The sequence below is a fragment of the Laetiporus sulphureus genome (assembly GCF_001632365.1).
Source record: "Laetiporus sulphureus 93-53 unplaced genomic scaffold LAESUscaffold_38, whole genome shotgun sequence".
In the NCBI taxonomy this organism is placed as follows: domain Eukaryota; kingdom Fungi; phylum Basidiomycota; class Agaricomycetes; order Polyporales; family Laetiporaceae; genus Laetiporus; species Laetiporus sulphureus.
In genome coordinates this window covers 83,820-337,591 of record NW_024468547.1, presented here as the reverse complement: position 1 = coordinate 337,591, position 253,772 = coordinate 83,820, and the positions used below count along the sequence as shown (strand labels likewise).

The 253,772-nt window shown below is 51.6% G+C and overlaps 89 protein-coding genes and 1 non-coding gene across 90 annotated transcripts; 38 read left to right on the top strand and 52 right to left on the bottom strand.

Annotated features, from left to right (window-relative positions):
- Window positions 1-310: 310 nt before the first annotated feature.
- On the top strand, window positions 311-1,330 carry LAESUDRAFT_814565 (glycoside hydrolase family 16 protein). Its single transcript, XM_040914600.1, has 2 exons — window positions 311-1,007; window positions 1,057-1,330. Exons 1-2 carry the CDS (start codon window positions 327-329, stop codon window positions 1,222-1,224), a joined length of 849 nt encoding a protein of 282 aa, XP_040761458.1. The 5' UTR covers window positions 311-326; the 3' UTR covers window positions 1,225-1,330.
- Window positions 1,331-1,998: 668 nt separating this feature from the next.
- On the top strand, window positions 1,999-5,691 carry LAESUDRAFT_751533 (RNA-binding domain-containing protein). The gene is made up of 9 exons (XM_040911671.1): window positions 1,999-2,175; window positions 2,226-2,472; window positions 2,529-2,754; window positions 2,805-3,774; window positions 3,824-3,992; window positions 4,051-4,258; window positions 4,312-5,051; window positions 5,102-5,531; window positions 5,600-5,691. Exons 1-8 carry the CDS (start codon window positions 2,117-2,119, stop codon window positions 5,360-5,362), a joined length of 2,880 nt encoding a protein of 959 aa, XP_040761457.1. The 5' UTR covers window positions 1,999-2,116; the 3' UTR covers window positions 5,363-5,531; window positions 5,600-5,691.
- A 1,250-nt stretch (window positions 5,692-6,941) lies between these two features.
- On the top strand, window positions 6,942-8,296 carry LAESUDRAFT_729014 (synaptobrevin). Its single transcript, XM_040909556.1, has 5 exons — window positions 6,942-7,032; window positions 7,088-7,103; window positions 7,169-7,356; window positions 7,829-7,884; window positions 7,955-8,296. Coding segments are annotated over exons 2-5 (351 nt in total). The 5' UTR covers window positions 6,942-7,032; window positions 7,088-7,101; the 3' UTR covers window positions 8,060-8,296.
- A 977-nt stretch (window positions 8,297-9,273) lies between these two features.
- Window positions 9,274-13,307, top strand: LAESUDRAFT_332654 (Pkinase-domain-containing protein). The gene is made up of 4 exons (XM_040902059.1): window positions 9,274-9,496; window positions 9,556-10,044; window positions 10,099-10,236; window positions 10,282-13,307. Exons 1-4 carry the CDS (start codon window positions 9,352-9,354, stop codon window positions 13,134-13,136), a joined length of 3,627 nt encoding a protein of 1,208 aa, XP_040761455.1. The 5' UTR covers window positions 9,274-9,351; the 3' UTR covers window positions 13,137-13,307.
- Window positions 13,308-14,694: 1,387 nt separating this feature from the next.
- LAESUDRAFT_761804 (kinase-like protein) lies at window positions 14,695-16,244 on the bottom strand (the record flags this gene model as incomplete). The annotated part of the gene is made up of 6 exons (XM_040912980.1): window positions 14,695-14,903; window positions 14,970-15,114; window positions 15,174-15,313; window positions 15,372-15,614; window positions 15,674-15,963; window positions 16,015-16,244. 6 exons carry the CDS (start codon window positions 16,242-16,244, stop codon window positions 14,695-14,697), a joined length of 1,257 nt encoding a protein of 418 aa, XP_040761454.1.
- A 380-nt stretch (window positions 16,245-16,624) lies between these two features.
- LAESUDRAFT_761803 (kinase-like protein) lies at window positions 16,625-18,195 on the bottom strand (the record flags this gene model as incomplete). Its single annotated transcript, XM_040912979.1, has 6 exons — window positions 16,625-16,833; window positions 16,905-17,049; window positions 17,109-17,248; window positions 17,308-17,550; window positions 17,610-17,899; window positions 17,954-18,195. The coding sequence occupies 6 exons, from the start codon at window positions 18,193-18,195 to the stop codon at window positions 16,625-16,627; spliced, it is 1,269 nt and encodes a 422-aa protein (XP_040761453.1).
- A 435-nt stretch (window positions 18,196-18,630) lies between these two features.
- Window positions 18,631-19,237, bottom strand: LAESUDRAFT_761802 (uncharacterized protein; the record flags this gene model as incomplete). Its single annotated transcript, XM_040912978.1, has 3 exons — window positions 18,631-18,901; window positions 18,966-19,027; window positions 19,082-19,237. The coding sequence occupies 3 exons, from the start codon at window positions 19,235-19,237 to the stop codon at window positions 18,631-18,633; spliced, it is 489 nt and encodes a 162-aa protein (XP_040761452.1).
- A 1,459-nt stretch (window positions 19,238-20,696) lies between these two features.
- On the bottom strand, window positions 20,697-23,543 carry LAESUDRAFT_761801 (kinase-like protein; the record flags this gene model as incomplete). Its single annotated transcript, XM_040912977.1, has 8 exons — window positions 20,697-21,356; window positions 22,004-22,149; window positions 22,216-22,360; window positions 22,420-22,559; window positions 22,618-22,860; window positions 22,920-23,209; window positions 23,261-23,480; window positions 23,537-23,543. 8 exons carry the CDS (start codon window positions 23,541-23,543, stop codon window positions 20,697-20,699), a joined length of 1,851 nt encoding a protein of 616 aa, XP_040761451.1.
- Window positions 23,544-23,828: 285 nt separating this feature from the next.
- LAESUDRAFT_659197 (uncharacterized protein) lies at window positions 23,829-24,977 on the top strand (the record flags this gene model as incomplete). Its single annotated transcript, XM_040904793.1, has 3 exons — window positions 23,829-24,077; window positions 24,223-24,542; window positions 24,593-24,977. 3 exons carry the CDS (start codon window positions 23,829-23,831, stop codon window positions 24,975-24,977), a joined length of 954 nt encoding a protein of 317 aa, XP_040761450.1.
- Window positions 24,978-27,072: 2,095 nt separating this feature from the next.
- LAESUDRAFT_761799 (uncharacterized protein) lies at window positions 27,073-28,594 on the top strand (the record flags this gene model as incomplete). The annotated part of the gene is made up of 2 exons (XM_040912976.1): window positions 27,073-27,354; window positions 27,422-28,594. 2 exons carry the CDS (start codon window positions 27,073-27,075, stop codon window positions 28,592-28,594), a joined length of 1,455 nt encoding a protein of 484 aa, XP_040761449.1.
- A 1,156-nt stretch (window positions 28,595-29,750) lies between these two features.
- On the bottom strand, window positions 29,751-30,089 carry LAESUDRAFT_659264 (uncharacterized protein; the record flags this gene model as incomplete). Its single annotated transcript, XM_040904798.1, has 2 exons — window positions 29,751-29,910; window positions 29,986-30,089. 2 exons carry the CDS (start codon window positions 30,087-30,089, stop codon window positions 29,751-29,753), a joined length of 264 nt encoding a protein of 87 aa, XP_040761448.1.
- A 114-nt stretch (window positions 30,090-30,203) lies between these two features.
- Window positions 30,204-30,831, bottom strand: LAESUDRAFT_332574 (uncharacterized protein). Its single transcript, XM_040902058.1, has one exon. It carries the CDS (start codon window positions 30,714-30,716, stop codon window positions 30,318-30,320), a length of 399 nt encoding a protein of 132 aa, XP_040761447.1. The 5' UTR covers window positions 30,717-30,831; the 3' UTR covers window positions 30,204-30,317.
- A 451-nt stretch (window positions 30,832-31,282) lies between these two features.
- LAESUDRAFT_332511 (uncharacterized protein) lies at window positions 31,283-31,897 on the bottom strand. Its single transcript, XM_040902057.1, has 2 exons — window positions 31,641-31,897; window positions 31,283-31,567 (listed from the first exon to the last, which is right to left on the bottom strand). Exons 1-2 carry the CDS (start codon window positions 31,734-31,736, stop codon window positions 31,352-31,354), a joined length of 312 nt encoding a protein of 103 aa, XP_040761446.1. The 5' UTR covers window positions 31,737-31,897; the 3' UTR covers window positions 31,283-31,351.
- LAESUDRAFT_814560 (Pre protein translocase Sec Sec61-beta subunit) lies at window positions 31,776-32,722 on the bottom strand (the record flags this gene model as incomplete). The annotated part of the gene is made up of 4 exons (XM_040914599.1): window positions 31,776-32,187; window positions 32,310-32,426; window positions 32,540-32,622; window positions 32,678-32,722. 4 exons carry the CDS (start codon window positions 32,720-32,722, stop codon window positions 32,091-32,093), a joined length of 342 nt encoding a protein of 113 aa, XP_040761445.1. The 3' UTR covers window positions 31,776-32,090.
- A 314-nt stretch (window positions 32,723-33,036) lies between these two features.
- Window positions 33,037-33,980, top strand: LAESUDRAFT_704370 (VAMP/synaptobrevin-like protein; the record flags this gene model as incomplete). Its single annotated transcript, XM_040906550.1, has 5 exons — window positions 33,037-33,090; window positions 33,139-33,211; window positions 33,263-33,395; window positions 33,451-33,841; window positions 33,903-33,980. Exons 1-5 carry the CDS (start codon window positions 33,082-33,084, stop codon window positions 33,978-33,980), a joined length of 684 nt encoding a protein of 227 aa, XP_040761444.1. The 5' UTR covers window positions 33,037-33,081.
- Window positions 33,981-34,407: 427 nt separating this feature from the next.
- On the top strand, window positions 34,408-35,442 carry LAESUDRAFT_761795 (glycosyltransferase family 2 protein; the record flags this gene model as incomplete). The annotated part of the gene is made up of 3 exons (XM_040912975.1): window positions 34,408-34,722; window positions 34,829-35,041; window positions 35,095-35,442. 3 exons carry the CDS (start codon window positions 34,408-34,410, stop codon window positions 35,440-35,442), a joined length of 876 nt encoding a protein of 291 aa, XP_040761443.1.
- Window positions 35,443-36,560: 1,118 nt separating this feature from the next.
- Window positions 36,561-38,518, bottom strand: LAESUDRAFT_761794 (uncharacterized protein; the record flags this gene model as incomplete). The annotated part of the gene is made up of 5 exons (XM_040912974.1): window positions 36,561-37,655; window positions 37,712-37,724; window positions 37,769-38,028; window positions 38,080-38,344; window positions 38,415-38,518. 5 exons carry the CDS (start codon window positions 38,516-38,518, stop codon window positions 36,561-36,563), a joined length of 1,737 nt encoding a protein of 578 aa, XP_040761442.1.
- A 3,224-nt stretch (window positions 38,519-41,742) lies between these two features.
- LAESUDRAFT_729000 (uncharacterized protein) lies at window positions 41,743-45,618 on the top strand. The gene is made up of 11 exons (XM_040909555.1): window positions 41,743-41,875; window positions 41,927-42,173; window positions 42,477-42,682; window positions 42,743-42,746; window positions 42,795-44,464; window positions 44,486-44,548; window positions 44,579-44,752; window positions 44,783-44,804; window positions 44,829-45,205; window positions 45,227-45,289; window positions 45,311-45,618. The coding sequence occupies exons 1-11, from the start codon at window positions 41,763-41,765 to the stop codon at window positions 45,321-45,323; spliced, it is 2,952 nt and encodes a 983-aa protein (XP_040761441.1). The 5' UTR covers window positions 41,743-41,762; the 3' UTR covers window positions 45,324-45,618.
- Window positions 45,475-48,165, bottom strand: LAESUDRAFT_683555 (acyltransferase). Its single transcript, XM_040905829.1, has 9 exons — window positions 47,850-48,165; window positions 47,742-47,785; window positions 47,256-47,689; window positions 47,174-47,184; window positions 46,946-47,104; window positions 46,786-46,878; window positions 46,140-46,732; window positions 46,068-46,080; window positions 45,475-46,009 (listed from the first exon to the last, which is right to left on the bottom strand). The coding sequence occupies exons 1-9, from the start codon at window positions 47,966-47,968 to the stop codon at window positions 45,604-45,606; spliced, it is 1,872 nt and encodes a 623-aa protein (XP_040761440.1). The 5' UTR covers window positions 47,969-48,165; the 3' UTR covers window positions 45,475-45,603.
- A 2,785-nt stretch (window positions 48,166-50,950) lies between these two features.
- LAESUDRAFT_728996 (uncharacterized protein) lies at window positions 50,951-52,685 on the bottom strand. Its single transcript, XM_040909554.1, has 4 exons — window positions 52,557-52,685; window positions 52,106-52,485; window positions 51,889-52,052; window positions 50,951-51,779 (listed from the first exon to the last, which is right to left on the bottom strand). The coding sequence occupies exons 1-4, from the start codon at window positions 52,639-52,641 to the stop codon at window positions 51,152-51,154; spliced, it is 1,257 nt and encodes a 418-aa protein (XP_040761439.1). The 5' UTR covers window positions 52,642-52,685; the 3' UTR covers window positions 50,951-51,151.
- A 2,228-nt stretch (window positions 52,686-54,913) lies between these two features.
- Window positions 54,914-55,272, bottom strand: LAESUDRAFT_728993 (uncharacterized protein; the record flags this gene model as incomplete). Its single annotated transcript, XM_040909553.1, has 3 exons — window positions 55,121-55,272; window positions 55,024-55,062; window positions 54,914-54,951 (listed from the first exon to the last, which is right to left on the bottom strand). Coding segments are annotated over exons 1-2 (183 nt in total), but the record flags the coding sequence as incomplete, so codon positions are not given.
- Window positions 55,273-55,803: 531 nt separating this feature from the next.
- LAESUDRAFT_728988 (uncharacterized protein) lies at window positions 55,804-58,852 on the bottom strand. Its single transcript, XM_040909552.1, has 24 exons — window positions 58,792-58,852; window positions 58,403-58,452; window positions 58,294-58,333; window positions 58,220-58,238; window positions 58,086-58,164; window positions 58,006-58,019; window positions 57,851-57,949; window positions 57,784-57,793; window positions 57,717-57,734; window positions 57,637-57,662; window positions 57,548-57,573; window positions 57,460-57,494; window positions 57,389-57,413; window positions 57,313-57,324; window positions 57,227-57,242; window positions 57,131-57,173; window positions 56,957-57,057; window positions 56,850-56,909; window positions 56,773-56,800; window positions 56,656-56,719; window positions 56,467-56,606; window positions 56,344-56,409; window positions 56,205-56,288; window positions 55,804-56,134 (listed from the first exon to the last, which is right to left on the bottom strand). The coding sequence occupies exons 2-23, from the start codon at window positions 58,412-58,414 to the stop codon at window positions 56,238-56,240; spliced, it is 984 nt and encodes a 327-aa protein (XP_040761437.1). The 5' UTR covers window positions 58,415-58,452; window positions 58,792-58,852; the 3' UTR covers window positions 55,804-56,134; window positions 56,205-56,237.
- A 1,741-nt stretch (window positions 58,853-60,593) lies between these two features.
- On the bottom strand, window positions 60,594-63,273 carry LAESUDRAFT_704354 (uncharacterized protein). The gene is made up of 22 exons (XM_040906549.1): window positions 63,259-63,273; window positions 62,807-63,202; window positions 62,735-62,753; window positions 62,605-62,683; window positions 62,539-62,552; window positions 62,381-62,479; window positions 62,319-62,328; window positions 62,244-62,261; window positions 62,165-62,190; window positions 62,082-62,107; window positions 61,986-62,029; window positions 61,912-61,936; window positions 61,834-61,845; window positions 61,764-61,779; window positions 61,668-61,707; window positions 61,516-61,616; window positions 61,402-61,461; window positions 61,327-61,354; window positions 61,213-61,270; window positions 60,995-61,149; window positions 60,890-60,948; window positions 60,594-60,832 (listed from the first exon to the last, which is right to left on the bottom strand). The coding sequence occupies exons 2-22, from the start codon at window positions 62,862-62,864 to the stop codon at window positions 60,820-60,822; spliced, it is 960 nt and encodes a 319-aa protein (XP_040761436.1). The 5' UTR covers window positions 62,865-63,202; window positions 63,259-63,273; the 3' UTR covers window positions 60,594-60,819.
- Window positions 63,274-65,219: 1,946 nt separating this feature from the next.
- On the top strand, window positions 65,220-66,302 carry LAESUDRAFT_683551 (uncharacterized protein). The gene is made up of 4 exons (XM_040905828.1): window positions 65,220-65,276; window positions 65,384-65,552; window positions 65,621-65,877; window positions 65,938-66,302. Exons 1-4 carry the CDS (start codon window positions 65,274-65,276, stop codon window positions 65,962-65,964), a joined length of 456 nt encoding a protein of 151 aa, XP_040761435.1. The 5' UTR covers window positions 65,220-65,273; the 3' UTR covers window positions 65,965-66,302.
- A 156-nt stretch (window positions 66,303-66,458) lies between these two features.
- Window positions 66,459-68,845, top strand: LAESUDRAFT_331726 (kinase-like protein). Its single transcript, XM_040902055.1, has 8 exons — window positions 66,459-66,667; window positions 66,726-67,116; window positions 67,170-67,459; window positions 67,519-67,761; window positions 67,820-67,959; window positions 68,019-68,163; window positions 68,231-68,570; window positions 68,626-68,845. The coding sequence occupies exons 2-7, from the start codon at window positions 66,902-66,904 to the stop codon at window positions 68,437-68,439; spliced, it is 1,242 nt and encodes a 413-aa protein (XP_040761434.1). The 5' UTR covers window positions 66,459-66,667; window positions 66,726-66,901; the 3' UTR covers window positions 68,440-68,570; window positions 68,626-68,845.
- LAESUDRAFT_331738 (uncharacterized protein) lies at window positions 68,802-71,534 on the bottom strand. Its single transcript, XM_040902056.1, has 4 exons — window positions 71,499-71,534; window positions 70,902-71,436; window positions 69,640-70,851; window positions 68,802-69,588 (listed from the first exon to the last, which is right to left on the bottom strand). The coding sequence occupies exons 2-4, from the start codon at window positions 71,328-71,330 to the stop codon at window positions 69,253-69,255; spliced, it is 1,977 nt and encodes a 658-aa protein (XP_040761433.1). The 5' UTR covers window positions 71,331-71,436; window positions 71,499-71,534; the 3' UTR covers window positions 68,802-69,252.
- Window positions 71,535-78,823: 7,289 nt separating this feature from the next.
- On the bottom strand, window positions 78,824-79,354 carry LAESUDRAFT_623760 (uncharacterized protein; the record flags this gene model as incomplete). Its single annotated transcript, XM_040903309.1, has 2 exons — window positions 78,824-78,871; window positions 78,935-79,354. Coding segments are annotated over 2 exons (468 nt in total), but the record flags the coding sequence as incomplete, so codon positions are not given.
- Window positions 79,355-81,428: 2,074 nt separating this feature from the next.
- LAESUDRAFT_659244 (uncharacterized protein) lies at window positions 81,429-82,067 on the bottom strand (the record flags this gene model as incomplete). Its single annotated transcript, XM_040904796.1, has 3 exons — window positions 81,429-81,615; window positions 81,669-81,844; window positions 81,894-82,067. Coding segments are annotated over 3 exons (537 nt in total), but the record flags the coding sequence as incomplete, so codon positions are not given.
- A 1,304-nt stretch (window positions 82,068-83,371) lies between these two features.
- On the top strand, window positions 83,372-86,077 carry LAESUDRAFT_787275 (uncharacterized protein; the record flags this gene model as incomplete). The annotated part of the gene is made up of 7 exons (XM_040913904.1): window positions 83,372-83,422; window positions 83,480-83,552; window positions 83,580-83,791; window positions 83,851-83,946; window positions 83,992-84,289; window positions 84,332-85,600; window positions 85,662-86,077. The coding sequence occupies 7 exons, from the start codon at window positions 83,372-83,374 to the stop codon at window positions 86,009-86,011; spliced, it is 2,349 nt and encodes a 782-aa protein (XP_040761430.1). The 3' UTR covers window positions 86,012-86,077.
- A 799-nt stretch (window positions 86,078-86,876) lies between these two features.
- On the bottom strand, window positions 86,877-89,466 carry LAESUDRAFT_761780 (uncharacterized protein; the record flags this gene model as incomplete). Its single annotated transcript, XM_040912973.1, has 4 exons — window positions 86,877-87,206; window positions 87,258-88,517; window positions 88,568-89,321; window positions 89,399-89,466. 4 exons carry the CDS (start codon window positions 89,464-89,466, stop codon window positions 86,877-86,879), a joined length of 2,412 nt encoding a protein of 803 aa, XP_040761429.1.
- Window positions 89,467-89,659: 193 nt separating this feature from the next.
- Window positions 89,660-90,809, bottom strand: LAESUDRAFT_331631 (uncharacterized protein). Its single transcript, XM_040902054.1, has 4 exons — window positions 90,441-90,809; window positions 90,264-90,363; window positions 89,849-90,209; window positions 89,660-89,783 (listed from the first exon to the last, which is right to left on the bottom strand). Exons 1-3 carry the CDS (start codon window positions 90,691-90,693, stop codon window positions 89,918-89,920), a joined length of 645 nt encoding a protein of 214 aa, XP_040761428.1. The 5' UTR covers window positions 90,694-90,809; the 3' UTR covers window positions 89,660-89,783; window positions 89,849-89,917.
- LAESUDRAFT_683539 (succinate dehydrogenase iron-sulfur subunit) lies at window positions 90,612-92,048 on the bottom strand (the record flags this gene model as incomplete). The annotated part of the gene is made up of 6 exons (XM_040905827.1): window positions 90,612-91,079; window positions 91,141-91,264; window positions 91,329-91,470; window positions 91,527-91,710; window positions 91,766-91,837; window positions 91,902-92,048. The coding sequence occupies 6 exons, from the start codon at window positions 92,046-92,048 to the stop codon at window positions 90,927-90,929; spliced, it is 822 nt and encodes a 273-aa protein (XP_040761427.1). The 3' UTR covers window positions 90,612-90,926.
- A 708-nt stretch (window positions 92,049-92,756) lies between these two features.
- LAESUDRAFT_728974 (uncharacterized protein) lies at window positions 92,757-93,871 on the bottom strand. Its single transcript, XM_040909551.1, has 4 exons — window positions 93,591-93,871; window positions 93,445-93,538; window positions 93,128-93,381; window positions 92,757-93,064 (listed from the first exon to the last, which is right to left on the bottom strand). Exons 1-4 carry the CDS (start codon window positions 93,721-93,723, stop codon window positions 92,868-92,870), a joined length of 678 nt encoding a protein of 225 aa, XP_040761426.1. The 5' UTR covers window positions 93,724-93,871; the 3' UTR covers window positions 92,757-92,867.
- A 367-nt stretch (window positions 93,872-94,238) lies between these two features.
- On the bottom strand, window positions 94,239-96,242 carry LAESUDRAFT_683536 (uncharacterized protein). The gene is made up of 2 exons (XM_040905826.1): window positions 96,132-96,242; window positions 94,239-96,085 (listed from the first exon to the last, which is right to left on the bottom strand). The coding sequence occupies exon 2, from the start codon at window positions 95,887-95,889 to the stop codon at window positions 94,639-94,641; it is 1,251 nt and encodes a 416-aa protein (XP_040761425.1). The 5' UTR covers window positions 95,890-96,085; window positions 96,132-96,242; the 3' UTR covers window positions 94,239-94,638.
- Window positions 96,243-97,644: 1,402 nt separating this feature from the next.
- On the bottom strand, window positions 97,645-99,581 carry LAESUDRAFT_331464 (mo25 protein). The gene is made up of 8 exons (XM_040902053.1): window positions 99,292-99,581; window positions 99,179-99,239; window positions 98,814-99,126; window positions 98,629-98,761; window positions 98,372-98,560; window positions 98,200-98,305; window positions 98,111-98,124; window positions 97,645-98,047 (listed from the first exon to the last, which is right to left on the bottom strand). Exons 1-8 carry the CDS (start codon window positions 99,400-99,402, stop codon window positions 98,006-98,008), a joined length of 969 nt encoding a protein of 322 aa, XP_040761424.1. The 5' UTR covers window positions 99,403-99,581; the 3' UTR covers window positions 97,645-98,005.
- Window positions 99,582-100,084: 503 nt separating this feature from the next.
- On the top strand, window positions 100,085-102,490 carry LAESUDRAFT_814544 (uncharacterized protein). The gene is made up of 3 exons (XM_040914598.1): window positions 100,085-100,183; window positions 100,251-100,560; window positions 100,628-102,490. Exons 1-3 carry the CDS (start codon window positions 100,124-100,126, stop codon window positions 102,280-102,282), a joined length of 2,025 nt encoding a protein of 674 aa, XP_040761423.1. The 5' UTR covers window positions 100,085-100,123; the 3' UTR covers window positions 102,283-102,490.
- A 1,088-nt stretch (window positions 102,491-103,578) lies between these two features.
- On the top strand, window positions 103,579-104,061 carry LAESUDRAFT_716059 (uncharacterized protein; the record flags this gene model as incomplete). Its single annotated transcript, XM_040907221.1, has 3 exons — window positions 103,579-103,710; window positions 103,770-103,846; window positions 103,902-104,061. The coding sequence occupies 3 exons, from the start codon at window positions 103,579-103,581 to the stop codon at window positions 104,059-104,061; spliced, it is 369 nt and encodes a 122-aa protein (XP_040761422.1).
- Window positions 104,062-105,138: 1,077 nt separating this feature from the next.
- LAESUDRAFT_814542 (WD40 repeat-like protein) lies at window positions 105,139-110,515 on the bottom strand (the record flags this gene model as incomplete). The annotated part of the gene is made up of 9 exons (XM_040914597.1): window positions 105,139-107,546; window positions 107,601-109,429; window positions 109,479-109,674; window positions 109,722-109,772; window positions 109,821-109,955; window positions 110,010-110,053; window positions 110,102-110,241; window positions 110,294-110,434; window positions 110,487-110,515. The coding sequence occupies 9 exons, from the start codon at window positions 110,513-110,515 to the stop codon at window positions 105,297-105,299; spliced, it is 4,815 nt and encodes a 1,604-aa protein (XP_040761421.1). The 3' UTR covers window positions 105,139-105,296.
- A 3,314-nt stretch (window positions 110,516-113,829) lies between these two features.
- Window positions 113,830-115,469, top strand: LAESUDRAFT_728969 (uncharacterized protein). The gene has a single exon (XM_040909550.1). The coding sequence runs from the start codon at window positions 113,883-113,885 to the stop codon at window positions 115,281-115,283; it is 1,401 nt and encodes a 466-aa protein (XP_040761420.1). The 5' UTR covers window positions 113,830-113,882; the 3' UTR covers window positions 115,284-115,469.
- A 405-nt stretch (window positions 115,470-115,874) lies between these two features.
- On the bottom strand, window positions 115,875-116,722 carry LAESUDRAFT_728968 (uncharacterized protein). Its single transcript, XM_040909549.1, has 4 exons — window positions 116,692-116,722; window positions 116,415-116,626; window positions 116,280-116,356; window positions 115,875-116,224 (listed from the first exon to the last, which is right to left on the bottom strand). Exons 2-4 carry the CDS (start codon window positions 116,544-116,546, stop codon window positions 116,065-116,067), a joined length of 369 nt encoding a protein of 122 aa, XP_040761419.1. The 5' UTR covers window positions 116,547-116,626; window positions 116,692-116,722; the 3' UTR covers window positions 115,875-116,064.
- A 1,079-nt stretch (window positions 116,723-117,801) lies between these two features.
- On the top strand, window positions 117,802-118,640 carry LAESUDRAFT_659217 (uncharacterized protein; the record flags this gene model as incomplete). The annotated part of the gene is made up of 4 exons (XM_040904795.1): window positions 117,802-117,849; window positions 117,914-118,111; window positions 118,179-118,390; window positions 118,442-118,640. The coding sequence occupies 4 exons, from the start codon at window positions 117,802-117,804 to the stop codon at window positions 118,638-118,640; spliced, it is 657 nt and encodes a 218-aa protein (XP_040761418.1).
- A 650-nt stretch (window positions 118,641-119,290) lies between these two features.
- LAESUDRAFT_728965 (uncharacterized protein) lies at window positions 119,291-119,943 on the bottom strand. Its single transcript, XM_040909548.1, has 2 exons — window positions 119,670-119,943; window positions 119,291-119,610 (listed from the first exon to the last, which is right to left on the bottom strand). Exons 1-2 carry the CDS (start codon window positions 119,742-119,744, stop codon window positions 119,455-119,457), a joined length of 231 nt encoding a protein of 76 aa, XP_040761417.1. The 5' UTR covers window positions 119,745-119,943; the 3' UTR covers window positions 119,291-119,454.
- A 136-nt stretch (window positions 119,944-120,079) lies between these two features.
- Window positions 120,080-122,165, top strand: LAESUDRAFT_814538 (uncharacterized protein). The gene is made up of 2 exons (XM_040914596.1): window positions 120,080-120,327; window positions 120,389-122,165. Exons 1-2 carry the CDS (start codon window positions 120,103-120,105, stop codon window positions 122,057-122,059), a joined length of 1,896 nt encoding a protein of 631 aa, XP_040761416.1. The 5' UTR covers window positions 120,080-120,102; the 3' UTR covers window positions 122,060-122,165.
- Window positions 122,166-122,892: 727 nt separating this feature from the next.
- On the top strand, window positions 122,893-124,726 carry LAESUDRAFT_704322 (NAD-P-binding protein; the record flags this gene model as incomplete). Its single annotated transcript, XM_040906548.1, has 9 exons — window positions 122,893-122,947; window positions 123,005-123,118; window positions 123,272-123,388; window positions 123,471-123,579; window positions 123,633-123,678; window positions 123,740-123,770; window positions 123,891-124,056; window positions 124,086-124,158; window positions 124,211-124,726. The coding sequence occupies 9 exons, from the start codon at window positions 122,896-122,898 to the stop codon at window positions 124,493-124,495; spliced, it is 993 nt and encodes a 330-aa protein (XP_040761415.1). The 3' UTR covers window positions 124,496-124,726.
- A 185-nt stretch (window positions 124,727-124,911) lies between these two features.
- Window positions 124,912-125,635, top strand: LAESUDRAFT_728961 (uncharacterized protein). Its single transcript, XM_040909547.1, has one exon. It carries the CDS (start codon window positions 124,988-124,990, stop codon window positions 125,267-125,269), a length of 282 nt encoding a protein of 93 aa, XP_040761414.1. The 5' UTR covers window positions 124,912-124,987; the 3' UTR covers window positions 125,270-125,635.
- Window positions 125,218-125,870, top strand: LAESUDRAFT_331288 (uncharacterized protein). The gene is made up of 2 exons (XM_040902052.1): window positions 125,218-125,772; window positions 125,828-125,870. The coding sequence occupies exon 1, from the start codon at window positions 125,391-125,393 to the stop codon at window positions 125,724-125,726; it is 336 nt and encodes a 111-aa protein (XP_040761413.1). The 5' UTR covers window positions 125,218-125,390; the 3' UTR covers window positions 125,727-125,772; window positions 125,828-125,870.
- LAESUDRAFT_814536 (uncharacterized protein) lies at window positions 125,866-126,949 on the top strand. Its single transcript, XM_040914595.1, has 3 exons — window positions 125,866-126,113; window positions 126,177-126,658; window positions 126,717-126,949. The coding sequence occupies exons 1-2, from the start codon at window positions 126,012-126,014 to the stop codon at window positions 126,645-126,647; spliced, it is 573 nt and encodes a 190-aa protein (XP_040761412.1). The 5' UTR covers window positions 125,866-126,011; the 3' UTR covers window positions 126,648-126,658; window positions 126,717-126,949.
- Window positions 126,950-128,022: 1,073 nt separating this feature from the next.
- Window positions 128,023-129,131, top strand: LAESUDRAFT_814535 (uncharacterized protein; the record flags this gene model as incomplete). The annotated part of the gene is made up of 3 exons (XM_040914594.1): window positions 128,023-128,121; window positions 128,184-128,669; window positions 128,725-129,131. The coding sequence occupies 2 exons, from the start codon at window positions 128,023-128,025 to the stop codon at window positions 128,661-128,663; spliced, it is 579 nt and encodes a 192-aa protein (XP_040761411.1). The 3' UTR covers window positions 128,664-128,669; window positions 128,725-129,131.
- A 133-nt stretch (window positions 129,132-129,264) lies between these two features.
- LAESUDRAFT_331171 (uncharacterized protein) lies at window positions 129,265-129,830 on the bottom strand. Its single transcript, XM_040902051.1, has 2 exons — window positions 129,529-129,830; window positions 129,265-129,466 (listed from the first exon to the last, which is right to left on the bottom strand). The coding sequence occupies exons 1-2, from the start codon at window positions 129,737-129,739 to the stop codon at window positions 129,324-129,326; spliced, it is 354 nt and encodes a 117-aa protein (XP_040761410.1). The 5' UTR covers window positions 129,740-129,830; the 3' UTR covers window positions 129,265-129,323.
- Window positions 129,690-131,672, bottom strand: LAESUDRAFT_814534 (uncharacterized protein). Its single transcript, XM_040914593.1, has 4 exons — window positions 131,639-131,672; window positions 131,500-131,579; window positions 130,279-131,430; window positions 129,690-130,222 (listed from the first exon to the last, which is right to left on the bottom strand). Exons 3-4 carry the CDS (start codon window positions 131,374-131,376, stop codon window positions 129,923-129,925), a joined length of 1,398 nt encoding a protein of 465 aa, XP_040761409.1. The 5' UTR covers window positions 131,377-131,430; window positions 131,500-131,579; window positions 131,639-131,672; the 3' UTR covers window positions 129,690-129,922.
- Window positions 131,673-132,530: 858 nt separating this feature from the next.
- LAESUDRAFT_751503 (uncharacterized protein) lies at window positions 132,531-132,974 on the top strand (the record flags this gene model as incomplete). Its single annotated transcript, XM_040911670.1, has 1 exon — window positions 132,531-132,974. The coding sequence occupies one exon, from the start codon at window positions 132,531-132,533 to the stop codon at window positions 132,972-132,974; it is 444 nt and encodes a 147-aa protein (XP_040761408.1).
- Window positions 132,975-133,649: 675 nt separating this feature from the next.
- LAESUDRAFT_659262 (uncharacterized protein) lies at window positions 133,650-137,537 on the bottom strand (the record flags this gene model as incomplete). Its single annotated transcript, XM_040904797.1, has 12 exons — window positions 133,650-133,767; window positions 133,827-134,695; window positions 134,760-134,790; window positions 134,844-134,952; window positions 135,080-135,363; window positions 135,420-135,450; window positions 135,511-135,636; window positions 135,693-135,808; window positions 135,864-135,979; window positions 136,040-136,208; window positions 136,271-136,662; window positions 136,725-137,537. 12 exons carry the CDS (start codon window positions 137,535-137,537, stop codon window positions 133,650-133,652), a joined length of 3,174 nt encoding a protein of 1,057 aa, XP_040761407.1.
- A 2,846-nt stretch (window positions 137,538-140,383) lies between these two features.
- LAESUDRAFT_787224 (Aldo/keto reductase) lies at window positions 140,384-142,040 on the top strand (the record flags this gene model as incomplete). Its single annotated transcript, XM_040913903.1, has 8 exons — window positions 140,384-140,414; window positions 140,514-140,618; window positions 140,676-140,824; window positions 140,907-141,019; window positions 141,078-141,311; window positions 141,373-141,498; window positions 141,562-141,614; window positions 141,698-142,040. 8 exons carry the CDS (start codon window positions 140,384-140,386, stop codon window positions 141,853-141,855), a joined length of 969 nt encoding a protein of 322 aa, XP_040761406.1. The 3' UTR covers window positions 141,856-142,040.
- A 107-nt stretch (window positions 142,041-142,147) lies between these two features.
- Window positions 142,148-143,916, top strand: LAESUDRAFT_728955 (uncharacterized protein). The gene is made up of 6 exons (XM_040909546.1): window positions 142,148-142,462; window positions 142,648-142,721; window positions 142,789-142,812; window positions 142,864-143,143; window positions 143,208-143,598; window positions 143,676-143,916. The coding sequence occupies exons 1-6, from the start codon at window positions 142,226-142,228 to the stop codon at window positions 143,888-143,890; spliced, it is 1,221 nt and encodes a 406-aa protein (XP_040761405.1). The 5' UTR covers window positions 142,148-142,225; the 3' UTR covers window positions 143,891-143,916.
- A 386-nt stretch (window positions 143,917-144,302) lies between these two features.
- On the top strand, window positions 144,303-146,365 carry LAESUDRAFT_761760 (uncharacterized protein; the record flags this gene model as incomplete). The annotated part of the gene is made up of 6 exons (XM_040912972.1): window positions 144,303-144,566; window positions 144,630-144,709; window positions 144,771-144,794; window positions 144,851-145,038; window positions 145,068-146,060; window positions 146,154-146,365. The coding sequence occupies 6 exons, from the start codon at window positions 144,303-144,305 to the stop codon at window positions 146,363-146,365; spliced, it is 1,761 nt and encodes a 586-aa protein (XP_040761404.1).
- A 362-nt stretch (window positions 146,366-146,727) lies between these two features.
- Window positions 146,728-147,722, bottom strand: LAESUDRAFT_728951 (uncharacterized protein). Its single transcript, XM_040909545.1, is given in 5 exon segments — window positions 146,728-146,879; window positions 146,945-147,244; window positions 147,310-147,388; window positions 147,664-147,665; window positions 147,676-147,722. Coding segments are annotated over 4 exon segments (459 nt in total). The 5' UTR covers window positions 147,676-147,722; the 3' UTR covers window positions 146,728-146,801.
- A 1,786-nt stretch (window positions 147,723-149,508) lies between these two features.
- LAESUDRAFT_330668 (uncharacterized protein) lies at window positions 149,509-151,444 on the top strand. The gene is made up of 4 exons (XM_040902050.1): window positions 149,509-149,521; window positions 149,580-150,286; window positions 150,466-150,600; window positions 150,667-151,444. Exons 2-4 carry the CDS (start codon window positions 149,684-149,686, stop codon window positions 151,003-151,005), a joined length of 1,077 nt encoding a protein of 358 aa, XP_040761402.1. The 5' UTR covers window positions 149,509-149,521; window positions 149,580-149,683; the 3' UTR covers window positions 151,006-151,444.
- Window positions 151,445-156,436: 4,992 nt separating this feature from the next.
- Window positions 156,437-157,567, top strand: LAESUDRAFT_330599 (uncharacterized protein). The gene is made up of 3 exons (XM_040902049.1): window positions 156,437-156,822; window positions 156,877-157,008; window positions 157,370-157,567. Exons 1-3 carry the CDS (start codon window positions 156,583-156,585, stop codon window positions 157,379-157,381), a joined length of 384 nt encoding a protein of 127 aa, XP_040761401.1. The 5' UTR covers window positions 156,437-156,582; the 3' UTR covers window positions 157,382-157,567.
- Window positions 157,568-159,715: 2,148 nt separating this feature from the next.
- LAESUDRAFT_738168 (SMAD/FHA domain-containing protein) lies at window positions 159,716-161,443 on the bottom strand (the record flags this gene model as incomplete). The annotated part of the gene is made up of 3 exons (XM_040910864.1): window positions 159,716-160,401; window positions 160,455-160,552; window positions 160,608-161,443. The coding sequence occupies 3 exons, from the start codon at window positions 161,441-161,443 to the stop codon at window positions 159,716-159,718; spliced, it is 1,620 nt and encodes a 539-aa protein (XP_040761400.1).
- Window positions 161,444-162,208: 765 nt separating this feature from the next.
- On the bottom strand, window positions 162,209-163,207 carry LAESUDRAFT_738167 (small GTPase; the record flags this gene model as incomplete). The annotated part of the gene is made up of 5 exons (XM_040910863.1): window positions 162,209-162,382; window positions 162,446-162,529; window positions 162,665-162,873; window positions 162,928-163,034; window positions 163,101-163,207. 5 exons carry the CDS (start codon window positions 163,205-163,207, stop codon window positions 162,209-162,211), a joined length of 681 nt encoding a protein of 226 aa, XP_040761399.1.
- A 1,924-nt stretch (window positions 163,208-165,131) lies between these two features.
- Window positions 165,132-166,154, top strand: LAESUDRAFT_330472 (uncharacterized protein). The gene is made up of 3 exons (XM_040902048.1): window positions 165,132-165,559; window positions 165,608-165,706; window positions 165,833-166,154. The coding sequence occupies exons 1-3, from the start codon at window positions 165,272-165,274 to the stop codon at window positions 165,971-165,973; spliced, it is 528 nt and encodes a 175-aa protein (XP_040761398.1). The 5' UTR covers window positions 165,132-165,271; the 3' UTR covers window positions 165,974-166,154.
- A 28-nt stretch (window positions 166,155-166,182) lies between these two features.
- LAESUDRAFT_330211 (carbohydrate-binding module family 5 protein) lies at window positions 166,183-169,025 on the top strand. The gene is made up of 19 exons (XM_040902046.1): window positions 166,183-166,543; window positions 166,604-166,626; window positions 166,676-166,785; window positions 166,841-166,903; window positions 166,960-166,985; window positions 167,034-167,304; window positions 167,362-167,445; window positions 167,500-167,532; window positions 167,592-167,604; window positions 167,656-167,751; window positions 167,801-167,862; window positions 167,920-167,985; window positions 168,039-168,182; window positions 168,236-168,313; window positions 168,374-168,384; window positions 168,438-168,612; window positions 168,670-168,703; window positions 168,761-168,817; window positions 168,877-169,025. Exons 1-19 carry the CDS (start codon window positions 166,335-166,337, stop codon window positions 168,906-168,908), a joined length of 1,587 nt encoding a protein of 528 aa, XP_040761397.1. The 5' UTR covers window positions 166,183-166,334; the 3' UTR covers window positions 168,909-169,025.
- On the bottom strand, window positions 168,782-172,940 carry LAESUDRAFT_728938 (antiviral helicase). The gene is made up of 11 exons (XM_040909544.1): window positions 172,469-172,940; window positions 172,159-172,413; window positions 171,992-172,105; window positions 171,496-171,940; window positions 170,741-171,442; window positions 170,451-170,692; window positions 170,021-170,392; window positions 169,603-169,968; window positions 169,344-169,544; window positions 168,875-169,281; window positions 168,782-168,815 (listed from the first exon to the last, which is right to left on the bottom strand). Exons 1-10 carry the CDS (start codon window positions 172,847-172,849, stop codon window positions 169,099-169,101), a joined length of 3,261 nt encoding a protein of 1,086 aa, XP_040761396.1. The 5' UTR covers window positions 172,850-172,940; the 3' UTR covers window positions 168,782-168,815; window positions 168,875-169,098.
- Window positions 172,941-174,693: 1,753 nt separating this feature from the next.
- On the top strand, window positions 174,694-176,119 carry LAESUDRAFT_330386 (uncharacterized protein). The gene is made up of 3 exons (XM_040902047.1): window positions 174,694-175,563; window positions 175,651-176,051; window positions 176,109-176,119. Exons 1-2 carry the CDS (start codon window positions 175,118-175,120, stop codon window positions 175,964-175,966), a joined length of 762 nt encoding a protein of 253 aa, XP_040761395.1. The 5' UTR covers window positions 174,694-175,117; the 3' UTR covers window positions 175,967-176,051; window positions 176,109-176,119.
- A 572-nt stretch (window positions 176,120-176,691) lies between these two features.
- LAESUDRAFT_738164 (catalase) lies at window positions 176,692-178,803 on the top strand (the record flags this gene model as incomplete). The annotated part of the gene is made up of 11 exons (XM_040910862.1): window positions 176,692-176,815; window positions 176,868-176,918; window positions 176,977-177,156; window positions 177,216-177,373; window positions 177,429-177,722; window positions 177,783-177,932; window positions 177,990-178,084; window positions 178,144-178,284; window positions 178,341-178,423; window positions 178,479-178,604; window positions 178,658-178,803. The coding sequence occupies 11 exons, from the start codon at window positions 176,692-176,694 to the stop codon at window positions 178,801-178,803; spliced, it is 1,548 nt and encodes a 515-aa protein (XP_040761394.1).
- A 1,236-nt stretch (window positions 178,804-180,039) lies between these two features.
- Window positions 180,040-181,094, top strand: LAESUDRAFT_704287 (60S ribosomal protein L17/L23). Its single transcript, XM_040906547.1, has 5 exons — window positions 180,040-180,070; window positions 180,229-180,438; window positions 180,515-180,585; window positions 180,638-180,715; window positions 180,770-181,094. The coding sequence occupies exons 1-5, from the start codon at window positions 180,058-180,060 to the stop codon at window positions 180,815-180,817; spliced, it is 420 nt and encodes a 139-aa protein (XP_040761393.1). The 5' UTR covers window positions 180,040-180,057; the 3' UTR covers window positions 180,818-181,094.
- A 324-nt stretch (window positions 181,095-181,418) lies between these two features.
- Window positions 181,419-182,231, bottom strand: LAESUDRAFT_716038 (uncharacterized protein; the record flags this gene model as incomplete). The annotated part of the gene is made up of 4 exons (XM_040907220.1): window positions 181,419-181,519; window positions 181,596-181,701; window positions 181,746-181,928; window positions 182,055-182,231. 4 exons carry the CDS (start codon window positions 182,229-182,231, stop codon window positions 181,419-181,421), a joined length of 567 nt encoding a protein of 188 aa, XP_040761392.1.
- A 1,015-nt stretch (window positions 182,232-183,246) lies between these two features.
- Window positions 183,247-184,183, bottom strand: LAESUDRAFT_330092 (uncharacterized protein). Its single transcript, XM_040902045.1, has 3 exons — window positions 183,956-184,183; window positions 183,408-183,893; window positions 183,247-183,350 (listed from the first exon to the last, which is right to left on the bottom strand). The coding sequence occupies exons 1-2, from the start codon at window positions 184,052-184,054 to the stop codon at window positions 183,414-183,416; spliced, it is 579 nt and encodes a 192-aa protein (XP_040761391.1). The 5' UTR covers window positions 184,055-184,183; the 3' UTR covers window positions 183,247-183,350; window positions 183,408-183,413.
- Window positions 184,184-185,288: 1,105 nt separating this feature from the next.
- LAESUDRAFT_329957 (uncharacterized protein) lies at window positions 185,289-186,003 on the bottom strand. The gene is made up of 3 exons (XM_040902043.1): window positions 185,757-186,003; window positions 185,476-185,688; window positions 185,289-185,313 (listed from the first exon to the last, which is right to left on the bottom strand). Exons 1-2 carry the CDS (start codon window positions 185,827-185,829, stop codon window positions 185,495-185,497), a joined length of 267 nt encoding a protein of 88 aa, XP_040761390.1. The 5' UTR covers window positions 185,830-186,003; the 3' UTR covers window positions 185,289-185,313; window positions 185,476-185,494.
- LAESUDRAFT_t68 lies at window positions 185,994-186,088 on the bottom strand. Its single transcript has one exon. It is a non-coding gene; the product is annotated as a tRNA-Asp (tRNA).
- A 7-nt stretch (window positions 186,089-186,095) lies between these two features.
- LAESUDRAFT_704285 (RNA-binding domain-containing protein) lies at window positions 186,096-187,584 on the bottom strand. Its single transcript, XM_040906546.1, has 4 exons — window positions 187,246-187,584; window positions 187,060-187,186; window positions 186,683-186,873; window positions 186,096-186,622 (listed from the first exon to the last, which is right to left on the bottom strand). Exons 1-4 carry the CDS (start codon window positions 187,449-187,451, stop codon window positions 186,271-186,273), a joined length of 876 nt encoding a protein of 291 aa, XP_040761389.1. The 5' UTR covers window positions 187,452-187,584; the 3' UTR covers window positions 186,096-186,270.
- A 517-nt stretch (window positions 187,585-188,101) lies between these two features.
- Window positions 188,102-188,925, bottom strand: LAESUDRAFT_330068 (uncharacterized protein). The gene has a single exon (XM_040902044.1). The coding sequence runs from the start codon at window positions 188,719-188,721 to the stop codon at window positions 188,272-188,274; it is 450 nt and encodes a 149-aa protein (XP_040761388.1). The 5' UTR covers window positions 188,722-188,925; the 3' UTR covers window positions 188,102-188,271.
- Window positions 188,821-190,102, bottom strand: LAESUDRAFT_329530 (uncharacterized protein). Its single transcript, XM_040902041.1, has one exon. It carries the CDS (start codon window positions 189,943-189,945, stop codon window positions 188,920-188,922), a length of 1,026 nt encoding a protein of 341 aa, XP_040761387.1. The 5' UTR covers window positions 189,946-190,102; the 3' UTR covers window positions 188,821-188,919.
- LAESUDRAFT_329638 (uncharacterized protein) lies at window positions 190,032-191,295 on the bottom strand. The gene is made up of 3 exons (XM_040902042.1): window positions 190,727-191,295; window positions 190,563-190,674; window positions 190,032-190,507 (listed from the first exon to the last, which is right to left on the bottom strand). The coding sequence occupies exons 1-3, from the start codon at window positions 190,954-190,956 to the stop codon at window positions 190,118-190,120; spliced, it is 732 nt and encodes a 243-aa protein (XP_040761386.1). The 5' UTR covers window positions 190,957-191,295; the 3' UTR covers window positions 190,032-190,117.
- LAESUDRAFT_728928 (uncharacterized protein) lies at window positions 190,910-191,745 on the bottom strand. Its single transcript, XM_040909543.1, has 2 exons — window positions 191,440-191,745; window positions 190,910-191,370 (listed from the first exon to the last, which is right to left on the bottom strand). The coding sequence occupies exons 1-2, from the start codon at window positions 191,687-191,689 to the stop codon at window positions 191,309-191,311; spliced, it is 312 nt and encodes a 103-aa protein (XP_040761385.1). The 5' UTR covers window positions 191,690-191,745; the 3' UTR covers window positions 190,910-191,308.
- A 2,688-nt stretch (window positions 191,746-194,433) lies between these two features.
- Window positions 194,434-196,088, top strand: LAESUDRAFT_728923 (haloacid dehalogenase). The gene is made up of 7 exons (XM_040909542.1): window positions 194,434-194,674; window positions 194,731-194,756; window positions 194,827-194,950; window positions 195,342-195,415; window positions 195,505-195,515; window positions 195,575-195,753; window positions 195,859-196,088. Exons 1-7 carry the CDS (start codon window positions 194,520-194,522, stop codon window positions 196,025-196,027), a joined length of 738 nt encoding a protein of 245 aa, XP_040761384.1. The 5' UTR covers window positions 194,434-194,519; the 3' UTR covers window positions 196,028-196,088.
- Window positions 196,089-196,257: 169 nt separating this feature from the next.
- LAESUDRAFT_728920 (uncharacterized protein) lies at window positions 196,258-197,808 on the bottom strand. Its single transcript, XM_040909541.1, has 2 exons — window positions 197,436-197,808; window positions 196,258-197,336 (listed from the first exon to the last, which is right to left on the bottom strand). The coding sequence occupies exons 1-2, from the start codon at window positions 197,665-197,667 to the stop codon at window positions 196,420-196,422; spliced, it is 1,149 nt and encodes a 382-aa protein (XP_040761383.1). The 5' UTR covers window positions 197,668-197,808; the 3' UTR covers window positions 196,258-196,419.
- Window positions 197,809-199,488: 1,680 nt separating this feature from the next.
- Window positions 199,489-200,644, bottom strand: LAESUDRAFT_744514 (uncharacterized protein; the record flags this gene model as incomplete). Its single annotated transcript, XM_040911319.1, is given in 4 exon segments — window positions 199,489-199,647; window positions 199,705-200,339; window positions 200,394-200,511; window positions 200,531-200,644. The coding sequence occupies 3 exon segments, from the start codon at window positions 200,642-200,644 to the stop codon at window positions 199,711-199,713; spliced, it is 861 nt and encodes a 286-aa protein (XP_040761382.1). The 3' UTR covers window positions 199,489-199,647; window positions 199,705-199,710.
- A 287-nt stretch (window positions 200,645-200,931) lies between these two features.
- Window positions 200,932-201,742, bottom strand: LAESUDRAFT_814511 (uncharacterized protein). The gene is made up of 2 exons (XM_040914592.1): window positions 201,625-201,742; window positions 200,932-201,568 (listed from the first exon to the last, which is right to left on the bottom strand). The coding sequence occupies exons 1-2, from the start codon at window positions 201,712-201,714 to the stop codon at window positions 201,092-201,094; spliced, it is 567 nt and encodes a 188-aa protein (XP_040761381.1). The 5' UTR covers window positions 201,715-201,742; the 3' UTR covers window positions 200,932-201,091.
- A 690-nt stretch (window positions 201,743-202,432) lies between these two features.
- Window positions 202,433-203,060, top strand: LAESUDRAFT_716030 (uncharacterized protein; the record flags this gene model as incomplete). The annotated part of the gene is given in 4 exon segments (XM_040907219.1): window positions 202,433-202,666; window positions 202,709-202,742; window positions 202,764-202,809; window positions 202,829-203,060. The coding sequence occupies 4 exon segments, from the start codon at window positions 202,433-202,435 to the stop codon at window positions 203,058-203,060; spliced, it is 546 nt and encodes a 181-aa protein (XP_040761380.1).
- Window positions 203,061-205,849: 2,789 nt separating this feature from the next.
- Window positions 205,850-207,473, bottom strand: LAESUDRAFT_716029 (uncharacterized protein; the record flags this gene model as incomplete). Its single annotated transcript, XM_040907218.1, is given in 7 exon segments — window positions 205,850-205,932; window positions 206,132-206,204; window positions 206,312-206,516; window positions 206,727-206,937; window positions 207,217-207,235; window positions 207,332-207,420; window positions 207,440-207,473. The coding sequence occupies 7 exon segments, from the start codon at window positions 207,471-207,473 to the stop codon at window positions 205,850-205,852; spliced, it is 714 nt and encodes a 237-aa protein (XP_040761379.1).
- Window positions 207,474-208,136: 663 nt separating this feature from the next.
- LAESUDRAFT_611966 (uncharacterized protein) lies at window positions 208,137-212,164 on the top strand (the record flags this gene model as incomplete). The annotated part of the gene is made up of 2 exons (XM_040903173.1): window positions 208,137-208,181; window positions 211,973-212,164. Coding segments are annotated over 2 exons (237 nt in total), but the record flags the coding sequence as incomplete, so codon positions are not given.
- Window positions 212,165-223,670: 11,506 nt separating this feature from the next.
- On the bottom strand, window positions 223,671-225,981 carry LAESUDRAFT_659201 (uncharacterized protein; the record flags this gene model as incomplete). Its single annotated transcript, XM_040904794.1, has 2 exons — window positions 223,671-223,970; window positions 225,847-225,981. Coding segments are annotated over 2 exons (435 nt in total), but the record flags the coding sequence as incomplete, so codon positions are not given.
- An 8,994-nt stretch (window positions 225,982-234,975) lies between these two features.
- LAESUDRAFT_618531 (uncharacterized protein) lies at window positions 234,976-235,494 on the bottom strand (the record flags this gene model as incomplete). The annotated part of the gene is made up of 1 exon (XM_040903245.1): window positions 234,976-235,494. A coding segment is annotated over one exon (519 nt), but the record flags the coding sequence as incomplete, so codon positions are not given.
- Window positions 235,495-235,975: 481 nt separating this feature from the next.
- LAESUDRAFT_761733 (uncharacterized protein) lies at window positions 235,976-237,409 on the bottom strand (the record flags this gene model as incomplete). Its single annotated transcript, XM_040912971.1, has 3 exons — window positions 235,976-236,595; window positions 236,753-237,324; window positions 237,381-237,409. 3 exons carry the CDS (start codon window positions 237,407-237,409, stop codon window positions 235,976-235,978), a joined length of 1,221 nt encoding a protein of 406 aa, XP_040761375.1.
- Window positions 237,410-240,683: 3,274 nt separating this feature from the next.
- On the bottom strand, window positions 240,684-242,254 carry LAESUDRAFT_787152 (alcohol dehydrogenase; the record flags this gene model as incomplete). Its single annotated transcript, XM_040913902.1, has 8 exons — window positions 240,684-240,944; window positions 240,998-241,070; window positions 241,123-241,284; window positions 241,352-241,364; window positions 241,424-241,454; window positions 241,516-241,562; window positions 241,619-241,826; window positions 242,024-242,254. The coding sequence occupies 8 exons, from the start codon at window positions 242,252-242,254 to the stop codon at window positions 240,684-240,686; spliced, it is 1,026 nt and encodes a 341-aa protein (XP_040761374.1).
- A 4,635-nt stretch (window positions 242,255-246,889) lies between these two features.
- Window positions 246,890-248,693, bottom strand: LAESUDRAFT_814510 (NAD(P)-binding protein; the record flags this gene model as incomplete). Its single annotated transcript, XM_040914591.1, has 11 exons — window positions 248,488-248,693; window positions 248,266-248,426; window positions 248,186-248,208; window positions 248,047-248,129; window positions 247,854-247,958; window positions 247,750-247,796; window positions 247,653-247,683; window positions 247,581-247,593; window positions 247,352-247,513; window positions 247,227-247,299; window positions 246,890-247,174 (listed from the first exon to the last, which is right to left on the bottom strand). The coding sequence occupies exons 1-11, from the start codon at window positions 248,534-248,536 to the stop codon at window positions 246,890-246,892; spliced, it is 1,032 nt and encodes a 343-aa protein (XP_040761373.1). The 5' UTR covers window positions 248,537-248,693.
- A 515-nt stretch (window positions 248,694-249,208) lies between these two features.
- On the bottom strand, window positions 249,209-251,310 carry LAESUDRAFT_814509 (NAD(P)-binding protein). The gene is made up of 11 exons (XM_040914590.1): window positions 251,127-251,310; window positions 250,913-251,073; window positions 250,835-250,857; window positions 250,698-250,780; window positions 250,494-250,598; window positions 250,391-250,437; window positions 250,298-250,328; window positions 250,225-250,237; window positions 249,998-250,159; window positions 249,873-249,945; window positions 249,209-249,820 (listed from the first exon to the last, which is right to left on the bottom strand). The coding sequence occupies exons 1-11, from the start codon at window positions 251,173-251,175 to the stop codon at window positions 249,536-249,538; spliced, it is 1,032 nt and encodes a 343-aa protein (XP_040761372.1). The 5' UTR covers window positions 251,176-251,310; the 3' UTR covers window positions 249,209-249,535.
- An 851-nt stretch (window positions 251,311-252,161) lies between these two features.
- On the top strand, window positions 252,162-252,924 carry LAESUDRAFT_659158 (DUF1348-domain-containing protein; the record flags this gene model as incomplete). The annotated part of the gene is made up of 4 exons (XM_040904791.1): window positions 252,162-252,390; window positions 252,423-252,586; window positions 252,651-252,719; window positions 252,784-252,924. 4 exons carry the CDS (start codon window positions 252,162-252,164, stop codon window positions 252,922-252,924), a joined length of 603 nt encoding a protein of 200 aa, XP_040761371.1.
- A 95-nt stretch (window positions 252,925-253,019) lies between these two features.
- LAESUDRAFT_329308 (uncharacterized protein) lies at window positions 253,020-253,772 on the top strand. The gene has a single exon (XM_040902040.1). It carries the CDS (start codon window positions 253,166-253,168, stop codon window positions 253,583-253,585), a length of 420 nt encoding a protein of 139 aa, XP_040761370.1. The 5' UTR covers window positions 253,020-253,165; the 3' UTR covers window positions 253,586-253,772.

Here is a 253,772-nt window from a genome sequence, read left to right as displayed (position 1 = left end):
CATGACCGACGGTAAGGAAGCTTACGAGGGAGTACTTGCCGACCGCGAGCTCACTTAACGTCCAAGTGATGCAGAGATTGCCGGTTGAGATTTTTTTGACCATCTGGCTCGCCGTCTCGATAGCACAAGCAAAGTCGATATGCGGATTGCAGACTACTCCAGCTGTCCAGCGTCGCGAGAGTCCTGAAGACTGTTAGCGCTGCTGCCGTTGTAGTGTCCGAATCGATCCAAATACACGAACCAGTATCAAACCGAACTGACCTCTTATTGAAGATGATGTCACCAGCCAATCTTGAGTACTGTAACCACCAACAGTTCACCGCGGCATGCATCACCTCAAAGCTTTCGCCTCTCGTCTCGGGGAGAAAGCAAGCTCGACCCCGCAGGGGCCCCTCGCTCCTGAGCCCAATGTCCAAACCTACTGGCGGGCCGACTTTTCCTCCCTCGACGCCGTCGCGCGCGAGTGGGAGTATGAAACAGGTGCTCACGGCTGGGGCAACCAAGAGCTTCAGAACTACACCCCTCCAGGGCATAATACCCTCGTCACTCCCGCAGGGGAGCTCGTCATTCTCGCTCGTGCACGCGCCTTCCGCCCGCCCGAGCCGCCACCGGGGCAGTACACGAGCGCGAGGCTCACGAGCCGGCAGACGTTCGCGCGCGCGAGGGGCTATGTGCACGCGGTGCTCGCCGTACCGTGTGCGCAGGGAGTGTGGCCTGCTTTCTGGGCGATGCCGTTCAACGTAAAGTGGCCCGACGACGGCGAAGTGGACATCATGGAGACGTGGAACGGCAAGGGCTCAAACGGATCGTGCCTTCACTGGGGCCAATACAATGGCGCGGATAACCAGAAGCACCGCGTGCGGGATACCCAGATGCCCAACATGGATGCCTTCCACGAGTATGGTTTCTCATGGGATGAGTCTGGCCACTGCGTCTGGTTCATTGACGGGCGGCCCGTCATGCGTGCGCAGGCGCCAAAGACGATCAGGCCGTTCGCCGAGTTTCAGGTAAGCAGGAGCCTCAGTGTGCATAAGACTGGTCTAATGGGAGATATAGGTCAAACTCAATGTCGCTATGGGAGGAAATGTGACCGGAGGGAGGACACCGGCGGATGGAGAGTACAGGATGACAGTGAGCTCTGTGGAGATGCAGGACCGCCCGCCAGGCGGGTGGGAGACGCTTTCACACATCTGGAGCAGCATTCCGGAGGGTAATACGATGTGAGTGGTGAGCGAGGGCCGTTTCAATCGGTATGTTATTTGATATCCATTCAGCGTACTTCACTTGTGTAGGATAAGACATGTCTTGCTTGAAATTCCAAATTATCTGCATCTGGCGTCCTGAATGTTACCTTAAGGAAGAATACAGCGGCCTCATGAAGCATGAATAGCCCTGTCAAACTTGGACGATCGATGCCGGAATGTCCATTGAACGGACGGTATTGTTCGTAGGCGAAGGTAAGGCATCGCGAACTGATACGCATGGTGTCGTCAGTAGTCCTTGATTACTGCTATCCAACACCAAATATTAACAGTACAATGCAGGCAAGTCGCATCAGGGAACGCGTCCTAGTAAATACCGAAACGTGGGACAAAAGATGTCCCGTTGGATGTTCTTGCCTTACATTTCATTCTGCCCTGCAGAACTCTGTTCGCTTTTGCGCATATCTCATTTTTCGGCGGACGTTACTTAATTTGATTAATTTGATGACTTTTCGCAGAAACTGATCGGAATCATTCTGTTTCAATTGGTGGATTGTACGGTGCACGATCCAAATTGTAGATGTGTCATGGACTTGGGTATATTTCTTTTCGAGCGGAAGTGGAGGCTGAGATCTACGTATCACATAGAACATGATGTGCGGCCAGCAGAGTTCAACACCACTGTGGCCACCGTAGACTAGACGCCCATAAAACGTTCTACATGTGATCGTGGCAATAACCTTCCGCTTTCACGCGTTCGATTGATTTCTGGCGAAATTGCACCGATCGCGACCGCGCTGCAAACCGCTCTTGATTGCCCTCTGTGCCCGTGAAAAGTGCACTGGCAGAATTCAACACAGTCTCCGTGGGATCTAGTGTTCTTGATTCCCTTTTGGCTGAAAATTCGAGGCTCAATGTCCACTTCTCTCGGAAAGCGGAAGGAGAGAGATGGGGAAGAGAAAGTTGCCCACGGGTACGGCTTGATGCTCATGAAATGTGCTGAATTAATTGTATGATGCATAGTTCAACGGTCTTCGTATCGAATTTGCCGTATACTGCAACCTCGACCGACCTTAAAACTCTATTCTCTGATCTCGCACCAGTACGATCTGCCTTTGTCGTTCTGGAACCTGGCTCGGGTATCTCGAAAGGTGTGGGTTACGTCTCCTTTGCCATCAGGGAAGACGCGCAACAGGCTGTCGAAAAGATCTCGGAGGAGGGGATTGAGCTTAATGGACGGAAACTGAGAGTGCAATGGGCGGAGTCCAAGGTTCTTACTCGTGAAGTCTGAGGTGTTCGTTTTGATAGCTCACGCGTCACTCTTAGAACAAGGATAAGCAAGCAAAAGAGCCGGCTGTGAAAGCAGAAGCCAAGACGCCTCGTTCTCGTCCGCAGCCGAGCGCAAACCCTCACGATCCTCTGGCCATTCGTACCGTAGTCATATCCGGTCTGCCCGCCGGAATCGATTCCAAGGTACTATGGAAGAAAATACGCAAACTTGAAGGGGCGGAGAAGGTCGAATGGCCGACTGTGGAGGAGGACCATAGCATTGGTACGTCGCGAATTATTCTCTCCTCGGTTTTACAACTAACCGCTCTATAGCGCACGCCCTGTTTCTGACTCCCGCAGCAGCATCAGAAGCTGTCGAGAAGCTTCATGCACACGTCTATAAAGGCTCATTGTTATCAGCCACGCTGAAGAAACGTCTGGACGGGCTTGCAAAGAATTCCAAAAAGCCTCAGAACGCATCCGATGCCAGTACAACAAAGGGTCCAGCACCCAATCATGCTAGCCGGCTCATCGTTCGCAATCTTCCGTTTGATGTTACCGAGCAGGACCTGCGTTCAATGTTCCTCCCGTACGGTCCGATACATTCCACCACCATCCCGACGGTATCGACTGAGGCGAAGCAGGAGGATGGCAGCACGGAGGCGAAGCCTCGTGGGAAGGGTTTCGCGTTCGTCTGGATGCTGAGTCGCCAGGACGCGGAACGTGCGCTCGAAGGGTGCAATGGCATGACTGTGCAGGCTGGCATGGCGGAGCGGTTGGTCTCGGCCAAGCAGAAGCGGAAAAAGCTGCGCCGCGAGGAGGAGAAGATGATGAAGGCCGCTGCTGCTGTCTCAGGTGGCGATGTAGAGGAGTCTCATGGAGAGGGGGATGAGGGACGGCATGGGAAGTCGAGGGTGATTGCTGTGGATTGGGCATTGAGCAAGGACAAGTGGGAGCAGGAGAAAGCAAAACTGGAGCAGGAGAGTCAGGAGAAGGCGGATGTAAAGATGGCAGATGCGGACAGCGGGTTGGATGAGGAGGAGGAGGAGGAGGAGGAGGAGGAGGAGGAGAGCGACGACGGTAGTGTTGACGGCGATGAACACGAGCCCATTGGCGTCCGTGATGACGATTCTGTTGATAGTGAAGACGAAGGCGAGGATAGCGAAAGCGACGGCAGTCCCGAGGATATGGATGAACCTGGGGAAGAGCCGACAAAACCTACATTACCAACCACAGAGACGGAAACGACGCTTTTTGTCCGAAATGTGCCGTTCGAGGGTACCGAGGATGAGCTTAGGATCCTGTGTGTTACCTGTATCATTATTCAGTCGTATGCTCATGATCACTTTCAGATTCCGTGCTTTTGGGCCACTGCGATATGCGCGTATTACCATGGATCACGAGACGGGCCGGTCAAGGGGTACCGGCTTTGTGTGTTTCTGGAACAAAGCCGATGCAGACAAGGCCATCGAGCAAAGCGGGATATTACGCGCCGAGACGCTCGGCGAAAAGAACATTGCCGTGAGTCCAATAGCTACGCCGCAACAGTTCGAGAACCACGGTACTGATAAGATGATAGCTCCAGCCGAAAAAGAACCCTTTCAAGCTCCCATCTCTCCTCACGCCTGACCCATCCTCCTCAATGGCACAAAATCTCATCCTGCATGGACGTACGCTAGATGTAATACGTGCTGTGACCAGAAATGAGGCCGGGAAGCTGAAAGAGGCAGGCGAAAAGCAACGCGAGAAAGCTGACAAGCGGAATCTGTACCTGTTGCGCGAAGGCAGTAAGTGCTCTCCCGTTAACGTTTCCGTCCCTGCTCTGAAAGGTTTACGGTAGTCATTCTGCCCAATACTCCTGCTGCCGAGTCGATGAGTGCCGCGGAGGTTGAAAAGCGAACACAGTCGTACAACGCTCGTCGTGTATTACTGCGCTCGAACCCATCGCTGTATATCTCGCGGACCCGACTCAGCGTCCGACAAATTCCCCTATTCGTTACGGAGCGAATGCTGAAGAGGCTCGCTATCCACGCCATGCGCACCTTCGAGAAGGACGTGAAGGAGGGTATCCTCCAGCCGCTCAGCGAAGACGAACTCGCTGAGCCTGTGCCACAAGACGATGTTGACGGTGAGGACGTTGTCAAGGAAGAAGGCAACGAATCGGCGAAGAAGAAGAATGACGTAAAACGGCAGAAGAGCGGGCGTCACACTGGCGTCAAGCAGGTGAAGATCATCCGGCAGGCCGACCGAGTAGATCCCATCACGGGCAAAGGCCGCAGCAAGGGTTATGGCTTCGTCGAGATGACGTCCCATGCGGATGCGTTGCGCGTCCTGCGGTGGGCGAATAACAACGCAGCCGTGGGCGCGCTATTCGCGGAATGGTGGAAGACTGAGGTAGAGGACCTGGTGAAGGTTGAGAAGAAGAAGTCGGAGAGGGACGAGGCGCGGGTTAAGCGGCTGAAGGAGGAGCTGGAGCGCGATGCGCATATGAAGAGCAAGAGCACGCTTATTGTGGAATTCTCGATTGAGAACGTGCAAGTCGTGCAAAGGCGAGCGGCGCAACAGCGGGAAAATCAACAAGTAAGCGGCCTGCGTTGTTCATGGGATAATATCAGCTCATTATATCATAGAAACCGGGCGAGGTCAAGAAGTCTTATAGCAGGACTAGCGTGAAGACGGAGGAGGTGAAGTCTGAGTTGTCAGACGAACGGACGGCGAAGAAGCGGAGGCTCTCAGAAGCTTCATCGTCTTCAACTTCTCCGGAAAAGCAAAAGTCGCAGGGTGCAACCAAGAAGCTGGCAGAAGCTGGAGAGCTAAAGTTCGGTCAGAAGATGGGATCCATGATTGGCAGGAAACGGAAGGAGCGGAAGGCGAAAAAGCGAGGAGTTTGAGCAGAATGAGCTGCCGATATCGTTATTTTTCTTCTACTGTTTATGACATCGAAAGGTTCAAGGGGAATAGTAGAAGCCTTAGCGAGACGGACGTGTCTGAGAAGGAGAATGAAGGCGGCAGTCATGTTACCCATCATGATGCAGGACGAACTGGATGACTTGTGACGAGGTTTGTCGTATATTTACTTTGTAATTTCCTTTGAATTGATGTGTACACTTCTCATCTTCGATGATCAGAAGGGCATTTTATGATATGCACTACAGTGACTACTCGTGCGGACTGGCCGCCAAGGTGATTCCAGCATGTTGTACTAGCCGGCGAAAATCACCTGTAAGCTCATGGTCGCTTATGGACGACTGTTCTGCTACGGGATCGGGATCTATGCTGAGGAGACTCGCATCTATCGCTTCAGCTTCAAGTTTGAGCACGCTTCGGCAGCCGCCTCTCCCCGCTTTCAAGCATCCGACAGACTGACCGCTTCCCGTGGCACTTCACTTATCCTCCTTATGGCATGACATTTCTCGGGCTGATTAGTTTAGCGAGCGTGCCGCAGATGCTGATCTAGAGAAGGCCGAGAATATCTATTCCAAAGGCGCTGAAATGAAGCATTGAGTAGATTGACTATCACTGAGTTGTCGTTCGTTAACATCCTCCGCCCTTTTCCCCCGTTCATGACGGTCGTGTTCCCGCTATACCCGATAGCATCTAAGCAACAGGCTACTCAGAATGAGAGGAGAGATGGTTTTCAAAGGTTGCTCGACTTCATAGTAATACTACCTGGACACAGCACGGTTTTACACCATGTCGATTATATTCCGTGGTGATGTTCTGAAGGTTATTCTTGCTTATGACGACGAACATGCATGGTAAAATGCACTTTGATCAATATATGTCCCACCTGAAGGTCATCTAGGTGAAAGAGACAGAACGCAGTGAGAGTTCGCGCAATAGTACAGAAATGACAGCCATGCCTATCGAAAGCTACTTAACTAGTGCGCAGTGTGCGCACAGCAGTAAACGTCAGCGGACCGACCGAATGACCCTCAGGATGGAATCTAATAACCAATCGTTGGATCGCAACTCGATACTTCCATAGAAATGACCAGTCACAAATACGGGGACCTTACTTAGAGCTTGCACCTCTCCGCAATCGCAAAAAGTTCAAGTTGACGGCTTGATCGCCATATGTGCTATCCCACAGCCTCGAAAACAAACGTTTCTCCCGAGCTGCCTGCTGCTCAGCTACCGCATCAACCTCAACGGCTGTTCTAGCGAATCAGAGCACATTACAGAGCTGCAACGGCCAGGTCTTGCACCAGTGAAGTTTCTCAGGCCGAACACAATACGCATCAGAGAGAATTGCAGTGTTCGCCACAATTGGTGAATAGCCCCAGTCCAGCTAGCGCAACAGCACAGCGCACGGAGATATCAGGTCGGGTAACATCGCGGTGACGTTGTTGAAGAAAATGTTCGAGATCAAGAGCGAATTGTGGTTCCGAGACGAGAGCGGCCTGCGGGACCTGGGACAAGATGGTCGTGTTTGGTTCGGAACCCGAATGCACATGCCGTCAGCCGCCGCGTCCTCAGCTTAGCCCACGACGACCACAACCCACGACGCTGCGACGCTGTGCTGCGACGCAACTCATTCCATTCTTCACTGTTTAATACGGTGAGCAGTTCTTCACAATGTGAAGGTATATCGCTGACTTCTAGCTCGCCACCAGACTTACGCTTAGCCATGTTAGTGTGTTATCGCTGTGCTCCATTCACTTTCTGACCGTTCTTCGTTCGTCGCGAACATGCAGGTCTGAACCATACGACCCATACCTTCCGCGAGGAGGTTCCTCGACGAACCCCTCCGCCCCACCTGCGGGCAACTCAAAGACTGCTGCGATCCAGCAGCAGATCGATGACACCGTCGGCATCATGCGTGAAAACATAACCAAGGTTGCCGAGCGAGGAGAGCGGCTGGACCAGCTCCAGGACAAGACTGGTGCGTAACGTTTCCGTTTTTTCTCCTCTGCAGGAAGGCTCTCTGGGTAGGTGGACGACGGTGGGAACGAGCGAGGCGGTGCATACTCCCCGAAGGCCCGATATGTCACAAAAGGGCCTTTGCTGGTACTGCTGGGGCTTGCACGGAGAAGCATGAAACATAGGCCGAAACATAGGCCGATGCTCATATACGCTCTGGATTGCCCATTGCTCAATATGCGACACATGGCATCGTATATTGGGGTCAGAGCAAGTGTGCGACATATTGTGATTGCTGCGCACTACGCTTCCATCCATTGGGCGTTTCCTCGCCTCGTCTCAGTTTTTTGGGACTGAGTATAGCGGTTTGAGCGCGGGCGACTGTTTAGACATGCCCATGCGCCCCGCTTGGCCGCCGCGATGTGTTGGTTCCACATTCGTCATTCTGTGTGATCTCGATGGTCCCGTACTGATATACCCTTGTCACCTCAAAGATAACCTGGCAGTCTCGGCGCAAGGCTTCCGTCGCGGCGCCAACCGTGTTCGCAAGGTGTGTCTTCAGACGCCTGGTCCTGCTTCGACATCGCTCATATTCCCACGTTCTCCGCCCCTTACTCAAGAACATGTGGTGGAAAGACATGAAGATGCGCATCATCATTGGTGTCGCCATCGCGATTATCATTATCATCGTTGTCGTTTCCGTCGTGAAAGCGACGCACCATTGATCGCACCTATGACTGCTATGCTTGACCTTTGGACCCTTTATTCCTCCGCCCGCTGTCGTCCCTGCCGCACCCGCTCGAGCTCTCCCCTTTAGGTTTCGCAGGCCCATAGGGGTGCTGTTGTATGATACATGTCCTTATCTATGCCCGTACTATACATTCCCGCTGTTTTCCTTCGTGTTCTCTTCCTTTTTGCGGAGGCCTCGTGTTGGTATGGTTCGAAATGAAGCGGACATTCCCCTGTGCCCGTTGCGTGTGCAAATAGATTGCAGGGGATCGTCGCTGTCGGGAACTCGGGCCCATCGGCAATGAGACAACAGAGCTGAGCGCTGAGCGCTGAGCGCTTACACCCCGTTCGATCTGCGCTCCGTTTTTGCCCTGTTTTGTGACCGCCTTTTTTGACCACAAATTCTTTCCAAACCCGGTAATTTGGATATAAAGAGATGCTGAAGACACGGTCACGTGGGTGACGCGCACAGATCAGCGCTAAGCACGCCCCGGCGCGAGAGGATGCCCACCGATGTGCCATGACGCGTAGCTTTCGGCATCTGGGCAGCTCTGTCTGAATCTCACATAACTCTTTTCTACAGCTACTTAAGTCGACTCGTTGGAAATATCCACCAAAGACCCGAAGAGGAGGTGCTATGTGGAGTAACAGTTCCGACAGACCTTTGTCCACATGTTGACAGCTGCAGATATCAAATCGGTAGATCATTGAAGCTTTGAAGGACCTTTGTGCAGTATGCATGCTCGGAACATGTGATCATAATCCAGCAAAGAAAGTACTGATTCTCATCCCAGCAAAGGCATTGCAACTAAGCAGAACAAGTTAGCCTTTCCCATCCAATAAATAGTTATGGACAGGCTCGCAAAGAGTAATTTCACTTTTTCTTGGCATTAATACACACTGAACTGCTTAAACAGTGAGCGTGATAGGCTACGCCGAAAGCCTTAAGGTCAAATCATAATGCGTCAGTCAACTCTTAACGTTTATCTGACAGTGGTGGTACTTGAAAAGCGTACATATCAAACCTTCTGCTGATATTGAGGGCCATGCCTATCATTGTAGTGAAGCAATCCAGTTATGTACAAATTGCTGCTCGCGATCCTGCATCATTGACACCTAACATCCCGACTGACGAAAGGGGAAGGTGTGACATGATGCCATGTGACAACTGGCCACAGCTGGCCACCGGCTAGCGGGTCACATGTGTCGCACCTCCATCCTGCACCACCATTTCATCCTTCAATTCCTGCATATCCTTCCGCTCTTTTATTTCTTACATGTTAAAGCTATGAACGGACATCGACATTCGACGTCTGTATCTCAGAATCACAAGGCCCAGCTCGCAAACGCCTACAATGAGCTTGGTAAGGAACTCTCGTCGCCAAAGATTAGAGTGGTCGGTAATTACACGTTGGGCAAGGTTATTGGAGAGGGTACGCGTTATTTACGCTCTCATGCAATCTTCATTTGACATTCATCTCTAACTGCTCAGGGACGTACGGGAAAGTACGCCTCGGAGTGCATCGTTTAACGGGCACTCGCGTTGCAATCAAGCAAATCCCGAAAGCCATGACTTCTTCTCTCACTCGCGAAATTCATCATCATCGTCAGCTGCACCATCCACACATCACACAGCTGTATGAAGTTATCGCGACTGAGTCTTATATATGGCTCGTCACTGAGCTGTGTTCGGGTGGGGAGCTGTTTGACTACCTCGTGGAGAAGGCGCGGCTCGACGAGAGCGAGACGCGCATTATCTTCGGACAACTTTGCCTCGCTGTTGCCTATGTGCACTCCAAAGGCATTGTGCATCGCGATCTCAAGCTCGAGAATGTGCTGCTTGACGAGCACTGCCGTGTCAAGCTCGGCGACTTCGGCTTTACTCGAGAGTTTGAGCGTGGTATGTTACTGGAAACATTCTGTGGTACGACCGGGTACGCGTCTCCCGAAATGCTGCTCGCGAAGAAGTATCTGGGCCCAGGCAAGCACACATCTGTTCTACAGCAGCCCACGGAGTGATTGATGATCAGTTCAGAGGTCGACGTCTGGTCTCTCGGGGTCATTCTCTATACGCTTCTGACCGGTATGCTCCCCTTTGACGACGATGATGAGGATATCATGAAGCAGAAGGTCATTGAGGGCGAGTTCGAGGACCCTGAGTGGCTCTCGGAAGGTAAGCGTGCGGTCTCGCACGTCTGCTTATGCTAATAATGCACAGAGGTTCGGGACCTCCTCAAGTCTATTCTCCAGACTGATCCAGAGAAACGACCAACGATTGCACAAATCCTTGCGCACCCTTGGTTCACTACAGCGCCTGCCTTTGCTCCTCGCCCCATAGCCTCCCAGAGCAGTCTCTCCTTAACGTCACAGCCCGAATCGCCGTCGCCCCTGCAGGTCACAGTAGTTGATGAGCCTCAATCATCGATTTCGGGCGCCTCCGACACCACGTACCATTCTACCGTCTCCCACTTTCCGGCGTCTGCGCCGATGACCCCTCAGATCGAATCCTCGCAGTCATCAGAGATTCCGCAGCGCACGGAGCAGACTCCGGTGCGGCCCGCATTCCCCCGCCAGGGCTCGGGCACCAAAGCCGCTCCAGCGTATCCGACGCGCACTCCCGTGCGCACGAAGCGACGGTCGGTGTCTTCGGCGCTCTCGGAGAACGGGCCGACGTTCGACAAGGCTGCGGGATCGTCGGCGCCGCCCGACTTTGCGTCGCTGCTCAACACACCGGCGCCGCTGATCTTTTCCACTTCGCTCGAACGCGACCTGTTAAACGCGATGGCTGCGCTCGGCCTGGACACAGGCCAGATCGTGCACTCGGTGCTTAGCGATGCGTGCGACGCGACAGGCGCGCTGTGGTGGTTGCTGAAGCGCAAGACGGAGAAGAGGATATTGGAGGAGGACACGAAGAAGAGCGAGGACGAGGAGACGGAGGTATCGGTAAGGAAGCAGCTAGCAGAATACAGGAAGAGGGAGGAGAAGAAGAGAGATCACAGGCCAACACCCATCGAGCACTTGTCTCCCCACGTTACCGATCACGGACTGCCTCCAATAGCGCAGGCGCATTCTGCTCCTGAACTGCATCTTGTTCCCGCCACGCCGGTTGGAGCGAGCATGGTACGTTCTGCCACCCCACCGCGAGCTAAGTCACCCAATAGCGCGCTATTGTCGCCGTCATCGTCTGCAGCAGAGATATCGCTCCGGTCGCATCCGTCTACTCCAGGTGGAAGCCTCAAGGACAAGGACAAGGACAGTGGGTCGAAGGGGCGCAAGGGCCGATCGGGGAGTGTGAGCATCATGCAGAGGGCGACGACCGCGTTGGAAGCTGCTGGGCTGGTGAGGAAGAAGTCTGCTGAGGTAGTGAAGGCAGAAAAGGACAAAGAAAGGGAGAAGGATGCAAATTCTGATAGACGCGTGGGCAGTGGGACGGGAGATGAGTCGCGAACGTCTCACGGCAGTGGATCGAGTAAGGTCGTCAAGAGTCCGCCATTGAAGGCAAAGGATTTGGGATTGCCGATTACACCGCCATCATCCAGCGCTGATTTGTCGCAAACCGGCTCTCCTTGGGTCATCGCGGGCGCGAAACCCTCTCCCCCTCCACCAAGCACCGACTCGCCTCGGGATACCCTCTCCGCGCTTCCCGATATTTCGCGAAACAAGAGCTTTAATGGGAGTCGTAATCGGGCAAGCCTGCTCTCTGCGTTCCGGATGTGGTTCAAGGAGGATCCGAAGGGAAAGCGTAAGGAAGATCCGTCCCTCACGCCACAAGCGTATACGCAACTACCCAGCACACCAAGCCCAAGCCCGGTAAATGGACGCGGACGGGGCACAATGAAGCGACGTGTTAGCGCGAACCATGGGCGGTATACACCTGCTCGCCAGACTGGAACTCGCTCAAAGCGCGCGTCGATATCCTCTCGCCGCTCGAGTAGCGTCAACTCACACAGATCCTCCGTTCAGTCTGCACAGGTCCAAATGTACGAGTCACCCACAGGGTACGGTCCCGAATCCAGTACATCTGTGTCTCGCAGGCGGAGTGACGCGAGCCGACGCTCATTCGGAAGTCACACCCCAAACTCGGAGCGTGAGGACTTTGTCTCGCGCCCGTCATCGATACATAGCTTCACGAATCAAGTCCACCGTAAGAGCCCGTCAGCCAGTTCTGCAGGTTCTATGCATCCTGCACGGACAGCTTCGCCACTGCCCAGATATCACAACCGCGGCGGCTCGGCATCGTCGACGAGGGTTGTGCGGCAATTCCCACCGCCACCGCATCTCGCACATCTGAGGTCGAACTCGACATCGTCTGCTCAGTCCCGAGGGTCCTCGCGTCCAGGGTCGCTGTATGAGTTCTCGGAGAGCGACAGTCGCAGGAACAGCTCTCCGCATAAACCTTACCCTCGCCGACCGGTAGAGGAGATGACGCCCCGTCGGAGCACGTTCGTAGCCCACAAGCGTCAGACTCCCTTCTCGAATCCAAACGGCAGTAACAGCTACTTGAATTCCTTCGGGCGATCCAGCTGGAAGAAATCGTGGGGTTTGGAGCCGCCTGGCTGGCAGAATCGCTCGGCATATTCTGCAATTGAGGTCTTGGCGATATCTCCGCCAGCGGACAGTCAGCAGGGCATCAGGGATGTTTTCTCTGGGCGGCAGTCACTGAACATGGGCGACGAGTCGGACTGGGTTGACGAAGACGACGACTCGCCGGCATATGCAGGCGGTCTCGGTCAGACACCCATAGCTACAGCTCATAGTGGCTCCAGCTTCTCTCATTCAATGGACGTCCCTGCTCTCTCTCCAGTTCCGAAGGGATTAATCAATTGGACTGGCGGGGGAAAGAGAGCCGTTGGGTCGTCAACCCCCGCACAGGTCAGTGTGCTAGGAAGAGGAGCAAGAAGTAAGGCAGGCCGGTCCCCTGTCGATCGTAGTTCTCCCCTTCCTAGCGAGAACACCTTTGAAAACACAGATCCGCGCTGTGGAAGGAGACAGCTCCCGACTGGTCGGTCTGGGCCTGCCTTCCGCGGTCATGCCATTCAAGAAGAGGATGAGGGCGAGGAAGAGGAGACCTAAAACTCTAGTTGCTGCTAAACTTTGCTTTCTCACGGACCCTCTCTTGCATTCGGTATTAAAATGCTATTCGTACCTTAGCTCACCTCCACTGGTTGTATTTTTATGGATCTTCGCATAGATTCGGACTATTCGCATTCTGCGTCGGGCGCTTTCCTCTCGTTCTCCGCTTTCATCGCTTCGCTATACCCTCATTCGACGCTGGCGCCACCTGCTGGTTTCTACATCGCTCTAATCGCGTATGGCATTCCTATGGATCCTGTAACACTATGGAAGATCATATAATCTTTGGCACGTACAAGGGCACGTAAGTCATCGGGAAAATGGCGATCTGCGCGAGCTGTGTTTCCTTATCACAAATCTTGCACCGCTCAAGACCTGTCAAGTGAGTTGAGGTTCTTCCTGTATTCTTCTAAGTCAGCTCTCCGTTTGACCTGCTTCATGCTGCACTTTAGGTGTAGAGAATGATCACCTTCGATGTTCGACTCTTATCTCGTCATATGCAGGTCTGTAGCAGATCTGATATTCATAAACGATCCAACTAAGTGCTGATCCCTGTTGAATTCTTCTCCATGACACAAAGCGTTTCCCAAAGTGCTCGCAACATCTTATTGGCTGTCGCATCGTACTATATCAGGTCTTCGAGCCATCTTTTGCTGATACATGTGTACATATGCAGGAAACCAGATGAGAAGATTCTTGGTTGCCCCAGCAATCCACCTGTGATCACCTTTCATTCGGTCGATACTATCGTCGTCATAGGATCAATTGCTGACTAGGTTGTTCGGTTAAAAAGTGGCTCTATCGATACGTTGTGGCATGCCTTGCCTGTGCAGTTCCCATGTCCAACGGAGCCGAAGATGCATCATGCTCGTACAACCGACCGCATCAGAGGCAGTCCGATGTGGGTCATAAATTGTCAAGAGTGATGCGGACAAATAAGCTATTGAGTTTGCCGCCCCACGTATGATGAAGCCCAATTTGTTTTATCATCTACGTTCAGCGAAGACAACAACATTGATCGTCTGTTTGATACTACGTCCTGGCGGCGACTGGCGCATTCGTCGCCGAATCGAGTGCATGGTGTTCGAACTCACGACATATATACAAAATGAAATCGCGATGCTTGCTGTTGGGCTAAAGCACCTTAACCGTTGCCAAAATATGATGTCAAGAGATAATTATGAAGACATCACTGCGCATGAACATACTGCCCCCCTCTTTGGCAGAAAATAAGTTTGAAGTGTTTATACATTGCACACATCAATGTTATCTGGAAATAGCAGTGGAGGAAGAGAAAGATGGCCTGAGGAGCATGGACAGACTGGACACATTTTGTTTGGATATACACGGAACATATCATAAATGGGAATGTGGACCGATAGGTTCAGTGTTGAGCAACTCCCAAAGGCCACTAAGCGCCCGAGCATTTGGTGCCGAGTCGAGGCTGCGCGACGCTCGGAGGCAGTGTTTCGCTTCGGCAAATGAGATACATTTTCGAAGAGGAGTAAAGTCAATATTCGGCGCAGAAAGCACAGGGAGTGTCTACACACTGCACGGATTATCCTGACGCGTCGTCTGGACGAGCAAACCACGGATGCTGTAGCACTTCCTCCGCGCTCGCTCGACGCTCCGGCTCGATCTTGAGCATGGAGCGAAGGAGTGCGAAGATTTCCTCAAGTTCTGCCCGCGTGTGTGTCTCTCCGCCTCCTGTCATGCGATCTTCTAATCGGCGTGCCCATCCAGCATCAGCAGCCTCGGGCGAGATATCTATTCAATTTCAGTCAATCAGCCAGCGCACTCGCACCCAGAGCAAAGCCCCAATTACAAACACACCTAAGGTCCTGAGCCATTCGTGCGACTCCCAATAGCTCTGCCATCCCAGCGGCACCTCGCCGCATAGCGTCGCCATCGCACCTAACAGTGCATCATCTGGATTTGCGAAGCGGAACAGGCGCCCTCCAAAGACCAATTCGTAAATCTAAACATGCCGAATCAGCGGATGCGGTTCGGGGATAGTAACAGTGTCAATTAGCTCACCGTACATGCAAACGACCAGATATCGCTCGCTCGCGTGGGCGAGGGGCGAACCGACCGGACGACACGTTCGAACATGAGCTCCGGCGCACATACCGCAGCCGGCGTAGACGACGGGCGTGTCTCCTCGTCGACTGCGATCGCTGTTACGCACTGTAAGCACTACCCCACCTCTATGTTCTGAGATGCGTAGGTACTGACCATTTCCCAAATCCATAATCACCGCGCAGAAGGGTGTGTCCGCGAATACGGGATCCTTACTCGCCAGGTAGTCAAAGATCGAAATCGAGGGCAACAGATACGGCGGGAGTGCCGCAGGGTGTGTCGGAGCTGCGGTCGGGAGGACGACAATGCATTCTGGGTTGCCAAAGTAGTTCAGGATCGAGCGCGGGGGATGTCCGTCGAGCGTGGGCAGGGCAATGCCGATGTTCCCTGAGTGGAGATCTAGGTAGTCGCATCAGCAGTGGGCCGTTAGCCTAATCTCACGCAGCGACTCCACAGACCTCCATGCACGATCCCATGCCGATGCAGCGCCGCGAGCCCACACGCAATCTGACGACAGAGCATCCGAGCATGCTTACGCCCCCGAATCGGGTTCACAACGTCAAAGACGTTCGCGAGCACATCGTGCACGAGTACCGTGTGCACGCCATTCGGGCCGTGCAGCGAGAAGCTGTCGCGCAGCCGTAGCACGTTTTGCATCTCGTCGCTGGCAGAAATGCGGTTGTATATATCGAGTTCGTGCCACGCATCGGCCTCGGCGGCGCAGATCTTGAGCGCGACATAATGTTGCCTGCGGTGTATGGTGGATGAGATGGAAATGCAGAGGGCAGACTTGACTCACGTCGGGGCATGGAGCACCTCGGCCAGCCATACTGTCGCAAACGCACCGCGGCCGAGCTTGTGCAGGACGTGGTATTGTTTTGCGGGACTCGAGTCTGAACTGCTCAGAGGAGGAAACACGACGTCGCCGAGGCGAATGGGATGAAAGCCCCCAGCGGTGTATCGTCGGATATCTTCGGCGTCTTCATCTGCATCCCAGTACACAGAGAGCTGCGTCGTGGATGTATTCATACAGTCGACTATCTCAGTGGAACATATTGGACTAGGTTAAGCATAACTGGACTGGAATAGACTAGACTGGACATAAACAAACTAAATTTGATATAATTATTATATTTACCCGGTATTATTTAGGCATAATATTAGAACGTGCCAGCTGGAGACCTTATTGTCATCAAGGTCGCACAGGCTTTCTTAGAACGTCTTGGACGGCTTACCACTGCACTGGTGGCGATACTTACAAGCGTTTCTGCTTCAAATTGAGAGGATCGAAGCATCTTCACGAGTCGTTCCTGAGCCAGACGGGTATTCGTGTTCGTGTCTTGGAACGAAGAGTGAGGAAGGCCTATATTCGGCGCCGATCCTATACAGGGATCCGGAGTGTCTACGGATCATCCTGACGCATCGTTTGCACGCGCAAACCACGGATGTTGTAGCACTTCCTCCGCGCTCACTCGACGCTCCGACTCGATCTTGAGCATGGAGCGAAGGAGCGCGAAGAATTCCTCAATTTCTGCTCGCGTGTGCGTCTCCCCGGGTCCTTTCGTGAAATCTTCTAGCTGGCGTGCCCAATCAGCATCAGCAGCCTCGCGCGAGATATCTATGCAATTTCAGTCGGTCAGCCAGTCAGCGCAGGCACACCGAGAGCAAAGGCCCCAATTATAAACGTACGCGTACTCCTGAGCCGCTCCCGCGACTCCCAATAGCTCTTCCATCCCGACAGCACCTCACCGCACAGCGTCGCCATCTCACGCAACAGCTCATCATTCGGAAATGCGAGGTAGAACAGCGGAAGTCCAAAGACCAATTCGTACATCTAAACGTGCCGCGTCAGCGGATGTGGTCCGGGAACAGTAACGGCGTCACTTAGCGCACCGTACATGCAAACGACCAGATATCGCTCGCTCGCGTGGGCGAGGGGTGGACCGACCGGACGACACGTTCGAACATGAGCTCCGGCGCACATACCGCAGCCGCTGTACACGACGGGCGCGTCTCCTCGTCGACTGCGATCGCTGTTATGCACCGTAAGCACTATCCTCACCTCTATGCCCTGAGATGGGTGAGTACTGACCATTTCCCAAATCCATAATCACCGCGCAGAGGGGCGTGTCCGCGAACGCGGGATCCTTGCTTGCCAGGAAGTCAATGACCAAAATCGGGGCGACCAGATACGGCGGGAGTGCCTCGGGGTTCGCCTGAGGAGCGGTCGGGAGGACGATAGTGCATTCTGGCTCGCCAAAGTAGTCCAAGATCGAGTATGGGGAATGTTCGTCGAGAGTGGGCAGGGCAATGCCGACGTTCCCTGAGTGGAGATCTAGGTAGCCGCGTCAGCAGTGTGCCAATGGCCTAATCCCAAGAAGCGACTTCACTCACCTCCATGCACGATCCCATGCCGATGCAGCGCCGTGAGCCCACACGCGATCTGGCGACAGAGCATCCGAGCGTGCTTACGCCCCCCAGGCGCGTTCACAGCGTCAAGGAGGTTCCCGAGCACATCGTGCACAAGGACCGTGTGCACACCATTGGGGCCCTGCAGCGAGAAGCTGTAGCGCAGCCGTAGCACATTCTGCATCTCGTCGCCGGCCGGGATGCGGTTGTACGTATCGAGCTCGTGCCGTGAATCGGCCTCGGCGGCGCAGATCTTGAGCGCGACATAACGTTGCCTATGGTGTGCGTGGTGAATGAGATGGAGATGGAGAATGGCAGACTTGACTCACGACGGTGCATGGAGTGCCTCGGCCAGCCATACTGTCGCAAACGCGCCGTGGCCGAGCTTGTGTAGGATGCGGTATTGTCGTGCGGGACTCAAGTCTGAGTTGCTCAGAGGAGGAGACAGGACATCGCCGAGGCGAATGGGATGAAACCCCCCAGCTGTGTATCGTCGGATGTCTTCCACATTATCATCTGCATTCCAGTACAAGGAGAGCTGCGTCGTGGCTGCCGAAAAGCAGGCGTTCATAGCGCAGGATGTATACACACCTAGTGCCGGCTGGTGAAAGAATGTTAGCGCTACCTGTGTGGCTTTGGCCAAGCCCCTCCATGAGTGGAAAATATCTTAAGTCTGCATATGGAGATACATAGCCTGAAGCGGAGAATAATTAACTTATATTACAGTATTTAATAAATGTACTTCCCAAAGTAAGACATTGAACAAATTTTAGCCCATAAATTTGTTCACTGCATAAGCTGAAGCCACCGCAAGCCGAGCCTCTCGCTTAAGGCTTACGTAATGAGGCAGCGCCAATAGCCAAATATCCTTTGGAAAACCCCGCCAGACCCGGGGCTAACCACCCCAGTGGCGCTCTTCGAGACCATATGTATTCATACATCGCCTGCGTCTGTACTGTGCATTCTCACCGTGCCGCGATGACTTCATACTTGTACAACAAACTGCTCAAGCCAGGTCCCCCTGCCCCAGCACCCCACGATGCTCATTTAGCGCCGCCTCCACCTTCACCTGAATATTTGGGCTGGACAGCTTGCTCTTGTTCTTCTTCTTCAGGAGCCAACTATCATATCCTCCCACGAGTGCGCTGTTCTTCGCATAGATGTGCACACAGCTGTCGTTCTCCCTTGGGTTGAGGGCCCATGCGCTGGCAGTACTGAGGCGGCCTGTGATGTGCACGCGCTCGTTCGGGCTATTCGAGGATGGATGAAGGTATCCCCTGTCAGCCATCAAGGTCGAAGTCAGTGCAGTATATAGGAAATTAGTCATGGTGCTGCACTCACATCACCAATATAACTGCCACAGGGTATGATGCAGTTGAACTCGGGAGCTTTCCTTCAATGTCCTGTGTGAGCCCGAGATCATGTATCAGAAACGCACGAGATCTCAAATAACGTACACCAGTGTTTCTATTGAACACAATGAACCAATCCTTGATAACGAGCAAAGTGGGCTTGAGGTCCTTTTCCCGGACGCCGTGGGGGTACACTACGAGCAGCGTCGCTGCCGTGCCGTCAATCATTGCATTGATGGTCGCTGAAGCCGCCTCAATCATTCGCGTTCATAGCTAAAGGGTCTAGGACCCAGGATGCACCAGCACAAGGTTTTATATCACTACACCAGCGGACCGTGGAATTTAGCAGGAACTCCGACTGTTGGTCTCCCCCATGCCAGTGATTGGCCTGCAGTGACGTAGCGACATAGCAGACTTACTGTCAACTATGAAGCGGATTTCATGCCAACCCTCGCTAGCCTCAGGCTCTACGACGTCTCTGCCCCAGCCTTTCACAGACAAAATGAATATCTTACGCACATCCCGATTACTCTGGGATGATGTCTTCTGTAAGCTGTATATACAAGCCCTGGTGCGGACAGGTATGCTCGTCTTTCCTGCCAGCTTCACTTACGATGACTTCGACCTATCAGTGTGCATTCACCGCTATGGGATGCAAGTCAACACAGATGGACATTGCATACAGACTATGCGACGGATCTGAAGTCAGGAAGCAGTGCAGCCCTCATCGACAACTTCATATACGACCTCATGTTGCGCATGCTTTCCCCTGGCGATCTTAGCACAAGTTGTTAAGACTCCAGTGTCGACATCTTACATTGTACTTGGGCTTCTCGCTGCCAGTCTCACCCATATATCGCTGATGTCAGTTTATTGGCCCTCCGTAGGATGCTGCTAGTGGTGCTGGGCCGGTGGACTTGACTACGCAACTCATTGACACCTGCCTGCTTTGTTCTGATGAAGGACGCGAGATAGATTCATCGTGTGGAAGGATGTAGACGAAGAATCAGAATACGGCCGTTTTGTTCCGCGATTTTATGTCAGGAGCGACGTTGCCGAGAGTCAGAAAGCAAGCATTCTCAACATCGTGTCCTCTCAGATCTTCGATGCAGCTGTCAAGTGAGCTCAGAGAGGAGCTTATCTTCAGAGGCTTTATTACTGAGATGTTGGATGGGAAGTCAGACTCCTGAATTTAAGTCTTGTATCAAGAGTGCGTGCCCAATTTTCACCATGGTGCAACATTCTAAGCAGCCATTCTCTGATTACAAATAGTCAGAATGTATATCCACCTTTGGCTGTCATCTTAAACGGTGATGATTGCAATGATTGTACTTTGTAGGTTGCACAGAAGAGTGTGGCGTGGGCTTTGCATCTGACGCTTACCATGTTTATTCTGTTCCATTACGCAAAGCAAGACTGGGCTCTAGATCGAGAGATGTTTTATAAAGATGCGAAAGTGATGATGGATAAGGAGCTGGTTGTTCTGGGAATCTGTTACGGTGGATCTACTTTCATCACATGTGCATGTTATGCAGTCCTGGAGCAACAGGCCAGTGGCCGCTACAGGTGGCACTTCCATAACATACCTATTGAACATCATAACTTGACGTCGCCATCTAGATCTCCTCTCGCTAAGACTTCGTATTCTCAGTGTCGTGTATACGTCAGCTAGCCGAAAATGCATTCATAACAACAAACTCCGACTCTTAAGAAGGCGACCTCATGTTGAACGATCCATATGTCCCAATGGACTTGTTTCCACAGCACCATGGCTAGGAACAGCGGAAGTACACCACCAGCTGACCCAGGCCTCTTGCGCTTGCACTATCACATCCGAGTAAGTCGACTCTGCATCCGAACGCCACACAGGACCTTCCCAGACGCAGCTGAATTGCACGTCAAATGCTGACCTGGTCTCGTCTGAAGAGGTCTCTGCTATGTCTGAGTGCTCATCAGGTTCCTGATCCGACGAGTCGATTTCCGTCGACGGATTAGGTGTATGGTCTTCTGATAAAGCCTCGTCTACTGAAGCATGGTCGGAAGGTCTCTCGATTGGGAAGTCAATCAGTGACGATGAGCTGGATGCGGTCTCCTCATTTTCCGATGCAGCAGACCAGTTTGAAGGCCTCTCAATTGAAGACTCCATTGATGATGATGGGATAGAGCTGTACTTTTGTGATGCGGCCCCATCTGTGTGTGCATCATCAGATCGCTTCTCAACCCAAGAAGCGGCTACTTGCGATGAGTGTGACTCCTCCGCATCTGAGGGATACAATTCTTCATCAACAAGCGAAGAAACCGGAGACGACCATGAAGCAGAACTTGTATACGAAGGATTTGGGGTCCCGAACACAAGACCTGGATTAACCAAGTTCGTTAACTTGCATAAAGCTCTCCGGTGAGCATACAACGTACGCGAGGACCATATTGTACGGTATTTCCAGCAGCGATAGTAAGCGGAAAGCGTGATGTTGGATTGTCAGCGTTGAAAGCCCCACGCGATATCTGCTTCTCACAAATTTCTGTGTATTTTGAGGATGTCCTTCTATGAGTGGCAGTGTCTCGAAGACCAAAGATAACAATCAGTACGAGGTTGCATGGGCCTCCGCTCTATATGGAATGTGCACGACAAGATGAAGTGACTCGGTAAGCATAGAACAACTTCTTTGACCGTATTGTCATCGAGATCGCACAGGCTTTCTTAGAACATTGACTTTGGTATAGACGACTTACCGCTGGTGGCGATACTGACAAGTGTTTCTGCCTCAAATTGAGAGAATTGAAGCATCTTCATGAGTCATTTCTGAGCCAGACAGGACTTCGCATTGATGCTCGCTGCCAGATGCCATTGCAAGTGTTCATGTTCACGTCTGGGAACGAAGAGTGAGGAAGGCCAATATTCAACGTCATCGCCGATCCTATACATGAGATACAGGGATTCAGAGTGTCTTCACGCTGCACGGATCATCCTGACACATGGTTTGCACGTGCAAACCACGGATGCTGTAGCACTTCCTCCACACTCACTCGACGCTCCGGCTCGATCTGTAGCATGGAGCGAAGAAGCGCGAAAAATTCCTCAACTTCTGCCTGCGTGTGCGTCTCTCTGGCATCTCTCACGCAATCTTTTAGTCGGCGTGCCCATTCAGCATCAGTAGCCTTGCACGAGATATCTATTCAATTTCAGTCAATCAGCCAGCACACCCACACCCAGAGCAAGGCTCCAATTACAAACGCACCTAAGCTCCCGAGCCATTCGTGCGACTCCCAATAGCTCTGCCATCCCAGCGGCACCTCACCGCACAGCGTCGCCATCGCACCCAACAGCGCATCATCTGGGGATGCGAAGTGGAACAGGCGCGATCCAAACACCAATTCGTACATCTAGACATGCCGCGTCAGCGGATGTGGTTCGGGGACAGTAACAGTGTCAATTAGCTCACCGTACATGCAAACGACCAGATATCGCTCGCTCGCGTGGGCGAGGGGCGGACCGACCGGACGACACGTTCGAACATCAGCTCCGGCGCACATACTGCAGCCGGTGTAGACGACGGGCGCGTCTCCTCGTCGACTGCGATCGCTGTTACACACTGTAAACACCACTTCACCTCTATATCCTGAAATGAATAGGTACTAACCATTTCCCAAATCCATAATCACCGCACGGAAGGGCGTGTCCGCGAATACAGGATCCTTCCTCACCAGGTAGTGAAAGATCGAAATCGGGTGCACCAGATACGGCGGGAGTGCCTCGGGGTGCGTCGGAGGCGCGGTCGGGAGGACGATAGTGCACTCTGGGTTGCCAAAGTGGTCCATGATAGACTGCGGGGGGTGTTCATCGAGCGTGGGCAGGGCAATGCTGACGTTCCCTGAGTGGAGATCTAGGTGGTGGCGTCAGCAGTCTGCCGTTTGCCTAATCCCAAGAAGCGAAGTCACAGACCTCCATGCACGATCCCATGCCGATGCAGCGCCGCGAGCCCACACGCAATCTGGCAACAGAGCATCCGAGCATGCTTACGCGCCCCAGGCGCGTCCACAGCGTTCAAGAGGTTCCCGAGTACATCGTGCACGAGTACCGTGTGCACGCCATTCGGGCCGTGCAGCGAGAAGCTGTCGCGCAGCCGCAGCACGTTCTGCATCTCGTCGCCAGACGGGATGCGGTTGTATATATCGAGTTCGTGCCACGCATCGGCCTCGGCGGCGCAGATCTTGAGCACGACATAACGTTGCCTGCGGTGTATGGTGGATGAGATGGAAATATAGAAAGCAGACTCGACTCACGACGGTACGTGGAGCACCTCGGCCAACCATACTGTCGCAAACGCGCCGTCGCCAAGCTTGTGCAGGATGCGGTACTGTCCTGCGGGACTGGATTCTGAGCTGCTCAGAGGAGGAGATACGACATCGCCGAGGCGAATGGGATGAAAGCCCCCAGCGGTGTATCGTCGGATATCTTCGACGTTGTCATCTGCGTTCCAGTACACAGAGAGCTGCGTCGTGGCTGCCGAGCAGGCCTTGTTAACGCAGGATATATTCATACAATGTCGACTATCTCACTGGACATATTGGACTAGCTTAAGTATAACTGGACTGGGATAGATAGACTGGACATAAATAAACTAGATCTGATATAATTATTCTGTAATATTTAGGCATGATATCAGAATTGTGCCACTTCAACACTCCGGTGTGGTCGACTTACTGCCAACATAGACTTTGACCGTACACGTATTGTCATCAAGATCGCACAGGCTTTATCAGAACATTGACTTCAGCCTTAGACGGCTTACCGGTGGTGGCGAAACTGACGAGCTTTTCTGCCTCAAATTGAGAGGACCGAAGTGTCTTCATGAATCGTTGCTTAGCTAGACAGGACTCTCCAACTACCCATCAATTGATCCATATCATCCCACTTGTGAACATTGCCTCAATACTTATGCCAAACGCACGCTATGTTCTCTCCGTCGACTGTCCTGTCAAGTGGACGGCCGCGCAAGGGCGATCTGTATCCAATGACTACCCTTTCGCGGATATCCAAGCCTCTACATCTGCCGAATTTGTTCAGCGGAGATATCTGGACTTCTTATGGTTACCTGAAGTACGTGCAATCCTCTTGTATGTTCTAGTCTATGATACACCCCGCGGTGTATGTCCGGGAGCGATCCACTTTCTCAGACGCGCGAGCGCACGAGGCGGGATGCATCCCTCCGGAATTCACGTGTCCCTAACCTACCTGTCTCCAGTCTATCTCGCCTCTGCGATGTCTTATCCCGACACTTCTCCGAGCAGCGGATCAAACACCGTCAACCAGCGAGAAACATCCCCTCCATGGTCTCCTCCAGCCAATCTTGCTCACTCCGCGCTTGGCCTCTCAGAAATACCACTCACGGATCAGCCAGATTCTCGAGGACGACAGTGGTACTGGAGATGTAGAAGAGAACATGATATGGTTCGCACTTAAATACGAGAAGGCCGACGAGGAGGAAGCTGCGGCGGCCCAAGGCGACTTTGATGCGGATGATCGGTGGAAACACGAATGGCTAGCTCGTATGGAGCGAAGGGAGTGAGTCCATTGTGGAATCTCTTCGTTACCCATGCTGAGACCGGTCTTAGAGTACAGATTCAGATCCTCCTCCACTTCCTTCTATTGTCTTTGCCTGGTGCTCCGAAACCTCCTGTCGAGCTCACAGCAACAGAGCTTTCCCCACATTTATCATCGCCGAAGAAGCGAAAGCGAAAGCGTTCTGCATCTCCTCCACCCCGTATACTCTCTCTAGAAGAGTGTCTCGAGTTGTTCATGGACAAGATGTCCATGTGGCAGCTCATGACGTCGCTGGAGACGGATGATGACAAGAGAAACGTCCAGCACTCCGTGAACACGAAAGGCAAGAAGAAATCTCTTGATGAAAGGGACTGGATGCAAGCGTTCTGCGAGGACGTCATCGAGAAACAGTACGTGGGCAGGACCTGTCTCGTTCCATTGGATCGGCTCATCTAGACGTCAATCAGGTTTAAGGACAAGCTACCAGAGCTCTGCGCGCTATTCCGTTCGAAAGTTTTCCCGAGCTCCCCATTCACGGACGACTCTGACTCGCAGATGCTCTCCCCGCCTGGCTCACCGCGACGACATTACAGACGTCTCAAGCGCCCTAGCGATTCTTCCAGCTTGTCACGCGCTTCGTCCGTGCGCACCAGCGTTTCACAAACCAGACCGTCCCAGGAGCCACAGAACACACGCTTGCGCTCGCTCTCGGTGTCATTGGAAGAGGAAGGGGCGCGCTCACGATCTGCCAGCATCGGCGCGAACACGATGCAGAAGCGCGTGCTCAATCGCGAGGTGAGCATGACGACCACGTTCAAAGCCAAGGCCGAGGCGAAGGACAAGAAAGACGCGCGGGCGTCGGCCGCTGCGAAAGCCAAGGTAATAGAAGAGCGCAAGAAACTTGCGCGCGCGGAGAGCCAGTGTGCGAAGACAAGGGAGCAGGACAAGGGCGTTATGCTGGTTGCTGCGACGCCTGTCAAGCCGAAGGCTGCGAAGAGACGTGCCTTGCCTAGAGAGCCATCGCAGGGAAGCGATGGTCGAACGGTGCCCCAGTTGCCGAGTTGTGACTTTGGGACCCCTGCTGATGTTGGCTCAGAGGAGGAAGATTGGGTCTTGCCCAGCTCACCAGATGTCCTTTTGCTTGGTTAAGATCGCTGGGCTCGGCAAGCCGGGAACGTGACGTTTCAGATGCGCATACGTGGACGTTTCTCTACTGGCTTATGGCTCCATATGCCAAACGATGCCGTTAAAGCATGTGTATTTAGTAGTAGCAGCGGCATTAATGTGAGGTTGTAAGTGGCTAACCAAGCATACTAGAAGACACTTGATCGCTTGATTCTTTGAGCTGCCAGCTTGAAGAATGTCTGCGATTCACCTTAAGCTTGTCACACGCGTTTGCGGGTATTTCGCGCTTCCTTTGCAAGCATTTCTAGCCAGAGCAATTCGGAAAGAAAAGTAGTGGCCGCGCAGGGCCGCGCTTGGAATCCGTTTTGGTCACGTGATCGTGGTATTTAGATGGTATTGTGAACCTGTTTGTGTTTGTGGGCGGCCATGAAGCTTGACTGCAGCCTCCAGCGTCTGCACAGGACCTCGCATTGTCGAGTGGAACATGGACATCTTCTCGAGGATCAATCGGTGGGTAACGATGTGCAGTTGTGCGATTGACATCTAATTCCTTCGTGACTGGTACAGGCAACCGTCTATACCGACTGGCTAACTCCGAGTCACAGTAATAGTTGAGCACTAGCGTTACACAGCATGCATAGCAATATTTTCCCACTGAAGAAACCGTGAAAATATAGTAAAAGAATATAAAGCCCTGCCTTGGAAAAATGCTAAGAGATATTATGTACTATTTTCCATATTTGGGTAGTATATGCCCATATATAGCAATCTAATGATGGAGGAAGCTTCAATTTCTTCACCATTTTTCCAAATCGAAGCTTAATATGTTTTCAGAGTTTCTCTACTGTTTTCCAATGGAAAAATGTTGCTATGCACGCTGTGTTATATTTTTTGGCGACGTTCGAGTCGGACCCTCGAGGAAAGACACAGCACCTGTGGTGTCCGACAACGACTGAGGTGAGTGCTGCTCTCGGCTGATTCCATTCAAAATCTGCGGAAGATGCGCTCGTCCGTGTGCAGAGCCAGCGTCATCCTAGGACCACTCCCAGTGGCACAGGATGATGCTTGTTATATTTTTCCGACGCGATCGAGTGGCGTGCATCCGCATCTTACGGATAGGATTCACGGATCGACGCTATTACCAGGCCCGATGCTGACCGTTCTGAAAATTTTCTGAAACAACGGTGTCCGCGCGTGGGCAGTAGGTGCGACTAGTGCGGTCAAAGCCGTCCTAAGCATCGATGAGGGGCATGGCGCCAGTAGACCCTGGTCGCCAAGCGCTTTGGCCGGTCGCTCCTTTTTGGTACAACTAGGACAACAGTATATAAGGAGTCATCGTCACCCGAACCGTCTCCATACCACTTCCACATCTCCCTCATCCCTTGATAAGTGATCAGCGTTGCTTAACGTCCATTCGCTCTATAGTATGTCTGCGGGAAACTCATCTCAACAAGATGCTCAATATGAAGCTTGCCACCGGGTGCTGGGCATAAACCAGCTTGTGGACCACATCGTTGGCTCTATCGGCGATGATTATGACGATCACATAGGAACAATGTATAACTTTGCCCTTACCAACAAGACTCTGGCCGACAACACTTTTCGCCACTTGTGGTCGAAGAAGCAAGGCATCATCGATTACATCAAGCTGCTTCCCGACGATATGTGGAGCGAAGCAGACTCTCTGACTGGTGATGGCAAACAGATTGTGCGTATTCCAGTAACGCTGAACGACGTGAGACCTGATCGCTAATGATTGGGATACTCCTCTTTAGGTGCTTCTTCAGGTTGATTTCGAGCGTGCAACACGGCTCCGGGGCTATGCACACCATTTAACAGAGTTCATCTGGGATGTGAATGAAGACTTCCTTTCGAATCCATCGATTTATCGTTTCTTTGACAACATGCCTGAGGGCTTCGTCCTGTTCCCGAAGCTGCGTACCGTCCACTGGCAACATTGCCACCCTCGTTCACTCGTCCTCCTCCCTGGCGTCCTGGGTCCATCCGTGATAGAGCTATATGTCTCCAACTACATTCCTGCATGCGCATGTCACTTCGAGTGCATACCCAAGCGATCCCCCAATCTGCTGCTGCTGGAGATCAGCGGATTCACCGAAGATGATCCCTTGCCCGATGCCATCCTAGACGGCCTGAACCTCAGGACCTTCGAGACAAATTGCCAGATCTCTCCACAGGCCATCCTCGCGCTATCCGCTATGTCTCGTCTAGAGGATATCAGCCTCTCGATCAACGATGATGATGAGTTTGAAGACCTCGAGTTTCCGTCCGACGTGCCATGCTTCCCATCTCTACAGTCGATCAACGTCGACGCACTCTACCTGAACGACTCCTGTGTGGCACTGATAAAGTCCATCAGCTCGTCGACGCTCGAAGATATCCGCGTTGTTACAGCGTACTCCGTCGAGACACACATGGTCTCAGCCCTCGCGCAAGCCGCGTCGGCCCACCGGCTGCGCGGCTTCGCTCTCATCGCGCGCGATGATGTAGATGACCTAGACATGCCTGATTCCGCGTACGAGGTCACTCTCAACACCCTGTCGCCACTCCTGCAGATCTCATCAGTGATAGTTCTCCACCTCGAAATCGCGTCTCTGGCGCTCACGCCCGAACTATTTCACACATTTGGCCGTGCCTTTCCAGTATTGGACGAGCTAGTGCTGTACGTGTTTCCGACACAGTGGCCGACGCTGGATGCCTTGAAGATCATCGCGGACGCGTTCCGTATTCTCAGGAGAGTTGTCATACCGCTCAGCGTGCGCGACATTCCCCCCATCCCCAATGACTGGAAATCTTCTTCGATAGTGTACATGATGGAGATAACATCGGGGCCCGTGCCCAACCAAACGGCCCTCGCTGAATATTTGCAGACTGTGTTCCCTCGCCTACAAACCCCTCGGCATACCATTATGGACGAGTTCATCCACTGATCATGGATAGCGATCATGATCAGCACAATGATTAGTCTCCGTGGTCACAGAGTAGACTTAAATTTGGATTTTATCTGTACATACCTCTTTATTTTCTTTGTTGAACGAGCGTTTTCGTTAATTTATCGGGATGCACGCGATTACTGTGCTAAAGAATAGAATAGCTGCTATATCTTGCTTGCTGTGGTGCTCGTGTTGTGACTGCTCGCGTCAACGAGTTTTAGGAGCCACACACTGTTCCTTTGGAGTAAAGGCGAGGCTTCTCCAGATGAAGTGACTCGGTTTAGTATAACGAGCTCTGCATGTGCAATGCGGCATGATAGGGTATGTTGATATACGAACGTCCTTCCAGGCGCTCTACCTGTGTATCCACTCTAGGCCTAATCCAAGTCATAATGAAACCAAGGCGGCAAGCCCAAACCGCATGCACACCATATGATTCGGTACTCTCCTGTACGAGGACACTTGACAAGCCTCCCGAAATGCGTACGCAAGGCGTGAAGTGAGCAAGTGAACGGCACTGCGAGGCGGCTATTTTGTGAAGGTGCAGATGATCTTGGCTCAGAGATGGGGTAAGATGATAGAGATAATAAGGGAGAGGGAGAGCAAAAGCACAATGAATGGATCCCTGTACCAGTGTGATAGCAAGTCAGCGGTTGCGTTCGACTCAAGACCGACATCTTTTCCTTCCTCTCGAAACCGGCCCTCGAGAGTAGATGGAAAAAGAATGAGCAAAAGAAAGACCACGTACACTCGAAGTTTTGGTGAATGGTTATGGCGTGTCCGTTCTACTTCCTGCAGCTCCTCACTGAGTTTGCGGCGTTCAGCCTCGAGATTCTGGTACCGTGCATCAGCGGCTGCTCTTTCTAGGCGCATATGCTCCTCCATATCGCGGCATGTCCGTTGCAGATCAGCGAGAGCTTGCCTCTCCTTCGCACATCTGCTCAGCAGATGTGTATATTGGTAGAGAAGTAAGTGTGCAGAGCGGAGATCCGCATGCTAAAAACGCAGCAATCAGCGTTACGTTAGGGAGGAGATTGTCTCTCATACCTCGTCAGGCCCTTGTGTCGTTAGCCATTGATGTATATCCTCGAATACCTGGCTTACCTCGGAAGCCAGTGCGCTTGCAGCTACCATACGCGTAAAATCTCTTAAGCTATTGCTGTGCATATGAAGAGCACTCACTGATTGTCACGTTTGAGAGCGCAGGGGTCGCCGACCGATCATCCTCACTGACATACAGTCGGCGAACTTGATCTGGATCGAAGTCTCTCCGGCAGAGAGGGCAGCGCTGTGGGATCAGCAGTTCAAGACAGCTAAGATCACAACAGCGGGAACGGAACATAGACATATCAGATCCCCTGGCATTTACATTCCGGCTAATTACACACCTCAGACAGAACGTGTGCCCACAGGAGATTAAGTGGGGGTCCCGTTCATTATCGTACGTCTCCATGCAGACGTCGCAAGCCGAGGAGGGTTGCAGCACCAGCATGATGGAAGACGATCAGAGCAGCGGGCGAATCAGACGTTTGGTCCGCCTGGCACGCTCCGGTCGCCTGGCCTCTATCGGATGTGCGGCTAGGCAAAGAGGCACGGAGGCATGATATATATATGTGTGTAGACATTGTGAACATGAGGCGCCTAGACATCGTGACCTCCATTCTTCAGTCTTCGCAGCGCTACCGACCGTGTGGGCGGTCTTCCCGAAGGATGATATGGCCTATCTATGATACACCTTGGCCGAGCTGCTCCAGCAGGCTTCGCTTCTGGTGGTCAATGCCACTGGCAGCTGATAGTCGTTTCGATCCCTCCTCGAATGCTCAGCCCCAAGCCATGCAGTGCCTGTTGGCACTGATGATCCCCCGCCTTGCGAGCCCTCGCATAGGCTGTGAAGGCCATCGACGGCCTCGCCGGCGCACAGACTACTTTCGTCACCAACCAGGCCTCTATACAGGTTGCTCTGGGGAATTTCGCTACCTCTTTGCAAGGTGCGGCGCCCGCTTCGGGCACCTCGGGCACCAGCCCCTCGGGTGTAATCCGCTTCAATGATCCACGCACCTTCAACGGTACGCCCGCAACCGTAGAACCCACCATTACTGATCTGTAAAACACCGTGCATCTCGCTCGCTGCCAGCTCGTGTCAGGCTATGACAAGACTTAGATGATAGCTTTCTCCCCCCACCCCCCAGACGGGGTGAACCTCAGGGTGTTCGAGACACATTGCCAGGTCTCTCCACAGGCCTTCCTCGCACTATCTGTTGTCTGTCTGGAGGATATCAGCCTCACGATCAACGATGATGATGAGTTTGAAGACCTCGAGTTTCCCTCCGACGTGCCGTGCTTCCCATCCCTACAGTCGATCAACGTTGACGCGCTCTCCCGGAACGACTTCTGTGTGGCACTGGTAAAGTCCATCAGCTCGTCGACGCGCGAAAATATCCGCGTTCTGGTACGCCGTTGAGACACACATGGTCTCAGCCCTTGCGCAAGCTGCGGCGGCCCACCAGTCGCGCGGCTTCGCTCTCATCGCGCGCGATGACGTAGATGAGCACGACATGGCTGATTCCGCGTACGAGGCCGTCTCCGTAATCATAGAGTAGAGTTAAATTCGACTACTACGTTTCCATACCTCCGTATTTTCTTGAGTATTTGTGAACGAGCGTTTTCGTTATGTTATCGGATGCACGCGGTTTCTGTGCTAAAGGATAGAAGAGCTGCTGTATCTCGCGAACCGCATTCCCGCACAGTTACGCCTTATTCCAGCGGCATGGCGGTCATGTTCTGTAGATCTGGCTGCTCGCGTCGACGAGTTCTAGGAGCCACGCATTGCAGGCATGTCAATCGGATGGCAGCATCCTCTTCGACACTGTTCCCGAGCCTAACGCGAACCGCACGCTGCGTAGAAGATGATATGCGTGGAGCTGGTGCCACTGGAGTAAAGGTGAGGCTTCTCCAGGCACATGAGGGTTGCTGCGATTGTGCCACGCATGCAGCGCGGGAAATCGGTCAGTACGTGGCATAGCGTTTAGAGTAATTTACACACCTGAAGCGCTGCTGAACCCACGATGACGCTTCCCATCGGCGCTGCGTACGATTCGCAAAGACCTGTTGCGTTCCACACGCCGTCCGCATGTTGCATATGGGACGACTCACAGAGATCGCATTGACGTTCACCAGACTCTCAAACATGGCAAACCAGCAACCGCATTGCACAAAGCATGGGTAATATGACTCTGTTTAGTATAACGAGCTCTGCATGTGCAATGCAGCATGATAGGGTATGTTGATATACGAACGTCCTTCCAGGCGCCCTACCTGGATATCCAATTAAGGCCTAATCCAAGTCATCATGAACCAAGGCGGCAAGCCCAAACCGCATGCACACCATATGATTCGGTACCCTCCTGTACGAGTACACACAGGACACTTGACAAGCCTTCCGGAACGCGTATGCAAGGCGTGAAGCGAGCGAGCGAACAGCACTGCGAGGCGGCTATTTTGTGAAGGCGCGAATGATCTTGGCGGAAATATGGAGGAAGAAGATAGAGGCAATAAAGGAGAGGGAGAGCACGAGCACGATGAATGGATCCCTGTACGTGTGTGATAGCAAGTCAGCGGTGCGCTCAACTCATGACCGACATGTTTCCCTTCCTCTCGAAACTGGCCCTCGAGGATAGATGGAAGAGGAATGAGCAAAGGGGAAACCACGCACACTCGGAGTCCCGGTGAATCGTCAGTGTACAGCTTGAGCATGGTGTTTGACGACCCTCCTGCCCCCGCTGCGCGACTCGAGTTCGGCCTTGCGGCTTGTGAGCCTGCCGCTCGCCGTCTACGATCCAATGAATACGTTGCGAATCAAAGCATTGAAGCCAGAGCATGATTAAAGTCAAGCATGCAACAAAGTATGAGCTACGTCCTCGAAGCAAAAGCGTGTCAACGCACCGGATCTGCGCACCAGGAGGTTTCGCGACCCCGCTAGAGCTTGGGCGACCTGCACCGTTTGCACGAGTAGGTTCTGAATCAGACTAAGTAATGGCCATGAGCTTCACAAATCGAAATGCAAGCGCATTCGGAACATACCATGACCGATGGTGGAATGGAGTCAATTAAATGCGCTGGCGACATTCGCAGCTGGGACTCCACGTATTCCACACGTAATGGGCCAATGTCACGCGTGACCACGAGTCCAGGAAACTGTGACTGCCATAGTGACGTGACTTCCCCATAAGGAAGCGACAGTGTTGTTTGACCGTACAAGACTGACGGCCAACTGCACACAGCATTCTGTGCAATTTTATCTTCATTACGGAGGAAACTCATTGTTGTGTGCCAGTCTGCCAGAGCAGTGATAGAACCACTACAGCCGAATCCATGCATCACGTGGTCAACTCCCGACACGGCGGCAACTGACAAGCGCCGGGGAGCGCAGCTGAGCTTCCTGGTCTTTCCAATCACTTCCCAGAAAACCTCGAAGAGATCTCAACATGTCTTTAGTAGGTCGTTTCAGTGAAATTTATGTACTATTGTCTCACCATGATCAGATTCATGCTCTCGTAGCTCATGGCTCCACAGTACTCGCTGAGCATAAGAGTGGTCCAAGGGATTTCTCGCAAGGTAAAAGGCTCTCGATGCTGGAATTCTGACAATCTTTAACAACGAGAGCAGCGACGCAGACAATCCTCTCGAAGATACCTCCAAATAACAGCAAGCTGACCTATGTTTGGGAGCAATACCTGTTCCATTATGTCTCTGAAGGAGGATTCACCTATCTGGTGATGGCCGATGACTCTGCTGGACGGTATGTCTTCTACGGTCATTTACAGTACACGGCATATCTAATTGAAGTGAACCAGACGGATGCCGTTTACATTCCTTGCTGAACTCCAGCAAAAGTTCACCTCCCTCCCCTCCGCCTCCTCATCCGATTCCTTCGCCACCGCGCCTGCCTACTCCCTGCAAGGCACTTTCGGACCCACCATCGCCCAGCTCATGCAGCAGTACAACACGGCACCACCCGCCGACGAGCTCGCCCGCGCACAGTCGGAACTCGCCCAGGTCAAGGATATCATGGTGCAGAACGTCGAGCAGATCCTGTCGCGTGGAGAGCGCATCGAGCTTCTGGTGGACAAGACGGACAACATGGCAAGTCAGGCGACTGCGTTCAGGCGGGGCGCGCGGACGGTCAGGAGGAAGATGTGGTGGAAGAACAAGAAGGTGGTCGGATTGAGCGTTGTGGTCGCACTGGTACGTGCATGCTGCCACTGTCCGTCTTTCGTTCGTTTGCCACTCACATCGTACTCCCCAGGTCTTCACGTGGATTCTTGCAGCACAGGTCTGTGGGGCCGGATTGAGTCAATGCAGGTCGAGCGGCTCGACACCCTGATCCCGTAGCGTACCTCGGCATTCAATGGATCTTTCCTCTCCTCGTCCGTAGATTATCGGATATCTGCTGTTGTATAATAGGATATGTTCTTTATTTTGTGCTCATCAACAATGCCTCTGGTTGAGCAACAAATCAATGGTGCATATTGCGACCACGAGTGATTCAAATGCCACAGAACTTAAAGTTGACCATCATCACCTCCACGTAGTAGACTGCATCGCCACGTTCACCGCTGACCTTTCCGTGTGCCCCTGTATTGCAAAACATCCACACTCCTTCAGTGCTTCGGAATTGTCTGCCTTGTTTCTCAAAAATCTCATTTGTTCACGACATTTCCCTTCGCCGACTGTTGAACGTTGAGATCTCACATCCTGCAGCTGGCATTTCTCTTTCACCTTCAACCCCTACCGCATTTCTGAGCTCCAAGATGTCACCGACGGCTCAATACTCCATCATCGTGCCCGCCTATAAAGAGGCGGGCAACCTTCGCCCACTCGTCACCCGCATCTTCGCCGCCCTGAACCGCGTCGACTCGCCCGTGTCAGGACAGCTCGTCGAGGTGATCATCGTCGACGACAACTCGCGCGACGGCTCGGTCGAGGTCGTCCAGGCGCTGCAGCAGGAAGGTTACAACGTGCGCATCATCGTGCGCACGACCGAGCGCGGCCTCAGCAGTGCCGTCGTGCGCGGATTCCAGGAGGCGCAGGGAGACAACCTGCTATGCATGGATGCGGATTTGCAGGTGAGTGTGGGTATTGGTGACTAGCTGTGCGGTGTGCATCCGTGGATGCATGGGGTGCACGCCGGGCAGTGGTCGGTATGCGCAGTTGCTGAACTATCGTCGCCAGCACCCACCAGAATTTGTGCCGCAGATGCTTGCTGCGCTCTCACCTATGAGACAGTTCGTATTAGGTACACGATACGGTGGAAACGCTGGTGCCGTGGACGAGGGCTGGCCCTTGTACCGCCGTGTCATCTCTGGCGGGGCACGCATGCTCGCGCTGCCATTGACATCCGCAAGCGACCCCATGTCCGGATTCTTCGGTATACGCAAAGAAGCGGTACGTGCTACGTCGTGGCTCCGTTCATTCTTCCACTCACAAATGCCCGCCAGTTCCTCAAGGCTCGCAGTCTCAACTCGCAGGGCTTCAAAATCGCGCTCGACCTGCTCGTCAAGGCGCAGATCCCATCGCACGCGATCGCCGAAGTGCCTTTCTCATTCGGCTTGCGCACTGCTGGCGAGAGCAAGCTCACTGGCAAGGTCATGGTGCGCTATCTCGAGCAGCTGCTTGAACTCTATTGGTACAAGTATCACGGCCTCTTCGGCTTCGTCGTCTTCTTGTTCTTCGTATTGTGCGTGCTGCTCTACATATGGTATTATAATGGCGCCAGCATGGAGATGAAGAAGGGAACAGTCATGACGGCGCGGTCGGGGGAACACATTAAGGGTCGATGGTCATGAGGTGTCGAGTGTTTGTATTGAGTGATATGTACGTTGTCATAATACTGTCTCATAATATCCTCGCTGGAAGTTTTGAATCACTCAGTCGTCGCTGCTGCATCCCCGAGACGTGAGTTCGGTCTTACCATTCACCCTCGGAAAACAAGGTAAAATCGCGACCAGGAAATTCTATCTGGCAAAGAACCTCATATTACACTGGAAAAGGTTCCATACTGCCGTAGGAGGGATACGATCACACGGTTTGTGTGGACAGGTCTGTGCACCACAGTAGCCTGCCGCGCGACATAGGGTGTACATCGCTTCTATTCCTTCTTGTATTCGATGCGTCATGCTGACATCCCAGATTGCTTGGATTCTCCTCATCGAAAGAGCGAGACACGTCTCCTCAACCACATCGGCGGAGAAATCGGCTCTTCCTTTGGGTCGAATAACGTCAGCAGCTAGTGGAACCCCTTAGCTAGAGCCAGCCCATTGAATTTGTCAGCTTCGTTGGCTAGTGTGAGTTCAGTGGTACGATCCCCGTCTCTTCGAAGGCTTCCTGCGGTCACATCATAGACACGTTGTATTAATGACCGCGAGTAGGTGCCTGAGGATATGCGTATAGGCTCGTCTTATCTCACAGAGAGAAGGTTCGTTCTGCAGAAGCGAATCATGAATGATGTAACGCTACGTTCATTATTGGTGCCAGTTAGCTTGATCGCCGTGAAAGTACGGAGACATGAATAGAATTTGGGATGGATGACCAGGACCGCCATAGGAATACGTTGTGGCTGCCTTCGTTGGACTGTGGAATATAGTTTCTGGGTGTACAGTGGGACATGACCGAAAACAGCTAGCTGACGGAAGTTGCATATCACCGAATCCAAGGAAATGGGTTCGCAGATTATGGGCGCCTCATGAGAAATGAAATGATGAATCTCAGCACGATGGGCTGGTCGACATGGTATAAACGAATGTTAGTACATCAAAGATAGATACATCATGACAAGATGGTTCGAGAGCATTCGCTCGCGACAGAGAATGAGATGTAGGGCATTTGCAATAGGATATGCCGATCTACCTTCACCACGATGCGAGTCCCATCCCGTGGGGCCTCTGGCGGAGATTACACATCCAGCTCATGAGACCCTAGTGGGTTCCTGAGTAGCCCACAAGCTGCGTGTCAGACCAGATGCTGCCGCGTGAGACGCTCCCGTCTTAAAGCTTTCGGTAGATATTTTACGAGATTGCGAAGGTCTCAGAGGCTGAGACGAGCTCTGTGAGGGTGGTAAGATGTCACGATCCCTTGGTAGGGGCATCTGAGACGAGGGTTGGGAGGCAGCCTGAGGAGCGGTCGGGGACGCATTCGTGCTTGTAGAAGATGAACGAGCTCGCTGAGCAGCCTTGGCAGCCTCGCTGGCCCATTGCACCGTACTCGGGCGATGCAAGGTACTCGAACGAGACAGCGATTTAACTGTCGAAGTGGGATTTTCGACCTCGGAGGAGTCCTGCTTAGCAAGGCTCGAGTCGATGGCTCTGTCAGAAGAGGGAGAAGGATCATTGAGCAAGTCACGCAGCTGAGCGCACGCCCGCTCGCGCCGCTCCTCCTGCTCACGAGAGTTGACCATAGACCCAACGGATGGTCTGTGAGCGTCAAGAGGTCTAGAAATGACCGGCTCCTGGCGTTCGCGCATGGAAACATTAAGGATAGACGAGCTCGGAGAGCACGAGCAGCTCCCCATGTGGACATCGAGAATGCTGCGGGTGAGAGACTGAGACATAGGGTCGTCGAGTCGGCTGAGAAGGGAGGAGCTGCTCGGTGCACGATGGATGCTATGTTTCATTGGAATCGGTGGAGTCGATCCGAAGACATAAGAACCTGTCATCATCCTCTCCCCCGCTTTATCTTTGTCGTCATTTTGATCATCCGATCGCTCCTTCAGAGGGGGGAAGACGGGTGTCGGCAGCGATGGGATGGGTAACGTCGGCGGAACCGGCGACAAGCGGAACACATCCTCTTTATTCCCGACCTGGACCTTAATCATGTTCGTAGAATCTTTTTGACGTTCATCAGCGTCTGGGAGCAGTTCGAGGCTCGAAATGTTCCGGTCAGCAGCGTAGAAGTATCGTGTTTCCAGAAGGCGAGGTGGAGTGGGGAGGGGGTTGTGGCGTGTCCGTTTTAGTTCCTGCAGCTCCTCACTGAGTTTGCGGCATTCAGCCAGACAAGCCTCATACTGCGTTCAGCAAGCAATATTAGTATCTTAACCCGGCACACAACGATCATGCTTACTTTCCTAATAAGACTAGGTCAATCACTCGTGATGATCCAACAGTGTCGAACTCTTACCCGCTCCATTCCTTGTCCATCTCGTCGTGCCGCTCTCGCAAGCTCTTCTCTGCTGCCTGCGCAGCTGCTTGTTCTTCAGCCCTTGATCGCTCGAGATCCTGGTACCGTGCATCAGCGGCTTCTCTTTCTAGGCGTATTTGCTCCTCTATATCGTGGCATGTCCGTTGCAGATCAGCGAGAGCTTGCCTCTCCTTCGCGCACTTGCTCTGCAGGTGCGTATATTGATAGAGAAGTAAGTGTGCAGAGCGGAGATCTGCGTGCTGAAATCGCAGCAATCAGCATTACGTTAGGGAGGAGATTGTCTCTCATACCTCGTCAGGCCCTTGTGTCATGAGCCATTGATGTACGTCCTCGAGTACCTGGCTAACCTCCGAAGCCAGTGCGCCTTCACGTACTATACGCGTAATTCTCTTCAGCCATTGCTGCGCATGTGAAGAGGACTCGTTGATTGTCACGTTTGAGGGCGCAGGGTTCGCCGAACGACCATCCTTACTGACATGCAGGCGGCGAACTTCACCTGGATCGAAGTCTCTCCGGCAGAGAGGGCAGCATCGTCGGGTCAGCAGGTGCAGACACCTAAGATCACAACGGCGGGAACATGGACATGTCAGATCATCTGGCGTTCACATTCCAGCTAATTGCACACCTCAGACAGAACGTGTGCCCGCAGGATATTGAGTGTGGGTCCCGTTCATTATTGTACGTCTCCAGACAGACATCGCAAGTCGAAGAGGGGTGCAGCACCAGCATGACGGAAGACGGGATCAGAGCAGCGGGCGAATTAGACGTTTGGTCCTCCTGGCATAATAAGCTGAAACGCTCCGGTCGCCTGGCCTCTGTCGCGTGTGCGGCTAGACGAAGAGGCAAGGAGGCATGATATATGTGTCGACATTGTGAACATGAGGCGCCTGGAGATCGAAACCTCCAGTCTTCGCAGCGCTACCGACCGTGTGGGCGGTCTTCTCGAAGGATGATATGGCCCTATCTATGGTACACCTTGGCCGAGCTGCTGGCTTCGCTTCTGGTGGACAGTGCCGGCGAGATTCGAACACACTATTCCGAGTGGAGTCACAATTGGAACATTGCGTTCGGATCATGCCAATCTTTGAACATACAACGTATCACGAGGGGTACAACACAAGAGTTTTGGTTTTCGGAGCTTCCAGGAGGTCCACGGTAGCCACCCCCACGAAACGAGCGTATGGCGGGAAGCAGCTGATCGGCATCCGATTTGGGCGTCATGAGCCTCATGTTAGCAGCATGTTCCGTGATGGTGGGATATGACAAAAGGACCTCAGCGTTCCCAGGAGGCCATCCAGTAGAGGGCATAGTAAGCGGGTCCTCAGCATGGTAAGAGCAGAATGAGCTGCTAGTAGAATGGTAAAATGGCAATATTTCGAAATCAAAATAGATTTACGTTGGCAGATTGGCGATGTTGATACCACTCAACAGTGAAAACTGGTCGTTCTATGTAGCCAGGTAGATGCTCGAAGGATGGGAAATGAAGCCCTTGCACATGGTCAAGGCCTAGGGAAGATGTGCCTCCATCGCCGATCAGGGTTACGGAAGCTATTCTGTGCGCGTTCGCATGGGGTTGAACCAGACTGCATGTAGTAGGCGAGACCGAACACGAAGATTGAAGAATGCCAATAGAGTAAAGAATCCTGAGACGCGCTGATCTGAAGCACTTGAGGGATGACGCGTATTGACCGCTTCGCCAAAGGTCTCTGGGAACGTACAAGGCATCTGCAGAGTGGGAAGGCTATTGTCTCCACCTTGACATTGGCAGTCTAGGCCATGAGCGAACCATCCGATGGAAAGCAATAAGACGAGATGGGCCACATCCAGGCATCAGGAACGTCTTTCTATTGCATGTCAAGCTATTGACAGTCCGTTGAGAGAGTTTCTCGGCGAACCGGTGGGCATATTCATTCTACAGGGTTCCTGGGACCCACTACCGTTGCTACCTCGATTCCTAAGAACTGCCGAGGAGAAGATGAAAGTAGATGTGGCCATAATGTCAGCAGGCGTTATTCACCCCGGTTTCCAATGAGACGTGTCAGCCTAACCAGGCGATGAATTATGCTGTGCGTGGGGTTAAAGAAGCCTTCTCGATCCCCGACAGCACCGCTCAGTAGGCCCACGAAGCCTATCCAAGGAAACGACGATCCGCCAGCATAGATCGAGTATGCTCGGCCTTATATTGATCCTTGATAGGAAAATTGGCGCACTGAAAGCTTCACGGACCTTGCATTCAAAACTTTTAGACATTCGACGATTTTGAGTTGCCTCGGTTCGAGTGGATCGATATTGGCTGTCCCAGGTCGGGCCGAATTTTGTCGGCATTGAATAGCGCAAGGTGCTTAAAGGCAGCGGCCAGACGCAGATATTGCTCACCGGAGTGAACTATAACTGCTTCCGTTGCGAATTGAAATGTACGACGGGGCTTCCACATTTTGTCCAAGCCATTAGCTACACGGCAGGCGTTTGCATTTTCGTGGAACAGTATTTTGAATGAATCGGCAAGCTAGCAGTTGTCGCATAGACCAGAGTGGCGGTCGAAGAGGGAGACCGTGACAGACCGTGACATCGCTGCGCTGTGAGGCTGTGACGAACGAATGAATGGTGGTTGTCACGAGCGCTTTCATGAGCACCCTCGAGTCCCCCTCATCCAGACTCGTCTTCCTCCTCGCAAACAGCACTACTCCTTTCTCTGAATTGTTTTCTGCTTCAACATCCAGCGCTTCTATTAAAAAAGCTGAATGCCTGTGAAGCTGTATCATGTCCGGCACACACCAGCTCGAAGGGCTGTGAAACTAACCTCGGGTCTGATATTCCTGTCTCGTCCAGCTATGACTACTAAATTGACGCTTTCTTGATCATACGCACTCTGAAGCTGAGCGTCGAGTACTCAAACGTACTTGCACGGTTCTCATGATCAAAGCTGCAGAGCATTTCTACTTGGTTATCTCTCGCACTTCTGGGAAATTCGGTGACTAGCTAGAGCACCACATCTCCCTGCGTATGCCGTTTTCCTAGTTGATCTTGGCTTCGCTACAGGCGACAAGGCATATGTTCCTACCGAATCTCCTGCCAGCACTAGGCCGGTACGTGAAGTGCTAACTGATGATCTGGAAACGCTGCTGCAATTCCTCGACTCGGAATTATGCTGAGCCGAAGACCTTACGCCTTGCGAGGGCGGTTGTGTCGCATGACCATCGAACCATCGATAATAGGGCGAATCAATGGGACCTATATACACCGTCGTTCTGGATCTCATATCGAGTTTCTAACTCCTACGCTTTCTACATAGACAGACTCCGGGATGAAAGATGGCGGACTTAGCGGGCAAGCCGAATGTTGGATACTGCCGACCCTCAGACCCTTACAGACACTCAGGTTGTATGCAGCTTCATTCAAGCCATCATGCATCAGTATTCGCGGTCTAGGATGATCCGAACCATCTGATCAAGAGTCCGCACTGTTGGATTCGGTCCAAGCGTTCCGGAGTCCTCATGTTTTTGATGTCCAGCCCTCCGGCCCTTCTTTTGACTGTTCAATAGATACTCGGCCTCTCTTTCACTCGAGCGCATGCAGAGACAGAATACAATGTAGGCTGCTTATACAAAAATACATCATGCGTCTAGAGGAACTGCCTTTTAGATGAAAACCTGACATATGGCATGTGGAAGAGCTCGATGTGCTGCGACCATTCATGACGATCAGAATGATCAGTGTGGTTGGCAACATTGTTGATGAAGCTTCCGATGATGAATGCCATGGTTATGTTTGAGAACAACCTATCAGTTGCCCTGCTATTCTACATGAATGAACCTCTTATTTTCGTGAAACGTATATCTGAAGAGACACATCCTGAATGGGCGAACAATTAATTGAAACCTGCCTTTTATGGTGTCCGTGATCCTACATCCACCCCGTGCCTCGTGGCTGCCTCGAAGTTCCCACCCTCGCCCATGACCCTCTGCAAGTTGTCATGCTTGTAGTCCATCCATCGTCGACATGCGACGTCTGCCTCGACGGGTATAACTGGACCACTCCCGCTAACGCTCCCCATGCCATTGCGTGTGGCCATGTCTTCTGCTTGCAGTGCGTCTGAGGTCTATGCTCCTGGCATGCAGATTCTCACAAGCAGTGTAGATGTCTGCACTCACTCAATCCCAGTAATTGTCCTCTATGTCGCAAAGCTTTCCAGCCGGATCGCATCAAGAAACTCCATGTCGATCGAATCTATCCGGGCCAAGATCAAGACGTGACAAGCGAGGAAACCGAGCTGCTCCAACGCGTCGCTCTTTACTTTGGAGAGAATACATCAGTGGAAGATGTGAATGCTGTGATTGACGAGGTCAACGCATGGCTTGGTGCACGGCCAGATAACGATGGCGCGGTGAGTAGGAGCTCATGCCTTGGCAATGGTCTCGTCCTGCTACTACGACGCGGTAAGAGCTTCCAATAAATTCGCGAGTGACGATTTCGTCGAGTGTAATTTTCATTCGTGATCGTCGCGAATCCAGGGGAAACGTCGTGATCCGTAGTTGTTCATGAAGTCCTACGCGACTTTGGCAAGGGATATGGCGTTTATATTTTTATGTCCGTCCGGTGTGTATGGGATCATACCCGCTCCGGACGCTTTTCTTGACCTGCACTGTATTCGTTCCTCGGAATTAGCGACTGATTCTCGTCGTTTCAGCACAGGAGTCTACGCTCAGCAGCCGATGGACTCCGCGACTATTGGGATTTGCAACGACAATTATCGTATGAGAAGGAGGAACATCGTGAAACGAAACAAAGTTACAGGCAGAGGTTGCAATTGAAGGACGACGATCTTAAAAAGGCCCATTTAGTCGAACAGAACCTCCTGGAGCAGATGGAGAATGCGGAAAAGGAATGGAAGATGTGAGTGGTCTTGTTTGTCTATCGAATGAGACAGCGTAATTATGCAGCTGCTTGCCCTAGGAAGGTATGCTTTCGCGCCTTGGAGCACAAGGCCTTGCTGACCGTGCATTAGCTTACGCGAGCCAACGCGGAGATCGCGCTCCTACGGAGCGAACAAGTGCGGAGCCATGATCGTCGCAAGCTAGAAAGACCCGAGGTGCAAGTACCACGTCTGGACCTATCGCGCTCGGAAGGCGCCTCGAATGCCCTCCCTCAACTTCCACGGACTGCCAGTCCTGAACGCATCCCATCTGTGATGCGATCTAACACCTCATCAAGTCGACGCTCGTCGCGCAGAACAGAGCCCACTCCTGGACCTTCTGGATCAGCCAACACCATTCGATCACAGACACGACGCCTGAGCTCACCAGGGCCGTTTCCCGGGCCGTCTTCCATCCTGCAAGAGGGTGACGATGAGTCACGGAGAGACAGGTCTCTCCTACCACCTTTGATCGTTCCAGGCGCTCGTCCGCACGAAAAAATCGTTCCCCCGCGCCCGGATGGCTGGTTCGGATCGTTCAAAAGCCCAAGCGCTACTATCAACTCGCGCTCGACGCGCTTGTCCAACGCGACTCCGCCGTCCGCAAGTGCTGGGGCAGGCCCCTCTTCAGTGTCTCCTACAGCGTATGGCTGGCAATATGGAGCCGCATCTGATGGCCGCTATGGATACTACACGGCGCCGTGGCCGCAACCCTCGAGAGCGGTGTCCGCTGTGGACAACGCCGGTGCGCCTTCTAGTTCGTTGAGCAACCCTCCGCGTCCGCTTGCATACCCGACGTATGCAAGCACTTCGTATACAGCACAGCAACCTATAGCAGGTCCGTCGGGCACAAATCGGTCAGACTCAAGCGGCAGCCATACTGTCCGCAATGCGCCAGCGATGCCCAGAAGGACGCCAAGCGGACGTTCTCGGCGCGAAGACACCATCTCTTCGTCTAGGACGCCACGCGGAGACGCCGTTGAGACTTCTCAACCGCACGAAGAGCCCCTATCCAGCGCAACTCTCAATAGCATGACTCTCCTCAATCCTCCACCAAACCCCCAGATGGGAGACCAGCCGCCTGAAGTGAACGAACGCCGAGATTTGCTTGATTTACTGCGTGACAGCTCCCCAGCGCCGTCTCCTGCGTCAACCTGGGGAACGATCAACTCCTCGGATCTTCCATCGCGCAACTCTGCAAGCTCAGACCTAAGTGTTGGAGACCTTGGCTTGATCGGCTTGCCAAACGACAGCGCGTCCAGTTTGAGTGTCGGCGACCTAGGCTTGGTGGGCTTACCGAGCGGATCCCGCGAGCTTCTCACTGACAGTGAGGATGATGAACCTGCTGTGATCCCACCACCGAATCTAGGCGAGGATGATGATCTGCAAACGACGACTCCCACGTCTAGACCGTTTGCTCGTTCAGCTGGAAGCGAGACGTCTCTTCTGCGACCGCAAATGGGGAATCACGACCGAAGCGCCGGCTTAGGGTTCAACGCAGGCATCGACCACAGTGCGTCACACGAGATAATCAGCGGACCACAAGACCTGCGCTTCGTGAGCGACTCGCTCCTGCAATTTGCGAATGAAGACAGCACGAGCCGTGGCGGTCGGGCAAGTCAGGCAGACCATCGCAGCAGACGCTCTTCCCACTCCAACGCAGATGATGCTCCGGACACCATCGTGGGCGCGAGGACGGGTCTCGCTTTGTACAGTTCTCGTCCACAATCAAGGCCCGATGAGTACGGGGCGTCATCGTCGCAGTCACGACCTGCCTTCTATAGAGGCTCCAGTACGCCATCTTCCCATCGCTTCGATCGCGGAAGCATGAGCGACTCGGAGCATGTGTACGCTTTTTCTCAAGGGTCGTCGACGAGCGGAGCCGGATACGTTCGTGACCAGTCGAGGACCAGCGAGCGCCGACGTCACACGACTATGGCAGACAATGTTGCATCCTCACCTCACAGCCACTGGATTCCTGAGACTGCCATACCCCAGTCGCCAACCGTGTTCCGCTCCGCTCACGATATTGCGCCGCCGTGGAGTGCGGTGTACCAGCCAGTCGTGTCTCTTATGACCAGCCGAAGCACTGCATATCAACCGGTTAGTGATGCCATGCGTTCGCAGAATATGAGTTATCGCCCAGTCGCCCCTCCCTTCTCCGGCACCAATTCCGCGTATCGACTTGCTGGAGATGTCATCCAGCCAGCAAGTGTCCTCCAACATGCTATACCACCATCTCCGCCGAACCAAACAAGCGCATCTATATGGGCACATTACGCTCCACCTACCCCATCTATCCGTGGATCCACTTCTCGGCGGACATCGACCAGCTCACGCGTGTCGGACCGCCAGATCCCACAGGCACGCTATGGGTCTCCTCCGAACAGCGTGTTGTTTGGCGCTGCCCCTGAAGCTCCGACGATCTCCACCTCTGATGGCTTTGTGCCTTCCCTGGGCCAGAGCTCCCTCTTGCTGTCCTTCCCCGCTGCGTCGTCCACTTCGTCGGCCGCTGTGACGGGCAGAGGGGAGAACTCCGCGATACATGCTCCTGCTCCTCGATCTGCTGGTAGCCAGCACAACAGTCTGTTTGCGTTCTTGGGTCCGAGGCAGCAACGATAGAGCACAACTGGCTTCTGCCTCCGGAACATATAACGTTTAGGAAGAGATGATGAATCTGATGACTTGATTTAGGATCGCATGTCAAGTACGACTAACTATCTAAAAGTGCTGATCGCACGACATTTCAAGGATTTTTATGTCTGTCTTTCGGGCTCGCTGTAGATACCTTGTATCAATACCCTCTATTCTTGAAGAATTATTATCTAGTATGTAGTTCGTTCCCAAGTCGATAGTTCAGGACAAGACGAGAAACTTACGTCGAGTAGGCATATTGCGAGAGTCAGAAGTGTGCTCCGTGTTTTTTAAGCTGCTGCAGAATATCGACAAGTTCGCCATTATGCAGATCGCTTGTGTTCTCCACGTCAACGAGATATTTGGCAAGAGCATCTGTTGCCTCAGCACGCGCAGATAAGAGGGGTCGCATTAGCCTGCGAAACGACGGCGTAGGAGGGCGAGGTTCATTCTGGTTGGCAGGGCGACTACCGTTGCAAAAATCGTTGTCGATGCTGTGGCCGTTTCCGTTAGGCTGACCAGTCGAGGTCGGAGGGGAACGACGCTTGAGGAATGGATTCACAGGAGGAAGAGGAGGTTTGGCATATTGCTGCAGCTCGTCCGGTGTGAGGTCCGCTGTGCGGGGAGACAGAAGACCGATGAGGAGCTTCAATGAGGCGACCAGCCGCTTGAATCTGAGGGATGCGATGGTTAGTTCTAGCGTGGCAACCAACGAGTCAGGCTTGCGCTCACTGTCTATAATTTGCTGTGCGGCATGGAAAGGATATGTATGAGGTGTCGGATATGTGGGGAATGAAGACTCACTTCCGACAAGTCTATTGTGCCATTTCGAGAGGAGCCAAGCAACGCCACAGATGCTGACCAAGGACTGAATGCCGCTCTTAAGGGGGCCGCCCGGACACAACAGCCATACTGCGGCTCGCCGCAGGACTTGCGCGACAGGATCCTTGATGCCGTTGCTTTCATTGCTAAAAGCGACAGACATCGGCAATCGCTGCAAGACCCGCACTAAGAGGCTTCCAGCGACGCCATACGAGATACCAGCACCGATCATCCCGAATACCGCTTTGAACTGAGCATGTGTCTCCTCCTCATAAGGGCTAGACAGGACGCGCATGCCGAGGTGAGCAAGCAAGTATGCGGGAATGTGCACGAGGAACACCGGCAAGAATAACAGGAAGCGGAAGCGGAGGAACGTGCCTGCCAGCTCTCGAGAGAACGTGAGGAGTGCTTCGCCTGTGGAGGGCGCCCGAGGCGAGAGCGAATCCGGGAGGACGGCTGAAAGCGAGCTGTGCGACAAGGAAGTGAAGTTCAAGAAGGAGTAGTACCGCAGAAGAGTTCGCTTCACTCTTCGGAGAGAAGCAGGCCCGTCTGAGACAGAGAATAGTTTGATCAATCTACGCGAGGCCTCTAAGAAGATCTGATAATCATCGAAGACACATCGACTTACTGCTGGCTGATTTGAGCAAAATTTGCCATCGGAATGTTCCGCTCGTCCTTCCACAGGATATCCCGCGCCATCCTTGCGGCATGGACGGTGTCCCTGTATTCAGCGAAACTCAGATGCACGCGAGCAGAAACAAAAGTTGATCCCGGAACATGACACCCACCAATCCGGCGCATTGATTGTGAGCGCCACCATCCTTCTCGCGATCTCCTTCGTAAGCTTGCGGACTGCTTCCCTTGTGTCTGCGTCTGAGGGCGAGTCGGGCCCGGCCTCCGGGAGGTACCGTTCTGCAAAAGAGACCACATCGATGGGAGTTCCCCATCTGCACGACCGCATCGATTGCAATCAGGAATAGAGATGACAGAGATGATAAACGTAGATTGAGGTATACCTAACAGACATCTGACATTCAAACCGAGATTGAAGCCGTAAGCAAAGTTGTAGGTGCAGAGAGCGGTTCGACGGGTACTCACTCGACTCAGGTACCGAGACTTATCCGTATGCACGATCCCTACCGGAATAACCATCAATCTGCCATAACCATCGTCTGCACGTCGACTTTGATCGTGGCTTCTCCGCCATCGCATATACTCCAGTGCAGCCCAAGCCGCGCCGTCCTTCACCTGGGCGATGTGGGGCTCCGTGTAGCTCGTACCCTCTGGAAACACACCGATCGCCTCGCCACGGTCCAGTGCAAGAAATGTCTGTCGAAATAACGCTTGCTTCGAATCAGAAGCGCTAGCTGAGGAGTTTGCTTCGGTACCGATGTCGCTGGAACGAGTGCTGTTCGGGTTTCGATGGACAGGGATGTTCCCAGATAATACGAGAATAGCTCTTGCGATGGGATTCTTGAACAGCGAAGCCTTCGCCCAGAAGCGAAGCAATCGACACCTAGGTATCGTCGAAGCTTCAAGGTGTTTGGTCAACGAAAGCGATGTGAGAAGCTAACGAAAACTTACCAAGAGTAGCGATGTCAAGAATTTCATTGTGATGACATGAAACGCTAAGTATCGTCATCATCATCTTGGACCAACAACATTGTGAGGTGAGCACCAGTCTCAACGTACACAATGATAGGTCCGTCACTTGGGACGTTCTCCTCACCAACAACCTGTATTTCAGAGTAGAAGGAGAGTGCCCAGTGCGATAGCTTTCGTAGAACCCGGTAGACAAGCTGAATCTCCATTTCTGCTCGCAGCTTCAGGAGGCGTATGTCGAGGCTGATAGCGAAAGGTCGAGTTGAACATTGCGTACACGCGGCGCATCACGCGCCGTGACAGGAACCTGTCAATGGTTTCAAGATGGAAATTTGCTGGCCATAAGTGAGGATGCATTTGCTGTCCCTTGGAGAACGAGTTCAATAAACTGGAACTCAAGAAAACACGCGAAGAATAACCAGCGTAACGTTCAGACAGGAAGCATCAATGTCACCATGAGGCTCTTGACGAAGAATGTTGTGGTGGCGCATTGATGAATCTTGACATCACGTGCATGTGACTTTACGCGTGGCGGGCCTCATATTCTCTACTAGAGGCAAGAACAAATCAAATTCATTAATTAGCGGAACTACTTTCATCACATGTGCACATTCAAATGCAGCTGTGGAGTAGGCTTGCGGCCGCTGTAAGTGGCGCTTCCATACGTACATGTTGAATAGTGCGGCTTTACAACGCCATATGTTCTCCACTAAGACTCCATGTTCTCAGCGCCGCGTTAATTTTAGAGCAGCATGTGCACAATTTGAAAAGGGCGGTGTGTATACATAGCAACTTGCAATCGATAGCAGTGTATGGACCTACGGTGACGCATCACAGTTACAAGCTCCAAGTCACGAAAGAACGAACAGCTCATAGCGAGGGATCAGCATATCACATTGTGCTCGTTTCCAAAGCATCATGGCTAGGAATGGCCGAAGACTGCTGCCAGCTGGCCCAGGTTTCATTCGCTTGCGCTATCACATCAGAGTAGGTTGAGTCTCCATCCGAAGCCACTCAGATTCTTCGCGCTAGGATCCGGCCCCACATGACGAATTGGATGCACTATCTTCGGAAGGAGCCTCTTCTGCGTTTGAAAAGTCGCAAGGTCACTCGATTGAGGAGTCGACCACCGACGACGAGCTGGATGAAGTCATCTGACGTTTTGACGCTGTATCATCTGCATCCGAATGCAACGAAAGAAGCGGCTGCTCGTGATGCAACCTCGTCTGAGCAAGTCTCCTCTGCACGTGAACGGTGTGGGTCTTTGTCAATAGACGAATCGAGCGGCGAGAACCGTGGGGTAGGACTCGTGTACGAAAAACCTGGGGCCCTGAACACAAGTCCTTAGTTAATTGAGTTCGCGAACTTGCGTAACGTTCTTATGAGCATACAACGTACGTCATGGCCACACCGTGCGTTCCAGGAGTGATGTCAAACGGAAAGCGTGATGTGTGATCGTCAGCATTGCAAGCTCTGCTTTCCACGAACTCCTGTGTGTTTTAGGATTCCCTTCTTGATTCAGAGTCATATACGGTTCCGATGAGGATCGCCCAGTCAGAAAGGTCTTTAGAATTGTGCAGACCGTAGATCCCTTGGACGTCAGAATATTTGAAGCCTTTAAATCGCGAGAGGAGCCATGTTGCCGCGACATACGCACAGAGCACAAGTGCGGCGTTGACGTTACTGATAGGAAGAGAATGAGTGAGCGCGAGGGGAATCTCGTGGACGGACCAACGAGCATATATTGGAAGGCAAATACTGTGTTCGTCGTAGTCGTGTATTGCATATTTGCATCCATTAGTGCCAGGTTTTCTTTAGGTGATGCAACTCGAAAGTCGGGGATTATTGAGCTTTCAGATGATTGGATTGACCTGCGAATGTACGTCCCCGGTACACCATCCAAGACATTTGTTACAGCGCAGTCTGCGACAGTCTTGCCGTCCCGATACTACAGCTGGGATTGGATCATTTGATTAAGAGACATCTAGCTCCGTCGTTTCATCGAGCTTCCGTATGAGAATCGTTTTGTGGCATCCTTTCGAAAAACAAAAGGTAGGAAGCATTTCAAAGGGGACTGCAGGAGCAAAATCCAGGCCATTAAGAACAGAGTAACTTCCAGTAGTATGCGATCCAGACGCGATCGCATGGTCTTCCCGTGAAGTAGGCCACCTTCACTGGCTGCTTCAATCCTATCCGCTTCCATCGAAGGTTCTTTCAAGAGGCCTCAAGATCCTATTCAAGGGATGCAGAAACACGCATACTAACCACAACTGAGGAGCCTGCAAGCTCTTCCTTCCCTGTTCGAACTCGTCCAAGAAACGAAAATTGCGCTCACGCAACCGGTATGGTTTGGAATCCAATAAAGCGCGATGTTTCCAGATTTGAGAAGGTCCGTAAGCTGCTAGGTCTTTGTGCATAAGTTGTTCAGCATCGTTGACCGAAAGTTCGTCGGGTTCCGAAATGGCGCCACTTATCAGTGCAGGAACGGACTGAGTCGAGGCGGAAAAGGACTTCTGGTCTCTCTGGAATCCTACGAAGTGTATCAGATTTGTAACAGTAGCCCATGCGGATGGATCTGTAAAGTCCTAGTCATCCGTCAGTATCGTGCTGTGTATGTAGTGGATCAAGAGTTGGAGTCCAGATAGGCGCTCGCGATTACCTGCTCAAATTGTCTTGCCAGCCACTGCGCGAACGTTCGCTATACACTTTGCGTTCACTTGTCAATTGCACAAGCTACTAGGCGCGTGTATGAATCTTTCAAAAGCAATTTCCTAGTACTGAACTATGTAAGTGGGCATACCCCATCCAAACGTAATTTCTGGAGGAGCCTCGCGACCGTGGCATTGAACGGTGAACCTCTCGGGAGCATCGGCTTTCATCCAACGTGGTGTGACGTTATGAGCTGGTCCTCGTACAGACTGTCTTCAGAGCACTCTCGCACCTCGAAATAAGCCTAAGTCATCACATGAACATGTATTCACATCATTCGTAGTATCGTACTGCGTATCGTAAACCATTCTAATCGTAAGATCCGTAAACCGTCGTCAAAAAAGGAAACAACAAATTGCTACAGAGTTGGCCACTTGGGCTAGACGAGTGTCCCAGAGAACCACGAGGTAGTGAAGTAAGAGGCCACAAGAAGGTAGGTGAAAGAGAAGCGAAGATCAGAACGATATAAACAGTGAACTAAAGGGGGAGTAAGTATCAATCCAGACAGACAAGCGTGGAGCAGACAACGTGTCTCTGGGTGCAATCCGTGAACGAAGCAGAAATAGGCCAAGGCGAGATAACAGCAGGAGACAGTATGAGGTATAGTAAGGTATCCGACACGGCGAACCATTTATGATCCGCGTCTATGGATTCCACATGATGAGCAAGCTCCGCTCCTGCGGTCAGGACGAAGGCGAGGAGATTGAAGGCTTGCATCGACGTGGAAGAACGGAAGCAGCGGCCTCACTAGAGGATACGACGTTGGGGGAAGCAGGCTTAGACTGCTGCTTCCCCGACGCCGCGTTCCCAGCTGGGTACCAAAACTGCATAAGCTGCAGACGGCGCGCGTCACGTTCGCGCTGCTTCTCTTTTTCGTTCTCGTCCGAGCCTGCGCTCGTCGAGCGTGTCATTTTGGGCGGCAGGCTCGAAAGCTGCCTGGAGGGTATACGATGGACAGCCTGGGTGCCCGAGGATAGAGTACGGGTATGGGTGGGTATCGCTGAGGCCGGCCGCGTCGCAGGGGCCATAGATCGGTAGCCAGGAATGGTCGAGGCGGAGCGTGCATGGGCTGAGGCTGCGCTGATGCGGGGAAGAGAGAGGGAAGATTGGACGGAGGACGCGAAGGAAGCGCGCGTCGGGGATGTCGGGGACGTGGGAGACGTAGCGCCTGATCGTGGGTTCATGAAAGAAGCGGTGGACGGAGGGCGAGGAGTTGGACTAGTGGTAGATTCGCCCGCCTTGAGCTTGAGGCGTATTAATTCTGCGCGCAAGGTCTGAATCTCTTGTACTTTTGTTGCACATTGTGTGCGCTATGGGCAGCGGTCAGCATGCCGGTCTGCGGAATTCGCGGAGAAACGTACCGTTCTGCGTATCTCCGACGTCAGTAGTGAATCAAAACGGATGATCATCGGAGACCTACCTGCGTAGCTCTTCCTCTGCCTCTTCTTTTGCTTTATCAACCTGGGCGAGCTTGTTTCTAAGGTCACTTTCTACCGCTTTCGCCATGTCCGTCGCCTGCTTGTGCGCCACGTGATTCACGAGAATCGCATGGAGTAGTGCAGCGCTCAATTGTAGAGCGGCCTTCTGCGGATCATGGACGGTCAGGAACCTTCAGACATATTACGAGGAATGCTCACTTGGTCATCGTGGGACTTGACGTCAGAAGAGCCTGAGAGCCAGTCTTTCAGCTCCTGATGCAGATTTTCGACTTCTTCGACAGAGCACTTCTTCGCCGCTACCTTGGCGACCTTGTACTCCAGCCGCCGAGCTTCGGCCCTGCTATCCTTGAGGCTGGATGGCGTTAACAATAGCACATCGTCATCACTGTCAAGGGCGACGTCTGGAGCATCGGCGGTGGCTCTAGCAGGAGTCGAACGGCCGCTGTTGCTGAACTCCACACGGACCAAACGAATGGTGTCGCTAGTGAAGGGCACGCGACAGAAAGGACAGGAAGGCGTAACGCGTGTAGGTGTTTTTTTGAGGATGTTGTTGCAGCAATTAAGGCATAGGACATGTCCTGGATAGCGTGTAAGGGACGATCCACAAGACTGTTCGACCTGAATGAAGAGTTTTTATGCTCGCACTCACCGCATGGCATAGAATGAGGATAGTTATGCGAGCCATACTCCTCTGCGCAAACGTCGCAGAAGGAGCCAGGCTTAAGGGAAATCATAGTGACGCCCCTTTCTACGTCGACGAACCTGATGGAGATGAGGGTGGAACATTGGCATGAGCGGGATCAAAATGTGAGTCAGGGATTTAAGTAGGCGCGAGAGGCCTGGATGCCCAGAAAGGGATTCAAATCAAGAATCGTCGGCGTTAATGCCCTCCCGCACAGCTCATGCCCTTTGCCACTGAGCCTCAAACATGAGGCGTTCCACTTACCTCTAGAAACTGCGGTGTGGTTTCTTGCGCCTGCGCAGATCAATCCTGGTCCCAGGGCAGTCGGGCCACTTGAGTCAGTTCCAGAGTCTTAAGCGCGCAAGCATGAAAATTTTCCTGTCACTGTACTGGTTCTCATGCTCAGGTTGCGGATGCAATAAGCATCGCATCAGGTACCTGGTCTGGAAACCAATCTTCTCTGCAGATCCGTTAAGCAATGTATTGCTGGTGAAGGAGTTTTGTTCAGCGCCATATTTACACTCCGAAAGAGTAGAAAATTCGTCTGAATTTACTTACAAAACTGAACCACCGTATCTCCGCGGTTCACAAATAAGGCATGATGTTGGAAATACGATGGAAAGGTATGTTTCAGAGATCTTTATCAAAGTCAGAGGGCATGGCGAGAATTATTGACACTAAGACTCGATAAGTACTTGTGCACTCTGTCAGACTCCGACCGAACAGAGCGCCTTGACAGTCGAACTCCGCTGCGACATCCTTCGCGCTCATTTTGAGGTCCGATCGGCTGAGTGTACTTACTCCGGTATCACCATGCTCGCCTCCACCTTCTGAATCGTGCAAAGTTCTTCATGTGGCCCATCAAAGATCATATTGTGAAAGTTCGGACCTTCTGGCCTTGTTTCGACCATAGATGTGCTCCTTCGTGGGTCAATTGCAAGTAGTAGAAACTGCGATTTGCTCTTCAAGTAATACTGCTTCTTTGCTCCTTTCAAGCTTGATTCTGAGTTCCGAGGAGGCGCAGCAGGCTCAAGGTTCTTGACATGCCACTTTAAGCAAGGACTTGCGCCAATATGCAAAGTTCTTGATCATCAGCTTGTCCAGCTGACTTCTCAACTGTTCATACCGAGGTCTCCATGATCTCCAAGCTGTTGTGGCGCCTCTATCCAGACCCTGCTGACCTCTCCACCCATACAACCCGACGCGCATCTAACGGTCATACTTGGCTCTGACAACTGGATACATCGCATTCTTCATTACTACGCGGATACGCATTCTTGATCGGCATTGCTGCTCCAGCTCATCGTTCTTGTTTATATTCATTGGATGGGAGCTGCATGCCAGTCAGACGCTTAGATCGATCTGCTACCCGGCGTTCATGAACGAAATTTATGTGATCTCCCCGGATGCCATGCTCAGTGTTCCGTATCCGAGTTGATCGGCCAATCTCTTCATGCAACACATCTGTATGCGTCCTACCTATTGCTCATCGAGTTACAGACCGCTCTGCGTCCTCAACTTCATAACCCACTCATGCCGTGACGTTCTCAATCAACCTATCCGCTCTCTGGGCACAGTGCGGCCGACCATGGACTGCCCGGCTTTGCGGAATAATTGAGTCGCCTAGCGTTAGGAGAGCCCCCTGCAGTGCCAATTCTCGACGGATCTCGAAAGACACACAACACGGTGCAGGCACGGTGCTGCCAAGTTCCGCTACAGTGGCTCACGTGAACCTGTTCCGCGCTCGAGGCGATGACCCCAGTGAATGGTGATGCAACACGCGCATGGAACGTTTCAAGTCTGCGACGGGCGACCACATGCGTTACAGGCCGCAAGACGCCTTCGAATCCGCCATGAAGCAGTGTTGGCAAACTTCGGCGGTCTCTGAGAGAAGCACAGCGTTATCGATCCGGCCATCGACGATCATCAGTAACGGAACATCCCTCTCGGAGTCGGAGGTCTTGACTGCTGGTGCATGTTCGCCACAAATGGACGTGGCTAGAATCGCGGGAAGATGCCATCCAAGGAGTCGTGTTGTGGCTATGAATGTGTCTTCTCAGATTCATATGACCTTCTTTTAACGGATCTCAGGGACTGATAGATTGACACTGCAACATGCCGAATTGGTAAGTTCCATCATGTCGTCCAGCCGGGAGAACCGCACGGGAAGAAGTTTGGTTGCGTCTTCGACTCCCTCTCCATGCCAACTCGGTGCAATAGTAACTCGGTGCGCGGAGCTCATTCTGCCAGAGGGTATGTCCTTATCACCCTTTCATCAATAGGTCTACGCAGCTCTTACGTCGTAATGCATTGCTCCAATCTAGCAATATGTCATCAAAACTCCTTGATACTCCAACAACTCGTGAGTCCCACTAACACGCTTGAAGGGAATTCCGCGCGATATATTTACCTCAAACTCCATTGATGACTTTAGTACTGAAACTTGCTGTCATCGGCATAAGCCTTGGTAATGGCATGTGTCTCTCAGCGCGAGCTGGTCGGTGGAGCACTTACTAGAGATATATTGATAGCACGCAGTCATCGTATGGGCGCTTTTTGCTGACGGGCGACAGAGACGATGACCGAGTCCCCCGTGGCTGGGCATGATGAGGAACGGTGCCAAAAATCGGTTCTTATTGTACCTGGCTGTAACGTGAAGGGCCCACATCACCGTCATTGCAACGTATTACGTGTATTGACCATTTTATCCGGTCTGATTTAATATTGACCATACACTCACAGCCGTCATCATCTCACTGGATATAACTCGTCGATTGCTGCTGCTCTATCAGCGGATAAAATTAATTCATTTCGGTAAGGATGGTACATAAATATCTGGTGAACAGTGAACACAAATGATGGACAGGAAGGACGTCATCATCTCGACGTCTCATGATCAGTCATGATGAGGGCAAATATATCGCATTGCCTCAAACCCTAGGACTTCCTATGAGCAACGAGAACCGATGATTTTATCGGACCTCACTGCCGAGGACCGCGTCACCTGAGCTGTTCGTTCATAGAGGTAAGGCTGTGAGCGGCTGTGGCTGTGGGCGCGTAGTGTGCGACTTGAAGAGGACGCCACAACCTGGATAAAACACTCTCGGATCACATTGCCCTTCTGCCGCGAAGTCTGACTCTGAGTACAGGCTGTCCTGCCGACTAGACAAGATTTCGGCGCGAAGACGAAGCACAGTTGGTAAGAGGACAAGCATTGTGGTTTCCCCGCGGGGAAGTCAGAAGCCATCCTATGCGAAAATACGGATACAGTAGACGCGCGGAAGCGCATGGCCTTCAGCGTTGGATGGCAACAATCTATTCTATCGGATGCCTCCTGACGTCGAATGAAGTAGCCTGGGTAATCAGTGAATCCCTGAAGCAGTTCCTGTGAGAACGCTGGCAGACGGTTCACGAAACAACATGCGTTTCCGTGGCGATTCCTGAATATTTCGTGGACGGCATATAACATGGACTGCATACCGTAGAATGGAGTATGACGAGACGTAGATCATTCAGGCAACAAATGTTCATTATATAAATATGACCTTAACACAGCAGGATAGGTCTTCGTGTAAGAAACAAGGCGATTTGAGTTTGAGAAAGTCATCGACATACCGACGAGCGCAGTCAGACTATTAAGACGAATATTCAGACAGAGCACGATGCCAGCGAATGCATTGCCCGAGGAAGGGTGTCCGGCTACGGCACGGCATCGGTGTCATCGATGCGCTACGGCAGATTCAAAATATCTCACCAAGGCTATATCAGACATGTTGTCCGATTTCATTTCCATCGTCGTCTGCATGTCGATCTCGAAGGACTGTGCAGTATACAATCGTTCGGTGCTCCGGAAGTTTCTGATGATCAGGTAGCATACCTGAGGGCAAACGAGGCCGTGCATGACCACACTGTCACGGTCCATACGAGGTGGAGGCATGGTAACCAAACCGCCAGTTTCATTCATCTTTCTCAGATGATCTCTCGCATTGAGTGAGGCGAGCAAGGAGTTCAAAAGCACTGCCAATGTTCAGCCACGTGATTGAGCGCACCTCGGAATGATACGTACACTTTGGCAGCACGAAGTATACAGCAATAAATGCGAACTTCTTGTTCTGCGGAAGAAGGGTGTACTATTGACCGGAATTAGTGTTGGTATATTGTGATAAGAACAATCAGAACTCACCAGAAGCAGACAAAGCAGGGCACATAAACTATATTCTGTGTTTGACAGGCCCAGGAACGTGCAGGAAACAAGCGTACCTGCTGAGTACACCAGTATTGATGCTGTATAGCATCAACGTATTGACCACGGAATTGGTCCTGCAGAGAGATGAACGTGCAGCTCATGCCGTGTGCAAGAAACTAACCTGGCTAGACTGCCGCGTTGGCGATGTAGCAGAATGCAGAGAAATGCGGTTATGAGGACATCCGCCGTGACACCGGAAATGAAGTAAGGATATAGGAAATACTTCGAGAACGAAAAGGGACAGGTGAGCACCAAGTCTGAAATAGCAGCAACAATTAGCGAGCACTCCACTTACCGATAGCGCCTTTGGTTTCAAGAAATAGTTGTTTGCACGAGACCTCATGTACAGTCTTCAATTGACTACAACAGCCAAAGAACGAGATGGACATACCCCCAGACGGAGAATGCTGCGGCCGCGTATCCCGAGTGCACCATTAATAATGAAACGAGGTCATGGAGCTGATACTCTGCACATACCCCAACCGCTGGCTGGGGTAATCGCTTGAGATCAGTCCTACTGCTGGCCCGTGGAAAGCATGATTGAAAGACGTACCGAGGGTTATGAAAGAAACGAAGGCCTGGAACAAGTTTAGAGGAAGCGCATGCATCGGATAAGGCACGTACAACTGTGCTTGTCATCAACAGTTTTCGTTCGCTGACTAAGAACATTTTCCAGTCACATGGAGTTTACTCGCCAATTCATTCCACTTACGCATCCATATTCTGCAACAGAACATCCTGAGGGAGAAATTGATGGTCAAGCATGACTCCACATTACCATGACCGGGAATAGATACTCACCCTCTCACGATCGCATCGCTGAGACTCTGGAGATTATGCTGTCAGCCGTATCTGACGTGCATATGAAAAGGGTCGCTCACAGATACGAAGACATGAGACTGAATATAATGATGAGCGAACGGGACGAAATTATAATGTCTTTCTTACTGCAATGCACCTGTTGCGATGCACAGAAATCAGCACAGGAGACCGTGACATAACTCGAAATGGTTACCATAATGGTGTCATAAGTGCAGCGGCATTCATGTAGTCCGTAATTGTGTAGCTGTATGATGCATGAATGATGAAAGCAAGGTGTAACCCGTCGAGTACCCTAGTGCCTCGACGTTGGTTAAGATGAATGGAAGTCTCGCTCTCGAAGTGTCTGACCATAGAAAGAAGACCTACGTGGTTGCGAATAGCCTCGTTAATCCTGTATAGGTTGTAAAGCGTGGAAACGAACGACGTACTAGCCATCTGATATAGTATGGGTCATGGGAGGGTCGCTTGTAGTAGACGAATGCCTGGAGGTTGGTTACGCCATAGAGTCTATGCTGCGGGGTCATCACAGTCAGGCCATCAAGGGGTCTCAGAAAGCACTTGCATGGATGCCGCAATTGTCCCTGAGGGTCTCTATCAGTGCAATGCGCCAATATCGCAGGCTTGAACTGAACGTACCAAGGTATGCTGCTCCGAGAGTGGCATTGCGCGGGAAGAGCTGGCTCTCTTCAGTCATGGACAATTGCGCCGCCATTTCAGTACGACCTCCACGGGGAAGACAACTCACATTATATCCCATGGCGCAATCTGCTTATGTATACGGTGCGAGCAAAGTCGCTGGGAATGCACAGTCAGCAACAGTCCTGTGGCCATCTCCCGAAAGTGCCGTTCGCACGTTCAAACGCATCCAGCCTCGGCGGATGTACATTCCAGCTGTGTCGCCTCAATTCCACGGGCAGGATGCCCCGATATCACTGACAAGAACACCGAATATGGGCTTTTCAAGCACCTACCACAGACAGCGGCGCTGACGGCGTTCAATAACATGCTACCGTCAATCTGTCAACCAACGAATCATGATTTCGGGGCGCTGCACGTCTTGTGATCATCAAGAAGAGCTATTTCCATTCCATAGAGGATGCCCTCATCCCATATGCACCAGAATGCACAGCGTACCATATGAGATGCATGTTCTGTTGTGACACTTGGTCCCTCTTTGAAGCCAAACTGTGGACACACGATAGACAGAATTAGGTTGATGATCTGGTATCTGAACATCTGCAAAGAAATGGTGAGACTACGAATTGGCAATGTACGTTACTTCCAGTGGGAAAATCCGTGAACGATGTCATCGGGCTTCGCTTACGCACAGCGTAGCGTCCGATGATCGACATCTCGGTTGCATCTGCCAAGAGTGCTGGTTCATCGCAGCGAGCGATACCATTACCCGAACAATGTTTAATTCGGGCAGCTCGGAGACAAAACACGGTCTTGCTCACCGAATGTAATCTGACGAGTGGCAACTGTCAGCTTTTTGATAATCGTAAGAAAGGCAATTCATACATCTTCCATAGAGTATGTGGTGCATGAGATCAAATAAAATCCAGCCACGGCTCGCGTCCTGATTCTAGAACAGACCTATTGTCAGTCCGTGTGTTGACATATACGAGTTGAGGCAATTACGATAAGCTATGAGAGACTTATGAACTGCATTGATAGCAAGTGGTCTTGAACCTAACTATCGAAAACGTGTGTGAAGTAGACATTAAAAATAGCTATATGACAGCCTCTCACCGTGTACCACGGCGCTGACACCATCAAGTCACGACCGCCGTCAATTTCAGTGCAGATTGAGTAATTAAAGTGACCCCCAAGTTCCGAAATTTCTCCTGTAACGGGTGAAACAGCTTTCATGATTGACAATACAATTCTAGTGGAGAAGAGGGGGTCGATCAATCACCGGAGATGTGATTGACAAATACTGTGCAGGCATGATGGCCTGGGAAACATGCGATTAATCTCAGGAGTTTACTCCAGTGGGAGCAGGGAGGTCCAAAACGGTAACAGAAGGCACAAATATCTTGGAGACGTTATGTCATTCATTAGGGATGCCAGCATGCTGCAGTCCTGTGAAGCAGGAAGCTATGCCAGATGAAGCGAGAAATTATGAAAGAGTTCATGCCTTGGTAACAAGCAGAACAACAGCATGTCGACAAGACGGAGGAGCGATGAGAACTACCAGCCAATGTTCGCTTTGAGTGGAAAACCCCGCAGAAACACTGAGGCAATGATTCCGAGACCCGTAGCAGCATAGAACGAGAAAAGCGGTTCTAACGCAGTAGACATGTGCAGAGATCGAAAGTGCAACAACGAAAGACCGCATCTCGGAGGACCTTCACACTTACTTAAATGCTTACGGTGCTATCATCAGCAGCAAAATGTAGAAGCTCAGTGATACGTGAGGCCTTGTACATCGAGAGATTCGCATGCGCATGCATCATAAGTTCACGCTCACCTCTTCCGCTGTATCATCAATGACAATCATTTGGAGCGGTATTGTCTTCGTCCATGGTAAAATAAGCGATGCAGGCTGTTCAGACGCTCAACGTCAACAACGGTTGAGACCTTCGGAGATCGCCGAGTCGCCACTCTAACAGTACCCTATCCGACGAGCCGCCGGCTGTGGCGTTTGTGACCTACTTATTCGTATGTCGTACAGAGTATAGAGAACAGCTTGTTTGCGGTGCAAATTATAGAAGCATCATGCAAGTTTCGACCTTCTGTGACATGCATGGTCGTTGAAGTGGCTTCTCAACAAAGTCTTGACGTATTCTGCAAGGCTTGAATATTGTACGACACGAGCCTGTAGGTTCTCGCACGACGTATTGCTAGCAAGCAGCACAGTGCAGCAGAGATGCTCGTATCCGCGGTGATACATTCGGCGAGGCTGTAATCGCAATGAATCGCACAACACAAAGATCCGTAGCATATCTGCTCTGTAGGCAGGAATAAGCATCAATACAGTTTTCGAAGCCACAATTCGTATTATACATAGAAACCGGAATGGATAGCCTCCCAACATCTGACCTCCGGCATAAACGAAACAAGTTATAGTCATAGCAAAACGGGACATTATCGAAACGACGGTTGAAACTTGAAAGTATCTTCCTTTTCCCCATGACATACGGTGTTGTCTTTGGAACTTTAAGTGTACGCTCTACTGTACAATTAGCACCAGTACTGACAGCGATGAATTGAATTCAATAGTGCGGACCTTTCCAGGATTGAATCCGTCTTTATCTCGGTCGTGGCATGCACGTGAATCCTCGAAACCTAAGCACGGTAAATACACAACACTATGAAGATCAATATGCCTTACGTCGTATATATCTGCATCTCTGTCGCCTTCTGATCCGCTGACGGTCGCGGCAGTGCCTGGAGTATGCGACAACGGTATCGTCACGACCTCTCCCGTCATTGCCTGACGCAGGCTTTGTCTTGCGTTCAAAGTCGCCAATAGCGAATTGAGAAACACTGGAATACCAAGAAATCAGTGCCATGGATGAGAATCCGACAAAAGATTGTAAGAAGACTCACGTTTAGTCAGCACAAAGTAGAATCCCATGAATATAAAATTAGTTGGAGATGCCGCATACTTACGGACAGAACATCAACTGATAAGACAAAGAGTTAAATCGAACACTGATTTACTGTTATGAGACACCCAAGCTCGCACATGCTGCATCGTCATTCAGCTCACGATGCTATGCAAGACATTGATCATACCTGGTAAAGAGGCCCGTATTGATGCTGTACAGCATCAGAGTACGTATAACCGAATTGTTCCTGAGTAAGTATGTCAGCATTGCTGTGGTCGGGTAGGAAATATATCCGACGAACCTCTGGAACCTTGTACGACGCATGGCCAATTGATAACAAAGCGCACCAGCGATAAATACATCCGCAACAACACATGCTGCGAGGCCGACATAAATTACCCACTACGGAATGCGTTAAGCACATGGCGAGATCCGGGAGTGAAACGAGCTTACAGGGATCTTTGACAACTCAAAGTACGTATCCACGGTGTACCTGTTCGATCAAATCATACAGTCGATGAATGGGGAGCGACGTTCGGTGAAGCCTACAATTTTACGCTGAATACTGTTATCCACGCATAAATGTTTTCTGTCATTATTTAAATTCTGTGAGACTCACCAAGGCTCATGACTAACGCGTAAAAGGGTCTCATATGAGCAGACATACAGAAACAAAAGGTATTCCGGTCCAGCTCACCAAAGGCGAGAAGCGAACTAGCGATCTGATCTTCATCATTAACAAGCATGAATCCGAGTCAGATGGTGACTTACAATGATAGTGATCACGGCCCAGTTCATGGCGGTTCTGGAGCTGACTTGAAAAGGCTGTGAGTGAAGGCTTCAAGTCTACGAGGAATGCAATCTCACGTCTCCATACACGATGGCAGAATATGCTGTAGCGGGAAGGAGCGATCAGGCCGTTGTTAACATCACAAAGACTTGTATGTTACCCTCTTATTATCACGTCACTAAAGCCCTAGAAACGGAGGAATATATCATATGAAATGAGTAGGATCTGAGTACACTCACGGTTGCAACAACTTGAGCCTAATTAGTGCGAGAAATTGAGCATGAACACGACGAATGTCAACAGACGATACGAACCATCAGGCCCCTGTCCACGATAATTCAATGTTTGCAAAAAGAAGAGTCCGACGGCCACTCACCAGGTCGGCGTGATCATCGCCAATACATTCCCAAAATCACGGACCGCATAAACGTACACCGCATACGTGATGAATGCTAAGTGAAGGCCGTCTAGAATCCTAGGTCGCGGCATAATAGGTGTCACTTCGCCAAACTGTAGTGGTGACAATAATCTCACCAGAGACAAAAGACCTGAAAGTACAAACCTGTCAGTTTCGTAAGCGTATTCTGCCACTGGACATACAAGATGCTTCAGAATCCATGAATCTCCCTCGTTCCGCTTATAGTAGATGAACGTTTGCACACTGGTAACACCGTAGAATCTGTATGATGTAAGTCTCCAGTACATTGGCCAGCAATGGTGGCAATCTTACATGGCCACAACGATGTTTCCTATGCAATGAGTTAATGATATCGTTTATCCGTGAGATGAGACGATATCATACCTATGAAGATTGCTCCAAGGGTGTTGCCAACGTCAAAATGAAAGGTGCTGTCAGCCATCGCCGAGCTGGGGGATTATGCTAAGAAGCTACCGAGTCCGTCCTTCCGCTATATAGCCCGAACCTATGTCTACAAAGTTGACCACACACCGAGAAGTCAAGACATATCAAGACGAGTAGAGTTTGCATGAAAACACTTGTCGATGATGCATCATGCATCGTCTGGTTCCAATGATGCATTATTTGTAAAGAAATATGGGCGGCCATCAGCAAAATGAAACAGGGGCCGTCTGGCATCTTATTCTGGACAGCCCCGTGTACTTCGTGTATGAATGATGTCTTTCGGAGATAAAGCCTCAAGCAAGCAATACCGAAGTCTTGACTAGGCGTGATTTCCTACTACAGAGATGTCCGCGTCGGCATTTAGGGTGCGTTGTATTCCGATGCTCACGCACGTTGCAATGTCTTGTCCATGATAAGTGTTATCGTGAACAGGGCACAAGACACGGATTCTTTATGCCTAGAACAATAGAACATCAGCTGTAATCGGCGATACATAAGCAAGACCGATCCTTCGTTGAATTAGTGACAGAAAGAAGGACAAGAGAACCTATATGCGGTGCACCGGCACAGGCATGGAGTACGCATGCGGTAACGTAGTCGCAGTGTCTCGCGCCCAACGTCCACGGATTGTGGCTTTCGGATGTACGATAGATGGAAATCATCCGCCAAATCTGTGGTATGTTCGACAGTGGTGGAAGGCGCATTACACAACCAAGCTACTGCCAAACGCCCGGAGGGCCCGCATCTGCCGCACAGCCACATGAACTGACAATGCCAGTCACCATCCATGATGAGTACATTAAGCGAGCTTCTATTTGTATATCGAAGGGAATATGAAGTAGGGGTTTCGACGATAAAAAGCCACATTGATTTTTATTGAGAGCAGAAGCGAATGTTGTGCGGAAAGAATGATACCACTTCTCCCGTCTGACGTGTTGTATCAAACATCATGATAGATGGAAGTGATCTTCAAGCCTGCTGTATATCAACATCAGCCAGGTATCACATTCGTTTAATTAGAATGATACCTGTAACATTCTAGCCCTAGAAACGAGACGCGATTGGTCCAGAGTTGTGATATGCTCTTGATGAAGCAACTCTTGTGGTAAAGTCTAGGCTTGGGAAGCTATATGCTGATAGCAAGGAAGCAGGCGTAGGAATGGACACAGCTCGAATACATGTGAAGCTCGGTCCCGTTGCTCACCGGAGCAAACTTGCGGAACCGGGTGGAAGATAGCCATCCGACGTACCAAGCGGAGCGTGCCAGAACGTATGCGTAACAGCTGTATCCGACACAGCAAGCTGCTCGAGGTCCTCTTTTCCGATTTACGTGCAGCGTGCCCAGAGCATACGGCGAAGCGCCATACTGTGGATAGCAAGAGCGAGCGAGAAAATCAAGACAATCCGAATAAAAATTCCAATGATGTGCTCAGATAACAAGACATAAAGCACACGTACACACCTGGACGCAGCGCTTTTTCGTGCCTGCGTTCATGCGCCCCGCAGGTTATTCCCTACAGTCATACTGACAGGTCGCAAACAAAGCGCTCGTTTTCTACAGCATAAAGTGATGTATATCCGTCTCCGGTTTAGATGATTTGAGCAAGATACTGCAATAGTCCATCGACAAGTTCATTGTACGCAGTGACACAGCCGTATGAGGCTGAGAGCAATAGAGGCATTTTCTATATCTATGTCGTGCAGTGCAGAGGAGCCAGCATAGCATTGAGAGGGCGCCGGAAGGAGTCGAAAAAAGCGACTGTCTAGATCGGTCAGACTAGTGAGAGACAAGGACGGACTAGATGCCACGTTTATCGCCTTGGATTGCCTGTGTGACCCTCAGGAACAAGTAGAAGAGTATTCAATCCCTCTGCAACGAAGGATTGAACATGACATCTATTAGCCAGATGATCGTTGATACCGTCAAGTTACGTTCATTCGCGAGATAAAGCAGGCCTGTGCGGGAAGAGGTATGTACCTTTCGTTTCAATATTAATACAATCAACATCGAGTCCTTCAATCAACATCGAGTCCAATTCAATGGTACGATATAGAAATCCTAGACCATGCACCGCTAGACAAATATTTGCTTCAGCAGCAAACTGCGTCAATGTAATGGCACTGCAGGGTCACGTCACCTTACTCTAAGCTGGAATGTTTTACGGTTGCATCTCAGCAGTCCACAGGCTGGCATTCAGAAAAATAACTGGTCCCAGCGACATACGATGTTCACCCTTTCCTATAGTTACTTTCTCAATAGCGTAACGGAAAGAGGGATGAGACGGTTTAGCGCCCGCTCACGGTCATACCCATAACGCGTCACTAGTCACGCTCGAAAGCCGACGTTGTGTTGATCGTCCTCCACCTCCTCTTCAAGTCCCTTCAAGACACCCAACACCCCACAGACATGGTATGTACGCCGCAATGGATCCCTAGCAGCCTGCGTTGCTGCGTCTCAGGCCGTTTCGCGGTGTAGAATGATGGATTGGCCGGCTCACACACGGATGTGGTCTACAGGCCCCCAAGAAGGTCAAGGCGCCCAAGGAGGAGAGTGCTGTCTCGCTCGGCCCACAGGTTGCTGAAGGCGAGCTCGTGTTCGGCGTTGCCCACATCTACGCGTCGTTCAACGACACTTTCGTCCATGTCACCGATCTCTCCGGCCGTGAGACCATCTCGCGTGTCACTGGTGCGTCAATCAATGGCGTTGTCGTGTATGGCATGCTAGGTTCACACAATGTAACGGCCATCTTATAGGCGGTATGAAGGTCAAGGCCGACCGTGACGAATCTTCGCCGTATGCTGCCATGTTGGCCGCGCAGGATGCAGCTACGCGGTGCCGCGAGATCGGCATCACTGCATTGCACGTCAAGCTCCGTGCCACTGGCGGTACTGGCACCAAGACTCCTGGCCCTGGTGCGCAGAGCGCCCTCCGTGCGCTCGCTCGTGCTGGCATGCGCATCGGCCGCATTGAGGACGTGACCCCCATCCCCACCGACTCCACTAGGCGCAAGGTGAGCTTTCTCCCATTTGAGGTTTTTATGGAAGGTCGTTGACATGTTCCTGTGTTCTAGGGTGGTCGCCGTGGTCGCCGTCTCTGATCGTTCAGATCAGTGCAAAAATTACAATCATCGTCATGTATATCTTACATTGTCAATGATCAATGGTCGCCGCTCGCACGCATCAGGTTCTTTGGCTTGCGCAAAGACCTGCCCCGTGGCGAGCTCTTTGTGTCTCTATCTGGATGCGTGATCATCTTGTGATGCTAGCTGTGGTCTGTTCACCAATAGCTCGATATGTCGACTGTTTGTTCTGCTACAGGAAGTACTGATAAGTCGAGTCAAGAGGTGATCGTTGCAACCTCCTCAAAGTATCGAATGGCGCCTGAGCAGCTCTGTAATTTTGCTCTACTGTTATGCGAGCTAAGTAATTTATCGACGCATCATGCATTCAGGCCTCAGGTCGAGCGCGCCTATTCGTCACAGCGGTTGTCGTCGATTGAGGGGAGGATTTGCTAATCAGCGAATGCTCATCACGTATGTTTCCTCTTATGATGAACAAGAATGCATCAAAACTGCTGAACAACCGCGCAACACTCATTGAAGATTCAGGGTAAACCCAGTTCTCGAGTCTGCGTTTCGGAAGTCACCACCGCTGATTACTGGTCGCGATGTGCTGAGAATGTCCTTGGTCGCTGTGGTGGCGAGGTGTTCCCTGGTGCACGCAGAGCTCTGTGTGCTGTATGTCCCAAACGGTGAAAAGGGTGGTTGCTGTTTGTACAATGAGCTGACGGCCTGAGTCACAGTGAGTACTATTTGAGTCACAATGCCAGTCACTCAGCGGCTGAGCGTCACCATATTAGTGATAGACGCCCAAGAGATGGTGGCGGTTGCTGGGATAGCTCTCGCAAAATTATTGTAACTCCCCACACTCTGCAGCCAGTGCTGTGCATGCTTGTGCGACATTTTTCAGCACGGATAAAACAGGAAAGCCGTGTCTTTTCCGCAGGGGCTTAGGTAAATATTTTTGGCAGCCACGATGCAGCTCTCCTTGTACTGGGATGCAGATGATGACGTGGAAGATATCCGACGATACACCACTGGGGGCTTTCATCCCATTCGCCTTGGCGATGTCGTGTTTCCTCCTCTGGTTAATTCAGACTCGAGTCCCGCGCGACAATACCGCATCCTGCACAAGCTCGGCCACAGCTCGTTTGCGACAGTATGGCTGGCCGAGGCACTCCATGCACCGTCGTGAGTCAAGTCTGCCCTCTGCATTTACATCTCATTCACCGCGCACACCGCAGTCAACGTTATGTCGCCTTCAAGATCTGCGCCGCCGAGGCCGATCCTCGACACGAGCTTGATATCTTCAGCCGCATCCCGGTCGGCGACGAGACGCAGAACGTGCTGCGGCTGCGCGACAATTTCTCGCTGCACGGCCCCAATGGCGTGTACACGGTACTCGTGCGCGATGTGCTCGGGAACCTCTTCAATGTGGCGCAATCGTCTCAGGGGCGTAAGCATGCTCGGATGCTCTGTCGCCAGATCGCGTGTGGGCTCGCGGCGCTGCATCGGCATGGGATCGTGCATGGAGGTCTGCGGAGTCGCTGATTGGGATTCGGCCAACGGCACACTGCTGACGCGACTACCTAGATCTCCACTCAGGGAATGTCGGCATTGCCCTGCCCACGCTCGACGAACACTCGCCGGGCTCGATCCTGGACTACTTTGGCAACCCAGAGTGCACTGTCATCCTCCCAACCGCACCTCCAGCGCACCTCGAGGCTCTCCCGCCGTATCTGGTACCCCCGATTTCGGTCATTGACTACCTGCGGAGTCAGGATCCCGCATTCGCGGACACGCCTCTCCGCGCGGTGATTATGGATTTGGGAAATGGTCAGTACCTGCTCATCTCAGAACATGGAGGTGAGACAGCGCTTACTGTGAGTAACAGCGATCGCGGTCGACGAGCAGACGCGCCCGTCGTGTACACCAGCGGCGGTATCTGCGCCCGAGCTCATGTTCGAACGTGTTGTCCGGTCGGTCGACCCCTTCCCCACGCGAGCGAGCGATATTTGGTCGCTTGCATGTACAGTGCGCTAACTGACACTATTATCGATCCTCGACCGCATCCGCTGACGTGGCATGTTTAGATGTACGAAGTGGTCTTTGGACTCCCGCTGTTCCACCTCGCATTTCCGAATGATGGGCTGTTGGGTGCGATGGCGACGCTGTGCGGCGAGGTGCCGCTGGGATGGCAGAGCTATTGGGAGTCGCAGGAGTGGCTCAGGAACATGGGTGCGTTTATAATTGGGACCTTTGCTCTGGCTGTGCCTGCGCTGGCCGACTGACTGAAATTCTATAGATATCTCGCCCGAGGCTGCTGATGCTAAATGGGCACGCCGGCTAGCACATTTCACGAAAGTAGCCGGAGGGAAACACACGCAGGCCGAAGTTGAGGAATTTTTCACACTCCTTCGCTCCATGCTCAAGATCGAGCCGGAGCGTCGAGTGAGCGCGGAGGACGTGCTACAGCATCCGTGGTTTGCTCGTGCAAACGATGCATCAAGATGATCCGTGCAGCGTGTAGACACTCACTGTGTTTCATGTATAGGATCGGCGCCGAATATCGACTTTCCTCCCTTCGAAAATGTTTGTCTCGCTTCCACCAATGCTCGGGCGCTTAGTGACCGACGAGTTGCTTTGTGACCATCATGACCACTTAGGTGTCTAAGCGTCCTCTGATGCCCAACACGATAGACTGTCATGGTCCCATATGCCCCGGAAAACTACAATAAGCAGTCATCGTCATACAAACGCCTTTTAGGAAAGAACTCACTCTGGCACCGCAGACGTGGCGCCCAATTGTAACGCTGATGTTCGAGATAAATCTTGTTCGAACGCCTCGAGCTCCGCCGGTCACACAATGCCCAAAGCAAAGGTGTACTACATCCAATCCCAATATCTAGTCATGTTCTAAGAGAGCGTTTTAGTCACCTTCAAGCGGCCTCATCTTTTTAAACGGCAGGTACGACTCATTGCTAGTCTTCGCTGCTCCCATGGAATTCATATAATGAGAGCGGCGAAGAAGGCGCGACGTCTTCCAGTAGTATAATCTAGTCCAGCAGAACCATTGGTGAGAAGACGCAAAATGTAGTAGTACAAGGAGGCAGGCTAAATAATGCACGACAGAATAATATCGCCTGCGAAGCCTTCTTCCTATATAAATACGGAGATGACTACACTTTTGTCCATGCACAATTCGGCTGGGCACCGAACAGCACGCACACATGCGCGGAAATAGAGCGGGGGGTGGAACTTGAAAGCGAACAGCGGTCCATCGCATCATGGTCACGACAGCAACTCAGGTCCATAACGCAACCCGGCTCATGTAGGTTTGGCTTCAGTCTTGTTCCCCGCTTTGTTACAAGTGAGAACATAGATCCACGCATCCCATATGTGGTCAAACGGTATTGTTTCCGCTCTCGCCCGGCGACCGAATTCGGTGAGCGGAGATGTCTGCTGGATAATGCCCATGTCCACATACGCCGCTGATAAGAAGACCTTCAGGAATCCCGAATCCATCGACAGGTTATGTGGAAGAGAGAACTGTATGCTGTCCGAACCAGAGGCACCATAGCCGATGGGGAACTTCGATGGTTCGCCATTTTTAGCCCGGGGCAGTGGCGCTAACATGGTGGCGGACGGCGGTATATACCACACCTGATGAAGTGTCAGACACAGCCACTCGTTTGGCCACCAGAAAGGGCTCACCTGGATGCTATAATCGCTCGGGTCGAAATAAAACACGTACGGGTAGAGATCGTGTTTCGACCTATTGACCAACGTAACCCCATAAAATGTGCTCATGTCAGTTATTAATGCTTCCTTAACGTCCGCTATCTCATACGATGTCCCTTTGTTACACACCACAGGGTCTTCTTTCACGTCAAGGAAGTCTGGTCCTGCAGGCAGATAGAGAGCAATGTGGCCATCCTCCTCTTTCCGCTCCAACTGATGCAGCTGGATCTCCACTTCAGTATGAATCGGCCGAGACTTGTTCAACCGATAAAGATGATGGTTGTAGTACGCAATAGCGTCAAGAGTCTCCGAGAGCCGCGGGTGGTCGCGTCGAATTTCGATGATGCTGTTGGGAAGCCTCTGCGTGAGTGGGTCGCGCCTCTCCAACTGCCAATTTCCGCGCTCATGGCAATGGATGGTAAGGTCGCTGGGCACGGATGGGGCAGTGCTTGCATACAACGTCCCCGCAGGCCAGTGGAAGCGCACGTTCATCTTGCATATATTCCAGTCAAGCACAATCACGCGCATTCCAGCTCTGGCTTCGAATTGGATACTAGCATCCTCGGGTGCGATGACGGAACGCAACGAATGGACGTGTGTCGCGACCAGGATGGTCTTATCAATCTGCTTCGGCTTGAAGGCTGATGCGCGCTGCGGGCTTTGCAAGAGAAACTGGGTCCCTTCCACCACCCCATGGATGGCGCCAGCTGCGACATACGACATGCCGTCTTCCGTGTATATCTTGAATGTTCGCGACTGATCGAGCACAGCGGTTGCATTGAATAAGATCCTATCTTTGTTCGTACCCTCGCATTGCGGATTCTGGAAGATGAGATTCGGCAACATCTCCATCAGGCGCACATAGCTCGTATGCAGAAGAGAACACTCTCTCAATGCCTTCACCAGAGCTGTCGTGAAGGCACCGCACGGTTCTGCCTCGGCGGAGGCCTCGAGTGCCAGCTCGCTCGAACGGCATGCTGCGAGCATGACGTGAGATGCCATCGCTTTATATTGGAATCCCAAAGGCACGGCGGTGGTTGCTGCGCGAGCATTCAGGCCCCAAGTCCAGATATCCTTGTCCAAGTCTGCGGGAGGGGGCGACGCCGAGACTTTCGTCGGGATGGTGCGTGCTCGCATGTTATTTCTTGACATTCCTCCAGAGTGGCAGGAATCGAATATTGCAGTCTGATGTACAATGAGCAAGCAGCATGATCCGGGGCGTGGAAAACACGCACGATATTATCACCCTTTTGGTGTGCCAAACGTCGCATTAATGCGCTGAACGTGCGGTCTGGGATGCCGCACACAACGTTCCCTGTGACATCCTCGGTGCTTTCGTCGTGAGGACATATGGTCTCGATCATATTCCCGTCTGGCACGAGCCATTCACGTGGTGATTCAACTCGACTGCCATGTCCAGCATAGTAGAAGACGATAGCGTCTCCGTTCTGGATCTCTGGATTTTCCAGCAGATGGCTCTGGAATGCTGCTAGGATCGCCTCGCGCGTAGCTTCTTCGTTGCGAAGGAATTTGATGTGAGCTGGCGGCACCCCGAGGTTTCCGGTGAGGTAGCCTATGATGTTCTTGGCGTCGTTCTCGCAACCTGCTAGGTCCTCTATCCTGTCCGACCTGTATCTGTCGATGGCAATGACCAGCGCGAACATGTGAGACCTGATGTCGGTAAGTCGGCCATTGCCAGTGACCGCATCATTATCGGGCTCTCCTCCTTCCAATGCCACCTCGGTTGACGATGGAGGCGCGACGACCGGCCTGTCAAACGATATGATCTAAACTAGGATGATACTTGACTAGTATGAGTAACATTTACTCACTGTTTCTCAAAAACACTGCCATCGGAGGCGCTGACAACAGGAACTGCATCATATAAATGAATTGGTTACAGCTAGTACGAGACACGAGACATGAAACGTACGATGTAATTCCTCTGTCGTGCCGTGGCTGGACGATGAACAATTAAAAGCGGTTTTGGCATTAAAGACAAAGGCTCCTTTACACTAGAAAGTTGTCTGCGAGCGGAGAAGACGGTCCAGGATTTAGAAGTGGCGGTCTAAGATCATCCAGCGGCTTCGGCTCGAATTGTGATTCTGCGTCGGGCGGTGGTACCCACTGAGGAGGAAAATCTTTGGGGGGAAGACCAGATGTTCTTCGCTTGAATTTGCTGACAAACCATTCACGTAGAGTGCGATGACTCTGTGATCCAGCTTCTCGTCGTTCAGTGAGGCGGAATAATCGCTTGAGATAGGACATTAAGCGAAGTAGAAGCTGAGGAGCATGGAAGTGTCTACGGTCTAGCACTGAGCAGGCGTATGCCAGAGGATAGGGGCATTTTGAACGCAACCGAGGCTGTCACTTCGTTTAAATGAATGTGACGAGTCGCACGTTTCAATTCCCTTGCCGGGCTGTCCGTTTCCCATAAGTATTGTCGTAAGAGGAACAGAACACCCACGGAAAAGCTGGTATCACATATGCATGGCAGTCCCTCCCGGTTCCGGCGTGTCCAAACTGAAAACCAATCTGTAGCAATGTTGAATTTATATATTCATCCCGGTTGGGAAAAATCGGTACCGGGTGGCATCTTCAAAGAACATATATCAGCTGGCGATAGTAGTACGCGGTGAAATCGAAACCTCGTCAACGGCACTCACATACTAGTGGTGTTTTGATGTTGTAGCACTTGACAGAAAGAGGAGGGGAATTGCGGAGATATATCGTCTAGAATTTTCTTGCACTCATTTAAGAGCATCGGAAAGGATCCAAAGTGCGTGTGTACTTATCCAGAGGAGAGCGGAGCCTACTTTACGGGTCTTGTCAAGCTTGATGATGGCCGTGGTTCGCGTTTTTCGGCTTCTGACTCGCTCAGAAAAATGAGTCTTTGTGGCGGAAACACTCTTGCTACAAAGATTTCAGATTCCGAAATGTGTCAACATGCGGAAGCGTCGTGACGAAGGTTTACTAGGCAATCTGATCTACAGCTTAGAGGTCAATGAATTTCCCTACTCTTCACCTATGAACAGCTGACCTATGATAGTAATAAATCAATATGTTTACCATAATCAGTTTTACCCCGACATGAGGGGCGAAAACTGATGCGAAATACTGTTGTACGTGTGAGGATCTGCCAACAGCTTTGAGTACTCTGCCAAAGACATACTGACTTCGCAAAAGCCGGGATTGTTACGACGCAAGGCGCAATGACCTTGAAAGTCCATTTTTGATGCCCAGGCTTGCGTGAATTGTCGCTAATCGTGTTGGTTGAACGTTTATTAGTGTTCAAGGGACCGGTCATTAAGTTGTATACACTGAATCATAGCAATCAAAGTGCATGGCTCTCTGGTTTAGCGGCAACTGTGACACCTGGGGGATCGGAAAGCCGGGCATTTATATGCCAACGCAAGGATATCGAAGGTGCAGTACAAATGCCTCTTCGCAACATAAACGAGAAGTGGCCCTCAAAGTTTGCGCGAGACATTCTCCAAGTCCAAGACGGGATGAGATTTTTTGATATGTGTTCAGCGCTACGTAGCACGAATTAAGGCATGCGATTAAAAGCCCTGCATGTGGCTGGGATAGTGGATTTACGTGGGGGGTTAGGTGGCTAGACGCGTCCCAAGCCGCCGACGCGGTCACGTGGTCGTGTCTACACATCCGCTCCCCTGTCTCTCGATACGATGAAATACGAGGACTGTTGGAAGTCATACGGACTTTATGTCCAGTGGGACACGGACTTAGACATTCCGCGCGCATTCGCTTATGTAATCACATAGCCACAAGCGCGCTCAATCTTTTCCTACTACCTCAGCACTCGCATTATACATCGAGGCTGAGGTGAGTACCTACTGGACTCCTTTACTTAGTCTTTACTGATATACTGTAGTCACTCGCTTTCCTATGTGTCTACAGGTATTTATATAGCACTCGCTTTATTCATTCGAGGCTGAGTCACTCTTTACTTCCGTGTCCTACAGGTATTTTATATAGCACTCGCTTTATTCATTCGAGGCTGAGTCACTCTTTACTTCCGTGTCCTACAGCCCTCGTAAATTTTCACCTCGGGCAATAGGTTATGAGCCCCGCGGCTACACACTAACCTGTCCATTCATTCAAGCTTCCACTGTGCTCACACTCCTTAATTCTTCTCTCTTCGACCAGCACCCACACCAGCACCTCCTGCACCACAGTCTACACCTTCTCACTCTACACCCTCTCACGCCATGTCCAAATCCGTCAAACTCTCTCTCAGCTCAAACCGCCTCTACGATATACCATTCCTCGAGGATGATGGAGCAAACTACCAGCAATGGAAGTTCCGTCTCGAGACGGTGCTACGCATCAGGAAACTCTGGAACATCACCCAGGGTAAGGAAGCTCGACCCGCAGATTCCGAATCTGACAAGCAGGCCGAATGGGATGACAAGGATCAAGACGCAAAGGTGCAGATCACGCTCATGCTCAAAGACATGCCTCTGAGCGGCATCATGTACGAGAAGACGGCGAAGTTTGTATGGGACAAACTCGCCGCGCGGTATGAGGGGAAGGGGAAACAGACGATAGCGCACCTCATTGGTGAGCTATTTTGTGGTACGCTCTCTGATGAGACCAGTATGGAGGCACAGCTCGACGGCATGGTCCAAAAGGCCAACACTCTGGCCACACTCGGACAGCCGCTCGAAGACTCGCTGATCGCGGTCGCCATGGTCATATCACTCCCCCCGTCCTATTCAGTACTTCGCACCATCCTCATGTCGACGAGCGACAAGCTCACCATGGAGACGGTCACAAACCAGGTCCTTACCGAAGAGCGCGAACGCCTCAAGGAGGGATCGCAGCACGCGCTTGCCGCCAAGCTGTCAGGTATGCCATCAACATCGAAGTCGAATGGGAAGCAGCCGAAATCCGGCAAGAAGTGTGGCTATTGCCACAAGCTGAACCACACGGAGGAGGAGTGCCGAAAGAAGAAGAGAGACGAGGAGAAGCAGGAGGAGGAAGAGGGTAGCGATGACAGTGAAGACCTTGCGGCGAAGGTCACGTCCACCCGGGGTACCACAGTGTCCCCCGTCCTCCGACTGTTCATGGCCCACGCGCTCACGCAGCACAGCCTACCCACCGACCATTGGATTCTCGACTCAGGCGCAACGGCATCCATGAGCTCACGCCGTGACTGGTTCTTTCAATTCACGAACCTTACCTCACCGAAGCGCATTTGGCTCGGAGATGGACGGTGCATTCATGCAGAAGGTATCGGTCAAATCTACATCGATTTAGCCACCGAAGACGGACGTACAAGCCTGACGCTGCTACAAGATGTCTACTACGTACCGCAGCTCCAAGGCAACCTCCTCTCCACCTCGCGACTCACCGAACGAGGTCAGACCCTCACGTTCCGCGGCGACGCCTGCAAAATCACCTGCAACGGCGAGACAACGGGCCTAGCGCACAAGACGGACGGTCTCTACGTCCTCGAGTCGATCCCACGCGCTCCCATGTGAGCGTTCGTAGTGCACGCGGACTCCTCCATGGATCCCGATGAGTTTTCACTTGAAGCGCTGGCAGCGAAGACGATGACGCACAAGGCGAACGTCGTAAAGTGGCACCACAAGACCTGCCACATGGGTACCGAACTCACCCTACAAACAGTCTATCAAGGCGCGGTCAGCAACACGAACACTGTGAGCAACGCGACTCACGACGTGAAGACCGGTAAGCCCATCCAGACGGGCATCAAGCCCTCGGCCACACACATCCGCACGCACGGGTGTACGGCCCATGATGTCAGACTCGACCTCAAGTTGGTCAAGCGCGTCACCCTCGGGCATGGTCAAAATGCGAAGGCACACGCTGCCTCTCACCGAACGAGTGGGCGCACACACGATGCACAAAACGCCACCTCCGACGAGGGCGTCCGTACACAGCAGACATGCACAGTGATCGACGCTGAACTTCAACACGAAGTGCAGGGCAAACCGCCGAACTCACCTGCCGGCACTCCTCACAGCCCTCGCGAACGACGAGCGGCTCGTATCGCGATCGTAGCCGCCGAACACGACCCAACGCCGCCATCACTCGACGCACTTAGTAGCACATCCACCGGCGATAGCGACAACGACAGCAGCAATGACAACGACGACGAGGGCACCACAGTACCCTCGCCCAGCCATCACGCCGCGTTGCCACGCCAGACTGCGTCAAACCGCTCGCCTCCTTCTCCGCCTCAGTGCGAAAACAAGAAGGAGCACTTACCTGCCATCTCAGAGGCTACAGCATCCCTTTCTCGCACTTGGACTCAACGCGCAGCCCCTCCTGCTCCCGCTCCAAAGGCTGCAAAGAGCCATGTCTGTCAATCTGCATGCACGCGTCCAGCGCCGATTCGCGATGACGATCCGTGGTCCTCTGTCAGTGCATACAAGCCCAAGACAGTTCCAGGAGGCCTCGGAGCCAAGACGAAGCGGGAAGTAGAGACTCCAGAAGTCCAGCAGAGAACCAGAAGCGAAGGGAAACAGCCAGAGAGAGGAGGGAAGAACGCGCGTCAAGTGGGCGCAGCCGAACGCGACAAGATTCGCGTGGGCGCTACGGGTCACTCAGTTGACGAAGAACCTTGGAGAATCAACGTCAGACGCGGATCAACGGATATTAGCGACAACGGAAGAACTTATCCCGTTCGTCAAGGCCACACTCAACGACGAGTACGACCATCCACGCACCGCAAACGGGCACGATCCAGGTGAAGTCACACGGCGCAGACAGCGTACAGCAGCCCAGGGTTCTATCCGCCCAGACAGACTCAAGAAACCCTACGTCACAGGCACTTACCATCCAGTCCGTGCAAGCCACAGTATGTTCCGAAGACCGTCGGTCACGCACAGCACAAGCAGCATGAAGGATTCAATTAGTGTTCTAAAAGTAGGTCCGCATTCCCACTGAGTGGGCGTGTTGGAAGTCCTACGGACTTGTATGTTCAGTAGGACGCGGACTTAGTAGTTTCAGCGCGCGTTCGCTTACATAATCACGTAGCTATGTCGCGCCTGAGCGCTTTTGTCACCTCAGCACTCGCTTTATTCATTCGAGGCTGAGGTGAGCACTATGGACTCTATATCTATGTTTTTTACTCACATATTGTAGTCACTCTTTACTTCCGTGTCCTACAGGTATTTTATATAGCACTCGCTTTATTCATTCGAGGCTGAGTCACTCTTTACTTCCGTGTCCTACAGCCCTCGTAAATTTTCACCTCGGACAATAAGGACTTACTTTGATTTTATATGTAAGCCTTACTATTTAATGAGCAGCGTGGCTAGAACGCTTAGGCGAATTCTCGCTTTTGGCGTTTACGACCGATTCGAAAAGGCCAGATCAGCGGTGCGGCTACAAACACGTGCGTGGTGGCCTCAAAACTCTCAGAGAGCTAATCAGCGCCGTCACACTAGGACACCAGATCGTGAATCCGCGCTAACTTCAAGCATATTCAATGCCGAGCAGAGATTATCCATTGCTAGTGCAAGAGCATCATCGCAAAGTCACAGATCTGAGTGTATTATCATATGATCATCAAGTGGCTAGCATCTTTGCGCTGAATATACAGTAGGCAATTTACGCAGTGCTATCCGAATTCTTCCTCCGACAAGTCAGCATATAGGTCCATGCATCCCATATACCTTCAAAAGGTAGCGCCTTCATTATTGCTCCTCATGCACCTCCATGGATAGACTCCTGATTGAGGTTCTCCAAGTTTACATATTTGTTGCAGACGAAGATCTTGAGGTATCCCGATTTCTGATCTTCCCCGTCCGGTAATGAAAACTGGATGCTATTAGCACCGAAGGCACCATAACCAATGGTTAGCTTCTTGCTCTTTCCATCCGCACCTCGTCGCTGCAGCGGCGCCGCTGTGTACACACTTTGGGGTGTGTACCAAGACTGGTGGTGTGCATCAGTGGTTATATAGAAGGAAGCTAGGAACAACACATTCCTGGACGCTGTAATCATTGGGGTCGAAATAAAACACGTATGGATAGAGATCGTGCTCCGTATTGTTCACCAAAGTCAGTCCATGATATGATTCGAAATCGCTGATGATGACCTCCTTGACTTCTTTGAGCTCGTATGACGGACTGGCTTTTAGGTCGCCAGAGAAAACGTGACAGCCTTCCCTGAAATAGTCTTTCCCATTTGGTAGCAACATTCCAGCCTGGCTCCTCAACTGGTGCAGTTGCACCTGTACTCCACTTTCAGCTGGGGGAGACGACGATCTGCTACGTCGATATAGGTGCTGATTGAAGATAGCGGCTGCATTTAGAACGTACGACAGATATTCTGTCGTCTGGGTAAATTCGGGGGGCATGTCCTTGAGATCTATTGTCTGGTTCGGTAGTGCATTCGTGAGAGGATCAAACCTCTCAAGCTGCCAGAGTCCCAGCGTGCAATGCACTACCATATCGTGGGGACAAGCTGAAGAGTCGCTGCTTCCTAGCCAGTGGAGCTGCACAATCATGCTAGGTCGGATTGATAGAGAAACCTTCATGTCTGGGGAAAAGAGACGATCAAAGACGTCTCGGTTCTTCGATATCACCTTGCATTTATGGGCTTCGACTTCATCGATGACGAGAATCAAATCGTCTTCTGTCGGTATGAAATCGAGGGATCCAGACAAAAGGGCAATGACGAGTTCCGATCCCTGCGCGATATCATGGGCACTCCCGACTTCAACATATATGCTGCTCCCATCCTTGAATACTTTAAATCCTGTGCTTTTTCTGATGAGAGCAGCAGCATTGAATATGAATCATTCCTTGTTAGTGCCATCGCAGTGCAGCTGCTGGTGGCCGACCGCCTTGGGCATAACTTGAATCCTTTCCATCAACTCAGAATACGTCATTTTTGTGATGTCGCACTCCTGCAGCACTTTTACCAGAGCAGTAGTGAAAACACTGTGGGATACTTCGGAATGCGGAATCTCGTATGCCCCTTGGTCCTGTTGGCAGGCTGCGAGGAGGACGTAAGACGACATCGTGCTGTAGTAGAACCCCTCGGGAACCGCGTTTTCAGTGGCACGACTATTGACGTTGTCATTCCGTATCCTCTTGTCTAGCATAGACAGAAGTGGAGATGGAGAGATTTCGGGTGGAAATGATCGTAAGGTAGAACCTGCGCGCGCCATACCTCCCGAATGACAAGAGTCGAAGATAGCTGTCTGCACCATCGTTCAATCAAGTTGAGTATGGACATGACAGCATACGAAACAAATTGAACACACAATGTTGTCACCCTTCTTCAAAGCCAACTCACACATCAGGGCACTGAAGGTGTAATCGGGTATTCCGTAAATCGTGTGTCCTCCGGTTTTGCCCTGGTCATGAGGAACAATGATTTCCACGAAGTTCTGCTTGAATGACCATTGAGGCGGCGCGACCACACGACTGCCATGTCCAGCATAGAAGAAAATGATGGCATCGCCTGCCCATATGGCATTGTTCTCTATGAGATGCTCTTTGAAAGCTGACAAGATGGATTCGCGCGTCGCTTCGTGATTGACGAGGTACTTGATATGCGTTTGCGCCACATGAAGGGTCGTTTCCAAGAACTCTTTGAAGTTGTTACCATCGTTCATGCAGCCTGTGAGAGGCGGTATCACATGATTTTTGTACTTGTCGATTGCAACAAGCAACGTGAATATCCGCGGTGCCAGGTAGTCTGTAGTAGCGTCCGAATGGTGGTCTATGCGTGGTTATCAGGTTGTGCCCAAATGGTTTGAACAGCAGATGCCTCCTCTGCCTGAGCACCGCTGGGTAGCGATGCGAGATTCTGATTGATGACTGGCGAAAACATGCCCTGCATTCCATGTTCTTCGGGAGAAACAGGAAAAGGAGGAGAGTCGACCTCAGTTGGCTGATGGTGCGGAGAGTCGTTCATCCCGGCATGATTCTCTGAATGTGCAGTTATGGTCTAAAGAACTTGCGTCTCCGTTGCATGAGGGTTAGTTTGCGATGTGGAAGTCTGGTCGAACGGAGAAACAACGATCTCCATCGTATCATCTGCGAGCGGGCCTGAGATGGGATTAGCGATAGAAGCGATGTGATCATTTGCATTGCCATCTCCGATGACTTGAGTATCGAAAGTATAGTCCTCTTCAGTTGGCCGATCTTCTCCAGGAGCATTTTCAACTTGGAAGGTTGGGCTATGATCTACGACTTTGGTTTTTACCGACGCAAACTATTAAGTCATGTTTGATTAAGCATTGATAATCGTTATCAACTCACATTTGCATCAGAAGCAGACAAAGCATTGCGGGGAAAAGGCTCCATCAGGAACCTCATTGGAACAGAATCAATTCCAAAACTCACGGGCTTTACTTCTGTTCCTCTGGAAGTTAGGTCTCTCGCTCAGCATGTGCACAAGACTAAGGCTACTTACTTCTTGAGTTTTTTTTTTCAAGAAACCACCAAATTGCTTCAACTTCAGCACTTTCTGCTGTCCTTGTCCTGGCCCTGTGTTCTCGTGCCTCATCGAATGATTCTAGTAGAGAGATGTGTCCTGAGATCGGAGAGTTGGAATTTGTGCGTTTCACGGGAAGTAAGTTGGCGGTAGTCTGACAGGTAATTATACACAGCCGAGTGTGACATCCTCGAGGTTGCAGCACGATGAATGAGGGCACGGAGGAAAAGGGAAAGGCAGAAAACGGCGTCTTGCAGCTTCTTCAAAGACTAGTAGTCCAATCTGTTGGATATGCAATGGCCGTGTCCTCAATTTGACGTGTTGAACCCAGGGTCCTCTTTCTGAAGGTATACTAAATGCAATGCAAATCATAAACTCAGTGGACCGGGACGTGACAGCAAACAGTGCCATAGCATGATCAAGACACCTAGATGTGACAATCATGCAAATGAAATCGATCGGATGGAAGAAGCATGTACAGCCCAGTGAACCACCATGCTGCGTTGCTTACGATATGGTGTGCCAGCTAATCCATTCTAGTCTCGTCTCTTGCATTGCCGTGCACCGCATCTGCCTGCCTTGCAGTTGTGATATGCACATAGAACGCCCCAGTGCTGTATAAAGGCCACATTCGCATGTACCTGACCACACGAAAGCACCAGAAGACGACCAGAGACGCGCGAAACGAACTGTATCACTAGCGGTGACTGAACATTCTCGAATACAGCCATCTTCATCAGAGAAAAATTGATCGCACAGCCGAGCACAGCTGCTTGGCACTGAAATTCTGAGAACTAGTCGAATTTTGATGATATATGTAAGGGCACGCAAGCACAGAGCTCAAATTTGAAACCTGACTAATACATATTTGTGCACAAATGCTGTCTCAAATCTAAGCTTTAAGCACAAAGCACACCATATGTGGTATCTTTATGGTTACACGGAGCGTTCACACAACATCAGGAAGATGCCCGCCACCGACATCGTACGACATCGGCAACGTCGTATCAGTAGCCATGTCGCCACTTTCCCTATATATCGTATGCTGTCATCTCCCGCAGGTACAACAGCATATAACAGTGCACGCTATCGTCTCCTGTGAATGTGACAGCGTACGACAGAGCACGGCACAAAGTAAATGTCGTAATATATATTACTGCGTTGTGTGGCGACGATGGGGATACCCATCCAATGTAGGCAATATATTTCGTCGCATGCAGTTCAATATCACAGATGTCGTGCACAGTATTGTAGTCGCATTGCAGGTATATTGATGTAGCGACAACATGTAAGCTACCATATTGACTTAGCCCCCTTCATTGGCCATCCCAGCTCTCCTGACCGTTGGGCTGGCCATCACCAAGTTCACCGCCATTGTCAGATTCGTCGGTCTCGCTAAGATTTCCATCCTTGTGCTTGAACTCCTCGATTGCATTCTTGATGGCATCCGGGGCAAGCGTACGGGTTTCTTGTGTTTCGGTGCGAATAACTTTCGCATTAATGCTGAGGACCCCCCATAGTCAGCTATGAGATGGAGAGCACATTTGACAGCTTACCATCCATCTTCGAAGACACGGTGACATATTTTCTTCATGATTTCTAGATCGCTGGATGCAGTGTTGTAACTTTTGATCGCACTCAGATGGTGTTCGAAACGATGTTTGTAGGCTTCTATGGTGAACGTCACATCTTCGCGTGTGCCGCTGACCCATTCGTCGATAGCGCATTCGATCTGCAATCTGACGTCAGGAAAAATACGCTCTTTGGAGTTTAATGCTTACGGCCATCAAAACAGTGGCGAACGCTATGAAAGGGAACGGGCAGTATACTTCCTGTAGGACAATCCCGTCATCGCGCTTGTCCTTGAACCACACCTTGTTGATGATCATCTGAATCACACGATTTTGATAAAGGCCTTTGTGCAACTCGGCTGCATCCCCGAGTTTCTGACAAATAGCTAGTTAGTCGAAAAGTCTTCCTCATCACGTTGACGCAGCTTGTACTTCGATGAAGATGGATTACGAGCAGGGAGCATACCGTCATTCTCCACACCTGCAGTGCATTCATCACGATGGCGTGGACTCAATGATGGTGAACAGGCCAGGCGACATGGGCTGATGATGTGTTGCGAGTTTCTGGCTCGGGAGTTGCCAAGAACGTTGACAGACGTCATCATGAACTTGAGCAAACATCAGCTAAATAGGAGTCTTCTGATAGCTATACTTACCTCTGCATCTTTGCGGCTCAGTTGCATGGTCCCAGTTGACTGCAACGTGCCTTCAAATGATATGTATGATCCCTGAATGTTTATGCAAAGCCTGAACTTACCTGTGGCTGCACGCTCGGCACGCAAATTTGAAGACCTCTGAGGCGGCCAGGTCTCGTCAGACTTATCTGTTCATGTAAGGCCTATCAGCCCCTATAAAATGAGCAATCAGCTTCATGGTGACTCACCGACATACTGCGCCCTTTCGGTTGAACGCCGCACCCGAGTACTGGGAGTGCGAGGCTCAGCAGCTAGCTTCGAAGGCAGAGAAGGCATCTGATAAGAGAGCGCGAGCGACTGAAGACAACGCGCCCTGACCGGATGCGTTATATACAGTTTTTCGGTTGAGTTTGAACATGTTTGTCAGTTTCAATGAAAGGGGGGACAAATAAATCACACCACCATGCCGCTGCATCATGGCAGATTGGGGTAGCGAGTCAGGATTTGAAACGAGACTAGCCAGAATCAGCGCTCACTGTCACCCCAGTTTTCTAGAACAGGGGATGGCCTGCAACTTCCTATATGCGTTCTCATGCTGGCCGGCTGCTCCTGTGCCAATCCTGTGGAAAAGCATTCAAGTCTGAAGTGAACCTAAGTCAGCATGTGGGCAAGACGATACCATGCGCTGCGCACTATGATCAGCAGTCTACGCAAACCGCCATAATGCAGCAAGATTTTAACCTTTCAGAAAGCGACAAGGATGTCATCACAGACTTACCCGACTATCTATCCTCATGCTCACCTCGATCTCTGACGCCGTTCAATGGCAACTGTTCAGCCAAGCAGCCAAGAGCCGCTGTTGAAGAAGTTGAAGCCGATGACTCTTGTACGTCTTCAAAACACGAATATGTTCGATTTCCTGGACGCGTTGTGACAAGCCTTGGCCATGGAGTGACAGTTTTCGAGGAGCATCTGGCTGAGCAAGTAGCTTCGCTGCAAGAACCATGGGCACCTTTTGCTGGCCTTGAAGAGTGGGAGTTGGCAAAGTGGTTGATGAAGAGGACGACACAGACAGGGGTTGACGAGTTTTTGAAGCTTAACATTGTCAGTACGATTTTTGCCATAGACACAAATTTTAAACCCACTAAACATGCACCATAGACACGTGCACGCATGAAGCCGAGCTTTCTGAATAGAAAGGCATTGATCAGGAAGGTAGATGCATTACCTGTCGGTCCAGAGTGGTGATGCGAGCTTGTAGAGGTTCAGGGAGATTGCTTGGGTGCTGGAAAGCACAGCACGATGACCGAAGAGGTCGAAGTCTGGGCTCAAGATCCCGTTGACTGCATTAAAGAGCTAATCGGAAATACGACATTTCAGGAACATATGAGCTACGCACCTGTGCACCTCACTCGCAACGGTGTGCGAAAGTACTCCGAGATGTGTAGCGAAGAATGGTGGTGGGATATGCAGGTAGGTTTCTCGTCAGATTAATTCCCGGCAGCTCATCAGCTGAGATGTTGGACTTTCAGAAGCGTCTTCCTGCGGGGGCAGTTGTGGCTCCCGTGATCCTAGCTTCTGATAAGATGCAGCTGTCAGTATTCGGCGGCGACAAGACAGCATGGCCGGTTTATCTTACCATTGGCAATATCGACAAAGCTACACGACGTTAGCCATCAGCGCATGCTACGACACTATTGGGCTACATACCGGTTGCCAAGCTCGAATGTTTTGAGGAGAAGACTAGGTCCGCTGCGCAATATCACTTGTTCCATCATTGCATGTCGATCCTGTTGAAGGGCATGGAGAAGGCGGGAAGGGAGGGAGTGCAGACGCTGTGTGCAGATGGTCATATTTGTACCATTTTCCCCGTCCTGGCAGCATATGTCACAGATTATCCCGAGCAGTGTTTGATAGCCTGCTGCAAGGAAAATCGCTGCCCACGCTGTGTTGTTGATCCGAAAGCACACGGTGAACTGAACATATGCGCTCTCTGAAGTCATGCGGTCACAGCAAACGTGCTGTGCAGTATGGGTCAGAACGACGAAGACGATCCACGTGTTGAAAGTGAAGGCCTGCGGCCAGTGTACTCACCTTTTTGGGCTGATCTGCCACATACCGACATCTTTGCATGCTTTTCGCCCGATATCTTGCACCAGTTACACAAAGGGGTCTTCAAAGACCATTTCTTGGCCTGGTGCACAGCTCTGCTGGGAAAAAAAGAGCTTGACCGCCGCTTTCAGGTGATGTCTGGGCATGCTCACCTGCGCCATTTCAAAGACGGTATCTCCGGAGTATCGCAATGGACCGGGAAGGAACAAAAGGAGATGGAGAAGATTTTCGTGGGATTGATGGCGGGCGCAATCGGCAAGCGCGCTGTACGAGCTGCGCGAGCATTCATCGACTTCGTCTACTATGCGCAATATCAGTCGCATACTGAACATTCCCTTGCTCGCATGAAGCGAGCCTTCAAAGACATGCATGAAAATAAAGATGTTTTCGTGGAAGCAAATGTACGGAAACATTTCAACATACCGAAATTCCATGCTCTTGTGCACTACGTTGACGCGATAAGGTCACTTGGGAGTCTGGACGGCTTCAACACTGAAGCATCAGAACGTCTTCACATCGATTATGCGAAGAAGGCTTACCGAGCAACGAACAGAAGAGACTATGTTGTCCAAATGACGACATGGTTGCAGCGACAGGAGGTGATTGTGAGGCAGAATGCATACCTGCACTGGGTCGAGGAGATGAAGAATGGCCGACAGAGTCACATGCAGATCACCGAGATAGATGACATTGAGGATTGGGACAAGAATGGGGATGAGGAAGACGACGACAACGAGGACAACGAGAATGGTGATGCGCAATCGGGTGCTGAGGAAGAATATTGTGCGCTTCGCCAGCTTGTGAACTCTAACGTGACATGTGCCTATCAGCTCACGAAACAACCAACATTCCTCCGAGTATCCATGGAAGATATCTCAAGTCATTTTGGAGCACGGGATTTCGCTCGAGCACTTGAGCTGTACCTGATAAAAAGTTATCCAGGAGGCACAAGCATAAGGGTGAATCAACACGACCGTTTCGACATCTATGGTTCGATATGTCTACTCCTACCTGCAAGCGCGCATGTCTCGAATGAGAAACACATTGACAAGGTACGAGCAACACCTGCAATGCCCCACCAAGGCCATCGCAAGCACGTCCCAGCGCACTTTGACACTGCTCTCATAATCCGTGACTGCGAGGCATACTCCAAACATGGAGGATTGTCCGGTAAGTGTGATTAGAGAGGTGTATCACAGTATCATCAGATGTGTAACTCACCTTCTTGCAGGTCTGCAGGCAGCACAGGTCCGGGTGATCTTCAGAATGCCTCAGCATTTGGCACGCACAAATGATGTACTCGCCTATGTTCAGTGGTTCCGACCTTTTCGGGCGAAGCACGCAGAGTCGGGTTACTACGTCACCGAACATTCAACACGAAATAATCGGCGTCACAGCGCTATCGTGAACGTAGATAGTATCCTACGATCATGCCATCTCATACCGGAATTTGGAGGTGACCCTGTGAATCCTACTTGGACACCGTCAGACGTGCTTGACAAACCAATCACATACCATCTTAATTCACACATCGACTTCTTCATGTTCGAATTTTGTGAGGGGACGGAGGGATTGAGATAGCCCAGTGCATTTGAATGATATTACATGTTTTTACTAGTAGTATACATTGTACTATAGCGATGGCGGGATGATAACTGTAGCATCCCATCGTACCATTGCATTTCCCGTGGTCAACATTGATCAACAGTGCGTTCGCGTCGCGCGCTGTTGACTGCTGTTGACGCTGTTGTACGACAGAGCCTGGCGGGGTACAACAGCCCGGCGAGCGTCTTCCTGATGAAATCTAACAGCGAGTAGTTTTGCAGAGCTCGCGAACGACGAACACGTCCCTACCGGCGCAGCACGAAAAGATAATCGACAGAAGATTGTACTTCCTATTTCTAGACGACACGCTTCTCATGATAGCGGTGGCAGGCAGCAGTGGACCGCATGAGGTTTCTTCATCCACCGTATCCCATCATTTCCCATGCATCATTGTCGATGTGACTTTCAAATGTGGCCCATTGATGTTGATAACAATGCGATTCCAACGCAGCATCCATGTTTGAGTCGCCTTGATGGCCGGTTTGTAGATGTGGCCAGAAACACGCATCGAGCGACACAAGCTGACGGTTGCATCATGCTTAGATGCCACACAGCCTACGCAGTGCCGAAACAACGTTGCAACAAAATTTCAATGCTTGCGTGAAAGGTGGCCGTATCGGCAAGGCATGCGAGACGCGAGCATGCTTTGCCACGACCTTCGAACCCTGCGATGGTGATGCGCGCGTCGATCTACAAGATAGCGTACTTTGATGCGCAAAGATTGTTCGCTACAGAACTCTGTATAACACATAACCTATGAACGTACACGCGAACGGAAAGAGCACATATCAACAAGAGGCTCGCGCACATGTACCGATTCCAGGTTATTCGCTAGGCATTACTACACTACGCCTTGCTTAGTAGTACAAGTCAGCACATAGGTCCATTCATCCCATACTTCGAGCATAATTTGCATTTCTGCCAAACGCGAGTTTCTCTTGAAAGGGGTATCCTGCATCAGGAGCTCCATGTTCACGTTCGCGGTGGACGCGAAGATCTTCAAGAAGCCCGAGTCCCTGTCTGTCCCATCCGGCAAAGAAAATCGGATGCTGTCAGTGCCCGAGGAGCCATACCCGATGGGCAGCTCCGAACATTCGTATTTGTCATCCTTTACCTTTCGTCGTGGCAACGGCGCGGTGGACGTACTCGTGGATGGAGGGGTATACCACACCTGATGATGTGCGTCAACACTTGCATATCGGCGGCCGGAAAAACCACGCACCTGTATGCTGTAATCGCTGGGATCAAAGTACAACACATACGGATAGAGATCGTAATCGGTGTTGTTGACCAAGGTCAGTCCATAGAATGGTGAGAAATCGGTCAGGATGGCCTCCTTGACATTTTCGAGCTTGTACGACGCGCTTGGCTTTAGATCAATGCAGCGCGAGTGCTCAGGTGAGAGGTAGTTATCCCCGAAAGGCGAATATATGACTGGATAACGCTCAGTTTTCTCCAACTTCTGCAGCCGCACTTCAAGTCCATTGCCAGACTGTGACAATTGTGAATTGCCGTGCCGGTAAAGGTGATGATTGAAGACAGCGATTGCATCCAACGCACGTGTCATATCGTCTAACTTCCTGGGACTTTCCGCGGGTTCGAGCTCGACGATGATGATCCGGTTCGGTAGCATGGTCGTGAGAGGGTCGAACCTCTCAAGCTGCCAGACGTCCCCGCCTTTGAGGCACTTCACCGCCAGATCGATACGGATATCTGACTCTGGGGACTCGTCGCTATCCGGCCGCCACAATTGCATCTTCATATTTTGTGCGAAACTCGCGACTGGCAGCGAAGCTTTCAAAGTCAGTCCCAGAGCCAAGAGACGCTCAAAGACGTCGGGCTTCAATGGCGTGACCTGGCAACGGAAAGATTCAACTTTATCAACTTCACAGACAAGGGAGGTCATGTCGTGTCCTTCGGGGATCAGGTCGGAGTATCCAGGAGGCAAGAGAATAGTGAGTTTGTCTCCTTTTGTTACACCATGGATGCTTCCCGCATTGATATAAATGATTCCGTTGCTGCCCTTGCTCACTTTCAGCCCATCGCTTTGATCTATCACATGGGCGGCAGCATTGAACACGATGCGACTCTTGTAGCGGCCTTCGCACTGCGGTCTCTGATACTCCTGCACTTTCGGTACGACTTGCTCTATCAAGCCCTCATACGTCGTCTTCGTAATGTCGCATTCCGTCAACGCCTGTAATAGTGCGACAGAGAAGCGGCCGTGAGGAATGCCGACAGTGGTCTCGTATGCTGCTTTATCTTGCTCACAAGCCGCAAGAAGAACGTGCGACGACCTCGCCTTGTAGAAGAACCCTTCTGCAAGCACAGGGTGCGCTTGGCGGCCTGTATGGTCTTCCCATATATCTCGGTCCAGCGTGGGCGGGAGAGGGGATGGCGAAACGCCAGGCTGCAGTGCGCGTGGAACAGCACTCGCTGTGCGTGTTATGCCACCCGAATGGCAGGAGTCAAAGATAGCCGTCTACGACGTTCGATCAGGACCTAGAAAGTAAAACAAGCAAAGGAACGCACAATGTTGTCGCCCTTTTCCGACGCCAGCCTTCGCATGAGTGCGTCGAGGGCGTAATCGGGTATTCCGTAGACTGTCTCGTCCCCGTATATTCCCTCGTCATAAGGGACAATGGTCTCCACTTGATTGTGTTCGGACACCCAGCCATCCGGTGCCTTCACGCGACTACCGTGTCCCGCATAGTGGAAGATGATGCTGTCGCCTTTCTGCACCGCATCGTTCTTTATAAGATGCTGCTCGAACGCAGATAGGATGGCCTCGCGAGTGGCCTTCTCGTTGACGAGATGTACGATATGCGCGGGTGGTACGTGGAATGTGTCTATCAAGAACGCTTTGAAGGCCCGTCCATCGTTCATGCAACCCGCAAGTCGTCCAATGCGAGGGTTTTTGTATTCGTCAATCGAAACGATGAGCACAAATATCTCGGCAGGCCTGCTGTGTGAAGCAGCGTCGGCAGAATTGTCCGGCCCTTCGTAGACGACGGGTTGTGCGCTCAGGCTCTGGAGGCTAGATACCTCTTCTGTTGTAGGATCGCTGGCTAGCGACTCGGAGGCATTTTCGATACACGGGTTCGCCATGCACATCAGATCCTGCACATGGGAAGTCGACAGAGGAGGGATGACAGGGGTAATTTGAGCATCATCTTGATCGACGGCTATGGCTAATTCAGGCTGGATATGATCATCTTTGGTCGGGCGATCAGTTGAAAAAGTCGCCGCAGTCCCAATAGCTGGAAGAAGGCCGGTGACGTCCCTGCTGAAGCCAGATGTAGAGCATTTACACGCCATTGCTCATCAATCAATGTGTTGGAGACCTGATGAAATGGTTCTCACCTGGAGACCTTCCACGGTCCTCCCTGCGGCATTTCCAAACTCTTGCGTTTCGTCGGAATGGTAGGCATGACTTGTGATATTTGGTGTCGCGGTGAAGGGTCAAGGGGTTGAGGTTCGCGGTCTTGATATCCGTTAGAGAGAACCTGCAGTCCTCAAAGCAGTGCCCTACACAGCTCCTTGAGGGCTTCATCAAGACACAAAGGTGGAATGGTGGGATATTGGCAAATTGAAATGCTGTGTCAGCGCCTATCCGGTTCGCTTCGCATAGGCCCGTTCGCATTCGCGCTGCTTAACTTAAATGATGTCAAATCGAGTAGACATCATTTTCACCTGTAAGTTTCGCGAACTTCGCCGTTACGCCTCAAACGGTCGATGACTGCGGTACCTACATGCCACAGCACAGCATTCAGTTATTGCAGTACTAAGATTAGGCAGAATTTCGAACCCGACCTTGTTTCCTGCACCGCAGTATCCACAGCTACGAAAAGGAAGCCAAGTGGCTCTGCGTCAGCTGGTGGACTATTCCCCGGAGATGCGCACCACTAGAGAAGCTATGAGGGGCTGTATCCGCAACTTCACTAACAATTGTACATGTGCAGAGCGACCACACACACGAACAAACGCGTGTACGCCGTTGTGCTTCCAGGCGGGTGCAACGACGAGCCACAGGCGCTGTTCGAGAGTCACGTGGTGCACCGTAGAAGAGGGCGCTTCCCTCGCCATGGCTAGAGTTGTTCTTCGCATGGATTTCTCGAGATCAACTACCATTGTACACTGCACCGAACTTGAAAACCTAGAGTCCCTGTGCACACTGCCACAAATCCCAATATCGGCATTGTTCAGCGCACAGCCTCGAATAGCGTACCGTCGAGCACAGGCTGTCGCCACCCGGCATCCAGATCGTCGCAGAGGATACATCAAACCACCGCCATCCTGTCCTGCACGCTTTTTCTTCGAGATCGCTACTAGTACCATAGAAGCTCGCACAGCCGGTTCCGAGCACCACCATTGGTATATTGAGGATGTGGTCAGAAGCACGCACCAGATAACACAGAACGATGGACTGTGGGTCTTCGCTGGGCCTGTATCCTTGTCAAGACTGGCGAAACGCGTGAGATTGTGCAGTCAGTGGCGTGCCTCCAGTGTTGATGAGATTTATGCAGTAGAACCGCCGACGCACAAACTCCGAAGACAAGTTGGTGAGACTCTGGCCGTAATGAGTTCTTGTTGACTGAGCAGCAAAGCCTGAAGTTCGAACCCGCGGTGTCTGCAACACAGCGTATGATGCTGTCCATTACAAGCCAAAAGCCAAAGGTCTTCCATAACGGACAACTCGTAGCTGTACACGTTCATTACGCGCGCATCTGCGCTCGCGCTTATCGGAAATGCCTACCGCGTCCGTTATCCACCTACAGCCCCGTACCCACACTCCGGAAATGAGACCACGCCCAACACCGGCCAGTCAGTGTCAGTGGAGCAGCGACGCTCCCCCAGCCACCTTAGTGCCCCTCCATGCCCAGACTCGCACTTAGTCAGTGGCGAGCTCGTACTTGATCTTCGCGATCGCCCCGGCGGGATTGAGGCCCTTCGGGCACGTCCGCGTGCAGTTGAAGATTGTGTGGCAGCGATACAGGCTCATCTCGTTCTGCAGCTTCTCCATGCGTTGTGTCTTGTATGTGTCCTGTGCACACGGCCCGCAAGATCAGCACATGCCTCCCGACAAGTCTAGACGAGGAGCATACCCGAGAATCAGCCATCCAGCGATATGCAGCCATGAGCGTTGCGGGACCCAGATACTCGTCTTGGTTCCACCAGTAGCTCGGGCAAGATGTTGAGCAGCACGCGCACAAAATACACTCGTACATTCTACCCAGGAAAGGGGTAGTAAATATCACGTGAAAGATGCGATCGACATGAGAAGGAGACCTACCCGTCGAGCTTTAAACGGTCCTCCTGCGATTGGATATGCTCGTGGTGTTCAGGTGGGTTGTCGTTCTTGAGGAAGGGCTCGATCGACTTGTATTGCTTGTAGAAGAGCGTGAGGTCCGGGACTAAGTCCTTCACGATGTACACTACGAGGATGACTATGAAGTCCACATCTAATGCAAGACGAGACTTATTCACTCACTGTGTGGGAGAGGGTAGATCTTGGTGTCCTTGCTGGTGTTGCGGTCGATTCTACAGAGGCAGGCGAGCGTGTTTTGGCCATTGATGTTCATGGCGCACGAGCCGCAGATACCTTCGCGGCACGAGCGGCGGAAGGTGAGCGTGGGGTCAAGCTCGTTCTTAATCTTGATGAGCGCATCGAGAATCTTGAACCGAACGTCAGTCACGCGAGACGAGGAGTTTTGATCGGAGGGCGCTCACCATAGGACCGCACTGGTTGAGATCAATGTCATATGTCTGCAGTGTCGGTTTCTTCGCTGGCTCGTCTGGGTTCTGCGCGCACACGACGCCGCATATCAACTCGTCGTCGCTGCCTCTCTGGTGATCACGAACTCACCCAGCGGTAGATCTTGAACTCCTTCTTCAGCACCGGCTTCTGAGTGGGAACAGCTTGTGCGCGCGCCGCCGAAGACACAAACGTCCTCGCGGACGTCTTGAGGAGTTGTGGACGCAGAATAGTGGATCGTGCGACGAGAGACTGCATGGCGAGGACGAGGAGAACGAGGAGGTAGAGGAGGTACGAGGAGGAGATGGTGCAGGTCGTCACTTGCTGAGCGGACATGTTCGGCCGTTCCCGGCGTTCCGTCAATGTCCGCACCAATCATCGTCGAATAGTTTGATTGTCCCGATCTGGATCTCCCCCAGTTTCTTGTTCACGTGACCGTGTAGTGGGGGTGGCGCTGCAAAGCCGAAATTGTATCGACTCTCGTCCGAACAGAGTTCATGTTGAAGAAATCGCTATCGTTCTCCGTCCTCAGAAATTGGCTCTAAACATTATTCTATGGATCAACCACAAAGGCGTACATTGCCTGCTATCCTATGTGGGCTTGGGCGCATCGGTGCACTGCGTAAATCTGTCAAAGTTATCATCGTTGCAAGTAAAGATTTTTCACTATTTCAAGACCCTCAGTGCACCTCAATTTCTTCTCGGCCGTAAGTATCCTGGACCACCGTCGAAGTGCCAAACTAGCACTAATACCGCAATGGCCGTCACAGTCGCCATCTCATACCGCCACACGGCATGATGTGAGCGTGAATGATCCTGAAACCATGGCAGAGACGGCGACGGCTTGTTCAATATTATCGATGGCACGATGTACAGCCGGCAACACCGGTGCCATGTCGCTGATGATGAAACGCATCTCCTGCTGATGGTGGTGTTACGCTTTACTCCGGCGATAGATGTCATTCTGTCTGGTCGACCATCAACTCAATGTCATTAGTCTGCTCCGAATTCTCCGAACATGTACAAGCGGATGATAGCTCCGAAACTATACAACAAATCTACTGCATGTCGACCATCTCAGACAGCGCCATCGGACTTGTTCCAGGTGCCTTGGTCATACGAGCTCTTCATGACGGGCGTCGCCTGGGCGTCGTACGTCGTGCGAGGTGCGGGGTACGGGTTGACGGACACTGCGTCCTTGCTCGCGTAGTCCGCCTCCATCTCGCTCTCTTCGTTCAGCTGGCCAACGTAGTCGAAGACGATAGCGCAGCCGGCTTTCAATAGCAGAACCCATCAGCCAATCCGCGTCGCAATATGATAGACAGACAGATACATACCGATCTGGAACAGCCACACAAGGACGAGGACGATGACGATGACGATGCGGACAACGTTAAAGCCTTTCTGGCAGACCCAGTGCTCGACCTTCTCGGCGGTATCGGTTTCGGTCGTGTCGCACACATGCTTATCGGTGTGGAACAGCCGCCAGCACCACCAGATGCCGATTCCGATGGTGATAGCTGTGTTGATGGTGAGGCTGATACCGTAGCCCTTGACGAACGGGCGGACGGCGCCAATGGAACCAATCAGTCTGAGGAGTTGATCGGGTCAGTTGAGATGAAACAGGTTTTCACAGAGAGCACAGAACACATACCCCATGATCGAGAACAGGAGCATGAAGGTATACGCGAGGGAGAAGATCACCAATCCAGCGACCTCGTCCTTGGAGATATCAAGCTCTCCTGTCGCTAAATGTGTACGTCAGCACTATGCTTACACATACGAAAATACTTTACTCACCATGCCTGTGCACCTCAATCCATCCCAGCACACAGAAAGCAGTGCTGTAGGCAACGCCAAGGAGGGCAGAGCAAAAGACACCGAATCTGACCGGCAGACAGCAGCAGAACTTGCGGGAGCGAACGTAGCCCATTGTTTCGTGAGAGGTCGTGTACGTGAATTAGTCAACGAACGGTCGTGTGGGATACGATAGGTCTAGTGGGGTCGTGACAACTGCAACAAAGGCAGCGAAAAATGCAGAGAGACCAAAGAAAAAGGGAGATGATGGTCGAAGGTGAGGCGCAGCCTAAAGTTTCATGGCCGAACTGGCAGGGTTTATATACGCTACTAGCACCATCGGAAACAGTGTTTCAAGTGCTGTTTGATCTCTGATGGATGGAGTGATGGCTGTGTGTTACCAGTGTCGCATCAGCGACGTCGCCTCCTGCACTGCACCGGCTATCCGTGGACGCTGAGGGCTCTGATGAGCAGCGCAGGAGCTCTGCTCCGCAGCCTTTGTAGTAGCTTGCGACACGGATGCAGAACTATCAAGACTCACCAAGCGCTAGTTTGCAGTTCCCATCAGATCAATGGTATGCGATGCGCCGAGTGCGTATCATCACTCACGTGGCCGTGTCGTTGCTGTTCATTCGTGCGTTTGCACAGCAGTTCCTTAGAAACTGATTGTTTAACCCCGAGCGATCAAGGTCGAGACGATGTCGTTTGAACTGAATGAGATACCATCTCAGCTGATGATGACAGTCTCTAGTAGCCAACGACTTGGTCCAGCTCATGCGTTGCGGCCCTGCCGTGTCAATATGCCACGACATTCGTGAATTGCCCTCGTCTCAGCAACTTGATCACTGAATGCTCCACGACACACCTCGTGCTATGCGTCAGACTTCAAAACACAGGTCTTTGTACGAACCTTTGCAAATACTTTGGCAGACATCATCAGATTGGCTCGAATTTTGATGGAATTTCTGCACGGCTTTGCAGCGTTCCTGGAGATCCACAACAGCCAAATGCCTATAGCACAATCGCCTGGTCCCATAGCAAAGAATCACTCTCACTCAGGCCCACCAATCCTGAAGGACTGGGCTCTCCAGGATGCTTTGATCCATTCCATGAACACATCCCCCAGCCAGCACCATCCGAGGATTTGGCACTTGCCTACGGAATGTTCCTCCACTATGACTGCCCTCACTGTGCAGTCGCCTGCCCAGGCGGACTCATCCCATGGGTACTGCCTCCCGATGAAAACCATGAAGGTAGATCGTTGATCAAGAAGATCAGCGGGACTGTCCGAGATCGCCCAGATGGTCCCATCCGTGGCCAACACATACGAAGGTCCATCATCCGCAACGTGCAGATTGTCGAAATCGGGCGTGAACTCGCGGCCACCACATACAAATGCCGCACTGATGGCATAACTGGAAAAATGGAGGAATCCAGCATCGTCGATGGTCGTCGGACTAGGCATTTCCACCAGCCACCACTGTGCGTCGCCAAAGTTATTCATCATGGCAGCCACCTCCCGCCATCGACCGTCCGGCAGCGTGTAGCCAATCTGTACGAGGTCATTCACGACAGACGTCTCTGGAACTCTCGGGAACGCCGAGAGTTTCCTGCTCGGGGGAAGAAAGAACGAGGTGCCGAGCCAGTTAGGCGCGCAGCCCTTCTGCAGCGTCGCCTGTGCAACGGCACGCGACGCGAGGAGGCGATCGTCCTCTCCATATGCGTGCGTGTCCAACGTGACATCGAAGAGGCCCATGATGCTGTAGACCATGTCGACGGGGCGGGATGACGTCCGCATCAGCGCACTACGCCATATCGCCTGCTCCTTCGCGGCGCCCTTCAACTTCATCGCACCCCACAGAGCGACCAGCTGCACCCGTGCGCTCGCAGACGCCTCAAGATCGCCTTCCGTGCTGCGAATGATCGCAGGGCGATAGCCAGAGTAGCCTTTCAGCGGGATGGAGCTCGCAAGGATATCCGCGAGAGGTGCCATGCTGTAGCGGAATGACCCATCTGGAAAGACTTCTTGCGCCGTCTCTCCCGACCAACGGTATCGCGAGTCCCACCTGTCGTACACGACGTAGGTGCGCGCAGGCGCGATCGCCTCTTGGAGAGTCCATGCACGTGTGATCCAACCCGTCTCCTCGTTGAGCCCGACGATGCGCTGAATGCCACCAGGGAGGACGAAACATATCGCGCAATGTTTGTACACAGCGTGCATGTTGCGAATCTGCAACTTCTTATCATGACGGTCGTCCTGTATGATGCACAGACGGTCGATCCAGAGATACTGGTAGCCCATCTCCCTGACCGCCTGGCAAAGGACAAATATGATAGAGATGCCGATAGGGTCGGAGTCCTCCGAGGCGCCCTTCACGTTGAAGCCACCCCAGGATCCCTTGGAGTCGCGTGGCAGAGGATTTCCCAACCACACATACGAGAGGGCAGCGTAGGAGAGTGCCGAATGAGGTGGGAAGTCCTCAAACTCATGAACGGTAAGTTTTCGCGTCCATATCGGGTTGTCATTTACGAATGTCGAACAGTCGATCAGGCGGAATCGCCCAGGAGTAGCCTTTCCCATCGAAGTGATATCTATAATCTGATTCCTCAGCTTCAACAAAGGTATCTCGAATATGCAAGTTGGAGATAGCTCTGTTTTGGCGGAGGAATCTTGCATCGTCTGTTGCGAATTGCTGGCTGTAGCCCGGGCCTAACATCAACCTTTCGTTAGCACGTCGGAGACATCTTCAGGGACTGTCTTACTGAGGCGCTCTCGGGAATCGGTGACGCCTCTCGGCGCTGCCGATCTAGCTGAAGAGCTGCTGTGCGACTCTTTCCAGATTTGAGTCGCTTAGCCGCCTCTTCCTGTGCCTCACGCAGCAACCCGCCCCTCCATACATTATCGTGTTGCTTCACGAACTGCTGCGCGCGGTTTATGGCAAATGCCCATTCCTCTTCGTCTATATGAGCTGTCTGAACGCCGTCCTCGTCGTCCCCAACATGAGGTTTGCCGACATGCTCCAAGATGCGCTGAGAAAACAAAACCGATAAGGTCGATACGTATGTCGTAAATTAACCTCTGGCAATTGGATGGTAGCAGTCGGGCTCACCGTGACTGAATCCTGATCAGACCCTTCAGACATGTAGCTTTAGTTTGTGATAGCTATGGTGAAAAGGAGGACATATCTCTCGAAACACGCTGATATATGTGTAGACCCGTGACCGCGGCAACGTAGCCTTGGCTACTAAGACCCTTGTCTTGAGCCATTGTTACGTATGGGCGTTCATGAGAGAAGATCGGAAGCGTTCCTAGGAGCAGGACAGCATCAGCGTATCCGCCGACAGGATCGGCGGAGATCAAGAGTCATATCTTGAGAATATCGAGCCTATCGAGGCCACGAGCGCGTACCTAGCCCCATGCTTAGAATGCGAATGCGGAGCTTACTATGTCTGTACGTCAGTCGAATGTTAGCGAGCATGGGCACAGACAGACCGCCCTCTGAATAGTATTGATATGGAATATGCATACCTGGGCAGTGCCATCAATGTCAGCACACTCGGGAAATCTGGGCTCGAAGTTCGGCAAGAGTAGTCTATCATGATGTGGTACGTCGTACAGGTGCAAGAATGTGAACCGTAGGTAGCATGGAGTGAACCATATGAACAAAGGGTTGGCATGGAACAGAAAACAAGTCATAGCACGCAAAGCGATTGGCGGTACACCGAGAGGATGAGGGAAAGTGGCACATAGAGTAGGCAATGCAAGTTCCGATCAGAAGCTGCAGTAGAAGAAAGCAACGCCCTCATCAATCGTTAGCTAGCAGTTCAACCGGCTCCAAGTCCCCTCGCACACCCACACATAATCCACGACGGCCAAGAACTCCAAGCTCCGAAGACTATAACATCGCGCAAGAAGAAAAACGCTGATGCGGTTGTCCATGCCACAGCGAGGCGGCCGTAGCTCATGAGTGGAGAACTACAAAACCTGCGGTATAGTCTCCTATGGAAAATGATTGGATAGCTCCCAAAGACGAACGGAGAAGACCGATGTGGACGATATGCTGTCGAACACCATGCTGCAGATACGCATAAGTCATGAGAGAGCAAGTGGGCGGCTAACTAGCACAGGACGTGGGAATCAACCTTGTCTGCGAAGCATTGGGAATGGAAGTGAGAGGGTAATGTCACAATGGTGATACACGAACAAGAAGAGGACAGGGGAAGAAAATACACTGGGTGTTCCTTGTTGTGATATGTGGTGCAATGAGATGCAGTAGAAGGGAGGCATGAGCGGATGACGACACGCGGCGCCGGGGACGAGCGGATATCGAAGAAAAGAGACGGTATTTAGGACTGCTAGAGCTCGGAGCCGGTGGATATCGGTCATATGAAGGCAAGGAGGAAACCTGCACGATGATTCAAAGGTTCTGAATCTGAACAATCAAGAATTGTTTCTCGTCCTGGTGGGAGGAAAGGTTATCACTGCCCGTCCATTATCTGAAGCATATATATGCGAGGCGTACCGTGAATTGCTCGTCTGCGCATCGTCAAAATATGAATGTCAGCCAAACAAATAACGCTTGCAGACGTAATCATATTTCTTCGAACGCACCCTCTTTATCATTGTGGAAATTTCGCAAGTATGCCAATAATTTCTCCTTGTTCCGACGTAATATGTTCTCTATTTGTGGAGGCTTCTTGGGATTGGCCACAAATACCTGCAAGCACAAGCACAAGACTTAGTTCGACAGTGCCCATGTCAACTGCGGCGATATGTCACTAGCCTTGAAGACGTGGAAAGCCTCAAACTGGATATTCTTGCTCTTGTCACGCAGAAGGTTCATCATAGTCTTCAAATTGGCCTCACTCGCGATGTACCGTGTCATGACAGCGAAGTTAGCTCGATCGAGGAGGATCTCGCCCAATAGCTTGAGCGATTGACGCTTCGTAACGTAATTATTGGACATTATCAGCTGCGAGAACGATGCGAAGAACTGCGTATTATTAGCATCAAGTCAATGGTTAAGGTTATGCCACGCACTCGATCGTAATTCTTGTCCAAGAACTCTGCGACCATGGTCTTGTGCCTAGTCAAAGTCTCCTTCAAGTTCGTGAAGGCATCACAGGAAACGCCAAAGGTGGTCGTCTCAATATAATGTGGGAACATGTAGAACCTGCGCCTCGATCAGCCTCGCCCGCCCGCTCGCCACGAGAACGGACACTCACTGTTCCGAATGCAGCAAGATCCTCGCGAGCGGCTCGTGACGAAGCATCTCACGGAGGATCATGCCGGTGTTCAGCGCAATCTCCTCGTTCTTGTACCCATCGAACGCAGCGAAGAGGACGGCGTTATTCTTGCTGACATGCTCGACCGTCGGATAGCGCGTGCCGATCTGGCGCCGGAGGAGATTGTTGAAGATCTGCACAACGTCCTTTCGCGCCTCAAATTCGAGCTTGTGGATGTTGAGCAGCAGATGGTACAGAAGGTCAGTGGAATATGTTTCCTGCGCGAGCTGAGCCACAAGCTCAGGCAGCGGGTCTGTAAGTCGGTGAGTATCACTCCTGCATGCAGCGTGGGTGAGATTGCTTACCGCCATCGCCATACAGTATTGCCTTGATCTGTTGAAGATTCTTGGCCACTTCTTCGTTGGCCTGTGGTCAAGATTGTGATCATATCATACGTGGGCGGAACATAGCCACGCACCTTCCGCCTCGTCTCTCCGCCCGGTGGTCCTGCATCGAGCTTCGGAAGCGCATCTCGCAGACCTCTCACGAGCTCCGGAGGTGTTCGTGGCTTGGACTTAAAGAAATTCATCGTGAAGGTGGAAAGTTGAGTAAGGATCCACGCGAGACACAGGCACGAGCTCGGGGGGAGACTGCGTCAAGATATTGCCAGCAGGGACGTATCAGTGCTAACAGAATGTTCACAAACGAGTGGCAGACGCAGAGCAGCTATACCGGAACGAGGTTGTTGGCGAGATGGAGGGGAAAGTCGGCGAGGACGAGCTCGAAGCGGCTCAGGCTCGCTTTCGGCCTGAGTGAACAAGACGATCACGTGATCCAGCAATGTGGGCGTCTATTGGCAGCATGGCTTCTGGTCCTGCCAGTACTCTACGTCTCTCTCTCACATAATTTCATATCGTGAACAGATTAATTCGATTCTTTTCTGTGCCGCTAAACTTTGGGCCAGAGTGCAGAAATTTTGGCAAACTCAGTCTGTCTGTCGCTAAACTCGAGGCTCACACATGGTTGCAACTGATTCACCGGATGAAATCGTCCTTCGCGACGAGTGGTGTGTTGGCGACAATGTGCTCTGCAGACTCTGTTCGCGAAATGCTTGAAGGTGTTTCTCTTTCTGTCCTTCACACGAAGTCGGCAGTCCAGGAGCACATATTTGCGGATCACCCGGGTTGTCTAAATGTAGGAAAGGCCGAAGTAGAGATCTACACGTTGTCAACACTGCTTTGTGATATGCGCGCTCCATAAAAGTGCGCTGACCGAGATTTCTAGAGTCGAAAGACCTCCGCCATTGTGAAATGGATTGTGCTCAACCACCAGGCGACACGACCGAGAACAAAACACAGGACGCACTTCAAGTAAGCCTCTAACGGTTCTCGACATCGACATCGTTCATTTTCTCATCGAACCACGTTGCCTGTCTAGGAGATTACCCGATACTTCGAGCCAGATCCAGAGTATGAGTTTGATGCCGTATTCGAACGCAATCGAGCGGTGAACTTCGTCAGGGAGTATGATCTCAGATGGCGTGGTCCCAACGGAATCTTTCAGGAGGCCATTACAGAAGCTGAGCGACGGAGGCGAACGGGTGCCAGCGACAGAGCAGCAGCGAAGATTGCCCGAGATGACCAAAAAGCGTCAGAGGCAGCGCGTTTTGGCGTGCAGAGACATTGGTTGCCGTATACGCTCAGGAAGAAGAAAGAGGCCATGCAAGCCAAACGCACCGGCCAGGCAGGTGAGTCCCATACCTTCTATTTGCTAAAGCGACTGCCAATCGTAGCAATGCCGTGCTTTCTCGTCAGAAGACGATGCTCGGTCTCGACCGTCTACTTGCATATATGAGATTCCGTTCTCCGAGTTGATAGACAACATCATCGATATCAACGGGAAGGGCAAAGCTACGCCAGGCAAGTTTCGCCTCGTTGATTGCGAATCCCTCTCCGAAGACACTCCATACTGGGATTATAAGCTTTCCATCCATGAGTTTCCTGCATTTCCGCCGGTTGAAGACGTCCCATATATTGCTATTTCATATGTCTGGCGAGGGAATCCTGTCAGCCCCGATGACCCTGACTCACGATATCCCGGATTTAACGTCAAGGGCGCTCAAGACGACTCCGACCTTGTTGGGATAGGATTGCTGACATTCATCGCGCGCTGTTCTTGGAAGATGGGATATAGGTACCTGTGGCTGGACAGGTTGTGTATTATCCAAGACAATCGCGAAGACAAGCGCACGCAAATACAGAACATGTACGCTATCTACCGCCATTGTGGCGCCTGTCTGGTTCTTCCCGGTGGCATTCAGCGTACCGTGCCCTTGCATGAAGAAACGTCCTGGATAACCCGTGCTTGGACACTGCAGGAGGCCGTTGCACCTAAAGAGACCTACGTGCTCTACGACAGTTTCCAATCCGCAGCGAGGGAAGGACATAAGTACTCCGGAGCACGAGTGCAGTCGACAATAAAAGACATCAACAGGATGGACGACCACGCCATCGTCCCTCTGGAGGACCTCCTTGTCGACTCCATCCAGATCGGCCGCTCTTCAACATATCGGCCGGCCATCATCCGCGACGCCGCTGGCGGCTTCGAAGCCTCGGAGGATGCACGAGTGCAGATGGTCGCTCTCCTCGGTGCGATGCGGCTGAAGGGCGCCGCCAAGGAGCAAGCAATCTGGCGGAGTGCTCTCATGCGTACATCCTCGCGCCCGGTTGACATGGTCTTCAGCATCATGGGTCTGTTCGATGTCACTTTGGATACGCATGCATACGGCAAGAATGACCGGCTGGCTGCATGGCGCGCCCTCGCGCAGGAAATTCTGAAGAGCGGCCGTCCGCCGAGCTGGCTCGGGACGTCATTCTTTCTCCCATTCGGCCAGGAACCGTCTACATTCCCCAGGGAGCCGGAGGCGCTGGAGGTGCGGGACGTAGTCCAAATAGGGTATCATCTAGGCGGAAAGCGCTGGAAAGAGGTGGCAGTGATGATGAACAACTTCTCGGATTCTCGCTGGTGGCTGGAAGACATGCCTTGTCCTGCCAGTATGGACGGCTCTGGAAACTTCACGTTCTCCAGCCACGCGGTCCCCGCGTTGTTCATTACGGCTGGCAGAGACTTCGTACGAGAGTTCGACAACATGCACTTGGATCTTACGGACGATGGTGCATGCGTCGACGCCGTGTACATTGTGGCCACGGACGGGTCTGTCTGGAAGGTCCAGAGTACCGCAGATGACGTGCGTGCTGGCTTCCGCACGTTTATCGTCTACATCGGAAGACAGCTCCCGTGGTCAGACGCCGAATGGGCAGGCGACTGCACTATTCGTGTATTGGTGATCGAGGAACACGCTTCAGGCCGTTATCGCATGCGAGCGTGGTGCTGGCTGGGAGACGTCTTTCTCGATTGGATCAAGCATCGGTGGGCTATGCATACTTTCACCATTGGGACACCAGAATGACCGGGAGTCTCGAGGGTTCGGGCTGTCCTATTTTAATCCTTACTCCTGCTCAATGTGAGGTGATGCAACTACGCACGAAGATGCAACTACACACGAATCAGAAGGACATTTAGAATCCATATTACTTTGATAGGCCCCTGTAATTTTTTCCGGCCTATCCTTGGAAGAAATCACGGATCGTGCGCGTGGAAGACGTGTGCAAGAGTCAGAACCGATATGTGGGCAAGAAATGCTGCTTGGGCACGGCGTGTTGAACTATTCAGGGTCTCAAAACTTCATTGTTCACAGAAGACTGTTGCGATCTCTTGACCTGTCCTCAAGGTAAATGTGAACCTCGGATCGTGCAACTGTATCATTCTGCTCTGGCGCGATAGCGCCTACCAATCGTCTGTCGGCCCTCTCCTTTTTTCTTTGAAAGGTTAATGGGGGTCTCTGTGCATGCATTGGGCCTCACCGTGGGCATTGTGATCTGTACCTTCACGAATAAATCATGGTAATCTTCAAGCTTCAAGGCTCACAAGGAGAGACGAGGAGTTGACAGATGACGCAGCAGCATACGGGGTGTTGAGCACGTGATACGTAAGGTTGCAAAGATTCGGAAGCAGATTCTGAGGTCCGACGGCAGATCCCGGTTGTGGCCACAACTCCCATCAACGAGATCGACGACGCCATCAAAAATGATTGTTCCCGACCAGGATACGCGAGCACAGCAAGGAAATGCGAATTGATCAATCACCGCTTCCCGACGTCCCTCGTGGCGTTTCACTCGGCAAAGCTCTCCGCACTGTTTCGGAGTCTAGGCTGCTGATCCGCTCCTGATGCGCTGATGGACAGTCTATGAAGATGCTCACAACGTGCAGCATATTTTTTTTGACTGCTCAAGCACACCTTCGCTATAGGCCGCCTTGAACTATATAGCTCCGTTCACTCGAAGACGCTATATAGGTCGACGCAACGAATATGGCATGTTAAGCCGCGCCGTTTTGCATTGTTGCAAAGACTTGATCACACCATGTAATGGTCCCAGAATGCTGATGCCGAGAACGTCGATATCACGTTTCATAATCGCTGATGCGTTATCTCCGCGCTTCAAGTAATTTCGACTTCCCGAATCCAAGACTGGCGCTCGCCACGAACACTGCCCTGCGATGGCTTGTTTCAGCTTCCATGAGTATAACAGGGAGTCGGTGAGCATCCAATCCTCATTCAAAGCATACCCAGTTACTCACACCACACGCGACTTGTCCTCTCTCGACCGTCTAGTCAAATCCCTATTTATCCACCATCACCAACATAATGCGTCTATTCCACGTCCTTGTCTTCCTTACCGCCCTCGTCACTTCCACGCTGGCATTCAGGGATCTCACTGGGCACGACATCTGGAATTCTCTCAACCGGGCGTACCGCCGTACCTACGGCGAAGACTCGGTAGGTTTCCTAGAACCCCGATGACAATAATTCACGGTCTGACTTCCACCTCTCTCAAGCACCTCGCTGCGCGAGCCCAAGTGAACTGCAAGAACGACGGCAAGCTGCGTCGGCCCACCAAATACGAAGCCCAAGGGTACGCCAACCCATTCACCTCATATGATGGTCGTGTGCTGACGGCCGCGCGATAGTTGCGTGCCCGACAGCTCGAGAGGCTTCTTGTCCGCGCACAACTGCGCTAGCAAGGGCGGATCGGCGTACCTTTGCCACACGGATGCCGGCACGGTGTGCATTTCTGGTGTGAGCAAGCTTCGCGCGAGCAACATGGAGAACGGGGAGTGCTTCGTATGAGGGTTTGAATGCGCATGCTTGGGCTCTGTACCTCTCAGGAGCCTGAGATGGGTGCGATCGACGGGCTTGTATGAGGTGGGCTCTCGAGGAGAAGGGAGTCATATCGCTGATAGGGCGGAAGTGACGCGGTTGTGGTATGACTTATGGCGGGCACAGTTGATGATTCTATTTATTGAATAAAGATATCAGGAAAGTGTGAAGCACTGTACTGAGCAGGGTCTCTGGATTCCTTGAAGGAGCAGCCAATGGGAGGTTGAAAGCTCCTGGAGGAGACCAGGTAGTAGGGTTTCATGATCAAGTCCGTCCAGCGTGAACCGACATACAGGTGCTTCTCATTTCTCCCCACGCAGCCGGAACCAGCCTCCGTTTGGCTGAGCGTTGTTACGTTTGATTTTGAGCTGAGACATCAGTGAAGGTTGCATCGACGGATCTATGAGGACCCCGAGCTGCCGGGGACAGAAATGCGCGATCATCTTAGATCGGGACGGCGATGTGGATCCTGGGTCGAGTGAAACAAGATTTCGGATAGATGTGATTATAGGAAGTAGCGAGGCATTGGCATTGAATATCTATTGCCGACTCAAGTTGCATTCTAAAGATATTTTCTTTTTCCTTTACTTCCATGTTCATCTTGTGGCAGTTCGTCTCACTAACAACGAGGATACGTAATAATTACGAGGGCCAAGGCCGTAACTCCCGGTGAGTCTTATGGCGCTTTGATCTGCGGTATATTGCGCACCGTACCAGTGCTCTTGGCTGCTGCTGATAATTACAGGAAGGTACCTGCCGTTGACTGTCCAACTTCCTAGCAAAATCGACCTGCGTCCGTCTGAGTTGGCCTGAGCTCGTGTCGATGCGACTCACACATACGTGCAGCAGCACACATGATACCTTCTGCCCCGGTCTGACAGCTTTCTCGAGTTCCTTCCCCTCTGCCAAGTCGAAGGATGTAAACCCAGAAGAAAGTCATAAGACCATTGTGGACACCTTTCTGCTCTTCAGATAGGCGATTTTGACGGTTTTGAATGGCTCAAGAAATACCCAGGCTGCATCTGCGAATTTACATGGGACAAGGAAGACGGTGTCATCATTTCACATTTGGCTTTGGTTCTCACATCACTGCGATATCTTTGCCACATTGTTGAATAGCACGGAACAGCCCAGGTGAGCTCACTTACTGTATTCTACGCTGTACACTACGACGCCCATCCACCGTCCGCCAACAGTGACCGTTCCTATTCCAAGCGCACCTTTTCCCAGCTCTTTCCCCTGCATATGGCGTCCCATCGGATGCGTATCGGGTGATTTTCTTGATCCGTCGAGATGCACAACAAGCTCATATCGCAGACAGGACCACGGAACTGGCTTGGAATCCACAGCAAAAGTTCGCCCTCTGACGTACGGATCCATCCGTCCTCGGGGACGCTTTTCGGAACTCTCTCCGGGCCCAAGAGCTCGCAGTTGTACACCGATTGTTCGTCCTCCCAGAAAAAAGATCCAGCATCCCATATTCGAATCGCGTTGTCGCGTCCTCCAGAGACGATGTGCTTTCCGTCACGGGTGATTGCAACACAATTGATCGCATCGGTATGACCCTTCAATGGAATGCCCACCAGCTTTCCTGTATATGTGTCCCATGCGCGTATGTATGCATCCCAAGAAGCTGAAAGGATAAATCGACCATCGGGCGAAAAAGCAACAGACTGAACCATTCGTTCATGCATCAAAGGCTCCAGAAGCGCTTTCCCAGTTTGAACATCCCAAACCCTCACGGTTTTATCCCAACCTCCTGACGCAAGTCTAGAGCCATCCGGTGAAAAGGCCAGCGCTTCTGGTGGTTCCGTATGTCCGCTAAAAGGCTCTCCTATTGGCGCCCCGGTGTCCGCGTCCCATACACGGACGGTTTTATCGCCTACTGATGCCAAACGCGAGCCATCGGGGGAACATACGACCATTTTGACGCCTGCAGAATGACCAGTCAAAGGCTCTCCGATTGGAAGACCACTTTCTGGATCCCATATTCGCAAGAGCGAGTCCTCCGACCCCACTGCGAGCCTCTTCCCATCGGGAGTCCATACCCCCGCACTGACCCACGTTGAGTGTCTGAACTCGCGCATGAGCGTGCCGTTCTCCACATCCCAAATCCTCATTGTCCCATCTTGGGCACCGGAAGCCAGCCGCGATCCGTCAGGTGAAAACTGCACGAAGAACACTATGGTGTCGTGGCCCATCGACGTGCTATTGAGTAACTTCCCGGATCGCGACCACAAGTAAATGGAGTTATCCCATCCTCCGGAGGCGATTCGAGAACCGTCGGGGGAGATCGCGACAGAAAAAACATGGTGACTATGCCCACGAAGTGCTGCTTTGCTCAGAGCGGCGGGGATATCCCAGACTGTAAGGTCTCTTGCGCCCGAAGCCACAACGCCTCTGGTCCCGTCCGACGAAAGCGCGAAGGAGCAAGCGAAGCCGAGCTTGGTCCCCTTCAGAGTAGCACCAAGTGATTGACCACTTTTCGCATCCCAGACGCGAATCGTCGAGTCGCCCGATCCAGACAAAATGTATGCACCATCGTTGGTGTAGACTAAAGACCGGACATACCACCTGTGGCCTCTCAAAGGTTCTCCTACTGAAGCACCTGTACGAACATCCCACAATCTAATGGTCTGATCTTCCGATCCTGAGGCCAGCGTGCTCCCATCAGGAGAGAAAGCTAGAGTGAAGACATAACCGGCGTGACCTTTCAATGCCTCACCAACGCGCTCGCACTTTTCCACATCCCATAGACAGACTGTCTTGTCTTCGGATGCAGAAGCGACGCGCAAGCCGTCAGGCGAGAATGCGACGAATGTGATCATTGCTGTATGTCCGGCCATCGGGCGTGCTATCGTCGTTCCGGATTTCATGTCCCAGACTCGAACGGTTCCATCATAAGACCCTGACACAAGGCGTGTTCCGTCTCGAGAGAACGCTAATCCGGATGCAAAGTAGGCATGTCCCATGAGTGGCTCGCGAGCAGCAGTCCGACCGTCTATATCCCAGATGCGGATGAAGGGCTCGTGGGTAGAGGATGAAGCGATCAGGTTGGCCACAGGAGAAAATGCAAGTGACATGATAACACCAACGTGTCCGACTAATGGTTCGCCGGCAGGTGCGCCAGTCTGCATATCCCAAATTCGGATGATCGAGTCCTCGCCGCCAGACGCGAAATAGTTTCCGTCTGACGATACTGACACATTGAAGACCTTGGCGGGGCAGACGATGTGGTGCAGCATCAGCGAACGTTGTTGGATGGATTTCGTCAATACTTGTCCATGAGCGAACTCTGATTGCCACGCTTTCCAAAGGCATGAACTGGTAGAGAGCCATGGAAGAGTCGAAATGTATAGCTGTGGAGTACTTAGGGATATGCTCTGGTGGAACTGATCCACGATCCATCGGAGTTCAGACGCTGCATCTATCATTACACTGCCATTATTTAGAATCTGGTACACCAAAGTGAGAATAAATCAGGGCAGGAGAAGGTCGGAACAACGGACCTGTGGTTCGGATTGTATCCTAATGAGGATGGAACGAGCAGCAGATAGCCTCCTTTTGATACTCATGACCTCCAGCCAATAGAGAGCCTGGGAAGTGCACAACAAGTTCTGTGCCATGCCTGGGAGCTTCTCAGCAACCGAACCTTCGATGCAGCTTGTCGTATCGTTATGACCCAAATCGGACCGGATGATGTGGTCCAGCCAATAAACTGAGCTGTAAATGAGCTCTGGGGAAATGCATGTAGAGGCACGCTCTTCGAGACCGTTGATCTCGCTATTGGGTAGATAGGACGTTTCGATGTTGCAAATATTGAAGCGCAGTCCCGACCTGCTGACCTTCTTGTACTGGCGCCTCAAGTTGCGAGTACCAGATTGCATGATCTCGAAACAGCCGGTCGCCATGATTGTATTGAGAGCCCTCTCTTCCGTCCAGAAGGCTTGTCCACACCGGTCCTTGCTCGACGAGAAGTCGAGAAACGACGTATGATACACACGGACACCGCTGATGCTCACAATGAGGACCGGTGACATCTTTTTGAGGATCGTGTCAAACTCTGTTTGCAGCACATGCACGGACGGTGGAAGGAATGCATGCAGGGCCTCGGCGGGAAGCGGCTCATTGACCGACGTCACGAGAATGAGCCCGATGATAAGGCGAATGACGTCTCTGGCAGTGGATGATGAACCAGACGCATTCTCGAGTACCGTCCGGTAGATGTCATCGAGAGCCGATTCGGATTCGGCTGCCTTCTCCGCCACCAGCACGCTGTCCAAGACTTCGAGTTTCCCAACGTCGGTCCTGATGATGAACTCGACGACCGTCCGGATCCAAATGAAGAGACCCTGTGACTTGTCGACGAGAGTTCTGATCTGCGCATCTTCTATGTATGGCTGGAGTTCTGCCAATGGCTCATTCGGCAAGAATTGAGAGCGAAGATAAGCACTGATATCGTCTCGCGCGTCATCCTGGAAGAGATCGTGCTCCTCCGTCATTTCGGCTAGCCCGGAAAGACCATTTCGAATACCTGGGAGGTCACGGCTCGTCACGACAAATAGAACCCATGGCGCACTCTGTACGATCTTTGCCAAATACTGCGAGGCCTTGTCATTCGAATTTAATTCATCGAGAGCATCGACCACAAAAATCACCGGCGTGAAGCTGGACTTCGTTTTTGTTAGGGGCTGAAGGAGGATTCGATCGACCTGAGTATCAAGATCCATATTGACGAAAATATCGGGCTCTCTGAGCGCCTGAAGCAGGGCTTCCTTGAATTCGGCGTTCGCCTGCGCGAGGTAGAACGCAAGCGACCAAAACAGGCGAATGCAGTTCCTTCGTTCGTCTTGATCTCGCTTGCAGAAAAAGGATCCCGCGAGCCTTGCTCGGAGATTCTGACAGACTGAAGACGCGACCGTACTCTTTCCGCAACCGGCAACTCCGTGCAGCCAAAAGAGTCGGGACAGTGTCTGCCGCTGGAGAACCCATAAGTTGATCGTGTCTAGAACGGACTTGCGCGTGCCTTCGAGACAGGCCACCTTGCCATGGAACAGGCTGCCATTCGGTGGAAGCAACGTATCGAGCAGCAGCTTGTTCTCCTTCTCTTCATCGTGTTTCCTGGCAGCTTTCACATCGTTATGCATCGCGGCTACACCAACCTGCATAGCTGACACGCCGTTCTTCACATCTCCGACATCATCCTGGATCTTGACGATACCGCTTTGAACCTCGACAAGGAATGCTTGCGTGATGGCTTGCTTGTGTTGAAGAAGATCCCGTTCCAGCTCCGCAACTGCATCTCGCCGAGGCGACAACCACTCTTTGACGACAAGAACTTCGAGAACGTTAACAACTCATCTTCGTCATGAAAGCAAAACTCTCACTGGACTTCGGTCTGGAGTAACAGTAAATAAGTTCCTCAGTTGCGCGGATTATGAGTTCGATAAGCCTATCCAAAGCTTTTTGGGCGTGTTTGGAATTGAAGCTCTTTTTGGCCGCTCTCGCAGACTCCATGTCATCCACTAGCTCCAATGTGATTTTAGAGAGCTTCCGAAATGAGGCTGGTATGTCGGTGACTCTCTATCGCAATCGTCAGAATGATCGCTTCAAGAGACGAGAGGACGTACCTCAAGAGCAAACTGTACAATGCAAGCCACTGCACCCGCAGCGGCATTGATCTTTTACAAGTAAATCACAAGGCAAAGTAAAATTACGAGTTAGCTCACCTCTCCTGCGGCTTCGCCCAATTGCGCGAACAAACATAACCAGTCGGAACTGATTTCAAGAATATCCATCATTTTCTCTTTGGACTTCATAGCACGCATCGCCTTCCCAAGGCGCAAGTCGGCCACGTTGGTCGCCTAATAAGATGGTCAGTCTGAGTGCGACTCCAGCTTAACACCACCGGGACCTACCGGCACAATCGAACCGAACTTGACCTCCACCCGCATACCGTAGTCTGTTATGGAACGTTACAATCGCTCATTTCAATGCGTGAGGAACTCACCAGAAGGCATCTCAACCTCATACCATCCCTTCGACTTGTCGCTCACGATCAATGTTGCCTCGGATGTTCTGTTGGATCTCTGCGGCCTATCCCTCCGAATGACCTGAAGTGTTGCTTGCGTAGAAGCGGCGTTGACAAATCTGAGGAAATTACATCAGCTAAAGAGTAGTACGCACCAATCATATCCCTTACGTATCGCAATCGACTACAGCATCGCTTGACTTCTCCGCGGTCTCAAAGACTTCCTGAGCACCCGATTGATGCTTGATTATGACACGAAACTTTGATGCTCGGCGGTAGTCTGAGATTTTGACCTCTTTAAGCTCGATGTAACTGGTAGCAGTTTGAGTAAGCCTTCAGGGCAAGAAGGCGAAGATCCACTCACCGTGTCTCGACCACTTCCGAGTAAGACATGGGGGCATGGTATTGTGTGAGCCAAAGATTGATACCTCTCTTTATACCACAACCTCCGTTAGCTGATTGATGGCGTTCGACGGTGGCAGCGTGGCAGTGTCATCGAGCGCACAGCAACGGTTCCCACTGCACTTATTCTTCTGCTGATACACACATAATTTCGTCCTCGGGAAGCACAATCTCAGGGCCATCGGATAGAGTCGATAGAGTCCAAGTCGGAAAAGACGCATGGCAGTATGGTTGCCGAGGAGGATCAGGTTTATTGCCAAGCCTCAAGTTGAAGGTCGCAAGATTACTCAGCGTCAGTTCGTAACGCCCCGGTACCTTGTACTTGAGACGCTGGAACTGAATAGCGCCAATCTCGAGTGACATAGCGGGCCCCTGCGCTCATCGCCCGCGCCATCGGGTGCAGTGACGGAGGCGATGATGCATACTTGATTATGTACTGAGCAAATGTTCATCAATAATTCAGCATTAGCAGAATTTTTGAAGAATGATTAACCTCTCACTCCAAGACATGTCATCCTTTGGATAGTTGGGCTTGTCGTTGTCAATGTCAAGTCGACCTCTTTGTCACTGTTGCATCTGATAGTAGCATAAAGATTACCTTAGAGGCTAAGATGCCGGAATTGTTCGCTCTTCTCAGTAGTCGTGCAAGCAACGCTGTGCTGGCTGAAATAGCCATATCCTCTGCTGCAAGTACGGTTGCCCAGGAGGATCAGATCAAGTTCCCAAGTCGCAAGTCTTTCAGCTCAGGGCCCGACTCAACCGAGCGATCGGCAACGGCCCAGCGTCTGCAATAAACGGTCGTCTTCCCTGGTCCAGTGCGAGCTGACAGCGGCAAATGAGGACATCACGAGGACAGCGCATCACAAGTAGCTGTAGAGTAGATTTATTCACGTTCGAGGGTCGATAGTCGGTGAGTCCTGCACCATGGACCGGGACATAGACCTCCACTTTTATGAGAGTGCACGGAAAGATCGTTCGAGTATTAATTGGCACCTGCTGTCACTGCCTCATCGAGTGACTGGGCGGCTGCGGACGTTCGCAATAAGGGAAATTTGACAGACATCTGTTGAGACCCAGTTCAAATGGACTCTTGACAACAACTGCATGAATGTACTCGCCTGCTCATTTACGCATGGAACTGATAGAAGGTGGATAAAGTCGCACTAACTAGGTCCCGATGCTGCATGCATGCCCGTCGATTGCGATAATCACAGTGTGAAAGGGATGAGATCTTGTCGGGTTCAGACGAATCAGTCACTTACAATCCCGCATCATGCAACGTAAGTTCAGACTGTACGCTGTGTTTGGCTGCACATTACGGTAATTAATCTTGCTAGTGATTCTGCCTGTAATATGATGTTCTTGCGGGAATGCGACATGACTATTGGGGACCTCTTAAGACAGCAAGCGTTAACGATAAAGCCGTACCCAACTTCAGCTTGCGTTCGTTCATTATATAGCCGCACGGAGAATCTGGACCAATGGTCGAGCACCCTTGCAACTTTGCCCATGTTTTGAGCCGCAGCGTGCACAATTTTCTGCGATTGGCAACGAAATCGGGGCCATGTTTGGAGCATAGAGATGTAATGAGCAAAAACATCGAACAAGGTGCTGACAAAGTTCAAAAAACTAACCCTTAGGATACAACTGTTGATATAGTCACCTTGAACTACAAGCGGGCGATTTTGAAGACTGAATGCCAGTGGCGCATTGAAAACAAGACGAACACGTCGGATCCTTATACTAGTACCTGTCATCTGCAATGTATCGACTTGAATCCATTGAAAAAGATCGGTTGTCTAAGAGCACCGAGTGGTTGTTTCTCGCAGATTTGATGCGTCGATCACGGATACGCAGTAGAATAGTATGTTGAGATACTAACCTACGTAACTCGAATTTCCTGTAGTTGCGAAGTAATGGTGGGCGCAAAAAATGTCACAAGGATAGCGTCGAGAGAAGACATCAATAGGCAATGGATGCGCCAGCTCCTACGAGAAATATTGGGAGTCGATGATCCTTTTTGTGATCGCAAAAAAGAAAGCGTTACTCACGTGATCATAATTTGAACGTTACGGTAGGACCCTGGGGTAGCCACTATACAGCCCATCTAGCTTAGCGCGGCACCTTCCGCTAAACGTTCGCGTGAATGATAAAACTGTGCAATCCTATCAACACATGCTACTAAGTAGCATGCTCGCAGCCTCCGTACGATGGTATTATGGCCCGATGTAGCCGCCGGAACGTAGATTCGACTAAACTCATCTATCTCACGGCAGACATGTTGCGATTTATAAATGTGGAAAATAGTGTGGGAATGTTGGCTGATGTCTTACATTTGTGGCAAAGGTTTGCCAATGTAGCATTTAATCAGCAAATGGTGCACATCCGCAGCCAAAGTGAAACATTTTAGACATGAAATGCCATTCTTGCAAACATTTGTCACATGTGTAAGAAATCAGTCGACATTCACACACAATTTCCCACATTGATAAATCGCATCATGTCTGCCGTGTCTTATGTGGCCATCAATGACATAGAAGCTTTTGGGCCGTCGCCTGATCCCGATCCCCCTGAATGACCCCTCCTGTGTCTCCACTGCTTTCGGCTCAGACCACTCATACCCTGTCACCTCCTCCCATCTACTTATGTCTACCCCAGTCACTCAATTATTGCCCGTCAATCCGACAGCCTGCGAACAGGTATTGGGAATCACAGAACTGGCACAGGAAATCATAGCTTCGCTTCATGACGACCCCCGTTGTCTGCGCAATTTGGCACTCACCAACAAAGAACAGTCTGAAAATGCGCTTCGCCAATTGTGGTCGAAGAAGCGCGGTTTGAAGGACTTTTTCCAGTTCCTCCCCTCTGCCGAGTCGACGGATATAAGCCCAGAAAATAATCACAGCACTATTGTGGGTTCATATTTGCCAGATAATGGGATGCTGATTGAAAAGATACCCTTCCTGATCTTCAGACACGCGATTTTGACAGTTTTGAACGGCTCAAGAAATACACGGGCTATGTCCGCGAGTTCACATGGGGCTCGGAAGATGACTCTCGATCAACTACCTCCGACTCTGTCGATCACCTATTTGAGGCGATACCTAGTCACCAAAACCTATTCCCGAACCTACGCGCCTTACGTTGGACCTCGAAATCCTCTGAAACCCAAGCTATATTTAGTCGCCTTCTCGGTCCTTCGGTGGTGGATGTGCAAATTCTCAAATGTCCGCTTAAGGATGTCAGCCAGTACATCAATATTATGAAGCAAAAGGCGCCTGTTCTCCAACGGTTGTACGTGGAGCTGTTCGTTCATAATACAAAATATGAAGTCCTTCTGGAATCAAAGCCGCAAGTGATGTCCGAGGATGATGTCTTGTTCCCTCATCTGCAGGTCCTCCACTGGACCTCGATTCCAGCTGACTGTCTCGGAATCTTCCATCGCCTTGTCGGACCGTCGCTGGTGGACTTGCATATTTTCAGTTGTTTGTCTGCGGATGCCACGGAATATGCCAAGCTAATTAGCCAAAGGGCACCCGGTCTTCAGCGGTTGGAGATGGAGATATATTCCGACAGCGATTCGAAGCATCTTCTAAAGGTGAAGCGGAAACCGAAGCCGAAGCCGCAGACGATGTTCCAAGATCAAGTCCTCTTCCCGGACTTACGTGTCCTTCGTTGGACTTCGCAATGCTCCGATTCTCCAAAACTCTTTCGTCAGCTCCTCGGACCGTCGGTGGTGGACCTACATATCCTCAATTCTTCGCTTGCGAATGCCAGGGAGTACGTCAAGATAATCAGGCAAAGGACGCATGGTCTGCAGCGGTTGGAAGTAAATTTGGATCACAACGACCATTTGGAGCCGCTTCCGGAGCTGGAGCTGGACGGGATGGATATCAACAAGTTAAAAACCAACTGCACGCTATCCGAGGAGGCATTCTTCTCATTGGCTACCATGACCCATCTTACCAGTCTCGAGCTCGCCGTTCCCGAGGAAGGTTACGCAGAGGTTCCCAAGGAAGGTGATGAAGATACTCCCCAGGAAGTTTTCGAAGAAGTTCCTGAGGAAGATCACAAAGACGTTCCCGAGGAAGTTTACGAAGAAGTTCCACACACGTCCTGCTTCCCCGCGCTGCGATCTCTCAGGCTAGAGACGGAAGAGCTCGGGAAGCACTGTACAGCTCTCGTCAAGAAGATGAGCTCTAGCAACCTTGACAGTATCTCCGTCGACGTCAAAAATGATGTCACGACAGACATGCTCGAGTCCTTCGTCCGCGAGCTTGTCAACTATCCACTGCGCGAATTCAGTCTCGCCTGCACCGCTTCCAACATAAGACATGATCATGATGACGGCTTGGACATTGCCGAGGCGACTCTGCACGCTCTGCAGCCACTACTGCAGCACCGCGCGATGACGTTGCTGGCCATCAGCATAAACAACCTGAGAATCACCTCGCACCTCCTCTCTGCGCTGGACAGCGCCTATCCCGCACTGAAGATGCTGCTCTTGCACACCGATAGTTCGCACTCGCCGGAAGTCGACATCTTGTCCACCCTCGCCGACAGCTTCCCCTCTCTCAAGGAGGCTGACATTTCTGTCACCGATACGTGGAAGCTCCTCACCCTTCCTCGGGACTGGCAGTCCCACTCTAAGCTCTCGACGCTTCGTGTTGTCAACACAATTTGGTATTGGGTGTCTGACTCGAAGGTTCTTGCTTACCTCAAAGCTCTTTTCCCTCGTGCGTACATAGGTCTTTCATAGTCATCTAGATGAGGCGGGGCCAATGCATTCCAATCTCTTGCATGCTGCGCGCTGTGCTCTGCGGTCGCTCTATCTGCATCGATGAAGTACCTCTTCATTCGCCGTCGTCTGACTATGCATATGCATACGACTGAGGAGCTGATGTAAATATGTATATAACAGAGTATTCATGGCGATGGCTAAAGGATTGGATGAACGAAAAGGTGTGTTTACTTACGGGATCCATAGTAAGCTAAGGGTATCTATCTGGCGGCTCATCAACAGCGACCACGACAGTGCGGCAAAAAGAGCATCACTTACTCAGAACGAATCGTTACGCAATGAGGCCTGCAAGTAGTATATGCCGGTCAACTAATATTCGTGGACATCCTTCTCTTCAGAGAATCGGAATTGTCCCAGGTGTATCCTTACGGTAACCATGGCCCACGCACTTCATCACGCTGCAACATCGCCCCTGCTTCCTTCGGCGTCGCCTTGTGACGCTTAATCATGTTCGAACAGAAACGCTACTCCTCCGGGCTTTCGATCTCGATCGGCCGCCTCATTGAATGAATTCGGAGACAAAGCTGCAATATCGTGCTTCCCACTTTACTGGCATCTTTATTCAATAAATAGAGATTATAATCATCAAATGTGCCCACCATAAATCATACCGTAACTGCTCTGCCCTATTAACGACATGGCCTTCTCCTCGAGAGCCCACCTCTATACAAGCCCATCGACTGCACCCATCTCAGACTCCTGAGACGTACAGAGCCAGCCAAGAATGCACATCAAACCCTCATACGAAGCACTCCCCGTTCTCCATGTTGCTCGCACGGAGCTTGCTCGCTCCAGAAATGCACATCGTGCCCGCGTCCGTGTGGTAAAGGTACGCAGAGCCGCCCTTGTTAGCGCAGTTATGCGCGGACAGGAAGCCTCTCGAGCTGTCGGGCACGCAGCTATCGTGCCGTCAGCACACGACCATCATAGAATGAGGTGATGGGGTAAGCGTACCCTTGGGCTTCGTATTTCGTGGGCCGGCGCAGCTTGCCGTCGTTCTTGCAGTTCACTTGGGCTCGTGCAGCGAGGTGCTTGAAAAAGGTAGAAGTCAGACCGTGGTTTATCGTTATCGGGGCTCAGGAGACCTACCGAGTCTTCGCCGTAGGTACGGCGGTACGCTCGATTGAGAGAATTCCAGATGTCATGTCCATTAAGATCCCGGAAGGCCACGGTGGAAGTGACGAGAGCGGTCAGAAAGACGAGGACGTGGAATAGACGCATTATGTTGGCGGTGGGTGAAAGGTATCAAATTAGACGGTCGAGGAAGGACAAGTCGCGTGTCGCGTGAATAACTGGATATGCTTTGGATGAGGATTGGATGCTCACCAAACTCTCTTTTATACTCGTGGAAGCTGAAACAACTCACCGCAAGGCAGTGTTCATGGCGAGCACCAGTCTTGGATTCGGGAAGTCAAGATTACTTGGAGCGCGGGATAAGCCACCACAAATCGTGAAACGTGATATCGACGTGCTCGGCATCAGTATTTCGAGACCATTGTACTCTGTGATCCGAAAGTCTTTGCAGCAATACAAAGCGGCGCCGCTGTTCATGTTGCATCCACCTAGATATAGCGTTTTCGAGCTAGATAGTTCAAACATACAACGAAGGTGAATTGTAGCAGCCAGAAAAATACGCCGCACGTTGTGAACATCTTCATAGACTGTCCATCAGCGCATCAGGAGCACAGCCAAGACTCCAACGCCGAGTCAAATACCACGAGGTACGTCGGGAAGCTGCACTTTAGGCGATGATGGATAAGTTGGCGTTTCCTTGCTGTGCCCACGTATTCTGAACCGGAACAATGATTTTTGATCGCGTCGTCGATCTCGTTGATGTGGCCACAAGCGGCATTTGCCGTCGGACCTCAAACTCTGCGGAAGGTTGTCTGCACACCTATCACGTGCTCAACGCCTCGTATGCCGCTACGTCATCTGTCAACTCCTTGTCGCGGCAGTAACGCTATTGTTTTAGGTGTTAGGCTTCTCGTCCTTATCTCTGGAGCCTCGTTTGTTATCCACTACTTTTAAGAACGCAGTTTCCTATCTCAGGATTTCCTCATGTGCATTGCTCGTTCCCTCCGGCTCTTGCTGAAATCCCAAATCACGCCGGCAAAACGATGCGGCCAATATTAGGTGTCCCTGCATTTTGATTGGCTGCAGTCATCGCCGTGGACCGTCGACGTCATCAACTTGAAATCATGCATCCAACTCTCTCCACCTCTCCTCAATATTCAATGATGATCACGGGTTGTCACGCATATTTATGAATAGACATGACAGCATGACGGTTCGATGCATACGAATACATCTAAAGGGTTTCCTCTCTCTCGTCCTATAAAGTCTCCGCGATCCGTTCTCGATGATGCAGACTCAACTTTCTCGCTCTCTCACCCGCACCGCTCGCCTGCGCCTGCCGCTTTCCTCCACGCTCACACCATCTTCGCCACTCGCGTTTCCGCTCGTACATCGTCGCAACATGTCGCAGAAGACGCTCTTCCAGTCTGTCAAGGAGGATCATGAAGAGGTCGATGTCCTTTTCTCTTATACGAGCTTTCACCGTGCTCATTGGATGAGTCTTTTCGTCGCAGATGTATCTCTACCATGACGAATTCAAGCGAGCTCGGGAGTCCGGCGATGTCGACGCACAGGCACGTTGGGCCCATCAGCTTACTTGGGAGGTTGCCCGACACGCCGTCGGCGAGGAGATTGTCGTGTACCCGCTCATGGAGAAGCACCTCGGCGACACTGGACGCAAGCTTGCAGACCACGATCGTGCAGAACACCAGGTGCGTGCGCTTGGCGACGATTCCATGTCTCCTATTTCACTGCCTGCTAACACCTTTGGCCCTCCAGCACGTCAAGGAGTCGCTATACCGCCTGGAATCCATGTCGCCGGGCTCATCCGAGTATGCGGAGACGATCGAGCTGATTATGGCGTTGCTGCACCCCCATAACGATGACGAAGAGATCAAGGACCTGCCCCTCCTTGAGCGCGCAATCGGTTCAGATGCCAGCGCAGAAGCTGCAGTCTCCTTCAAGCGCACGAAAAAGCTCGTGCCCACCAGGTAATGCATCGATTCCTTTGCGTTTCGCAATCATCCTGACCTTGTTGCCAGAGCACACCCGTCCGCACCGAACCAGCCACCGTATGAGACGTTCGCCGGCTTCCTCGCTGCGCCGATTGACAAGATCAAGGATTGGTTCGCCACGTGGCCGACTGAGGATGAGATGAAGGAGGCGAAGGAGGAGCTGAAGGGATGTGATCATGATGCGGCTGCTGGACGCCGGGCAGTCGCGGCGGGCACAGTGCCATAATTCGCAATGTGATGCGGATTTTACACAAGCGATGACCCAAATATAATGGCAGCTGCACTTTACATGTAACTGAACGCGAACGGCGAAGCGCATATATACGCCACATTTTCATATCATACTGTGGCTGGCCGAGCCATGGTGGCGTTTCGAAGACATATGGTCAGTATGGTTTGGTCGGGTCAGGCTTTGGCATTCACGCGAGACGACCTTGAGCGAGGGGGAGGAAGCGGATCCAGCTGGCTGCAGCTTCTCACTTTCTTCTCCGCAAATCGCAGTTGAAGTTCATATCTGCATGCCCTGAAGCCGTCATGTATTGAGTTGCTTGCCTGATATTGCTTATCACATCAATTCATACATTATCGTGCAAAATTGCCATAAATGAAAACGTGGAGTGGAAATATTGAGCAAAGTTGTCCCTCCAGGGTCCCCACTCCTTTCTGCTCGTGTGCTCGTCTCCTGTCACCAATCCTCCACTTGGGGGTGTCGGCGCTGCGTCCGCACGCCCGGGTCCGAATGACCGCGAGGATGTTCGCCCAGGGGAGAATGGATAACTCAGCTCATTTACGGTAGCAGGAAAGATACAAAAATTCAGATCATGTAGGACGGAAGGGCGGAGTAGTTTACAATTACATAACAGTCGACGTACAACGGTTGGCATCAGCAAAACTAAGCCAGGAACCCCCAATCACAACAGGAAACGATTTCTGCATTTCTTGCGGACTAACCAGCTTACAGGCAATGACATCTGTCACCTCGAGTACGTGTGAGACCACGAACTCATACAATGTAGTGGAACAACAACTATCACATACTACTATGATGTATGAAGAAGAGAATGTACCACAGCATCCACATTACGATTGACATGTTTCAGACTCATGCCATGCACTTCGATGAATTTAGTAATGGTGACTAGTTCTAGTTGAGTGTGCCAATGTTTCCACCCATCCTTATGCACCACGTCAACGTTCTTGATGCGAGTGTATCGTGTGAGTATCAGCGGAAAACGGAGCGGAAATGCACGCTAACCCACACGCCATAATTGGAGCATTGCAGACCAACCCCCTCAGACAATAGAGACACACTGTCGAACGCGACAGACATACGGGCGATACGTCGGCCTTTCGCACCAAAAAAACAGTTGCAGGCGTCGCCTCGTGACAAACGGCCACACAATGAACAGCGAGAGACAGACAACATCAACAAAGTCAAACAGTCACAATAGCAGTCGACAGCAGCCGCTTATGAACACAGTCGCGGACGTCAACAACAGAGGGACAGCGCTGGACAGCGACAGGAGAACAGGGATCAATCGCCACAAGCGCGCTCGAGCGAAACATTCGGGGCACTCATGCAGCCACAGGCGTGGGAAACGAGCAACGAGGGTCATGATAATGTAAGCACACGCTCTGCAATAGCTCGCTATAACCCGAATGACTAGGGTCATTCGGAATTCCTAGCTATGTCTGCTCCAGGTGCTCAATCATTACCCGTCAATTGGACGGCCTGCGAACGGTTTCTGGGAATCACAGAACTGGTACAGGAAATCATAACTTCACTTCACGACGAACCCAGCTCTCTGCGCAGTTTGGCACTCACCAACAAAGTACTATCCGAAAACGCGCTCCGCCAACTATGGTCGAAGAAGCGCGGTCTGATGGACATTATTGAGCTCCTCCCCTCTATGGTGGGTGCATTTATGCCAAAGAATGGGACGCTGACTGAAGAGACATCTCCCCGCTATTCAGAGACGCAATCATTCTGACAGTTTTGAACCATTCAAGAAATACACAGGCTATGTCCGCGATTTCACGTGGGGCGAGAAAGACGACCGTCGAGTATCGGCCTCCCTCCATCGTCTGTTTGAGGCGATACCCATTCATGGAACCTTATTCCCGAACCTACGCGTCCTACGTTGGACCTCGAGCTTCTTCCCTTTTCCCCATTCCTATGGTTTATTCAGTCTCCTTCTCGCTCCGTCGCTGGTGGATGTGCAAATTCGTAAATGCTCGCTTAAGGACGTCGGAGAGTGCATTGATCTTATCAAGCGAAGTGCACCTGGTCTGCAACGGTTGGAGGTGGAAGTAAGGTACGGTGGTCATCCGATACTTCAAACCCTTGGAAAACCGGAGGCGCAAGCGGTGTCCCAGGATGATATCTTCTTCCCGCATTTGCATGTCCTCCGCTACACCTCGAATCCAGCCGACTGTCAGGGAATCTTCCGTCACCTTGTCGCACCATCGCTGGTGGACTTGCGTATCCTCGATTGTTCGTCTGAGGATGCCAGGGAGTATCTCCAGCTAATCAGCCAAAGGGCACCTGGTCTTCAGCGGTTGGAGATGCAAGTGTATTCCAACAGCGGCTCGAGTCCTCTTACAGGGATGAAGCCAAAGGCGATGCTCCAAGATAAAGTCTTGTTCCCAGATTTACGTGTCCTTCGCTGGAATTCGCAATCCTCCGATCGTCAAGAAATGTTTCGTCAGCTTCTCGGACCGTCAATGCTGGATCTACATATATTCATTTCTTCGTTTGAGGATACCGCGGAGTATGTCAAGACAATCAGGCGGAGGGTGCATAGCCTTCAGCGGTTGGAAATAGATTTGGGAGGCGATTACTTTTCGGACTTTTTTCCGGATCTGAAGCTGGAGCTGGACGGGATGGACATCAACGAATTCAAAACCAAGTTCACCCTATCCGAGGAGACATTCTTCTCATTGGCTAGTATGAAACATCTTACGAGCCTCAAGCTCTACGTTCCGACGGAAGGTTACGAAGTTATCGACACGTCGTGCTTTCCCTCCTTGCGATCCATCAGCCTACGGACGGAAGAGTTTGGTGCGCATTGCATAGCTCTCGTCAAGATGGTCAGCTCTGGGAGTCTCGAGGATGTTTCCATCAGCGTCCAAGGCGATGTCGCAACAGACATGTTCGAGTCTTTCGTCCACGAGCTCGAGAACCATCCACTGCGCAAATTCGCTCTCAACGGCGCTTTCCTCATAGAACATGATGACCGCTTGGACATTGGTGAAGCGATTCTGCATGCTCTGCAGCCATTACTACAGCAACGAACAATGACCTCGCTGGCCATTGATATAAACGACTTGAGAATCACCTCGCATCTCCTCTCCGCGCTCGGCGGCGCCTATCCCGCACTGGAGACGCTGCTCTTGCACACTGATTTTTCGCACTGGGCGACAGTCGGAGCGTTGTTTACCATCGCCGACAGCTTCCCCGCTCTCAAGAGGGTCGACATTCATGTCAGCAAGGCGTCGAACCTTCCCATTCTGCCTTCGAACTGGCAGTCCCCTTCCAAGCTGCTTCATATTGATGGCATAAACCGGTCTTCGGCGTCTGAGGAGGTTCTTGCCTACCTCAAAGCTCTTTTCCCTCGTGCGGACGTTGATAAATATTGTGGTTAGAATGTGACTGTCCTCGAGCAAATACTCGCCTGGTTATGCACTCCAATCTCTCGTATTGCTACATGCTACGCTCTATTGTCATTCTATTCGCGTCGATGAAAGCCCTTTCATTCGTCGTTGTGTGAATAAGACGTATGCGTCCGACTGATGAGTCGATGAGTCCTGCGTCCCCACTCCTTTCTGCTCAGGAAACTCACTCCTACAGCATGGTCGAAGTTCCTTTTTCCATGGAAACCTAGAAGAAATACCATTAATGCATATATCAAGTCGGGCCGTGGAAAAACTGTGAGATATCATTATGTTTCTGATTGCTATATCGAACTAAACAAGTAGCGAAAAGTGGCAGCCGTCCTTTCTTGATGTGGGAAAAGTGAACAGTCTTTTCACAGTCTTTCTAAGGCGGGACGTGGTATTTCTCTACAGTGTTTCTACCCCATGCAGAAATATTCTGTGCACGCTATGCACGCGATCGCCACACCCAAGTGTGACAAACGCGCGACAGTCATTCCGGCACCTCATGAACGGTGAGTCCACTACTCGTAGCGGCCATGCCGGCGCTGGCTTTACTGTCTTGTGAGTTCTGGATTTTCTTTCCACTGTTGCTCATCATCCGTGATGACTGTTAATGCCGGTATTGAAGCATCATCGGTGTAGACGACCACGTCAGCACTCGGCTTCGTTAGATGTCGGCTGTTGCAATCGCTGAAGAGCACGGGCTCCGACGGTGGCGAATCGACGATGCAGATGAAGCACAATAAATTCTCTGCCCTCGCCTCACTCTTTCGCTACCTCTTTACCTGAAGTCTGAACACACCCGACGTTGGACGGACTGTGAAATGGCTCCTGTTAGAAACGGACGCGTTCTATTCGACGAGATCCTACCGGTACGTGGCAGTCGCACCTGTATTTATCGTGAGAGGTGGTCCGACCATGACCCCGGCGCAGGCTACCCAGATCCAGCCAGGACGACAGTCTATGATCACTCCCAGACAATCGACCTTGAGAAAGAACCCTTGGAGGGCGGTTTCCTCGTCAAGACTTTTGTACTCTCCGTCGACCGTATATGAGAAGCAGGATGTGTGATTCCAACATCAAAAGCTATTCGGTGCGTATGCGTTGTCCAATTTGATTCTTGCTCGGCTGATGGACGGGCGTACATCTGCGTAGCCTGCGTATCTCATCGGGCAGCCGTGAGTAGTTTCGTGTGCGTAGGGCTTTCTGAGTATGTTGACGTTGCTGTGCGCAGGTTGGACTCGTTCGGCGTCGGTGTCGTGTTACGCTCTGAGAACCCATCTGTCAAGCTAGGCGACCACCTCCACATTTTTTACCGTACGTATTCAAAATGCGGTCACAATTTGCACATCCTGCCCTGACATTTCCCCTTCGTATTTTATTGTTGCCGCCCCAATAGCTTTCCAAGAGTATTTAGTTGCAAAGGACGCGAACGCCTTCTACGTGCTGAAGAAGAAGGAGAAGTTTCCGTGGTCCGTATACGTTGGCGTCTTGGGGATGCCAGGTCCGTTCATTCCTTTGGGGGTCTCCTTCTTAAGCTAAACGAATGCCGACGTTTAAGTCAAACCGCGCATCACGGATGGAAGGAATTTGCTCACGCGAAGAAGGTAAGCTATTGCACCGATTCTTACAAATATTCAGCAATTGACGTGATATGATCGTGGCCAGGGAGACGTTGTGTTCATCAGTTCCGGAGGAGGTATGTAGACCAGGCAGATGATGCGCATTGGCGAGTCTGATCATTGCTTACCTTCATAGGTCCCGTCGGAGCGCGAGCTTCATTCGCACGAACAGAAGCATTCGTAAGAGCACTCGTCAGTGCCGCTTATTTTTCACGATACCGTGATTCAGCTTGCGAAAGCTGAGGGGCTGAAAGTCATTGCATCCGCTGGATTCGAGGACAAGATCGACTTCATTCGTTCGCTCGGCGCAGATGTCGCTTTCAACTACAGGACGACGAAGGTGCTAGATGTGCTCCACAAAGCGTTGAAACCTGTTAACCGGCGATATACAGCTACTGGGACAGTGTGGGTGGTGAGACGCTCGAGACGGCACTTGAAGCTGCTGCCATTAGTGCTCGCTTCATTGTATGTCCGTCTTGCAAGCTCCTCTTCCATCGCTGAACCGTGCGATGTTTAGGAATGCGGTATGATCTCGGCTTATAACGGCAGCGAGCCTTACTTCGTGAAGAACCTCGTCAACATCATCGCCAAGCAGCTGCGCATCTCCGGATTCATCGTCACGTCCCTAGAGGATAAATGGCGCGCGGACTTTTACAAGGAGTTTCCTCCTAAAGTTGCCAGCGGCGAGATCAAATACAAGGAAGATATAAACAAGGGCCTCAAGTCGGCTGGTCAGGCGATCCTGGATGTGATGACGGGGAAGAACAAGGGAAACAAGGTTGTCTTGGTGGCCGAGGAGTGAGTGCCTGTTGGTTGGCAAGTGACTCAGGTCGCAGTGTAACTGTGTAATGGATGGATGGATGGGTGGAATGGAGTTAGCAATATAGTGCGTTACAAAGTGTAGCTTTTAGTACGAGTCAGTGATCACCTTTGGATCCGAAGGGTTCAGGATGAGTGGCGCATATATTGAGGTGGGCCAAGTACTCAGTACATACTATTACTTCAGTCTGTAATAGATCATCGATCAATGGTGTAGTCACTGTGCGGATATAAGCCTGTTACGATCCTTGACACAACTGTTGGTAGAGAGCAGATTTATTATTTCCAACCACTTCTTTGCAACAAATCCTTTTGCAAATGAAATAAAAACGTCTTGAACACGCGAATGCGATATTTTAGACGCGCGCGCTTGATGATGGTCACCGGTCACCGCTTAGACGACTGCTCAATTTTATCCGCCTGCTGCTGGAGCTATTCGCCATGATACTTAATAACATACTAGACGACTTGCAAGATGTCATCCCGCCTTCTCAGTACTGTAGTACTTGGCCGCAATTGCTTCACCGATGATCGTCCTTGTGAGGTCTTTGCTCATTTTTGCATCTCGGTTGCAGGCTGGAATGGAGCAATCTGGTTCCGGACAGCTCTAGAGGTCAGCAGACGTGTCTTATGGTTTATCAGCGACAGGTGTCGTGGCACCTATCAGAACGAAGAATGGAGCTGTGGTCAATGTGGACGTGAAGCCTTACCGCGAAGACAGGCCCGTGAAGAACGCTTCTTGCTCATTGGTTGTTAATCTCAGCTATGCATCTCGCTGCCGCAAGGCTCTGATCACTGTGAGGAAGCAACTGCAATGCATTGAGGAGTCACATATAGCGTGCTAGCCTGCCTATAGTGCCGCGAGATACTATCCACCGATGATCGCAGATGTCATCCTCAAACATTTCCTTTTCTCAATCGCGCTCAAGGCGGCCTCAAGACGGTTCTTTTTCCGCTCATGCACGAGTGCTGATGTGCTTCGAGTTTACTGTTATATTAGCATTCCCCTCGGCCTTGATGTTCTCCGCTCATGCGCTATCGCCGTGCATCTGAAGATGCGCCTCAACGACACGAACTTAACAATAGCGCAAGAAGCATGGATGCTTTCGGACGTCCCACACGAGAAGCGTGGCATGAGAATACAATGTACAGCATCCGTCTCGCATGTATTATTGGACCTCCTTCCCATGGTAAGTTTGTGGATATCGAGTTGATCGATGCTTGCTTCCCAGCCGTTATGGAACAATCGATGTTTAGAAGGTGTGCCAAACGCTCATCGGTCGCGTGAGAAAAGATTCACAGTCCACGCATCTAGCAAGTCCATTCCGATTCGTCTCAGCGCATATATGACTATCATCACGAGGAAGGACCTTATGATCAGGGACAGGTGTAATTCCGGCAAGCTATCATAGCTCATATCTTCCCCTGAAGAGACCGTTGAGCTGATATAGAATTTACGTTGGTCCCCCCCGGTGATTCATCAGGACAACTTGCTCGCTATGTACACTCTCAACATCGTCCACACGATAGACATCAAGATCACTCAGGCGCTCTCCGTTACCGCCGCCGCAACACCTGCGCCAAATGAATCGTCCAGCCAGGTCAGCTAATTTGCTAGGTCTTCTGACTTGCCACCATCACTCAGTTATGCCCCGATATTATAGCTTTCTCAGGCTGCAGGGCAGACATATGGCGACGTTTCTGCAGCTATCGCGTTACTGCGCGCTTACAGTCCTGTCGCCGGGGATCACTTCTACACGACCGATGCAGTCGAGATGGCAAACGCAACCGCCAACCTAGGCTACTCGTCTGAAGGCACGGCCTGCCATGTTCTTGCGTCCGCTGTTGGCGAGGCCATTCCGCTCTATCGCATGTATAGTCCAAGCTCAAGGGACCACTTCTACACCATGTCCAAGGAGGAGGCGGACAATGCCGCGAAGAACTACAGATATATCAACGAAGGCATCACCGCATATGTCTGGCCTTCACAGAACTATAGCAGCGTCCCGCTCTACCGCATGTACAGTCGCAGAGCTGCCGATCACTTCTATACAACGTCGAAGAGCGAGCGAGACAATGCCATCACTAACTTGGGATATGTGGACGAAGGCATTGTGTGCTACGTAAATTTATGAATGAGTCCTAGGTGAGAAGTCTTGGTGATGCCATTCAAGGCTAATAGAGACTAACCTGTATATGTATAGGCACGCTACAAATTTCGTACTTCACAATACTTTTCTTTCGAGTCTTTTGGTCTGCTGTTCCGGCAGTTGTTCGGTTCTTAATTTGGTTCCTGCAATGAATCATGGCACGCTTGCGTCATCTTTGCATAAACTTAGTTATCAGTTACTAATTCTAAGATTCAGGAATCAGCAGTCACAAAAAGCTGTGCCGGACATGACGATCTTTTCTCCCGGTACAATGTGTACACGCTGCCGCAACTCCTATATTGCAGCTTGTGATGCAGAACTCCACTGCATCGGAGGTTACCTGATTCCGATGACATTTCTACCTAGTACGGTCGATATCATTCGTTTCCTGGGCGCTCCCTCAAATCAGCGGGAATGGAAAGATGCGACTGGACTCGCTCAAGGCGGAACATTTTTTCTGCCTGACATATGCTATTCTGGGTTGAACGTTCAAGGCTCGACGGAAGGACGCTGTCATGATTCAATATAATATTGTGGTCATGGTGGTCATGCCAAGCAAGCTTTCCTCTCTTCTCGCCGGGTCTCATAATGGAGACAAGTGTACGCAGACTCTGAAACGCCTTCAGTGTGTGTTGGTATCTTCCATGAACACTGTCGTGACTCAAAAGCGGTCTTCGATCACCGACAGGAGGAGCCGCAGACGCATCGGTGAAGACACATCGGTGCTATCCTGCCTAGAATTTCGGTCCGAAACTCCGCAATGTCGGTGATGTGTCACAGATGCCACAGCGGCTCTATAGGCCATCAAATATGGCTTCCCTGCCTGCACGGAAATCGAAGTATCATCTTGTGGCCATCATGATTTTCAGGATTTTCTTCGCACGCTGGTCTACCTGCCGGTGCCGCACTGTAGAAATTGATAAAGATGCATAAAGCTAGTCTACAATCAAAGACGTGAACCATCTGTGAGTAGCATGCGCATATGATCTAACTGAGTCGACAGTATAGGAAGAAACCCCATGTTGTATTCCTGGTTTGCGGTAAGCTCGACCACATTGACAGGTGTTCGCTGCTTCTGATGTTTAATCCACACTAGATTGCTTCCCTGCCTTATCGTACCACCACGGCGTGTCGGAGGTATGCAGTGAGCCACTACAGGAATACCTGTCAGCCACCGGAGTATATCGCCCCATTACGCTCTAGCAACTAGGCGTGATGCCAGGTCATCGACTCGATTACTACTCGATTAGGGAGAATGTTTGACATTGGGCAGCTGAACAAGCGCGCCATTATGTATAAAAAGCACTAATGAGGTGTCCCACGAACATTACCCTTTCCTCTCCACATCGTTTCCATCGCCATGCTCACTCGCAACGTCGCTAGCATTTTCTCCTTGGTTTTCGCTGCGCTTTCTATTACCGCAAATGCCGTACCCACACCAGAGGAGCCATTGAATGAGGTATGCCACTCTGCATGACGAGACCTCTCTCCGGAGATTGACATATTGTTGTTGCATCACAGGAGGTCTTGGCGAGACAGTATGACTGTGGCGAGGTCTCTGTATCCGTCGCACTCCTTCGGGGTTATAGCCCCAGCGCCGAGGATCACTTCTACACGACTAACGCCATCGAGATGGAGAAGGCAGTCTCCAAGCTGGGCTATAAGTCCGAGGGCGATCCCGGCCGTGTATTTTCTTCCCAAGTTGGGGTGACGATCCCTCTCTACCGCATGTACAGCGCGACAGCGACGGACCACTTCTACACCACGTCCAAGTCGGAGGCAGACAATGCAGTAGACAAACTAGGCTACACCGCAGAGGGCACCACTGCCTTCGTCTATTCCGACCAAATCTGTGGCAGCATCCCATTCTACCGCATGTACAGCCCTACCGCGACCGACCACTTCTACACGACGTCGGAGAGCGAGAGAGACAATGCCATCGCCAACCTCGGATATGTCGATGAGGGTATCCAGTGCTACATTCTCCCTACCGATGACTAATCTTGGGTGAGTCTTTCATCGTGCTTAACTTCACCTTGTACACCATCTGATTTACTATTAGATTCACATGTTTCGATTCAACACTGCATTTTGATATCTTGATCTCTGTGGTTCATTGGCATGGGCTTTTCTTACAGTACTTATGTTGGTCCCTACAAGGTTCCGTCTGAATAAGCGTAATCCCTTTCTTTCGAATCCGGTCACTAGTATCTGCTTGATGTATTACAATGAGCATGCTTGGATCTGTAATGTGAGAAGAAGCCCTGCCGACTCGCGGAAGTCCCGGACGAATATCCAGGTCTTGGTAGCTACAATCGTCCGATGAGAGCATCCAGATTGAACACTGAATCGTGATTAGAGTTAGTCTATGTAAAGCGACCAGCTCCGCATAACATCCGAGACAATATCATCTCCAATCCGTGGCGGATCTCGAGTCTTACTGCCGTATGCTCTCTATATAACCGTGGCGAGTGAGCTGTGCATTGTAATTCTTACGCTGTCAAACTGGTGAACAGTGCTTCTCTGTATGGGCGGAACAAGTTTTGCGTTAACTCTGAGTTTGTTCCTTGCTCGCTGGTCCTGGGTCTATCACATTCGTTTCTCCCCCTTGAACAACACATACTTATAAATGTTCTAATTATGGAACGATGGCGAGGTAAGTCAGAAATGATCAGTCGACAATATGAGCTCGTTGCAGCGGTGTCTCGATAAGCCCTGTAAGTAGTTGTTATCAAGGCTGACATGCGGATGGCCAGCTCGAATAGTGCAATAAGAGAAGGTGGGTCGCAGAACGTCGGTTAGCACTAGAGGAATACGAGGCGTGATGGTAAGTCAATCTCGGGTTCGAAAGTGCCAACTAACTGACCACCGTATCGTGAAAGCGTCGCTAGATCCAGAACCACGCATATACACGCTCGTCTAGTAGCGGGCCGACCAACAAGGTGCATCATTGTGTTATGAGAATTCCTGTAGCTGTCGGTTCGGCTGAGGTGATAGAACATCACAAAGAAGTTGAAATATATGGTTGTTTCGATGCATAAAGAAATACCGTACTGATCCTCGGCCATGATTGCCATCTTTGTATTAACATCGCATGAAGATAGCTCAAATAGTCGCACATAGGAGAGAAACCAGGAAACGCTAACAGCTAATGCGGCCTACAAGCAACCCGCAACATCCTGCGATGTTCATTATAGCCGTTGATGCATACTATGCAAACGAAACTCACAGCAACAAAGAAAGTCAGGCACGTCGACTTCTTACATGCGAGGGATATTGGGAAGCATGTTCCGTACGACATCAATCTCGGCGTCGTCGAGCTTTTCCAACACAGGGGGGGCGCCCTCCGGACGAGAAACGACCCGGAACCACGGGTGACTATCACAATTCATGTTGCAAATGAACGGCAGCAGCTCTTCATGGCCCACATACTCCAGCGTTGGTATACTCATTGCGATCTTGACTGCAAAATCAGCGGACAGAGGGCCGAAGTCATCGACGCTAACTTTGTGAACAAGAGCGCGCAGCGGTAGATCTTTGAGTCGTGAAATGCCGATTGGCTACCGAGCAAAGATATTCAGTGAATCATACTGCTTGCAAAAACCTCTGCACGTACAGTCCAAGACTCCATATCCTTTCTGAGGTTAAATGGCAGGGAGATCTCTAGGAACTTCAAGCTCCTGCACTTTGCAGCTACCAGGGACAAGCTCTCTGCATCGAAACAGCAACTCAACACGACTGGATCCATCGTCTCCAGGGCTTCCATGTCGTGCGGTCCCGGTACTTCACAATTCATGATGTGGACTCTGCGAACAGATCCCGACGTGGACACCACTTTCGAGAAAGATACACGATCTAGCAGGGGGAGACGGGGAAGTGGTGGATCGGTGATCTGGCATTTTATGAGGCAGAGACTGCGCAGGTTGGGACATGCAGTTGCTATAGCCTTGAGGCTGACCGACATACACTCAAGGGTCAGCTCTTGCAATGCGGGCCATTCACCTTCCATCTTGAGAGTAGGGGAAGGATTAAACATTTCGCACAGACGAAGAACAGTCAGCGAGTCGACGAATGGAAGTAGGAACCCGCAGTTGACTTCAAGGGGACCTCGACGAGCATCTTCACCATCGGACGGTGATGAAAATTTTAAATGAATGCTTCGGAAGCGGCTTTTCATCTGTGATAACGTGTCGAATACTCTGGTATCCGGGTCTTCAATTTCGATGACGTCAAGACATTGTTGCGCTATAATAGCATCCGCAAGACGTGGAATGGAAGGGAACCACAATCTTCCAACTTCGGGGCCATACGATCGGACTTTGATCGCCTTTAACTGAGCGAGTCGCATGACTCGGGTGAAAGAGGCCACCACAGTATCATCTAAGTATGAATCTCGGCATTCGGGGGAATAGAGGTAAAAATCATCATAATCATCCTGATCGTCGGCGATGCCTGAGTCCGAGTTGAAGTTGAATGCGAAAGTCCCAAGTATGAGGCTCCTGAAGTGAGGTATCCGGCTCGAAGCGTCCGCTAGCACGAAGTCGCAGAACCGCCGAGTGTCCCGGCCTTTCCTCAGCTCGACCTTGGATAAACATCTCTGCAGTGCAATTTTCCGTGCTGTGTGGCACGTCATGTAGAATCTCCAAGCAACGCGGATTGGAAGATATGACATGAGAACATGGAGGACGTCCGTATTGAGGTTCAGAATATTCATGTTGAGTAGATCGGTGGGGATACAGACGGAGGTCGCCGAATTAGTGGGTGCAATCTAATAGTACAAAGTAGCAAAGCTGTCATACCTCCGCACATACGCGATGATCTCAAACAAGGAACTTACATTAGCGCGATGCCGCAGTGAGCGAAATCCGGAGCAAACAAGCACTCGGTCCAGGTCACGTCTTCTCAATGATAGTCTGCCTTATGTTGAATAAGCTTGATTTTCGATCACAATGTTGACGAGAGGCATCGGCTCGTACCGTACGTACTGTAGCTCGTAGCCAGCACAGCGACTCGGTGGCCACCAGCAGCGACGAAACTCAACCGCACGTTTTTCCCGAGACGCCCGCACGTGACCGCGACGTGTCGGTGGCTTCGAAGTAAAGCTTCGAAGGGCTGAAGACGTGTATGCATCGGAGCAGTTCTTTGTCCGATATCGCATCTATTCGCAGAAAGAACTTATCATATTATACTGCTTTTCTGCAGGTTTTTCGTCGGTACCCTAGGTAGACGCACTGAAAATGCGGTGATGGAGTTCACTGCCAAGTGGTGCAGATACTCTATCCAGTGACAAAGTTGACTAACGACCGGGGCCTTCGATACAATGTATTCACAAATCCAGAAGATCATAATAATGTTATTGTGAGTGCATATGCCAAGTAATGGGTTGCTGGCTGAGGAGATATCTTCCCGCTCTTCAGATACGCGATCCCGACAGTTTTGCACGGTTCAAAAATACAGAGGCTATGTCCTCGATTTTACATAATATGAGACAGACGACTCTGAAGCGAATCCCTTCATCGCTCATCTATTTGAGTCAATATCCAGTCATGAAACCTTATTCCCGAACCTGCGCACCCTCGAAATCCTCCGACTCCCTAGATATGTTCATTCACCTTCTCGGTCCGTAGGTGGTGGATGTGCATATCAAACGCCCGCTTAAAAACGTCGGAAGGGTGCATCAATATTGTCAAGCAAAGTGCGCCTGACCCTCTGCGGTTGGAAATAGATTTGCAGTACGGTGACTATCTGAAGCCTCTTGTGGAGCAGGAGCAGGAGCTGAAGTTAGAGCTGGAACTGGATGGAATGGGCATGAACGAATTCAAAACCAACTGAACGCTATCCGAGAAGACATTCCTCACATTGGCCACCATGACCCATCTTACCAGTCTTAAGCTCGCCGTTCCCGAGAAAGGTCATAAACAAGTTGCCGGCACGTCCTGCTTACCTGCGCTGCAATCTCTCAGCCTAGAGCCGGAAAGGCTTGATGAGCACTGCCTGGCTCTCGTCAAACTGGCCACCTCTGGGAGTCTCGACAATATCTCCATCGACATCGTACTAGGCAATGTCACGACAGACATGCTCAAGTCCTTCGTGCGCGAGCTTGTAAGCTACCCGCCGCGTGCATTCTCTGTCACGGGAACTCTTTCGAACATAAGCTACGATGGCCGCTTGAACATCTCCGAGGCGGCTCTGCACGCTCTGCAGCCACTACTGCTCCACCGCAAAATGGCATCACTGAAGATCAGTATGGGCAATCTGAGAATCACCCCGAACCTCCTCTCCGCGCTGGGCAGCGCCTACCCCGCACTGTAGATGCTGCTCTTGAACACTGACGCTCTGCACTGGCCGGAACTCGACGTCTTGTTCACCCTCGCCGATAGCTTCCCCGGTCTCAAGCCTCCTTAGGTCGATATATCTGTCACTAAGCCGTCGAACTCTTCCTTTGGACTGGCAGTCCCCTTCCAAGCTGCTTCGTGTTGAAGTTGACATAGATCGATCTTGGGCATCTGTGAAGGGTTCTGCCTACTAGCATCACTTGAAGCTGTTTTCCCTCATACAGATATCGATATTGCACAGTAGTCATCTAGACAAGGCATAGCCAGAGCTCTCCAGTTCCTCGCATGCTACGCGCTGTGCTCTGTGGTCGTTCTATCTGCGCCGATGAAGGCCCTTTTATTCGCCATTGCGTGACTATACGTATGCATACGACTGAGGAACTTATATATATCCGAGTATTCGTGGCGATGGTTAAATGATTGAACGGACGAAAAGGTGTAATTACTTATGGGATCCATGGTAAGCTACGGGTATCTATCTGACGGCTCATCAACGGCGACAACGACAGTGAGGCAAAGCAAGACATATCGAAAAAAAGAGAGATGAATAAGGATACATGCCGTCAACTTGGGTATTGATTATAGAAAGAGTGTCACTTATTCAGAACGAAGCAATGCGCGACGAGACCTGCAAGGATACATGCCAGTCAACCTAGTACTCGTGGACTTCCTCCTCTTCCTCCTCCTCCAGAACATCGGAGTTGTCCCAGCGACTATAAGAGGACGTAAACGTCTCCTTACGGTAATCATATCCCACAAACTTCATCACGCTGCACGAACAACAACACGTCAGCCCACAGACTCACAGGACGAACCTAGCTCAACTTACTAAATCGTGCCATCAGCACATCCCACCACCACCTCTTCATGACTCAGCTGCATACTCATTGGATTCTTCTCCGGCGTCGCAAGGCCCTGGAACCTCGGCGGGACCTGGCCCAACAAACCCTTCATTCCCACAAACGCCGCCGCATCTCCCTCGGCGAGCGCGGACCATGCGCCCGTCAACGGGACAATATCCGTATCAAAGTCAACTCCCGGGCTCGGCGCGCGCACTTCATCAGAGGACTGCCCTTGCTCCTCATTCTCGCTGCCGTCCGCGTTCTGCGCCGCCTGCCCCTTCTCGCGATGCGTCGACATGAAGATCGCTCGGCTCGCTCCCGCCCGCGAGCTGAACCGCGTGGCCGTTACGACCCGCCGCTTCCGTGGATCCACCGCGCCCACCGCGATGTCGGGCGTCTCCACCACGGCAACGAGCCTCGGAGGCGCAGTCAGTACCGCTGCCCTGCCGAAGCGCATCGCGAAGCCGTTCGAGTCGGGCGATATTGGAGACAACGTGCGCAGTCCAGACAACGGGCTGACCGGGGTGATGGAGGGACGGCTGCTGCCCATACTCGCCAGCGCTGTCCCCAGGGACAGCCTCGCCTTCACGCTTCGCGGAGTGGGGGGAGTAAGAGCCACATTAGAAGAAATTGGAGAGAGGGTTGCACGTCGCTTGGGCAGGGACATCGACGACGGTGTACGGCGTAATGTAGGAGCCTTGTTCTGTCGAGGTGTGGACACTGCTGGGCTAGCGGGACTCAGCGCCCCCGGACGCGTGGGGGAGAACGAGTCAAGGGGACGCGTCGTGCCCGTCGAGAAAGTTGACTCGTCCTCTTCTCTCCACTCCAGATGGAGGATGACGGATTTGGTCGCACACTGTGGTAACCCAAGTGTTCAGTTAAGACCTCTATGACAACAACGTTTGATAGCAGATGCTCACCGTCATCTGCGTGCCCTTGGCAGCGAACCACCTGCGGACATGAAATCGTGAGAGAACGGACACGATCAAAGACATTGAACTTACTGCAGCATATTATCGGGAGCCTTGCCGATGTTCAACAGCTTCGCATTGAGGACAGGATCACTGCCGCCAAGCTCTGCCAGCTTAAACTGCGATACCATCTCGCGACGTTCTGATGGAAGTACGAACCATGCCAGTCAGCATCATCGCACGGCGGCTTGCTCAACGTCATCAGTGAACAGAATACGACAGAAATGAGGAGGAAATGATGGATTCAAAGCGGCGCGCAGACAACTCACTGATCGAGAACACCCTCACGATGCCATCGATCGTCACGCTGACCACGCGCTCGCCTTCCTGCGGGATGCCGCCGCCGATGATCTGCACACCGATGTTGACGGTGGTCTGCTGGCCGAAGCGCACGATCTTCGTGCCCGTGCGCCAGTCCCAGCACACGAGCGCCTTGTCAGCGCCCGCGGACACGAGATTCTTGGAGGACAGTGCAACGGCGCGAATGCCGTTGAGATGGCCGGCCAGTTGCTGAAGCGGCTGAAAGGTCAGCGAAGAGAAAAGGTGGACGCGGCTGTGGTGGTCCGGTCAACCTAGACGGCTGGAGTAATATGCTGACGACGGACGTACCCAACGTCGTGGAAACCGACAACAAAGACCTCTGCGAAGGGAGTCATAAGAATTACACTCCTTATTCGACGTGACTCATAGAATTGCACACCTTCCTCGGCCAGGAAGTCAACACAGCTCACCGGCTTCTTCACCTGCAAACACTTCTTCATCTCGCCGGTCTCGATATCCCAAAAGCGGATCGTCTCATCGTATGAGCCACTAATGAGACGCTTGCCTGCAATGGACCATTGTATCATAACCACCCCACCAGAACAGCCTCAGCCTGCTCACCTCGAAGAAGTAGCGTCGTGCAGTAGTTCGTGTGTCCTTGCAGGAAGCGCACGCTTTGCGGCAATGCATTCTTGAAATTGGATTCGCGATGGTGCAATGAACGGTACAATGGTTCCCTTGTATATATTGATCACATGAGCAGCAATACAGGCACTACGACGCCCCACTAACCAGCCTTCCGGTGTCGTGGGTGGACGCATGGGCAAAGGGTCGGTAGCGGTGATGCGCAAGCAATGGTATTTCCATAGCACTGGAAGGTGCACCATCTCTTGCCACTTTCGGGAGACCTAAGAACATTTCATGAATTCGATTCTAGGAGTCATCAAGACTAGAAAACAGAAACATACGGATTCGACACCAAGCAACTCCGACACGCTTAGGAACCTGAAGACTTTGAAGACAAGATCGGCGGCAAGATTACCGATGATATCAAACGTCGACTTCGCGTACTTTTCCAGCAGCAGAACTTGTAGACGGATATCGCCAGGCATGCAGGAGTCAAGAATTGCACTGACCCTGCGAACAGTGCCCTCGCTCAGTCGTGAATAGTCTTTCATAAAAGAACCAACAGCACTCACAGTCTCATCCTATCATCTCGTCCTAGCGCCCTCACCACCCTTCGCACCTCGAACTCGTTGAAATTCCCTCCAGTGTCGCCCTTCAGGACGGTTGCCAGATCCACCTCCCCGCCGACCCCATCGTCCTCGTGTCCCCTGTACCCGCTCCAGTAGTCCTTCCGGTTCTTTCCGCCACAAGTGCAATAGGCGCCGCTCCCCCCGGCCATGTTCATCTGCCCCGCGTTGCCCTCGAGCCGCTCACGTTCACGCTCTCGCTCGCGGAGCAGAGCGACCTCGGCCTGTAGCGCATGCAACTGCGCAGCCGTGGACGCCTGTGCGCGCTCGAGCAGCCGTTTGTAGTGTAGTAGCTTGCGCGTGTGGAGGGTGAGCACTCCCTGCACCGCATTCTCCATCTACCACGTAGAAAGCGCGGTCAGAGCAGCATCAGCACATCAGTGACATACATGATACACACATCCTCGTCCACGTCGCCGTCGTTCACATCCGTCACCATGTCCAGCGTCATGTCGTCTCCGTCCCAGACTGAGAACGGCTCGTCTTCACCTCCGCTCGACAGCAACGCCAGCGCAGACAGCGGTGTCTCGCTGAGCATGATCTTCCTGTCTCCCGGCTTCTCGGACGGAGACACACTTTTGCTGGGCGTCATCCTCTGCAGGGACGGCTTGCGCTGGAGCTTCGTCGGCGGCGTGCCCTGTGGTGAGTTGACGTACGTCTTCGTCTGCGCAATTGTCGGCGATGTGAGCGTAATTGACGGAGAAGACTGGTGCGGAGCCTTGGACTGCAACGCCATCTGCAAGAGCCGCGATGCGGTGTTGATCCTGCGCGGAGTCATCGGTGTCTTCTGCGATGTGGGGTTTGTGTCCATGTTCAAGACAGACATGGATGGAGACCGCGCGGTATGTCTAGACGGTGTGACGGAGGGAGAGACGAGGCTGATGTGCCGGCTGCGCGAGGGCGGAGTCGGTGGCGGGAAGTTGGGCGTCGACACACCCGGATCGACGAACGATGAAGGTGGTACTGCCATCGAGGATCTACGAGAAGTCATCCCAGCGGGTGTCATGGTCATGCCCTTGCCCCTCCTGGTCGGTGTCGACGGCAACGAGACTGACGTTTCGTCGGGTAGTCCCAAATCGACGTCGCCGTTTCTTCCGGTTGGCACGACAGTGCTAGTGTTGCTGGAAAGCGAGGCAGTAGAGAAGGCACGAGGTTTCTTCGAGGTAGTGCGCCGCGTCGGAGCCTCTGAGGGAGCCGAGCTGCGAGGAGGCATCTGAAGTGTGTGTATGCTCACCGTGAGAGACAGCGAGCACGAGCGCAAATCATGGTTTAGACGCCCATGTTCGGGTAGTGTCTAAGCGCCCGTTCCTGCCGCTCAGGCCGACGTGTCAGATCTCAACTTGAGTATTTGTATGGTCAATTTCGCTTTGCATCGCTGTCGATGTTGCATCTGTAATCGAAGTCAGTCCAGTAATATCGAATTGAGAAGTGAGCATTGCGCACTGAGCATGGACCCATATACTGAAACTGAGCTCTTCAGACGAATCATGGCAGCTTCTTCCTTTTCGGCTTGAAACGTGGTCATGACAACGAGAGTGTTACCCACCGGGAAGACGCTGCTTGACCCTTCTGTGCGATTTTCTGGAGGTCTTCATGTAGTCGTTGCGATGTACGATTACTGATTCTCATCGGGATTATGGATTTACGGCGGCACCGCATTGCCTTCTGCGTTGTCGGGGTATTCGCAGTCTCCTCTCAGTGGCCAAGAACATCTGCGCGCCGAGCTATTTATGATATCGCGGAACAGATGGAACGTTCACTCACCATCATGCGACTGACCAGCATGTGTCCTCCATCCTTAAGGGACCCGGCCGTGTTAGTCCTGGGTCTACCTGTTGGAATTTTTGCTGCTACGCGCTGTGTCTCATAATTATGATACCGTTATCAGCATATATTCACTGGTAGAACAGCACGGAAGGATTACCATATTCTGAGACGTATATACGGTACCGGACAACAGGTGCCAATATATCAAACACGCGTCGCGACGCGCACTTGTTTGACGCGCTCAGTCACAGATCACGTGTAGAATGTCACGTCAAGAATATCCGCCGTGTACAGACTCTCATTGAACGCGCTGTAGTCTCTCTTCTGGCCGCCGATGAGCTTGAACATGCGGGCAGCATATGCTTCTGTGATTTGAACCTATTGATGCTCAGTTTTGGTTAACATCTCTACAGTTTGCTCCGCGCTTCTAGTCTCGTGTCTTGGCAAGCTGCGAGACTTTAACAACTTGAATCTAGTGAATCTCGCAATTCGTTCCAACTCATCAAGCAATGATATGTCCACCAGAACTGCTCGGACTCATTCAATAAGTAGAGGTTCTAGACACGCTGCTTACATTGAGCGGCCCAGCACCATGTCAGCCTCCAAGTCAACCTCCTGATGCGCAGTCGTCTCGCTCGGTTACTGCACCCACGTACCGGGACACCAAGCCGTAGTTCTACAAGTCTGCTCTTAGTGCTCTCCTATTTGCTCTTGCTATCGACTCTGCTCTCCGTCCTTCGGCTCATCAAGTTCGTTCCGCTGTCAGCACCGCGCTCCATCCGCTCAACAGCCCTATTGTTCACTGATAGAAGACAGTCCGCTGAAAATCCCTCTTTGCCAATATTTACTCGTTGTAATTTCTGGCTCAAGGAACTGCACCCACAAAGAGGATGATGAAGTCATTGGCATCCGCCCGGAACATACGTATACATGGCCGAGGAGCTACACATAAGTCACTTGGCACCGGCAAGGATACAATCATCGCGGGCGTTGTCCAGATTGTTTCCACCACGGTACCAGACACCCGCCTCGATCCTGACACTTTTCATGAGGACGCTGTTTACGCGCAGCCAGCACCATTCAAGGACCTGCGTCAAGAATCGGCGACTATCGGACTCCCGAAAGACATGATGGAAATGCTGGACAGCTTGGAGGCTATCGCTGCTGTGATCAATGCATTGCCACGACCTCCCATCCCGGAGCGAATCAGTCGCACAGCTCTTCAGGCAGGATCATGGCCTCAGCTGGAAATGACAGAAGGCGACATTCCGTCGACACTGTGCGATGACTCTTCCGCATCTTACAGTTTAGAGCCGACAAGAAAAGACGACGGTTCCCTAACAAAGGTGAGACAGTATCGTCGACACGTTCATTTTTGGGACGGCAAATGAATGATATTCTCCTCAGTGCCAGACAAGACGACCACATCCCAGTGCCATATGCTACCCCTCATCAGCTGAATCTCACTGGGCGACACCTCTCCGCTCTCTACCTTCTCGCCGACGCCTCAAAAGTGACCCGACCGTCCCTGCCGCCCTCACTCCAAGTCGTTCCTGCTCGACTCCAAAGCTGCCAAAGCTCTGGCGCACTAACGCTGCGCGAGCTGCCTCCCCTCCTGTTCCTGTTTCCAGCCCGGACGAGATGCTGATCGAAGGCGACCGGAAAGCAGCGAACTTGCAGGGCCGCATTCTGAGGTCAATGAGGTCCCTGGGTGGTGGAGGCTCTGCATCGGATGTGGATGTGGCGAGCGCTTCTGCAGCGTCACCGAAGCGGTTTGTGCTCAGATCCATACTGCGACCTCGCCTTTCGGAGCCACTTCCTCAAGTTCAGAGAAGCGAGGAATCTCCTGTGTCCCGTCCACCCTCCTGCCAGTGATATCGCCCGCCTTGGCCTTTTACATGTCGCCCACGCCGCTCGTCTGTGTTGAAGTCCTCGTCTCAGCTACTGTCCTGCTCTCTCGTCCTCGCTTTCGTCTCATGCAGTATCCCTCTCTCCGTGCGATCAATACATAGTTGTTTTTGTGCCTGCTTCCAGACCTTGCCTGCCAAGTTGGACAAGCGCTTCACTTGGCGGACCGTCACGTGACACATTGCTCCTAAACTTGTCGTAATTCCTCATGTTGCTGCTGTTATTAGAGCGAATATCTTCCCATGCACGAACGGGCCCGTGAGTGGTGATAACCAAGCCTTCCCTCAAGCCACCACCGCAGCGCGATAGCGACAGGCTGACTGAGCGTGCTCTTTGTCCCAAACCGCCCATAATCTACATACCACGCACAGCGCTCACCCTGAGATGCCTTGGGACCTCATTCAGCTGAACAACGGTCAGTGAATACGCCATTCCATTGGCTGGATTGCAGTGTCTTTCCGCGGAATCGCGGATCGCCATCTGTGAAAGGGGCACGCTGATCCACTCGAGACAGGGACGAGCATCCCGAGCATTGCATTCGGGACGTGGACGCTGGGTGGCGGACAGCAGGCCACGAACCATGTCGACCAAGCCATCTCCGTCGGATTCAGTCATATCGGTATGTCGCGGCTCCGCAGTCAAGGTCAGTTCAGGACGCACTCACTGTGCGCTTTAGATACGGCGCAGGCCTACCGCAATGAAGCCGAAGCGGGTGTTGCCATTCACGAAAGCGGGCTCTCGCGCGAAGAGATATACATCACCACGAAGTACTCTGGCGTGGACGGGCTGGATATCGACACGTCCATCCAGAACAGCTTGAAAAACGTGCGTGTTTTCATCCGTGGTGGTGCTGCTGCTGGTGTGATTCCGAGCTTCGATCGCTGACAATGCGCGTTCACCTGTCTAGCTGGGTGTCGAATATGTGGATTTGTATTTAATCCACAACCCGCGTCTGGCCGTGCCAGACATACCCACAGCCTGGGCCAGGATGGAGAAGGTGCAGACCGACGGCTACGCTAAGTGGGTGTTTGGGCTATTCGTCGATGGCCCCGATATTGAACGGCATTGCGACGGGCAGGAGCATCGGAGTCAGCAACTTCAACGTGCCGCAGCTGGAGACCCTCCTCGCTTCCGCGAAGATCAAGCCGGTGGCCAATCAGGCAGGACTTGCTCCGCGATCTTGTCCAAAACGCGGCTTCGCTGACCAGATTATCCAGATCCTATTCCATCCGTATGTGCTCGAGTCGCAAGCACCCATCGTCGAGTATGGGAACGAAAACGGCATCGTGAGCGAGGCGTACAGCGTGTTGGTGTGAGTCCACCGAGGTGAATTATCAAGCTGTGCATGGCGCTCATCTTCGTTCTTGTAACAGTCCTCTCACGCGGCAGCCCGGAGGGCCTGTCGACGCTCCTGTGAGGGAGATCGCTTCCCGCTTGAAGGTCCAACCTGAACAGGTTCTCCTGGCATGGGCAAAGGCGAAGGGCGTCGTCGTCGTCACGTACGTTACTATGGTGTTCATCGACGGGCGTATCAGTGGCAGACTGAAGGATCACTATGATAGGTCGAGCACGAAGAAGGAGCGTCTCGAGGGCTACTTGGCTGCCGGTGACCTAGGTGCGCCAACTACATCTGCTTTTCAGCTTCCGTGATCTCACTCGATGCCTCGTTCGCTTGTTCTTCACGTTCATCGCAAGCAGAGCTCACCGATGATGACATCGCTGCGATCGACGCGGCAGGTGTTATTGGTACCCGTCGGATTACCGCGCGCACGTTCCTGCGGCGTGCTGCGGCTGTTGCGCTGGTCGGTGCTGCTGTCCTCGGTGCTTGCAGCTACTTGGGCATCAACGTCATCTAAGAACATTTGTATTCCTTGAACACTACTTTTCGACGTCCTTGTTTTACCAGATTGTTGTTTTATTGTTGTACTTTGCTCTGAGTCTTACAAACTGGGTGACGATGACTTGCTAGCTCGATGTATATCATGATCTCTCTATGTACCAGTACAACAGTGGACTTTGAATGCTATTTGTGCCGTGTTGAAGGGGTCATTTATCGCGATCACGCGACGTCCGAGACTCGGGACGATCAACACTGTACGATCGCTCGATCTTCTCGATCAAGCTTTCAAGTCGGGTACTCCCTTTGCTCTGAACCATCACCGCGACTCAAGCCGACGACTGCACCACTTCGCATTCCGCACTTGTCCCCAGTCGTGACACTCGGTGATGGCCCCCGTATTGCGCAGTATGACACCCATCGTCGAGGTCGTTATCAAAATCCAATTCAAAGGCGAGAGAGCGGGCAAGATGGGCATTCAGAAGAACGGAGAGCCTCCAACAGCGCAGTTCGCCCGAGAATTGCACGTGGACTTTGAAGACGCGTCCATCCCTCTGCCGGAATCTTTCAGGACGTATTGGCAATCGGGACAAATCCAATGTGTCTGGCTTACCACTAAAAACAGCGTGCGTCTACTGGATCGCTTGGGCATCAGCAAGTTGGACTGGTCTATGAGGGGATATATAGCGCTCTGTAGCATGAAGTATCGCTTCGTGGGCGCCTTACTACCAGTCCAACTTGCAGATGTTCATCGTCATTGCGAGCCACCGCGATGATACTGGTGTGGTAGCTGATGAGTTTCTGAACCTAGAAAAAATATTGCAGCGTTCTGCAGGGATTCGACAACTACACGGGCGATTCACACAAAATCGAAGCAAACAGCATGTATGTGTATCGCTCACTCAGACCGTTTCTCAATAAGTGCTGAAGTGTCCAACAAACATGTTATTAGATCGTGGATGTCCGTTAGCGTTGAGTAAGTCCACAAAGGCTCAAATTTGCTTGCGTGTTCACCGATAGGTGGCAGTGGCGATTGCATCTCTCAGTTCTCAACTTCAAAGTTTCCAACACAGTCCACCGGGAAGGCGCCTCGGCCTCAAACTCTTATAAACGCGGCCAGAATGTCGACTTCGGTTCTCACTCGACCGAACCGGCCTCAGCCCCATCATACCTCCTCGTCTTCTAGTCTTCCGGTGAAACCTGAGCCCGCTGGAAGCCCCACGTGTCCATCGCCTATAAGCGCGTCTTCTACCAGTACGATAGGCCAGCAAGAACCATCCATGCAAAAGCTGTTTAAAGCGGTCAATGTCAGTGAACCGCTGAACGTACCTTACATGTTGCATCCTTAACCGGTTAATATCATTTTGGCAGCCCAGAATCAGAGTGAGAATGGGGGACGATACATGCCTGTCTTCTCCTTTTGGCTCCATCTCTCCGACTCTTACCCTGCTTCCAGCATCGAATCCAACGCCCGCAAAAGGCGACGTCCCTTCCGCTCCGAAGCAGATGCTGCTTCATGCCATCCATTTACCGCGCGACTGGAATACTAGTTCCGATGTCAGGAACATCCCTGGAACGCGAGAGGGCGAAGTGCATGCCCTTACGCGTGAGCTGTGGGACGTCAGGCGGCAGATAACTGCTCTAAAGGCGCGAGAAGACTTCATTGACCAGAGGCTGAAGTACCTTGGAGCACCTGCTCTCACGTATGGAGAAGCGTCCAAGAGCAACTCGCCCGAGCATAAGCTGAAAACTGAGAACGACGGTGCGTTGACCAGCATCAGATTCGTTCGGTGGCTTGATTATGCAGCTTACTCTCTGTTACCGCTCATTGTATATCAGAGCTCCGTACCCAATTCGAACAGGAGGCATCAGCACGAAAGGCGCTTGAAAATGCGTTGCAGGAGGAACAGAGCCGGCGGCTGCACGCCGAAGGCATAGTTGACGACGTACGGCGGGAATGCACCGCGCCATTCGTGGTCCCCTCGCTCGTCGATGCGTTCATGCGATTGTCGCAGATGACTGGAAAGGTCCTGGAGGGTGGTCTGGGATCTTGAGAGATACCTCGCTTCCCCACAACCACCCATCCACTATGTTGTTATTGAGTGCTATCGCTTGGCAGGGCCAGGGCCATGTAAACAGTATTGTTTGTATACCAATGGAAGCATGCAGTCATTTTAACAGGGTTCGTCGTGCGTGACATCGGGGGCGTAGGTCGCTAGTTCGCTCGCCCTCACTGTCGCCGCTGCTCATGAACATACGACTACACGGTTGTCACAATGCACATGACTGCATGAGACACGCATGTCACGCTCGCATTCCCGAGTTAGATCTCAACTTCAACCATGCAGCAACACCTCATTCCTTTGTCCTAGCCCATACATCCTTATTTTTTTCTCTGTGTGTTTTTAATTAGTAAAACTCTTTACAGCAAGCCATTGGCACTACCGGTATCACCCTGATCCCACGATGTCAACCACTCGAAGCCCAGCAGCTGTTGCTATTGCAATGCAATGCCAAATAGTCCTGCGCATCCAATACAGAGGCGAAAGAGCGCTCTACCTCAAAGAAGGAGCGAACAATCTGAACCAAGGCGAATTTCTACGGTTCGTCGAAGATGATCTACGATGTCTTGGGTTCCCACATCCATGGTGCAAGCAACCGAGTCACCAATCTGGTGACGTGAAGTGCGGCTGGCTCTCACTGGACACGCCTCAGAACGCCCATGCGATGGTTGGCTCACTACTGCACGAACAATAAAGATTTCTGACCGGCGGATAATTGTTACGTTCTTAGAGATTGCGGGAACGTATACTGCAGGCTTTCTCGAACGTCGAAAATCGCAAATACATCCCGCTTCTAGAGAGAAAACTGATGTATGTCGCGATCCCGATATCTCCCCTATACTGCTACGTGCTCACAACTCGCTTATCGTAGCGCTGACCTACGGCTGTACGACGGGTGGGTCTTCCTGACTGTCGGGTCATTGCCGTCAGCGATGGCTGATAGTATGGCAGCAACGGGGAGCAAATGATTCGAGTGCCTAAAAATCAGATGACCAATCCTACGGCTTCCAACATAGGCAAGGCCTCTCCGCCTGTAAAGTCAACGCTCAAAGCTAGGATGTCCGCATCACCTGTTGCTCGCCCCCCTTACAGACGTGCCAGATCTATGTGCGCGAAAATGAGCGTCATTGCTGCCGCAAGTGCGTCTAAGTCGTCTGACGTGAAGCAGGAAGCGTCAAGGCAATCGAGTCTCTGTTCGACTGCCGCTCGTCCGAATTCAAGTTGGTGTTGCGTGAAGGTGTGTTCTTTTTCCTTTCGAATGCTTGTGAGACTAACGGACAGTACATACACCAGTCTGTTGATGCTATTACTGCTCACCACTCGCAAGATGCAGTCAACGAGTCTCGTCGGCCTCTCCAGCCCTCGAACAATTCCGCACGGCGAACAGATACGGAGTCAACTCTCACAACGTTACGCTCCCCTCCAATGCGACATGACCCGGCCCATGGTCCGGAACGACGCCATATTACCATGACTTCAGCACACTGCGGCACCATCTTGACAAACTCTACGCTTGTGCCATTGCCTGCTTGGACACTCCTTCGCGAGATATCACCGTCACTTCCTCCTTCTGTACCGGCACGATTGTCTGAGGCGTCGTCGTGTTTTCTGGATGGGTCCCTGTCTCACAGTTCGTTCAGTTCTCCTTCTCCACCGGGCCCTCCTCTGCGTCGAGTGGCTACGACCAGAGACTCTGATCAGGAATATCCAGCAATCAATGTCATGTCAACTGAGTTGACCCTATCAGGTCTAGCAGCAGCACCTTCTCCTGTCCGAGGCACTAGCATTCTTGAGTCTTCCTGCGAAGAGTCTCTCCCCCTTTTTCTGCCATCAGCGTCCACATCAGCGTCCAGCGATTATTCCAAACCATTCGCAGATCAATGTAACGGTCGAGACCCTTCCCCTCCTGCAGCACCCGCTACGGCCACGGCGGCACCGTCCGGCTTTTCCGAGTCCCCGGTGTCTGTATCTGAGAACCTGCCTGCAGCCTCTGACGACGAGTCTAAATCGCCTCATCTCCAGGGAAACGCGCCCATTCGCGAATCTGCATCTGCACACACGCTCACGCAATCTAGCGCAGGATCTGAGGTACGCGAGTCCGCGCCCGATCTGCTGGACCAACTGTGGAGGGCCAACGCCGAGCTGCAAGACGAGATAACCGGTACGTGCCAATCCATACGCCCGCGAAGATCCTGCACTGCGCATCCGTAAATTTTTTGCTGATCGTCGTTCTTCGTTTCGTCGGTGGACGCAGCGCTCCGAACCCAGCTCGCGCAGGAGTCTGGTGCGCGGTACACCGCGGAGATGGCGTTGCGCGTGGAGGGCGAGCGGCGCATTCATGCGGAAGACGCCTTGGAAGATATCCGGCGCGAATGCAGGGAACCGTTCGTCGTGCCTGCGCTGATGGACTCGTTCGTGAAACTGGCTCAACTCACTGGAAATGTCCTTTTCGAGACTGGATCTTGAGAAGTCTACTAGAGCGGTGCCTGGACAGTCGCACTACACATCCTAATTTATGTGTAGATTATTCGCTTTGTGGAGGCACCCTTATAGCCTATGGGTTCGTTCGTATTGATCCTTGGAATGTATTGGTATTGCAATACCTGTCTGTGTCACCGTTGCCTCCGTTCTCGTGGCCAGCAGTTCAACGAGAGCTTCTGCAAACACCATATATAAAGTGGGCAAATGTGCACATCCATTGCAAACTTGCCGGATGGGTAGTCCTGAGGTACGCAGCGCCCGCGACAAACCCAGTCCCCGTCGCTCGTCCGGATACAGCATTATCATTAAGTCATATAGCGTGGCCATGCTGCAGCCATACATTCTCGTGCGTGCAAAGGAATGGAATGGAATAATATCACAGCAGAGCGACGAGAACAAGAATCGAACGGGAAGCGTGTGCTCAACGGCCGCCCTTGCCGCCCTTCATCTGCTGCTTCGACACCCGGGGCCCGCCCGCCGCCGGTGCCCGTGTTGCAGGCTAACACAACTCGTCAACACTACCCCCCAAAACAAAGGAAAAATCAATTGGTATGCGCTACGCACCTTGGTCTTCTCCTTCTTCGACTCTTTCTCCTTCTTCTCCGCCTTGGCCTTCTGGATGGCCTTTGTCCTCTGGTCAATACGGGCCTGCGCGGTCTGGTTTCGCATGGCGGCGATGGCGGTGAGGTCTGCGCCGACGATGCCGCGATGGTGCTTCACCGTCTTTCGAGAGCGCTTCTTGGCGACCTCCTCCTGGAGGCCCTTCTTGTGCATCCGGCGGTAGACCACCGTCCATGCGATCTTGCGCGGGTTCTTGCGCTGCTTGAAGAGCGATTCGGTCTTTCCGGTGGAGAAGCGGAAGATCTATGGAGAGGAGTACGGGTGAGGAGGGTGATGGAGTGACTTTGTCGGGGCGATGTAGTGCAGACCTTGTTGTCGGTACGGACAAAGAGCCTGCCCTTGCTAGGGTAGATACGGTACCCGGAAAACGAATCGATCTCGGCCTTCTATACTCCAACAACAAGTGTGGTCAATTCAAGCGAGCGTTGACGTGAAATCCGCAAACGTACCATCTAAGCAGACCAAACCATCCAACGAAGCAGCAATCAGCAAGCGGTCCCCCCTCCAAATTACAGACGAGAAAATCCAGAGCCTGGCGTCATCAGCCACCCAAGTTTGCCATCCATCCCTTCCCTGCAAAGTTCCCCTTCTTGCCCTGCCTCTTTCGACAGCCCAAGCAACCAGCATTCCACCTCGCATATCTGAACACCATTCAAGCAAAGATTCGTGCTCACCTTGAGGAATTACCGGCAACGTTGTCTGACGGCAGGTGGCCACGCCTTCCCAGCTCGGTATCCAGGGCCAAATATTTGGATTTGGTGGCGCATTGTTTTACCCTGCGCGCCAACGCGCATCGCGTGTTAGCGCCCGTCGCCACGATGTACTTTTCGCGTTCACAGGCTTGCTCTTCGCCATCTTGTCACAATTTTCTGACGGAAGACCGTGTCATGCGGAGCGAGGTTCTCGCTCCCTTGATGTTCTCAACGTCGCGCTTCGCAGCAGAGGGCCATCAGTGCGCCGGTCTCAGGATTTCCTGACACTTACCCATGGAGTGCCCATCTCTTCGATCATATCCGCGCCGAGGTCGGATGAGGATTGCTCAGAGATGCAGTTAATAGGCCCAGATACGGAGTGCTACCTTTGCCCCGTAAGGACATCGCTTTGTCCTCTTCCGTATCGCAAGTCCATACTCTATCTTCTTCAATTCTGTTTCAACCGCTTCCGCGATCTTCCCAGAACATCGCGCGCCGGCTGGGGATCTCGACGTCGTCTTTGGCTCAGCTGGTCACTTGAGCGTATCTCGTGCTCGTTCATAGAACGCTTCTCGCGATGCTCTGGTCCAAGGACTACAAATCCCCTTTTCAAAATTCAAAATGCGGCCGAATGGGATGCGTACAGCCTGCTCCACTGAATGAATCCTTCCACGCGCATCTCGGCAGCGCATTTCAAAACGGTAAACCCCACAGCGCAGTCATGGGCCAAGTGCCTATCGAGCTCGAAGAGACTGGCCTTCGGCGAACGGTGCGAATTCGAACATCAAGTAATGCTTCCTACCGTGCTGACGGAATGTGGATAGGAACATGCGGGCTGGAACCGCGCTAAGACCTGTCCACACTGAGGTAAGTGGTACGGCAGGGCTGCTTGGAGTTTAGTCGGTGATAACCAGAACTCACTTCTGACATGACCGAGCAGGACGGCCCATATTGTAAGAGACACACGTTCCAGAAGTCGTCAGAAGGAAGCAGTCGCGAATCTATGCAAGGGCCGCGAAGCTGATTGTCGCCCGCAACATCAGAGTTTGCAACCCCAGTGGACGTTCTGGTACCAGAAGGTGCGAAGAAGGGTCAAAGCGGCAAAAGCCACATATTGTTCTGGCGTACGATAGGACCATCTTCATCCTCATCACGGACCCTCTGCCATCCGAGAAGCGATGTATTCTCAGTCGGGCGCCATCAGACCTTGTCGTGGATGCCGCCGATTGTCTCGTTGGTGGATATGGCAACGCGAAGCGATCCGAACTATCGCGACCGAAGAAAAAAGGTTATAGACTCGCCATAATTGCAGAGGAGATCTGTGCCTTTGGTTCGGTCGATGACCCGAACAGGACAGCGCCGCCCAAGAAGCGGCCAACGAATCGGAGTCGGTCGGAGATTGGAGCCGGCCCTGAATTTCCTAATCGGGAATACGCTGTGTGGGCCAACGCCGCCACAGATTTTGGTCCATCGTCGCCGTGATTTCTCATCGCTTCGCCCGCCGAATTTGACGTACTCTTCTGTTCGACCCAGACACCGTGGAATCAGCCATGCCCAAACATTGAAAAAGGCTGCGTCCGTCCCTCCCTTTCCTCCCGACCATCCCCCCCTCGTCCGCTGCTCGCATCGTGCCCTCGCGCTAGCACATTGTTCGTCGTCAAGCCCCTGAGCCGTCTCCCGGGCCCAACCCTCAGCCATAGTTGTGCCGAGAACTGAGCTCTTCGTGCTAGTACTTATTCAGTACGCTGCAAGTTTCGTCGGAGCTTTAGGCGGCACCTTCTCCAAGGCGCGATCGAGCGAGCGTCGTGCGCATATATAGAACCCTCCGGTGAGCGTTACTTGCCTGTGGCGTCCCGGCTAGGCGCTGAAACATTGACTTTGCATAGCGCCTCTCTGTGTTTCAGTTTAGTTGTGCCTTGACCTATATAATATCGAGCTGGTCTCTACCTCGGTCCTCTAGGCCCCCTACATACTCTCGACGACATCCATCATGCCGCTCACCATCTCATGCATGCCCGAGGAGATCCTCGAGCACATTTTACAATTCGCTGTCGTCACGTCATCTCCCTCTGCCGGCTACCGCCCTTCCTGGCATTCAATGAAAGGCTATGTTCCCTCCGGCAACAGCACTCGTGTCCCCGCACACATCGCGCCGCTGCTCGTCTCCCGCACATGGCGGCGCATCGCGACTCCTCTGCACTACCGCCATGTCGTGCTACGCACTGCCCGGAACACAGCACTCCTAGCGGGCACCCTGCGCACGAGCCCGGAGCTCGGCGAGCTCGTGCGGAGCATCCGGATTGAAGGCACGTTCGACGCGCTCGTGGACGTCGTGTGCTCCTGCCGCAACCTGGAGGCTTTCGATATGACTGTCGACAACGGCTCCGCTCCTCCGGTCGCGCCGGGCATGATATCCAGCGCGCAGGCTGACCCACACGAGGCGGATGCGAAGGTGTTCAAGTTCTGCAGCAGCTTTGCGAAGATGCGCAAAATCAGGCACCTCGTCATTCGCAAGAACGCTTATCTGACGCAGCCGGGGCCTACGCTTATTTTCGAGCAGCTCGGGAAGGCTATCACCTCCTGGAAGCACCTCGTGAGTATCTTCTTTCATTGTTGCTGTCGTCCCATGCACCATCCGCGCTCGGAATCGTATGATGCGTCACGCCCATAAAGGCGCATATATATGCTGCTGAATGCTGCCTGCTAAGTGCGCTTAAAGAGAGTCGAATGCAATGCTTCATTTCGCTTACTGATCCCGACTTAACCGTTCAGGAAACCGTCAACATTGCATTCCGCTTCTCGCCCTCTCCAGCATCCGCATCGTTCGCAGCATCTCTGGCCATCGCACCGAAATTGCGTGACGTGAGCGCGCTCCTGCCAGCGGTCTGGAACACCACCCTTCTGGAGGTACGTCCTGTCTCGACGTCATCGCATCCCTCTCCTCAATAACAATCTGACACTTTGGCGCCTCAGATTTCTGCAAACCCGTCGCTGGAGCGGATCCATCTGACACCCGACACGGAGCTAATGGGCGCACATCTCTTCCTCGCCGAGGCTCGTAAGCACTCGCGGCTCATCGAGCTCATCCGCGCCGGGACGCCGATCATGCGCATGCGCGCGCGCACTACCACGGCGATCCCGCTCCCCACGCAAGCCATCGAGTCCCCCAATAAGCTCAGACCCGGGTTCAGCAGCCAGGCTCTGCCAGCGCGCTCAAAGCCGGAGCACTTGACGCGCCGCGGGGCGCTGCCAATGCTCGTTACGCCGCCGGTGCGTAATGCCCCTGCCGGGCGCAGAATGAGCGCCGTCTAAGCATGGAGACATTCACGCTGCGGTCCAAAATCCGTATTCCGACATGGCGCGATGCGCCCCCTATGTGAGGCCTCATTACTGCCTCGCCGCTGCCTCCTTGAATCCATGTACTTCATATGTGGATACCCCATACCCTTTTGCATGTCATACCCGGAGCGTATTCCAAGCGCCGCCCCTTGAGATTGCCTTTTTTTTGCCGTGTTTCATCTGACACGCGGATGCCAGTTTGGCTTTCATCTCCAACTTGGTCCCTGCTCTTGCCTCATCGCTCTGTCCCGGACCCTCGTGGCTGAACTCTAGGTTCTCCTTTAGTCGCCGTTGTTGTTGCATTTGTCATTTCACTTTCCCCGCATGTATTTTACCGTCAATACTCGTTCCCCGAGCTTCTCTTCTATCACGCCGAGTAGATCTTTCCAGACTGGTGCGCAATCACGAATAACGTACATCACTTGCTGTTTCGGCGGGATATTCTAAACGTGTAATTGTCTCGCCGCTTCGGCGGGGCAACGATACTTCTGCATCCACGAAGGCGTGTACGAAGCGCAAGGTGTTCGGCCACGGTTGACTTTCACTGGAACAGGAGCAGGACGCTGGACGCACCAAAGTCAGAACTGAAACAGGTAAATCAAGCTCCGAGGTGGCCGGTGGCGGATCTGTCACGAATTCACGACCAAATCACCGGTTTGACGATAGATAGCATCGTCGTGATGTTTGTCGTGTAGCAATTTCACAATCACAGATCGTGGCCTCGACATCAATCTGCCACCGGGCAGAGTGGCGACGCTCAGGCTCTTGATGAATCAGCGCTCACTGGCAACAGCCTCTTTGGCCGTCACACTAAGTGTTGGGGTGGCGGATCAGGGAATGGGGATGCCATACTATGTGGCGTGGCCCTGGGAGGCGTCCATGCGGACTGGAGTACGCAGACCTTCGGTGGAGGAAACGGTGGCAGGTGGTGTGCACGACACAACTCCGAAGCTGGGAGGTCCACTGGCGTGAACACACGGACCCATGGAACTCCGAGTGCGAGGTGAACCCGGTGAACGTTGGCTTCGGCAGGAAGTTGGCAGTCCAGCTCCGATCGAAGTCTTGATGGGAGGTACCGCAACCGTGGCGCTGTCAATCAAGGCAACTTGAAGGCAGTCCGGATCGCGAGCAGCGCGTGCGTGCGTGTGCCGCCGGCTCGCGAGAAGTTGCGGAAACGTGGTGGGTGCGGAGATATTCTTGATGTCGAGGCGAGATTCGCGGTGGAGGCGGCGTGGCGTCGACGTGAAGGGAGCCGAAGAACGGAGCGAGCATGTCGCACGGAGCTCGGGAGCCATCATTTGTTTTTCGCAAGAGAGGCTTGTGCGAGTACATGGCGCAGAAATGTACGCCATGCGGGACGAGCACTGTGCTGTGATCCTGTGCCGTCAAATGACGCTGTCGTAGCACTTGCGCGCAGTCATTAGCAAGTTCTGCATATGCTGTCCAGAGCCCAGAGGCGCCAATTGGAGGCTCTGCAGTCGTCACTCGCATTGCCGATCAGACATTCCACTCGAACGAGATGATTGGAGGAAACACGTTGACGACAAGTTCCTGAAACACAGATGAAGCGAATAAAAAGTTCGAAGCATCAGCGGGGTTGGAGTCGAGAAATGAAGCATACAACCTCGCGTGATATGATATATGATCGGCCGCTCTGGACGCGCAAACACCTCACCTCGGTTCGTTGATGCATGGTGTGAAGCTACGGGTTTGGACGTATGTGATGACAATGGCATGGGCCGGCTGTGACGAGAACACGGTTATTTTGCAGCGTGGAATTGAAGACCGGTCGATCGAACCGTCGCTTGTTTCGTGGTACGAAGGAGCGTGACATCGCTTGATAGCAGCAGCCACAGCATTGGAGAGTAGAAAATGAGCGGCATTGATACGAGCTAGGCAAATTGTAGAGCGACTCGAGCGTGCGCACTCTCCCAGAGTGACTTCCATTCAATGTAGGTACACTCAGAACTTGTAGAATAGAAACAAGACCCACCTGACTGAGTGGTTAGGATGCCCGCTTGCAGGAATTACGAGCTGTGCTTGAATTACGTCGAGTCAGTTCGTTCGAGTGAGTCCACTGAGAAGCTCTCCTGCACCGTCAGCATACGCGTCCCGATCTCCCCGGGACGCACATGATGACGGTGAAGGAGAGTCTGCGCCTTGTCACCGATATCCTCCGATTGTGGGCTGAGCTCAATTTTCAATGGAGCGCGTTTCGACCCTCACAAGGCGAGCTCAATTATCGTGAGCTTGACACAGGCCTTCGCTAGTAGAGTGCCATAAGGCTCACGTTCGTACCTCGATGCCTTCGAACAAATGCTGAGGAGGTGAACGGAGATGAGAATTCGATGAGTTACCACCTCACCACGCAGGCGAGATCGGTTGATTGATCGAGCTTGGTTATTGCACTTGTACGCCCATTTCACCTCAATGACCTCGACGTGGTCGCAACAAGCTTTTGAGAAAGGAAAAAATGTCATCGCGGCGTAGTTGCATGCAATGAGCGTTTCATGCCGACTTTAGAGATCTTCATCCCGGAAAAGATAGAATAAACCACCTTACGCGAGGCGTCGGGCGGTGAACAGCTACAGGATCGCCTATGCTGACAGCTGGATGCAACGTTCTAGCGACATCGAGGGTTAAATTCGTGCGGCCTTGAGCCAGCTTTTGTGGAGCAGCCGACCTCGGAACACCAAGGCTCCAGGCCCAACTCACAAGCACACTGGCAACTGTAAACTTTACGCCAGTAGCAATGAGATTGTGTCAGCACGAGACGTGGGGTTCACGTTTCCGAGATGAACCTGGATTGTCGCCGTTGAGAACGAATGTGCGAATGCCGCATTGGAGGGTCTGCTGTCCCCATCGGAACATGACATATTATCGAAATACACCGTCAAAGACCAGCAAAGCGGCTCTGGCGATACGAGCGACCCTATGTACGAGACAGTGAAGATAGATAGGTGAACTTCATTTTGACCATGCAGCCCATGCGGTGGTTCGGTTGACGGTTACATGTATGCGCGTGAACTGAGCACCGAACGCCAGAAATATTTGACGAGCCTTGACGCAATGAGCTGTCATCAGGGATTGGTCGCTTCGTTTTTGACGGCAGCAATATCCATATAATGTTGGTGCATGATAAAACATATGCGAGGTCTTCAAAGGAGTCCGACTCAGAACACGAATGAACCCGAATCAACTCACCATAAAGAATATTCCATATCCTGATGTCCAGTGATTTGAGCGACCTCAACTCTCATACATCCCTACAACCAATTCGACCTAAAGAAACTCTGCAGAAAGGGCGCACCGCAGCATGAGATTTGATTTAGGCTCGATGAGTCCACAACCACATCTCACTGATCGCGATCCATCCACATGCCCATAAGCGTCCTCATAGACAATGTAGCTTATTTGACAATGTGTTTGAATGAAAGGCCAGTGTGGCCAGTGATTCAAGCCTTGCGAGCGCGTATTGACGTTCCAAGCTCAAGGGCAGCGCCATCAAAATTTGACGTTCCCGGGAAGCACATCCGGACATCCCGCCATGGCGAACAGACGCATGGCTCCTGCACTGACGTTCGCCTAAAAGCGTTCAACGTCAGTGTACTCTTGATGGGCGTCGCTGAAGCCAGAAGTCCTGTTCCGAAGCATGCTGGCGATTACACCGATAAGCAATTGGTCGTATTCGACTTGAACCAGATGCTTCCGGCTGGTTGGAACCCCAGTCGACGATTTCGAGGAATTTTGAATCGGCCATTGGTGAGTACGGGTCCTCATGCCAGCAAAAGCACAGTATTTTGCCACCGCACACCATCCCGACCGTATCGGCAGTAACAGAGAGCTAATGAGAGCTTGAGCGGCGATTATCGCTTTTTTCCTGGCTTCTTGCGGTTCATAGTCCAACTGCCTTTGCTACTGGGGAAGGGAAGAAAAACGAGAGCTCGTATCGCAGAGAGAGGTGGTAGCTGATAAAGTCCCGGTTTCGCCGAGTTGGGCTCGCTTGCGAGGCCTGGGGCGCTCGTGCCGCCTCGTGGCACAGATGCTCTCAGACTTTGACCATCTCCGTCCATCTCTCTGCTCGGCCGCTACCATCATTCCTGCAACTCGACTCTACTTGCGCTCTGTGGATCTGCTATACCCAACGTCACAGTCGACGGCCATGAGCGGGCGCTATATATATCTATGCCAAAACACCGAGCATCTTTGCTGAAGTTACGGTCTGAAAAACCTGCTTTTGCTCTGCGCAGGTGCTGGAGCTCTGTTTCATTTATCGGACGGCTCGGATTCCACGGATACGCCGCAGTCTTGTCGAGAAAGCCTGGTCATTGGTCTTCCACGATAATAGTCAAATGAACTGCCTGATCAGTGAGCGACTTTCGACGGTTCTGACTGCTGAGTCGCAGGAAAACGCGCTCAGTAAAAAAAGACCCATCGTTCCCAATATATCTGATGCCGGTCTCTGCCGTGGACCATGGAGTCTCCAAATGCTCGCCCGTTCGCTGAGAGGTAAGCCGATTGCCATCTTTCATCTCTGGAAGGAAGCAAGGCAGCAGCCTGGGGCTGCTTTGCGAATTCTTCTCGCCATGCCTCTCGAGCTGCCTGCCCGTCGAGGAATTCAAGCAACAGGATCCGGCGAATGATAGCCCGTGATCTGATATGAACCTACCGGCATCCGCTTGCGTCTGCCTTTGCGCTAGTCCGCACATCCTGCTGGACTGTTGCAAATCGCTATCGCACGCGTGCAGTAGCGGTTCGCCAGTCCTGAGCACGTTGTTATCCATCTGTCTCCTAAAAGACTAAAAGATTACGAGCGTGACATATCGTGACTATGTCACGTCACGCCGATAGTCACGGTAGTCTCGAGGATGCCACCGACACCTGAGGGCACCATACTCACGTCCTGCCCAAAGGGCCGCAGTATTAATTTCGTCGTGCGGGAGACCGGTGGATCAGCTACGTGGCCACAGAGGCTGGCCATTTAGCTGTAATGTCCTTTTTCCGATCCATATCCGTGAATATACCGTTTATGCACTCACTGCATTCCCGCACATTCTGGATGGATGACTGAAACATAAATGGCATTGCTGATGGCCTGGCCTCCAACTCGTACTTGACGATTACCTGTTGTCATTCTTGTTCAATAAGGCCAAGTCCTTTCATTGTCGTGTTCATTTCTTACCTTTTTCTGCTCGTTGCAATTTATGAGGAGTAAGCTGATATGTTACGGGCAGCTATTTTCTTGCTCAGATTATGATTTTCCCCACGAAAGACTATCAAGGTTCTAGGGGTCACGAACTAAGTTGAATAATATAGTGAAAATGACTTTGTGGATTTGTGGTCTCATGGCCCGTCAATTCCTTGGTCCAGAATTTTTCGACGTTCCTTCAGGAACGGCATTCCTCACATAATCTCTCTCTTACTCCTTGTGTTCGTCCATCTCCGTCCTTCGCCTCCGAGCTCTGCAGCTTGGAGCACTAGCCGCTTACACAACCCGTGCCCCGCAAAATCCGTCCGTGCGTCTCAGCCGTCGACGGACAGCCGCACGTCATGTCTCGGCCTTCGCCTACCTCTCGTTTACCCAGCTATAGAGAGAGCCACCTCCGCCGCTTCCACCCGTACCCGCGCGTCCAGCGTCGCCATGATCAATATACGTATCAACCAGCGACAGACGTCGTCCTTCCCGCGGTTGCGGCGCAAGGTTTGGGTGCGTCATCGAGCATCCGAACGACCGCTAGTGCTGCCTCGACGGAGGAAAGTGTTCTCGAGGTCCCGCCTGCTGTAACTCTCGTGCGTCGGCACCACTGTCGAGTCCACGAGCGGCTGATGGAGAACGTCGAGCAGCGCCCGGAGGTACACGTCAACGGCAGCGCTGACGAGGACGTGTCGACGTTGAATCTTTCTGTGGATGCTGCGCCGGATGTGCGTCGACGAGGGTGGAAGTCGTATTTCCTCAGAATCGTCTCAGTCTTAAAGGTGAGCCAGGCCACCAGCTGGCATGTTACATGCATAATGGAACGGTTTGTGGGCGCAGAACATCATGAGCACCGTCCTCGACGCAATCATGAAGCTGAACGGGCAGTGTCCAGCAGAGCCTCTATCACGCTCCAGCCCTGCTTAGAAGATGTTTCGCGTCGTATAAAACCTTTCCATCAAGTTCATCTGGCCCAATTTCCCGCTCACAATACCGCGTCTATCTGTCTCAAAAGCATATTCTACGGATATTTTTTTGTAATATCTTGCTTGCTGTCGATTGCTCTGCTGCTTTATTTTCACGAATTCGCGGATGGAAAGGATTCACGGAATGGGCTCTTACTTGCTTCATTTTAGGTTCTAGATTCTAGCATGATTGTTCATCGGCCTAAACGTTCACATTCAATGCATGCACAGTTGACATTAATTCCATTTTGTCCCAATGGTCAGGGCATCTTGTCGTGGTCTCGACCGTGCATGTCACCAGATAATCGCGGCAGGGATACCACATCGCATGGGAATGCGAAGATTATTTGTTATGAAGCTATGGTCTACGTCCTGCACACGCGCAGTAGAAATGCGTATAGATGCGCAGAGCGAACATTGCGAGGAACTGGCAAGTCCTATAGTGTAGAGGGACAAGCTGATAATTATAATACCACAGAACGAACGTTATGACGGGAGTCCACGCGTAAGAACCACTGGAAATGAACTCGTTAGGTCTCCAACCAGCGGGTAGTAATGTCAAAGCTTAAGAAGAGAGGTCTAGGTACGTGCATAGGCCGCCCATGCATACAGCACATGCCAAACGAGCGCATATACGCGATAAAGTATGGCACAAGAAAACCTAGGGCACGACAGTAGCCAATGCAATTCTCGAATTGCTCCACAACCAACTTCCGATTTCCCATGAACTTGCGAGGCCACGAAGACTTCGGGATCAGGGCATATGGCACCGTTCTACAATTATTTGGCACCCTCAGAAGGCAACTTCCATTGCGGCGGTCGTGTGAGTTGAGGACTCTGACCAAGTAGGGGTGTGCACGTTCAGGTACACACCGCCATCTGTTTCTTAGCCGCTGAGACTTGTCTTCCTGACCTTCTCGGCTGCCTCCTTCCATGCGAAGCCATTGAAGCTTTCGTTCCCTCCACCCTATTGAAACGAATCGCAACTAGTACGCTTAAGTGCTGATCGCGTCTGACAGAGTACCAAAATCACGGTCACGTGAACCATATAACGTTCATTAGTACGCGTTCTGCAGTGCCAGTGCTGCTCGAGGCTCTCTCCGTACATTCGAGATACCCGGCTGCGATGTCTCTCTAAGAATCATTTCAGACTGAGCGCCACCCTCCCTTCCTCCGATAAAGCTCGAAAAGTTTATGCGTCCGCAAAAGCTCTTGTGAAGGCCATTCTCGCGGATCGCGAAGCATAAGCGTGCCCTGTGACTGACGGCAACGACGCTTCGCGCCAGTCGCTCGTTGAGCTCGCGCAATGTGTGAAGAATTCGGAGGAGGGGATCGGCGCGTCAGGGAGTAAGACGACGGTGAGTGCAATAGCATGGTTCTCCGTGGCTGCATTGAATAATCCAGAGCTTGTACAAGGGGGTACTTTAAAATCAGTAATGCCTGCAAAAGATGACGAATTAGTGCGTTGCAAGTGAAGCCCACGAGAACGGCAGCAAATGAGTCGACAGAAATGAAAGCACCCCATCGCAATGTTCTGTAGCACGTCATATAGTACCACCTTCACGCTTTATGAATCAAGATATTGCCGAGCTTCTGCACGAGGCCAAGTACGGCCATCCCACACGATGGACCGCTGACGATCGACCACTGCGACTCAGAAGGCGCTAGCGCAGTGGAGAAGCGAATATATCTGTTGCGACTTTATAGCATTGTGCTGTCAGACAAGGCTGGTGGACGTGCAACGTCCATTCGAGGCAGGCGGATCTGTACGAATGATGAGTCTCACTGAGGGCGCAGCTCATTTAGCCCTTGAAAGCACAATCACTTACCTCAAGGTATTCCCCCCTCCCCCCGGGTTTCTTTGTCGAACTCAAAACAATCTGATACGTACAAATCATCAACTGACTGCACAAAAACTACGACTGACCAGCCTTTAGTTCATTATTACGCACAAGGCAACTTCTGCATGCCGCTCATGCGCGGCGAAGCCGTACACGCTATCAAGATCCTGGCTGCAATTCATGGATTAATCGATTACTTGTGCAAGTAAATCAGACCAGACGTCGTGACAAGATCGCTATGCCGCACAATGCTGGAACAACTTCGCGGGACAGAGGAATCATAGGATATCTACCTCCGAATGAACACTTAAAAGAATGATATAGTACAGACGAGAACATGAGATGTATGCGACGAAGAAGCACCGGGGGACAAACATTAAGACAGAGAGAGAGGATCCGTGGAGGTATGGCCGTATACATCAAGTGGGAGACGGCTACACAATATGTGCGAAAAGTGAGCGTGCATGCGTGAGATGGGAGATCTGTGCGTGGAGAAGAGACAGATATGCCGATCGTTAATCGAGAACAGAGAGCTGCCAGGACGAGCGAGCAACACGAGCAGGGAGATCTACGGCTGGATCGGAGGAACACGGTGCGTTCCGGCTTGGGATGGAGAGAGGGAGTCCCTTGAGGTGCGCCAGGCATCACTAACCGAATGTAGACAGAAATATTGTGCGGCGGGCTCACCGCTTGCGCTTCCCGTGAGCTGCATCTCCGACGTCTCCGCTCCCACTAGCCTCGTCGCTCATACCTTCACCGCTCCCGTCACCCTCGAATTCCGAGACATCGCCCATTGCAACGTTCGGTGCAGACATGGGTACCGGAGAAACGGACGCGTCCCTCGCTACCACATGTTCGACCTCACTCCACTGCTGTGGCATCATGAGCGGAGAGCCCTCCGGCAGGGGCGGCAGGGCGGCCACATCCTCCATTTCTACATCGTCGACCACGCTCATTGCATCCTGCGGCATCAGAAACATATTGCCATTCGCACCCGTAGATGGTCGCCGTCCACGCGACATCATACCAAGCCGCGTGTCAACCTCCACCTCCGTCTCCGCACCGGCGTCTCTATCGCGCTCGCGCTCACGCTCCCGGCTGCCGCTGTCGCCTGTGTTAGGGCGCTCCGGCAGCGGAGCTATTGCGGCAGAGGAGGGAAGTGCCGCCGAGATACCTTCCACGGAATCGGTGTCGACTTCTCCTTCGATTTCAACCTCGACATCCTCCTCGAGATTGGCAAATGTCCGGCAGAGCGGGCAGGAGAAAGCAGGATGATGGGTTTCGAGCAATGGCCGAATGCATTTGTAGTGGAAAGCATGCGAGCATGGGGCAATAAAAAGCGCCTGGTTGATGGTCACGGCAAACAAACCTACACGAGCTCAATTAGAGTAGTTGGAAAAAGTCCTGGGGAAGGACACTCACATATACAACAGTCTGGAAGGGCCGATTTCGGGGCAACCTTCTTCTCCGTCAGTCCCTGAGGGACTGCGATCGCCTTGAGCTGCTTGAGGGCATTCGCGCTAGGACCGTTGATCAACATGCGATCGCAGCAATCGCTCTCCATCGCGCACTCACTTGAATGGGTTCGCATGCGCCTGCCACTCCCGGCCCATCTCGATCTTGATCTTAACGCACTTGTATATATCCTCGTTCCCGCCCTGGTAGTCGACGCCGAGTTGAAGCAGGTCACCATCGCGCAGCTCGTTCGGGCGCGACTCGGTGCCTGCGGGCGAGAGCCGGACGTGGTTGAGAAACGTGCCGGAGCTTGACTTGGTATCCTTGATTAAGAACCGGCCGCCTCCCTCAACCCAGATCTCGGCATGGGCGCGCGAGACGACCTTGCTCTTGAATGCGAGCTTGTTCGACCCAAGCGCATTGGCGGCTGCGAGCCCTAGCCCTGAACGGTCGGTGAAGCGGCCAATGCGGAGCGGCGGGTCGCCCTCACGAACATCACGGCAGATAGGGTCGAATCTGAGCGAGGTGCGAGATGCGAGGTGAGGGACGAGGCGGATGCGGTGAGTCTGGAATGCTGGCGCTGGCACACCCGGTGCTGAGACGGATGCGCCCCCTGTCGTGCGTGCGGCGGCCACTGCAGGTGCCTGGGGCGTGGCGGTGGTGGCCAAGGTGCCTGCCGATCGTCGTCTTCGGAGCATTTGGGTGAAAGCGGGGGCGATGTTGGACTGCGAGGTGGACGTCTGTATGTTGGGTGCTGCGGCTCGTCGTCGGTGGCCTGAAGATGGGTCGGAAGAAGGTAGAGCAGGTGGTGGAGAGTCTCGTGGTGCGGCTGACTCGCCGAAAGCTGGAGGTGATGGATGAGACTGCGATGCTCCTCGAGGCCTGGATCGGAGAAAGCTGCCTAAAATCGACTGCCTTGCTGCGATGGCCTCGTTGCCTATCGACAATGGGTCCATCGATGTCGACGTTGTCGTGGTTGTCGACAGAAAAAGCGGCTGCACCTTAGCGCCGCGATGGGCTGGCGGAAGGCTACTTAAATTGAGCACCACCGTCGATGCCCCGCGCTTCGAGGCACCCCTGCGAGCGTTGAAACAGCAACTTTGCCGAAGACGGTCGAGAGGAGAGATGCACAGATACGGTGCAATGACAAGGCACCGTTTCGCAAACTCAAGGACTGGAAGATCCCAAATGTGGGCTTATCATAGACTTACCTAGTACATAAACAGTTGTTTCATTAAATAAAGGCTATGCAATGCGATACAGTATGCACAGGAATAGAGGTACAGTAATGAAGAAAGCAAGCAAGGTCGACAGCAGTGTGATTGCGTAACAGAGGATAAACGATGAGGGAGAGTAGTAGGTGATGGTATGTGTACACTGGAGACAAGCGGGATGCAAATGATCAAATGAGTTGACGATAGACAACGTCGTCGAAGAACTCCAAGACGGAAGGCTGTTTTCCAGAGGGTCAGAAAGAGCAGCATGTGGCATACTGTCGCCAGCGAGTCAGGAAGCAGTGGGATGGTAGTGGGTGGAGAACGGCTCCCACTCGCAGCCCAATATACAGCCTAATAATATCAAGTCTATACGAGTACACGAGTGGTACAGAGCAAAGAGATCTAATTTAGTTCCCAAGAACATATTTACGGTAGACGATAATGCACCACACCTCGGTATAGGTCTTCCTTCCATCCTGAATCCACCAGACAGACTGACAGGCGCTATGCGTCGACGTAGAGGAGAATGGGCTCTCCCACGCCGTCAATCTCGGGTATCACGCATTTAAGGTCGAACGCCTTCGCAAGGACGATCTTGAAGATCTTCTGCACGTTAATGGAGGCTGATGTTGAGCAGAAAATTAGCGAGGCGTGCATGGCTTTCGCGAACCGCTTTGCCTAAGAGGTACTAAATAAGCATCCGCCGGACGAGTGGCAGGGCCGTAGCACGAGGTCACTGACCTGCTTCGTGATTTCCTCTTGTTCGTCTCGAGGGAAAGTCGAGAAGGTATCAAATTTGGTTCCGACTAGGAAAGGTATAGCAGTCTGCCAAATGCAGGTTAGCTAGTTGCGGAGACCAACCCTAACAATGTAGGAAGGGAAGAAGGCACACAATATGGTAAGAGCCTCATTATACATACAGTCCGCGCTATCGTAAAGAGATTAGGACTTTGCACCCACCTTGTTGAATCCGCGAGCTTGCCGGTACCATTCCTTCACGGAGTTCAATGTCGACTTTCGTGAAAGGTCAAACATGAACAGAATGGCAACAGCATCATTGCAAACGAGCGGCAACATATTCACGAACTCCCGCTGTCCACCAAGGTCCCATAACGAGAACGTGATTGATGTCCGCCGCACTGTGATGGTCTTCTCCATGAAGTTCACACCTATTTCGGCGTAAGGGCTACCGGGAAACGGTTGAGACTTGAGAGGATGCTCACCTAATGTCTGGATATAATCCTCATCAAAGTGGCCCTCCACGTACTTCACCATCAAACTCGTCTTTCCGATCTGCGAGTCCCCCAACATGCCTACTTTGATCACCACACTGCATCACATCCAAGCCGTACGTTCAATCTACTGATCAGCGAACGCGCCGTTACTTGAACTTCACCTGTTCTGCTCAGCACCGTTGTCCATTGAGGACCGCGAGCCCTGCGCGCTAGGTCCCGCACCAGTCGACGATGACCCTGGCGATGACGCCGCCGCCGATGCCGACATGTCTCTCGCAGACGGATAAGGCACGCGAGAACCCGTGTAACCGCGTTCAGACGCGACGAAGGCTGGAATGGCCCGGCCGACGTAATTGAGAACGCAGAACTCGCGAAGGCTGAAGGAGATGTGAGAACGACGAACGCGTTTTAGATGATGGAGGGCGCAGGTTGAGGGCGAAGACTGGGAAGAAATGGTCTTCGGTCCCCGAGACAAAGCGGTCCAACAATGGATGGGTCGTCGACCGTCGTCGACCGGGTTGTACAAGGAAAATAAGCGTCCGGAGAGGCGAGCTCAGGCGTGGATATCAGCCAGCGACTATTCCGACTTAGACGCTCGAGGGTACCTGCTCCGGGCGCAGCAAGGTTGGTCTTTTGACCGTGACACTCTCCTGCATTAGCGCATATAAGAAGGCACATCATATGGATCTTTACGGCATGAAGTCCTCTCCCTCTTTATTGACTATCAACATATGCACGACAACGAAATAGGAAAGAAAAAGCGAACACTAACATTGTGCGGCCACTACATTTTGGACGATCATGTCGTAGGCCACTCAAATGGTCGGTTGCTTCGAGCGTTCTGGTTTCACTAGAAATGATTCTCCCAAGCATGCATCATCCTGTAAAAGCCTGATGTTGCCGCTCAGGCTTGACAGGTGATCAGATATATACAATTTTCATCTCAAGTCTTGTCTCCCCTAGACAGACCTATAAAATCGCCTTTTCTGAGGAAGCGACGACAGGATATCTCAAGTCTCAGTGAGCTCTACTATGTCTGCACAGCCTCGAAAGAGGTGAGTATACGATTTGAATCAGAATTTCTACCTTCTGCTAAAACATTCTCACATCATAGTTGAGCCCTCGGAACTACGCTGTTCTTGCTGGCCCAGTAGTGCTTCCGAATGCAACCTATAAACGCCAGAAGTTGAAGAAACAGGCTTTAGACAACACACGCATAGAATTACAGAATCTTATCCGGATGTTCCGATCTGCAATGACTAGCAGCGAGGTACCATGAGGTATGTACATCGGTTTTCAATCTAACGTGATGTCCGGTCTGAGTGATTGATTTCGACCAAGGCAATGTCCACTTGCCAGGATGGTCCGGAGCCATAACGAGATTTTTGACGCTCTCGCATTCAACAGTTCCCATAAAATCTCAAAGGCCACAGCAAGCGAGAACAACGAGATCCTCCAAATCCGAGTTGTTTAGACTCGCAAGCTTCGCCCGATCAGCTACGACAACGAGTAAGAAGGCAGGATTATAGGATCTCTAGATCTTCAGCTACGCCGCGGTCGTAACATGACTTGCAATGCTAGAGCTTGGACCGTCGGTTTTCGGTGCGAATAACGTGACTCGATACTCGACTCCGAGCTATCTCATGTAGGTCGCCCCGCTCAAGCAAAATCGAGCTTGCGGTCAGTGCTCACGACTCCCTGGTCTGAGTGAAGAGCCGAAATGCTCAATAGAAGTTATCTACTGCAGAGCACCATGAAGAAACAATCGATCAAGCTCAAGTGGAGAGACTTTCTCGCGCTCCATCATCTCTACAAAGGCTCATGGGTGACAACACGCGAATGGCATTTTTCATCATCTCGTGCGCACATAATGGTGAAGATCTGTGCGTCTCAGCGCGACAGCCATGGCGCTGAGGACTCTGTTTTAAGTCACTCTAGCATATACTTCAACCAAAGTTGTCCTTGTTCTGCGGCGGCTCAAAGTTATTGGGCTTAAACACCGCGGCTTAACGATGACAAAACCCTCCGCCTCTATCGTATTCCTTTCGTGAACTGAGCTGTTGCAGTTGCTAACATGATGCGACCATGAATACTGCACGTCCAACAATCGTGCATCGAAAGAACCCTGCTGCCATCGTACCCCGCAACAAATATGAAATCCGAAGATCGTTGCTCCGTGTACGGTCGACGAGCTTCCTTCGTTCCTTTCCATTTATCGAGAATCCTCGTACCTGTTCGCGCATGCAGGGAAGACTCGCTAATCGTGATGCGTGGGAAGAATTTGCCCAGGGTGGCATGCCATACGTGATCCCCAGGTGCGCTCGTGCTGCATATGGTACACACCCATGTTCTCCTGCAACGACCATGCTGTCCGACTTCATATCACGCTCATCATCTGATAGAGACAGTGGGCTGGACGGTGGCTGTCGTAGTTGGATCCGCGCGTCCTTGTACTTATGCTCCGGCCTTCCGGTGTTTAGCAAGATCGTTTGATACGCAGGATGGAAGTCGAGTTTATCGCTGTGCCGCACAGTGGCGGACATCAATTTCGCATGAAGTCCTCGATGCTACAAGCTTCGCAGTTCTCATGCACAAGACTCGAATAGCGATTAGTTGCAATGTACGTCACATTCTATGCTGTTTATTGGCCAAAGCTGAGTGGACACAGAGCATGTCTCTGTGTGAATGCTCGGCGATAGGTACCAATAGTGTGAAGATCGTCTCTCATAGTTCACAAAGATGGATTCCTCACATGGCACACTATCAGGTACCGGCCCTTCAGCATGAGAGTAAGACATTCCGCTGACTGGTATCTCAACATATGCACTTCCCGGTATCACGGCGGTCGCAACTGCCGTACGCATGTTCGACCTGCATGGTGCCGTCTTTCAAGGTCACAACGCCCAATCCCGGCTCTCGTGCGCACCGTTGCTACGAGCTCGTTCACATCCTCGATACACAACATTCCTGTCACCGGTCTTATCGGCGAATCTTTCTGTGTTACTCGCTTCACAGAGCTCTCTATGGCATTTGATAACCTCTGGTATGCCATACATCAATTTTACGTTATCGAGGGGTCCCAATCAGTAATCTCGTTTGCCAAACAATCCGACCTCGCTTACAGCTTCCACGTGTCCTCCGTATAGACACCTGCGTTCATGCTCAACCGTTTTCGCCAAGACCGAAAGGGCGCATGGATCCATTTTTGTATCTCAGCCGTGCGATGCCAGCCTTCTCTGTGTCATGTTGCTCGACCATGCAGTTCAGGAGCCACAGTGGACGTGATATAAAAGGGCTCGCTGCATTCATAGCGGCTCTCCGACGTCTCTGTTCGCCAAGGTTCTCACCTGCTCGCACGTAGTGGTCGCTATTGTTTTCAGTGCTCCTTCCCTGCTATGGCGTGTTCGAAGGCATTCAATCGTCTCGTGTTCACTGCGACCATCGCGTTCGCTGCCCTCACTTGCGTGAGCGCGACGCAGGTCATGCAGCGTCCAGCGGATTATATGGATCCCCCAAGGGAGTATACAACAGGGGATCCTACTCCACAGGTAGTGAAGAAGAGGTCCAACGATGGTTACGTTCAAGCCGCGTACTTCACGAACTGGTCAGTCACGCCAGTCCTGCAGTATCCATACATTTCTTCCTTATCGTTTCACTCTCCCAGGGGCATATACGGCGCTAACTTCCGTGAGTACTTAATGAGTTGTGCAGGGACATATACTGAAACAATTAACAGAGCCGTCGAACATTACGCCGTCTGATCTGACGCATATATTATACGCATTCGCGGATGTTTCTCCCGATACAGGAAACATCTCGCTTACGGATACGTATGCCGATGAACAGGTTAGCATTGTACGATGCTTTCTCGGATGACTGGAACTGACATGGACACATCCAGAAACATTTTACTGGAGACTCATGGAACCAGCCTGGCAATAACCTGTATGGTTGTTTGAAACAGGTTGGCTGCTCTCGCGCACACTATGGCTAGGTTGCACCATGTTAACTTCTGGCCAGATGTACCTCTTCAAGTTGGCAAACAGGTGAGTCGACATTGGATTTTCACTTGGGCATCAATTGACGCCCAGCAGGAACCTGAAGGTCCTCCTCTCTGTCGGTGGATACACGTACTCGCAGGACGGCCATTTTTCGTTTGTCACCGACTCCGGTCTCCGCGCGAACTTTGTCACCAGTGCCGTCAGCTTCGTGGAGAACTTCGGCTTCGATGGTATCGATATCGATTTCGAGTATGCGAACACGCCTGCACTCGCGGAGGGATTCGCTGATCTTCTGACGGAACTGCGCGCCGGATTCGATGCGCTGGCGACGAAGAAGGGCGACACTGTGCCATACCAGATCACGGTGTGTAAACGCGTGAATAAGAAAGAATCCAAGGCATGCTGAGAGCGCTTTTCACAGGCTGCATCGCCTGCAGGTTACGATAATTACCAATACTTCAACGTGCCGCAAATGGATGCCGCGCTCACATACTGGAATCTAATGGTAAATGAATTTGTCTTATGTGACTTGACGGCCATTTTCTGACCGTTCGATCAGGCATATGATTATGCTGGTTCCTGGCTGAACATCGTAAGTGTCTTTCACCGCTGAGAATGCCGTCGCCACTGACTACTACCGTCTTCGGTTAGACGGCCAATCAAGGTAAGGGGCCCGTGGTTCTGAGATCCTGCGTATGGCTAAGACGTCGTCCAGCCAACCTGTATGACCATCAACTCACTAATGTCTCCACTCACTTGGCACTCGAATGGTACATAGCAAATGGCGCTACTCCCAGCAAAATCACGATGGGTGCGCAGCTTTCATATCTAGATCAGTCTATCATCCTCAGATGCCGCAGGTATTCCCTTGTATGGACGCTCATTCGAGAAAACGGCTGGCATCGGCGCTGCGTACAATGGGGTGGGTCTTCTATTCAACTGAGTCGACATGACATACAGTTACTAAAAAGCGCTGTAGGTTGGTCCCGGAACACTGCAGGCAGGCATCTATTCCTACAGTGATCTTCCACTTGCCGGCGCAACGGTTCGTCCAAGCAGTCCCCTATCTGAGGCCATCTACTGAGAGAATTGCTCTAGGTGTACGAGAACTACACGGACGTCGCCAGCTATTCCTATGATTCCAGCAGCATGGAGCTCGTGTCGTATGACACTCCGAGCATCGTCACGAAGAAAGCTCAATATGTCATGGATAACGGGCTAGCCGGATCGATGTTCTGGGAAGTCAGTAACGTGCCTGAATTTTCATGTTCAGGCTCACAAATTTGTGGTTCTAGTTGTCCACCGACAAGGTTGGCTCTGAGTCATTGGTCTACACGGCATCGCAGGTCTATGGCACGTTGGATCAGACAGCGGTAAGCTGGAATCGATTGTTCCAGGCGGCATTGAGGCTGACGCGTCCCGTATGATCCAAGAACCACATCGAGTAAGTGGTATGAGCTGCATGAATCACTCAGATCGGCTCATATTACTCCGCAGCTACTCCGATAGCGAGTGGACTAATATCGCCAACAACATGGGTGAATCAACTACTTCTTCTAGCGTTGCTCCATCTTCAACCGCACCCACGCCGACATCGTCGGCTGCTTCGTCGGCTGCTCCTACCACGACTGCTTCTAGTCAATGCAGTGGTGTCGGAGCATGGAGTGCAACGGTAAGACTTCGCATTGCTATATTGCATACTTTGGACAGTGATTGACTGCAATCGCAGGCTACATACACCGGAGGAGATACCGCAACATACGGCGAGTGTCTCGAGCAGATTACAGACTAAATACTCACGGAAGTTGAATTTGTAACAGATGGTGACTTGTGGACGGCGAAGTGGTGGACCTCTGGAGACACGCCGGGGGGTTCAGGTGAATGACATTGCTTTCTGACATAGATTAAAGGCTAATTCATCTCAATGCAAAAACAGCGGGTGTCTGGACCGATGATGGTGCATGCTGAGGACTCTTAATACCCGTCTATAGCTTTACGAATTTTTTATGGGGGCCTCATTTGCGTGGTTGAAGCTTGCGCTCGAGTTGCGCGAGGTGTGCGTGTCAGCGATTACAATGTACAACAATACAAGCAGGGTTTCCAAAGATGATCTCCATAAAAGCCGGCAAGCACACGAGAAGGACCGACAAAGCTGCAACTACAGGTATAACGATGAGCAGAATATGACTGAATTCGGCCGTTCAAGCATTTCCGATGCCTTGTCGAACTTTTGCTGCAACTCGTCGTTGCCGATCACTTTTGCTGCTTGGCTCATCTGTCGGATGAGCTCCTGCAGTCTCCGAAAAACGCGGATTATGTTGCCTTCGAACTGGTCCGTGAGCTGTTGGGATCACAGCAACTGTTGTCAGCTCGATCGGCCGTTCTGGATCGCGGAAAACGAACCTTGCAGATGTCGGAAAACGACGCGCCTCTACACCATTGCACGACAGCATCCATAAGTTCTACCTTGAAAGACTGGACATATTCGTCCTCGTTGACAGGTAGCTTCGACTCCTTCGAAACCTTGGCTATTCGTCGTGCCATCTCTTGCATCGCGCGTAACGGCGCCGCGAGCTCTTCTTTGAGCTTGGTGACTTGTTCACTCTGCGTGAGATGGTTGACTTCATCGCCGATACATATGTAAGCGTATGATATCGCTGACCTTCTCTGTGAAGACGAAACAACTGAGCAGTCCTGCACATTGTTCAGGTGAGAGCGGGTTGAAGACGCCGTTGAAGATCAACTCGGTCAGCAGCAATTCGTCGCCAGTGCTGATCTCGCATGCCACCCGTCCCTTCATGTCAACAATATCCGCCGATGTCGTGAAGCCCAGTCGTCGGAGGACACGTTTCCTGCACTTCAGCTCCTCCATCTGCAGCACATCGTTCGTTGCTTGTACCCGCTTCTTCAACTCTCGGATATGCGCCTGACATTCCTGCTTGCGTGCATACAATGTGTACAACTCGGGCAAGCGGGGATCCTTGTGTAATGGACTTGAATACAATTTGCCTTCCATGATGCTAATTTTCTACGCAGATAAGTTAGACAGGGTCTCAATATGCACGCAAATGAAGCTGTACCTTCACAAGTGCCTTGAACTTTTCGTCCTTTATATCCATGTCCGTGACGGGGTCAAGCAGAGGGATACCATCTGGAAAGCGACGCTGAATCTCTTGTATACTCTTCAAAGCGGTTTCTCGAGCAGATAACGGTCGAATATCCTTGGGCAGGTATATGCGTAATCGGCTGATAGACTCGACGGTAGACAAAAGCGCGGGAATCACAAGAGGTATCCCTGGCATGCCTGGAGGGCAAGGCCGGACCCCTCCTGGAGTTGGAGTAGTGATGTTGCGGTCCTTTGGTAACGTAGACGAGGCGTCGCAATTGATCAAGACGTTCAGGATGTATTGTTCATGAGGAGGGATGTCATCCAACCCAGCCACAGGTACGTTCTGTGGAATTGGTTCATCAGCGATCTACCCCGTGAGTGGCAATGGCAATCATTCTGACCTTCGGAGGGAGTCGTTTGTGATAGTCTATGACAGTTCCCCAGCCCCAATCATCTGTCTTTGTCTTAATCCTCACCAAACGGCCAGGCTGAAGGAACGGAAGACTATAATGTGGATGCGTGACCACTTCTTTGAAGTCGGCAGCCATCTGATCGAGCTGTTGCCGGTACTCGTAATATTCGGCTACCAGCTCCTCATCAGGTACCGCCATCGATTGCTTCCGCTCTTCTTCACGTCGCAGCTCTAACATCATTAGAGGAGGGAAAGGATGTATTGAATAGGCACGCTTACCATCTTCGAGGACCGGTATGCCTGCGCTGGCTTGGAACTGGAAGAAACAACGCTCGAGCATATACTCCGGGCTTATACCCTCCACCTTCATCAGGTTGAGGATCATGTTGTAGCCCAGATGGAACGCAGAGTCGAGGCGGTCTGCCTCTCCCTTGATCATCTCCTTCGCTGAGCTCGGCTCGAGCTTCTCGTCGCACATCATGATGACGACACCGCGGTCATCAAGACCACGACGTCCCGCACGCCCAGACATCTGGATGTATTCACCAGACGACAGGTTGCGAAACTCGCGGCCGTCAAACTTGCGCGCTGCGGTGAAGACGACTGTCTTCGCGGGCATGTTCAAACCGATGGAGAATGTCTCGGTCGCAAACAGGACCTTAATGAGACCCTCTTGGAAGAGGATCTCGATGACTTCTTTCAGGATCGGTAGGAGACCACCGTGGTGAATGCCGATGCCACGCTTGAGCAGAGGGAGCAGGTTCGATATTTGGGGGAGTTTGCGGTCGTCGGGAGAAAGATTGTCGATGGCGTTATTGAAGATGTTGGTCACGAGGTCTTGCTCGTCCGTCGTATTGAACTCGAACTTCGACATAGTGAGTGCCAGCGCTTCGCATTCGCGCTTGCTGAAAGCGAAAATGATCACTGGATTGTAATTCTTCAGCATGATCATCTTGACGATCTTCTGAATGTCTGAAGGGCCTGCGATACTTTCAACGTGCATTCGAGACCGCTGGAAAATGAACGCTACATACCCTTTTTCTCTCCTCCTTTCTTTGACTTGCCCTTTCGACCCTTGCCGCTCTTCGGATCAGCGGGGTCATCGCCCATTCTATCCTGCAGCATACCCATGGCTTTGCTGAAGTTGTCCTCTCGGAATTCACCCTTCTCGTTGAGCACCAAGAAAATGCCTTCGCCGCCAGCAGGAAACAGATAGTGCTGCAGAGGCGTTGGGCGGAAATCCGTATAGACAACATGACAGGGCTGCTCGTGTGATTTGCATATCCATTCTGCAAACTGCATCGCGTTTGGGATCGTAGCAGACAAGAAGACATAGCGGACGGAGTGCGGGAGGAGAATAATTGTTTCCTCCCACACGACTCCTCGCTCCTTGTCCCGCATGTAATGTATCTCATCGAATATGACCCATGCAACTTCACGCATGATCTCGGAACCGCGGTACAGCATAGATCGCAGAATCTATGGACTCAGTCAGCGTTTGAAGAGTTCAAGACATTGTGGCTCACGCACTTCCGTGGTCATCACGAGACATGTCGCCGATGGATTGATGGTTACGTCTCCGGTCATCAATCCGACGTCGCCAAATTCAGCCAGTAGCTCGCGATACTTTTGGTTACTCAATGCCTATGATATTATTCTATAACTGGTGCAGCGGTTCAAAGAGTGCGAATACTAGCCTTGATGGGACTTGTGTAGATGACACGCTGCTTGTTCTGAAGACATTGAGCGATGGCATACTCGGCTACGACCGTCTTCCCTGCACTGGTATGCGCGGACACCAGCACACTCTCATTACGTTGAATTGCATGGACAGATACTTCCTGGAAGGGATCAAGGGTAAACTTGTACTCTTTTGCAGGCTGTTGTGGTGGAATGTGCTGCGATATTGGTACATATGGGTAACCAGGCGGAACGGCTACTTGATGTCGGACCTGTGGTTAGACTTTAATAATGCAGCACGCTCAGATCGAGTTCAACATGACGCACCTGATGCCTGAGTTCCAAGCGGCTTCCAGTTTCCGTTGCACCAGTAAGACCAGCGCTCGCTGCAACCTCTCTCTTCGCCTCGATCTCAACGTCGTCGACTACCAGGAACTTGGGTTCCGACGTCCGCTGCTTTTTTGATGCAGGTTCCGTTGCTCGATTTTCGTCGGCCTGCGCCCGAGTGACATCTCCGTCAAGTGACTGCGGTGTTCCAGCCGATGAAGTGGACACCGCTTTCCGTTTGTTTGGAGACACAGCCTGTCGATTCGATGTATTATCATCAACAGTTACGTCCGCTGTCCCGACACCTTGCGGTTTTCGAGATACTACCTCGGGCTCGGGCGGTGCATCATCCAAGAACGAGAACAGATCATTCGAGCTCATGTTATCGTTGGCGCCAGAGTGCCCAGGAGGTATGGACCAGATCGTCAAAGTAGAGAGAGGAAGGGAAGCTGCGACGGCAAGAGTACGAGCTGAGAGGCCTTGCGCGAAGTTGTGGCCCTCAACGAAAATCCGTACAAGGTATTGTCACGTGACTACTGCTCGAATCAGACGCCCGTCGGTATACATGGTGATTTAGGGACTCGATTCATCATCGTGCATCATCATGATAGACTTTTGTACAAATCATCACCATTCAATATTCAGTGCTCAGTGCTCCGATGCCCCGCTCCGCTTTATTTTGATAGAAACCTTGGCTCCTAGCGCGATGAACAACTACGGCAAAGCCGTATCGTTTTTACAACCGTAGCCGCTGGCAAATCTTGGCCAGTAGTAGTATTTTCAAGGTCTTGCAAACTCGACGATTACTGACCTCGAGATTGAAAAAAAATTCTTCGGAGCACTTCTCCAACTACATTGCGCATGATGATCTAGACCATCATGCGTTGGGCCAATATTTTGAGGTACGTCTTACTCGACGCATTGGAATGAGGCGGCTCAGCTTCCGAATACTCTTCTAGGCAGGTTGTCGCGCGAGTGACGGTCGAAAATCCTCCGTTAATTCATGCGCATGCGGATCAACGATTGATAGCATAGGCACCTTCCCAGGGGACTCGGCGGAACAAGGTTGAATCCTGCAAGTATCACACTAACCCAGTAGAAAAGGAGAAACCGCTCACTACGGCGGAATGTCCCCAACATAGTTCTCATGAGACGGGAGGCCAGCAACTCCGGCCGCTGTCATGTAGTGATAACGAACATGCCAAAGAATGGTCCCATATGTCGTAACCGGTGCAAAAGCCTGCCTTCCGAAGTGAACCTTTGTCATAGCGGATAATCAGGCTCAACCGTCACAATCAACGTTCTAGACGCTAGCCTTCATCAGGCGGCCGGAGCCCAGAAACAAAAGACTGCAAACCGGACGCTTTGAAATCGGCCGCCATTTTGGTATCTGGTCGCAGCGCTCCATCACGAGCGGTCTGACAGGCACTGTTATCAAATATCTCCGCATGTCCTCACGCCGCAGGGTCTGACATTGTCTCACAGCGTTAGTTGTGGGAAAGATATGATAGCAAACATGCTTACCGATCTCGAGCTCCTCGGCCTCGAAGAAAGCTTGCGATTGGAGGAATCATCACTTGAGCATTGGCATGCGCCCAAGTTGACCTTTCCTGTTCGCGTTAGTGCAGGATGATTGTTCCCCTGGTGGAATGCAGAACATATTGGTAATTATCTCGTTGGCAGCGCCGGGCATGTCACAACAATTCCACTGTGATCCGTTCTGAGTCGGCTGGTAAGTATGAACACATGAGCGTTCCCACCCTGAAGACTAGCAACGGGCATGCATTGCACCTCCATGAACATTTTCGCTATCAGATCTTCATGGTCTGAGTGGGCAGGTAGTTGCCCTGAGGACTGCGAGAAAGAGGCCGACAATCCTCCCAAGGTGCCTGGTAGTAGTTGCAGTTATGCAGAGTAGTATGTGCGAGCACACAATACGAGTCTCACCATGATCGAACCAAGTGCTGTCTTTCATGGACGAGAAGGCTTGCAAAAATGAAAGTCGACTCAGTCTCGTATTCCATAGCACATCAATGCTAGAACCGTTAAAAACGGAAGCTCCGAACTTTGTTTTGAATTTCAGGAAAAGCTCGAAGGAGAACGACTGATCATCGCCCACGATGCACCGTGATCGAAATGTTTTCTATGACAAGGAAGCGGGCATTGTGTCAAGGTCAGAGAATTCAATCTTATAGCAGGAATTGTTTTTGCAATGATAGTTATAATGCAAGTACGCAACGAACCTCGAGATAGCAAGTTCTGGATACTAGACGCTCATCATGGGCGTCTATTGATCGCATGAGTCGTCCACGTCGCATTCGCTTCTCCTCGACTTCCATCTCCTGCTTGTCGAGCGTTGAGATCTTAGGGGTTTCTCAGCGGAACCATTCACCTTCCGCAAGAGAGCAATTGTTCATGCTGATAGAGATTCCAGTATTCCTCAAAAGCCATGTCAGCGTGGAATTTGGGCACACCGTGGATGCTCAAGCTCACCAACACCGGGACGACGCGTTGGAGTGTACTTTCTCCTATCGGTGTCAAAAATAGGCTGACAATCTGTTATCAGATATGGCAAGACGCGGTTGCACGACATCTAAGTTTGGCCTGAAATATGTTCGGATACCTCGATGAGACAATCAGAACTGTAACATGCTTCGCGCAACGAAGATTCTGCCTTATGTGGTCTTGCTCTATAGCTTAGAGGCCCTGAGAAATGTAGAGGAGGACTCTACTTGCTGTAGCTTCGCAAGCCATCTTATAGCACCTCTTTCGCATCGGGGTGTTCTTTGTGCATTCTCACATTCCGACGTTCCTCGAGCTTGGCTGCGTGGATTACTCCTTTTCCGGTTCCGGCATCGTGAGTGCCAGGGTCCCCGTCCGAATCATCCAGAGAGGAATCCGCTGCTATTGAGCTTTTCATGCGTCTCTCCCTCACGCTGTCAACTTCTCTTCTCACCAACGTATTTCTGCCTCGACTGTTCGCGCTGCTCCTGGGGAAGTTCTGCCACAAGCCTGCACTCCGTAATACATCGACGTCGTCGGCATTCATCGCTTGCAAGACTGAGGTCTCATGATGTCAATCATATGCTGATGCGGTGAGTCTTGTGCTTCTGCCGGCTTCGTGTGACAGATCTCCATCATCATCTGAATGCTGATGAACGGGTCAAAAACAAATTCCGTAGGTCGCGATCGCTGCGGGGGGCCGTTCGCAGACTGCAGGATTGCTGGCCTAGATCTGCCATTCCTACGGTATCGATGAAACGTGCCGTGCTTCGCCCCATTGATCTTTCCATGAAGGCTCCCTCGTGGATCCGCCGGTTTCTATTGAAAATTGGGTGGATGGCCTGCGCGTTCCGGCTATCTGGAATGGCAGAGTCTCATGACCAGAATAGCGCCTCAACCCCACGCTACAGCTCTCATCACCAACAATGTCCTTTGTGCGTTCTTGCCAGTCCAATCGGGGTGTCTACGCAGTACAGCCATGCATGGTCAACGTGAGTAAGGAATACGAAGTGTCCTTCGATCGGGCAACGATGCGAGCTGTGCGGAGTGCTCTTTTAGCTCTGATTCTCTGATGATACGGGTAAGTGTTCGCGACATCCGTAGCGTCAATGGCGACTGAGAATGACGAGCTTCTTAGATACGGAACTTTCAATGTAATTGATGCTTGCAATGTAATTGATGCTTGCAGCACGGAACGAGGACCCGTGAAGTCGTTTGCGCGGACAACTGTGGCTCATTATTCATCATGGCTCTGTGGGGTTGAGAGAGGCCTTCCTGTTGGAGCTGCGGACTGGAATACGCGCCCTGCTCAGGTAAGAGGCGTGATTCACGTCGTCCGACATGAGCATACCATCCGTTACTTCGGGTGTGATGGCCACCGGCACATGCGAGGTCACGAAGACTCTGAAACAAAGGGATCTTGATTTCGTGCGTCTTTACAATTCCTGCTCAGGCGACAGGCTGCTGAATCAGGGTCACGTGGTAAAAAGGCCATGGTCACAGATGCTAATTAGTAAATGCGCACAAGTGAGCGAGAATGCGCTCCTAGACCAGCTGACAATTGTACTTGGCCGGAGGCACTCAGAAGATCACGCCGCTGCGAAAGAAGAGGGGCGAAGGCCGCCGCAATTTAAAGGCATGCCATTTCACTCCCACCCCTCCCTCAGCTCTCCCCGTTTTGACCTCCCCCTCAACCTCACCGCGAAGAGAGAACCTAGGTGATGCCTTCCAAGCAGGTCTTTGCCTCCCAGGATAACGCTGTCTATACTACTTCAACGGGTGCACCGGTAGCTGAGCCCTATGCGGTAGAGCGCATTGGCACCATCGGTCCCCTGCTTCTCCAGGGTACGGACGGTCAAGGTTTCATTAGAATATCTTCTAATCCTCCTATGCTCAGACTTCCACCACATTGATCTGATCGCCCACTTCGATCGCGAGCGTATTCCGGGTATGTCAGAATCTCCGATCATGGTAATCCACTCGCTGATATCCCTACGCATACGCAGAGCGTGTCGTGCACGCCAAGGGCGCTGGTGCACACGGGTACTTCGAGGTGACCCATGATATTACAGATTTGACGTGTGCGGCGTTGTTCTCGAAGGTTGGCAAGAAGGCGAAGGCCACCGTTCGGTTCTCTACAGTTGGTGGTGAATCAGGGTCAGCAGATACTGCCCGTGATCCTCGAGGTCGGTCGCATGCTAGTTGTCCTCTGAATGCATATACTGATGATCGATTCATCTTGCAGGTTTCGCGATCAAGCTCAAGACAGAGGAGGGCAACCTTGACTGGGTGTTCAACAACACTCCCGTCTTCTTCATCAGAGACCCGTCGAAGTTCCCCCACTTCATTCATACTCAGAAGCGTGATCCGCAGACCCATCTCAAGGATGCCGACATGTTCTGGGTGAGCGCACTACGAGTTGGTTTCATGGACATACAACCTAACAGACGTACCATAGGACTACCTCTCTCTTAACCCGGAGTCGATCCACCAGGTTATGATCCTCTTCTCCGATCGCGGGCATCCCGATGGTTTCCACAACATGCACGGTTACTCCGGCCATACATACAAATTCGTGAACAAGGAGGGCAAGTTCCACTACGTCCAGATCCACGTCAGAAAGGACGGTGGTGCAAAGTCGCTTACCGAGCCCGAGGCTGGCAGGCTCGCGGGAGAAAACCCCGACTACGGCATCCAGTCTCTGTTTGAGGCCATCGAGGATGGCAAGTACCCGTCGTGGACTGTCTACGTCGTAGGTGCATTCTCCGTTACGGTGTGATGCTTTGATTGATGTGTGCTTTTCTTCGTGCAGCAAACGATGACGGCCGAGCAGGCAGAGAAGTTCCGCTACAACATTCTTGACCTCACCAAGGTCTGGCCACACAAGGAGTATCCGCTCCGTCCGATCGGCAAGCTCGTGCTCAACGAGAACCCGCAGAACTACTTCGCCGAGATCGAACAGGTGAGGCGCAGCATCTGTTATGTACTTCATAGCCGTCATTGACGGTGCCTTCTACAGGCTGCTTTCTCTCCATCGCACTCGGTGTCGGGCATTGAGGCCTCTGCCGACCCGGTCCTCCAGTCGCGTCTTTTCTCCTACCCTGACACCCACAGGCAAGTCGGATTTAGAATTCGCTGTGACATTTGCATGGGGTTATTGACTGGAGATTCAGGCATCGTCTCGGTGTTAACTACAATCAGCTGCCAGTCAACGCTCCAATTGCGCCGGTCGCCAACTTCCAGCGCGACGGATCGATGACGTTCGTCAGCCAGGGAGCTCGCCCCAACTACCAGAGCAGCTTGGTGCCGCTCAAGTACGTACCGCTCACTCCGCGCGGGAAGCCGTCGCTGACGAATCGTCCCATTGCAGATACAAGGCTAAGCCGTACCAGGATATCAAGCACGAGATCTGGCTCGGCCAGGCCGCTGCTGACCTCAGCTTTATCACGGAGCGTAAGTTCATCATACGCTGCGGTCGGTGTGGAATCTCATCTGACCTATTGCGCAGTCGATTTCGAGCAGCCACGTGCCCTTTGGCTCAAGGTGTGGAACGATACTGACCGGGAGCACTTTGTCCACAACGTCAAGGTCCACCTCAGGAATGCGAAGAGCGCCGAGGTCAAGAACAGGACGCGTATGTCATTTCCCCAACAACGTCGCTATCATTGGCACTGACCCCCTTCTTAGTCGCGGTGTTCGCCGCCGTCGACCAAACGTTGTCGGACCGCATCGCAAAGGCGATAGGCTCGGCCCCCGTCAAGCCCTTGAAGGTCGCACCGGCTTCGGAGGCCATCCGCTTCAAGGCGTTCGCTGTTCCACCATCCAGCCTTTAGCGTGTTCAAGAGCGACCAGGAATTGTGTGATTTGAGCGAAGCTGTCTGACGTGTACAATGTGTTAGCAACGTGTTTCGATATCTGTGTAGAGCTAGGTCAACCAATTATAACGTGTCCAATATCACTGAGAAGTGGTAATGAAGTTTAATTGAGATGTTTGCAGGACTCGTTGGAATGAACCGTTATGTGATATTTAGCACTGACATGGGGACAGACTAATGCAGCCGGAGTTTATGTTCAACTAACAACAATACGCTTTCCCCTCTTTCAAAGAGGGGGGGCTTCGGGACCTGATGATCCGGAAGATGTGTCTGCCCCATTCTCAGTGAACTTATCACAGTAAGTCAGCAATGAGAACGGGTCGCACAGGTACGGTAAATGCGAGACACGACTGGACCAGAGTGTGGTGTACTCCATGGTAATAGCCGCGGAAGGGGACCGCTCCAGCTTGAAGGAGGTGCAGCTATCAGGACTCCGTTCTGCCACGCTGAAGTTGCTCCTGTGTTCCGACCGATGATGGACCGTAGGATACTCATGCCAGCATGATACAGGAGCCGATCATAATATCTTTCTGCACAGATACAAAAATGAACCGAACGGAAGGGTCAGCTGAACTTATATATCGATATGTTGCAGGAGTGCCGTCAAGGAGCATCACAAATAGAGACGAAGCAAATATTAGCATTGCGCAGGCCATCCTGAGAAATTACATATGCGCACAACATACGGAATGCATGTTGATACTGCCAATAAGTAGATCGGCCATATCCAGGGACCAGAACGAGCAGCGCACCGGCAATATTTGCGACAATCCAGTTAAAATGCATCTTTCACAATGGCTGGATTCACCAGTATTATCGGGTCAGCAAAGACAACACCCATATATGACACGACCTGGCTGGAAAGATTCGCTGGTCCACATCATCGCCGACGCTGGGAACAGTAGTTCGCCATCTGCGAGGTTTCTGGTCGACTTCGCACAGACAAAGTTATCAAGCCAAAGCAGAGAATTCAGGAGCTGCACATTGGAGCAAACGACAGTAAAATGCGAACGGATATCAGACCCCATAAACGGTACAGACCAGAGACACAGGCCACAACGCTTGCAGGAAGCGCCCAGTGAGATCGTTATCTGCGGCAGACACCGATAAACTGTATAGTGGCTCTCGGCATGTCTCGGCAAAGAACTTTGCCACAACTGGTATTGGCGCACAGGCAGAAGCGCCAGCGACTTCAGCAAATCCTCCAGCAAGATGTCCAAGCGAGGTGAGTGCTGCCTGACCGCATAAATCCTATGAGCTAGGCGAGCGTGCATGCTGACTATTCGTCGGAAACGCTGCTTTGAAAATGGGCGCGATATCTAGGTGCGTAGTACCCGTTTATGTGGCTGGGTAGGATGCTGAACTTGAGATGGGAACGAACAGGTGCGGGTGCATCAGGAAACAAGTTCCGCCTGACCATGGGTCTGCCTACTGGCGCCGTGCTCAACTGCGCGGACAACAGCGGCGCAAAGTCGCTCTACGTGATTGAGGCGTACGGCACCGGCTCGCACCTGAATCGTCTGCCCGACGCGGGTGTCGGCGACATGGTTGTTGCTTCGGTGAAGAAGGGCAAGCCAGAACTGAGGAAGAAGAGTGAGTGCCGCGCTTTGTGACTCGTGATGGGTGGTAGGCTAGTGGGGGAACTGGTGGCTGACTTGGGCGACTGCAGCAATGCCCGTGGTCGTTGTCCGACAGCGCAAGTCGTGGCGTCGGAAAGAGGGTCTCGTGCTGTACTTTGAGGTGCGTGCAATGAACTATCGAACGGATGCAGAGCGGCTTATCATCATACAAGGACAATGCCGGCGTGATCGTCAACCCGAAGGGCGAGATGAAGGGTTCCGCCATCACAGGGCCAGTCGCAAAAGAATGCGTGCGTCACTGTACTTCATGTTATCCGTTCATTCTCCTCACATATGGTTGGCAGGCGGATCTCTGGCCGCGTATCGCGGCCAACGCGGGTACCGTCGTATGATGCTGTTCCTACTAGTTTCGCCCCTCTGTATCGCATATTATGGCTATGACTGCAATCCGGCTTCACGCTTTCTCATTGTCTTCTCTGGTTGCCTCTCGCTAAGAACTCGGCACCTGCTCTAATGACATGTCCTGCAAAATCCGATAGAGTGCTACGCTTTCGTTTCCATGCTCTGCGTGTCTGCCTCGCTTGCGCAGCGAGTTTGAGATGCGAGCTCACCGCGAATATTTTCTTCTACGCGCTTGTGTTCGATCATCGGTAATTCGCTCTCTTCCTTGACATGTCTGCGAAGCTTCTGGCTCGTCGGCTGGTGGAGCGCCGGTGGCTGAGGGCGCCTTACGCTGACCCTGCCAGGGATATGATGATGGCTTCAATGGCGGTCCAGAGTACTCCATGGGATGCGAACTTCGCGTCCCGCTTACGTGCACATCACGGTCTCCCTTTGTCCGCGCACTTCAATCAGCAAAAATTGCACAAACGTGCACACCAGCAGCCTTTGCTGTTACAAAACAAATGTGCTGCGCGGTGAGCACTGTCACGGTTTTAAATCCTGGGTGAAACAGGCAAGAGTCAGGAAGCTTGGCCCTCACATGTCTCCGCCCTATCGGATCGTCTTTGTGGGTCCTTGTGTGCGCCCTTCCGCCTCGAGGTTGCAGCCTTGCACAGTACACTGCCACTTGACGTCCATGTGCCCACACAATGCTGTACTTATCGATTACTGCAGCCGTCCAGCCTGCAGCGCCGGTTGGTGCTAGTCACATCGTTTCCCTAGACGCACGTAGATCCACCTTCGAGACCATCAAGGACTCCAATTCACTCGAAGAACCACACATCGGACCACTCCTCTCAACCCAAGCTGCAACGATTGCATCGGACCGGATGGCCTAGAACGTTGTGACCCTACTAGCAGCGCGAAGCACGGCCTCACTCCGCCCCCGCTCGCGTTCGACACCGGCGACGGATTGCCCCTCTTGAGCGACATCCCCGCTGGCAGCATCGGGCGCTGCAGACGATGGACGCCACCACAGGCTCCGTCATCGCTGTGCCCGCGCTGCAGCCGGTCGTCTGGGAGGTAGTTGAGCCCGTGCAGACCATTGATGTATGCCGCCCACTCTCATCGTAATTCAAGTGCTATATGCTGATAAGATGATCGCAGCAGATGCGAAAGGCAGGAACTGCGGCGTGCTTCTCGTGCTAGACGCAGTGCGGCGCACGATGGTGAGCAAACAGCTCGTACTCGGCGGACCCCGACGCCGTCGACGCGCGGCTTGAAGAGCAGCGGTGGGGAGTTTCCGCCAGCGCGTTCCTCCTCTTTTGCCCGTTTCGCGCCTGGTGTGGGCTCACGATACATAGAACGCTTATGAAGATTGAGAAAGCCCTCGAGAAAGAGCTTCGGAAGAAGGCGTATAGGCATTTCTGTCGAGTTGGAAGCTCGGCGGTGTGTTGGACGAGCAGAGAGATGCGTTGAGGAACCAGTGGTGGTAGTTCCAGGTAGGCATCGTCCTTCTTTTGGTGTTTTACGCGGTCAGGGTGCGGGTCCTAATGCAAGTATGGCAGATGGTCTCCGAAATCATGATCAACCAGAAGCAAATGCAGCATGAGCAGCGGCAGGCGGAGTGAGACGGGCTCATGAGTCTGTCCTTCTACACTCTATGCTGAGCCCTGATCCCGATTGAGGGTACCAGTACCACGTTCTCCCCTTCCCTTCCATGATCTCAGCCTGACGGGAAAGAGGCGTGAGCTATGGGTCGAGAATGAGCATGTGATCGGCGAGGTACTTATGGACGGCCATTTGGGAGCACAGGCCCGTCATTGTGCACGGGTTATGCTCAATTCTAAAAGGAGGGCGAAGCTCGCCGTTCGTCTCCTCACGGTAGTTAATGGGTGTGATTTGTAGAAGAGGTCAATTGCCACCGCTGTCCTCAAAGAGTTTGGAAGACCTGGAGATGCGTCAATGACATTTCACTGCACGCTCGAGCGAGTTGACCTGTGTTTGGCGATGATACGCTGCAGCCAGGCCGTGCCTCGTTTCCTCAGCCTACCTGCACGACCTCCTCGAACCGCAGTTTTATGTCGTCCAGTTCGACGAGGAGGTTCCGGCACACGACGCAGTCCAGCTCTCTTTCCGGTTGACAACTTTACAACTCGGACATGTCGCTCCATTTCAACTTGGTCCTCACAGACACCCCCGTGCATATCGTTTGTTCTTCTCGTAGGAGTAGTTGCTGCTTTTTCCAAGTTGAATCATTCCAACCAGAATTGCACCGGTACGACGTTCATGCCAACATCCTCATACTATCGCGTTCTTGCTGGCTGTTAGGCATTGAGAGGAACGTCCACCGTGCGCTCCAGCGCAACGTCTCACAAGCAAACATACGGCAAACATACGGCGACACCTGTCAATTGGAGGCTCGTGGCCAGCCACGGCCATGTCCACACTGCCCGGGTCTCACCTAACATGTACTGTAGTCCACTACAATGAATCACAGAGATCAAGAAATAAGAATGCCAATTTGCATCGAAAAATGTTTGTCTAAGAGCAAATCAGTCGGTGTACAAGATATTAAAATAATCACGATGGGACGCTCACCCAAGATTAGTCATCGGTAGGGAGGACGTAGCACTGGATACCTTCATCAACGTATCCGAGGTTGGTGATGGCATTGTCTCTCTCGCTCTCCGACGTCGTGTAGAAGTGATCGGTCGCGGTAGGACTGTACATGCGGTACAATGGGATGCTGCCGCAGTTTTGGTCCTGATAGACGAAGGCAACAGTGCCATATGCGGTGTAGCCTAGCTTGTCTACTGCATTGTCTGCCTCCGACTTGGACGTGGTGTAGAAGCTGTCCAGCCGCCCGTTGCTCCACAGGCCGTAGAGCGGGATGGTCACCCCAACTTGAGCAGAGAAAACATGGCCGACATCGCCCTCGGATATGTAGTCCTGATTGGTGATCAAGCCCTCCATCGATGCGGCGTCGTCTCCGTAGAAGTGATTCTCAAAGCTGGGGCTATAGGCCTGCAGAAATGCGACGGATTCAGAGACCTCGCCACAGTCATCCAGCCTCGCCAAGAGTCGCTGTGATGCAACAACGATACGTTAATCTCCGGAGAGCGGGTCTCGTTATGCAGAGGGCATACCTCATTCAATGGCTTCTCCGGCTTGGGCACAGCATTTGCGGCCATAGAAAGTGCAGCGAGAACCAAGGGGAGAATGCGGAGGACATTGCGAGTGAACATGGCTATGGAAACGATGTGGAGAGGAAAGGATAATGTTCGTGGTTCACCTCGTTAGTGCTCTTTATACAGCATGGCGCGCTTGTTCAGCTGCCTGATTTTGCATTCTCTCTGATCAAGTAGTAATTGAGTCGCTGATTTGTGATCATACCTAGCTGCTACAGTGTAGCGAAATGCTAGAAATCGGTGACCGACAGGCATTCCTGTAGTCGCTCCCTGCATGCCTCCGACACGCCGCGGTGGTATGAAACGTCAGGGAAGCAACCTTGCTCGGATCAGATGGAGTAGACACTTGTCAATGTGGTCGGGCTTACCGCAAACAACATAGAGTTTATTCCTATACTGTCAACTCAGTCCGATCATATGGGCGTGCTACTCACAGGTTCTGATTCATGTCTTTGATTGTAAACTGGCTTGGTGCATCTTCAATCGTTTCTACAGCGCCGCACCAGCAGGTATATCAGCATGCGAAGAAGATCCTGAAAATGATGATGGATGCAGAATGATACATCGATGTTCTTTGTAGGCAAAAAAGCATAATTTGATGACCTATAGAGCCTCTGTGCCAGCATCTGTGGCGCACTGCTGGCGTTGCGGAGATTTTCATCGAATGTTTAGGTGGGATAGCACCAGATGTGTCTACTGAAACCGATACGCCTGGGGCTCGTCCTCTCGGTGATTGAAGACCGCTTTGAGTGACGAGAGATTCCAACGAAGAGGCCAGGACGCACTGAAGAAATTTATGAGTCTACATATGCTTGTCTGCATTGTGTGACTCGGGCAGAAGAGAGGAAGGCTTGCCTGCCATGATAATCCTGAAAACAACATTGCATTGGATCATGGTGGCGTCCTTCCATCGAGCCCTCAATACAGAGCGGCATGTGTCCGGCAGCAAAAATGTTTCGCCTTGAGCGAGTCTTGAGCTTAAGGCCTTGAATGTCGGCGCAGATCCTCGCCATGGGACTTGAGCCGTCGTAACTGATACCTCTCTGGCAATATGTCCAGTCACGAGTCTGGCACGCCTAACATAAGATTGGGAGCTCCGAATGTTATCGACCATACGAGGTAAAAGTGTCATCGGATTCAAGCAACCTCCGATGCAGTGAAGTCTGCATCACAAGACGCGATAAACGAGTTGTGGCGACGTCCAAACGTCCTAGAAAAGAAGATGGCCATTTCTGGCACAGCGTTTCTTGACTGCTGAGCGCTGAATCTAAGCATTAGTAACCGTTAGCTACGTCTACAAGGATGGCGCAAGGATACTATGATTCGTTGCATATACAAAATTCAGAGCATAACGACCATCGTGACAGCAAAACAAAAAATTCTTCTGAAAGGAGTATCGTGCAGTACAAAATATGTAGCATGCCTATACATTGACAGCTTAGTCCCTGTGAGCATTTGATGACATTAAGACTTCTCACCTTGGATTCAATCATAAATTTACGTAACAAGCAATGCCTTGTCCATGTACCACAAATTGGTGATGGCATTGTCTCGCTCGCTCTTCGACGTTGTGTAGAAAGACCGGCAGCTCTGGGACTGGTCCCGCTGTACCCGATCTGCGAAGGACAGATATATGGGGTGATGCCTTCGTTGGCATATCCGTAGTTGTTCGCAGCATTGTCCGCCTTCTCCTTGGACATGGTGTAGAAGTGGTCCCTTGAGCTTGGACTATACATGCGACAGAGTGGGATAGTCTCACCAATAGCAGATGCAAGAACGTGGCAGGTGGTGCCGTCAAATGAGTAGCCTAGGTTGGCGCAGGCGTTCCGCATTGAGTTCGGCGCTTACAAAGCATTTACATATCCTTGCGTCTTCGTGACATCCGCGATTGCTCGGGCAGTTTGAGAAGTAAAATGAGAAAGTTGACAACGGAAACGCGTTCCCCACCCTCAGCGAGCCTGGAAAAGTTGTTGGACGAGCGAAAGAGCAAAAGCTACTCCCTGGCGGGGAGTCGAACCCCGCTTTCGCGCGTCCTCGGAGAAATGACAGACTGATGACAGGCGCGTGTACTAACCGATATACTACCAGGGACTTATTAGCCAGTAAATCCAGCTTATGATAATGTGATAACCTATCGAGACCCGCATGCGCAAGAAACACTACGCTTGTAACACTACTATAGCAGCTGCGCAAGAAGTGGACAGGCTGCTTCGTTACCCATGTCCCTTAACTTATTAAAACAATGCAGCCCGCAAAAGAAGCAAAAGCCTTCGTCACCGATCCTTCTTCTTCACTATCCGCACGCCGGTAAGAGGCGTCGCAGCTTTCTTCGCAGGCTCCACACGAGGCGGTGTAGCTGCGCTGGGGAACAGGGGAGTCGACGGTGTGCTTTTCGTCGGATTGGGCATAGGGAGAGAGGGAAGCGTCTGATGTATCCTCTTGCGCGCAGACATACTTGGGAGGGATTGTCGCGCCCCGGCGGGAGGCACATCCATGGTCGACGCGACGATGGATGCCATTGTCGGTTTGGATGGGAGGGATGGGTGGAGACGTGAGGAGGACCCGGACGAAGACTGCTCCATTTGCCGCAGCTTCGCCTCCATCTTCGCTATCTTCGTTCCGGTCCTGCAGCCGTCATAGAGGTTTTAGCTTACGAGTATGATGCCATCGGTCGTTGCGACGTACGCTTCCTGACGACCTGTAGACGCGCTCTTCAGCAGGCTGAGCGTTGTGGGCTTTGAGGCCTCTGACTGCATCCGCTTGTACCTCGATCCAGCACCGGTCTGGTCTTGCGGTGCTTGGTGTGCATACGTGATAAAGAGCTTTCGACCTCGGAGTAGCTTGTTGTTAGCGCTCTCGAGTGCATTCTGGGCATCCTATAATATCGAACGGGTGATTGCAAGGTCAGTTCATGTTCTGCAGACACTAGCGCCGTGCCCTGTCCCTGTCTCTTCCCCGGGTCACTGATTCGGACAATGTCGTTGAGGAGGTCATACGGACAGTCATGCAGGAGAAACCCGGGATGAGCAAGCGGGCCTAGCGAGGAGATACCACGGACATACCTCCACGCTGGAGTACTCCACAAATGCGTAACCACGCGGCTTGCCCTTCATCGGGCCAGTCTTGTGGAAGAGAAAGTCGAGCTTGGACACCTTTCCATACTTGTTGAACACTTGCAGCAGGGTATACCTAATGGGAAACCATGGCAAGTGAGATAGGCTCAACCGCATTTGGGACAGTTGACTCACTCGTCGACGGTCGGGTGCAAGTTGCCGACATATAGTCGTTCTCTGACGAGAGGCCGTGATTGTTGAGTCGATGAAGCGGCTCGAGTCTCCGGGGCTGTTGGACTGGGATAAGACAAAAGACTGTCTATGGAGACCGCTGGCGTGTCCTTCGTCGCCGTCGAAGAGCTCGAGGCCGTTGGCGATGCCGTCTGCGATGGGGAGGACATGGTTGTGAACTGACCGCTCGGGCTCAGAGCGCGATGACGATCAGTGCTGCGGCAACCACCGAACAGCGTGGCATCTCGATTGAGAATTTACTGAACTCTTTCTCCGTCCCTCTCGTTAATTCCCTCGTGTCCCTCGGAACTCCCCGCTCATGCGACCTGTGAATATTGCCTTGTGGGACGGCTGGGATTGGGATACTTGGTCTCTGCGCTGCAATCTGGAATTGGTCTACAGCGATCTCGCGATTGGAGGACCATTACGTGCTTGTTTAGTACAGCATGAGAAACCGGTGTAATCAAGGCAGAAATGAACGCTAGAAAAGCCGGTCTTCGACCTTCTGGCCTATCGCTTGTCGACCCCGGAGCGCTCAATCCAAGCATCGTTCGCGTTTCTCGGTCCTCCCGCACTTGCCTGCTTCGTCTGCATCATTTTAGCTTCATTGCCTCGAGGCTCGGACCAAGTACAGCAGATCTGCCTTCATGATTATCGCTACTGGATCCGCAGCAGCGTTCATGGCGATCACCACTGACCTCCACGTGTAACATTGTCGACGATGCGACACCAACAGATGCTAGGACGCTCAAGCTGCCGTGTGTGTACTCTATCAGCACCAGCACGCCGCGTTCCGCATACGAGAGCGCTGCTCGCACTCTTGCCTGTTATGAACATCCTGTTCCGGTGCAAAATTGTTATAACTCGCCGAGCTCCTCATTCTAGATTCGTAGGAAGAATGCCAATGTGGCAGCGCCCACAGCCCTCTCGAAGCTGTCAAGTACCCCAGTGCTCTCGTCCAGGGCATCATAGGATTACCCAGCAATTAATCTATCTTGGCCAATCTTCCATTGCTATCAACACATGCCTGCCCACCAGGAACAAGGGTGCAGAACCGATTCCACATTGCACTGGGCCACTGCCAGCGAGGTAATGGGCGTCAACCCGATTTGGACGACTTGACTCATAGTGAGACGAACGGCGCTTAACGGACGCGATTTTCAATATACCAACTCCGCAATGCGCATGCGTGATGGCGGTGTGGTCAGGTAAGCGCGCGTTCCGACTTTTCCGGAAGGTTGTTTCACCAAGTACGCCTACAGAGGAAGCATAGCTGAGGTTGCAGCTGGCTACACCTTGACCCTCCGGACGGATCATCGGCAGGCTATCACTGAGCGTCTTGTGGTCGAAAGGCTCATGGTAGACGATGATAGGATGGAGAACATTTCGCGTTCTCATGCGCCCACTCAGGAGAGCTCTGGATTCCAATGCAATGCGCATTGCTGCAAGCAACGTGCTCAAGTATGCACAAGTACAATGCAACTATATACAACGAATATGAAGCCAGTGTCCGGACCATAATGCAAAGTAATAAGTTAGTGCCTGCAAGACAGTCCTGCAGTCCGGATATCGACGTACAGATGGTATCGGTAGCAAGATGAAGTGTACAGTATCCAAATATACAAGATAAAAACCTGGTCAGCGGTGGACGGAGTGCACGTGTCGCTTCAGAGCGTCCTTGCGCCTGAAGCGGCTCGAGCATTGGTCGCTGTCGCAAGCGAACCAGACGTCCACTCTCGCACACGAGCTCGACTTTTGGTGTCGTGTGAGGTCGGTGCGTCGAACGAAGGTCTGCTTGCACTCCGGGCAAGTCGCCTTCTTCGCCTTTGAGGATGTGCGCCGCCGACCCCTAGTCTTCCGCGGTCTCGTTGCCGTCGACGTCGACGTGGATGGGGAGCAACGTGCTCGCTTCGCAGGTGGTGCACTGACCTCGTCGTCGACGTACTCGTCATCGTCATCATCCGCGAGCTGGTCTTCAAAGTCGTCATCGTCACTGCAGGTCATCATGTCGTCGACGTATTCATCGTCCCCGTCCCCGTCTTCGGCGTCCAGGCCGCTACTGTCCTCCTCGAACTGCGATCGCTTCGACTTCTGCCCAACCATTCTAGCTTCGGACAAGGAGCCATGCGTATGTGCAGGACTCTCCTCATGCACGGTGGGAGACGACATCGAGTGTCGCCTGCTGCTGCTCGGGACGGAGGGTCGCCCAGGAAGAGGATGCAGGTTGGCGGTCGCTGGCTTTAACAGACGGAGAGTTGGTGGGAGAGGGGCCGAGCTGGAGCGTGCCGGACGGCCACGCCTCTTACGAAGTGGGGTAGGCTGGCTACTTGCAGGCCTCTCGACTTCGATGGGGGCAGAAGGTGTCGGCAAAAGCTGCAATGTCGCAGCATGCGATGCACAGGCATCCGTATTGTTGGACTGTTCGTCGTCAGACTCGCCGTCGGCATCCATATTGAAGTCGACGCTATCGTCGGACTCATCATCGGACTCGCCATCTGCGTCCTCGTCCACGTCGATGTCCTCCAGACGAGTGGGAGGAGTGTAGTATGGGGTCGCCTCGCCATGGACTGGAGAGCCGGAAGTATTCGTCAAGGTGGGGGAGATGGTCAACGATGGCGAGATGGTCAACATGGGGGACACCGCCATATTCGGAGACTCGGACATTGTAGCGAGGATCGCCTGGTCCGGGGCGAAGCCGACGAAGGGCGACGTCAACTTCCTGCTCGCCGCGGAGGATGAACTCCAGATGGTAGACGAAGGACTGGCCTCGCTATATGGCGACAACTGATCGCTACTGAAGGACGCCGGGCTCTACCACGGCACAAGCAGTTGTCAGCTAAGCCCTCGAAGGATCCGCCAAACTACTTACTTGAGACATGCTCATGTCGGAGGTGGCGAAAGACGGCTCAGCCAATTCGACTGAATATCCGTCGGACGTGTTGTAGAGGAACTCTTCCGCGAGGGACTGCCCGCCCTCTATGTTATGCAAGGTGTCGAAATCCTCAAGTGGCGCGAGCCCGTCGCCGAGGCCGCTCAAGTCGAATCGGTCCACGTCGAAGGCGGGCAACAGCAGTCCGAAGCTGCCGCCACGAGAGATGGATGACCCTGGCTGTCTACCGCAGTGGCACAGTCGAGCTTTGTGCCTAAACCGATGTTCCAAGTCATTATAAGCAGCCAGTGCGGCCTCGGAGGACTCGGCCCATACGACTAGAGCAACCTCCTCGCGCTGCGAAGGTATCAGCCACGATCAATCGGTCAGACATACATCAGTATCGACTTACGATGAGCGCTGCCGATAATGATGATGATGTTGACGCGTCGGGGAGAGACGTTACAGAACTGATGATCGGTACCACGTCGTCGTTCAGTACGATCTGGCGTGCTCCGTAGCCGCTATGAAAACGCGTCAAACCAGAGCGGATCTCGTTTACAACAATCGACTCACGCGTCATCCAGCACCGCCTGCACGGCCGAGGTGCGTGCCTTGATTGCCACAGTGGGACCGATTTTTGAGACCGCGTTTTGGAAGGCCTTGTTCCAGGAGTTGTCGGGGTAGACATCGAAGTGCTCCGTCTCGAGACATCGACTCACGACGGTGGTGATACCGAGATCGGAGGCGGGTTCTACCCGGAGGTAGAGGTCGCGGAGGGGGCTATCTTGGGAGCTGGAGGACATTACAATAACGCGGGGAGTTAACGATGAGGCTGAGGGCGCTCAGCTTCACCGGTTAAATCACTTCGTTTTGTGGGTCCACAGCGTCTGTTGGGCGTCTGTTTGTTTCCCCTGCGAATTCGCGCTCGAAGGAAGGGTGCCATTTCGAGTCTGAACATAAGCGCATGCCGGGCCGACGAATCTTTGGTGTGAGATGAGATCTGTTGCCTACTGGGCTGATAATGATGCGCTGGCGACGGATTTCCGAGGAGTTGGAATCAAGCCCTGGCAGCGCCTGGACAACAAGGAGGGCCCGAAATGGAGCTGCCTGAATAAACCATAAATCAGAGACCTTGGCTAAACCCTAAACTTACGCTCAGCATCTGCTGGCCGACTCCCGAGTGGGGGGTGGTAAGAGAAGTCCAGCGCGGTCAACCGGTGCGTGCAGTTCTGGCATCCTGCGAATTGAGTCCCAAATCAAGCGCTATTCCTATTCCACACCTACAGAAATTGGGAACATCGGGAGCGGCAGTGACTCACAGCCCGCGTGCTCTGGATCCAGCTGAGATCGAAGGCAGGGTGGAGGGTTCGCGATATCTGGCGAGCACAAGTTGTGGAAGTGCGAGTGGAAGGCGCTAAGAGTGGCTGCAATGCCGAGGCCGAGGCACACTAGGAGGGCGTGGGAGCATTCTTTTTCCAGGTATGGATTACTCCGCCGGCTTTTGTGTTGCAGGTAAATCGTTGGATCCAACACCATTCCCTTGCAATCAAAACGTTCGCGGAAACATAAACTGTTTCCTGATTCAACTCCGTTGTCGACCTGTTGGTGGTTCAGAACTCACCTCGCACCGCCAACGCAGGCTGTGAGGCACAGCTCTGCAGCTGTCCGCAAATGTACTAGTCGCTACTGGCCGGCATGGGTCGCGATGTTTTTCATGTTCCATTTGATTGACTGACCGAACGAGACGTAATAGCGGTGGTGAACCGCCCAGCGCGAAAAGGTTGCCGCCGGTGGCGCTAATCTGCAGTCACATGCCTATCTTGATTAACGATCTCGAGGACATCGCAATCGTTTGGTACGCACATCTTCCTCCTTCTCCGAGTGAGATCGACTGCAGGGCATCAGAGGTTGTCGAGAGGTGATGAGACTCCGCAGAATATGCTCGCTCAACACCGTTGTCTGGTGCATTGTCAACCACGGACAGGCGATTAGGGCGTGGCATCTGCTGAGGACCCACAAGGACCCTCCTTACGCTATATCAGACGCATCTTTCACATTCATCAAGGTTCTCGCCCGCTAGCCTTTGCACTATGGGCGTCTTGATCACTATCTATCAGCGAACCACACGGCTGACCGCGCGGCACGGAATTTCAGGTGATTTTCGGTGCGGGTATCGGCTGCTGCACGGAATTGCTTTCACTTCTCCGCCATGGTGGCCCTCCTGACTGCGAATTCAAGCGCTCAATATAGATGACATGCGAGCTCCAGCGTTCATCTCATGTGCGCCTCGCAGCTCGTGCATAGCATAGCCGTACTTTCACAAGTCACACGGTGATTTGAGTGCCGACTACGTCGCTCCGGAAGATTATAGCTGATGGGCATGCTGAAGGCTTTTCATGTAGAACTTCGACTGTTACAGTGGTGCTCCGCTTCAATTGTGCGCAGCTGGGCCGAATGCCAGTCGCGTTACTTCAGTTCGGCAAATCCGGATTACCTCTTCACATGCGAAAGGCTTGAAGGTTTGCTATAACATCCGCTGATGCGTTCATCTTGGCCACCCCCGCACTCAACCAGGAAGATCAGCAGCGAAACAGTTTCACTGTCGGCTCTCGGGTTCGTCTCCCCGACCCAATCAGAAGGTATATCCTTGATAATCATATTCTATTGTTAACCTTCCTGGTCATTCAATCTGGTTGCGAGGGGAACCGGCCTCCATTCGAGTGTCAGAAATATATCATTTCAACGGACATGCACACACAAACATCCCTAGAGATAGATCGTTTCACTAACCGAGGCCCATCTCGTAGTGTTTCATGCGATCACGGCAGCGCAACAGCTATTGAACGGAGGAACAACGGAAAGAAACGCAAACAGTCGAGTTGCCGAGACAGTATCATACGTGCGCGCTAATGAAATGTAGCGGAGCAACAACGGAAAGAAACGCAAACAGCCAAGTTGCCGAGACAGTATCATGCGCGCTAATGAAACATAGCGGAGGTAAAGAAGGCAGCTCAGACAGGTGATGTAAATGCCCAGGTACGCGCATCGCTTGATGTTGTTCGAAGTCCTCGTTCATCTGCTTCTCCTCGGGCGGCGATGCGAACATCCTGGGCGCTGCTTCTCGTGTGTCAGTTTCACAGGTTGGTGCTTTGCCTGCCTTCCCAGTGCCCTCTGCACCCGCTCAATCAGCCTCGCCTGTCGACAGTGTATTGCGCAGCTTGTCATTCAGTTCAGTAGGCTTCGAGATGCCTCCCGGACTATTCTGCGTCACCATCCCTCTCGACAAATTCATCCCCTTCTCTCTCGTCAGAGAACTTTCACCATAGCGCTACCATGCTCTTCACCATCTTGAGCCGCCCCCTCATATCGGCAGTTGTTCGATGCCGTGAATCTGTTCAAGTCAATCAAGCTTTGATTATGTCCAGCACTCCGTCTGCACTGTGTCCTGTTACACGAGGTTGCTCCACTCGATCCTTGCCCCGGGCGGTGGCCTAGTACTTCATTGTCATCTCCGTCTCTCCCAGGATCACATTGATCTATGATCGTCAGCCTCTCATCGGGGAACCGCATGGCTCTGCGGCGCTAGACAGCCACCATTCATGGTAATGGGGTGCCAAAACGCTGGCCATCTACTTACTGCCTCCTCGTCCCTAGACGCGGATCGTTCCGGTCGTCCATGTCTCCGATGGGCTATTGTCATTTGTCAACGCATGCCTGCATGCTGCATAGAAACCGCCTGTCGATCTGCGACTGTCCCCCCGCGGGGAGATCGGTGTGTCTATTCGTCATGCGACCGACATAGATCCCGGTATCGCTCGTCTCGCGATCAAGGTTGCTCGTATCTCCTCGATGCGCACAACGGCGATGGGCAAAGAGTCAAAAGGAGGGCGTCAGAATGAGCTGGGAGGCGCCGGTGATGAAGTGGAGCGTTTCTGAGCGGACTTATCCGATCTTGTCTTCTCAAGTACAGCAATCCGGAAAGAGATGCTGAATTTCTTTGTACACTATCGCACGATTGCACCTTCTTTTAACGCTGCACAGACGCTTTTCTTGAACGGCGTACTTGCGATCTTTGACACTTCAACGTGCCGCTGTTGTTAACCCAGAAGTTCTGATAATATCTGCCATCCGTGATCGTGACATCGACCACTGGTAAACGCGACTAGGAAGGCCCGGAACTTGAGGCCTTTTCGCTCAGTCAGCCATGTCGTCATGAATGATGTGAGGCGTGGAGGCTAGCACGGGCGCAGAAACAGATACAACTCATCTCACTTGCGCTTCGACGCTCTTCTCAGCCAAGCTGCATTATACACGTCTGCAAAGAAATCAACGATCAATAGTCAACTCCTAACTCTATCATCAGACGATGCCGAACACGACGACAATTCGAGTGCTTGCTCTGGACATCTACGGAACGATACTGAACACGAGTAGCATCACCTCGGGCATCAAGCAGCATGTGGATATTTCAGCTGAGAAAGCCGGTCAGTTGAGTCAATTATGGAGACGGTACCAACTCGAGTGCGTTTTTTCGAGGCGCCGTCGATCGGGCGCGTATTAACGCTAGCACTCCGCAGATACACGTGGAGGCTCAATTCCATGGGTGAGCGGACACTCTTCTTTGCAAATGTAGTCTTGCAGCTCTGTGATCCTCAATTACTATCCATCTTTAGGCCTATATGAACCATTCGATGTCGTGACGAGAAACAGCCTGAAACATGCTGCGGCCGAGCTGCAAGTGAAACTCAGCGACGATAACATTGCCGCTCTCATGGACGCCTATAACCAACTTGTTCCGTAAGTAATTCACCGGCACGGCCTAACGCTGCACAGCTCTGCGCTCGGCCATTCTCGCGGGTAGTCTAATAGCGCTGGCCTACTGCAGTCCGTCGAACACGGAGCACTTATTGTCTGGGCGCCTTGTCGAGCGATGTTCGCGGCAAAGTGCATCATCGGAGAACGAGGTAGTTGATCATCCGCGCCTCGCCAGAACTGCAGCTCGACGATGTGTGTGGGGGCTGACACATGATGACTGCCAATGTGTTCAGGCCATTCAATAGCTTGGCGAAGGGCTTCAAAGAACGTTTTTGCTCTCTTCCACACCTTCCGAGGCGTCTAGGCAGGCGGACGCGTCGGATGACTATGCCGGGCTATGGCGATGACATGCATGCTGACAGATAACCTGCAGGTTTGAGGATGCTGTGCCTGCGCTCACAGAGCTGAAGAGGATCCCTGTCGTGGAGCTCATCATATTCAGCAACGGTGAGTACTCTCAGGGTGTCACATACGAGGATCTCACATTGCAATCTCCCGGTGTGGTACGCACTCTGATCCGCGATTTCGTGCTCCAGGTACGACAGAGGTAGGTCCGCATACTAACAATCGTTCTATATACTCATCCTTCCATCCCAATGACTCGAGATGGTGTCCACCGCGCTCCATTCTTCACTCCCCGAGTCACTTCTCCCGATCCCTCTCCATCTCGTTGACTCAGTCAAGATGTATAAACCCGCTTCAGTCGTCTACCAGAGCCTCCTGGAGCGCGTCCGAGAGGCGCCCGAGACCAAGCGCGATGCTCCCGATGTCTGGCTCGTCAGTGGGTGAGTCCTGCGTTGCTCCTCATCTGCGCTGGCTCCTGTTGACCAGCGTGTCATCATACCCGAAAACTATAACTGTAACTGATGCTGTCGCGCAACTTTCAACAGGAATCCCTTTGACGTGACTGGAGCGCGTGCTGCAGGTCTCGGGGCGTTCTGGGTCGACAGATCCGGGAAGGGTTGGACTGATCAGCTCCCGCTGCCAGAGAACATCGGCCCAATGCGAATCGTACGCGATCTGGGCGAAGTCGTTGAGATTGTACGCGCCTCACAGTAGACGTTGGATGCTGGCGAGGTCACGTGCAAAACATGTCCTGTCATCTTGAGGAACTTTCGAATATATCAGTTTAACATTGAGATTGATATTCGCACATCCACGAGATACTCATCAAGCATCATGATCAGTGGGCTAAATTTCATACGTACTCGTACGTTACATGTGGTGGGGCCAATAAAGTGTGCCATTCCACAATGCCCGACCGGGGATTTCGCACAAATGCATCGAGTTCTGTGAGTTTTCATTTACACGCTCGTACACGCACATGCAACCCAAGATCTTGATGACAGAACTTTATAGAGACACCCAAGTCTGACGGCGCGAATCGCGAGCAAGTGAGCCTCGAGCTCCTCTCAGCGCAGCCTCGAGACGGGGAGTGTCACATGTACTCACTAAAGCAGATCCCACTCCGACCCTGAGTCAGACGTATACCCTTCGCCTGAAATTGCACCACGAGTAGTACTGCGGAAGGTGGGCTCCGTGTTTCTCTGGTTCTCCACTGGCATCGGAGAACCAGGAAGCGAAAGCTCAAACTCGCCCCACAAGTATACCGTTGATGGCGGTGGTGAAGAACTAATGCTTTCTGTGGGATCAATGGACGAGCTAGCGGAGGAGACACTGCTCCGCTCGTCATCTGTAAAAACAAGGGACGCCGAGGGGTCATATCCCGCTTCCCTGACGGTCTCCATGCTAGCCGTCCTGCGCAACCGCCGCAGCCGCTCATCCGCCACCAGCAGCTCCTCGCACTCGCCCTGGTGCCGCGCAATCATCTCGTCCCACGCGCTCGGCGGCTTGACCACCTTGCCCTTGCGCAGGGCCCACTCGGTGTCGAGCATACCCATGTACGTCACGTCGCGCCAGCCGTTCAGCGCGGGGCTCATGATCGCCCGCCGGCGCGTGCCCTCGTGCGCGAGGCCGAGCTTGACAAAGATGGCACGTGCGGCATCGCGCGAGGGCCCGTCGATGAGCGCCGCCTGCAGGCGGTGGCAGGCGAAGCGGTCGAAGGCGATCTCGATGACTTGTGCGAGTGTCTGTGCGGCCAGGCCCATCCCACGCCATTGCGGGAGCAGAGAGATGCCCACGCTCACTTCGTTCTGCATGTTCGTCGTCGCGAGATAGACGAGGCCGATGGTAGTTAGAGAAGGAGGTTCGGGGGACTCCGGGGGAACCGGAGGTGGTGCGGTGGTGTCATTTGAGATGGGCAGGCTGAACCTCGGCGGTGAGCTCGGAACCCACGTATCGGAGTCATCATCGTCGATGAACGGTTCATCAGTTGCCATGGGCGCTGCACCGCTGCTATCGCTGCGCCCTAGATGTGTGTGGATTATCGCGTTGTCAGCGTTCTCCGAAAGGATTTGAGCAGCCGCGGCCTGAAAGCTCTCAGAGCGACGGACCGCGGCGAACTCACTTTGCTCATCACCGTCATCTCCGCTGTTGCTTACAGGGTCCTCCCGCTGCACGACCGCGAAGTAAAGACACTGCTGTGAAGCGAAATCAAAGGGATCTGAGCAGCGCGCGACGACGGCTTCAACCGAGACCTCTGAGATCTCGTGCCATGCTTCGAGCAGAGCGTCGAAGTCCACAGTCTCAGCCTCGATGTTGGCTTGGAGGATGATGCGCGAGTCGGAGGGCGAAGACATGGAGGGCAGATGCGCGAGGCGGGGTAGCACGGATAGCGAGCTTATATGGGAGGCCACGAGGACAGACCGCAGTGATGCATTGTGCCCATCAGATTGACTTCCCATTGATGGAGTCACCATTTTGTGAGAAGCGGGATTTCTGATTCCGGGAGTCGTCGCCGTGAGTCAACTATCGGGTCCGTTGGCGCTTGAGTGATGTGCCAGTTCCTCCGACGATGTGGTTTTCTTGTGATTGATGCGTGGTCGAGAACATTGTCGTGATACGCAGCATGACAGCCGTCAGGAGACTTAGTTGTCCTGCAGAACAACTGAGCAAAAGATTGAGTTCAAGCAGTTCACATAGCAAGACGGGAGAAGATAGCGCAGAAGTTCGATAACGATACTGGCTCCGCGTCCGCAAGAAGGTAACAATCAGTACGAAGCGTACGGGAAACAGTAAACCAGTACGTCGAACCTGACTTCATACTGATGTTCACGCGCTATGGCGGCGCATGATGCATCTCGTCCGTGCAAGGGACTGGTGATAATCCGAGAGCGTCGTGCATTCGACTGTACGACGTTGTCGCGAACTTGGCACCCATCCACGTTGCGGCCTTAAACGATTAGCGAATGCGTCACGTCGGCTTCATTGGCATAAAAGAATGGTTTCAGCGGTGACATGCATCCGTTCGAACTCTGCTCAAGCTCAAGCTCGAGCCTCATAGAATACTGGAAAGCAGTTCAATCGACGTTGACGATGCGTATGCCGCCAGCACACGGTGGTTGAGCCTTCGAGGTAGCAGATATTGAGGAATCCTCGCATACATAACAGAGTCAGGCGAAATCATTATGCTGCGGTAAGTAGCGGGAGAGCATTGCGGAGAGAGTTGACGCCGGAAAAGCCCAACTAATGAGAGACGTATATGCGGAGACCACCTAGAAGCAGTAAAGTTGCTTTACATAAACTAACGCTTTCTGCGGACGTCTCACGGCTTCCTCTCTAGGCAAAAAGCATACAAGAGATTTCAAGTCCTTATAATGCTCTAAGTGGGAGTCCTGAGCAAACGGCGGCACACAGCGATGCCCCCGAACGAAAGTCCTACGCTTCTATAGGACAGTTTCTTTTCTGGCCACATCTCGTCCCCTTTTGTACCGCATCAGCAAGCTGGTATTCCCAGCAGCTGTTGAGCTCTGAATGTCCGAATGTCTGTCAGACCGTCCTAGGCTATTTCGCAATGCCAAGCACTCAAGCACCGATACCCGCATCGTGACCATGGTTTAATTGAAGAACTGAAGCCTTTATTCGACATCAACATCGCAATGCGATATGTTCACAAGCATGTCTTTCTTAGCCCGCCGTTTCCGCGACTAAATTACCTGGCTCAAACTGTCACAGTCCTTGATGACTATACTCAGCTGATGCAGAGATTTCCCATTTCTACCGTGTATGAACGCGGGCAAATAAACGTTGAGCTTTTTACACTCGTAATCAACTGTGGTGCGACTCACGTCAACGCGTTCATGCTTAGTTTCATTCAGTCTCTCGGACATCGCGTCGGCATCGAGGCCACATTCTCTCGAGTTGGAGTCGTCCATGCCGCGCTCTGAAGCCAAAAATTGAGGCTGCTTGAATATTGGGCAGACATCATACAGTTTGTGCAGTGTTGATCTGCAGTCGCACTGACACGCCTGACAATTTTGCCACAGATGCGTCTGGTTCTCTGATGGTTACGCTTCAAATTGAGCACTGACGTCTTAAGTTCAGGATCGCAGCGACTGTAATGATCAAACAGCCGCCAAGCCATGCCATCTCTCCATTTGATAGTCTCAGATCGCTATCTCATAGATCGCTCGGCCGATCAATAAGCATATGAAACACCAAATGACCCTCTCTTTAAACAAGAATGGAGGACGAGATCCCGGTTGAAGACTCGATGCAAAAGTTTAAACGGTAACCTCAGTCTCATCACCTCATCACCTGGCCTGGAGACGTTCTTGAGACTGACACAATCGTTTTCAATAAGCATGTCTCAGATAACAATCGTGATCGCAACTCACAAGCCATTACGTACGCGTTTCAAAGGCCGCCACCCATACATCCATGGTCCTGACCTGTTCTCCCTTCTCCTTGAGTATCTCCTTCGCCGCCTGGACACTATCTCTCATAGCCATGACTAGAGCTCTTTCTCTGCTATCTTGAACACTCTCCACGACCTCCCTTTCGAAGTCCTCCGAAAGCACTGTACCCACTTCCCATCGTCCGTCCAGCATGCCCTCAGACGGGACGATTATGTCCTCTCGCACGAGCACGAGCCCCGCAGAACTCGCAGCCATCGTGATGGCTGCCGGAGACAGGACCGTCCTAATGTTGCTCGTTGACGTCAGCTTGCGACATTCTAGGGACGCTAGTGTCAAGGCGGCGAGGACGTGCGGCATGGCACGGGGATCTGTGGCGCGCAATGCATATTCTGCGATGCAGATGCGGCGCGTATGGGGGATGAGCGCGGAGAGGATGTCACGTAGTGTGTCTGCTGAAGAGAAGTACCAGATGCAGTGCGCAAGGATAGCCGTGATATAGGTGTCCGTGGTACGCGCGAGGAAATCCAGCGGGTCTGCTTGGACGAAGGATATACGTGGGCCAAGCGTGGATGCTCGGATGTGCTTCTGACCTTGGCCCAGCGTGTATGGCGAGCCTGTAGAAAATGTCACTCGATAGCGGGGTTCCGACGACGGCGAGCGCCACCAACCATAGTCGAGGCTCGCTGGGTCTACAGCAGTTACATGTCCAGCCTCGCCTATCGCCGCTGCTAGTGCAACTGTGCAGTCTCCCTGTCCACATCCAATTTCCAGAATATTCTCTCCAGGCTGTATATCAAGTCTCCACCAACTGCACGCGTTCCTCGATTTGTCCGAGAACGATATGGAATTGATTGGGAGCATGAGGATAAATCGCGGCGGTAGAGGATGGGGAATCAATAGTCGGCAGTACTTTAGACATCGGTCGTTGTTACGATACAATCTGCGAAGCGCGGCTACTACATAGTGACACTCAGAGACATAGTGACACTCAGAGTCACCGTCACCGAATGCGGGACACGATCACGTGCCTGGGTGCTACGCGTCGCGCTTGTGGCGTGTGCCGCGCTTGAGAGTAAGAGCATTTGGCGCCGCGCGCATCTTGTCTTTACTTACATAGAATGTCATTAAGATGCTCCAACCCATAGAGAGGGTGAAGCTTCAGGATACAATACGTAGCGTGAAGGCAACGACAGTCACATCAACAACGTGACACACAGACAATATGACTCGGTAATCCTCGCAAGAGCAGCAAATAAGGGACACTGGATACACTTCCAATTTCGGGAGTAACCAAAGGACACCAAGACATGCTGATAGGCAGAGTAAGTCAGTACAACCAAACTGAGAATGCTGTGCTACCTGTCGTTCAGTCATCGTCCGGCAGCACGTAGCATGCGATCCCCTGGTCGACATATCCATCATCATCGATAGCGTGGTTTCGCTCAGTCTCGTCCGTTGTGTAGAAGTGATCAGTGATCTTCGGGTTGTACACTTGGTACAGCGGAATGCTTCCGCAGATCTGATCCTCATACACATACGCCGCGATGCCCTGCCTCTTCCACCCTCCACCGTTGCTCACGACCTTCTCTGCCTGCTCCTCCGACGTGGTGTAGAAGTTGTCGGTCGTCTTCGCGGTGTAGAGCTGGTACAGAGGGGACGTGTTCACGACCTCGGAGGTGAAGACGTGACCGGCATCGCCTTGCGATTTATAACCGTCCTTACTGACCGCCTTGTCCATCGCTGACACGCTGGTCGTGTAGTAGTGGTCGGTTTGTTTCACGTTATATGCACGGAGGAACGCGACAGACGAGGATGAATCATAGCAGACCTGCCTGGCTGCCAGCTGCGGTGTGATAGACGGTTAGCAGTGTAGAAGAGCACATCATGGTATCCACTGACATCATTCAATGGATTCTCCAGCGTGGGTGCGGCACCGGTGATTGTAAGGAGCGCAGCAAGCAAGACAAATGAGGTGCGGAGAGAGAACATAGTGGCGCAGATGCTTTGAACTCAAGAGGATGAGGGGCGATGTTGCTTAGATTCACCTCCTTTTATAGGCACCATGAAGCACTGATGCAGATTCGGGCATCGTATGCTCCTTAGTCAGCCATTCGTCATGTCGTCTAGAGATGACCATATGCGGCTGCTAGGACAGACCAGCATAGATGAGCTAGTTGACAGTGATCAACAGATAGCCTCCGCAAGATCGTACTTCTTCTAGCTTCGGCACATCGAGTCAATCCAGAAGCCAGCTGAAGTCTGATCGAGACTAAATATAACTTCCATGTGGTCGTGTTCTCGGCGTAAGGAATGCACCATAATTAAGACATACCCATATGGTATCCTCGACTCCAAGTCGACTTGTTTCAGCCGCACGATCATGCCGTCCATTCACCGCGTGAAGGACAAAATCTGCAGTCACGAACATCAGACGTTGCACAGAAAACAAACACTCGAAGGAGAGCGCCCAAAAATGCCAGCCTTCCCGCAGTGTCTCACCGCACATACGACGGCATTTCGCGCCAGTAAAAAGACATTGCATGACTGAACAATCATCTGGAATGCAGGAGAATGGCGCAACGAGGCAATACGGAAGAGACACTGACAGTGTGGCGCTAGCTTGTCCCAAACAGCTCTGTACAGAGAAGCATCACGCAGATAATCCTTCAGTTGATGCATCAGCGCCTCGCCCTTTCGGTGATTGACGATGAGACCGATACTACGAGACGATCGGCGGTCCGTCAATGTGGTCAAGAAGTCTGCATGGATCGTTAAAACCGTGATTAGGACCGATAGGGTATATCATGACGTGCCGACGTTGTCCACACCGCTCCTGGTTCTGACAGCTTCCATCCAGTCTTTTTCCGACAGTCGCGGTGAATACGCTGCATCGAAGGCCCCGATCGCTAGTCAAGGCGTCACTCGACAGAGCATCTTCACTGTTAGTGAGCTCCATCGCCGCATTTTCGGTGCGTCTATCTAGGGCGCCGACGAGGAGCCCGTAAAAAAGCATATTGGTAAGTTCTTTCCGCGAATAGATGCAACATCGGACATAGAACTGCTCCGATGCATACTGCTCACCATGTTTACTTCGTTCTGATAGAAACTTCCAAAGTTTGAACGGGAGTCAGGCATCTTGCGGGCTTTGTGGGCAGATTTTCACCTGGGGGAAACTCAGCGGATCGAAGAGCAACACATCCATGAAGGAGGACCGAGTCATCGACGCTTTTGTGCGCTCATTTTCCCAGGAAAAGGAAATGGAAGAAAACCGCACCTATACTTGGGCAAGACTTTACGCCGTCAACCACAATTTCCTGAGAGAAGTGGGTCTTTGAGCGCAATAGTCTAGTCACAGTAGCTACCCTGCCCTTGATGCATGGCCTTTGTCGGCTGTGGCAGAGAGTATCCACGGGTGCCGAATGGCTATGAGGACAGGTCTGCTATTTTGAGTTAACCTGGGACACCAGAAAAAGATTCGCCGTCAGCAATCTGAGAAACTGCCATTAGGCAAAGTGGTGTGGTATTTACATCCTAGGCCAGGCGCAATATAGTTGCACATTCCATTCGTCTGTCAGGCTACCCTTCACTGTGTGACTTACCGCCAAAAGTGGTGGTGAAGCCCAAACCACATGCCTGTTCTGGTAAATTCCATCCACTTCGCTTCCAGTCTTCCAGTACGCAGTGACGCACGCACCTGTCTGAATGAACAAAAGGAAGGATTAATGCGTCAGCCGACTCGCTCGCATCTCTAACGCTTTCTCCGAGCGGTTGGTTCAACTAATGTGAAAGATTCTGCACGTTCAAAGTGGCCGTAAGCATCCACATGACTCCCAGAGCATCAAGAACCCCGAATATGGCATAACATAAGGCGGGGATAACAAGCGTCCCGGTGAATACCATATAGGGCATCCTCAACAAGGCCTGTGGAGACGAAGAAGCATGTGCCAAATGTCTCTCGCTCTAAGATGAAAAAAATGGTAAGCAGTGATTTGCACTCACCACACGAGAATAAGTCTAAATGGTCAGAAACAGGTCAGAATTGTTGGAGATAGTGGCTATACTAGCCTGCTAGTCTCCTCGTTTCGGATGATATGCGGCAGCCTTTGACTTTGATGAAGTTTCAGTCAGAATTATTCAAGAATTCCGCGGAAAGGACGTCCCAAAAAACAAATCTCACTGCAGAGCATCTACGTCGTCCTGAATATCCGTTGAAAATACAGGGCAGAGGAGAATCTTGCAAATTGCGGATAACATGGCTGACCTGCTGGCTAAAAACAGCAGTTGGTCATGCAGTCAGGACTTTGTTCAGCGTATTCTGCCGGGTATGTCATGGCCGGCGAGGCTTCCCATCATGAAATAATATGCACAACTTCGACCTTGCTTGCTCAACTTGCAGCTTGAATGATAAGCTTGCCACATTGAAACTGATAGAGCACTCTACTTGAAGAGCGGGCCCGTTCCAGAGCATCCAGGTAAACAATCATGAACCGGCGAAGACATGTTATCGTTCAAGAAAGAATTCCACTCAGTTGTAGCACGCAGTCTAGATAGATTGGCTAAAGCAGCAATGTTTTTCAGGAGCCAATGGATTGGGAAACGGCGCTCGACAAAGACGGGAGTGCGGCGTGAGAATCAGTTTCATGTTCACGTTTGTGGCTGCCAGACATCGCTCAGCGAGCGCAGCTCTTTGAATTGCTGGGCGAAACGTGCCTAATTCAACTTCTCGGAGTGCTAGGCTGTAAATAACCTCAAGAAGTTTCTCCAGCTGAAGTTTGTGGATTTCAAAGAGCCTTACTACAATTATGTACTGGCAAAAGGGCCCCTTTGGCCGGGGAGCCACCGACGCGTCGCAGTCACGTGCGGGAGTCGGGAAAATGTCCGGTTTCGGAGTTGACTTTCGTCCGACTGCTGCTCGCCACCTCGTTGTGCTGGCTACGAGCTACAGTACGGTACGAGCTGGTGCTTCTACATTGTAATCGCAACTCAAACCTGTCCAGCATAAGACAGACTATCATTGAGGAGGTGTGACCGGGCCGAGTCCTTGTTTGCTTAGGATTTCGCTCACTGCAACTAAGGCTCCAACTATTTATACTATTTACACTCCTGAGGTGTAAATAAATAGTATATAGTAAACAGTTGGTATATATGTAGTATAAACAGTTTATATAAAGATTATATAGTTTTTTTGTCCCATCTCTTAGTGGAGTTCTACTCAACTGTGAGCAGCCCCTGTGATTGTTGGGACCCTTTAGGAGCTGGGTGCATCAACACACACATGATAGTGAGCAGAAAACAAGCATTCAACTTCAACACTTGCACCACGAATGACAAGAAAATCTCATGTCATACAAAAAATAACAAGAAACTCATGTTCATGAGTCTATATGTTGATCAACTGTCAGTGGTGGCTTCTATCAAACACGATGACTTTCAATTGGCTCACTATTGCACTGTCAAATCTATCAATTGTGCACTCAATAGTCTTATGTCATCACAAAACTATTTATACTATATATAAACATCTATTTACTATATACAGCCCAACCTGTAAATAAACAGATATAGTAAACAGTTAAAACTATTTAACATAGTATATAGATAGAAATGTTGGAGCCTTAACTGCAACTCGTTAATGTAAGTTTTTTCTTTGTGGTAATCCCGTATGTTCGCAGGAATGAGAGTCATGGTACTTGTTTTAGATCACATTCATTAGCTTTGCGACCTCCATCTGTATCCCCACCAATTCATTCAGCATGAATATCTTGACTCTCAACAAGGACGTCCTCCATGTCCTCATGTCGCATCTTCCAATCCCCAATGCTTGGAGATTCTACATGACGTGCCACACAGCACGGAAAATTGCACTGCAGAGATGTTTGTCGAAGGTCGAGCTGAGGAAAGGCAGGGAGACTCGGTGGTTCTGCGACTTTATGCTAGCGGACGCCTCGCGCCGAATACTTCACTTCAGGAACCTCATACTTTGGATTTCAGCATTCAACTTCAACTCAGGCATCGCCAACGACGAGGATGATTATGATGTTTTTTATTACTATTCTCCCGAATGCTCAGGCTCATACTTAGATGATGCTGTGGTGGCCTCTTTCACTCGAGTCATGCGACTCGCTCAGTTAAAGGCGATCAAGATCTGATCGTATGGCCATGGAGGTGCAAGATTGTGGTTCCCTTCCATTCCGTGTCTTGTGGATGCTATTATAGCGCAACAATGTCTTGATGTCATTGAAATTGAAGACGCGGATACTAGAGTATTCGACACGTTATCACAGATGAAAAGCCGCTTCCGAAGCATTCATTTATATTGTTCATCACTGTCTGACGGCGAAGATGTTCGTTGAGGTCCCCTTGAAGTCAACTGCCGGTTCCTACTTCCGTTCGTTGACTCGCTTACTGTTCTTCGTCTCATCGGAATATATAATACTTTTGCTCTCAAGATGGAAGGCAAATGGCCCGCATTGCAGGAGCTGACCGTTAAGTATATGTCGGTCAGCCTTGAGACTATAGCAACTGCATGTCCCAATCTGCGCAGTCTCTGCCTCATAAAATGCCAGATCACCGATCCACCACTCACCCGTCTCCTCCTACTAGATCGTGTATCTTTCTCGAAAGTGGTGTCCATGTCAGGATCTGTTCGCAGAGTCCACATCATGAAACACGAAGTACCGGGACGGCTGGACATGGGAGCGCTGGAGACGATGGATCCAATCGTGTTGAGTTGCTGTTTCGATGCAGAGAGCTTGTCCCTGGTAGCTGCAAAGTGTAGGAGCTTGAAGTTCCTAGAAATCTCCGTGCCATATGGCTTCAGTGTACGTGCAGAGGTCTTTGCAAGCAGTATGATTCATTGAACATCTTTGCTCGGTAGTCAATCGACACTTCGCGACTCAAAGATCTACAGACTACCGCTGCGCACTCTTGTTCACAAAGTTAGGCAGATGACTTCGGCCCTCTGTCCGCTGATTTTGCGGTCAAGATCACAATGAGTATACCAACTCTGGAGTATGTGGGCCATGAAGAGCTGCTGCCATTCATTTGGAACATGACTTGTGATAGTCATCCGTGGTTCCGGGTCATTTCTCGTCTGGAGGGTGCCCTCCCTGTGTTGGAAAAGCTCAATAACGCCGAGATCGAGGTCATATGGAACATGCTTCTCAATACTCCCCACATGTAAGAAGTTGACGGGCCTGACTTTCTTTGTTGCTGTGGGTTTCGTTTGCATAGTATGCATCAACGGCTCTAATGAACATCGCAGGATGTTGCGGGTTGCTTGTAGGCCACATTAGCTGTTTGCGTTTCCTGGTTTCTCTCCTGCATGTGACTCTTTGAACTATCTTTGTGCGAGATAAATACAAAATGGCCGAGGATCAGTACGATATTTCTTTATGCATCGAAACATCCATATATTTCAACTTCTTTGTGATGTCCTATCACCTCAGCCGAAACGACAGCTACGGGAATTCTCATAAGACAATGATGCACCTTGTTGGTCGGCCCACTGCTAGATGAGCATGCGCATGCGTGGTTCTGAATCTAACGATGCTTTCACGATATGGTGGTCAGTCAGTTGGCACTTTCGAACCCGAGATTGACTTACCATCACGCATCGTATTCCTCTAGTACCAATGTTCTGCGGCCCATCTCCTCCCATTGCACTATGCGAGCTGGCCATCCACACATATGAGCCTTCATAACGACTACTTACAGGGCTTGTCGAGACACTGTCGCGACGAGCTCATGTTGTCGACTGATCATTTCTGACTTACCTCGCCATTGTTCCATAATTAAAACATTTATAAGTATGTGTTGTTCAAGGGGGAGAAATGAATGTGATAGACCTAAAATCAGCGAGCAAGGAACAAACTCAGAGTCAATACAAAACGTGTTCCGCCCATGCCGAGAAGCACTATCCACCAGCATAACCTCCGAATTCGATTGCGGCAGGTCGATCATGTAAGAATTACAATGTACAGCTCACTCGCCACGGTAGAGAGTGTATGGTAGTAAGACTCGAGATCCGTAACACGTTGGTGATAATGCTATCCCGGACGTTATATAGAGCTGGTCGCTTTACGCAGACTAAGTCTAATCACGATTCAGCATTCAATATGGATGCTCCCAGGTGATTGCAGCTAATTAATGTGCGCGTGCTCATCAGCCAAGGTCTGGATATTCGTCCGGGACTTTTGAGTCGGTGGAATTGTCACATTGCAGACCCAAGCACACTCATTGTAAAACTTCAAGCAGATAATAGTAACTGGCCTCGAAAGAAAAGGGCTACATTTATTCAGACAGACAAAAACCCTTCTTGTCTCTTTACCACCATGTCCTCATCAAGCGCCCAACCGGCAACTGCAACTGACGTCGAGATGGAGACCGCCACTGTAGAGCGTGCCCCCCCGGGGGAGTCTCCTTTGGCCAGTGAAAGTAATGTCAAACCGTTACCTGTCTCAGCCCCGCCGGGAACTGCATTCCTAAGGGACTTACTCACCGACCTAGAGCACGTCCTCCAACGGCCCTTATGCATGGTCACCCTGGCCAAAGACCCAGTTATCACGGAGGATCTCAGTGAGGGCATCATCGACATCGTCGACGCCCTTGCGGACACCTTCGCGGACGTCCAGAATCGACTCCTCAACAACGAGGAGGTCATGAAAACGAGAGTCAGCAAAGGGGCATCCGCCATCTTTGCCGCCATCATCTGACAGTGCGCTGGCGATATGGACCTCCTGGGAATGTCCACGCATGCTAACCCTGTGCCTGAGCACATACAGTCCACCATCGTGAAGGGCATTGAGGCGAGCGTCCGTGCGGCAACCGTCACCATCGATGCACGCCTATCTGCCATCAAAGCCACCTTGGCCCAATCCCGTCCGCTGCTGGCACCCCCGGGTCCCCCCGCGGGTCTGCGCAAACAAACTGCAAAGTCCTTCTCGGACGCCGCCTGAGCCACGCACGGGGACAACATGTCCGCTGAGCCAGCCACCAAGAAGGCGGCCGCCAAGGTGCCGCCACCGCCACTGCCACCGACTGACAAAACCTACCACACTTTGCTCACTCCAGAGCAGGTAACCCGCATTCGCGCAACCACCCCTGCCATCTGGTATCAGCGCATCACCCAGCGAATCCAGGAAGCGGAAGCCTGGTCGAAGGTAACCTTTCGTGGCATGCGCCTTGCCCCAAACAAGGTGCTCCTAACTTTCTCTCATGACTCTCCAGACATGCTTATCCGAGATGCTCTGTGGGCCATCTGCGTCATCCTCGATCTTGAGCCCTGCGCTGCCTCTCCGGCCCCAGCGGGCGCACACACCGTCGTGCTGCCCCAGGGTTTTCGTCCCGTTTTGCCCACTGTAAAGCTTTTCGTTCTGGCGTGCCCGCGGCGCCACCCCGTGAGCGGCTCTCTGCTCACCGGGGAAGAAATCATGACCGAGCTCCGTACCAATCCCATTTTCGTGGATGTATATTTCAATGGCATACCTGCTTTCACCACTTTTGCGGGGCCGGAGGACACGCGGGAGCGCGCGCCCCTGATTTTCTCCATCGAAGACTCCAAGCGAGACTTCTGTTCGCATTTCCTGATTGGCTGTGACAACCGTGGTGAGCCCTCCATGTCCGTTTGGTTCATGGGAGCTCGGCTCCTCGTGAAGCGCTCTAAGGACAAACCTGTCCTGTGCCAATGCAAACGCTGCTGGGCTCTGACCCACACTGAGCACTTCTGCAAGTGCAAACTGCCCCTCTGCCGCTTCTGCGGCAAGGACACCCATACTACCGATCAGCACCGTGCCGCTTGCAGTGCCTGTGCCCTTAAAAACAATCCCGCTACCGTCCCGTGTCCGTCCACACATTTCTTCTGCCGTGTCTGTGGAATCCATGGTGAGCACCATGCGGCTGACCCATCTTGCACAGCGCATGCTCAGTACTGCATTCCTTCGCTGCCCACCACCGCTGCATCATGAATCTTACAACCGCACAACTGAATGTAGCCCGTTCGAATCCACAGCTCCATAGCCTTTTGGCCAATTCTTCGTTTGATTTGTATTTTATCCAAGAACCTTGGTGGGGGCGCATTGGGTCTGACACCCCTCACGGGGTGGAATCCGGTGCCCCTGTCTTCGGCACTGTCAATGCAGTGCCCTTTAACCTTACCACTTTCCACCTCCCTCATTCCAACCCAACCCCCAGGTCGCGCATCAGCTGCCTGGTGCGGAAACATCTCTTTGATTCCTTTCATATTACGCTCCGTTCGGATATCTCCTCCCATCCTGACATGCTTGTCCTCTTTTTCGTATCTCGTGCGTCGAACGGTGAACAGTTTCTGGTTGTTAATGTCTATAACGATGCACCCGTGACTGGCCAGTCCGGCCTTCGACACCTTCTTTCTTCTTCGTTTCTGCCTAATGTCCCGATCCTGCTATGCGGGGACTTTAACATGCACCATCCCCTCTGGGCATGGGAGCATCGCGCTCTCCGTACCATAACTAGAGGTGCGGACGACCTGGTCCAGTGGACCGTCGACCATCACCTACAGCTATTCACTGAGCCTCACCTCCCCACCCATACCATCAGAGGAAATCCCTCCACAGGCGCCATCATCGATCTGGTGTGGGCCTTGAGCAGCCCCCAGTTGGCTCTCTCCCAATATGCAGTCGAGGATTCCCCTTGGGCCTCAGACCATTCACTCATTACTTATACCATCTGCACCGAGGCCACTCCCGCGGAAGTTGACCTTGGCTTCCGTGTGGACCCCTCCCTGCGAAGCGAATGGCTCGACGCCATTGAAATTGCCCTCCTAACCAACCCTCCTTCCCCTAGCTACTCCTCCACCCTTGACCTCGATCAGGGTGCTGCGGCGCTCTTGCGTGCCATTGCGGCTGCCAATGTTACCACCTTCCCGCCACGCACCCACGCCCACTGACCATCACAACTATGGTGAAATGACGGCTGTGACTTCGCTCGCTGGTGAGTCCAGAATGCCGCCGACCCTGAGGAGCGTCGGCGCGTCAAGCGCGACCTCCAACAAGCTATTCGCATGGCACGCAAGGAGTGGGCCATTGCGGCAGCCTCCCAACTACAACACACCAATCCCTGGCAACTTTTCTCGTGGACCAAGGGGCAACGTACCCCGGTGCTGTCCATCATTTGAGCACGTAATGAGTCTTTCAGTCTGCCTGACGACATCGGGCAGGTGCTCACTGAGCATTATTTTCCTCCTTCTCCGTCTCTTCCTTCTTTGAACCTCATTGTTTCCCCTCCATACCCATCACTGCGAGCACCCCACCCTCTTCTCGAGAGTGAGGTGTCCACGGCGCTGACGTCTACTTCCCTCCTGTCAGCTCCGGGTCCCTCCGGAACCTCCTGGAGGCTCGTTCGGTGGCTCTGGCAGTCCACCGCGCACCACGCTCTTTATGAGTTCGTAGCTGCATCCCTTTCGCTGGGGCACCTTCCCTCTTCATTGAAGGTAGCAGCGCTTGTTTTCATTTCCAAACCGGGCAAGCCTGACTATACGGCACCGAGCGCGTACCGGCCCATCGCCCTGCTCGAAACTCTGAGCAAGCTCTTAGAGAAAGTGGTAGCTGCACGCCTAAATTGGCAGATCAGCGCCCTGCACCTCATCCCGGGCACACAGTTCGGCAGCCGCTCACAGCACTCTGTTATTGATGTGGGCATGCATCTGACCCACACCATTCGCACCGCTTGGGTGAACAGTTTTTCTGCCTCGCTTCTCTGCATGGACATCGAGGGGTACTACAATAACATCCATCACGATGTCCTGCATTCTATTCTTCTCTCCCTCGGTTTCCCCACCAATGAAGTCCGGTGGATCTCATCATTCCTTGCTGACCGCTCCATTTCACCCAAACTACAAGGGGAGCTCAGCTCTTCCTACCCCGTCACCGCTCTTGGCATTCTCCAGGGCTCGCCCCTCTCACCTGTGCTATCCACCATATACTCTTCTCCCCTTTATCACGCACTTGATCCCTTTCTCTATCTGCAGCAAACTGTTGCAGGATATGTAGACGACTTCACGCTCCTTATAGTTTCCCCATCGCTTAGACACAACATCACCCTCCTGCGGGACACCCTTCCCACCATCGCTCGATCCCTGGGCATGCTCGGCCTCACTGTCGGCATGCCCAAGACGGAGCTCATTCACTTCTGTTCATCGGCCGCTGGCCTATCCTCTAACCCCCCTTTGATTTTTCAGTGGGACGGGCACCAAGAACGTCTGGAGCTGAAGCCCTACCTCAGGTGGCTCGGCCTCTGGCTTGATCGCACCCTGTCATTTGAGCATCACATTCGTGTCATGGCAGCGCGTGCTCAGTCCCGGGTCATCGCCCTGCACCAACTCGCAAACACCCAGCGAGGCATCTCGGTCGCCCAAGCCCGCCTTCTCTATCTCTCTACCGTTTTGCCCGTGCTCACCTTTGGCAGCCCCATCTGGTACAATCCCCGTGCGCTGCGTGCCCTTTTCTACCCGCTCGAATGCATTCAAACCATGGCGCTGCGGTGGTTCCTCGGAGCGTGGAAGTCCACTCCGCAGGTCGCTCTGAACCTCATTGCCAGCGTGCTCCCGATGAAGCAGCAGCTGCAGCGCCTATCAAACCTCGCGGCCGTGTGACTGCTCACCCTCCCACGGCATCACCCTGTCGCCACCTGCTTGAGCGATCAGGCCCACCTATACCCGCCCCAGTTCACCCTCCTCAACCCCTCCGTTCGCCATCGCCGTGCGGAACACACCCCGATCACTACCCTGGAGGAAGAGCTACTGCGCGACTCCATGCGCACTGATCCTTTCCTCCAGCCACCATGGGAGGTGCCGCACCCGTGGGGAACGTGGGTCATCACACTCATTCCTGCTCCCACTAAGGAAGCATCCACCCATCATGTAGACTCTGTTCTTGCCCCGCTTTTATCTGCTCACTTCTCAGACCCCACAGCCCTCTGGGTGTTCACCGACGGCTCCCAAACCTCTCACCCACTTCCGGCCCCCCGTCATCGTGCAGCAGGAGCAGGTGTGTGCATCTATCATCACTCCGCCCTTAAATTTCAACGTGCATGGGGAATGGGACATCGAGCCGAGGTCTTCGACGCAGAGCTCTTTGCCATCACGACCGTGTCTTCATTTTTTCGTGGCTTTCTTAACGCCTATTCCACCATTTCAACTATTTACATCTGCACAGACAATCACGCCGCCCTGTCTCTCCTCTTTTCCCTGAGCCCCCATCCGGGGCAACCTTTCTCTTTCACTTTCCGGAAACACCTCTCGCCACTCATGAGCGATTTCCCTAATTTAACCATCACATTGGTTTGGGTACCGGGTCACCGTGGAGTACTGGGCAACGAAGTCGCCGACCGCCTCGCCAAGGCGGCTGTGTCCCAACCCGAAACCATCTGCCCCACAATTGCATGGGTGCGGAGGTGGGCACGTGAGTGAGCGACCTCCTCTTGGCAGGAGGAATATGCAGTGACTGATCGTCCCACTGCACTGCGTGAAGCCTGGCCCTGGGCCCCCTCCACCACCCTTCACTCTGTTTTCTGCTCCGGCGGTTATTCTCGGAACACCGAGGGTCGATTTGTCCAGGCCGTAGTTGGTCATGGCCACATCGGCACTTTCTTTGACTCACGTTACCACCGTAGTTTTCGCGGATGCATTTGCAACCATGCGCTCCTTAACTCACGCACACACACACTACTTAGCTGCCCGCTGCACGATGATGCCTGGCACATCCTATTCGGCATTGCCAATCCCACCCGCACCCACCTCCGCCGCCTATGGAAACACCCAGAGGGCTTGGACCGTCTCGCATATTTCATAGCCACCACTCCTGCTTTCACCTCAGCGAGCCTCACGCCATTTGACCCAGGCTAATCGCCCCACCCACGGCTCTGCTGCCCTTTCATTTTCCCCTTAATTATGCCCACCCTGAGTTGCACCGCACCGTAGTGTACGCCCGTGCCTGTACATCCTCCCTTTAAATGCCGCACATAGTGCGAGATAGAAATAAATGCCAAAAAAAAAAAAAAAAATTCAGACGGAACCTTGTAAAAGTCAGGGAAGCAACCTTACTCAGATCAGATGGAGTAGACACTTGTCAATGTGGTCGGGTGTACCGCAAACGAGGAACACAACAGATAGTTTCTTCCTAATTGTCGACTCATTTCGATCATATGGGCGTGCTACTCACAGGTTCTGGTTCATGTCTTTGCTTGTAAATTGGCTTTGTGCATCTTCAATCGTTTCTACAGCACCATACCAGCAGGTATATCAGCATGTGAAGAAGATCTTGAAAATGATGCAGGATGCAGAATGATACATCGATATTCTCTGTAGGCAAGAAAGCATAATTTGATGGCCTACAGAGCCTGCGTGCCAGCATCTATGGCGCATTGCTGACATTGCGGAGATTCTCATCGAACTTTAGGTGGGATAGCATCAGATGTGTCTACTGAAACCGACACGCCTGTGGCTCTTCCTCTCGGTGATCAAAGAGTGCTTTGAGTAATGAGAGATTCCAATGAAGAGGACAAAATGCACTCAAGGAATTTACGAGTCTACGTAGGCTTGTCCCCATTGTGTGACTCGACGAGAAGAGAGGACTTGCTAGGCATGATAACAACATTGCATTGAATCATGGTGGTGTCCTTCCATCGAGCCCTCAATACAGAGCGGCATGTGTCCGGCAGCAAAAATTTTCCACCTTGACTCTTGAGCGAGTCCTGAACTTGAGCCTGGAAGGTCAGCACAGATCCTCGCCATGGGACTTGAGTGCTAGCTTGAGCCGTCATAAGTGATATCTCTCTGGCAGCATGTCCAATCATGAGTCTGGCATGCCTAACTGTCACGGTAACACCGGACAAGAGATCAAAAAGACTAAAAAGGGACAGTCACATGGAACGTGCTGCCCTGATCCCTCTGATCCCAAAAGTATCCCCCTGAACCTTATGTGATGCAAGAGCCTGTTGACTTACTGGTCGATGTGGCAGGCACAGGAAAGGGTGAGAGATATATGAAGGAGCTGGTGAGCTCAGTGAGTGCTACAGGTAGTAGACGAGGAGAAACAATCTGAGGGTTCGTCCTCTACATGGCTGGTCTTATATACATGTACAGCGGGCTATCTTACCTAAGCTACCTATCAACGGGTATAAGCTAATGGCCATACATGAAACAATAGGATGTTCGGAAGTAGAACAATAAGTGGGAAGATCGATGGTTGCCGCAGTAATGCGTGTGCTCATCATGCCTATCTTGGTTTCCCTTTTGTTCTCTGATGTGAACATCGTGCCTATCTAGGCTTCTGGCTAAACTAATAGGAAGCAGAAGGCCGATGCATAACAATAGTTTTTGTTCCTTTTGTTCCCAAACGGGTGGCCCTATTGTATCCTGGAATAGACAGGTCCGACCGTATCATCCGCGGTTCTGGACCATAATATGTGATGTGGACTATCACCTGATCTCTACGCATCGCGTCTGTGGCTGAGTGGCATGAGATATTGGTGAAGCACGTGATCTGTGGTGTGAGAAAAGTCACGTGCGGACTTTGTGGTGAAAATCTGTGACACTACCCCCCTTTCAAGGCTCATTGTCCCGAGGAGCCAAAACCTTTATTACCCCTTCTAGTTGCTCGCAACGGTTGGTAGCTTCGGTAGGGAAGCCCTTCTGCATAATACTCGAAGATTATTTGGGCTATTCTGTCTCCCGGCTTGACCGAAAATACGAAATCCGTTGTGTTGATTAGTACGACCTTGAGTTCTCCAGTGTAATCTGGATCGACGACTCCTGCGCCCACGTCAATTCCTTGTGCAGCCAGTTCACTGCATGGAGCTATTCGTGTATAGGTATGTTTGAGAGGGTCAATCGCAACTCCCGTTCCTACCACAGCTCGTGAATGCGGGGGGATTTCATGCGTTTCTGCTGCATAAATATCCCATCCTGCTGCTTCATTTGAGGATTTTTTTGGTGATTTGGCGAGATCTGTCATCTTATGATATAGGAAGAACTCGTCTGGAGGTCGGATATGTCGATTCGGTGTGTGGAGATCGGTGCAACTTCATATGAGGATAATTCAAAGCGTTTTTCACCAAAAGTGACGACCCTGATTGGTGCTTTTGCTGCATCTGGGTGTTGCTGGTGGAATTCTTGAAGAAGCTCATCGGTGTTGGTAAGATTTGTTCGGGGTTCCCATGTATCGTCAGAATGGTCATAGCCTTTCCATTTGACGAGGTATTGGACCCTTCCCCTTACGACCTTAGAGTCTAGTATTTCTTCAACTTCGAATTCTGGTTCTCCTTCGATTTCTATAGCTGGGGGCTTTGGGGGTTTGCGGTTTGCGACCGTGTCTTGATGGTACATGATCAACTTGCTAGCGTGGAAGACCGGGTGGACCTTCATTTGCTTAGGCAGTTCCAGTTTGAATGTGACTGGGCCCAGCTTCTGAAGTACTTTGTAAGGTCCGAAGTTTTGTGTGCCTAGCTTTGCGGACTTGACTTTTACTCTGAAATCCTTTCCCTTGAGTAGTACCAGGTCTCCGACTTTGAATGGGACTTCTCCCTTTTTCTCGTCAAAGTACCATTTCATCCGTGAAGCTGAAACTTCCAATGCTGCCTTTGCCTGTTCTTGTGCCTCAGATCGGTGAGCGAATAGATATTCCAATGAAGGGTGACATATTGATTCATGCACGTCTGGTGCCATCTTTGGATGCCGGCCATATTCGACAAAGAATGGGGAAAGTGCGGTGGACTCATGGGTCTGGTTATTGTATGAAAATTCTGCCATTGGCAGGTAATAGACCCAATCATTCTGTCTGTGGTTACAGTACATACGTAGGTACTGTTCCAACACCTGATTAACCCTTTCTGTCTGACTGTCTGTTTGGGGGTGATATGCTGTAGACATTGTAGACTTTATACCGAGTTTCTGGCAGAACTCCTGGAACAGTTTGCTCACAAATTGAGTACCTCTGTCTGAGATAATCTGGCGCGGCAATCCGTGGAGTTTGAAGACTTCTTTATAGAATACGTTTGCGACTTGCGACGATGTGACTGTGTCGTCCGTTGCATAAAAGTGCGCTCGCTTTGTGAGTCTGTCTACGACGACAAGTATTGCCATCTTCTTTTCTCCCCTAAAGTCCATGGCTGGAGGAAGTTGAGTGATGAGATCGACTGTGATGATTTTCCATGGTCCTGCTGGTACCTGGTTTGGTTGTAGTAGTCCGTATGGTTTTTCTCTTGAGTACTTGTTACGCTGACAACTGTCGCAACCTTGTACATATTGTTTAACCATTACAGACATTCCTGGTCACCAATAGTTCCGAGTGATAAGCTCCAATGTCTTGAACCTGCCGGGGTGTCCGGCTGGTAAGGTGTCATGATGGAGTTTTATTAGGTCAAGGCGTAGCTGTTGATCCTTGGGGACGTAAACCTTTCCGTGATGGAGCAGCAGTCCGTGCTCGAAGTTCCATTCCGCGAGGTTTTTCCCAAATTCGCGCTGTCCTGTAGTCAAAAGCGCACAATAATTTTTGGTCATCATGTCATCTGTGAGTGCCTTCTTGATCCTTTCCAGTAGTTGAGCATCATCAACTTCAGATGCGTGAGCGGGTCGAATCGCATTGATAGCAAAAAATTCAGGTTTTAACAGCATTTGGTTAGAATTGTCGCTGTCTACCCCCCTCTCATGGTCTGCCCTCCTGGACAGAGGATCGGCACATAGCATAGTCTTTCCAGGTCAGTGACTAAGTATGAAATTAAATCTTGTGAGGAATAATGACCAGCGCACTTGGCGCCGGGATAATTTTTGTGCCTGACGGAAGTATGTAAGGTTGAGATGGTCTGACCAAATCTCAATGGGTTCTGGGTGTCCTTCTAAATAGTGCCGGTATTCTTCTAGTGCCCAAATGATAGCAAGCATCTCCTTGTCATAAATCTCGTAGTTCCGCTCATGTTCATTGAGTGACTTAGAGTAGTATGCGACTGGATGCCATAGCTTGTCCTCTCCTAGTTGTTCGAGTACTGCACCAGTTGTGTAATCTGAAGAGTCTGTCTCTAGATGGTATGGTGCAGTGTTGTTGGGGAGTTGTAGGATCGGGGCTGAAGTGAACGCCGTTTTAAGTGCACTGAAGGCTTGGTCTTGCTCTTCCTTCCATTGCCAGGGCACGTCCTTACAGGTGAGAAGTGTTAAAGGTCATGCGAGTTTTGCAAAGTCCTTTATAAATCGCCTGTAGAAATTCGAGAATCCTAAAAAGGCCTGTACTTGTTTGACCTTTGTCGGTGCGGGCCAGCCAAGTACACCTTCGACTTTAGCAGGATCCATCTGTACTGAGTTCTTGCTGATGATCATGCCAAGATACTCGATTGAGGACTGTTCAAAGAAGCATTTCTCCGGTTTGGCATATAAGTCATTGTCCTGGAGGCGCTGTAGAACTGCTTTCACTAGTCGTCGGTGTTCATCGAGATCGTCCGTAAATATGAGGATATCGTCTAAGTAGACTACCACCTTTCCAGTGCGAATTAAGTCTTCGAGGACTGTATTCATCATTGTTTGGAAGGTGCTAGGAGCATTGCAGAAACCGAAGTACATTACTGTGGGTTCGAAGAGGCCACGATGTGTGATGAAGGCGGCTTTCTCTTCGTCTCCTTCCCTAATCCTTATGTTGTTGAACCCCCATCTCAGATCAAGCTTCATAAATATACTAGCATGTGAGAGTCTGTCGATGAGGTCCGAGATGTGTGGGATTGGGAACTTGTTCTTCTTTGTGACTGCGTTGAGGTTCCTGTAGTCTTGCACGAGCCTCAGTGATCCGTCTTTCTTTTTGACGAAGAAGACGGGTGCTGCGGTTGGACTCCTTGATCTCTTGATGTAACCTTTGGCCAACTCTTGGTCTATCCACGTGTCGAGCGAATTTCTTTCCTGTAGGTTCATAGGATATAACTTTGCCGGGTGTGGTAACGATGCCTCTGGAACAAGTTCGATTGGATGATCGTAGGGCTTTCTTGTGGGCATTCGTTCTGACTGCTTCTTGGAGAACACATCGCCATACTCGTGGAAGTGTTTGGGGACATAGGCTGACCAGTAGTCTTTGTCCTGTTCTCCTTTTTGCAGCGCTCTATCCTGATTCCTCTTGGTGTCAAGACCCATAATGAGCGATGCTACGGCTTGTGCATCAGGGTCTTCTGATAATGACACCCATCTGATGAAGCTGTCCATGCCATTCCAGTTGTCACCTAACTCCTGGGAACCGATGAACTTCATTAGGTCTTCGATGTGGGGGATGTTTGTGTCTTCCAGGTCCTCCTCCTGGATTGCTACCTGTGAGGGTGTGCATCTTTGTGGGCACCGGGTGAAATCGACTGTGAGTTTTCCCCAATCCACTTCGGAATTATGCTCCTTGAAGAAACTCATGCCTAGTATAACCTCTTTATGTCCTATATCGGTGACCAAAAGGCTTTGCTTGCTTGTGTGGTTTCTGATGGTTATACTTAGAAGAACCCTTTTCTTAATGGTTCCACCCTTGTTGTGAGATGCATCTGTGTTGTAAACCCTGATCTCTTTCTCGAGTGAGATCGTAGTGAGATTCAACTGATCAACCAGCCATGGGTTGATGTAGCAAGAATATGCTCCTGAATCGAGGAGCGCCTCAGTCTGGACTTCCCTTACTCCCTGTTTGAGGTGAACAGGTAAATCGATCGCATGTTTTGACGAACCAGTAGATGCGATGTATAAAAAACTTGATACTGGTACATGCGAGAGTGAGTAGGTACTATTACAGTGTCTATGGGAACTCTGGCCAGACCTCAGAGAATCCGTCGAAGAAAATCCTCATCATTTTCTACCTCCGTGATCCTAGTGGCTTCAACAGCTGATTCCGGTTCTGCTTCCTTTTCCTTTCCCTTCACGTCGTAGCTGGCAATGAAAGCACGGACTGCTTCATATCTCGCCTTGCTATTGTTGGAGACATCTGAGGCCGTGTTTGAAGAAATTGCCCTTGTTGCTTGGCCCCACTTTGGCATTTCAAATTTGCCTTTGTACTTGGGGTCGGGGCACCGCTGTTTAAAACTGAAGGGGTGTTTCCCACATTGTACGCACAGCTTCTTCTCCAGCCATCCTTCTTGCTCCTTGGTGAGGGTGGATACTCGATCCACGACCATTGCGTTGGGGTCTTTTGGGGCCCGTGGTGCCGATGATGATGATGTCGTAACTGTTCCGTGTTGTCCTGCCTTGTCGGCTCTGAACTTGGACTCTAATTGAAGACATAGGTCGAGATATTCTGGCCATGTGGTGGGGTCAGAAATTCCTAGACTGTCTCGTGTGACCATTGCCTGGCGTACGTCCTTGCTTCAGTGTTCAGCGATGTAACCGATGAGTGCAGTGTGCCCTAAGTTGGTCTTAGTGGCCCATTGGCAGAACTGTTCTGCAAAGGATACCATTGTGAGATACGTTTTGCTGCAGATATCCTTCAAATGCTGCTGCGCATCCTTGTCCGGGTCGAGGATCCTGTAGTTTACTTTGAGGATATCGACAAAGTCTTCCCATGTGCCAAGTGCTTGCCATGCTGCTGCCTTGGTTGCATATTCTGACATGTATGTGAATGCGCCACCTTCCAAATGTAGCAGAGCTGTGGTGATCTTGTGTTCATCGTCGTTTATCTCGTTCCACCGCATCCATATGCTGAGTTGTTGGAGCCAGTCCTCCAGACTTCCTTTGCCTGAGTAGTGTGGAGGTTCAGCTATTTTGATGTGTGGCTTGTGCACTTGGACCGTGCCAGATGTTTGACCTTGCATCATAGTGACGCCGCTTGCTTTGAGCGAAGCTAGCTCGTGCCGCAGCTTAATGTTAGCTGCCTTGATTTCCATCATTTCTTTGCCTGTGTCGAGCATTGCCACCTTGGTTCCCGTGAGTTCATCATTTAAGACCGCCATGTGCGCATCTTGCACAAGGATCCTATCCTTGAGCTTTCTGATCTCTGTCTAGAGAACTGCCTCCTTGAGTCGGTGCTCGTTTTTGTTGTTTTGGATCACCGATTCAAAGGCTTTCTTGTGCTCGTACATCTTGTTTCCGAGCACATTGTAGACCTTGGCGATCTCAGTAGTGACCGTGAGCTTCATTGCGACGATCACCCATTCACGGATGTGGTCCGGGACTTCTTCGGGAGCGGACTGTCTGAGAGCATCTTCCAGGTGCTCAAATTGGTGTCCATCAAACTCTCAGATGGGTGGAACATAGGCTGGTACAAGTGATGGTGTCGGGGATGCTGGTCCTCTGACTTGTGATGCAGAATCCTGTGGTCCTAGCACAGGTTCAGGTGAATTGCGCTGCGAGGCGCGTGGAGTACTGCTGTCGTGTGCTGACTCGACGCTTGTGTGAAGAATGTCATCCATTCGTTGCCTGAACATGGATGCGTGTGCACGATTGGCTCCTTCCATTGTGATATAGGTGTATGTAAACTAGTACAAAAAGTGCAAATATCTCGCTTTCGAGATAAAGACCAGAGCCTTGGCAATTTCCTGCAGCCTCTCTTCCTTCCCTATCTGCTTGAAACTGATTCCTCCCATCTCCAGACAGACTTTGTTAATAACCTGCTTCTCGATGAATGTATATGTGCACGTTCCTGTGTGTAGGTCAGTGCAGACTTTATCGAGCTCTGTGGCGAGGCTAAAGATGGGTCCTTGATGCTCGTCCTTGAGACGATATGAGAATGCTCCTAATATGGGTTGGAGCCTGAAGCGGGTAGCATCTACTTGCTTCGTAAGGGTCTCGATGTGGATCGTCGGCCAGACTCTGGAAGGGAGTGGGCAGATGGGACGTGTGATGGTGTTTGTCTTCATGAAGTTGGGTAGGGGACGAGTTGGAATGGGAGCAATGATGGGGGGAGGAACTGCGTTGGAGGTGATAAGCTCTGGGGGTGGTGCTGGCTTGCGACTACCAGTGGTAAGACATCCTTGTCTGGGCTTGTAGCATTCAAGTGGTGGGGTGTGATCGTGAGGTTTGCGGATGATTCCGCGCTTTATAATGTGCATAGTATCGACAATCCTAGCTGCTGTGTGCTGCCTGTCTGTGGACGATGCACCGAGTGACGTGAGTGTGAGGAGTCTTCCACGCTCCTTGTTGGTTTCCTGACGCTTGTAGTGGGCATCGAGGTCAATCCTGGGGGTGGCCTTGCACTTTGAGGCTTTGGGCAGCTCAGAGTCTTGCTGAGGCTCACGCTGGGTAGAGATCAGATTGGAATGTGTGTCAAAAAAGCCACGCGCTACGGCTGAAACTGCTTGCACTGAAAATACGTGGCCACTTGTGTTAGACACTAAGCAGGGGTGCAGAAAATGTCAGATTGTTTCTAATGTCACGGTAACACCAGACAAGAGATCAAAAAGACTAAAAAGGGACAGTCACGTGGAACGTGCTGCCCTGATCCCCCTGATCCCAAAAGTATCCCCCTGAACCCTATGTGGTGCAAGAGCCTGTTGACTTACTGGTCGATGTGGCGGGCGCAGGAAAGGGTGAGAGATATATGAAGGAGCTGGTGAGCTCAGTGAGTGCTACAGGTAGTAGACGAGGAGAAACAATCTGAGGGTTCATCCTCTACATGGCTGGTCTTATATACATGTACAGCGGGCTATCTTACCTAAGCTACCTATCTACGGGTATAAGCTAATGGCCATACATGAAACAATAGGATGTCCGGAAGTAGAACAATAAGTGGGAAGATCGATGGTTGCCGCAGTAATGCGTGTGCTCATCGTGCCTATCTTGGTTTCCCTTTTGTTCTCCGGTGTGAACATCGTGTCTATCTAGGCTTCTGGCTAAACTAATAGGAAGCGGAAGGCCGATGCATAACAATAGTTCTTGTTCCTTTTGTTCCCAAATGGGTGGCCCTATTGTATCCTGGAATAGACAGGTCCGACCGTATCATCCGTGGTTCTGGACCATAACATGTGATGTGGACTATCACCTGATCTCTACACGTCGCGTCTGTGGCTGAGTGGCATGAGATATTGATGAAGCACATGATCTGTGGTGTGAGAAAAGTCACGTGCAGACTTTGTGGCGAAAATCTGTGACACTAACATAAGGTTCTGGTACGCATCTTTCCATTATCGCTAATTCGAAGGAGCGCCAAATTGTATCGACCATATGAGGTAAAAATGTCATCGATTCAGGTAACCTCTGATGCAGTGAAGTTCTGTGTTGATGACAAGCTGCAATAAATGATTTGTGGCGACGTCCAAACATCCTGAAGAAGATAGCCATTTCTGGCACAGCGGTTCTTGACTGCTGAGCGCCGAGCGCCGCGCGCTGAGTCTTAGCATTAGTAACTGCAACTTCTAAGTTTACAAGGACAGTGCAAGGGTACTATGTTCATTGTAGGAACAAAATTCAGAGCAGAACAACCACGCTGACAGCAAACTAGAAGATTCTCAAAAGGAGTATTGTGAAGTACCGTAGAAGTTTGTAGGGTGCTTACACTTTGACAGCTCTGAGTCTAATCACGATTCAGTGTTCAACCTGGATGCTCCCAGAGAATTATAGCTAACGTGCGGGTGAAGGCTCGGAGTGAAAACCAAGTTGCTGAGCCGCTCATCTGCTGAGATCTGGATGTTCATCCGGGACTTCATCTAGCCATTGAGTCGAGGACGAGGGGAATGATTACTTGTATCGCCGGGTTCACTGAATAATGAAAGACCTCGATGTAGTTCTCACATTGCAGATCCAAGCACACTCATTGTAAAACATCAAGCAGATACTAGTAACTGGCCTCAAAAAAAAGGGAACACGCTAATTTAGACGGAGCCTTGTAGATACCAATGTAAGTACTGCAGCCCACTCCAATGAATCACAGAGATCAAGAAATAAGAATGCCGTGTTGCATGGAACGAATGTTGGTTTAACAGCAAATCAGTTGGTGTACAAGATATTAAATTAATCACGATGGGACGCTCACCCAAGATTAGTCATCGGTAGGGAGGACGTAGCACTGGATACCCTCATCAACATATCCAAGGTTGGTAATGGCATTGTCCCTCTTGCTCTCTGACATGGTGTAGAAGTGATCGGTGGCATTAGGGCTGTACATGCAGTACAACGGGATGCTGCCGCAGTTTTGGGCAGAATAGATGAAGGCAGCAGTCTCCCTTAAGTAGTAGCCTAGGTTGTTTACTGTGCTGTCCGCCTCCGACTTGGACGTAGTGTAAAAGCCGTCCTGCCACCCATCGCTCCACAGGCAGTAGAGCAGGATGGTCACCCCAACCTGAGTAGAGAAAACATGGCTGACATCGCCCTCGGATATGTAGTCCTAATTGGTGATCCAGTACTCCATCGATGCGGCGTCGTCCATGTAGTAGTGATCTTTTCTGCTGGGGCTATAACCCCGCAGAAATGCGACAGATTCAGAGACCTCGCCACAGTCATCCTCACCAAGAGTTGCTGTGATGCCACAACAATATGTCAGTCTCCGGAGAGCCAGTCTCATTATGCAGAGGGTATACCTCTGGCTCCTCTGGCTTGGGCACAGCATTTGTGGCCATAGAAAGTGCAGCGAGTACCAAGGGAAGAATGCGGATGACGTTGCGAGTGAACATGGCGATGGAAACAATGTGGAGAGGAAAGGATAATGTTCGTGATTCGCTTCGTTAGTGCTCTTTATACAGCATGGCATGCTCGTTCAGCAGCCTGACTTTGCATTCTCTTTGATCAAGTAGTAATTGAGTCGCTGATTTGTGATCATACCTAGCTGCTACAGTGTAGTGAAATGCTAGAAATTGGTGACTGACAGGCATTCCTGTAGTCGCTCCCTGCATGCTCCGACACGCAGCAGTGGTACAAAACCTCAGAGAAGCAACCTTGCTCGGATCAGATGGAGTAGACACTTGTCAATGTGGTCAGGCTTACCGCAAACAACATAGAGTTTATTCCTATACTGTCAACTTATTTCGATCATATGGGCATGCTACTCACCGATTCTGGTTCACGTCTTTGGTTGTAAACTGAGACTTTAGGCGTCTTCAGTCATTTCTACAATGCCGCACCAGCAGGTTGACCAGCATGCGAAAAGATTCTGAAATTGATAATGGACGCAGGATGACACATCGATATTCTGTGCAGGAAGTCGAAAAATAGAATTTGATGGTCTGTAGAGCCTGTGTGCGAGCATATGTGGCGCACCGCTGACGTTGCGGAGATTCTCATCGAACTTTCAGGTGGGATAGCACCAGATGTGTTCACTGAAACCGATACGTCTGGGGCTCTCCCTCTCGGTGATTGAAGTGATGAGAGATTCCAATGAAGAGGCCAAAACGCACTGTAGGAATTTATGAGTCTATATATGCTTGTCTCCATTGTGTGACTAGGTGAGAAGAGAGAAAGGCTTGCCTGGAATGATAACCCTGAAACATTGCATGGATCATGATGGCGTCCTTCCATCGAGCCCTCAATACAGAGCGACATGTGTCCAGCAGCAAAAATGTTCTGCCTTGAGCGAGTCTTGAGCTTGAAGCCTTGAAGGTCAGGGCAGATCCTCACCATGGGACTTGAGCCATCGTAACTGATACCTCTCTGGCAGTATGTCCAGTCATGAGTCTGGCATGCCTAACATAAGATTGGGAGCTTCGAATGTTATCGACCATATGAGGTAAAAGTGTCATCGGATTCAAGTAACGTCTGATGCAGTGGAGTCTGCGTCACAAGCCGCAATGAACGAGTTGTGGCAACATCCAAACGTCCTAGAAAAGAAGATAGCCATTTCTGGCACAGCGTTTCTTGACTGCTGAGTGCTGAATCTTTGCATTAGTAACTGTTAGCTAAGTTTACAAGGATTGCACAGGAATACTTTGATTCATTGCAGGAACAAGATTCAGAGCAGAACAACCATCATGACAGCAAACCAAAAGATTCTCAAAAGGAGTATCATGCAGTACGAAGTACGTAGCATGCCTACACATTGACAGCTTAGTCCCTGTGAGCATTTGATGGCACTAGGACTTCTCACCTTGGATTCAATCATACATTTTCGTAGCAAGCAATGCCTTGTCCACGTATCGCAAATTGGTGATGGCATTGTCTCGCTCGCTCTTCGAAGTTGTGTAGAAGTGACCGGCAGCTCTTGGACTGGTCCTGCTGTACCTGACCTGCAAAGGACAGATATATGCGGTAATGCCTTCGTTGGTATACCCGTAGTTGTTCGCAGCATTGTCCATCTCCTCTTTGGACATGGTGTAGAAGTAGTCCCTTGAGCTTGGACTATAGATGCGATAGAGTGGGATGGTCTCACCAATAGCAGATGCAAGAACATGGCAGGTGATCCCTTCAAATGAGTAGCCTGGGTGGCTGCATTTGCCATCTCGACTGCATTGGTGGTGTAGAAGTGATCCCCGGTGCCAACACTGTAAGCACGTGGTAACATGATAGCTGCAGCAACGTCGCCATATATCTGCCCTGCAGAAAGCTATGATATCGGGGCAAGATTGTGTGATGGCGGCAACTCAGAAGATATAGCGAATTAGCTGACCTGGATGGACGATTGATTTTGTGCAGGTGCTGCGGCGGCGGTAACAGAGAGCGCCCGAGTGACCCTGATGTCGATCGTGTGGATGATGTTGAGAGTATACATAGTGAGCACGTTGCTCTGATGAATCACCAGGGGGGGGGGGGGGCAACTAGATGCTATAGCCGCTGAATGATCTCATCAGAGGAAGATATGAGCTGTTAAAGCTTGCTGAAACCACACTTGTCCCTGATCATAAGGCACTTCCTCGTGATGATGATCTGACATATATGGCCGCTAGGATGCGTGAACTATGAAAATTTTCTCACGTGACCGATGAGCTTTTGGCATGCCTTCTGAACATCGATTGTTCCATATCGATTGGGAAGCAAGCATCAATCAATTTGATATCCATGAACTTACCATGGGAGGGAGGTCCATAGTATATGCGAGACAGATGCTGTATATTGTATTGTCATGTTATGCTTCTCGTGTGGGATGTACGAATGCATCCATGCTTTTCACGACTTTTGCTAAGTTCATGCCATTGACGCGCATCTTCAGAGACACCAGCGATAGCGCATGAGCGGGAAACGTCAAGGCAGACTCGTCGAATCCTAACATAACAATAGACTCGAAGCACATCAGCACTCGTGATATTTGTGGAAAAAAGAACCATCTTGAGGCCGCTTTGAGCACGCTTGAGCAATGGGAAATGTTTGAGGATGATGTCTTCGATGCAATGAATATCGTTCTGGGACTATAGGCATACTAGCACGCTATATGCGACTCATCAATGCATTGCACTTGCTTCCTCACAGTGATAAAAGCCTTGTGGCAGCGAGATGCATAACTATTGTCCGAGGTGAAAATTTCCGAGAGCTGTAGACACATAGGAACGAGTGACTCAGCCTCGATGTATGATGCGAGTGCTGTATAAATACCTGTAGACACATAGGAACCAGTGACTACAGTGTATAAGTAAAAGCATGTAAGGAATCCAGTAGGTACTTACCTCAGCCTCGATGTATGATGCGAGTGCTGTATAAATACCTGTAGACACATAGGAACCAGTGACTACAGTGTATAAGTAAAAGCATGTAAGGAATCCAGTAGGTACTTACCTCAGCCTCGATGTATGATGCGAGTGCTGAGGTAGCAGGAAAAGATCGAGCGCGCTTGTGGCTATATGATTACATAAGCGAATGCGCGCAGAACGTCTAAGTCCATGTCCCACTGGACATAAAGTCTGTATGACTTCCAACACGCCCACTCAGTGGAAATGCGGACCTACTCTTAGAACACTAATTAAATCCTTCATGCTGCTTGTGCTGTGCGTGACCGATGGTCTTCGGAAAATACTGTGGCTTGCACGGATTGGATGGTAAGTGCCTGTGATGTAGGATTTCTTGAGTCCGTCTGGGCAGATAGAACCTGGGCCGCTGTACGCTGTCTGCACTGTGTGACTTCACCTGGATCGTGCTCGATTGCGGTGCATGGATGGTCGTACTCGTCATTGAGTGTGGCCTTGACGAACCGGATAAGTTCTTCTGTTGTCGCTAATATCTGTTGATCCACGTCTGACATTGATTCTCCGAGGTTCTTTGTCAACTGAGTGACCCGTAGCGCCCGCGCGAATCTTGTCACGTTCAACTGTGCCCACTTGACGCACATTCTTCCCTCCTCTCTCTGGCTGTTTCCCTTCACTTCTGGTTCTCTGCTGGACTTCTGGAGTCTCTACTTCCCACTTCGTCTTGGCTCCGAGGCCTCCTGGAACTGTCTTGGGCTTGTATGCACTGACAGAGGACCACGGATCATCATCGCGAATCGGCGCTGGACGCGCGCATGCAGATTGACAGACATGGCTCTTTGCAGCCTTTGGAGCGGGAGCAGGAGGGGCTGCGCATTGAGTCTGAGTGTGAGAGAGGGATGCTGTAGCCTCTGAGATGGCAGGTAAGTGCTCCTTCTCATTTTCACACTGAGGCAGAGAAGGAGGCGAGCGGTTTGATGCGGTCTGACATGGCAACATGGCGTGATGGCTGGGCGAGGGTACTGTGGTGCCCTCGTTGTCGTTGTCATTGCTGCTGTCATTGTCGCTATCACCGGTGGACGTGCTACTAGGTGCATTGAGTGATGGTGGCATTGAGTCGTGTTCAGTGGCTACGATTGCAATACGAGCCGCTCGTCATTCGTGAGGGGTGTGAGGAGTGCCGGCAGGTAAGCTTGGTGATTTGCCCTGCACTTCGCATTGAAGTTCAGGGTCGTTCACCATGCGTGTCTGCCATGTACGGATGCCCTCGTCGGAGGTGGTGTTGTGCGCGTCATGTGTGCACCCACTCATTCGGTGAGAGGCAGCGTGTGCCTTCACATTTTGAGCATGCCTGAGGGTGACGCGCTTGACCGACTTGAGGTCGAGTCTGGCGTCATGGGCCGTACACCCGTGTGTGCAGATGTGTGTGGCCGAGGGCTTGATGCCCATCTGGATGGGCTTACTGGTCTTCACATCGCGAGTTGCGTTGCTCACGGTGTTCGTGTTACTGACTGCGCCTTGATAGACTGTTTGTAGGGTGACTTCAGTACCCATGTGGCAGGTCTTGTGGTGCCACTTTACGATGTTCGTCTTGTGTGTTGTCGTCTTCGCTGCCAGCGCTTCGAGAGAAGAGTCATCAGGATCTGTGGAGGAGTCTGCGTGTGCTACGAACGCTCGCATGGGAGTGTGTGGATCGACTCGAGGACGTAGAGACCATCTGTCTTGTGTGCTAGGCCCGTCATCTCACCGTTGCAAGTGATTTTGCAGGCGTCACCACAGAACATGAGGGTCTGACCTCGTTCGGCGAGTCACGAGGTGGAGAGGAGGTTGCCCTGGAGCTGCGGTACGTAGTAGACATCTTGTAGCAGCGTCGGGCTTGTACGTCCATCTTCGGTGGCAATGTCACGAAGACCCAATATCAGGCGAAGTCCGAAAGGTCTTACTTGCTTATGTTGGATGAAGCGAAGTGATGGAGATCGCAGACTATAAGAGGTGTACTGGACTTGTAGGGGAAGTCGTAGTAACAGTCAAGTGTATCGAGTATTGACGAAGGTAGATAAGTCTGGGGGTGTAAACCCAGACGAGCCCAGTATATATACAAGCAGGGTCAGACCCCTGATACACTGTCTACCAGGACATGGACACACCTACAGTGGGTCCATGTGAACGGTGACTCAGCACACGTTCTAAATATAGGTGAAGCTCGGTGTTACCTGCGAGCTATCGTGATATAAGCCAATAGCATTAATCTACGAAGTCGTACGAGGCTATTGTGAGACCTTGCCATGCGGCTACAGAGTCAGCGGGTGATGCCTGCTGAGCATAACTACTCTAACTATAGGACCACCTTCCCAGGTAGCGGAGCTTATCCTATTGATGGATAAGCGACCGGGTCTTGTGTCTTCAGATATGGCGCCTTATCTTTTAGGCAAAGTAGTTAGTCCCTTATCTATGATGTATGAGGTCTAGGCTTTTAGCACGTGATATGTGCGCTTCAAGATATACACGTGAGTGAGCACGTGGGTAGTCACGTGATCACGAAGTGAGCAATAAAATAATGTAGAACATTACAGTTTGTAACACTACCCCCTCTTTTGGTATGAACTCCGTTGAATAGCAGATATTTTTCGTTTATGACCAGTGAATTGTTATGATGAATTCGATCGTCTCCACTCTTATCTGTACTTGAGTTGGTGCCGTTCGATCATCTTCAGAGGGTCAATGGTGAAATAAGATTGGGTTTCAAGCGTGATGTGCTTGTGTGGCAGCTTGTTTGACAGTGACATGGCCAACTTGGTTCGATTTATAGCAATAATTCCTGAGGCTCAGTACTTCGCGTACCGGTTCGTTCCTTTTTGAAGTCTTTTGGAATTTTATCTGCCAGTTGAACCAAAACCTCCCCTAGCACGAATACGTGCTGCATTGCGTCATGCTTGTTCGTAAGCCTCTTTTTCCTTTTTATCCAAGAGGTACCTCTCGATCGGCACGGGTAATAGTATGCGCTCACAAATAAGTTGAGCGATTCGGTCGGAAATTTCGACCGTATAGGGGAGATCGGTTGCATTGGAGAGCAGTACTTTGACTTCTCCATGATAGTCATGATCTATTACCCCTGCTTGGGCATCTATCCCCTTAAGTGCCATGCTGCTTTTGAAGCAATTCGAGAGTATGTTCCTGGTGGTGGCTTAATCTTGAGTCCAGTGGGTACTAGAGCACGCGAATGTGGTGGTATAGTTACACGGTCGGCGGCATATAAGTCGAGGCCAGCTGATTCAGTAGTAGCGCGTAATGGTAGTTGGGCTTCTTCCGTTAGTCGCTGTGTCGATAAATATCTGTTTCCAGATTCTACTGCCTCATGAAGTTCTCTTTCTCTGGGACTCATGTCGTCAACGTTGTCTGTAGCATCCTGAATCTCCTGACTCCAGTCTTTGGTGGGATCAGGTGGCATTGTGATCGCCCTGATCGGAGCCGTTGGATGTTCTTCATGGAATTCTTTAATTAATTCTGTGGCATTTTCCAGATTAGTGACTGGTTCCCATGAGTTTTCTTCATCCCCATATCCTGCCCATTTGACAAGGTATTGCAATTTCTTGCATATAATCCTTGCATCTAGTATCTGTTCAACTTCGTATTCGAGTTCTTTACCGATGGGTATGGTCACTGGTTGCGTGTGTCGCCGTCTGGATATAGTATCCTCCACAAAGGGTACCAATTGGCTAGCATGAAACACCGGGTGAACCGAAATGTTTTTGGGTAGGTCCAGCCTGAAAGTGACAGGACCTAACTGCTCCTTAATTGTATAAGGACCAGCATGACGAGGATTCAACTTCCTTTCTGTCATTTGTCAATTGCGGGTGTCTATCATGACACAATCTCCTTGTTTAAAGGGGACCTTGGCAATGTGCTGGTTATAATACCATTTCATTCATTCTGCCACTAGGGTAAGTGCTGCCTTGGCTTGCTCTTGTGCTTCTCTTCGTATATTCTCATAATTGCTAATTTCTGGATGTGACGCTAACTTGGTCACAGAGGGTCCAGCTCTAGGATGACGTTCATATCCAATAAAGAAAGGTGAACTTTTAGTACTTTCGTGTGCTTGGTTATTATATGCAAATTCGGCGGCCGGTATAAACTTTGACCAGTCATTCGAATGATAGTTGCAATAACAGCGTAAGTACTGTTCCAGAGATTGGTTGACTCTCTCCGTTTGTCCATCTGTTTGCAGATGGTAGGCCGTTGACATGGATGATTTGATGTTCAACAATTCGCACCATTCTTGAAATAGTTTACTAGTGAATTGTGGTCCCTGATCACTGATGATTTGGCTAGGAAGACCATGCTGGGTCCACACACATTCATACATGAGGTGCGCTAAATCCTTTGCCGAAAATTCATTGGTGATCGGGTAAAAGTGAGCACGTTTGCTAAATCTATCCACCACAACACAGATTGCATTGTGTTTGTCTGACTTTGGCAACTGAGTGATAAGGTCTACCATTATAATATCCCATGGATGTTCTGGTATGTCGTTGGGCTGTAAGGGACCATACAGTGGCTTGTTGATATTCTTGTTTCTTTGGCATGTTTTGCATGCCGAAACATATCTTTTGACATAATACGTCATTTGAGGCCACCAATAGTTCCGGAATAGGTACTCATATGTCTTCCACCTGCCAGGGTGTCCGGCGGATGGTAAGTCATGGTGTATTTTGAGTACCTCGTGCCTTAGTGATTCCTCTTTGTCTGTCTTGGGTACGTAAACTTTTCCTCGATAAAGCAATAGTCCATCTTCAAAGTTCCAGTCTTCGAGTCCCTTTGAGAACTCCCTTTCTCCTTTCTTGAGTAGTTCTTTGTAACCTTTGGTCACCTCGTCATCTTTTAGTGCTTCTTTGATCCTGGTAAGGAGTCTGTCATCATCTATCAGAGCCTCATGTGAGGGTTGCATTGCTCGTATGGCAAAATATTCGGGCTTTAGCATTGTTTTTGAGCGGTTGTCGTGCTCTACCCCCTCTTCATGATTTGGTCTCCTGGACAGAGGATCTGCACACAGCATGGTTGTTCCAGGTTGGTGCTGCAGATTAATGTTGAAATGGGTCAGATATAGTGACCATCTTGCTTGCCGGCGGGTTAACTTTTGTGCTGACTTGAAATACGTGAGGTTCTGGTGATCCGATATGATCTGAACAACTTTGGGGTGTCCCTCCAAATAGTGTCTCCATTCTTCGAGTGCTCGAATGATGGCAAGCATTTCCTTATCGTAAATTTTATAATTACGTTCATGCTCGTTTAGGGACTTGGAGTAATAGGTGACAGGATGATATAATCCATCATCTGACAGTTGTTCTAGAACAGCACCAGTGGCGAAATTGGACGAGTCTGTTTCTAACCTAAAGGGCTTGTTATCTTCAGGTATTTTAAGGATTGGAGCCATTACAAAGGCTTCCTTGAGTGATTCATAGGCTTGTTGCGCTGCATCACTCCAGATCCATTCCTGAGATTTCTTGGTCAGCATGTTAAGTGGCTTGGCGATTTTCGCAAAGTCTTTGATGAAGCGCCTATAAAAATTGGCGAAGCCTAGGAATGCCTGTACTTGTTTGACTTTTGTCGGTGCAGGCCATTCCAATACAGCTTTGACTTTGGATTGGTCCATCAATACAGAGCCTTTAGAAATTATCATCCCAAGATATTCGATAGACGATTGTTCGAAGAAGCACTTTTCTGGCTTAGCAAACAAATCGTTATCCCGGAGACGCTTGAGCACTTCCTTGGTTAACTTGCGATGCATTGATATATCATCCGTGAAGATGAGTATATCATCGAGATAGACCACTACATGGCCTTCAAGAATTAGATCCTTTAAGATCTCGTTCATCATCGCTTGGAACGTGGCTGGTGCATTGCAGAACCCAAAGAACATAACATTCGCCTCAAAAAGACCACGATGCGTGGTAAAGGCAGTTTTCCATTCATCTCCCTCTTTAATGCGGACATTATTATATCCCCATCGAAGATCCAATTTAGTAAATATGGAGGCCTTAGAGAGTTGATCAATAAGGTCGGCAATTCGAGGAATAGGAAAACGGTTCTTTGTGGTGATTTCGTTGAGTTTACGATAATCCTGCACCAGTCGTAGAGTTCCATCCTTCTTTTTTACGAAGAATACGGAAGCGGCTACTGGGCTCTTTGATTTTCTGATGTAACCTTTTGCCAACTGCTCATCGATCCATGAATCGAGTGAGTTTCGCTCGGCGGGGCTCAAAGGATACCCCTTTGCAGGTCTTGGAAGAGGTGCACCTTTTTCGAATTCGATGGAATGGTCATAGGCTTTATGTGTTGGCATTCACTCACTAGCCTTTTTCGAGAATACATCTCCATAAGCGTGCAAATGCTTTGGAACATGTTTCGACCAATCCTTGTAATCCGCGGTTTCTTTGTCCTCTTCATCTGTCCATTTCCCCGTGTCGGTAATTGCCATTACCAGACGGGCTATTTTTTCGGCTTCTGGGTCTTCTAGTTCGACCCAGTTGATGAACTTGTTCTCATCACCTCCTCCTTCCTTTGCTTGGTGTGGAACTGGCTGTTCATCGCAACCTTCCTCATCAAGAAGTTCCTCTGTCTCTTCTTGAGATACTCTTTGTATAAATTTTTTACACGACCCGTTAATGGTACACGATTCAGGGCACCTGGTAAACTTCCATTGACCAGATTTCCAGTCAATTTCTGGGTTATGCATATGTAAGTATGTCATCCTGAGGATCATATCCTTATCGCCTAAATTGGTGACAAGGCAACGATGAGTCGACCCGTGATCTCCGACCTTTAGATAGGCTCGAAGATAATATAAGATCTGACCGTCTTTGTTGATTGATCCGTCTGTGTTATAGACGTTGTATGGAATTTTCAGCTTATGAAAATTCAATCTGTGTTCCCTAACGAACTTCTTGTTCACAAAGATTGAATATGCTCCTGAATCCACTAGGGCCTCAGCGCGTACTGCTTTTCCTGATACCCACAGTTCCACAGGTAAATTAAAAATGGATTTGGTAGAGGAGCTATTTTGTACCATCACATCTTCAGGAACGTGGTTAATATACATATTTGTAGATGACATATGCCCTCAGTTTGACCTCGCTGGGTTACAGAGATGGATATCAGAAAAATTATTGGCACCAGGGGATGTCACTGTTTCGCGCATTACAGTGCTCCCTGCCAAAAAGACGACAGCCGTGATGTGGCTGGTTTGTTTGCCTGGAGCGTGTCAGGCTCCGAGGACGTCAAGCGTAAGTGAGGATATTTGGCCTCGAGATGTGCTAGCATCTCGAGGTCAGTCTCTTCCTCGTCATCAGTGACTACTTCGCGAATTCGCGCCACTGCGAGTCTCGACGATTCTGCCCCCTCCTCTTCATCATCCGTGACCTGCATCTCGATGCGCCTGACAACCGTCTTATATTTCTTTTGACGTTGCATCGCTGGTCCGGACCCTTTCGTTCCTCTGCCTCCTTCCCTTTCCTTCCATTTGCCCTCCTTGATCATCGCTTTCTTATATTCTTCGCAGCGGTGACCATACTTCCTCTCCTTCTTGCAATATTTGCATACGGATGTTTTCTTGTCCGTAGCATTGACTTCCCCCTTGGTTGACGCTTTCCCCTTTCCCTTGCCTTTGTTTTTTACCTCGTCTACTTGCATGGTGTCGGGGTCTTTCCTCGAGCTTGAGGTAGTGAACGTACGCTTCATGCGACGTTCAATATCTAAGTCCCAGTCGAGGTAAGCCTCCCATGTAGTAGGCCACTGCACCTCGTCAGTTCCCGCATGTACTTGCAGGATTTTGTCGGGCGTGATGCGGCGGATCTTTTCAATGAGGTCCACGTCGGATAAGTTAGACTTGTTGGCCCACTTCTTGAAATTTTTGGCAAATTTGGACATGTCTGTCCAGGGATTCTTGGTAAGGTGCTCAACCTCAAGCCGTGCCTCTCGCGGCTTGTCCTTGGTGTCATACGATGTAGTGAGCCAGTTGACAAAGTCGGCCCACATCCCGAGCAGAGAATTTGTTTGTACCAAAGTGTAATAATTGTCCATGTAGTCATGGGCATCTCCTTTCAGATATGACAGAGACAGCTTTATGTGAAGCTGCTCGTCCACAACATCGTCCAGGTATAGATAGACCTGTTCGAGCCATTCTTTTATCTTTGGAGTGCCATGACCCGAGAATTTCTCAGGTGGAGCAATTTTCTGCTTTGGTAGGGTTGCGGCTGGAGGTATTGGAGGGGCTGCTGCCGCTTGCCCTGCTTGCAAGCCTTGAATGGCTAGTCTTAGCAGGGTTATTTCAGCGGTGTTGGCATCGAGTACCACTCGCTGCCTGGTTTCTAGGTCAATTACACTCTGACCTAGCTGTTGTTGACTGAACAGCGACTGAGAGTGTGTTGCTAGCAGCCAATCCCTTGCAGCTCCCGTAATGTCTGCTGGGACATTTGCGACGAAATCATTGTACACTGCCACATACGTGGCATTCAGTGAACCGGATTGATTCATCAGAGACATAGTGTGTGTCGGAGGTATGGGTGAAGGTAATTGCAGCTGTGCGATTGAGGATGTGATAACTTGTGAAGAGGTTGAAGGTTCCTCTTCTGGTGGTGTTTGAAATGTTTGTCCACGGCCAAAAGATTCCAATTTCGACAAGGATGATCATGATGATGAAGATGAGTAGGTGCTATTACCGGTTAAGCTGTAGCTCATTCACAGTTTTTTAACCCCTAGAATCTTCGGATGTTCTTTCCCAAGAATTGTACGATTCGGGTTCAGATATCCTTGACCCGTCGCTAGATTCTTCGTCTTCTTCCTCGTAATAGGCTGGGTTTTGCCTAAAGGGTGTCGGAATTGGTGGGTATCTCTGCTCTCCTCGATCGTTTATTTCCTCGCACAATGAATTCCAATTGAGATTAAATTCAGGAGAAAGTGAATGTCTTTCGTGGTGTTCTTCCCAATTGTAGTCGAGGATGTTGTCGAGGGAGTTAGTGATCCCCGCTAGTGTGGCCTGTGACCGCCTTGTGCGAATACTGGATACCAGGAGATTGTAGGTGTATGAATTTAACTGATGCTCCTGTTCCAGCTGATCGATCTGGGCTTCGATCCTTCGAAGCCGGTCCTGAATCTCCTCGTCCTCTATTCTTTGTCGTTCCTCCCCTTCTTCGTCCTCCTCATCAAGCGTGTCCAGTGCTTCCTCAATAAGCTCTAGCCACTCGAACCAATCTTCGTAGATTCGTTCTAGTGAGGTTATGAGGGTGGTTTCACGAATGACAGCGTTGTGCCACTGATTGAAGGGGATGAGGATGAATTCAACGGTGTAGTTATCGAAGAAATTGGTCCCTGTGCGACGATAGTATCGATCGAAGGCTATTCTTGCTCTTTCTAGTTTTGGTCCTGGAACTTTGGCAAGTGTTTCTGCGGCCGTTCTAATTGGTGTGGTTTCAAACCCAAAAGCAAAGTTTTCCATGTGCAAGTTATACAGTAACTGCTATCGCACTTGGTCCGACTCTTGCTACTCCCAATTCAAACTTCTCATATATCTCCTTTACCAGCTGCTTGACAGACCCTTTCTGCTTCTTTCGGTATCCGACGAAGTCACAGAACTCCTTAACTATGGCTTGATGTACCATAGATAGTGCGTAAGCGGCGACTGTCCACTTAACCCCTTCGAGTCCTCTGATGACTTCCGAAAGATGGTTGAGGTCTTTTTTTTCGAGCTTGCGTGCATATCGCTTGGTGGTAAGGATGCGAATTTGATGGAGAGTGCCGATGATGCGAGACGTGCTGATAACAGTAAGGGCTATAGGCGGAATATATCTAAATCCGCTGTACTCATTTCCGAGGGTGACATCGGTGATGGGTCCCCTGCCGAGTACTCTGGAAGCTGTGGATGGTGAAAAGTGTTCTCGATATGAACGCGGTGGTCGCCCCTCTGTGCCTATATGTCCTGGCCTAGGGTATCGAGCATGAAGAACTTCCTGATTCTTCTGCTCCTTCTCTTCGAAGTCCTCTGGTATGAAGTCGGTCCCTGGCAATAGTGCTAGGTGATAGAATTCGTCCGGTGTTTGGCTTCGAGGTTGGCAGATAGTACCAACTTCTCGGGTATGCTGCAAAGTGCGGCTTACACGGGTAGAGTCAGCGACTGATGGAACATCAGGTGAAGATATAACACTGCTATCGTGCAGGTGGACGCCGAAAGATCAGATGCGCTGTGTGCGGGGCACTACAGGCGTAATTAGCAGACTTATCTAAATGTCACGAAGACCCAAATACGAGGCGAAGTCTGAAGTCTTACTTGCATAGATGACTGAGTCGAAGTGGCAGATGTCGCAGACTATAAGAGGCATACTGGACTTGTAGGGGAAGTCACAGTAGCAGTCAAGAGTATCGAGTATTGACGAAGGTAGATAAGTCTGGGGGTGTAAACCCAGACGAGCCCAGTATATATACAAGCAGGGTCAGACCCCTGATACACTGTCTACCAGGACCATGGACACACCTACAGTGGGTCCATGTGAACGTTGACTCAGCACATGTTCTAAATATAGGCGAAGCTCGGTGTTACCTGTGAGCTATCTTGATATAAGCCAATAGCATTAATCTACGAAGTCGTACGAGGCTATTATGAGACCTTGCCATGCGGCTACAGAGTCAGCGGGCAATGCCTGCTGAGCATAACTACTCTAACTATAGGACCACCTTCCCAGGTAGCAGAGCTCCGTGTCTCACGGTGTTGCAGGAGCTTATCCTATTGGTGGATAAGTGACCGGGTTTTGTGTCTTCGGATATGGCGCCTTATCTTTTAGGCAAAGTAGTTAGTCCCTTATCTATGACGTATGAGGTCTAGGCTTTTAGCACGTGATATGTGCGCTTCAAGATATACACGTGAGTGAGCACGTGGGTAGTCACGTGATCACAAAGCGAGCAATAAAATAATGTGAAACATTACGGTTTGTGACAGGCTAAATCGATATAGATTTGACCGATACCTTCTGCATGAATGCACCGTCCATCTCCGAGCCAAACGCGCTTCGGTGAGGTAAGGTTCGTGAATTGAAAGAACCAGTCACGGCATGAACTCATGAATGCCGTTGCACCTGAGTCGAGAATCCAATGGTTGGTGGGTAGGCTGCACTGCGTGAGCACGTGGGCGATGAACAGTCAGAGGATGGGGGACACTGTGGTACCCCAGGTGGACGCGACCTTCACCGCAAGGTCTTCACTGTCATCGCTACCCTCTTCCTCCTCCTGCTTCTCCCCATCTCTCTTCTTCTTTCGGCACTCCTCTTCTGTGTGGTTCAGCTTGTGGCAATAGCCACACTTCTTGCTGGATTTCGGCTGCTTCCCATTCGACTTCGATGTTGATGGCATACCTGACAGCTTGGCGGCAAGCACGTGCTGCGATCCCTCCTTGAGGCATTCGCGCTCTTCAGTAAGGACCTGGTTTGTGACTGTCTCCATGGTGAGCTTGTCGCTCGTTGACATGAGGATGGTGTGAAGTACTGAATAGGACGGGGAGAGTAATATGACCATGGCGACTGCGATCAGCAAGTCTTCAAGCGGCTGTCCGAGTGTGGCCAGAGTGTTGGCCTTTTGGACCATGCCGTCAAGCTGTGCCTCCATACCAGTCTCATCAGAGAGCGTACCACGAAATAGCTCACCAATGAGGTGTGCTATCGTCTGTTTCCCCTTCCCCTCATACTGCGCGGTGAGTTTGTCCCATACAGACTTTGCCGTCTTCTCGTACATGATGCCGCTCAGAGGCGTGTCTTTGAGCATGAGCATGATCTGCGCCTTTGCGTCTTGATCCTTGTCATCCCATTCGGCCTGCTTGTCAGATTCAGAATCTGCGGGTCGAGCTTCCTTACCCTGAGTGATGTTCCAGAGTTTCCTGATGCGTAGCACCGTCTCGAGACGGAACTTCCATTGCTGGTAGTTTGCTCCATCATCCTCGAGGAATGGTATGTCGTAGAGGCAGTTTGAGCCGAGAGAGAGTTTGACGGATTTGGACATGGTGTGAGAGGGTGTGGAGTGAGAAGGTGTAGACTGTGGTGCAGGAGGTGCTGGTGTGGGTGCTGGTCGAAGAGAGAAGAATTAAGGAGTGTGAGCACAGTGGAAGCTTGAATGAATGGACAGGTTAGTGTGTAGCTGCGGGGCTCATAACCTATTGTCTGAGGTGAAAATTTCCGAGAGCTGTAGACACATAGGAACGAGTGACTCAGCCTTGATGTATGATGCGAGTGCTGTATAAATACCTGTAGACACATAGGAACGAGTGACTACAGTGTATAAGTAAAAGCATGTAAGGAATCCAGTAGGTACTTACCTCAGCCTCGATGTATGATGCGAGTGCTGAGGTAGCAGGAAAAGATCGAGCGCGCTTGTGGCTATGTGATTACATAAGTGAATGCGCGCAGAACATCTAAGTCCGTGTCCCACTGGACATAAAGTCCGTATGACTTCCAACAATAACTGAGATTAACAGCCAAGGAGTAAGAAGCATCCTTCGCGGGCCTGTCTTCACAGTAAGGCTTCGTGTCCCAATTGACCACAACTCGTTCTGACAGGTGCCATGACACCTGTCGCCGATAAACCATAAGATATGCCTGCTGACCTCTAGAACTGTCCGAAACCAGATTGTTCCACTCAGCCTGCAACTGACTCAAAGATGCAAAAATGAGCAAGAATCTCACAAGGACTATTATCGGTCTTCATGGGATGTGGATATAACCGACATCGATCTCTGAGCCCTCCAAAGGCAATGTTTTCAATAGTGATTATGCAAATCACTGGCATCTTATGGACAACACACAGCTCCGAGCAAGATGACAGAGACAGCAATTCAACTCCAAGTCGAGATGGGCAAGAACAATGTCTAAGATGAAGCAAAGTGGCCAAGTACTGAAAAGGCAGATGACATCTTGCAAGTCGCTTAGTATGTCCTTAAGCATCATGCTGGAATAGCTGCGTCCAGCAGCAGTCGTCAAGAAAATAATAAAAGTACAAAACGAACTGCATACGCGAGCGTCTAAAATTTCGCATTCGTATGTTGATGACACTTCTCATCCTTTAAATTTTTTTTTGTTCCGTGCGTTGAAGGATCTGCTGCAAAAAAAGTGGTTGGTAATACTTAAAATCTGCTCTTCTGCACTAACACTTGTGCAGACGATCGTAACAGGCCCAACGCGCGCTCATACACCATTCAAGATATATAACAGACTGAAGTATTCAGTATTCATTAATTGACCTACCTCAATATATGTGCCAATCATGCGGAACTTCGGATCCTAAGGTGATCTCAGGCTTATATTACAAGCTACATTTGTAATAAACACACTGCTGCTAACTCATACATTTCATCCATTCATCGCACTGCGGCCTCACATCGCCAACCGACCAGACACTCACTCCTTGGTGACCAAAATAACCTATTTTTTCTTGTTCTTCCCCGTCAACTCATCCAGGATTGCCTGACCAGCCGACTCGAGCCCCTTGCTGACATCTTCCTTATACTTGATCTGGTCGCTCGCAACTTTGGGAGGAAACTCCTTGTGGAAGTCCACGAGCCATTTATCGTCTAGAGACGTAACGATGAATCCGGAGACGCGCAGCTGCTTGGCGATGATCTGGACGAGGTTCTTCACGATGTAAGGCTCGCTGGCGGTGTAAGCCGAAATCATACCGCATTCCTAACACACCTCACCGTTCAGCGATGGAGGAAAGCGTTACAAGACGGACATACGATGAAGCGAGCACCAACGGCAGCAGCTTCGAGTGCCGCTTCGAGCGTCTCACCACCTACATTGTCCCAATAGCTGTATATCACTGGTCAGCAGATCTCGGCGCTCGACCCCACTTGTAACTCACATGTTAATCGGGCCGTTCTTCTGAAGCACATCTAGCGCCTTCGTCGTTTTGTAGTTGAACGCGACATCTGCACCGATCGAACAGATAAACTCAATCTTGTTCTCAGAATGAGCGGATGCGATGACTTGAAGCCCCTCAGCTTTCGCAAGCTGGATCACGGTACTGTGAAAAAGAAGCAGGATTGATGAGTACTCTTACGAACGCTTCTGTTCGTGCGAATGAAGCTCACGCCCCAATGGGACCTAGGTAGGTGAGCAATGATCAGACTCACCGATGCGCATCATCTGTTGAATTTAATTACCTCCTCCAGGAGTAACGAACACCACGTCTCCCTGGCCACGATCACATCACATCAGCACCTGTAGCTTTGTCAAGAGCTGGTGAATGGCTTACCTTCTTCGCATGAGCAAATTCCCTCCATCCGTGATGCGCAGTTTGACCTAAACGTCGGCATTCATTTAGCTTAAAGAGGAGACCCCAAAAGAATTGAACGGACCTGGCATGCCCAAGACCCCAATGTATATGGACCACGGAAGCTTCTCCTTATTCTCCAGCATGTGGAAGACACTCGCATCCTTGGCAACAAAGTATTCTTGGAAGGCTATTGCGGCGGCAACAATACAATACGAAGGGGAAACATCATGACAAGATGTACAAAGTATGACCGCGTTAATACGTATGGTAAAAATCGTAGAGGTGGTTGCCTGGCTTGACAGATGGGTTCTCAGAGCATACCACGACACCGATGCCAAAAATTGTTTAATATTGGCACAACAACGTCAACATACACAGGAAACCCTACGCACATGAAACTATTCACAGCTGCCCAATGAGATAGGCAGGCTACGCGGATGTACGCCCATCCGTCAGCGAGCAAGGATCAGCTACAATGTATATGCACCAAATAGCCTGTGATGCTCGAGTCGCGCATCCTGCTTCTTATGTACGGGTCGATGGAAAGCACAAGAGTCTTGACGAGAAAACCACCCTCGAGGGGCGCATTCTCAAGGTCGATGGTCTGGGAGCCCACGGGGATCATGGTCAGACTTGCTCTCATGATGAATAAAGGTGACTGCCATCTACTGGTAGGGATCTCGTTAAACAGAACGCGTCCGTTTCTAACAGGAGCCATTTCTCGATCGTTCAATATCGGGTGTGTTCAGCCTTCAGATGAAGAGGTAACGAAAGAGTGAAGCGAGCGCAGAGACTTTTGTCGTGCTTCATTTATATTGTCGACTCACCACCGTCGGAGCCCATGTTGTTCAGCGATTGCGACAGCAACATCCAATATCTAATGAAGCTGAGCGCTGACGTACAATAGCTGTCTATTCCGATGACGCATCAGTACCGAACCATCATACATCATGCATCAGTCATCATGGACGATGAGCAACTATGGAAAGGAAATCCGGACTCGGAACTCACAAGGCAGTAGAGCTGGTGCCGGCATGGCACATATAGGCACGTACGCTACTGCACTGTGAACTCATCGACATCGCTCATAAGGCGCCAGTAGAGCGCGTTTGTCAGACTTGGGGGCATCAGCCGCTTATGACTTGCGGTGGAAATGTGAAGTTCAGGACCAGCACGAGGAACGAGCGCTGGGCCGAACGCTTGCTTACTATGATGCACTCAGCTGATGTACGTGCTATGTCTCTTCCCACCCGCCACGACCTTCGCTACCAGCTCATCTCGTAGTTTCTTTATTCTGAGCTGCTCTTCGCTGTTCTTCATTATTTCTCACTTCATTGCACCTGTACCACAACTGGGAGTTTACACGACCCACAGAGCAAGGCTGGAAGATGCTAGAGGGAAGTCTACTCAAGGCCTGCACTCCGACAGCAACTACTGGACCCGTAAAGGGGGAGGAGCGCACTACACGCAACGCGTCCAAGGCGAACGGGCGTGCCCTTAGCTGCGAGAGCGTTCCAGAAGATGAGTATTTCTTCATCTATGAGGGCATCGAACTTCTCGCCGGCATGCACCGAGTCACTAGAGAATGCCGCTGAGACTCCCTACCGTGAACCTTTTTAATGCAGCACAGCTTACTGGATTTATTCGTGACGCATTTTTTTTCATCCTCACGAGAGGCTTTCTTGAAGGTCATGCGGGTGCTTGCTAGCGCGCATATACTCACTTGATAAGTCAAGCACACGTCGATTCTCCATGAATGCCCCCGTGCTGGCAATGACCGCACACGCTGGTGGCGAATGCTCTCGTGCGGCGTCGAATGCCACACGCTGTTTCGCGATGGCAAACGGCTTACGCTCTCCCAGCCGTCCTGTCTTATATGCACATGGACGGACTACTGACCTTATATATGCACGCATATAGTCATCCGCACTGGCCGACCGTCCTTATGCGTCCTCGTCGACGGGTGCCTGCTCATTAATGCTGGCCACCAACTTGTGCATCTTTTGGAACCTCACCGGCCATTGCAGTATGCCTCATCAGCTGCAAAGGAAACCCTCACCGTTGTTGTTGTTTTTTTTTTGTTTTCCTTCTGCGAGTCTACTGGGCCTTCACCAGACATCCTGCACGCATGCGTTCATGAATGTATCTTGATGCCATACCATGCAGCTGCTTTCTGAGCTGTTCTGTGACGTTATTCCCTTCCTGATCTGTCATTGAGAAGGCCGGCCCGCCCGGCAAAGTTCGCGTCATATGGCGTTAATGCTGCAAAGATGCAGCATCCTAGGTCATCGAAGGCCATCTCTTCATATCATCAGTTAGAGCGTTTCTCTCACTCATTCGTTGGGAGCGTGCCATCCCCTTTGTGTCATGGAGTGCACGCCCATTCCGTGTTGTCCTTTGGAGTGTCTCTCCACATCATACATTGATAGGTGCATACCTTCGGGATCTTCGGAGCATTTCTCCTCCCGTCGTCGTCCGTTCATAGACACGTGTTTTTGGGATCGTCGGAGCGTTTTCCCCTCCCTTTTTCTGCATGTGTTTTGCATCGTCCCTTCATGGACATGTGCCTTTGGGATCGTCGAAGCTTTCTCCATCCCCTTTTTGGCATATGTTTCGCATTGTCCATTCGCAGGCGCACGTGTTCGGGATCGTAGGAGCATTTCTCCACCTGTCGCTGGCAGACGTTGCCACAATTATTCGTCGGAGCGTTTCTCCATGTCATCCGTCTGCAGGCATGTGCCTCTGGGTTCGTAGGAGTGTGTCTCTGCCCATCGCTGGCCGACGTTGCCAACCATTGTTCGTCGGAGCATTTCTCCACGTCATCTGGTCATATGTGCGTGCCTCTGGGTCTGTAGGAGCAATTTCTCCACCCGTTGCTGGCAGACATAGCAGTATTGTTTGCCGGAGCATTTCTCCATGTCGTTCGTTCCTAGATGCATGCCTTCTGGATCGTTGGACCTTATGGCTTTCTGTCACTGTTCATCGGGGCATTTTGTCCATGTCGTCTGTTCATAAGGATGTGCCTCCAAGTCCGTAGGGTTTTTCCCCAACCATTACTGGCCGATGTTGCCAGCGTTGTCTACTGGAGCCTTTTTCCATGTCGTCCATCCATCGGCGAATGCCTTCAGGATCATAGGAGTGTTTCTCATCATGTTACTGGCAGACGTTGCCAGCGTTGTTCATCGGAGCCTTACACAGCAACTTCGAATTTTTGTTTCTATGTTCCGGTTCTTTGTGGGACCTTAAGGAATGATCTGTTTCCCTTGCGAACGTGAAGCATATCAGATATGTTATCAGGCTCCGGGTTCTTCTCGTGGGTGCAGAACGCGGACATGTTATACAGCGCAATGCTATGAACTTCAACGGTCGCCATGCCCCAGGAGTACATCGAAGAACCTTTGGCTTTTGGTCGATGTGTCAACTGACCGGAGCATCTGTCTTGTTATGGGCCATTGCTGCCGGGTAACTTGGCGCTGGGTCTCGGGGCTGGATGTGAGATGGGTGCAAAACCTGGTCAGGTGATAATGGCATGCTCGTGTTTGCTGCCCACGCAGCGGATGCCCAGACCACCCAGGATACCTCCCTGATCATTCAGGGCGACGATATGGGTGTCACCGTCGCATATAATTGTGGTCACGTTCATCACACGAACGACTCCATTTGTCATGTCGATATTATTGCCGTGGCCTCAGCCTCGCCTTCCTTCCATGTCTGTGTTATAACTGCAGATAATTTTGCTACCCCGGCCTCTCAGGGTGTTATGGACGTCTAGCTACCTCGTCTTGCCACCTCGAAGTGGAGCTTCAACCTTTCGTTCTTGTTAGCACAACCTCACGGCCAACTCTTGTGCGGGCCGGCACAACGGCGCACGACCGGGAAGCCTACACTCGGTTGTTCCATGTCCCCGCGGCTGGATTCCTCGTTCTTTGGCAAACCTCCCGTGGCATTCAGCATCTCGTCTTCTCCTTCATATGGAACCTATGTGTTCTCTTCTATGTCTTCCTGCCTGCACTGAAGGGAAAGACCTACCATTTGTGATGCTAGGCTTCTCAGACCCGCTCAGTTTGCGATTTGTTTTCGGCGTTCCTGAGTTTGCATACAAGCTCACACCCACAACCCTTGTTGCTGCCTTCGTTGCTCCTTGGCATGGTCGAGCTACTCGTTCTATCATGGTTTAACTGGCTTGCCAGTCTGCATTCCTGGCTTATCGAAAATGGTGTGCCTTGGCACTGTGATGACGTGTTAGAAATGGTGTAACAATGGCTAGCACGGCTGTCTCGGCAAACTTCTCCTAGCCCGCCGTACCCTCTTGTGACCCTCGAGCATATGCACCCTTGTGATAAGGTTTAGTCCTTCCAACACCAAAGCCTGATGCCAGTGTGTATGCATGTGTGCATGGTGGATTGGTGCGTATGTCGATCCAGCAAGGTTATCATGCCCAGTTTTTAGCCTGGTTGACCTTGGATTTCTCATCGCGCAAGTGCGGCGCCCCGTGTAGTTCGCATATCGCCTGGTGGCTGGCGAGAACACCGTCGCTATGTCTGTTCGAGTGATTCTGTCGCTATATACCATACCTCATCCTTCTCTACATGACCCAGTGTGGGGGAGTCGTGGCGGCAGAGGCGGCACGACTGTTGTGGGTCGGGTGGTGTAGTCGTGCCTCCCTCGTTAGGCTGCTACGCCGCCACTTCACGCTCGAGAGTTCGGCCCAGACGCGCTCGGAAGCCCTGGATCGTCGGTCAGCGAATCAGGAGTCTGGCCACCGATGCCAGGACCCCGGACACCAGCGATCCAGATCCCGAGCACCCTTCGTGCACGGCGGAAAAAGCCGCGTGCTTGCCCGGCCGAACCCTCTCCCCCACACACCGTCGTAGTATTCAAGGTTGTTCATACCACTCCATCTCACCTCGCAAGCGCCCGCTGAACTTAGGAAGCTATCCCTATAGCCCCACCTCTACCCCGATGCCATAATGCCCCACGCTATGTCACGTTGTCGCTCACCCTTCGCTCGATTTCTGGACACAGAATGAATAGTTAATGCACGTTCTTCATGTGCACGACTCGTAGCACAACTGTACCTAGCTAAGCTGCCACCGTATTTTGAAGCCTAGCTGCAAAGATCTTCCGAGTATTTCTGATCGCGATCATATGTTAAGCATTCCAATGCGCTGTAATCCCGAGATACACTACTTGGCACACCTCGATATATGCGCCACTCAGAGTCCTCAGCACTTTGGATCTCAAGGTAATCACTGAGTCATATTACAGGCTACACTTTGCAACACAGTCTAATGCTAACTCACACATTTCATCCTTCCATTCACTGCAACTTCACCCGCCAGCCAGCAGGCACTCACTCCTCGGCCACCAAGATAACCTTCTTGCCCTTATTTTTCCCCGTCAACACGTCCAGGATCGCCTGACCAGCCGACCCGAGGCCCTTGCTGATGTCTTCTTTATGCTTGAACTCGCCGCTCGCGACTTTGGGAGGAATCTCCTTGTAAAAGTCCGCGAGCCATTTCTCGTGTAGGTTATCAACAATGAATCCGGAGATCCGCAGCTGCTTGCCGACGATGTTGACGAGGTTCTTGACGCAGTAAGGCTCGCCGCCGTTATAAGTCGAGATCATACCGCATTCCTAAACGTCTTACGATTCAGCGACGGAGAAAAGCGTTACAAGACGGACATACAATGAAGCGAGCGCCAACGGCAGCAGCTTCGAGTGCCGCTTCGAGCGTCTCACCGCCCACATTGTCCCAGTAGCTGTATGTCACCGGTCAACAGGTATTGGCGCTTAACCTCGCTCGCAACGCACATGTTGATTGGACCGTTCTTCTGGAGCACATCGAGCGCCTTCGTCATTTTGTAGTTGAACGCGACATCTGCGCCGATCGAACGGATGAAGTCAACCTTGTCCTCAGATCCGGCAGATGCGATGACTTTGAGTCCCTCAGCTTTCGCAAGCTGAATTACGGTACTGCGAAGGAGAAACAATGCTGATGAGTACTTCTACGAATACCTCTGTTTTTATGAATGAAGCTCACGCTCCGACGGGACCTGTAAAGGACAGCAACAGTCAGACTCATGAATGCACATCCACCGGCCTGATTACTTACCTGCTCCAGAAGTGACGAACACAACATCTCCCTGAATACGATCGCGTTACATCAGCACCTATGCCACAAGTTGCTAAGAATCGGTGCGATGGCTCACCTTCTTCGGATGGGCAAGTTCCTTCCATCCGTGATGGGCGGTTTGACCTGAATGTCGGCATGCATTTAAATTACGGATGAGGCCCTCAAAAGGAATCAACGGACCTGGCATCCCCAAGACGCCAACATATGCCGACCACGGAAGCTTCTCCTTATTCTCCAGCACGCTGAAGCCTTTCGCATCCTTGGCAACAAAGTACTCTTGGAAGGCTATTGGCGCGGCGACAAATGACAAAATAGGTTGTGAAGGGGAAACGTCAGAACAGGATGTGCAAGTGGTGAGCGCATTAAAACGTACGGTAAAAACCGTAGAGGTGGTCGCCGGGCTTGAAAGACGGATTCGCAGAGCGTAACACCACACCGACGCCATAGTTGTTCAATCTACGAGCATCAACATCAACATACGCAGGAAGCCCTACGCACACGAAGCTACTCACGGCTGTCCTGTGGGATACGCGGGCTACGCGCACATACGCCTGTTCAGCAGCAAGAGTCAGATTGAAAGGCGCATACATACTGAATAACTCTCGATGCTAGGGTCACGCATCCTGCCTCTCATATACGGATCGATGGAGAGCACAAGAATCTTGACGAGGAAACCACCCTCGAGGGGTTCGTTATCGAGGTCGATGGTTTGGGATTGATCATAAACCGTCGTCCTGGATGGATCGGGGTAGCCTGTGCGTGCGGCATGGTCGGGTTTCCTCTGGTTATGAATACAGACGCGACTGCCACGTACCGGTAGGGATTTCGTTGAACAGAACGCGTCCATTTCTAACAGGAGCCATTACGCAATTCAGGGGCGCGCAGCGTGTTGTTCAATTTCGGATGATCAGACTCCAGGTAAAAAGGAAGTGAAACAGTGAAGCGAGGGCGGACTTGCTTCATTTATATCGTTGGCTCGTCGCCGGGGCCCATCCGCTTCAGCGACATCTGACAAATCCGAGCGCTGACGTAGTTGTCCTACTCCGATGAGTCGGCGATGACGCATCAATTCCGGAATTAAAATTATCAGTCAGCATGGCCCGCAAGCAATGGTGGAAAAATCCAGAACTCACAAGCTAGAGCCGGTGCTGGGCATGGCCGCTAACGCATCGCGGAATCACCGTCCTCTTGAAAAAGGCGCCGATGTGACAGTGTCGCGCGTTTGTCACACTTGGACGCGTCTGTGGCGTGCGCAGCGCAGCGTACACAGAATATCTCTCCATGGGGAAAATCCGTATAGACCGGGTGTACCTTTAGTGAACGTGTTCAGTTGGGAATAAATAACATTTTGTAAACTAAGAGTGTAGTCATTATTTGCCATGCAGGACGAGCCTGACTACCACATAACATGAACGGAGCCGGGATGTGAACTAGAACAATGGCTTCATTGGCAAAGAGCAATGGGGTGCTTAAACGAACACACAGTGGTATGAGATGTTCAAGAGTCAAGTGGTCACTTGAATAGAGATGACTATGGACTCTGTGGACATTGACCTAGCAAAGATGATAGCAAGACTAGGAGGCCTTGCCTCAAAGTGCATTGGTACAGTATATATATGCATGTAAGGAAGACCCCGGTGGCTCTGACTATATGATAGAACATAATAGAATACACATGATTGATGTCATGTGAGCTTGTACCAGCCTGCTTTCAATGACCAGAATAGCAGCCAACAGCCAGTGTTCCTCAGGCTTCTAACGAGAATTCGACTCTGTGTTCTTGGAAATTTGCTGCTAACTCATACAACTCATACATTTCATCCATTCATTCACTGCACCTTCACGCGCCAACCAGCAGGCGCTCACTCCTCAGACACCAAAATAACCTTCTTCCCCTTGTTTTTCCCCGTCATCACGTCCAGGATGGCCTGACCAACCGACTCAAGGCCCTTGCTCACATCCTCCTTGTGCTTAATCTCTCCGCTCGCGACCTTGCGAGGAATCTCCTTGTGAAAGTCCGCGAGGTGTTTCTCGTGCAGGGACGTCACGATGAACCCGGAGATGCGTAGCTGCTTGCCGACGATGTAGGATAGGTTCTTCACAGTGTACGGCTGCTCGCCGTTATAACCCGAGATCATACCGCATTCCTAGACACCTCACGGTTCAGCGATGGAAGAGCAGCTTGAAAGATGGACATACGATGAAGCGAGCACCAACGGCAGCAGCTTCGAGTGCCGCTTCGAGCGTCTCACCACCCACGTTGTCCCAATAGCTGTATCTCGCCGGTCAATATGCATTGGTGCTTAACCTCGCTCGCAACTCACATGTTGATTGGACCGTTCTTCTGGAGAACGTCTAGCGTTTTCGTCGTTTTGTAATTAAACGCAACATCCGCGCCGAGCGAACGGACGAAATCAACCTTCTCCTCGGATCCGGCGGATGCGATGACTTTCAGGCCCTCAGCCTTTGCAAGCTGGATCACGGTACTGCGAAGGAGAAGCGGCACTTATGAGTACTCTTACGAATACTTCGTCCTGCGAATCAAGCTCACGCTCCGACGGGACCTGGGAAGGTCAGCAATGATCAGACTCGCAAATGCACATTCACCGGTCTGGATTACATACCTGCCCCAGCGGTGACGAACACAACGTCTCCCTGAGCACGATCGCATTCATCAGCACCTGTGCTAAATGCTAAGAACCGGTGCGATGGCTCACCTTCTTGGGGTGAGCAAATTCCTTCCATCCGTGATGCGCGGTTTGACCTGGACGTCGGCTTTCATGTAGCTCAAGAATGGATCCCCAAAGGGAACGAACGGACCTGGCATGCCCAAGACGCCAACGTACACGGACCACGGAAGCTTCTCCTTATTCTCCAGCACGCTGAAGGCTTTCGCATCCTTGGCAACAAGGTATTCTTGGAAGGCTATCACATTCACGACAAATTGGTCGACATGACCACAATAACATGCGAAGGAGAAACATCAGAATCGGATGTACAGATAGTGACCGCGTTAACACGTACGGTAACTACCATAGAGGTGATCGCCGGGCTTGATAGATGGATTTTCGGAGCGCAGCACCACACCGACGCCATAGCTGGTCAATCTGCGCGCATTCAACGTCAACATGAATCACCCCCCCCTTCATAAAGAGACTCACGGCTCTCCGATGAGATACGGACGCTACGTACGTCTGTCCAGCAGCGAGCTAGAATAAAATTGGGGAATGCACACGCACCGAATAGCTTCCGATGCTGGCGTCACGCATCTTGCCCCTCATGTACGGATCGATGGAGAGCACAAGGGTCTTGACGAGGAAACCGCCCTCGAGGGGCTCCTTCTCAAGGTCGAGGATCTTGGATTGATCGTAGACTGTTGTCCTGGCTGGATCGGGGTAGCCTGCGTGGGGGGCACGGTCGGGCCTGCTGAATACAGGTGCGACTGTCACGTACCTGAAGGTATCTCGTTAAAGAGAACGCGTCCGTTTCTTACAGGAGCCATTACGCGATTTCAGGAGCTCGCAGCGCTCCGTTTGGTATCGGGTCTGTTCAAACGAAAGAGTGAAGCAATCTTCATCACGATGTGGTTTGTCATGCTTCATTTATATATATCAACAGCCCCCATGCTCTTCAGCGATTGCGACAGCAGTCGACATCTGACAAAGCATAGTGCTGACATAGCTGCCTTCCCCGATGACCGGCCACATGTACAAGCACCAGGGGCAAAGAATGTCCAGAACTCACAACGCAACAGAGCGATGCCGGCATTGCTCGTCCTCTGATTCATTTATAAATGCCATTTAGCATCCTTAAATTCCCATTTATGTCCAGATTTGGTGATACTAAACCACATTTGGAAGGATTTGTCACGAAAAAAGCAGTCACAAATATCCCCTGTGTGGCCCGCGCACGATCTTGCCTTTTCTGTCTCCCACCGCCAACGCGCCCTCCGCCCCCGACTGCGAAAAATAGTCGAATAAACGGGATTATCTTCCCATTGCTCGTCAACATCAGTCCATCTTCCATTTACTGTTCATACTCAGCATCTACAAACATTCACAGAGTCCTTAGAGATCAGTGTCGCCGAGTCCCTCCCCAACAAACGCAGCTCGTGACCACGTTCTTCCGCTTTTGCATGGTGACGTAGTAGCTAACCCCGACCATCGCTGCGGTCAGCACGAATGGTGTGCCAGGTGCTGGCTGGGTCAGTCGGTGAACGCGGCAAGCGTGGATGTTAACTTAGCTCAACGTGAAACCGTAACGCCTCCAATGCTGACTCGTGCAGCGTTTCCCAGCACCCGTGGCGATCCAAATGCTTCCGACTTGAGGCATTCTTCCCGCTCGATCCTTTTGCGCCATAAAACCCCGGCCACCTGATAGGGGCTACCGGTGATTCTGACCTCCTATCTCCTTCAAGCTCGAGCAACTTTGCATCACTTCATCTTCGTTCATATTGCTGCTGGGCTTCACATGCACAGATACTCGACGATGATACGCAGCGCGCGAGTGGCGCAAGGAGCACGCTGTGATGTTCGTGTCATCCATGGACTCCGCGATATACGAGGCAGCTCGCAGTCAATTGTCGCCTATTCGACTCATGCGGATGCTAGCTTGAGGCCTCCGTTCACGGCCGCAACGGCTCTGCAGAAGGTAAAAGCGGCGCAGCATTTGTGGAACACTCGTGATCCCGCGAAAGTCGCGCTCGCATACACGGCAAGTCGGTGAGAGCCGCATGGGTGTGCTCTCCAGCTCACGAACCCGCACAGCCGGACACGATCTGGCGCAATAGAGACCAGTTCCTCAAGGGCAGAGAGGAAATCGTGCAATTCCTCGCCAAGAAATGGGAAAAGGAGGACGGATACAGACTGCGGAAGGAGCTCTTTGCGTTTACGGACAACAAAATTGCCGTACAGGTGAGTTAATCGGGTCCTGACGTGAATCGAATGATGCGTGCATAATGACAAGCAAATTCATCAGTTCTTCTACGAGTGGTATGAAGTTAAGGCGAATGGAAGCAAGCAGTGGTACCGCTGCTACGGGCTGGAGGTATGAACGGATGTCATCCCGTTCCGTAAATTTGATCATAATTTGATCCGCGTGTCCGCTGCAGGATTGGACGTTTGCCGAGGATGGCCTCATGCGCAAACGTCAGATGAGCGGAAACGACGTGGCTATCACCGAAGAGGAGCGTTGGTTCAAGGACGATGTTGTCGATGAAGACACTGTCGAGATCTCCGAGAGGCATCTATGATCCCCTTTGTGCGTGATGTCTTGGACGCTGAACATGCGGTGCCGATATCTATGACGGAGACTGCTCAGCCGCAGGCTGTCACATAGGATATCGCCTATACAAGGTTGGCTCTGCTGTCAAATTTGACGGATCTGATGATGCACTATCGATCCACATGTATCTCACAGGGAGATCGGTAGTCTTGCGATTGACACTCTTCATGACGGACTCGGAACCCTCCTGTGGCAAAGCCGAATGCTGAATGAGTGTCAGAGGATCGCGCTTAACGCCGAGCGCCGGTGATGATGGCAGGCCCCAGGTCGCCTCTCTGCAACTCTCGTGCGAGCCGACGACCAAGCGAAACTGGTTTGAGGATTCCGCCTGGTGCTGTTCGCAACGCGAGCAAGGCCATCAGAAAGGGCGGAGATACGGAATAAGCAGCACGTGCAAGGGACATGCGGCTAGTCCGCTGCTTCTCGCCTTCGCTGTCAGAGAAATGTATGCACGACACTGCGTCCTTTGGCGATTCTCCCACCTGCGGCGCATCCCTCTTAACTTTTCCGGTCGCTCTGCGCGGCCCAGACGGCCCAAGTCGCCATGGCATTCGCATCAGCGCAATTTCGACCCTATCGTGGCCAGCTCATTCCCCTCCCGTCGGCTCTGTTTCTACGGCGTGTCATGATCAACTTCATTAACGCTCATATGTGAGCTATCCCGAAGACGTCCAACGTAAGTAGCGCGAGCCCAGATTCCGAAGATATAAATGCCGTCGCCGTTCGACTAGCCCGAAACACAGCGTTCCTTATCCTTGGGCTTCTTCCACCATCCTCAGCCGTTGGCGTCTGGACTTTCTGATTCCTTCATAACCG

Coding starts and splice junctions, on each gene's coding strand:
- LAESUDRAFT_331464 (XM_040902053.1), bottom strand. CDS start 99,402: ATGAATTTCTTTAAGTCCAAGCCACGAACACCTCCGGAGCTCGTGAGA. Junction 98,762..98,813: donor ATCTTGCTGCATTCGGAACA/GTGAGTGTCCGT, acceptor ATCGAGGCGCAG/GTTCTACATGTTCCCACATT. Junction 98,306..98,371: donor AGGCTTTCCACGTCTTCAAG/GCTAGTGACATA, acceptor TTGTGCTTGCAG/GTATTTGTGGCCAATCCCAA.
- LAESUDRAFT_814536 (XM_040914595.1), top strand. CDS start 126,012: ATGTACACTCTCAACATCGTCCACACGATAGACATCAAGATCACTCAG. Junction 126,114..126,176: donor CAAATGAATCGTCCAGCCAG/GTCAGCTAATTT, acceptor CCGATATTATAG/CTTTCTCAGGCTGCAGGGCA.
- LAESUDRAFT_332511 (XM_040902057.1), bottom strand. CDS start 31,736: ATGCAACATGCGGACGGCGTGTGGAACGCAACAGGTCTTTGCGAATCG. Junction 31,568..31,640: donor TGGGTTCAGCAGCGCTTCAG/GTGTGTAAATTA, acceptor GCACAATCGCAG/CAACCCTCATGTGCCTGGAG.
- LAESUDRAFT_729014 (XM_040909556.1), top strand. Junction 7,357..7,828: donor CCAGCTCCAGGACAAGACTG/GTGCGTAACGTT, acceptor GTCACCTCAAAG/ATAACCTGGCAGTCTCGGCG. Junction 7,885..7,954: donor GCGCCAACCGTGTTCGCAAG/GTGTGTCTTCAG, acceptor CCCTTACTCAAG/AACATGTGGTGGAAAGACAT.
- LAESUDRAFT_728974 (XM_040909551.1), bottom strand. CDS start 93,723: ATGGGCTACGTTCGCTCCCGCAAGTTCTGCTGCTGTCTGCCGGTCAGA. Junction 93,539..93,590: donor GATTGAGGTGCACAGGCATG/GTGAGTAAAGTA, acceptor GTACACATTTAG/CGACAGGAGAGCTTGATATC. Junction 93,382..93,444: donor CTCCTGTTCTCGATCATGGG/GTATGTGTTCTG, acceptor TCAACTCCTCAG/ACTGATTGGTTCCATTGGCG.
- LAESUDRAFT_814538 (XM_040914596.1), top strand. CDS start 120,103: ATGTCTGCTCCAGGTGCTCAATCATTACCCGTCAATTGGACGGCCTGC. Junction 120,328..120,388: donor TTGAGCTCCTCCCCTCTATG/GTGGGTGCATTT, acceptor CCCGCTATTCAG/AGACGCAATCATTCTGACAG.
- LAESUDRAFT_330092 (XM_040902045.1), bottom strand. CDS start 184,054: ATGTTCACTCGCAATGTCCTCCGCATTCTCCCCTTGGTTCTCGCTGCA. Junction 183,894..183,955: donor CGGAGAAGCCATTGAATGAG/GTATGCCCTCTG, acceptor GTTGCATCACAG/CGACTCTTGGCGAGGCTGGA.
- LAESUDRAFT_331631 (XM_040902054.1), bottom strand. CDS start 90,693: ATGGACAGCATCATACGCTGTGTTGCAGACACCGCGGGTTCGAACTTC. Junction 90,364..90,440: donor CCATCGTTCTGTGTTATCTG/GTGCGTGCTTCT, acceptor CTATGGTACTAG/TAGCGATCTCGAAGAAAAAG. Junction 90,210..90,263: donor GCGACAGCCTGTGCTCGACG/GTACGCTATTCG, acceptor GATTTGTGGCAG/TGTGCACAGGGACTCTAGGT.
- LAESUDRAFT_704354 (XM_040906549.1), bottom strand. CDS start 62,864: ATGGCTGACAGCACCTTTCATTTTGACGTTGGCAACACCCTTGGAGCA. Junction 61,150..61,212: donor CTACTTTGTGCTGACTAAAC/GTGAGTCTTCTT, acceptor TTGGTATTCCAG/TGTTTCTCAATTCGCTATTG. Junction 60,949..60,994: donor GAGATGCAGATATATACGAC/GTAAGGCATATT, acceptor TACCGTGCTTAG/GTTTCGAGGATTCACGTGCA.
- LAESUDRAFT_728968 (XM_040909549.1), bottom strand. CDS start 116,546: ATGCGTCTATTCCACGTCCTCGTCTTTCTGACCGCTCTCGTCACTTCC. Junction 116,357..116,414: donor GTACCTACGGCGAAGACTCG/GTAGGTCTCCTG, acceptor ACCTTTTTCAAG/CACCTCGCTGCACGAGCCCA. Junction 116,225..116,279: donor ACGAAATACGAAGCCCAAGG/GTACGCTTACCC, acceptor ACGGCACGATAG/CTGCGTGCCCGACAGCTCGA.
- LAESUDRAFT_330211 (XM_040902046.1), top strand. CDS start 166,335: ATGGCGTGTTCGAAGGCATTCAATCGTCTCGTGTTCACTGCGACCATC. Junction 167,863..167,919: donor TCGGCGCTGCGTACAATGGG/GTGGGTCTTCTA, acceptor AAAGCGCTGTAG/GTTGGTCCCGGAACACTGCA. Junction 167,986..168,038: donor TTCCACTTGCCGGCGCAACG/GTTCGTCCAAGC, acceptor GAATTGCTCTAG/GTGTACGAGAACTACACGGA.
- LAESUDRAFT_683555 (XM_040905829.1), bottom strand. CDS start 47,968: ATGGAGATTCAGCTTGTCTACCGGGTTCTACGAAAGCTATCGCACTGG. Junction 47,786..47,849: donor AGTGACGGACCTATCATTGT/GTACGTTGAGAC, acceptor GACGATACTTAG/CGTTTCATGTCATCACAATG. Junction 46,733..46,785: donor TTTGCTCAAATCAGCCAGCA/GTAAGTCGATGT, acceptor GGCCTCGCGTAG/ATTGATCAAACTATTCTCTG.
- LAESUDRAFT_728938 (XM_040909544.1), bottom strand. CDS start 172,849: ATGAGCTCGAATGATCTGTTCTCGTTCTTGGATGATGCACCGCCCGAG. Junction 172,106..172,158: donor TCTACACAAGTCCCATCAAG/GCTAGTATTCGC, acceptor ATAATATCATAG/GCATTGAGTAACCAAAAGTA. Junction 169,282..169,343: donor CGTTTTCCGACATCTGCAAG/GTTCGTTTTCCG, acceptor TGATCCCAACAG/CTCACGGACCAGTTCGAAGG.
- LAESUDRAFT_704287 (XM_040906547.1), top strand. Junction 180,439..180,514: donor GCCAGAACTGAGGAAGAAGA/GTGAGTGCCGCG, acceptor GGGCGACTGCAG/CAATGCCCGTGGTCGTTGTC. Junction 180,586..180,637: donor GTCTCGTGCTGTACTTTGAG/GTGCGTGCAATG, acceptor TCATCATACAAG/GACAATGCCGGCGTGATCGT.
- LAESUDRAFT_728961 (XM_040909547.1), top strand. CDS start 124,988: ATGTCATCCCGCCTTCTCAGTACTGTAGTACTTGGCCGCAATTGCTTC.
- LAESUDRAFT_332574 (XM_040902058.1), bottom strand. CDS start 30,716: ATGCACGGTGTTTTACAGATCAGTAATGGTGGGTTCTACGGTTGCGGG.
- LAESUDRAFT_330599 (XM_040902049.1), top strand. CDS start 156,583: ATGTCTCGGCCTTCGCCTACCTCTCGTTTACCCAGCTATAGAGAGAGC. Junction 156,823..156,876: donor TCCCGCCTGCTGTAACTCTC/GTGCGTCGGCAC, acceptor AACGTCGAGCAG/CGCCCGGAGGTACACGTCAA.
- LAESUDRAFT_728988 (XM_040909552.1), bottom strand. Junction 56,607..56,655: donor ATACTTCGTGCTGCCAAAGT/GTACGTATCATT, acceptor GAACATTGGCAG/TGCTTTTGAACTCCTTGCTC. Junction 56,289..56,343: donor ACATGTCTGATATAGCCTTG/GTGAGATATTTT, acceptor GCCGTGCCGTAG/CCGGACACCCTTCCTCGGGC.
- LAESUDRAFT_728951 (XM_040909545.1), bottom strand. Junction 147,245..147,309: donor TTGTCCGTACCGACAACAAG/GTCTGCACTACA, acceptor TCCTCTCCATAG/ATCTTCCGCTTCTCCACCGG. Junction 146,880..146,944: donor CGAAGAAGGAGAAGACCAAG/GTGCGTAGCGCA, acceptor GAGTTGTGTTAG/CCTGCAACACGGGCACCGGC.
- LAESUDRAFT_329957 (XM_040902043.1), bottom strand. CDS start 185,829: ATGCGGAACGCCTGCGCCAACCTAGGCTACTCATTTGACGGCACCACC. Junction 185,689..185,756: donor CGTTCTTGCATCTGCTATTG/GTGAGACTATCC, acceptor ACCATGTCCAAG/GAGAAGGCGGACAATGCTGC.
- LAESUDRAFT_331726 (XM_040902055.1), top strand. CDS start 66,902: ATGCAGCTCTCCTTGTACTGGGATGCAGATGATGACGTGGAAGATATC. Junction 67,460..67,518: donor GCATGGGATCGTGCATGGAG/GTCTGCGGAGTC, acceptor GCGACTACCTAG/ATCTCCACTCAGGGAATGTC. Junction 68,164..68,230: donor GGAGTGGCTCAGGAACATGG/GTGCGTTTATAA, acceptor GAAATTCTATAG/ATATCTCGCCCGAGGCTGCT.
- LAESUDRAFT_728969 (XM_040909550.1), top strand. CDS start 113,883: ATGTCCGAGGATGATGTCTTGTTCCCTCATCTGCAGGTCCTCCACTGG.
- LAESUDRAFT_728965 (XM_040909548.1), bottom strand. CDS start 119,744: ATGTCTGTCGCGTTCGACAGTGTGTCTCTATTGTCTGAGGGGGTTGGT. Junction 119,611..119,669: donor GCTCCAATTATGGCGTGTGG/GTTAGCGTGCAT, acceptor ACTCGCATCAAG/AACGTTGACGTGGTGCATAA.
- LAESUDRAFT_814565 (XM_040914600.1), top strand. CDS start 327: ATGCATCACCTCAAAGCTTTCGCCTCTCGTCTCGGGGAGAAAGCAAGC. Junction 1,008..1,056: donor GGCCGTTCGCCGAGTTTCAG/GTAAGCAGGAGC, acceptor TGGGAGATATAG/GTCAAACTCAATGTCGCTAT.
- LAESUDRAFT_329308 (XM_040902040.1), top strand. CDS start 253,166: ATGAGTGTCAGAGGATCGCGCTTAACGCCGAGCGCCGGTGATGATGGC.
- LAESUDRAFT_330068 (XM_040902044.1), bottom strand. CDS start 188,721: ATGCGCATTGCATTGGAATCCAGAGCTCTCCTGAGTGGGCGCATGAGA.
- LAESUDRAFT_728923 (XM_040909542.1), top strand. CDS start 194,520: ATGCCGAACACGACGACAATTCGAGTGCTTGCTCTGGACATCTACGGA. Junction 194,757..194,826: donor GTGGAGGCTCAATTCCATGG/GTGAGCGGACAC, acceptor ATCCATCTTTAG/GCCTATATGAACCATTCGAT. Junction 195,754..195,858: donor GATGTCTGGCTCGTCAGTGG/GTGAGTCCTGCG, acceptor AACTTTCAACAG/GAATCCCTTTGACGTGACTG.
- LAESUDRAFT_330386 (XM_040902047.1), top strand. CDS start 175,118: ATGCTTCGCGCAACGAAGATTCTGCCTTATGTGGTCTTGCTCTATAGC. Junction 175,564..175,650: donor GTCAATCATATGCTGATGCG/GTGAGTCTTGTG, acceptor CAAATTCCGTAG/GTCGCGATCGCTGCGGGGGG.
- LAESUDRAFT_331738 (XM_040902056.1), bottom strand. CDS start 71,330: ATGTTCGCGCTGGTCATTGCCATCGACAGATACAGGTCGGACAGGATA. Junction 70,852..70,901: donor ACCAAAAGGGTGATAATATC/GTGCGTGTTTTC, acceptor ATTGTACATCAG/ACTGCAATATTCGATTCCTG. Junction 69,589..69,639: donor CGAGCGATTATAGCATCCAG/GTGAGCCCTTTC, acceptor ACACTTCATCAG/GTGTGGTATATACCGCCGTC.
- LAESUDRAFT_728920 (XM_040909541.1), bottom strand. CDS start 197,667: ATGTCTTCGCCCTCCGACTCGCGCATCATCCTCCAAGCCAACATCGAG. Junction 197,337..197,435: donor AGATGACGGTGATGAGCAAA/GTGAGTTCGCCG, acceptor ACACACATCTAG/GGCGCAGCGATAGCAGCGGT.
- LAESUDRAFT_331171 (XM_040902051.1), bottom strand. CDS start 129,739: ATGGCAATCATGGCCGAGGATCAGTACGGTATTTCTTTATGCATCGAA. Junction 129,467..129,528: donor GACGCTTTCACGATACGGTG/GTCAGTTAGTTG, acceptor GTATTCCTCTAG/TGCTAACCGACGTTCTGCGA.
- LAESUDRAFT_330668 (XM_040902050.1), top strand. CDS start 149,684: ATGCCGCTCACCATCTCATGCATGCCCGAGGAGATCCTCGAGCACATT. Junction 150,287..150,465: donor TCACCTCCTGGAAGCACCTC/GTGAGTATCTTC, acceptor TTAACCGTTCAG/GAAACCGTCAACATTGCATT. Junction 150,601..150,666: donor GGAACACCACCCTTCTGGAG/GTACGTCCTGTC, acceptor TTGGCGCCTCAG/ATTTCTGCAAACCCGTCGCT.
- LAESUDRAFT_683551 (XM_040905828.1), top strand. Junction 65,553..65,620: donor GACCATCTCGCGTGTCACTG/GTGCGTCAATCA, acceptor GCCATCTTATAG/GCGGTATGAAGGTCAAGGCC. Junction 65,878..65,937: donor CCGACTCCACTAGGCGCAAG/GTGAGCTTTCTC, acceptor CCTGTGTTCTAG/GGTGGTCGCCGTGGTCGCCG.
- LAESUDRAFT_329638 (XM_040902042.1), bottom strand. CDS start 190,956: ATGTCCTCCAGCTCCCAAGATAGCCCCCTCCGCGACCTCTACCTCCGG. Junction 190,675..190,726: donor CAGGCGGTGCTGGATGACGC/GTGAGTCGATTG, acceptor GCGTTTTCATAG/CGGCTACGGAGCACGCCAGA. Junction 190,508..190,562: donor CATTATCGGCAGCGCTCATC/GTAAGTCGATAC, acceptor ATACCTTCGCAG/CGCGAGGAGGTTGCTCTAGT.
- LAESUDRAFT_330472 (XM_040902048.1), top strand. CDS start 165,272: ATGGTACACACCCATGTTCTCCTGCAACGACCATGCTGTCCGACTTCA. Junction 165,560..165,607: donor GAATAGCGATTAGTTGCAAT/GTACGTCACATT, acceptor GAGTGGACACAG/AGCATGTCTCTGTGTGAATG. Junction 165,707..165,832: donor CTCACATGGCACACTATCAG/GTACCGGCCCTT, acceptor CCGTCTTTCAAG/GTCACAACGCCCAATCCCGG.
- LAESUDRAFT_332654 (XM_040902059.1), top strand. CDS start 9,352: ATGAACGGACATCGACATTCGACGTCTGTATCTCAGAATCACAAGGCC. Junction 10,045..10,098: donor GAAGAAGTATCTGGGCCCAG/GCAAGCACACAT, acceptor TGATCAGTTCAG/AGGTCGACGTCTGGTCTCTC. Junction 10,237..10,281: donor CCCTGAGTGGCTCTCGGAAG/GTAAGCGTGCGG, acceptor AATAATGCACAG/AGGTTCGGGACCTCCTCAAG.
- LAESUDRAFT_729000 (XM_040909555.1), top strand. CDS start 41,763: ATGCTTGTAGTCCATCCATCGTCGACATGCGACGTCTGCCTCGACGGG. Junction 42,174..42,476: donor GGCCAGATAACGATGGCGCG/GTGAGTAGGAGC, acceptor TCGTCGTTTCAG/CACAGGAGTCTACGCTCAGC. Junction 44,753..44,782: donor GCGCCGCCGTGGAGTGCGGT/GTACCAGCCAGT, acceptor TCTTATGACCAG/CCGAAGCACTGCATATCAAC.
- LAESUDRAFT_331288 (XM_040902052.1), top strand. CDS start 125,391: ATGATCGCAGATGTCATCCTCAAACATTTCCTTTTCTCAATCGCGCTC.
- LAESUDRAFT_814544 (XM_040914598.1), top strand. CDS start 100,124: ATGGATTGTGCTCAACCACCAGGCGACACGACCGAGAACAAAACACAG. Junction 100,184..100,250: donor AAACACAGGACGCACTTCAA/GTAAGCCTCTAA, acceptor TTGCCTGTCTAG/GAGATTACCCGATACTTCGA. Junction 100,561..100,627: donor CAAACGCACCGGCCAGGCAG/GTGAGTCCCATA, acceptor CTTTCTCGTCAG/AAGACGATGCTCGGTCTCGA.
- LAESUDRAFT_814509 (XM_040914590.1), bottom strand. CDS start 251,175: ATGGCTCCTGTAAGAAACGGACGCGTTCTCTTTAACGAGATACCTTCA. Junction 250,781..250,834: donor CCGTATCTCATCGGAGAGCC/GTGAGTCTCTTT, acceptor GAATGCGCGCAG/ATTGACCAGCTATGGCGTCG. Junction 250,329..250,390: donor AATTTGCTCACCCCAAGAAG/GTGAGCCATCGC, acceptor GATCGTGCTCAG/GGAGACGTTGTGTTCGTCAC.
- LAESUDRAFT_728928 (XM_040909543.1), bottom strand. CDS start 191,689: ATGGTGTTGGATCCAACGATTTACCTGCAACACAAAAGCCGGCGGAGT. Junction 191,371..191,439: donor GCTCCCGATGTTCCCAATTT/CTGTAGGTGTGG, acceptor AACTGCACGCAC/CGGTTGACCGCGCTGGACTT.
- LAESUDRAFT_329530 (XM_040902041.1), bottom strand. CDS start 189,945: ATGTCCGAGTCTCCGAATATGGCGGTGTCCCCCATGTTGACCATCTCG.
- LAESUDRAFT_814534 (XM_040914593.1), bottom strand. CDS start 131,376: ATGAATATTCTGAACCTCAATACGGACGTCCTCCATGTTCTCATGTCA. Junction 130,223..130,278: donor AGGATATGGAGTCTTGGACT/GTACGTGCAGAG, acceptor TTTGCTCGGTAG/CCAATCGGCATTTCACGACT.
- LAESUDRAFT_751533 (XM_040911671.1), top strand. CDS start 2,117: ATGTCCACTTCTCTCGGAAAGCGGAAGGAGAGAGATGGGGAAGAGAAA. Junction 2,473..2,528: donor TGCAATGGGCGGAGTCCAAG/GTTCTTACTCGT, acceptor CGTCACTCTTAG/AACAAGGATAAGCAAGCAAA. Junction 5,052..5,101: donor AACAGCGGGAAAATCAACAA/GTAAGCGGCCTG, acceptor ATTATATCATAG/AAACCGGGCGAGGTCAAGAA.
- LAESUDRAFT_683536 (XM_040905826.1), bottom strand. CDS start 95,889: ATGGGCTACCAGTATCTCTGGATCGACCGTCTGTGCATCATACAGGAC.
- LAESUDRAFT_728955 (XM_040909546.1), top strand. CDS start 142,226: ATGGCCCCCGTATTGCGCAGTATGACACCCATCGTCGAGGTCGTTATC. Junction 142,722..142,788: donor AAAATCGAAGCAAACAGCAT/GTATGTGTATCG, acceptor ACATGTTATTAG/ATCGTGGATGTCCGTTAGCG. Junction 143,599..143,675: donor GCTGAAAACTGAGAACGACG/GTGCGTTGACCA, acceptor ATTGTATATCAG/AGCTCCGTACCCAATTCGAA.
- LAESUDRAFT_814511 (XM_040914592.1), bottom strand. CDS start 201,714: ATGTTCTCTCTCCGCACCTCATTTGTCTTGCTTGCTGCGCTCCTTACA. Junction 201,569..201,624: donor TGGAGAATCCATTGAATGAT/GTCAGTGGATAC, acceptor ATCACACCGCAG/CTGGCAGCCAGGCAGGTCTG.
- LAESUDRAFT_728996 (XM_040909554.1), bottom strand. CDS start 52,641: ATGATTTCCCTTAAGCCTGGCTCCTTCTGCGACGTTTGCGCAGAGGAG. Junction 52,486..52,556: donor TCCTCATTCTATGCCATGCG/GTGAGTGCGAGC, acceptor CACGCTATCCAG/GACATGTCCTATGCCTTAAT. Junction 52,053..52,105: donor TCAAGTCCCACGATGACCAA/GTGAGCATTCCT, acceptor CATGATCCGCAG/AAGGCCGCTCTACAATTGAG.
- LAESUDRAFT_704285 (XM_040906546.1), bottom strand. CDS start 187,451: ATGTCCTCCCCATCGCAGACGGCATCGCCAACGGCCTCGAGCTCTTCG. Junction 186,874..187,059: donor TGGAGTACTCCAGCGTGGAG/GTATGTCCGTGG, acceptor TCGATATTATAG/GATGCCCAGAATGCACTCGA. Junction 186,623..186,682: donor TCTACAGGTCGTCAGGAAGC/GTACGTCGCAAC, acceptor TGACGGCTGCAG/GACCGGAACGAAGATAGCGA.